Raw genomic sequence first — 288,358 nt, forward strand, 5'->3', positions numbered from 1 at the left:
GTTTCTTGCTCCCATCTCTTCCCATCCTAGAGTGACTGGCATTTGGCTTGAGTTTCCGCTGTCTGCGTCTTCCTGAAATTTGTTAGCGTTTTGGTGGTTGGAATACAGCTTTTCTCCTGCCTTTCGGGACATCACTCATCTCTTCTTATGTCTTGGAAGTCTGATGTCTTTGATGTCATTAAATCATTGTTTAAAGGATGAAGGTAAATCTGATATGTTCCTTTCCCTTGGGTTGGATTTATTCTTTTTGTTATTTGCGCAAATATTCCCAGTGATTCTGACTTGAGATTTTGAATGAATCATTATTTAAAAAAAATCCTCAATCAGTAATTGCATTTTACCATTTTAGGCATTAAACTTGATATTGAAAAGATGTTATCCAAGGTTCTCTTTAATATTTTATCTTATTGGAAAATATTATTCAAATTTAACAACTATTATCTTCTTTAACACTTGGTATTTAATGCTTATAATTACATGGGAAAGTGAATGAATATTAAACTGTATTTCCATCTAGATTCCCCAAACTCTTATTCTTCCCAGGAAGCTATACAAATAACATTTTTATTTGTACTGTGACATGAAAGATGTTTGGAAGTGCTGCCTTACAAACTGGTTAAAGCAGCAAGCTGTCCTTTTAAAAAAAATGTGTCTACAGAAATCCAATTTTATATCTAATTTTCGGATATTTTAAGCCCTCCTAAAACTATTCATGGAGTTCTTCAGTTAAGGCCTCCTGTGCCAGTGCAGAGTAGCTGTAGGCTGTCCTCCCCAGGTATCTCCCAGCCCTGTAATTTCAAGGTGTTCCCCAGGAGTGAGTTAACATGAAGAGTAGAAATGTACCTTGAAGAAGGTGGGTTCTGTTGTCATTGCTTACATCTACACATTTACACACACGGCCCTATTTTCCATTTCTTAAGTATGTGGGAATTTGAGATTTCCATATTTTATAAGGAAAAAGAGTATGCACACTCTCTCTCTCTCTCTCTCTCTCTCTCTCTCTCTCTCTCTCTATAATGGCAGTTGGTTATATTTCAAAAATACTCCTGCTTATGCTGACTAATTTCTGAGTTAAACACAGTAAAGGCAATAGTGCATCATGGGAGCCTGAAAACACAGGTTTTGTCTTCTCATTTAATTACATGTAAATTTATTCATTTTCTTGTGCAGGTCAAATAATGTGGTATGTATTGCCTCACTAGACCTGATGGATCTTGGAAGTAGTTTCTATTTCTAATGGTAGGTCATTTATGTATCATTGCACTTGCTGGCATCATCTGACTGTCTTTTAATCTTGAAGTGTAAAGGATGATTACAGAAGCTTTGAAAGTAAACAGAAGTCAATTTTTAAATTAGATTTGTTTTTATTTATGTCTATGAGTGTATTGAGAATATATGTTACACATGAGGGGTGTTTACCAAGGCCAGCAGAGACAGATCTCCTGGAAGTGTAAGTTACAGAAGCTGTGAGTTGTCTGGCCTCAGTGTCAGTCAGCCTCCTGAACTTAGGTTCTGGACATACTCTCAACTGCTGAGCCAGCTCTCTAGAAACAGACAAATTTCTTAACCTATATTTTAAAGTTAAGATGAAGTCCACATAGCTTAAAATTAGATTGTGTAAAAATATTAGATTGTGTGCCTATGTATTTTAATAGGCAAAACGTAAACTCTAGAAAAATAGTTAACAATGATGAGAATCACAGATGTTTCTAAGCACTGAATTCTAGAATGTATTTTAAGATATTAACTCAGTTTGAAGAGATATATTTTTAAAACTATGTATGTGCTTATGCACCAGTTTGCACACATGCTTGTGGGTACCCACAGAGGCCAGAAGAGGGGCTCAGATCCCCCAGAACTATAGTTATAGGTAGTTGTAAGTCAACTGACCTAGACGATGGCATGAGACTCTGGTCCTCACTTCTGAGCTCTCTCTAGTTCCCATTTTAGAAGTTCGAGACTGGTTAAAAGGGATGAAAAATGAATTCATCAAGTAGAAGAAGAATAAATCTTGGTGTTAGAAGAATAAGAACTGAATGGACATTATTTTTTGTTATAAGAAGAATGTTGTACTGCTGATGTTTTAAATAGCTATAAATGTATAAACAAACATGAATATGTTTATCATCCTCTGACTAAACATGTGTGACTGAAGAATAGATTCATTCTTAGAATTTTAGAAAATATTAAAATCACTATCTGGTGCCACAATGTTAATTTTTTTAGCCTACCTATATTTATTTCATTGAATTATTTGAATATTTGTCATTTGGACTTACTAAGCTAGTGAAAAGTTACAAATTTGATAAATATTGCATATTTGTGTTATGCTAAGTTGGTTTAAATAACTGTCTTAGTTAATGTTCTATTGCTGACAAAACACGGTGATTATGCAATTCTTATAAATAAAGGTATTTAATTGGGGCTGGCTTACAGTTTGAGAGGTTTAGTCCATTTTCATGGCAGGAAGCATGGCAATGCATAGGCAGATCTGGTGCTGGAGAAGAATCTGTACCCTTTTCCATCCTGATCTGAAGGTAGCAAGAAGAGAGATTCTTGGTCTGGTTTGACCTTTTAAAACCTTAAGGCCCACCCCACAAGTGACACATTTCCTCCAACAAGGCCACCCCAACTCCAAAAAAAGTAGTGCCATTCTTTAGGCATTTAAATTATTGGGCCTATGGGAGCGACTCTTATACAAACCACCACAATGACTAACATTATTTAAAGGCCCTTTGAAAAAAATATGGCTAAATTCTGCTATATTCAATATTGCATGCTGGAAACTTAAATTTGTAAGAAATAAGGAAAAATGAATATTTTTAACCTTCTACTTAAACATTTAACAAAAAATATAAGCCAAACTGAAATTCCAATAAGTTTTTCCTGTGAATGACAAAAACGAAAAACCTTATTTATAAAATGTAAGTAACCATGGTTTACATAAAAATGCATGCCTGACAAATGAAGACTCCATGGATTTACATATGATTCAAGATTCCCAATCATTTAAGGACATCATACTTCAGAGTGGGTGATGTTGCCAGTCAGTCCTATGGTTCTTAGTCACACCTTCCTTACAGAGAGAGTATGGGTTCGTTGTGTGATAAATGAGTCCTTAAATTTCATTAAACAAAGAGAAATCATAACCACTCTGTCCTCAGGAAAAATTCAAATCAGTTAAAACAAAATGGGTACCCTCTCTATTTTTCAATCAAGAAAAATAAGCCAAATTACTAATATACCTAATCTAAATTCTGTTGTTAAGTTGACTAGACTCGTGCTAAGCAGATGTAAGGAAACCTTTAGCCCTTACACTTAAAGGTTGTCATGACTTTCAGAATTAAAGATAATGGCTTAAATGTCAGTGCTCATGAACTTCTGTTTGGTTGCTACAATAACAAGATCAGTCCTCCTACAAGAATACTCATGATTTTAATTATGAAAAAGACATGGGAACATTGAAGAGATGGAAGTTTATGTATTGCACAGGAGGGGGACGTGCACACTAAATTGGTCTTTGCTGGGTTACGAAGGGAAAGCACTTGACCTTGCAGATTTAGATTTCTGGTGGGTCCTTTAGAACAGTCGTCCTCGACCTTCTAATATTGACACCTTTTAGTACAGTTCCTCAAGTTGTGTGACCCCCAACCACAAAATAATTTTCTTACTACTTTATAACTGTAATTTGCTACTATTATGAGTTGTAGCATAAATATCTGATATTCAACCGTAGTAGAAAAATTGTTTGACCCACTAAAGGGGTCATGACCCACAGGTTTAGTACCATTGCTTTAGAGCCTCAGACAGGAGTTCCTCTCATGGCTGCAGGGAGTACAGACTAGAGGAAGACCAGAGCAGCTGTCCTACTCTTTCTATTGTAGTCCGGAAAATTATGAACCTAGTTTCCATGTTATAAAGCGGAACATGTGCCATATCTAGTTGGTTTCCTTTGGACAATGCAGAAGTTCAGTTCACATTATTATGAGAGATCCCTTTGACTTACAGTTCTATTGGAAGTGCATGCATGAGCATAGGTTAGCAGCTCACACATGAGCAGTGTGCAGATTTGTAGATGTGGGGATGGAGTCCAACTCCTAAACTTCAAACCCAGTGAAGTGGAAGAATCTTTCTAGATGTGAGGTAGCCACCCTATTTTAAGAAGGGAAGACATTGTGTTGAAGAAATAAATAGCTATGGGAAAAACAAAAGATATCTAGAGTAAAATTAAATCAAACAGAAAGGCAAAAACAAACTACCTTAAATAAGCAATCAGGAAATATTCCTTATCAGTGATAAAGCTTCATCATCACCACCACCACATCATCATCATCATCACCACCACAACCATCATCATCACCATCATCACCACCACCACCACCATCATCATCATCATCATCACCACCACCACAACTGGCGGCGGCAGCAGCAGCAGCAACAACAACAACAGCAGCAGCAGCAGCAAGAGCAGCAGCAACATTTTAATGTGGGCAACATTTATTTTCTTAAAGACTTTTTATCTGGGGAAAATGGAAACTAAGCACCTGGCAGTGAGTGACAGAGTCTCATTATAGACAACACTAAGGAGTTCTTGGACCCACCTGGAGGATGTCAGTGAAACAGCACACACGGTACAATGACCAGTTTCTGCTTAATTTTGCAGTACAAGGAAATGTTCCCTGAATTGTTGGTCAGTCCTGTTAGTGAGTTCTGGTGATCCTGCACCAAGCAGTGGGTGTCACTAACTGCAGTGTTTGAAACAACAACAAATAAATTCCTGCTCAACCAATCACCCAGGAAGACACAATTGATGGCAGATATCAAAATCTGCATCAGTTTGATTGGAGAGTAAAGATTCACGACTATGAAATAAATAACACGGGTGATAAATTTGTAACTCCAAAAAGTTTGCTTATAACATTGTGGGCAAAGTTATTTAATGAATTTTAACAATGAATATTTGCTCCTCTGCTGAAAAGAGCGTATAAATCAGAAATGCTTTTTATTCATAAAACAAAGAACGTCTTATTGTACATTGCTAGTGACCTTAACCTTGAATAAATAGAACTTAATTCTCCCTCACTGCCGTCCATGCAATCAGCCCTTTCTTCTGCCAAGGAGAAAAAAAAAGCTGTTGCCAAATTACTCCGATTGTCCGGAATGCTGGACAAATAACGCAGGAATGCTTTGAACTCATGAAGCACCTCTCATCCACCGAGTGCAAAAACACTTCAAAAAGAACAACTTGCACATCCACACAATTGCCAGACCCTTTTGGATGAGTTAAGGCAGGCTGCTGCATAGCAATTATAAATTCTATCAGGTTGAAAAAAAGACATGAGAACTTGCAGAGCTAAAATCATTTTGGACAAGGAGGAGGCAAACATACCAAGGACAAGTCTCCTGGACCTCATGCCTGTGTACGCAGTGGTGAGAAGACGATGATCTCAGAGAAGGAGGGATTCACTGGGGATGGAAATCAGTGACACAAAGAGGTAGCACAGAAGAGCCTCAGTATTATAGGTGTTTCTTATTAAATTTCATTAAATTGCCTGGGATTGAACTCTGACCCTGGTACAGACTAGATGAACACTTTACCACTTAGCTTTCCTCCTAGCCATTGTTTCTTTCTTTCTTTTTTTCTAATTTTTTAAAAAAATAAGTGTAAAATTTCCTCTATACCCTACCAAGTATCACAACCTCTTTCTATTCAATTTCAAATTTATGATTTCTTTAATTGTTGTTATCTATCTATCTATCTACCTACCAACCTACCTATCATTATCATCGTTTGTCTATTGAGATATCTAGATATTTAAGTTTAATCTCCTCAGTCAGTAATGTTACTTGTGTGTATGCCTTTCAGGCTGACCATTTGATATTGGCTAATGATATTGAGTGCAGCTGGCAAAGCAGTACTCTCCACGTCCCTCCACGTCATGGTGGCATCTTTGATTTCAGCTTGGTAACTCAGAGAACTCGGTTCCAGGATAGCTGCTGTAAAATAGAGCTGACTTAGCCTTTAAAGGGGGTTAGGGAAGCTAGGCTGTTTTAAATACAAGGTCATCTGTTAACAATACAGTGTGTTTTCAACACCAAGTCATTGTACAAGTCTTATGATAATAGTTGACGCTACACTATTTTTTTAAGTGTTCTTTTTAAATTGGGATTTTAGAGATCCCCATCTGTTGCTACACAATATTCATTTAGATAATCTTTCTAGCAAAAATTCAGTTTCATGTAGGAAACAATCCTCTTTATTCAGTGTCCAGACCTCACTTCAGCTGCAGTATCTGATTAGCTTAATCGTCACAGTTCTGTGCCTACCCCCACCGTGTGATGGAGGAATGAAGAGAATCAGCGATTTAGAGCATTGTTCTTAGTCCAGCCACTGGAAAGATCTGTTGGCTCAGGTTTGGAGGTTCTTTTCTGTTGGATACGAATCCTCATTTTTAAGGGTCTGGTATATGTTGTTATAGTGGTTGTTCTGGGAATGTAGCAGAGCAAATTGCATACAGTCTGACCATGGCAGCAAAAATGAGAAAGGGAATGGATTGAGGTGCCCCAGTCCCACTTAGATGGAATGCAGCTGATGACCTAGGGACCTCTTATTAGGCCCTACCTTCTAATGGGTCCATCAGCTCCCAATAGAGCCACCTTGGGGACCAAACTTTCAGTATCTGAGAATTTAGGGATTTTAAGATCTAAATGGCAGGTGACCTGTCTTCCGCAATTAAAAATGAATACAGATTTCTGTTAAATACGAAGAGTAAGTTTGAAGTGTCTGTTGTACTTCACAGTGACTGTAGTTAAAGACATATTGTACAGATGAAAATTTCTGAATTAATTATATTTTCAGTGCTTGCACCACAACAAAAACAGACATAGATGTGAGGCGTCAGGAAGGACGCATTATATTTTCCCTTGTGTGTCAATCAGGCCTTGAGAACTGCCCCCATTTGAAAAGAACTTATGTGTCTATTTGTGTAGGGAGCGGCTAAAGATGGCGCCGACATCCGGTGGTCGTTTGTGGTAAACACCTACAGCACATGTGTTGGCAGACCCCCAGCACCTACAAGGCCAGGGTGATATTCATGCTAAATAGGTATTTCATGCTCCACCAATCCCCAGTGGACAAATTTACAGCCACAGCCTGTCTTGTATTTAAGGCGAGTGCCTTTGTTCCCTGGGGTCCCCGTACTATCAATTAGGTGTTCCTGCAATAAAGGCTGATTGAGAAGGATTCAACGGTGTTGCGTCTTCCTTGCCGGTCGAGGTGGGCACGACATATTTGTACTAGATTTGTATATATGATAAATAAGGACTAGCCAGATGTGTTGATTCCCATCTATAAACACAACTGGAGTGGCTGATGCAGGAAGATCATGTGTTCAAGGCCAGTTTTGCTATACAATGAGACTCAAAAAGCAAAATGAAACATTATATAGAATATAGGTCTTTTTTAATGGAAATTTATTGTATTTAGGTTTATACATCTTATATAAGGATACATGCTATTAATACATATTTTACATATTTAGCTTTGAGAATGTGAAAATTATCTCTTTAATTTGTCCAATAAGATACATACTGAAGGCTTTTTTGATTAATAATGCAGTCAAGGCCTCGGTCCGGCTTCCTGACAACTGTTTAGCTCTCAGGTGCCAGTAATCATATTTAAGAAAACAAGTATGCAAAATAGAATTATAGATATTGGGTTCATGTTAACTTATTGAGAAGATTTCAAATTTAGGTCTCAAGCATTTTAAATAATAAGTAGCATTTAACTTTTTTCTTTTTTGCAGCTGTTTTTAAAACTATCAAGTTTAAAAAGAACTAACACAGGTAAAAAGCTGGGAATTAACTATTACATATGAACTGCTACTCAGTTAAATATTTATTTGTTATAATTATATATTACTGTAATGTTTGTGAAGACCCTGGTACTCTAAGAATTGGGATATGAAAGTTTCTTCATAGCTATACAGCAAAGTCACAACAAACCCAGAGTTCCTAGAAAGAAATTGAGCTTCATAAAAAAGTCCTGAAGGAGAGTTTAGAAAGGAACGGAAGTTGATTCCAACCAAAGAATAGATGTATTTGTTGCAGGATGGTGTCATGTATGTAGCACAGATGGACATGTACTCCTTCACATGACTCATTCTATACTAGCACATGAATTTTGGAGGGTTTTTTTTCCTACTCTACTTAAAACACTGAGACTTAAGCTATCACATTAACCTCACTACACCCTGTACAGTGCATGGTTTCTCATTTCTGCATGGCATGAGTGGTTGGCAGGAGTAAAATTAAATGCAGATTTGGCCTGCAAGGAACACAATCACATGGAAATGAGACTGGAGAGGAGGCCCAAGACATACTGGTACAAGAAGCGTAATTGCACCACGTGCTATACAACCTTTATCAGCTGCCACATTGTTTTACAAATAAAAATATAAACAAGATAAACGTTATAAAAGAAAATTCAGTGATAGCAATGTTCTTTCATTCTAGTTATAAATACCAATTCGACTGTCTCAGTGGACTGTGTCAAGCTAAGTTTCTCTAAGGTGACTGTGAGTTTAAATTTCTTACTAAACGCAAAATAAAGACTTATTCAGGTGATAATTAAAACGTGCTTAGGGGGGTCTTAGACTTTCTGAGCATGAGCTGTTGGTAACATTTTCCTTCTTGTTTTGAAATTTTCCTAACATCTATTCCACCATTTACCTGTAGGTGATAAGAAATAAATACCTTAAAAGGCTGCTTATCCTTTTATATTTTTGTTGGGAGAATACTAATAGCTTCAGAATGACAAGAAAACTCTCAAGTGATTTTTAAATTATCTGTAAAAGTAATAATTGGAAAGCCCCATCCTAATGAAAATTTACTTTTTAGTAATAAGGCAATAATTTTAAAAACACTTTAAAAATGTCAATGCACTGTCATATTTTAACTTTAAACATTTGAGAACAGGCATGATGCATTGGTTTGGATGCTTTAAATTATCAATCAAAAAGCCATTGTGACTGAAGGGTAAAAGTGATTTATGATCATAACTGAGAAGACCAGGAGTGGGTACTACAGGGTTAGCTGACTCAGCAGTTCAGATGCTACATTTTTCTTTTTTAAACTCTTCCTAAACTTGGCTTTCTTGCTAGGTTGCCTCAAGGTCTAGAATAGCTATTTTTTTCCAGGAGTTTGATACCTCTCAAGAAAATACAAATTAATTTTCTTAAACCTTAATCTCATCCCTAACAAAAAAAACTTTTTGTGACTCCCTTAAGTTAACCTTTGGCAAGAAACAATGGATTGAAATGAAATTTGTCCTGAACTAAGCAGTCAGTCCTTTCTTGTCCCTGACTTGGGACTTGGAATGGGCTTCGGCATTTTCTTCTCGTCCAGGGCAAGATTGAGACTCAGAAAGAAGAAAAGGGAGAAAGTACTCACTCTTGTTTGATAATCATCAATTTCTGTCTATTCAGATATAATTTAAAAAACACAACTAAAATTATCTTAATCAGCAGAATTGTAGTGCCTCAATAATCAAGAAGTCAACTGTTAATTTGTACTCATATGAGGCCTAATTACAAATGGGGGCTCAAGTTTTCAACTATCCAGATTTCAGCTGCTTTGATTTCTTTCTAGGTGCTATTCTGTAGGTCAGTTTCATCTTTGTCTTCTGTTTGACATGGTGTTGGCAACATTGATTGTAGTAGTTGCTCTTTTTCTGTCCTTACTCCATGTTCTCTAGAGGAAGAGAAGGTTTTAGGTCTGGTTACTGTAAAAGATGTATTAGAGGCTCTGGTTGATGTGTCCTCATGGTCCATTGGGTCTAATAGGGATTTATGTCTGTTTTCAACCAATAGCTGTAATGAGCTCACAGAAATGCATCACCCAGGGACAAGCATTAGGATTATTTAAACAGATTATATCTAGACCAGTACAGAGGATGAGGTCAGTGGTCAGTTCTTTATTGAAAATTAAGTAAGGGAAGAGATGACAGAAAAGATAGCAGGAATATCTAGCATGCATTTAAATTATAGATAGAAAAGTTGAAATGGATTAAAATGGTCTTCCCATAGGCATTTTGATTACAGATAGGGCTACAGAGAAGGTATAATGTCTCAAGCGGTGGACTTCCACTGTGTTGAAACTTTCCCCTATGTTCTTCAATATTGTCTGGATAGCATACTGTTTACCTATTTATTACAATTTTATTCGTGTGTTTTTTTGGAACCCCTCCCATGTCAGCATTAAACACAGTGCTTTTAGGACTGTGAGGGTTTGGCTTCTCATAGATTGGGATTTCCAGATTCCAACACTGTTTATATGTGCTCTGTGTAGAATAAGATTTGTGGCATTCATTACTACAACTTGTACTTAGAAATTCAACAACTTCAAACATTTTATAGACAAAAAATTATTTAACCCCTTTTCTATTGGATTAAACTCCTTTAAGGCTTCAAATTATAACAAATGAGAGGACATACATCATGTGATTAGATTATGTTATAAACTACTTTATATATTAAACTGAAGTTAATACTTTGTAGTTAATTCTTATATATCGACTTATATAAGCAAGAGTTATAATTAACAATTTCATTGAGATTTATTCTGCATTGGTAGCTATAAGGGCTTTTCTGTTGCTTGACAGTTTGAGTCTCAGGGAAATATATTAAATATGAAGACAATCTCATATGCTTTCTTCCATTAGTCTTAATGATTTGGTTAGAAAAACCACAAGCAAATAGCAAACTCTGATATTGAGAACAGCTGTCATGTCATTTAAAATGAACTTCTACAGTGGGTTTAGGATTGAATCTCAAAGACTGGCATGATGCTTTTCCCAGTAGAAAGAAACTGTAATTTCATTGTTTGGTAAGACTGAAAAGACAACTGCGTTTGGAAGGAGGATGTTTGGGATGGACTAAATATTGTGAAAAGCATGTGTGTCCTTTTGGGGCAAGCTGGATTCTGGTATTGGTACACTGTGAAGACGCTTTGAGGTCACAGGCCAGTCGTTCATGGATCCATTGAAAGGATAGAAAGGCAATACTGGTTGTTAGATACTTTTAATGGCATAAGTATTTTAGCAGAAAGAAAATCTTACACAAATGCCATTGCACAAGAAGACGAAAGTAAAAATGTTCCAATTGAGTCAATGGAGAACTCCAAACCCTGAAAGGTCATATGTGTCTCAGTTACTTTCATCCTCTCTGGCCTGCTGGCAGTGAAAAGTCTCAGAGAATCCCCATGGCCCTGTGGACAGTATTTTAAAATGCTTGAAATGGATTCACTTAATGTTTCAGATTGGATTCACCAATTCTTTGAGAAAGTATATGTACTAACCGAGTAGATGCTTTCTTGGAACTTATATTCTGTTGAGGAAAAAGAAAGCAAAGAAACAAAATGTGGCATAGCTTATATTTAGCCAAGAATAAAGACCTGATTTTTATCACCAAACCCAAAATAGCAAAGTTAAGAGAGAAAAAAATTAAAAAGGAAGAGTAAATGAGTCGTATGTAGAATCCAAAAAGGGCATAGTGATCGCATTGGGTAGGCCTTGAGGTCTTGTCCAGTGAGCTTAGAGAAAGTATCTCTACCAAGATGATGTTTAAGCAGAGGCTTGAAAAAGTTGGAGGGAGATACAAGCTTGACCTGCTGTAGCAACAGATAGAAGTCCACTGAGGCTAGACCATGAGCAAGACAGAGAAGATAGTGAGGCCAAAATTAGGAGAAATTATGGAAGCCCACATCACTCATAGCTCCATGCTGTATTGGACTTTGAATTCTGTTTGGAGTTGGGCTGTTTACAGCTCCAGTGTGAGCTTGGGAAAATAGAACCTAAAAATGAGACAATAGTCAACATTAGTCGGACAATCAGACAATTCCTACCCTGAGTGTTAAGAAGAATCACCTGAGAAAATTGCACAATCACAAGGATAAGCCACACATGATAAAAACATCTTTTTTTTTTCATGTGACTAACAACTACTGACATAAACTCACTTTTACCCATTACACCTGGGAGGAGCAAAACAAAACAAATAAAAATCAAAAAAAAAAAAAAAAAGAAAAAAGAAAAAAGAAGAAAAAAACCTTATTCCAAGAACAGTTCAAAACGGTGTTTTGAAGAAACTAATATCTTGTTTTCTTTTCTTCTTGTTTTCTTCCAGCCACTCAGAATTCTCATAGGAGTCTATTTTTGGACTGTGTTCCAACACTGCATATAATAGCAAATGTCTGTAACTTCAACATCTGGATGATGGAGTGTACTGGCTGGTTTTGTGTGTCAACTTGACACAAGCTGGAGCTATCACAGAGAAAGGAGCCTCCCTTGAGGAAATGCCTCCTTGCGCAGATCCAGCTGTAAGGCATTTTCTCAATTAGTGATCAATGGCAGGAGGGTCTAGCCCATTGTGGGTGGTGCTGTCCCTGGGCTGGTAGTCTTGGGCTCTATAAGAAAGCAAACTGAGCAAGCCAGGGAAAGCAAGCCAGTAAGCAGCATCCCTCCTTGGCCTCTGCATAAGCTCCTGCCTCCAGGCTCCTACCCTGTGTGAGTTCCTGTCCTGACTTCCTTTGGTGATGAACAGCAACGTGGAAGTGTAAGCTGAATAAACCCTTTCCTCCCCAACTTGCTTTTTGGTCTTCATGTTTTGTGCAGGAAGAGAAACCCTGACTAAGACATGGAGGTAGGAGGAACAGGAGTTCAAGGTTATTCTTGATTTCACAGGCAATTCAAGGCCAGCTTAGGGCATGTGAGACCTGTCTTGAAACATTAAAATAAACAAAAGGGAAAAGAATACATTTACCTTACATTAGATCATAATCTTGTGATATTAATTACAATGATTTCTCGGATGCTGATGGAGGAATGGGGAAAGGCACAGGTAGGGAGTGAGTCTGACTTTTGTAAGAGTAATGGCGATATAAATGCAAGCAGTGGGGAATTTTTAGGTATATTTTGTATATAAATTCAATAGGATTTGCTGATATCCTAATACTTGAGACAAAGGGAAGAGACATCAAAACTGAAGACTAATTTGATATTTAAGGCACTAATTCAATGGGATAGGTTTTCTGAGATGGGTTAATTTGGGAGAAAGGAGAGTGAAGTGGTTGAAATAGAGTTTTCTTCAAGATACATAGGATTTTTAGTTACCCAAAAGACACATAAGTAGGAATGTTATGTATGCAATTGGAAATATAGATCATGGCAGATTACTGTCTTCAGATAGAAATTGAAACCATTGAGATGAAGATGATATTTTTTTTATTAACTTGAGTATTTCTTATATACATTTCGAGTGTTATTCCCTTTCCCGGTTTCCGGGCAAAAAACCCCCTCCCCCCTCCCCCCCTCCCCCCTCCCCTTCCTTATTGGTATTCCCCTCCCAACCCTCCCCCCATTGCCACCCTCTCCCCAACAGTCTAGTTCACTGGGGGTTCAGTCTTAGCAGGACCCAGGGCTTCCCCTTCCACTGGTGCTCTTACTAGGATATTCATTGCTACCTATGAGGTCAGAGTCCACGGTCAGTCCATGTATAGTCTTTAGGTAGTGGCTTAGTCCCTGGAAGCTCTGGTTGCTTGGCATTGTTGTACATATGGGGTCTTGAGCCCCTTCAAGCTCTTCCAGTTCTTTCTCTGATTCCTTCAACGGGGGTTCTATTCTCAGTTCAGTGGTTTGCTGCTGGCATTCGCCTCTGTATTTGCTGTATTCTGGCTGTGTCTCTCAGGAGCGATCTACATCCGGCTCCTGTCGGGCTGCACTTCTTTGCTTCATCCATCTTGTCTAATTGTGTGGCTGTATATGTATGGGCCACATGTGGGGCAGGCTCTGAATGGGTGTTACTTCAGTCTCTGTTTTAATCTTTGCCTCTCTCTTCCCTGCCAAGGGTATTCTTGTTCCCCTTTTAAAGAAGGCGTGAAACATTCACATTTTGATCATCCGTCTTGAGTTGCATTTGTTCTAGGCATCTAGGGTAATTCAAGCATTTGGGCTAATAGCCACTTATCAATGAGTGCATACCATGTATGTCTTTCTGTGATTGGGTTAGCTCACTCAGAATGATATTTTCCAGTTCCAACCATTTGCCTACGAATTTCATAAAGTCGTTGTTTTTGATAGCTGAGTAATATTCCATTGTGTAGATGTACCACATTTTCTGTATCCATTCCTCTGTTGAAGGGCATCTGGGTTCTTTCCAGCTTCTGGCTATTTTAAACAAGGCTGCTATGAACATAGTGGAGCACGTGTCTTTTTTATATGTTGGGGCATCTTTTGGGTATATGCCCAAAAGAGGTATAGCTGGATCCTCAGGCAGTTCAATGTCCAATTTTCTGAGGAACCTCCAGACTGATTTCCAGAATGGTTGTACCAGTCTGCAATCCCACCAACAATGGAGGAGTGTTCCTCTTTCTCCGCATCCTCGCCAGGATCTGCTGTCACCTGAGTTTTTGATCTTAGCCATTCTCACTGGTGTGAGGTGAAATCTCAGGGTTGTTTTGATTTGCATTTCCCTTATGACTAAAGATGTTGAACATTTCTTTAGGTGTTTCTCAGGCATTCGGCATTCCTCAGCTGTGAATTCTTTGTTTAGCTCTGAACCCCATTTTTTAATAGGGTTATTTGTCTCCCTGCGGTCTAACTTCTTGAGTTCTTTGTATATTTTGGATATAAGGCCTCTATCTGCTGTAGGATTGGTAAAGATCTTTTCCCAATCTGTTGGTTGCCGTTTTATCCTAACCACAGTGTCCTTTGCCTTACAGAAGCTTTGCAGTTTTATGAGATCCCATTTGTTGATTCTTGATTTTAGAGCATAAGCCATTGGTGTTTTGTTCAGGAAATTTTTTCCAGTGCCCATGTGTTCGAGATGCTTCCCTAGTTTTTCTTCTATTAGTTTGAGTGTGTCTGGTTTGATGTGGAGGTCCTTGATCCACTTGGACTTAAGCTTTGTACAGGGTGATAAGCATGGATCGATCTGCATTCTTCTACATATTGACCTCCAGTTGAACCAGCACCATTTGCTGAAAATGCTATCTTTTTTACATTGGATGGTTTTGGCTCCTTTGTCAAAAATCAAGAGACCATAGGTGTGTGGGTTCATTTCTGGGTCTTCAATTCTATTCCATTGGTCTATCTGTCTGTCTCTGTACCAATACCATACAGTTTTTATCACTATTGCTCTGTAATACTCTTTGAGTTCAGGGATAGTGATTCCCCCTGAAGTCTTTTTATTGTTGAGGATAGTTTTAGCTATCCTGGGTTTTTTGTTATTCCAGATGAATTTGCAAATTGTTCTGTCTAACTCTTTGAAGAATTGGATTGGTATTTTGATGGGGATTGCATTGAATCTGTAGATCGCTTTTGGTAAAATGGCCATTTTTACTATATTGATCCTGCCAATCCATGAGCATGGGAGATCTTTCCATCTTCTAAGGTCTTCTTCAATTTCTTTCTTCAGTGTCTTGAAGTTCTTATTGTACAGATCTTTTACTTGCTTGGTTAAAGTCACACCGAGGTACTTTATATTATTTGGGTCTGTTATGAAGGGTGTCGTTTCCCTAATTTCTTTCTCGGCTTGTTTCTCTTTTGTGTAGAGGAAGGCTACTGATTTATTTGAGTTAATTTTATACCCAGCCACTTTGCTGAAGTTGTTTATCAGCTTTAGTAGTTCTCTGGTGGAACTTTTGGGATCACTTAAATATACTATCCTATCATCTGCAAATAGTGATATTTTGACTTCTTCTTTTCCGATCTGTATCCCCTTGACCTCCTTTTGTTGTCTGATTGCTCTGGCTAGAACTTTAAGAACTATATTGAATAAGTAGGGAGAGAGTGGGAAGCCTTGTCTAGTCCCTGATTTTAGTGGGATTGCTTCAAGTTTCTCTCCATTTAGTTTAATGTTAGCAACTGGTTTGCTGTATATGGCTTTTACTATGTTTAGGTATGGGCCTTGAATTCCTATTCTTTCCAGGACTTTTATCATGAAGGGGTGTTGAATTTTGTCAAATGCTTTCTCAGCATCTAATGAAATGATCATGTGGTTCTGTTCTTTCAGTTTGTTTCTATAATGGATCACGTTGATAGTTTTCCGTATGTTAAACCATCCCTGCATGCCTGGGATGAAGCCTACTTGATCATGGTGGATGATTGTTTTGATGTGCTCTTGGATTCGGTTTGCCAGAATTTTATTGAGTATTTTTGCGTCGATATTCATAAGGGAAATTGGTCTGAAGCTCTCTTTCTTTGTTGGGTCTTTGTGTGGTTTAGGTATAAGAGTAATTGTGGCTTCATAGAAGGAATTCGGTAGGGCTCCATCTGTTTCAATTTTGTGGAATAGTTTGGATAATATTGGTATGAGGTCTTCTATGAAGGTCTGATAGAATTCTGCACTAAACCCGTCTGGACCTGGGCTCTTTTTGGTTGGGAGACCTTTAATGACTGCTCCTATTTCCTTAGGAGTTATGGGGTTGTTTAACTGGTTTATCTGTTCCTGATTTAACTTCGGTACCTGGTATCTGTCTAGGAAATTGTCCATTTCCTGCAGATTTTTAAGTTTTGTTGAATATAGGCTTTTATAGTAAGATCTGATGATTTTTTGAATTTCCTCTGATTCTGTAGTTATGTCTCCCTTTTCATTTCTGATTTTATTAATTTGGACACACTCTCTGTGTCCTCTCGTTAGTCTGGCTAAGGGTTCATCTATCTTGTTGATTTTCTCAAAGAACCAACTTTTGATTCTGTTGATTCTTTCTATGGTCCTTTTTGTTTCTACTTGGTTGATTTCAGCTCTGAGTTTGATTATTTCCTGCCTTCTACTCCTCCTGGGTGTATTTGCTTCTTTTTGTTCTAGAGCTTTTAGGTGTGCTGTCAAGCTGCTGACATATGCTCTTTCCTGTTTCTTTCTGCAGGCACTCAGCGCTATGAGTTTTCCTCTTAGCACAGCTTTCATTGTGTCCCATAAGTTTGGGTATGTTGTACCTTCATTTTCATTAAATTCTAAAAAGTCTTTAATTTCTTTCTTTATTTCTTCCTTGTCCAGGTTATCATTGAGTAGAGCATTGTTCAATTTCCACGTATATGTGGGCATTCTTTCCTTATTGTTATTGAAGACCAGTTTTAGGCCGTGGTGGTCTGATAGCACGCATGGGATAATTTCTATCTTTCTGTACCTGTTGAGGCCCGTTTTTTGACCAATTATATGGTCAATTTTGGAGAAAGTACCATGAGGAGCTGAGAAGAAGGTATATCCTTTTGCTTTAGGATAGAATGTTCTATAAATATCCGTTAAGTCCATTTGGCTCATGACTTCTCTTAGTCTGTCTACGTCTCTGTTTAATTTCTGTTTCCATGATCTGTCCATTGATGAGAGTGGGTTGTTGAAATCTCCCACTATTATTGTGTGAGGTGCAATGTGTGTTTTGAGCTTTAGTAAGGTTTCTTTTACGTATGTAGGTGCCCTTTTATTTGGGGCATAGATATTTAGGATTGATGAGTTCATCTTGGTGGATTTTTCCTTTGATGAATATGAAGTGTCCTTCCTTATCTTTTTTGATGACTTTTAGTTGAAAATTGATTTTAATCTGATATTAGAATGGCAACTCCAGCTTGCTTCTTCCGACCATTTGCTTGGAAAGTTGTTTTCCAGCCTTTCACTCTGAGGTAGTGTCTGTCTTTGTCTCTGAGGTGTGTTTCCTGTAGGCAGCAGAATGCAGGGTCCTCGTTGCGTATCCAGTTTGTTAATCTATGTCTCTTTAATGGGGAGTTGAGGCCATTGATGTTGAGAGATATTAAGGAATAGTGATTATTGCTTCCTGTCGTATACATATTTGGATGTGAGGTTATGTTTGTGTGCTTTTCTTCTCTTTGTTTTGTTGCCAAGACGATTAGTTTCTTGCTTCTTCTAGGGTATAGCTTGCCTCCTTATGTTGGGCTTTACCATTTATTATCCTTTGTAGTGCTGGATTTGTAGAAAGATATTGTGTAAATTTGGTTTTGTCATGGAATATCTTGGTTTCTCCATCTATGTTAATTGAGAGTTTTGCAGGATACAGTAACCTGGGCTGGCATTTGTGTTCTTTTAGGGTCTGTATGACATCTGTCCAGGATCTTCTGGTCTTCATAGTTTCTGGCTAAAAGTCTGGTGTTATTCTGATAGGTCTGCCTTTATATATTACTTGACCTTTTTCCCTTACTGCTTTTAATATTCTTTCTTTATTTTGTGCGTTTGGTGTTTTGACTATTATGTGACGGGAGGTGTTTCTTTTCTGGTTCAATCTATTTGGAGTTCTGTAGACTTCTTGTATGGGTATCTCTTTTTTTAGGTTAGGGAAGTTTTCTTCTATGATTTTGTTGAAGATATTTACTGGTCCTTTGAGCTGGGAGTCTTCACTCTCTTCTATACCTATTATCCTTAGGTTTGATCTTCTCATTGAGTCCTGGATTTCCTGTATGTTTTGGACCAGTAGCTTTTTCCACTTTACATTATCTTTGACAGTTGAGTCAATGATTTCTATGGAATCTTCTGCTCCTGAGATTCTCTCTTCCATCTCCTGTATTCTGTTGGTGAAGCTTGTATCTACAGCTCCTTGTCTCTTCTTTTGGTTTTCTATATCCAGGGTTGTTTCCATGTGTTCTTTCTTGATTGCTTCTATTTACATTTTTAATTCCTTCAACTGTTTGATTGTGTTTTCCTGGAATTCTTTCAGGGATTTTTGTGACTCCTCTCTATGGGCTTCTACTTGTTTATTTATGATTTCCTGGAATTCTTTCAGGGATTTTTGTGACTCCTCTCTATGGGCTTCTACTTGTTTAATTATGTTTTCCTGGAATTTTTTCAGGCATTTTTGTGATTCCTCTCTGTAGGCTTCTACTTGTTCTCTAAGGGAGTTCCTCACGTCTTTCTTGAAGTCCTCCAGCATCATGATCAAATATGATTTTGAAACTAGTTCTTGCTTTTCTGGTGTGTTTGCATATTCCATGTTTGTTTTGGTGGGAGAATTGGGCTCCGATGGTGCCATGTAGTCTTGGTTTCTGTTGCTTGGGTTCCTGCGCTTGCCTCTCGCCATCAGATTATCTCTAGTGTTACTTTGTTCTGCTATTTCTGACAGTGGCTAGACTGCCCTATAAGCCTGTGTGTCAGGAGTGCTGTAGACCTGTTTTCCTGTTTTCTTTCAGCCTGTTTTGGCGACAGAGTGTTCTGCTTTTGGGCGTGTAGTTTTCCCTCTCTACAGGTCTTCAGCTGTTCCTGTGGGCCTGTGTCTTGAGTTCACCAGACAGGTCACTTGCAGCAGAAAAGTTGGTCTTACCTGTGGTCCCGAGGCTCAAGTTTGCTCTCGGGGTGCTGCCCAAGAGCTCTCCGTGGCAGCAGCAACCAGGAAGATCTGTGCCGCCATTTCCGGGAACTTCAGTGCACCAGGGTTCCAGATGGCGTTTGGTGTTTTCCTCTGGCGTCCGAGATGTGTATGCAGAGTGCAGTCTCTTCTGGTTTCCCAGGCGTGTCTGCCTCTCTGAGGGTTTAGCTCTCCCTCCCACGGGATTTGGGTGCAGAGAACTGTTTATCCGGTCTGTTTCCTTCAGGTTCCGGCGGTGTCTCAGAGGCAGCGGTCCTGCCGCTCCTGGGCCCTCCCCCACGGGAACCCAGAGGCCTTATACAGTTTCCTCTTGGGCCAGGGATGTGGGTAGGGGTGGGCAGTGTTGGTGGTCTCTTCCGCTCTGCAGCCTCAGGAGTGCCCACCTGACCAGGCGGTCGGTTCTCTCTCCCACGGTGTCTCGAAGATGATATTTTAAACAGTGGATAAGGATGAAATCATCTCAAGAGAGTGCAGATGGAGGGAGAGGGCTAAGACTGGACACCTGAGAAATAATGGGATTTAGTCTACTTTATGGAAGTCTCTGGGGTCATCCACAGTTGTGTGATGTGATAGAAATACTGTCTTGCTTTTGCTCTCTTGGTGGAACTCTTGCCATCAGTGACTTGGAGTCATTCCAAACTTCTTTTCTCCATTTTTCTCTTTTTTTCTTCCCTCTAAATTGGAAACACTGACAAGCCTCTAATCAACATGACAACAAAAACAGATGCTGTGATGGTAAGATGGAACCCTTGCCTTCCAGGATTTGTGGGCTGAGTTATGGCACAAAATGACTTCCAGTTATCTGCTGTCGAGAGTTTCCAATACTGTTTATGGAGGTTTCAAGGAAATGCACCCCCAATAGGCCTTAGAGAGTGACACTATTATGAAGTGTGGCCTAGTTGGAGTAGGTATGAGCTTGTTGAAGGAAGTGTGTCATTTGGGGGCTGTGAGGTCTCAGATGTTCAAGTCAGGATCAGTATTCACTCTATTCCTACTGCCTGATGATCAGGATATCATTGGCAACTTCTCCAACATGATGTCTGCCTACATGCCACCATGCTTCCTTCTATGATGATAACAGACTAAACATCTGAATTGTAAGCCAGCCCCAGTGAAATGTTTTCTTATTAGAGTTGCCAAAGTCATGGTGTTTGTCACAGCAATAGAAGAATGCCAGCTAAGACAATGTTGAAACCCACAGAAAACTCAACAACATCGGGGATTTAGCTAGTTTCCTGGCCAACAAAAGACTAAGTCCCATACATGAAATAAATTTTGATGGGCATGTGTGAGGGGTCTAATACTCAGGATTGTTCCTCCATTTATATTGTGAATTGAGAGGTGCAGAAGTAGCATTATTCTATTGAGGGAGTAGGCAGCTTGGGGAATTTTAGTCTGATAGATGTGGTAGGATAGTCTGTAACTTGTAGAATGCTAGGTTTTCATCCTTGGGAATTCAACAGTCTCTGAAGAATTTCATTCCCAGATTTTCAGATTATTCTGGTGAAGGTGGTATTCTTGGTAGGTAGACATTGTCTGTGTTGAAACTCACCCAAGTTGAAAGATCATGGTCAGGGTAAAGATTCTCAAGATATGAAATAAATCTGGTAGAAGGGTCAGTATTTTGTCTAGTCTTTCACTACCCTGCCTTAAAACTGGAATGGGCTCACTACAAGCCTCCACCCAGCTTCCCTTGAATCTATGGATAAAAGACACACACACACACACACACACACACACACACACACACACACACACACACAGAGTTGTTCTTTTCAACTTGCCTTTGGACACAGTTGCTGAGTGCTACTTTTTCCCACCTGGAAAAATGTGCCCTCATCATTACTCTTATATCTGCCCTAAACTATAGTTGTTAAACTCCCCTGACCACCTTCCTCTAGGAGCACCCTGTGTGGCCACTCTGTTTCTAGATCTTACATTGCTGGTCAACTTTTCTTCATCAGTATCTTGTCTAACTCTGTCCCTCTTCCCTTGTGTCTGTCTCTCTTCTCTCCTGGGACCCAGAAGTACTGCCTATTTCTTATGCCCAGCAATCGGCCCACAGGTTCCTTACTGACAGATCAAGAACCAATTGGGAAACAGGACTTCAGCATCAGAACTATCCTTACAGGGCAAGGAGTTCAGCCTAGAGGTAGAATGTATCCTTAGTATGTGTGAGAGCTTCATTTCAATCTCCAGTATCAAAATTAAAGTAAAAGAGAAAATGCTGACTCTACTACTGTATTGGTTGTGGATCTATCTTATAGTCTTCTGGACTTCAATTGGAGTTCTTCACTCTGAGGTGTTTCATTTCATTTTCTTTCTTTTTGGTCCGTGTGTGTGTGTGTGTGTGTGTGTGTGTGTGTGTGTGTGTGTGTGTTTGGATATGCATTCATGTTTATATTTGTGTGTGTGCTTGTATATGCAGTACACTGTGTTTGTGTTTTGTGTGTGTATGTGTTTGGATATACATATACATTAATGCTTATATTTGTGCTTGTGTGTGCTTGTATATGCAGTACACATGTGTTTTGTGTCTGTTTATGTGCACTTGTGTGTGTGCATGTGTGTGTGTATGTGTGTGTGTGTAAGATGTTCAGTTATGTCTGTGCATGTAAGAGGTCAAAGGTTGATATCAGGCATCTTTCCCTATTGACACTTACTTTACTTTTGAGACAGTGTCTCTCACAAAACCTGAGGTTCCTCTCACCTAAGCTAGATAGGCAGGAGCTCCCAGGATTGTTTGGGGGGATTTTCCCTATCCCCCAGCACAGGATTACAGACACGCCTTTGCACCTGGCTTCCTTGTGAGTGCTGAGGATCAGAATCCAGGTCCTCATGTTTTGTAATAAGCACTTTACCCACTGAGTCATCTCTGCTGCCCACATCTGAAGATAGTTCAAAAATTATATATTCAGTATGGGTAAAATGGATTTTAAGTCACCAATCACTTTTTTCTATAATAATCTTCTCCTTTTTATTAGTTTTTCTTCTCTGTTTTAAAGAGTTCAGTATTTTTTTTGCTTCTTTCTTCCATTTATTTATTTATTTATTTATTTATTTATTTATTTTGCTTTGTAGAAAAAGTGTACTGCTATATGTTCCCAACTGCCCTTGAATTTTCAGCACTCCCCCGACTCAGTCTTATGAGTGTTCTCACAGTTATGTGCAATCATTCCTGGCTCTGGAGACTCCACCGTATACCTCAATGACATTTAATTGAAGCTGGCTTAGGGTTTCAGAGGTTCAGTCCATTATCATCATGGCTGGAATCATAGCAGCCTGTAGGCAGATATGGTGCTGGAGAAGGAGCTGAGAACTCTACACTTTGACCCAAAGGCAGCCAGAAGGAGACTGTCCTGTACAGGCAGCCAGAAGAGGATCTCTTTTGCACTGAGGTGGAGCCTGAGTATAGGAGGAGATCTTAAAGTCTACATACACAGGTCAACAAGACCACCCCTACTCCAACAAGGCCCCAACTCCTAATCGTGGCTTCCCATGGGCCAAGTGTGTTTGAACCACCACAGTTACCACAATAATTCTCTGTGACACACCACGTCAGACTTCACTGTCTTAGAACAAAAATATATGCTTTATAGACCTGTAGTTAGGCCTTGGAGACTATCCTTTCCAATAGACAACTGACAATCACACATCCATTTTTCTCCCTCTTGGGATCAGCACTTTGATCCCCTGGGTTGCTGTACCTCTTTATCTTCCTGAAACCCACCATTGATGTGCTGTGACAGCACAGCCATTCTCACTGCCCTCTGTGCTGTGTTTAAATTGCAGGCCTGGAGTATAAGCTAAAAATAGATGCTCTTCCCTCACTAGGCAACGCAGAGTGACATGAAATGTACCCCAAAGACCCTTGCTTTTGTTGCTTGCTGTGTAATGCAGCTTTGCTGGGACATTTCTTGTGAAGCCTCTAGAATAAACCTGTAGGCAGGAGAGTGGAAGGGAGATGCAGAATGCTATTTCCTGGTGACATTAGTTGTTCAGAACTTGCTGAAAAACAATGTACTTCTGAAGTTTTGGGGTAAAGTACTTATACATTTATATTCAAGTCATCTTGATCTGTGTTTTCTCCTGTATAAAACTGAAAAAAAACTCTAATAGGAAGTTTAGATCAGAGGCCATTTTGTACTCCAAGTGCCACTGTGCCGTGCAGATTCAGATCCTTCAGAGCAGAAGAAAAGTAATGCTCATTAAGGCCTGGAACTTGAGACGCTTACTATACATTACCTCATGGCATCCTCAGGCAATCTGCCAAGGTGAGAGTTCTGTTGCTCAGATTTAAAGTGATGGAAGTTGAGGTTCAGAGTCATTACCAGGTTTCCAAACTTCACTATCATTTTGCTTCAGTGCTGGATGAGTTGAAAGAGGAATCAATATGTCATGATGCTGTGATGTCTGATGCCTGCATGCCTACCCTTTGTCCAAGTGGGTCCTCATTCCTATCAGGACATTTCCATTGACTTCTCACTTGCACACTCCAAGCTCTAGTCTCTAGGCCCCTATGGTATCGCTGACTCTTGGAGCCATTCTGAGAAGAATGCAGATGTCTTGATTGATACTTAATGTTTCAATCATAAAGGTCTCCACATTCTTGATGAAGGTGATGATGGAAACATATTTGGAAGAACAACTATTATCGATAAGACATTTGCCCAAATGAGCACATTGATTCTATTTTCACCCGCAGAATGGTCTCTCTGCAGCTCCTCCCCTTGGTCACTTTCTGTTGGGGAACTGACAACAACACCACTGTGGATCAATGAGAACAGGAATTAAATTTAGCAATGGTTTGTAGCATCTGGAGACATAGTTCTTTGTAATTATATGGACTCTAATAAAAATGGTAGAGGATTTTCAGCAAGCTCTTTACTCTCTTCAAGGATTTTTTTCTTATCCAGTAGACAGTTTTAATGTTGACTATAATATTATGGATTGATATTAATGAATTGATTCTCTAAGACTAGAGATATATCTCATTGGTTACAAGCACTTGGATGCACTTTCATTGAGTCTGGGTTTGGTTCCTAGTGCTCACATGGTGGCTCACATCCTCTAGTTCCAAAGGACTAGATACACTCTTTTGTCCTCTACAGGTATTAGGTATACATGTGGTATACATACATCAATGCAGGCAAAACACTATACATGTACAATAAACAAAATAAAGAATAACGCATAAGAATTGATTTTCTAAAGGGAGAAGGGTCTGTCTGTCCTTGGAACTGAACTAGCTCATGTGTTTCTTTTATGTTTTTAATACTTTTAATTGGTTATTTTGTTTATTTACATTTCAAATGTTATCCCCCTTCTTGGTTTTCTCTCTCAAACCCCTCCCTATCCCACTCCTCCTCTCCCTTGCCTCCACAAGGGTACTCCCCCACCTACCCACCCACTCCTGCCTCACCATCCTAGCATTCTCCTATGCTGGGGCATCAAGCTTTCACAGGGCTAAGAGCCTCCCCTCCCTTTGATGCCAGACAAGGTCATCCTCTGCTGCATATGCAGCTGGAGCCATGAGTCCCTTCATGTGTACTCTTTGGTTGGTGGTTTAGCTCTGGGAGGGGGGGGTTTGGTTGGTCTTGTGGCGATGCAAACCCCTTCACCTCCTTCAGTCCTTCCCTTAACTCGTATATAGGGGTTCCCCTGCTCAGTCAAAAGGTTGGCTGCAAGCATCCCTATCTGTATTCATTAGGCTCTGGCAGAGCCTCTCAAGAGATATCCATATCAGGTTCTTGTCAGCACACACTTCTTGGTATCCGCAATAATGTCTGGGTTTGGTAGCTGCATATGGGATGGATCCCCAGGTGGGGAAGTCTCTGGATGGCCTTTCCTTCTGTTTCACTCTTTGTCCCTGTATTTCCTTTAGACAGGAGCAATTCTGGGTTGAAATTTTGAAAAGGTGGGTGGCTCCATCCCTCAAGTGGGATCCATGTATAATTCTGGATATGGTCTCTACAGGTTCTCTCTCCCCTTTGTTGGGTATTTCAGCTAGTGTCATCCCTGTTGGGTTCTGGGAGCCTCTTGCTTTCCTGGCATCTGGGACTTTCTGGTGGCTAACCCCAGTTTCCCATCCCCCATTGCTACACACCTCTGTTCAATTTCCTGACCCGCTGTACATCTTGAAAGGAGGGGGAGAGGAAAAAAAGGAAGAGGGGTAGCTCATGTGTTTTAAGGTCAGCAAGTTTTTCATCAAGAACTATAGACTCGACTGTCTATGTAACTTTGACAAACCATAATGGCACTGCACACTTCTGGAACTGTGATGGTAAACTTAAAAATCAGTTTGTAGGTTCTTTATGAAGTGTATCTTATAATTGGCTTTTATTATGCACTACAGTTCATAAAATGGCAGTCCCAACCCTGGTATTTGGCAGCTGCTTCTTCTTCTTTTTCTTCTTCTTCTTCTTCTTCTTCTTCTTCTTCTTCTTCTTCTTCTTCTTCTTCTTCTTCTTCTTCTTCTTTTCTTCTTCTTCACTTTGTTTCTTCAAAATATATAATTTATCTCAACAGTAGCTGTTTTTCTCAACAGCATATGTAGTTTGATCCTCATTCAGTAAATATAGCATCTCAGAAATGTTGGAGTCCCATTTGGGTGTGTCGGTGTCTATGTGTGCTAAGGCTTTCCCTTGGTTCCATTTTTTTTCATGAGGGTTACATAGGCTAGAATGCCAGAGAGCCTCCATATCCTATGCCAACTGTGAATTAATGGAAGTGGCTGCTAGAGTCCTGTGTTGAGGGTTATAAGCCAGGCTGTCTCTAGGTTTGGTTGGAAAGAATGCTGTAATCAATTAGCAATGTCTGCATTGGGGTAGAGCAGAGGAGAGTTATACCCTTTCCAGATGTCTGAAATGGAGCATTAAAAAATGCACACTTACATGTATTTTTCATGCATGGACTCAGTAAGACACAGGCCGTTCTTTTCATCACGTCTTAGGCTGTTCTGTATTTTTCAGGCTACAGTTGTCTCATTGGAAAGATAAAGAAGAAAAAAGTAAAAACTTAACAACAGCAGCAGCAGCAGCAGCAGCAGCAGCAGCAGCAGCAACAACAACAACAACAACAGCAACGAAGGAGTTTAAAGACCAAAGAACTGAGATTAGGGATTAGGTTCCTTGATTCAGAAGAACATGGAACTCAATCCAAACAGAATTTTCAAAGATACTACAAGCAGGGCTTTGGGACCGCACAGGTCTGCACACTGCAGTCCGTACTGGTATTAGTGCCTTGGGCCCTGGACTCAGCTTCATTCAGGAGGAGACATATAAGCATTACTTCTTTGTTTGTTTGTTTGTTTGTTTGTTTGTTTGTGAGACATGCTTTTCTGTGTTTCAGAGCACTGGCTGTCCTGGACTGACTTTGTAGACCAGGCTTTGAACTCACAGAGATCTGCTTGCCTCTTTAATCCCAAGTGCTGGGAAGGTGTGTGCCACCATGCCCATCTAAGCATTGGCCCTTAGGGGCTGCCAACAAGGGTTACTTTTGACTATGCTGTAAAAAGCCATTTTAATGTGGACTTTACCATAAACATAACAATGCTTCTCAGTTCTAATGTCCAACTCTTTAATACAATTCCTCACTTTGTGGTGACTCTCGACCATAAAATTATTTTTGTTGCTACTTCATAACTGTAATTTTGCAACTGTTATGAATCATCATGCAAATTGTTTTGGAGATAGAGGTTTGTCAAAGGGACTAGGACCCACAGTCTGAGAACCACTACATTATATTCATTGGTTAAATACTTAAAAATTCATTTTGTTCAAGATAAAAAACTATTAATTTTTTAACCATATTCATGATTTAATTAGGTATAGGTTTCTGAGTATCTTGTCCCCTTGAGTATTTTCTTTCCATTAGTCCCTTTTCAGCTTCCAGTTAAGGCCCAAACTAAGATCACAGGCCTGGAATAAGTAGGCTATGAAAGATCTGACCCCAAAATGTTCTACTAGTTGGTTACTTAATAAATCAGACACATGGTCCATGTTTGTTATAAAATACTTTCTTCCACCTCTTGACCTCATTCCAACAGTCAGGCAGAGGCAGGTGGATCTCTGAGATCAAGAACAGTCTGTGAGTCAGTTCCAGGCCACCCTGAGCTACACAGAGAAACCCTGTCTTAAAAAAAACAAAACAAAATGACTAATTTCAATAATGTGTCAAAGACATTAGCTTCATGTTATACTCACCTTTGTTTCTTTTCATCTTTTTGTTTTCAATTACTTTTAGTACAGAATTGGCCTGAAGCTTGGGTTTTACATTGTTTCCAATAGTCATATACTATTTGCAGTTTTATATAGCAAGATTTGTTAAAGTAAAATATGAGCAAGAAATATGAAGAATAAATTTCCTGGCTAACCAGGCAAAGACACCATGTCATGGATCTGGCCAAGGGGAGGCTATAACCTTCTTTTTTTTTATTTCATAAGATTTGAAGAAAAAAACCTGAACCAAAGTATAGACTTGGTTTGTGAGTTTATGAGATTCTGTTCACTTAAACTTGAAACTTCCTATGACTTAAGGTTTTCCTTTTCTAGATGGTCAAATTGTTCAGAGACAGAAACTGAAGTTAGTAATGAGTGTGGTAGCAAGGGAAGACTACTCATAGTGAGAAAAGATTCTCAATTCTGTCTCATGAATTGAAATCACTTTAACATAAAAGATGTTTTAGAAAAAGCACTATTGGAGTGACATACTTCCTTGTGGAGTTTCTACCTCATTCTTGAGTCATCTAGTTTGGGAACCAATTGTCCTGTAAGAATCACAGAAGCATTCTTACCTCTTCAAAAAGTTCCACTGATCAAATATGTGAAAGCAATCTCTCACTGTAGAGGGCCCACACATGGCCTTTTAGTGAGTGGAGTCTGCGATGTATGTAATAGCTCATTAGAAAAGTAATACACAAAATTCTCATAAAGAACTCCTGCATGCCCCTGAAGAGCTGCTGTGCCCATCCGCAATCTCACAAACAGGCTTGTTACTGTTACTCCATTCTCAATACTCTCCTTCTGGACTTGCTGTCATATGGAAAAGAGATAATATTCTTTATGGTTTGAATTAGGTGAAGAATTTGTAATGCATTGCATCTGGCCCTCTCAATAAAAAAAGAATTAAAAAATAGTTTGAATACCATTGTAAACTCTACTCCAAATTCTGTTATTCCAGATGTCTGTCTCCTGAGTGAGACTGTTAACTGGGAAATGATTTTAATTCATGAAGAATCACTCCTTCTTTGGTGTTTTTTCATTTCACTAACATCAAGAATGTATATACTGAAAGAACAAAACCACAGAGCTTAATAAATAGACTATTACATGGTCATAAGGAAAATACTAAAGTTAACTCATTTATGTGTCTTAATTTCAAGCATAGGTTCATGGCCATGTTTCTACAAGCATTTTCTATTCTTCGGTAACTGTGGTTCTCAACCTTCATTATGTTGACTCTTTAATACATTTCCTCATGTTGTGGTGACTTCCCAACCACAATTTTTTTCATGCTACTTCATAACTGTAATTTTGCAATTGTTATGAATTATAATGTAAATGTTTTTGGAGAAAAAGGTTTGTCAAAGGATTGTGACCCATAGATGGAGAACTACTGTTATAGAGCCTTCTATAAAATCACACATAATAAAAGAGAAGTAGAATTATGTATAGACTTTACAATAGGGAGCAAGAAATAGATGACATCTACATTTTATTGGGATTAAGATCTAAATAGAATGGGTAATGGAGAAGAGAGGTGACAATAGACCTCAGAGGAGGCTGGAAAGAAGTGCAGGTGAGATTCAGAGTACATCATCAGGAGAAGTAGATTCTAAAACATCGGAATGAGCATTGAGGATGTAAAGAAAGGAGACAGAATGGAGAGGCACATTCTGACAGAAGCAGAGGCAGGTTATAGAAGCTAGAGGTAGAAGACAAGTATGGTGGAGTGGTAGAGTATATGAAAGAGCATGAACATGGAGGTGGGATATAGGGGAGAGAAATGCTGTGGAGAGGAGACATGGCTTTGGAAAAGAGATATAAATCTGGATATATCCAGAAATAGTCAGATAAGAGGATATCAGAGCTCAGAAAACACTGCCTCAAAGTGCTTTGAAGTAAGAGTGAGAACAGCTTAAAAACAAGAAAGACTCTAATTTGTCTTTCTTTTCTTTTGTGTGATTAAGTCATGAATAGACTCTCTAGAAGCTTGCAAAAATTCGATGAGATGACCCTTATTCCAGAAGGCACATTCCCATACACAGAAAGACCAGGAAGATTCCAGACATAGGACTTCCTTGGACTCTACATCCAGTCAAATCCTTTTTTTTTTTCATTTTCACCTGATTTGAGCATTAACAATAGTTTTCTGGGACCAATGAAATGGCTCAGCTGGTAAAGCTGTAGTACAAATCAATTTGCATGTTAAACCCTGGAACCTCTGGTTTGCAGGAGAGAACTGACGCCCAAGAAATTGTCTTCTCTGCTTTACAAGCATGATAGGGCAAACTTAGCACCCACATACATATTAATAATACTATGAAAAGATATACACACAATAGTGTGCCTGGGTCTTTGAGGCTTTATTTCTTTTTTAAAAAAATTTTTATTAGATGTATTTCCTTACTTACATTTCAAATGTTATTCCTTTTCCCGGTTTCCTGCCCATAACCCCCTATTCCCAACCCCCTTCCCCCATACGGGTGTTCTCCCCATACATCTCCCTTCCTGCCCTGCCCCATATTCTCCTGCACTGGGGGTTCAACCTTGGCAGGACTAAGTGCTTCCCCTTCCACGGTGCCCCAACAAGTCTATTCTCTGCTACATATGAGGCTTTACTTCTGAAGGCCTCCATGATACGTGTAATTTTTATTAGATTAACTTGTTATTCTTTCATCTCGATAATCTGTCTCTTATGATAGATGTGCTGACAATGACTTCTCTAATTGTAAGGAAGTCAGCATCTTCTTCACAAGGGGTTCCTGAATCTGCCCAATTATCAGAACCAATTGGGAGGATTAGGGGTGATCCTCTGGTTAATTTTATCACTCAGAAAAAATGTAATACAGTATTCTCATTCTGATAATTATTTCCAATTGTGAAAATGTTATAAAGCAATAATCACATCTACAAAAAGAACTTAGAAAGATGTCACCACGATGGGAAGAAAACGAGTAGGCCAACTTCCATTCTCAAGTGTGAGCTACAAATAATTTTCCCTTCTAGTGACTGAGGTGAATTATTCAAGACATTTTAAAGATGGGGCTGAGTAGTTACCTCTTTTGTGAGTCTTTAAAAGTATAACTATGCTTTGTTTTCAAGTCCTTTGACTAAAATGCCCACTAGATTCTTTTATAGGAAGAAATTAAGCTGTGGGGGTTAGAAAAATGGCTCAGTGGTTAGAATTGCTTGCCAAGCAAGCCTGTGACCTAAGTTTGGTCTGTGGAATCCACAGTAGAAGGAGAGAATCAACTCCTGAAAGTTGTGCTCTGACCTCTATAGGAATGCCAGAGCATGAGCATGATCCTGCAGTAGGTGGTGGTGGTGGTGGTGGTGGTGGTGGTGGTGGTGGTGGTGATGATGATGATGATGATGATGATGATAAAATGATGCTGTGGATATAACAGGATGGGTTTGAACCTCAAGAAAGGTAATTATCCCCTAAAACAATTTTTTTCTATTTGGCTTCATGTGTCACATGTCTGGAATTGCAACACTTGGGAACCAGGCAGGAGGATTGTGAGTGGAAAGTGTGCCTGATTTATACAGTAAGACCCTATTTCAAAAACAAACTGAAATAAAATGAAGAACTCCTTTTCCTTTTGGTAGAAAAGTATTTAGGGGCTGAGAGTTTAGCTCAATAATAAAATGCTCGCTTAGTATTAATGAGGCTTCAGGTTCTGTTTCCAGCTATTGGAAGAATATAATTGGTTTAAATAATGAAATAAGCAATGATTTTCTTTTATATTTTGCGTCTATGACAAGCCAATATGTGGTAGGTGTATATATCTTGATATTTTTTTTAAAACAAGTAGCAGGTAATAATTTTTCTAGTAAATTATATATTATAGTTCCTTGTCATATAATCATTTCTACATAGGAAAGCATAAACAACCATGGACATTTTTCATTAAAAATGGAAAAATGGCTCTGCTCCCAGACCCGGTGAGAGAGAGACCCAACCGCCTGGTCAGGTGGGCACTCCTGAGGCTGCAGAGTGGAAGAGACCACCAACACTGCTCACCCCTGCCCACATCCCTGGCCCAAGAGGAAACTGTATAAGGCCTGTGGGCTCCCGTGGGGGAGGGCCCAGGAGCGGCAGGACCCCTGCGCCTGAGACACCGCCGGAAACTGAAAGAAACAGACCGGATAAACAGTTCTCTGCACCCAAATCCCGTGGGAGGGAGAGCTAAACCTTCAGAGAGGCAGACAAGCCTGGGAAACCAGAAGAGACTGCTCCCTGCACACACATCTCGGACGCCAGAGGAAAAAGCCAAAGACCATCTGGAACCCTGGTGCACTGAAGCTCCCGGAAGGGGCGGCACAGGTCTTCCTGGTTGCTGCCGCTGCAGAGAGCCGGTGGGCAGCACCCCATGAGCGAACTTGAGCCTCAGGACCACAGGTAAGACCAAATTTTCTGCTGCAAGAAAGCTGTCTGGTGAACTCAAGACACAGGCCCACAGGAACAGCTGAAGACCTGTAGAGAGGAAAAACTACACGCCCGAAAGCAGAACACTCTGCCCCCATAACTGACTGAAAGAGAGGAAAACAGGTCTACAGCACTCCTGACACACAGGCTTATAGGACAGTCTAGCCACTGTCAGAAATAGCAGAACAAAGTAACACTAGAGATAATCTGATGGCGAGAGGCAAGCGCAGGAACCCAAGCAACAGAAACCAAGACTACATGCCATCATCGGAGCCCAATTCTCCCACCAAAACAAACATGGAATATCAAAACACACCAGAAAAGCAAGATCTAGTTTCAAAATCATATTTGATCATGATGCTGGAGGACTTCAAGAAAGACATGAACACACTTAGGGAAGCACAGGAAAACATTAATAAACAAGTAAAAGCCTACAGAGAGGAATCGCATAAATCCCTGAAAGAATTCCAGGAAAACACAATCAAACAGTTGAAGGAATTAAAAATGGAAATAGAAGCAATCAAGAAAGAACACATGGAAACAACCCTGGATATAGAAAACCAAAAGAAGAGACAAGGAGCTGTAGATACAAGCTTCACCAACAGAATACAAGAGATGGAAGAGAGAATCTCAGGAGCAGAAGATTCCATAGAAATCATTGACTCAACTGTCAAAGATAATGTAAAGCAGAAAAAGCTACTGGTCCAAAACATACAGGAAATCCAGGACTCAATGAGAAGATCAAACCTAAGGATAATAGGTATAGAAGAGAGTGAAGACTCCCAGCTCAAAGGACCAGTAAATATCTTCAACAAAATCATAGAAGAAAACTTCCCTAACCTAAAAAAAGAGATACCCATAGACATACAAGAAGCCTACAGAACTCCAAATAGATTGGATCAGAAAAGAAACACCTCCCGTCACATAATTGTCAAAACACCAAACGCACAAAATAAAGAAAGAATATTAAAAGCAGTAAGGGAAAAAGGTCAAGTAACATATAAAGGGAGACCTATCAGAATCACACCAGACTTCTCGCCAGAAACTATGAAGGCCAGAAGATCCTGGACTGATGTTATACAGACCCTAAGAGAACACAAATGCCAGCCCAGGTTACTGTATCCAGCAAAACTCTCAATTAACATTGATGGAGAAACCAAGATATTCCATGACAAAACCAAATTTACACAGTATCTTTCTACAAATCCAGCACTACAAAGGATAATAAATGGTAAAGCCCAACATAAGGAGGCAAGCTATACCCTAGAAGAAGCAAGAAACTAATCGTCTTGGCAACAAAACAAAGAGAATGAAAGCACACAAACATAACCTCACATCCAAATATGAATATAAAGGGAAACAATAATCACTATTCCTTAATATCTCTCAATATCAATGGCCTCAACTCCCCAATAAAAAGACATAGATTAACAAACTGGATACGCAACGAGGACCCTGCATTCTGCTGCCTACAGGAAACACACCTCAGAGACAAAGACAGACACTACCTCAGAGTGAAAGGCTGGAAAACAACTTTCCAAGCAAATGGTCAGAAGAAGCAAGCTGGAGTAGCCATTCTAATATCAAATAAAATCAATTTCCAACTAAAAGTCATCAAAAAAGATAAGGAAGGACACTTCATATTCATCAAAGGAAAATCCACCACGATGAACTCTCAATCCTAAATATCTATGCCCCAAATACAAGGGCACCTACATACGTAAAAGAAACCTTACTAAAGCTCAAAACACACATTGCACCTCACACAATAATAGTGGGAGATTTCAACACCCCACTCTCATCAATGGACAGATCATGGAAACAGAAATTAAACAGTGATGTCGACAGACTAAGAGAAGTCATGAGCCAAATGGACTTAACGGATATTTATAGAACATTCTATCCTAAAGCAAAAGGATATACCTTCTTCTCAGCTCCTCATGGTACTTTCTCCAAAATTGACCATATAATTGGTCAAAAAACGGGCCTCAACAGGTACAGAAAGATAGAAATAATCCCATGCGTGCTATCGGACCACCACGGCCTAAAACTGGTCTTCAATAAAAATAAGGGAAGAATGCCCACATATACGTGGAAATTGAACAATGCTCTACTCAATGATAACCTGGTCAAGGAAGAAATAAAGAAAGAAATTAAAAACTTTTTAGAATTTAATGAAAATGAAGATACAACATACTCAAACTTATGGGACACAATGAAAGCTGTGCTAAGAGGAAAACTCATAGCGCTGAGTGCCTGCAGAAAGAAACAGGAAAGAGCATATGTCAGCAGCTTGACAGCACACCTAAAAGCTCTAGAACAAAAAGAAGCAAATACACCCAGGAGGAGTAGAAGGCAGGAAATAATCAAACTCAGAGCTGAAATCAACCAAGTAGAAACAAAAAGGACCACAGAAAGAATCAACAGAACCAAAAGTTGGTTCTTTGAGAATATCAACCAGGTAGATAAACCCTTAGCCAGACTAAGGAGAGGACACAGAGAGTGCGTCCAAATTAACAAAATCAGAAATGAAAAGGGAGACATAACTACAGATTCAGAGGAAATTCAAAAAATCATCAGATCTTACTATAAAAACCTATATTCAACAAAATGTGAAAATCTTCAGGAAATGGACAATTTCCTAGACAGATACCAGGTATCGAAGTTAAATCAGGAACAGATAAACCAGTTAAACAACCCCATAACTCCTAAGGAAATAGAAGCAGTCATTAAAGGTCTCCCAACCAAAAAGAGCCCAGGTCCAGACGGGTTTAGTGCAGAATTCTATCAAACCTACATAGAAGACCTCATACCAATATTATCCAAACTATTCCACAAAATTGAAACAAATGGAGCCCTACCGAATTCCTTCTACGAAGCCACAATTACTCTTATACCTAAACCACACAAAGACACAACAAAGAAAGAGAACTTCAGACCAATTTCCCTTATGAATATCGACGCAAAAATACTCAATAAAATTCTGGCAAACCGAATTCAAGAGCACATCAAAACAATCATCCACCATGATCAAGTAGGCTTCATCCCAGGCATGCAGGGATGGTCTAATATACGGAAAACCATCAACGTGATCCATTACATAAACAAACTGAAAGAACAGAACCACATGATCATTTCATTAGATGCTGAGAAAGCATTTGACAAAATTCAACACCCCTTCATGATAAAAGTCCTGGAAAGAATAGGAATTCAAGGCCCATACCTAAACATAGTAAAAGCCATATACAGCAAACCAGTTGCTAACATTAAACTAAATGGAGAGAAACTTGAAGCAATCCCACTAAAATCAGGGACTAGACAAGGCTGCCCACTCTTTCCCTACTTATTCAATATAGTTCTTGAAGTTCTAGCCAGAGCAATCAGACAAGAAAAGGAGATCAAGGGGATACAGATCGGAAAAGAAGAGGTCAAAATATCACTATTTGCAGATGACATGATAGTATATTTAAGTGATCCCAAAAGTTCCACCAGAGGACTACTAAAGCTGATAAACAACTTCAGCAAAGTGGCTGGGTATAAAATTAACTCAAATAAATCAGTTGCCTTCCTCTATACAAAAGAAAAACAAGCCAAGAAAGAAATTAGGGAAACGACACCCTTCATAATAGACCCAAATAATATAAAGTACCTCGGTGTACTTTAACCAAGCAAGTAAAAGATCTGTACAATAAGAACTTCAAGACACTGAGGAAAGAAATTGAAGAAGACCTCAGAAGATGGAAAGATCTCCCATGCTCATGGATTGGCAGGATTAATATAGTAAAAATGGCCATTTTACCAAAAGCAATCTACAGATTCAATGCAATCCCCATCAAAATACCAATCCAATTCTTCAAAGAGTTAGACAGAACAATTTGCAAATTCATCTGGAATAACAAAAAACCCAGGAGAGCTAAAGCTATCCTCAACAATAAAAGGACTTCAGGGGGAATCACTATCCCTGAACTCAAGCAGTATTACAGAGCAATAGTGATAAAAACTGCATGGTATTGGTACAGAGACAGACAGATAGACCAATGGAATAGAATTGAAGACCCAGAAATGAACCCACACACCTATGGTCACTTGATTTTTGACAAAGGAGCCAAAACCATCCAATGGAAAAAAGATAGCATTTTCAGCAAATGGTGCTGGTTCAACTGGAGGGCAACATGTAGAAGAATGCAGATCGATCCATGCTTATCACCCTGTACAAAGCTTAAGTCCAAGTGGATCAAGGACCTCCACATCAAACCAGACACACTCAAACTAATAGAAGAAAAACTAGGGAAGCATCTGGAACACATGGGCACTGGAAAAAATTTCCTGAACAAAACACCAATGGCTTATGCTCTAAGATCAAGAATCGACAAATGGGATCTCATAAAACTGCAAAGCTTCTGTAAGGCAAAGGACACTGTGGTTAGGACAAAACGGCAACCAACAGATTGGGAAAAGATCTTTACCAATCCTACAACAGGTAGAGGCCTTATATCCAAAATATACAAAGAACTCAAGAAGTTAGACCGCAGGGAAACAAATAACCCTATTAAAAAATGGGGTTCAGAGCTAAACAAAGAATTCACAGCTGAGGAATGCCGAATGGCCGAGAAACATCTAAAGAAATGTTCAACATCTTTAGTCATAAGGGAAATGCAAATCAAAACAACCCTGAGATTTCACCTCACACCAGTGAGAATGGCTAAGATCAAAAACTCAGGTGACAGCAGATGCTGGCGAGGATGTGGAGAAAGAGGAACACTCCTCCATTGTTGGTGGGATTGCAGACTGGTAAAACCATTCTGGAAATCAGTCTGGAGGTTCCTCAGAAAATTGGACATTGAACTGCCTGAGGATCCAGCTATACCTCTCTTGGGCATATACCCAAAAGATGCCTCAACATATAAAAGAGACACGTGCTCCACTATGTTCATCGCAGCCTTATTTATAATAGCCAGAAACTGGAAATAACCCAGATGCCCTTCAACAGAGGAATGGATACAGAAAATGTGGTACATCTACACAATGGAATATTACTCAGCTATCAAAAACAACGAGTTTATGAAATTCGTAGGCAAATGGTTGGAACTGGAAAATATCATCCTGAGTGAGCTAACCCAATCACAGAAAGACATACATGGTATGCACTCATTGATAAGTGGCTATTAGCCCAAATGCTTGAATTACCCTAGATCCCTAGAACAAACGAAACTCAAAACGGACGATCAAAATGTGAATGCTTCACTCCTTCTTTAAATGAGGAAAAAGAATACCCTTGGCAGGGAAGGGAGAGGCAAAGATTAAAACAGAGACTGAAGGAACACCCAATCAGAGCCTGCCCCACATGTGGCCCATACATATACAGCCACCCAATTAGACAAGATGGATGAAGCAAAGAAGTGCAGACCGACAGGAGCCGGATGTAGATCTCTCCTGAGAGACACAGCCAGAATACAGCAAATACAGAGGCGAATGCCAGCAGCAAACCACTGAACTGAGAATAGGTCCCCTATTGAAGGAATCAGAGAAAGAACTGGAAGAGCTTGAAGGGGCTCGAGACCCCAAAAGTACAACAATGCCAAGCAATCAGAGCCTCCAGGGACTAAGCCACTACCTAAAGACTATACATGGACTGACCCTGGACTCTGACCCCATAGGTAGCAATGAATATCCTAGTAAGAGCACCAGTGGAAGGGGAAGCCCTGGGTCCTGCTAAGACTGAACCCCTAGTGAACTAGTCTATGGGGGGAGGGCGGCAATGGGGGGAGGGTTGGGAGGGGAACACCCATAAGGAAGGGGAGGGGGGAGGGGGATGTTTGCCCGGAAACCGGGAAAGGGAATAACACTCGAAATGTATATAAGAAATACTCAAGTTAATAAAAAAAATAAATAAATAAAAAAATGTAAAAAAAAAATAAAAAAAAAAATAAAAATGGAAAAATGTCTTCCGGTAGTACTCAGTGAGTAGAAGCAATATAAGGAAAATACATAACTGACTAACATTTTCTTTTTTCATACAGCAGTTTAGAATGGAGTCAAGAGAAGAAGTGGAGATTTGGGAAATGCGAGTATGACGGCGTCTTCCACCGTAGGCTGCATAAGCAACTCCCAATGTTATCTTCTTTAGCTAATCAGAGCAGCTAGTAAGAGCTTCCTTTCTTCACACTCCACATGACTTGATAACTTCACAGAGTCAGAGACAGAACTTCTGATCTAAAGCTGTGCTCTCAGAAGCTGGAAGAGCTGCACACATGAATGACACGGAGACGCCAAATTTCTCTTTATGTGGCTTAAAACTTAGAAAGAGCAGTGGAGAAGCTCAGCACGTAAAGATCTTGCTGCTTGTGGTGGTCTGAATGAAAGTGGCCTACATAGACTCATAGGGAGTGGTATTGTTAGAGGTGTGGTCTGGTTGCAGGACGTGTGTCACTGAGGGGTGGGCTTTGAGGTTTCAGAAGCTCAAGCCAGGAATAGTGGCTCACTTTCTCTTTCTGCTGCCTGTTGATCCAAATGTAGAACTTTCAACCAACTCTGCAGCATCATGTCTGTCTGCATAACACCATGCTTCCTGCCGTGATGATAATTGACTAAACCGTTCAACTGTAAGCCAGCCCCCATTAAATATTTTTCTTTATAAGAAGAGTTGCTGTGGTCATGGTGTCTCTTTCACAGCAAAAAAAAAAAAAAAACAACAACAAAACCCTAAGACACTGTTCAAGTGTTATGACCTAAGCTTAGTCATCACAACCCATGAACAAAGCTGCATGCAACGGGGGCACATCACTGCTACATCTAGAAAGGAGGTAGATCACAGAGACTTGAAGTGCTAGTGTGTGAGAATACCCAGGCCCCCCTCCCCCCACCTACTCAGAGGAGAAGGGGAGAGGGTACAGGTGAAGGACTGTGGTAGGGCATGACTGGGAGGAGTGCAATGAGCAGGATGTAAAGTGAATAAGTAAAAAAAAAATAAAGAAGAAAGGAAGTAGAGACAAGAGGACCAGCAAGAAGTTCACAGGAGAATATAGAGTGTGTTAAGAAACAACAACAGAGACGTTGCCTTAAACTAAGATGAAGGTGAGAATGGACTTCCCCAGAAGTTGTCCTTAACCCTCCTCATGCATGCTATGGTATGAGTCCATGTGCCTACACATATGTGTGACAAACAACTACAGGGAAAATGCTCTGATGGATTCTAGGACAAGAAAGGAGCAGTTGACCTCGGATCATACAAGCAAGGGAATTTAAAGCAGAGACAAAAGTGCAGGATGTATAGCTAAAGAGAGAGCAAGGCATTAAATGCCTGGGTGTCAAAGTTGGCTTAGAGTGTCCAAATGTATCCTGCCCTGGGAACTTCTACTGTTCTTGCCTGGTCACTAAGAGGCAGGTAGAGCATGAAGGGTCAGAAAAAGTCTAAATATCTTTCTGGAGGAAGGCATGACTTTAGAAAAATATTACACACACACACACACACACACACACACACACACACACACGCACACACACACATGGCATCATCATCTCCATCACCACCGTTATCCTAGGACAGAGGCCTAATAACTGCCCGAGAAAGGCCATGTGCTTGCAAACTCACGGGGAGTATGATGGAGTCTGAGGTGGGACAGAGGCAGAAGAAAACTTGATACATTATTTGAGCTTCATGTACCACATTAGAGGCTACTGTGTAAAACTTCTGTTGGGAGAAGATATTTCTTCCCTTAATGACTGTGAGGTTCATGGCTGACCTTACAGGAGGCCGATTAATGAGAGAAAAGCAAACACATTTATTTATGTAAATTTTAGATGACATGGGAACGCTCAGAAGTAAAGAGTCAAAGAAGCAGGAAAACTGTTATTGTGCTAGACATGGACTATCATGCAGACATGGTTTGATAAAAGGAGGTAATAGTAATGCTAATTTTCTGGGGATGGGTCTTTCAACAAATGGTGTGGTTCCTTCTCTTTCTATGGTTATTCCTTTCCTCTGGCTATAACAACAGCTACTCTAGAGAGAAGGTCTATGACTTGCTTTAGAGCCATAGTTCTCAACCTTCTCAATGTTGTTACCCTTTAATACAGATCCTCATGTTATGATAACCCCCCTCCCCCAAACCATAACATTATTTTGTTACTACTTCATAACTAAGTTTTCTATTGTTATGAATCATGTTAATATCTGAGTTTTCTGATGGTCTTAGGCAACCTCTATGAAACAATCATTCAATCCTCAAAGGGGTCATGTATGACCCACAGGTTGAGAACTACTCTTTTAGAGGACAACATAGGAGAGGTCTTTCTGATCTTCTACATTTTCAAATGCCATATTTAGGCATGGTATGCCACATGCACCCTGCTATTTTTTTGTCATAGTGCTCTGTGCATAGATAATGGCCCTACCTGTTAGCTCCTTACCCTGTGAGATTAACAATCAAGTTGGAGTTCACAAGGAGTAGAATGGGAGTAGATGGGAGTGCACATGACGATAGTCACAGTGCTTTGTGGGAGGTAGAAACAGACTGATCTATGTGAGTTCAAGGGTAACCTGTTCTACATAATGAGTTCCAAGCCAGCTAGGGGCTACATAGTGAGGCCCTGTCCAAATAAAATAATATAAAAATGAGTAGGCTGTCTCTCTGGTCTTTCGAAGTTCCTGTGTGGTGTGCCACTACCCTGTGAATTTTTACTTTCCTGGGAGTGTGTGTATGAAAGCAATGGGTTGCTATGGAGACCTTTGTATTTGGAATGATGTGATCTGGCATTCAGAAGAGAGGACAGAATACTCCATTGAGACACTAAGTGGAGACAGTAAAAGACCTTCTGCAAGGCAGCACCACTGTGCTGCAAATGCTGCACCTCAAGGACTTTTTGAGTAAGTGACAAGCTGGAGCCCAGTAATAGACCTGAGATAGCTAGCAAATCCTAACAACTGGGAGAAGACTATCAAATACCACAGCTCTGGAGAGGGTTGTGATGGGTGATGCTTCACAAGGAAGTCTTTGCTTCACTAAATAATTCTGGTGACCACAGCTTTTACACATCCACCGTGTCTCAGACCAGGGCAGGAAACAAAGGACATTTCAATCTGGATTGGAAAATGTTATTTTAAAGTCAACTGTACCAAACTGTACTGAAAATCGAACAGGTCTCTGAACTAAATTTTCTCTTTAGCTGGAAGGGGCCCTATAAGACAGCTACATTATTCATGGACAAATTATGAGATCTGCCGATTATAATGAACTGTGGCATGAGTAAATTTTGGACAGAGAAATTATACATGGAAAACTCCTAACTATGCATGGGTATTTATTCAGATAACCTTTCCAAAGTCACACACTTAAGACTTTCATTTGGTCTACCAGCTAAAGGATGGAAATGCTTAGAGTTATGATCTGTTTTGATTTTTACTGCATTCATAAGTAGTTGGAAAGAAAAGGCACAAATGGGTTCACAAAAATGTGTGTCCTTTAATAATGGATGGCATCACAGAAAAGAGACATGGAATGTTGTCCCAAGGTCTTTCAGGCTTGGAAACATTAGGAAACTCCATCTCCTCACAAGAGTTGTTGTGAGGAAATCACATTCTTCCACAAACACTTCTGTCCTTCTATGCCTGCGAACATTTCTTAAATATTTTGTGCTTGTGAAAACTTACAGCACTCCATTCTGGTACTCAATATGTTGGAGTTTATGTGGCATTTAATCCGGAATCAGGTGCATCTGACAGTTCAAACACACCTTTTTCCTGTCTCCTCTGGGTCAGAAGTTTGATTATACCACTGTTCTCATTAAGACTGGTAGTTCCCTGACTTGCTTCTTTTCTCCCACATGGAGAAGATTCTCCTTGTTAATATGCTGATCTTTAATTGCCCACAGCTGGAACTTTCCTCTGGCAATTATGAGAATCCTTTCAGCATTTATGCCGTTGATCATCATCAGTGAAACCTGGAATAGTGTACATTTAACTTGTCTGGCATTCTTGAGAAATCGCCACTTTGGAGATGGGCATGATTATGCTTGTGCGCCCCCCCCCCTCTCTCTTTCTCTGTCACACAAACACACACACACACACACACACACACACTCTTCCCCTCCTTTTGACATTCACACATGTTTCTATTGTTAAAAGTAGCCAGGATTAAAATATTTTTAAATCATCCTTTATTGCTTAGGATTAAAATTCCTCATAGAGTCAAGGTTGGAAGCTTTGATCTCAGTCTAAAAATGGTTCACTGCCCCAGTGCTGCTTTTATGAAAAAAAGTTGCTTTACCCATCTTTAATTTATAGACACACAAATGATTGATGTATATCAACACTAGAGTTTCCTATCATTTCCATTAAAAAAAAGAGGGAATAGATGTTTTTCTTTCTGGTTAGACTTATACAATTATTATTACTTTGTCAAATGTTACTTTATTCATTTTGAAATGAATTCTTTAAAATTGTTTTCTGAATTTGCCTTTGGCTTTGTTTAATGTGAGGTTTCTAGCTTCAGCAAGAGCCACTAAACCAAGAATGACAGCCCTCTGCAGATTCCCTTGTTCCCAGAACTCAGAAACATCATGCTTTAGGTTGTGAAACATGGTTCTCACTGATATTGTTAAGGCTTTGAGTAAACTTACATTAGTTTTCTCCTTCAAAAACAGAAGAAACCAAATGCTCTGACCCTTTAATATAGTTCCTCATGTTATGGTGACCTGAATATAAAATTATTTCATTGCTACTTCATAACCGTAGTTTTGATACTGTTGTGAATTGCAATGTTGATATCTGATATGCAGGGTATCTGATATGGAACTCATGTGAAAGGGACCCACAGGTTGAGAAGCACTGCTCTAGAACGTGATACCTTGGCATGAACTTAATGCAAACATGCATATTCCACCTTAACTTTTCCTCTGGCATGCCATTTGGTTTAATGAAAGCAAATTCAATATATACTTACACAATTGTTTTCCATTTACCCAACATCTCTAGGGTTTTATTGCATTTTTCTTTCTGTTTTACTGTGTGATGTATTCCCAAGAATCCTTGCTTTGTGTTAAAAATAATACCTTTTCAAGACCTTGCATGTGGCTGGCTGGCTATCATACCTGATCAGATTTACTATGCAGCTGTATGGAACCAAATGTTCGCAACGCAGACAGTTGCCTTATAAGAATGGCTTGGGACAGCAGGGAATTAAAGGAAGTTAGATAAATTCCTTAGGAAGGCCCGAGAAAGCCTCTTAGTGTGCCTGAGTGAGAGCTGTCACCTCTGTCACCTGCAGAGATACTAATGGTCAATGTTTCTTTCTTTTTTTTTTTTTTTTTAATTAACTTGAGTATTTCTTATATACATTTCGAGTGTTATTCCCTTTCCCGGTTTCTGGGCAAACATCCCCCTCCCCCCTCCCCTTCCTTATGGGTGTTCCCCTCCCCACCGTCCCCCCATTGCCACCCTCCCCCCAACAGTCTAGTTCACTGGGGGTTCAGTCTTAGCAGGACCCAGGGCTTCCCCTTCCACTGGTGCTCTTACTAGGATATTCATTGCTACCTATGAGGTCAGAGTCCAGGGTCAGTCCATGTATAGTCTTTAGGTAGTGGCTTAGTCCCTGGAAGCTCTGGTTGCTTGGCATTGTTGTACATATGGGGTCTCGAGCCCCTTCAAGCTCTTCCACTTCTTTCTCTGATTCCTTCAACAGGGGTCCTATTCTCAGTTCAGTGGTTTGCTGCTGGCATTCGCCTCTGTATTTGCTGTATTCTGGCTGTGTCTCTCAGGAGCGATCTACATCCGGCTCCTGTCAGTCTGCACTTCTTTGCTTCATCCATCTTGTCTAATTGGGTGGCTGTATATGTATGGGCCACATGTGGGGCAGGCTCTGAATGGGTGTTCCTTCAGTCTCTGTTTTAATCTTATGGTCAATGTTTCTTGAGGAGGCCTTGAGCAAGCATTCGCCTAGACCGCTTGGTTTCGGTTTCACCATGTCCTTGCTCAGTCAACATCATTATTTACAATTATAGAAGCCAAGGAACAGGAAATTGCAATTAATGCTTTACTCAGGTCCTCGGAGCTTACAGCTATAAAGTCAGTGTGGATGAATCCAGAATTCTCTCCATTTTTGTGTTTAGCTTCTGTGATGTCGTCTTTGAAACTCCGAGATCATAATGATTTCAGCTGCTCTTGGTACCAGGGCACTTTCGGTCTTCAAAGCCATGCTACCTACCTGCAGTAACTACAGAATAACTATTATAATTGACCTTACGCATAAGGTTAGCATATAGAAGTCTATATACTAATTACTATGGCATATCATTTTAGTCTCATTAAATGTATGCATTCACATTGCTTCTCCCACATAGATAAGAGAATCATTCAGCATGTGGTCTCTTGCTGTCATTCATTCTTGAAACACTGATTAAGCTGACCTATGAATCCTAAGCTTAGCTGTTTCCCTATCTACTCTATGCTATCTAATTCTCCAAAACAACTGTGGTTAAGGAATTTGCAGAGAGAACACAAAATACCCAGTGAAGTGAGTGTTCGGAAGAAGTAGAGGAGGAGGGAGGACATCCCAGGACTGCTGTAGGCAGAGAGGTGGTCTAGGTAGGGTGACTACAAGAGGACAGCAGGCAGAGGACAGACCTTTCCTTGACCACACTTGACTCAGCATCCTGACCTGTCCCCTAGATTCTTCTGAACATTTCATTGTAAAACAGTTTCAGCACCAATGCCCTCCATAGCTGATCATCCCTCAGTACCCCGTGGAGTTCCATATCTTCCACTGCCTTCTAGGTAATGTTGGGCCAACTTGCCTTTCTTAAGTAAGCATTTTGTCCAGCCATTTTGGACAGAATTCTTATTACCTTGATGTCTCTCCTTAGTGTTTATCCATCATTTGACCTCTCTTCCTTGCTCTTCCTTTACATACTTACATTTGGCTACATTGTATTCTGAGTTGAGTACAACTCCTCTCATCTTTCCTAGACTTTCCCTAGACTTTTACCCCCAGCAGAAGTTCTTAATGAAGACAACATTGCCATGATTGAATAAATGTCATTGACTAACTTTTCACCTTAACACTGGTACAGGCATATAGATATGTGGTTATCTAGTTGAGTGATAAAACCATTCCTACTTTGGATGCAAGTGATTAGTCTTTGAATCTAGTCTGTCTCTAGTCCAGAATCTTTCATACTGTGCTTTGTTAACATTCACTTCAGGAATACATGAATAATGCAGATATACACTAAAAATAACATCAATAAGAATGTAAATTCAATCAGACAAACTAAAAATAAGTTCATGCTAATCCAGAAGGAGGAGCCTCTGGTGTACTGAATGGCACTTCTTCAGTGGGCTTAGCAGGAGGCTGAGTCTGTTGTCCAGGAAGCACCACAGAATCCAACAGTGGTGATAAATGCCTGTGATCCACTATGTGGGTCATAGAGGCAGAAAAAGCAGACACTTAAGGCTTCAGTTGTACAGTAAGTTGGAGACAACCCTGGTCAACATGAGACCCTGTGCTAAAAATTCCAGTACATATAAAAGTAAAGTATTTAAAAATATGATTCCTATTAAAAGAGACTTAAAAATCAATTGTGGAATTGGGCACATAGGGGAATCACTAAACGTGCACATATATTATTTTAAGATTAATTTATTTTTGCCAGGCAGAGGTAGCACATGCCTTTAATCCTAGCACTCAAGAGGCAGAGGTGGGCGGATCTCTGAGTTTGAGGCCAGCCTGGTCTATAGAGAGAGTTCTAGAATGGCCAAGTTACACAGAGAAACCCTGTCTTGAAAAACAAAACAAAAGATTCATTTATTTTCATTTTCATGTATGAATGTTTTGCATATCTGTATGTATGTTCACCTCATGTGTGCCTGGTACCTGTAGAGACCAGAAGAGACTGTCGTATCACTTAGAACTAGAGTTACAGATAGTTGTGAACAACTATGTAGGTGCTCAGAATCGAACCCATGTCCTCTGCCAAATAAACAAGTACACTTAACTTTTGATCCATCTCTACTTGTATTTAATGTATCTTTAAAAGTACTTAGTAATGCTGAGTTTGCCAATAGCTTCTTTTATAAATCCATATGTTTGGAAATTTTAGAATGATTGAGAATGTGATTAGTATTCTCTATCTCCTGAGCCGGTTGACAGCTGGAGGAAAGTTAGCCAGTTAACTTTAGAGATGGACTTCAGGTCTGGGTATTGCATGTGAGTACTTTTGTCTTTGTCTAGCTATGATTGCAAAAAGCTTAGAAAGGGCAGGATACTTTATGTCCTGTGGACACACTAAAGAGGAGACTGGCCTTATTTTATGGCTTCAGAGTTGTTTGCACACAGTAGGAAAGTTGTACAGAGAATATTTTAAACACTGTAGCATTCTTACCAGGCATATCAAGGGCTAGCCACCAGGAGAAGGCAGTGTGACAGATGCCACCCACATTGCCTTGCTGATTGGATTCGTGGGCTTATATGATGCCTGTCATGTTTCTTCACTGAGTGGCTTTGTGGACTCATGCTGCTGTTTGATGTGGCTTCCAGCACACCTTTCATTAAACCCATGCCTTGGGCTGACCCACAGTCCACTATCCCTGCTCCAGTGCCCTTCTCTATGTGGGCAAGTGGCCAGGACCACAGAAGGTTGTTTTGATGAGCCTGGTGTCTTTGGGGAAGAAGAATTGTCATGCCCCTGTCTCCGCAGGTGCTGGCAGTCAGGGCAGTCCTCTGCCTGTGAGAGCCATTAGTGTGACCAGATGTGCCCCTGCAGAGCCTGGACCTTTCAGAATTACAGAGAAATAGTAGCCAGCAACAAGGGCTAATTATGTCCCCCAAATGTAAGTGCTTTCAAATGGAAACAACTTAGAAAATGACTGAACTATGGGAGCCTCTGCTGCAGTCTTCTGCCCATTTCTCATCATTGGCTTTGCTTCGTCTGCTCAAGAGCTACACAGCCAGAGAGAATTTTATGGTTGCATTTACTCAACCTTTGCTGTACAAAGTTACATGAGGGGCATGCGGTTCGTGCAGAACCAACACTGAAGTAATGGTTGGTTAGTGGAAAAATGAGCCCTGACTGGTAAAGAATTCCTCCTATGTAAATGAATCCCTGTGTTTGGAACATGAAGGAGTTTCTTATTTTGCAATGCTAGAGGCATTTTACAAGGTTTGACTAATCCACCAAACACACCTTCAGGGTTTATAGGCAGCCAGTGTTTTCCTATTAAACTTGGCAACACATTAGTGTTACGCGTGTTAGGAGAATAGCTTTTGCAAAGATGCCACAAGCATACTGGTTAGGTAACAGTGCTGTTCCGTGGCCACCTTCCTCAACATCTACAACCACTGCTTACATACAAACTGATTTCTGTTGGAGCAGTTTATTTTCTCAGTAAACTAGCCCTCATTCAATTACAAGTCTAGGATAGTTTTTCTTTCTGTAGATGTCCTGTGGGAAAGCAAATAAAATTTAAAGATACTTTTAAAAAAAAACTGGTAGATGAAACCAGTTTATTAACATCTACCTTCTCAGCTTCCCATTTTAAATCTACTGGCTACTTTTGCAAAGTGCAGCTTAACCTAGTTTAGGAATACTGGTTTAAATACTTACAAAGCAACCCTTTGGAGACTTGATGAGAAAATGCTAGGTGGGGATGACAGGTAGACTAGATGACTCCAGAAGAGATGCTTGATTTTATCCCTGTGTTTTGTCTTCCTGTTTAAAGTTCTCCTTTTGCTGACTGTTAAGAAAATGGCACCTGGCCCTTATGGGGTTAATTCTCCCATTTTAAGATTCTTACATGGAAAAGCCTAGCTCTTTTCTTGTTTTCCTCTTTTAAGAATAAAGTAGAAGTTTTCTAAAATAGATTTAGTTTAATCAGGAACATGAGCCAACATGAGCCATCTACTCTGTGTTCTATGTGCTAGAGATTTAATAATGAACAAAGCATACTCCTCATGGATTTTCCACTTTCTTTGGGAACTATATTGCACAGAACCTGTCAGTTTTATATTCTTTCTGTACTGTGTTCTGCAGAACACTTAGCACACATATCACCATGAGATGGTGAATTAGTGGAAACATGCAAATAACAATGCTAAAGATTATTGGCATGTCTTACCAAATTCTCAGCACTTTATCTAATCCCTCCATTTTTACTCTCTTCTGAAGTCAGGACTTTCTGATGCTCCTCTAATCTGCAGTGTCTTGTGTTCTTTCTGCCTCTGAGACTTAATGACGGGGGAAGCATTTCTGTGGATGCCACTTCTTCTTTGAGGCTTCCAGACTTGAATGAAGCACCGAGTAATCACAAGAAAAGGGCATGACAAATCTCTTACATCTGTAGAGCTTGCCTTCTCCTTCTGTAAACCAAGGTGTTCTCCCACCTACAGAACTCCCCTCTCTGAAGAGGTCCTTCCATCAGATGGAGGGAGGAGAGTAGCACATTTAATCTTTATCTGGGCAAACAGTTATCTGTTCAGAGGTTGGGCTCTTTTCTTGACCACTTTCATGTACCGTTTAGAAGGAGAAGGTACATGGAGTATATAGTTAGCACACTAATGGTCCTGTTTCCCAATTTTCTTTTTGGTTCCAAGAAATCTTGGAAAAATGAGTTGAGATCTTTATTTGTTCATGTTTTCACTAGGCCTTCAAGTAACTTCTAGCATGCAAAGTAATTCCTAAGTGCTTCAGTTTGCATCATTCTTCTGTCCCCCATTCCTCAAATTCATAGCCTCTTGTTCTTAGATTATTAATCGTATACATGCACACACGCACACATGAGTGAACACTTAAAAACACAGCATGCTGAGTTGATTTAGTGTTGCTCACAAGTGTTTAGGGTTGATTTCTTGAGTGTGTCCCTAAAGAAGACATATTCACTACCAATGAGCTGTAACTAGTTGCCTGTATCTCTTCATCTCTGGGTAGAGCCTTGTAAGCTTCCCCCACTTGTTTTGGCATGTCAATTGATGTTGTGTTTTAGGTCTTATTTAGGTAGCCATATTGTTGAGCTTGCTAACTGAAAGAGTCATAGGCAGACTACTTACATTAACGCCCCTATTCTGCTCTAAAACTTTCTAGTCTTCAGAAGTCTTTCTACCTGGTCTGTATCACTATCCTTCTTATTAGAATTTTAACTATTTTAATATTTAATAAATAACCTTTATACATATACATTTGTTATACATATATTTGGCTCCACTCCAAAATCTCTGGAGTAAGAAATCTGTGCTGATTCTGATGTGGAAGAATGTCCTAAAGGGCTGCAGAAATGGCTTAGCTGTTAAGAGTACTGACTGCTCTTGTAGAGGTCCAGAGTTCAAATCCCAGCAACCACATGATGGCTCATAACCATCTGTAACAGGATCTGATGCCCTCTTCTGGTGTGTCTGAAGACAGCTATAGTGTATTCATAAATAAAACAGCTAAATAAATCATTTAGGAAAAGGAATGTTCTAGAATTGCTCATATAGGTCTCTGGTTATTTGTATGGCTTATAGATGATTTTGGGTGAGAGTAATACTCCTTTGGTTCAGGAAGTATAATAAATAAGGTAAAAAAACCATACTCATTGTGTATCTGTAAGACACTATTTTGTGATACTTTTCTCGATTTTGACAATGACTTCTCCCAATAGCTGCATGCCACATTGATAAAATAAATCTGACTTTGCTTCCAATCTGCCCTTCCTCTCCTTTCTTCTCCTTTGATTGATTTCTTCCTCTGGAAGAAAAAATCCTTTTCTTCTTTTACTTTCAAAATTCTTTTATGGAACTGAGGGGCAAAAGAGGGTAAAAGCTTTGTTTAAATGTATCACTTTGTTAAACTTTTCTACACCAGAAAAACAAAACAAAACAGTGCACTGTTTATTTTAGTATCTGAAACCATGATTTAAAGCCTGTTCACGTGGCTAATTATTCAAGCAGGAAAAACACACTTTTAAAAGGCAGGAGGAAAAGTGTGTTCTTCAGTCTACCTTCTGTTTCTGCTGGGTTGCATTTCCAACAGATGGCAGGAGCAGGAACGTCTGGGCAGTAAGCCAGCTAGGAGCACTGACAGGCCCTGTTCTTACTTAGCAACGGCTCCTGGTCATTGCCATGAGTCAGGAGTGAGGATGAGAGAGGCAGTAAGAGCGAGCTTTCTCATTAAACCTGAGCTGTCTACCAGAATTAACCTGACATAAAGGGATCACAGGCATGATAACTCTTGGAAAGATTGTTGACTTCCTTGTACTATAGAAGTGGTCTGTGTTGCAAAGAACTAATGGGTGTGTGTGTGTTGTGTGTGTTGTGTGTGTGTGTGTGTGTGTGCGCGCGCGCGTGTGTGTTTTAAATTATCAAAGGTTATCTCTTCAGTATAGAGGACCACAGCCAGCATTAATTAATCATGCCATTCACTGCTGGCAACCGCTTGGCTCACATGCTGTTTTTTATTTCTGCTTAGCTGTTTGCTGATGTAAAAAAAAAAAAAAACCTCTACAATCAACAAGGACATATATGTGACAGAGGAAACATGAAGTCTTACAATTAGTATCCCATAAAAGTATGAATGGCAATATCTGAGAATGCAGTTAGTTTTATAGAGCATGTAAAATTTATTCATGAATAGATCTGCAAGGAAACCTGGGTAAATACTGACAAAGTCACAAGACGCTGAATAACTTTGCAATGCTGATGACATTTCTTGTGCAATGTAATGAAAGGATGTTAGCATTTCCTCAAGTGAGATGGAGGCTGCAGGGTAAAAAGAGGGAACTGCAATTTCCTTAAAAAGTAAAACATTTGAAATAAAAGGAGAAGGTAATAGGAGAGGTGGCAATTTCAAAGAACACTAGAAAGTATTGTGCTCAGCTTCGAATGCCCACAAGAATTTCTGTAACACACCATTGAATTTGAAAGTGAAATTGGACAACAAAAGCATTAGGAACATCAAGATCATTTTCAGTCAGAAGTAAGGCCCAGTCAAAAGCAAATGCTTTCACAGATCATTTCTTCCTGGCTCTCTCACTACCTGCTAGCACTTGCACCCTACCCAGCTCCAATATGGACATTCTCCACTTCAGTAGTGACCTAGGGTTGGTAAGCTATTCAACTAGCCTCTAAGCAACCAAGAAGACTTCAGCTTTCATATTTGTATGCTGATAGCCAGTTTTGGAGGTTTCCATAAGGGTTGAATGTTCCATGGCTGTACTCAGGGAGCCTCCAGCTTACCATACTCCTTGATTAATCAAGCCCAGCTCTCTGGTTATGGTCTGGTGGTGCACCCTGCTCATCCTAGACTCACATTCTGACTTCCCATTAGCTAGACTTTCTGTATTATGCTTTCTTATCCCTTGTAAGGCCCCACAGAAAGTAGGTGATATGCCTCTGTGGAGGTCCTTTTAACAGAACAGAAAATCGTGTGATGGTAGATTAAGCTCCTTCCTCATTTCCCTTCTTCTCTGAAGGCTCCTCAGGACAAAGAAAATGTGCACACTCTTTGTAGAAATTGTTTGTGGTTGCTTTGTCAAATCAGGAAGTCAGGTCTTTGTTATGCAGAGAAGGCATGAAATGAGTTGTATTGAGTGTAAAATCAGGACAGAGGAATGTCTCTGCTTTCTTAGGGACAAATGCGACAGCTGGAACTTTCTCATGCACCATGTCCTCCTTTCCACTATTAGAGGCCTATAGCAGCTGCCATGTTTACCTGATTCTATGGAAGAAACATGCAAATATTCTTAGGAGAGATAATAGGTTACCCATTATACAACACATCTACACCAGGGGAAAGGGGAGAATATCTGTCCATACTTGTTCTCATTATGGGTCCTTTTACCAATATCTTGATCAAAGCGTCTGAAGACCAGGTTTTATTCAGAGGAAGAGACATTCTTAGACAAAGGATGATGAAAGCATTTAATGGCCATGCTGTTTAGCTAAGTGAATACCTGTATTGCCTAGTAATGTCCCTTGACAGCTAAGGCAAGTGTTCCCCATGGCAAAGCAACTGGTTGAGTGTGTAGGGCCCTCATGTATGTAAAGGTTCATCTATCCTGGCTGGAGAGCTATTCACTGAATGTGCTAGGTGACTGAATCTTCTGCATACTTTGTTTTCTTCTAAAGTCTGGAAAATTCCCAGGGTATAGAAGTGGCAGAATATCTCTCTAAACAAGTTGCAGTTAACAGGTTCATTGTAGGATCTCATGAGCTATCTCTGAAATCAGAGAGAATTCTCTGCCTGCTTGTCACCTTTGATGAGTGAAGGATATGCTTATTACTCAACTTTTTTCCCCATCCATTCTGATATCTATTTATTTATTGGATAGTTTATGTATTTACATTTCAAATGTTAATATTATCCCCTTTCCTGGTAACCCCCCTTCTCCCATTTCCCCATTCCCCTGCTTCTATGAGGAAGCTCCCCCTCCAAACCACTCTCCCTCTTCAACACCCTGATGTTCCCTTACACTGGGGAAATGAGCCTCCACAGGACCAAGGGCTTCTCCTGCTATTGATGTCCAACAAGGCTATCCTCTGCTATATATGTGGCTGGAGTCATGGCTCCCTCCATGTGTACTCATTGGTTGGTGGTTTAGTCCCTGGGAGCTCTGGGGGATCTGGGTGGTTGATATTATTGTTCTTCCTACGGGGTTGCAAACCCCTTCAGCTCCTTCAGTCCCTCCTCTAAATCCTACATTGGGGTCCCTGTGCTCAGTCTGACGGTTAGCTGCAAGCGTCTGTATCTGTATCAGTAAGGCTCTGGCAGAGCCTCTCAGGAGACATCCATGTCAGTCTCTTGTTAACAAGCACTTCTTGGCATCAACAATAGTGACTGGATTTGGTGGCTGCATAAGGGATGGATCCCCAGGTAGGGCAGTTTCTGGATGACCTTTGCTTCAGTTTCTGTTCCATGCTTTGTCCCTGCATTTCCTCCTGTGAGTATTTTGTTCTCTCTTCTAAGAAGGACTGAAGCATCCATATTTTGGTCTTTCTTCTTGGGCTTCATGTGATCTATGAATTGTTTCTTGAGTATTCTGAGCTTTTGGGTTAATATCCACTTGTCAGTGAGTGCATACCATGTGTGTTTTGTTGTGATTGGGTTACTTCACTCAGGATGATATTTTCTAGTTCCATCCATTTGCCTAAGAATTTCATGAAGTCATTGTTTTTGAAAGCTGAGTGGTACTCAAGTGTGTAAACGTACCACATTTTCTGTATCCATTCTTCTATTGAAGGACATCTGGGTTCTTTCCAGCTTTTGGATATTATAAATAAGGCTTCTATAAACATAGTGGAGCATGTGTCCTTGTTATATGTTGGAGCATCTTTTGGGTATATGCCCAGTAGCTAGGTCCTCAGGTAATATTATGTCCAATTTTCTGAGGAACCACCAGGCTGATTTCCAGAGTGGTTGTACCCCATTCTGATTTTTTCCCAATGATTTTAGTGTGTGTGTGTGTGTGTGTGTGTGTGTGTGTGTGTGTGTGTGTGTGTATCTATATCTATCTATATCTGTCCATTTATTTTTTTTCCTGAGTGTTTTTCATGCTGGAGTTATTTTTCTTCCTCATCAGTGGTCTCATATATGAGAGAGCCTACATGTCATCCCATCTTCTGGTAGTGGCTGCAACTTCCTGCTTTTGTTGAGCAAATGCAGAGTTCTTGGTTGAGGTGTTCCATGTGATCCCTTGTTAACCATGTGGAACTGATGTCACTTGTAAGAGTGAAGGAGATTGCATCCCTTTCCCTTTTCAGCTATATGCCTAGACAACTGGAAACACTATTGTTTGTTGTTGTTGTCTTTCAACTTCATTCACATCATTTTTATTAGGTAATTCAGTTAGTGATAACAATATGTTATATAGAATGGCAACTCCAAGGATGACCAAAATGCAGATGCTCCCACTCCTTCTTAAAAGGGGGAAATATTCATAGGAGGGGATATGGAAGCAAAGTTTAGAGCAATGACTCAAGGAATGGTCATTCAGAGCTTGATACACATGTGGCCCATATATATACAGCCAACAAAACTAGGTAAGATTGATGAAGCTAAAAAATGCATGTGGAAAGGGACCCGATATAGATCTTTCCTGAGAGACACATCCAGAGCATGTCCAATACAGAGGTCAATGCTAGCAGCAAACCACTGAACTGAGAATAGGACCCCCTTGGGGGGAATTAGAGGAAGGATTGAATGAGTTGCAACCCCATAAAAACAACAATGCCAACCAACCAGAGCTTCCAGGGACTAAACCACTACTGAAAGACTGTACATGGACTGGCCAAGGGCTCCAGCTGCATATGTAGCAGAGAATAGCCTTGTTGGGACACCAGTGGAAGGGAAAACCCTTGGTCTTGCCAAGATTGGACCCCCAGTGCAGGAGAATATGGGGAAGGGCAATAAGGGGGATATATAGGGGGAATATCCATATGTGGGAGGGGGGATGGGGGAGAGAATGGGGACTTATGTACAGGAAACTGGGAAGGCGAATAACCTTTGAAATGTAAGTAAAGAAATATATAATAAAAAATTTAAAAAAGAATATGTTATATAAGACATCTCCTGAGATTATGCCAGAATCCTTATTACGAGATGTATTCCAGTCCAGTGAAACCATCAGAACAAAATATCCCAGATTAGAAAATAAAATGACTTTTGAAGACCAAGAGTGCAAGAAAATAAAAGGCATTGAACTCAACAAAATAGCAGTGGAAGCAATAGACTTTGGAATGTTGGAAAGCCTCTCCACCCCTACTATTTTTTTCTTTAATGCAGGTCTAAATTTATCTTTTTTAAAAAATATTTACCTCATTTTTTAAAATATTCTTTAATCCTATTTTACAATCCAGTCTTTATCCACCTCCTGGTCCACTCTCTGACTGTTCCTTATTCCATTCCTCCCCCCACCCCCACACATATCAGACCTCCCCACTCCCTGGAGCCTCCATTCTCTCAAGGGTTAGGTGCATTTTCTCTCACAGAGGCCAGACCAGGCAGTCCTCTGCTGTATATGTGTTGGGGGCCTCATATCAGCTAGTGTATGCTACCTGGTTGGTCACTCAGAGACTGCTGGTCTTCCTATGGAGTTGCCCTCCTCAGCTTCTTCCTAATTCTACCACAGTTGTCTCCAGCTTCTGTCCATTGATTTGGTGTATCTGCATCTGATTCTTTCAGCTGCTTGTTGGGATCTTGGAGGGAAGTCATGCTAGGCTCCTGTCTGTAAGTCCACCATAGCATCAATAATAGAGGAGGGCAGCCATGCTAGGCTCCTGTCTGTAAGTCCACCACAGCATCAATAACAGTGTCAGGACTTGAGGCCTCACCTAGAGCTGGATGCTGATGTGGGCCTGCCACTGTACCTGCTTTCCCTCAGGCTCTTCTCCATTTTTGTCACTGTAGTTCTCTCAGACAGGAATAATTCTGGGTCAAAGTTTTTGACTGTGGGATGGCAAGCACATCTCTCCATTTGATGCCCTGTCTTTCTATTGGAGGTGGACTCTACAATTCCCCTCTCCCCACTGTAGAACATTTCATCTAAGGTCCCTTCCTTTGAGTCCTGAGAGTCTCTTACCTCCCAGGTCTCTGGTACATTCTAGAGGGTCCCCCAACCTCTTACCTCCCAAGGTTGCCTGTTTCCATTCTTTCTGCTGGCCCTTGAGGCTTCAGTTCTTTTCCCCCAATATCTGATCATGTTTTCCTTTTCTCCTCCCTGTCTGCTCTACCACACAGGTCCTTTACTCCCTTTGCCTCCTTCCCACTGTGATTGCTTTCTTCTCTCTCCCAAGTGGGATTGAGGCATCCTTACTTGGACCCTTTGGCTTGTTAGCCTTCTTAAGCTCTGTGGATTGTATCCTAGGTATTCTGTACTCATAGGGGGGAAATCAGCTGCTTCTTCTGAAAGTACATTTGAAAAAATTAGAACCATAGAACTTTAAATATGAATGTAATTCAGTATCTTTTTGTCTGTTCCTCTTAAGAGAGTGTCTTTGCTTTGGGTTACCTCAAAAACAGAATCCAAAGCATAAGTTTTTGTATTATTGCTATAATAGGGACTTTAGTGATGCAGAACTCCATAGTAAGGGGCATAGAGACAGGGGACCTTTTGTCAAGCCAATTGCTACTATTGGATTCTATCTGCTAGACTCTCAATATGTAAACTCATTTTGAGTGAGGAATAAGCAAGAATATGTTTATTTTATAGTTTAATAATTTTCCTTTTCTGTCTTCTCTATTTTGCTTAGCTATATTTATACATTCTTGTTTATTTACTACAGTTTCAGCAATGTCTCAGTTATTCAAAGCTTTCCTTACAACAGGAGACCCTTGTTTGCAGTTACATTACCTTTTACCTGGACAAGTATAGCATACTGATGACTGAGTCCACCTGACACATCATGATCATTTTGGTCTTATATTCATCCTCCTCATAGAACTGTCTGAAATTCTTCATCTAGGCCCCGACATGAGTTAGTTGACATTCTTGTGTCTGCGTGGGCCACCAATGATGCACTAAGATATAAGTAAAAAATTAAGTTCGAAGTGGATTAAAGAAAATAGGGACTACTGTATGTCAAGCATGAATCCATTTTTGCTTAGTCTCATGGTTTCTTCTATATAGTTGTTCTGAGTGTATATGTTCTTTGTCTTGTTGGATATACCTTAAAGTTGATAAAGAGTGAAGTTGTAAGAGTGAAGGAAATGTTTAAAGTGCATGGATCCAACACTAGAACATCATCTATTTATTCTAATAGTTAAGTAAAAAGTGTTTGCTAAAAGCCAACAGAGAACCCTTTGAGACCAACAGTCATGTGCTTCTCCTATACCAACTCCCAATAAACAAGATAAATAAGGCTGCCATGATTGACATAGAATAAAGAGGGTCGAACTAAATATTGCTGGCTCATACAATAGCAGAGAGGAAAGGATAGGGAAAAACATTGATTGGTTTTGGGCACTCGGGATCTGCTGAATCTAATCAGCTTGTAGAACAGTAATCTGAGATCTAAGAAAATGATGCTCACTTCTCAGTTGTGTGTCTTTGCTTCATCTTGGAAACCTATTCACCCTGTACAATACTCTTCTCTCACTGTAGTCTGTCATAGTCACACCTGCCCTCCAAACCCATTCTTCAGTGTACCTGTGGTTTTCTTCATTTAGATTTTGAGAGAGAAGGTTTTACAATGAAGCCCAGATGAGTCTGATGCTCATTATTCTCCAGTGCCAGCTTCCAAAGTATTCCTCATGAATCTGAGTCCAACCACTAAATGGAAAATGATCTCTTCACTACATTAACAATAAAATTATATTATTAATCAACTATTTCATGTAACCATCTTGTAGTCCAACTCTGAAATATTTTTAGGTTACCCCATCCTGATACTAGAAAAAAATCAACAGTCTTTATATTTAATGATCAATATTTTATAAGAAGATAAATTATTTAAAAATTAGTCATATAAAACTAAAGTTTTCTCCTTGGGCAGTTTCTTGGAAGTAGGACATTTCTGGTTTTTTTCTAGCTTTATGGTTCTAGAATTTACCAGACTGTATATCAACATTGTAGAGTGAACAGATTACATACAAGTTTAAAAAAGAGATGGAATAGTGTCACACTTTCTCAGAGTAGCAGGAAAAAAACAACAACAAAACAAAAAAAGACCCACTTTACAAAAAGCAAACAAGAAAGAAGAAAAAAGTAATTACCAGACATTCCTGGAAATGACTTAATAGGTAAATCAATGGTGTGCAAACATGAAGAATTGAGTTAGTTCACATCTCCAGAACACATGTTTAAAGCAGTACACATCTACAATCTCCTGCCAACTATAAACTTCTCATGTTACCAAAAAGAGCAAAGAAGATATTACTGACATAACTTTAGAACCTACACTTTTCTGTAGAGGGGAGAATCCTACAGGACTCTACAATGTCACCTCTAGCTAGTGCCACACTTTAACAGAAGACTCTACTTTCATTTATTACTGCGGCATCCACCGCAAATTTGCATTCCTCAAGATAGACGTTATGCTAGAATTGAAACAAAACAAAGTAAAATTAGAAGGTGATCTTGTATCATGCCCCAGAGGCTCTAACTGCTGCTTCCTTGTGGTAAAGTTTCTGTGTCTGCCTGACATTCAGGAAGGTTCAGTAACTTGGGTGTTGACATTTTGTTTTTTAAAAAGATAGGTAATTTTTATTGCATAAATTCCACTAGGTATATAATATTAATATATATTGGGAAAGTTATATGATTTCCTGCCTCATTAGCTTGTGCATTAATTAAGGATAATACTAATAACTATGCTTTCGAATTGAGAGAATTAAAATGGAGGTTAAAACTGTTGGTGATGATTGAATTGCCCTGGATTAAAGCCTCTAGCTACACGGATCCACTGAGAACTTAAAACTGTGACTAATCTAAGCAAATGTGCTTATGCTTTTACACATATTAATTATATTTAAATGGCTACTGTATACCATATTGCACTGGTGCAATAAATAATAGCTCCTAAATAACTCAGAGATTTATAGTTTTCTCTCAGAATAATAGGCTCCCCAAAAGGTTTCCTAGAGATTGCAAGAAGACGTGTTTTTTAAAGGGATGATCAAATTATAACTATATGTATGTATTTGTGTGTTTAACTTGTCTTAGTGTTTCTATTGCTGTGATAAAACACTATGATCACACACAACATAGGGAGGAAAGAGTATTTTCAGCTTACAATTTCACACCACAGTCCATCATTGAAGGATGTCAGGGAAGAACTCAACGCAGGAACCTGGAGTAGGAACTGAAGCTGACACTAAGGAAGAGGGATAAATACTTACTGAATAGCTTGCCATGACTTGCTCAGCCTCATTTTCATAACCACCCAGGACCACCTGCCTAGTGGAGTACCACTGAGGGGGCTAGGCTCTCTCACATCAATTTTAATCCGAGCACTTGGGAGGTAGAGGCATGTGAATCTCCATGAGTTCAAGGCCAGGCTAGTCTACACAAGTGAGTTCCAGGAAAGCCAGGGATATGTAGAGAGTCTCATTGTTAAACAAACGAAGAAATAAGCATAAACATACTTTTGTTCTTGTTTTCTCAGTCTCATTATGTAGCTCTTGCTGTCCTCTGCCTCTGCCTCTGCCTCTGCCTCTGCCTCTGCCTCTGCCTCTGCCTCTGCCTCTGCCTCTGCCTCTGCCTCTGCCTCTGCCTCTGCCTCTGCCTCTGCCTCTGCCTCTGCCTCTGCCTCTGCCTCTGAAGTGCTGGGATTAAAGGCTGCACCACTATGCCCAGCAATGTTATTCTTTTAAAAAATTTTTTAAAAAAAATATAATAGATAAATAACACCAAGTTTGTCTTCTGATTCCTCTGATAACAATTTGAAATCCTTCAATTGTTTTTCTACCAAAATTGAACCAAATTACCTATCAGGACCTCTGAAACCTGTGTACCACAAAAGTACCCTTAGGCTCATGACCATTCTTTTTTTTTTATTGGATATTTCTTCATTTACATTTCAAATGTTTTTTTATGTTTTGTGAATTTTTTTTTATTAACTTGAGTATTTCTTATATACATTTCGAGTGTTATTCCCTTTCCCGGTTTCCGGGCAAACATCCCCCTCCCCCTCCCCTTTCTTATCGGTGTTCCCCTCCCCATCCTCCCCCCATTGCCGCCCTCCTCCCTATTTCCTGTCCATAAGCCCCCATCCTCTTTTCCTCCCCTTCTTCTAGAAGGGTATTCCCCTCCCCATCCATCTCCACCCCCCAACTTCCACCCCTACATTCCCTTACACTAGGGGTCCAACCTTGGCAGAACCAAGGGCTTCTCCTTCCTTTGGTGCCTGACCATTCAAATCACCATAGCATCCAGCAACAGTGAACTCCTGGCTCTTCTGTAGTTATAGAGGTTTCCACCCACAGCATTTCTAATTCCTAGTATCACCTTCCCCACACATCTTATTCAGACAACTTACTCCCCTAACTTTCTGATGTCATCTTAGTCAGGGTATCTATGCTGTGACAAAATACCATGACCAAAGCAGTTTGGGGAAGAAAAAGTTTATTTCATCCTATAACTCTCAGGTCACATTTATCATCAGGGAAAACCAAGGTAGGAACCCAAGGCAGATACTGGGAAGCAGTCTGGCTTGTTTCCCATAGCTTGCTTAGCCTTCTTCCTATAGCTTGGTCAGCCTTCTTCCTATAGCTTGCTTAGCCTTCTTCCTATACTATCCAGGACCAAATGCTTAGGGGTGGCACAACCCTCAGTGAGCTGGGTCTACCCACATCAATCATTAGTCAAGAAAATGACCTTTGACTTGCCTAGAGGCAATCTTATAAAGGCATTTTCTCAACTGAGACTCCTTTTCTCAGACACCTCTATTATGTATTAAATTGTCAAAATACAATCAAGACTGATGTAAGGGGACTAGCCATTGTCCTGACTTTTGGTGGCTTATGTAATGTTTGTTTTGTTTCTGTCATACATTTTGCTATATTTAGTTGGCTCCCAAATCCTTCCCCATAGTGGAACTTTTTTTATCTGCTTTATTTATTTGTTCATATTCTCATGACAAATTTTATGTTAACACAATGAAGAACATATGGGGGTCAATATGGACACATAGTTGTCGGAATATTAAGAGAGAATGTAGAAAGGATTTCTGTGAAAAACAGCCAACAAATGCTTCTTGAGAAATTAGCATATCCTCCTTTCTTTTCTGGGCCCTTAGGGGTCAATTAGTTTGCAAAAGTGATGGTAAGTTGTCATACAATTTACATTCTAGCAAAATAAATAATAGACTATTTAAAGACAATTAATCAACTGTTATAAAAACATGGAAAAAAAAAAAACTAGGGCAGGGTAAAGGGTATAGATGTATGTGCTGTGTAAAATATGTTGGCCAGAGAAGGCTGAATGTAGAAAAAACTGAATGGTGTGAAGGAGTGGGCTGGGAAGGGGGGGGTATTCTAGGGAGTTGAATCTTGTAATGGGGCAGTGATAGGGCCTAGACTGGAAGAATCTTTGATATATTCCAGGGACCATGGAAAAGTCACCATGTCTAGACATGAGTGACCCAAGGTTGTGGTGTGTGAAGAGGTCAGAGAAGTAGTGGGAGGTGAGTTTTGCTGGGTGTGTGGAAGGGCCATTGAGGTCACTGACTCAGCAGTAGATAGGGAGGTAGGGCAGCTGGCGGTAGTTGGTTTTCTCTACCCAAGCATGTACCTGGTGTTAGGCAATGACTTGGCTTCCACCAAGTGCTTTGAATTTTCCAGGCAATATCTAGGATTCAAGGGAAATTCTACATTCAAAATATTTGTTTTTAGTTTTTAATCAAGTTTTATATCTGCTAGTGCATTCTCCCTAAGCCAATTACATTTTCTCATGAGTCAATTGTTAACAACTAAATTAAAATGCCCCAAACTATTTAGGACATATTTAATTGTTCAAAGTAAATTAGTTGGAAAAATTGTTTTGGGGGGTGGTTGAAAATAGAGTGAGATTATACCAAGAAGTGGGGAGGGGAGGGGATTTAAAATTGTAAAAGGAGTGAGCTATATTTTATAAACTTGAGTACCTGGGATTATTTCCTAAATGTCTCTGGGAAACCATTTCTGGTATAAATCTACATATTTAAACTAGGTTTAAAGCTATCTCAGTAAGGAAAGTCTGCATATGGTACAGGCCTACCAACTTTTGTTTGATTCCCAGGACCTTTGTAAAGGTGGGTATAGAAAATTGGCTCCCAAGTGTTGTCCTAAGACCTCTAAACCCATGCAAACACTCACACACAGACAATAAATATAAACTAAATGTTCATAGACTCACATTTAGATAATGGGTTTACAGATTGCTTTTTTGACGTATTTTCTTTTAAATTAACTTTTATTTGATATTTTATTACTTTTATTTTTTTGCAGTCCAGTCATTGCCCACTTCCAGATCCGCTCTCCCACAGTTCCTCATCCTATTTCCCCCCAACCCCCATCTCCAAGAGGATGCCCGGGAGGGCTCCCCACTCCCTAGGGCCTCAAGTCTCTGGAAGGTTAGGCACATCTTTTTTTTTTAATTGGATATTTTATTTATTTACATTTTAAATGTTATTTCCTTTCTCTGAACCCCCTAACTCATCCCCATCCCCATCCCCCTGTTTCTATGAGGATGCCCCCCCACCAAGCCATCCATTCCTACCTCATTGCCCTGGCATTCCCCTACAGCTGGGATATCAAGCCTTCAAAGGACCAAGGGCCTCTCATCTCATTGATGCCTGACCATGCCATCCTCTGCTACTTATGCAGCTGGAGCCCTGGATCTGTTCATGTGTACTCTTTGGTTGGTGGTTTAGTCCCTTGGAGCTCTGGGGGATCTGGTTGACTGCTATTGTTGTTGTTCTTATGGGGATGCAAACCCCTTCAGCTCCTTCAGTCCTTTCAATAATTCCTCCATTGGGGATCAGGTTCTGAGTCCAATGGTTGGCTGAGAGTGTCTGCTTCTGTAATTGTCAGGCTCTGGCAAAGCCTCTCAGGAAACAGCTATATCAGACTCCTGTAAGTAGGTACTTCTTGGTATCAGCAATAGTGTCTGGGTTTAGTGTCTGTATTTGGGATGTATCCCCAGATGGGGCATTCTCTGGATGACCTTTCCTTCAGTCTCTGCTCCACACTTTGCTCCATATTTCTTTAGACAAGGACAATTCTGGGTTAAAAATTTGGAGATGAGTGGGTGGCCCTAACCCCCAACATCTTAGGAGACAGCTATACCAGGCTCCTGTCAGCATGCACTTCTTGGCATAAGCAATATTGTCTGGGTTTGGTGGCTGTATGTATATGGGCTGGATTGCCAGGTGGCTTTGAATGGCCATTCCTTCACTCTCTGCTCCAAACTTTGTCTCTGTATCTCCTCCTATGACTATTTTTGTTCCCCTTCCTAAGAAGGACTGAAGCATCCACACTTTGGTTGTCCTTCTTCTTGAACTTCATGTGGCCTGTGAATTCTATCTTGGGTAATCTGAGGTTTTGTGCTAATATCCACTTGTCAGTGTGTGCATGGTATGTGTGTTTTTTTTGGGGGGGGAGAGTTTGGGTTACCTCACTCAGGATGATATTTTCTAGTTCTATACATTTGCCTATGAATTTCATGAAGTCATTGTTTTTAATAGCTGAGTAGTACTCCATTGTGTAAATGTACCACATTTTCTGTATCCATTCTTCCATTGAGGGACATCTGGATCTTTCCAGCTTCTGGCTATTATAAATACAGCTGCTATGAACATAGTGGAGCACGTGTCTTTGTTATATGTTGGAGCATCTTTTGGGTATATGTCCAAGAGAGGTATAGCTGGGTCCTCAGGTAGTGCAATGTCCAATTTTCTGAGGAACCTCTAGACTGATTTCCAGAGTGGTTGTACCAGTCTGCAATCCCACCAACAATGGAGGAGTGTTCCTCTTTCTCCACATCCTAGCCAGCATCTGCTGTCACTTGAGTTTTGATCTTAGCCATCCTGACTGGTGTGAGGTGAAATCTCAGGGTTGTTTTGATTTGCATTTCCCTGATGACTAAGGATGTTGAACATTTCTTTAGGTGCTTCTCAGTCATTCAGTATTCCTCAGTTGAGAATTCGTTGTTTAGCTCTGTACCCTTTTACTTCTTTCTCCAATTCTGTTACTAAATTTGACTTCGTGTAACTTCAACATTTGAGTCTATTATTTTTCTGTTATCAATATATAACTGCTTAATTTCCAGACAGAAAAAAGCCTCTGAGGATGAAGAAGACCACCCTGCTTTCTTTATGAGCATTACATCTATGTTCAGTAAGTCTCACAGAGCTCTTATTTTATGTTATAAAGCAGCTTGTCTGAAGAAGCCGTGTAACAGCAAGACCAGCTCAGTAGCTGTTTGTAACTGGGTTGACAATGGATCATTTTTAGAATACCTAAGCCAAAGACAAGATAGGATGGCTTCTTTTCTCCTAACTGGATGTTTGCACATAGAACAACTTTGTGACTTGAATGGTTGTAGTATTCCATACGTGTCCATTTTCTTGTGTAAACACCTGTTGCTGTATTTTAGGATTTTGAGGCTGAGGGAACAAGCCAATCAATGCGAGGTAGATTCTAATTACACGGCTCAGCTTAGACTCCACTGGCTTTTCAGTAGTGTGACAGTGTTACACATTTGCTGGACACAGATCTTCAGATTGGGACTCCGGTGTGATCTGGGAGCCACAAAGCTACTACTGTGTTGTCACAACTTCACACTTTGGCTCGTAGGTGTTTGTCTTCGATCTGTTTTTGAGTTGGTGTCAATATCTGTCCACGTGAGGCACAAATTCAATTTTGTGCATGTGGATAAGCATTTTCCCCAACATATTAGGAAGACTGTGCATTCTTTATTGTGTATCCTAAGCTCCTTTGTCTGAAATCAATTAACCATTGATGGGGTCTACTTCCAGATTTTATTCTAGCTTTATTAGTTAATATGTTTTTTGCTGGTTTTGGTAATAATCAATAATTATTTATTTTGAAATTCAGAATGCATTTTTTTTGTATTTAGTACAAGACTGTTCAGAGAACAGATCTGCCTGTAGTCCAACCACTCAGCAGGCTAAAGCAGGAGGATTGGGAGGTCAAGGGCCACCTCTACTTTCAAAGAAAGTTCCAGGCCAACTTGCATTTGTATAATCTATCTCTTAACTGCATAGTCTACTTGGATCTTTTATGAGTCAAGTTGATTTGAGAAATAACTATTGACAGGTGTCAGGATGTTCCTGAGAATGAAATAGTCCTTGTCTCTTGCTTCATTCTATACTCCCCCTCTGTCTTTAATTTTTTTCAGTTCCATTCTCATATGTCCTTGATGCTATTTTCTTAGAGTAGAAAATTTTGGAAACCTTTCTGTGTCTGGATGCTGTATCTTGGCTTAGATTTTGGGAAATTCAGGCATTCTTTCTGTGTATATACATTTCCAACATTTTTATTTCTCTGTTTCTAAAACTCTTGCTATTAAAAGGTTAATTTGCTGGTTGACCACCTATAATAACACTGAGGAGAAAGGGCCGATTTTACTTTACAGTTCTGGGTTATAATTAATTATGACAGTGTTAGGTTATGCTCCATTGTAGTAATTCTACGTTATAGTTCATTGTATCAGTCCTAGGTTATACTCTATTATGGCAGTTCTAGGTTGTAGTCCATCATGGCAATTCTAGATTACACTCCATTCTGGGAAATCTAGGTTATAGTCCATTATTGTGGTTCTAGATTATAGCCCATTATGTCAGTTCTAGGTTACACTCCTATGATAGTTTTTTTTTGGGGGGGGTTGACACCTTAACTATATCTAGAATTGGCTAAAACCCAAATGCTGGACCTACTTGTGAGGATTTTTTTAATTAATTAATTTGAAGTCGAAAGACCCATTTCTAGTCTTGATCATTTGAAATGGGAAGACACACCTTTAGTCCACACCTTTTGATGTGGGAAGACCTACCATTACTCTAGGTCACACCTTCTGCTTAGCAACCTAAATAAAGGACAGGGAAGAAGGAAGCTTTCTCTCTCTACTTTTGCTTGCTCTCACCCTCACTAGCAAGTGTATTCCTTCATGGACATTAGAGACTACTTTTTCAGGATTCTGGCATAACTGTAGACCAGCTGAGATATTCAAACTCTTGGACTGTGTTCCTCAACTTTACATTGGTAGCCAGCATTGTTGGATTAGCTGGACTTTAAGCCTTTCTAATAAATTCCCATATATATTTATATTACTATATATTGTTTCGCTAAGAAATCTTGACTAATACAATTCTGTTCTGGCAGTTTTAAGTTACATTGTATCATCAGGGATATCCTGTCAGCAAGAGCTTGAGGGAGCAGCTTACATCACATCAATAATGGGAAGCAGAGAGGGATGGTACCCTTTAAGTTCATTCACTCTTTCTTCCATTTGGTTAAGTATCCTGCTGAAGCTTTTCAGGTTTTTGTGTTAACTTTTTAGGTCTTTGTGTTTTCTCTAGTTTTAAATTACTTTTTCCCCTTGACCTGTTTCATTTATCATGAATTGTTTTCAGGTTACATGTAATTTTCTATGAGTATTTCATCACTTATTTCACACGTCTCTGTGGATTCTCTGTTCATCTCCAGAGCCTCACTGTTTTCATCTTAGTGAGATTACAGTTCCTTGACTTTTCCAGGTGACTTTGCCCTGGTCCCTGAGTATTTGAAGACATGGCTGCCCCTGTGTTTTTGCTTTGGCCTCCAGCAGTATGCTTGAATGGGGTGTAGGTGCATACACACATGGACACTTACTACATACATATACTTCATACTCACATGCATATACATAATCACACACTCACAAGGAAAACTTTAAAATTTCTATTGTATGTATATTCTATAATTTGTATGTTTAGCTACCTATTAATTCATATTTGAGCTTATTAATGTTCTGGTTGTCTTTGTTTCATATGATATTGACATACATTTTATTCCTCATTATTACTTCGTCTAAACTGTTTCAGATTTGTCTTGCTATTTTTGTCTTCATCTAAGAATTATCACAGAAGGCTATTGTTTAAATTGTAGTTATTTGGGGGATTTCTGGATATCTTATTCGTTATTTAAATTTTATTTTTGTTGCAGCCAGAGAACATATTATGGTCACAAAATATGTTGCATGCTGTTTTGCAAGTTGTTATATACTTTTTCTTTAAAATATTTTTAATTAATATTTTGGAGTAGGATGGAGAGTATTGGGCTTCATTATGACATCTTCATGTATGTGTCATTATATTTTGTTCTCATGAATCCTCCTTTTGTGCTACCATCCCATGATTTTATTCCCTCTCTAGTTTCACCTTATGTTTTCTAATGTCCCTATGCTATTTTCTTCCTCTTTAAGATCTCTTCATCTTCTCTAATAGTTCTTTTTCTAGTCTTGTATAAATACATGTGCGTTCACATACAAATATACATATATACAAATGTATATATGACTTTAAGTCTGAGTTCCATCCATAAAAACAAATGTGGTATTTGTGTTTATGAGTCTGGCTAAGTACTATGTATTCTTTCCTGATGCACAAGTTACATTAATTTTCACCCTATAAATATGCACTTGAGGACATTTATTCTACAGTTGTTTCATATTATGCTCCTTAAATATCAATTAGAGGCTGTTGATTGTGCTGGAAGACTATTCACTTCTCTTATTTGTTTTGTGTCTTACTGTCACAGAGTCCCAATATATGGCTGACACTAGCCTTGAACTTTGAATGATTCTTGTGTCTAAGTGCTGGGATTGCAGGTATGTGTCACAATGTCCAGTTTCTTTCAAGTCTTTATTGATTTGTGTGTGTTTTGTGTCCATGTATGTGTTTGTGTATGCTGACTGACTCTATCAGTTTCTAATTTGAATAGCTCTATAATTGCTTATTTCCTTTTAAAATCTGTCAGTTTAGTTAATTTACTATTATCAACTCCCAGCATATTTTAACTTCTGCCATCTTCTTGCTGAATCCTTTATGTTGTCATTATGATGTGCTCTCTCCATTCCCATTGATACAGTTTTTCTTGAACTCTTCACTTTTTAGCATTATGTTAATCATCCTAGAGCTCTTATGCTTCCTGTTTTTTTTCTTTATTTTATTTTATTTTATTTTATTTTTGTTAACTTAAGTATTTCTTAATTTACATTTCGAGTGTTATTCCCTTTCCTGGTTTCTTGGCCAACATCCCCCTAACCCCTTCCCCTCCCCTTCTTTATGGGTGTTCCCCTCCCCATGCTTCCTGTTTTTGATGTGTATCTTTTATTGTCCATTTAAGTTTCAAAAATGTGACTCTTCATTTAAAGAGTGTGTCTTGAGAGACTAATGTGTAACAGTTTCTTCCAAAATTGAAACATGCATTTTGCAGGGATGCCTCTTAAATAAGACTCAAAATAACTACAGGAAGTCCCTGAAGCTGACCAGATTCACTAGGCTCCTCCCTGCTAGTGTAAGCAATAAAAGCAGAGCTAAGACTGAATATACCAGCTGCCTGGAAGAGGTTTAGATCAACTGAGGCACCTGGAAAGGATGTTGCTCTGCCTGTTGAGCTGCTTGAAGATTGTTCATTGTGCCCAAGGTTTCTTAGCCTTTGTAACCTATGCTGGGGTGGGCCTTTGCGAAACAGCTGTCTTTGAGTCATTTCTGTTCATGTAGGTAACCCCTCATTCATATTATTATTCAATAAAACTCATTGTTTCATTAAGTTGGATGTTGGTGTTATCCATACTTTGGTCTGTTGTGGGCTTTGTATCTGGGATGAGTAGACATGTGTGTCTCCTAGGGAAAAATTTTGTCACACAACAAATGTGTCTAACATTCTGATTTTCTTCGTTTATTTTTTGCTAACATACTCATGCCGCTAATATTTGCTATGGTTATTACTATGATTATTTTTTATCTACCATCTCATGATTCTATATGTCCCACTGAGTATATTTTCAAGAATATTTTCATGGTAATTTTGTTGCTAGACACTCATATATCCCAATCTGGACTGGAACTTGTTGTGTGTACCCAGTGTCCTTAATTACTTTCTATAAATCTCTCTCTCTCTCTCTCTCTCTCTCTCTCTATATATATATATATATATATATATATATGTATATATATACATATATATATGTATATATATGTATATATATATACACACTCTCTCTCTCTCTCTCTCTCTCTCTCTCTCTCTCTCTCTCTCTCTCTCTCTCTCTCTCATGAAAACCTGCAGAAAGGATTGAATTTTGTGAACCTGGAGTTAGAGGCTGTTATGAGCCACCTGACATGCACATGGGAACTGAACGTTCATCCTCTGGAAGGGCAGCAAGTTCTCTTAATCACTCACCAACCTTTCTACCCAGTCTTGCTCCTTTGTTCCTCTTGTCCCAAATTCCCAAGTGCTGAGATTACTGACATGTGCTATCACACCTGGTTACCATGGTGCAGGCAAACTGTCTATCAACCGAGAGTTACATCCCTGTAGAGCCACATCCCTAACTTACTGTCACATTTTGTTTTCTATCTTCATTTGGATTTCTTATTTATTTTTTTTGTATTCAATTTAAAACAATCTCCTGGCTTTGTCTCTATCATTTTGTTTTCAGAGTTGTTCTAGTGACTATTATGGGTGTATCTATAATTAGGTTTTCAATTTATTTTGTGTTAATTTATATCATTTCATAAAAAATATAAACTATTGGTGTAGAAGTATTTTCCAAATATCATCCTGAGTGAGGTAACCCAATCACAGAAAGACACACATGGTATGCACTCATTGATAAGTGGCTATTAGCCCAAATGCTTGAATTACCCTAGATGCCTAGAACACATGAAACTCAAGACGGATGATCAAAATGTGAATGCTTCACTCCTTCTTTAAAAGGGGAACAAGAATATCCTTGGCAGGGAAGAGAGGCAAAGATTAAAACAGAGACTGAAGGAACACCCATTCAGAGCCTGCCCCACATGTGGCCCCTACATATACAGCCACCCAATTAGACAAGATGGATGAAGCAAAGAAGTGCACTCCGACGGGAGCCGGATGTAGATCTCTCCTGAGAGACACAGCCAGAATACAGCAAATACAGAGGCGAATGCCAGCAGCAAACCACTGAACTGAGAATAGGACCCCCGTTGAAGGAATCAGAGAAAGAACTGGAAGAGCTTGAAGGGGCTCGAGACCCCATATGTACAACAATGCCAAGCAACCAGAGCTTCCAGGGACTAAGCCACTGCCTAAAGACTATACAGGGACTGACCCTGGAATCTGACCTCATAGGTAGCAATGAATATCCTAGTAAGATCACCAGTGGAAGGGGAAGCCCTTGGTCCTGTTAAGACTGAACCCCCAGTGAAGGTGATTGTTGGGGGGTAGGGTGGCAGTGGGGGGAGGATGGGGAGGGGAACACCCATAAAGAAGGGGAAGGATTAGGGGGATGTTTGCCCGGAAACCGGGAAAGGGAATAACATTCGAAATGTAAATAAGAAATACTCAAGTTAATAATAATAATAATAATAATAATAATAATAATAATAAAGTATTTTCCATCCTTTATTTTGTCATATGTATGGATATATAATACAATCCCCAACTAAACCCTTCTTTTTATAAATTGTATTGGTTATGGTGTTTTATCTCATCAATAAAAAAGTACAGAGAATATTCAGATACAGAGGATTTGGCTTAAGGAGTAATGCAGATTAATCCTTCTGGTGCTCAGCTCAAAGCAGAGGTTTTGGGCATGGCTGATGATTGTAAGTTGATAACATTGGTGGAGTACAATTTTTGTCTTCTTCCTCCCTTAATTTTATCAGTGAAATGAAAAAAGATTGACACTTATAAATAAGGAAAAGGAAGAGGATTTGAAGATTTGGAGAGTAATCTATTAAACAGACATTTGAGAGTTGGGAGAGTTAGTAGTTGTTGGAGTGTTTTAATTTCTGTGAATATTTTAAATCTAGCAAGGAGTCATGGATCTTTTGTCTGTCTGAGTGCTTCATAAATGTTTTTAATATAAAGACCCATTTCTTCCGTCAGTTTCAGATAGGGCAACACTGGGAGTAAACACAGGAAACCTCACAGAAATGGAGGAAAAAAAAAAAAACCTCTTGGAAAGCAATGTTCTAGTGGTGTTTGCAACTGGATAGGGTAGGTTCTTACATGGAAGCCTAGGCTTATTTAATAATGAGAAATCATAAAGTTTTTTGAGCTGAATAGTTATAAGTTTACTAGGATATTTAAAGAAGCTTATCTCGAAAGAGCTTTTTAGATAGTGTTGTAAGGAGCAGGAATCAGACACACTAGTGAAAAAAGTTCTCTTATTACCTGCTCCCTGGTGAACACTAAGACTTTGTCTTGTTGGCTCTCAGGCTTCGTGCTTTCATCAGTGCTTCTGGGGTTTTTGATCTGGGGAAACATTCATACTCACATCTCCAGTCCTGCTTAGCTCCCCGTAATTTCAGCGTCCTTGTAGCTCTGTACTGGCATGGTTCCTTCACTACACATTTACTGATTATAACTCTGTGCTCCTTTCTGAACTTTCTACCAATCCATAAAGAAAACCGTGGAGCACAACATATGTAAGGTTCTTTGGTGATGGTCTAAGATGTTTAGAGCAAGGAGAAGGTGAGAAACTAGGAGAATAGATCACTGGAATGGAGGTTCAGAACCAGGGCAGGGCAGGGCAGGGTTTGCTCCTAGGTAGTTATTGTTGTATTGAGATGGATATTACTGAAAATGCAAGCATTCTCAATTATGCATTGGCAGCTTTCAATTTTGTCCTGACTAAAAATTGAATACAGTGAAATTGCTTATGAAGTTATAATAGTGCATAGAGCTATGAAAAATAACACTACTAACTAAATACGTGGATCTGTGTTTGTCTTGTCTTTAGCTGGGTCTGTGTGCTAAATCATGTGACTACAACCTACGCTCCACCTTGGTCAGGCCAGAAACCAGCAGACTGCGGTCACTGCTTTTCCATTCTTCTTTCATTTTTTTCTAAGATCCAACTTTCCACAGTGGAGTCACAGGTACATGGTCACAGCAGGTTACCGTGCACACTATTTAGAGGGCAAACTATCTCTATTAATGGATATTAGGATGTCAGGTTGTCTGTATCTTAGCTACCAGGCCTTAGCTCAAAGGGGATTTATTCCATAAGGATTTCATCAGGGAGATAATTTATTGAGGAAAATGTTGTTTGGAATTTGGGGCAGAAATGTAAGAAAATTCTTTCAAAAGACTCAGAGGCCTTCAGTGTTCTTCATCTACACACAAAGCTATTTCTTGGTGCAGATGGTGTCGTGATAAGTCAGGGCTCCCTTTGGTGTGAAAATAATTACCTTTCTTCATATGCATTCCTGCCAAGCTGAAATGTTTTCCTGATTGACTGAATGTTTGTTTTATACTCTATCACATTTTGTCTTTTTATCACAAAGCCATTAATTTTACATTGATGGTTCTGCATGGATCTGTAGTATAGCACTGTTAGCAAAGAGCCTCAGATCCTAGACCCCTTAGTTATGAAAAAATCAAGACCATTGGCTCTTTAACCGCATCCAAACTATTCACATATCGCTAAATAATTCATTTCATTTTATGTGCATGTTGCCATGTATATTTACATAGATAATTTATTTTGCAATCTTTCATTTCTTGGGGAAAAAAGTAACTGTGTATTTGATGATAAATGCCATCCAGAGAAACGTCTGGAAGGTGGATGTTAACTCAATTTTAATTTCCATTTATTTATCATTTCCTCCTTTCTTTAATCCAAAAGCATCTACAAAGTTGGGTGCATGCCAATTTTCCCAGACAATTTTGTGATGGTCCAAGCTGAAATGTCTGTTTTCCAGAGGAAAAACTACCACAGCAATCTCATGCATTTTCATTCAATTTATTCTTTTAATGTCAGGAAGAAAACCGACTGAGCAAGCATGGCGGTGATATTTCACCAGCTAAACTTGTTATTTTGGAAGCAGTATTTTGATTTAAAGAGAATGCGAGTGTTCTGACCTCTAAATCCCCAGCCCTGCACACTGTCTAACTGATCGCATCTTCTTGGGGAGGTTTCCAGAGTCCCGCTTAAATCCCTGACTGGTGGGAGGATGTTGTGCCCTGATCAGAAAATGAATTATTGGGGCCTCCTGATATACAGACAATTTTTATTAATCATATTGTTGTGTTTGCTATTACCTGGACAAAAATGTTATTTTCATTCAGAAATGATTATTAAGATAGGTTAAAAGTAAGTGTTTTAAATATATGGTAGAGAAAATATCCTATAGAGGACAGTTATATCCCTGGAGTGCCAGAAAGAGATGTGGAAGAAAAATAATAGGAGGGAAAGAGAGAAGGCTGGGGAGGAGAGAGAGAGAGAGAGAGAGAGAGAGACAGAGAGAGACAGAGAGAGACACAGAGACACAGAGACAGACAGAGAGACACAGAGACAGAGAGACACAGAGACACACAGAGAGACAGACAGACAGACACACACACACACACACACACAGAGAGAGAGAGAGAGAGAGAGAGAGAGAGAGAGAGAGAGAGAGAGAGAGAGAGAGAGAAAGAACGCAGTTAGGGACTATCAGTGAAAAGCAGTGAATGAAAAATCTGTCCTCTCCACCTTCGACTCTGCCTCCTGTCTTGATTCTTATTGGTATCTTGATACATTACCCTTACAACTGGTCTGGACTACTTAGGGCTATAAAAAAAATTCACAAAGGGAGAGAGAGAAGAAAGTAAGAAAGCTGATGTTTATTGACTTTTATGTGTCAGACAAACCACTGAGTGAGTTATCACATTTAATTTTATCAATAGCTCCATTATCCAGTGAAAAACTCAACAATAACTCTCAGGCGACCCTAGATGTATCACGATAAGAAAGTCTGTGGTGAACTTACTTTTGTAAAAGCAGTAGCATGAACATGATTATTACAAATCTGATCATCATAGACTCCTACGAAGAATTCTCTAGCTTCTCTCATGTCCAATGATTTAGGATTGAGGAAAAGTTTGAACATTTCTTTTTTGAGTTGAAAATTTTCCCCATTGTCCTCTACATAATCAATTAAGCAATCTTTTAAAAAATTTTACCTGAATAAGATAAGCTTATAATTTCAAAAATATAATCCAAGCAATATCGTTTGTGGAAATAGCAATCTAGACTGTCTTCAAGTGTTTCTTCCTTGGATAATATCCTTTAGCCTGAACTCCAACCTTCTGGCTCTTTTGGATGGGAAAACATACTTCTCTCCCACGTGTTCATATCTCTGATAGCAGCTAATGTTTTATGCAGATAAGTAGAAGTTAGGATATAGACTGTGCCCTTATTTCAGAGCCCTCATGCAATGACTAACATGCCCTATAGTGTTTTAAATCTACTTCTATGAGACATCTGTTTTAAACATGACTTTGAATGTGGGTAGTAATGTTCATTACTTAAATCTCAAATAAATGGTTGGCTGTTTAGTGGACAGTGTGTTTGACCAACTTCTCCTCTGCTTCTGATGATCTATCTTTGTTTGTTTAAATAATTTCCTAGCCTTTGTGTTAATGGAAAGTGACAGACCTTGAATTGTACTTCAGACTCACTATTCGAGTGAGTAAACAACTTAGGCAATTGTCTGTAAATTCTGGATATCAGCCTCTTGACTGAAGTGTAACTGGTTAAGATTTTCTCTATTGTTCTGTGGGCTGTGTCTGATAGCTCTGTTGATGACTTCCTTGTTGTGCAGGAACTTTATTTTCCTGAAGTCCCATCTGATGATACTTGAAGCTGTTGACATTCTGTTCAGGAAGTTCCTTCCTGCCCCAGTGTCTTCAGGAACATTTCCCATGTTTCCCTCTAAAAGATTTTTTGTCTTTGCTGTTCCAAGTTTTAAATTAAGGTCTTTGACCAATTTTGAGCTTATTTTTGTGCTTATTCAAAGAATTAATGAATCTAATTCTGTTCTTCTGCAGGTGGATGTCCAGTTTTGCTAGCACCTTTTACTGAACAGCTTATATTTTTTCAATGTATGTTTCTCTTTTATCAAAAAATTAAGTGGGCATAGCCTGTAGATTAATTTTCAGGAATAAATTGTATTCTCCTGGCCTTTTTCTGTTTCTATGACAGTACCTGGAACTCCTTATCACTATTGCTCTGCAGTATCACTGGGGGTTGTGTCTTGTAAACTCTAGCCATGTTCCTACTCCTATGCTTTGGTTATTCTTTATATTTTGTGGTCCCATATGAATTCTTTTTCTAAATATGTGAAACAGGAACTAAAACTGGAAATCAGCAAATGGGCAAATGAAATTAATAGACAATTTTAAAAAAGAAAGAAAGAAGAAAAATCCACCAATGGTTAATAACTATGTTAAAAGTTTCCAACACCTAGATATCAGATTAAAAGTAAAATTATTTTAAGATATCATGCAGCCCCAGTAAGAGTGGCTCTTAAGGAGACATGCCTGGGAAGCCAGAAGAGACTACACTCTGCCCACATTTCTGACTCTAGAGGAAAACGCCTAGTGCATTCTGAGCCCCCTGTACACAGGGACCCAAGAAAAGGCTGGGCAGGCCCTTCTGGTTGCTGTCCTCACAGAGAGGTGAAACTCAGCCCCCAAGGAACAACTTCAGGCCTGAGACCAGAGGTAACCAACTTTTCTGCTCCAAGTGACCTGCCTGTTGGACTTAGGACACACAAAGGTAAAAATACCTCTGAGACTGGACATTTCTGGTTTCTAGCTGGAGCCCGAACCTCTCTGATCCCTTGCTCCCAAACCCCATGGAAGAAAGAGCTCATCGCCATGACAGGTGGGCAGTCCTGAGACTGCAGGGCAGGAGAGACCGCCAGTACGACCCAGCCTTGCCAACATTCCTGGCCCAAGAGGAAACTGTATAGGAGCTCAGGGAACAGGAAGATAGGGGCAATCGAGTAGCAGTTCCCCGGGGTTCCAGACACCGCCCTGATCTGAAGGGACCCGGTCAAACAGCACCCTGCACACAAATCCTGTGGGAGGGAGAGCTAAACCTTCAGAGGGACAGAGATGCCTGGGAAGCCAGAGGAGACTACACTCTGCCCACATTTCTGACTCTAGTGGAAAACGCCTAGAGCCATCTGGGCCACCTGTGCACAGGAAACCAAGAAAAGGCAGGGCAGGCCTTTCTGGTTGCTGCCCTCATGGAGAGCTGAAATGCAGCCCCCGAGGAGCAACTTCGGTCCTCAGACCAGAGGTAAGACCAACTTTTCTGCTCGAAGTGACCTGACTGGAGGACTCAGGATACATACCCACAGGAACAGCTGAAGACCAGTAGACAGGAAAGACTACATGCCTGAAAGCAGATTACTCTGTTCCCATAACTGGCTGAAAGAAAACAGGAAAACAGGTCTACAGCACTCCTGACACATAGGCCTATAGGATGGTCTAGCCACAGTCAGAAATAGCAGAACAAGGTAACACCAGAGACAACTTGATGGAAAGAGGCAAGCGCAGGAACCCAAGCAACAGAAACCAAGACTACATGGCATCATCAGAGCCCAAATATCCCACCAAAGCAAACAGTGAATATACAAACACACCAGAAAAGCAAGATCTAGATTTAAAATCACATTTGATTATGGTGATGGAGGAAAGATATAAAGAACTCCTTTAGAGAAATGCAGGAAAACATAAATAAACAAGTAGAGGCCTATAGAGAGGAATCACAAAAATCCCTAAAAGAATTACAAGAAAATATAATCAAACAGGTGAAGGAATAGAAATGGAAATAGAAGCAATAAAGAAAGCACAAAGGGAGACAACCCTGGATATAGAAAACCAAAGGAAGAGACAAGGATCTGTAGATACAAGCATCACCAACAGAACACAAGAGATAGAAGAGAGAATCTCAGAGGCAGAAGATGCCATAGAAATTATCGCCACAACTGTTAAAGATAATGAAAAACGGAAAAAGATACTGGCCCAAAACATACAGGAAATCCAGGAATCAATGAGAAGATCAAACCTAAGGATAATAAGTATAGAAGAGAGTGAAGACTCCCAACTCAAAGGACCAGTAAATATCTTCACCAAAATCATAGAAGAAAACTTCCCTAACATAAAGAAAGAGATGACCATAAACATACAAGAAGCCTATAGAACTCCAAATAGATTCGACCAGAAAAGAAACTCTCCCGGTCACATAATAATCAAAACACCAAATGCACAAAACAAAGAAAGAATATTAAAAGGAGTAAGGGAAAAAGGTAAAGTAATATAAAAAGGCAGACCTATCAGAATCCCACCAGACTTCTCACTGCAGACTATGAAAGCCAGAAGATCCTGGATAGATGTCATACAGACCCTAAGATAACACAAATTCCAGCACAGGTTACTGTATCTAGCAAAACTCTCAATTAACATGGATGGAGGTACTAAGATATTCCATGACAAAACCAAATTTACACATTATCTTTCTACAAATCCAGCCCTATAAAGGATAATAAATGGTAAAGCCCAACACAAGGAGGCAAGCTACACCCTAAAAGAAGCAAGAAACTAATTGTTTTGCAACAAAACAAAGACAAGACAATCACACAAACAATCTCACATCTGAACACGAATATAACAGGAAACAACACTCACTATTCCTTAATATCTCTCAACATCAATGGACTCAATTCCCCAATAAAAAGACACAGATTAACAAACTGGATACGCAATGAGGACCCAAAATTTTGCTGTCTACAGGAAGCACACCTCAGAGAAAAACAGACATTACATCAGAGGAAAAGGCGGGAAAACAAATTTCCAAGAAAATGGTCTGAAGAAGCAAGCTGGAGTAGCAATTCTACTATGAAAAAAATCAATTTTCAACCAAAAGTCATCAAGAAAGATAAGGAAGGACACTTCATATTCATCAAAGGAAAAATCCACCAAGATGAACTCTCAATCTTAAATAGCTATGCTTCAAATACAAGGGCACCTACATACATAAAAGAAACCTAACTAAAGCTCAAAGCACACATTGCACCTCACACAATAATAGTAGGAGATTTCAACTCTCATTAATGGACAGATCATAGAAACAGAAATTAAACAGAGACATAGACAGACTAATAGAAGTCATGAACCAAACGGATTTAACATATTTATAGAACATTCTATCCTAAAACAAAAGGATATACGTTCTTCTTACCAAGTCATGGTACTTTCTCCAAAATTAACCATGTAATCGGTCATAAAACAGGCCTCAACAGATACAGAAAGATAGAAATAATTCCATGCATACTATCAGACCACCACAGGCTAAAGGTGGTCTTCAATAACAATAAGGGAAGAATGCCCACATATACATGAAGTTGAATGATGCTCTACTCAATGATAACCTGGTCAAGAAGAAATAAAGACAGAAATTAAAGACTACTTCGAATTTAATGAAAATGAAGATACAACATACTTATGGGACACAATGAAAGCTGTGCTAAGAGGAATATTCATAGCTCTGAGTGCCTGCAGAAAGAAACAGGAGAGAGCATATATTGGTATCTTGACAGCACCCCTAAAAGCCCTAGAACAAAAAGAAGCAAACCCTCCCAGGAAGAGTAGAAGGCAGGAAATAATCAAACTCAGAGCTGAAATCAACAAAGTAGAAAGAAAAAGGACTATACAAAGAATCAACAGAACCAAAAGCTGGTTTTTGAGAAAATTGACAAGCTAGATAAACCCTTAGCCAGATTAACCAGAGGACACAGAGAGTCTGTCCAAATTAACAAAATCAAAAAAGAAAAGGGAGACATAACAACAGAGCCAGAGGAAGTTCAAAAAAATCATCAGATCTTACTACAAAAGCCCATATGCAACAAAACTTAAAAATCTGCAGGAAATGGACAATTTCCTAGATAGATACCAGGTACCAAATTTAAATCAGGAACAAATAAACCATTTAAACAACCCCATAACTCCTAAAGAAATAGAAGCAGTCATTAAAAGTCTCCCAACCAAAAGGAGCCCAGGTCAAGATGGGTTCAATGCAGAATTCTATCAGACCTTCATAGAAGACCAAACTATTCCACAAAATTGAAACCAATGGAGTGCTACAAATTCTTTCTATGAAGTCACAATTACTCTTATACCTAAACCACACAAAGACCCGACAATGAAAGAGAAGTTCAGACCAATTTCCTTAAAGAATATCGACGCAAAATACTCAATAAAATTCTTGCAAACAGAATCCAAGAGCACATCAAAACAATCATTAATCATGATCAAGTAGGCTTCATCCCAGGGATGCAGGGATGCAATATGGAGAACCATCAACATAATCCACTATATAAAGAAACTGAAAGAACAAAGCCACATGATCATTTCATTAGATGCTGAGAAAGCATTTGACAAAATTCAACAACCCTTCATGATAAACTCTTGGAAATAACAAGAATTCAAGGCCCATACCTAAACATAGTAAAAGCCATATACAGCATACGAGTTGCTAACATTAAACTAAATGGAGAGACACTTGAAGCAATCTCACTAATATCATGGACTAGACAAGGCTGCCACTCTCTCCCAACTTATTCAATATAGTTCTTGAAGTCCTAGACAGAGTAATCAGACAACAAAAGGAGATCAAAGGGATATAGATTGGAAAGGAAGAAGTCAAAATATCACTATTTGCAGATGATATGATAGTATATTTAAGTGATCCCAAAAGTTCCACCAGAGAACTATTAAACCTGATAAACACCTTCAGCAAAGTGGCTGGGTATAAAATTAACTCAAATAAATCAGTAGCCTTCCTCTACCCAAAAGAGAAACAAGCTGAGAAAGAAATTAGGGAAATGATATCTTTCATAACAGTCCCAAATAATATAAAATACCTCAGTGTGACTTTAAGCAAGCAAGTGAAAGATCTGTATGATAAGAACTTCAAGCTTCTGAAGAAAGAAATTGAAGAAAATCTCAGAAGATGGAAAGATCTCCAATGCTCATGGATAGCAGGATTAATATACTAAAAATGGCAATTTTACCAAAAGCAATCTACAGACTCAATGCAATCCCCATCAAAATACCAATCCAGTTCTTCAGAGAGTTAGTCAGAACAATTTGCAAATTCATCTGGAATAACAAAATACCCAGAATAGCTAAAATTATCCTCAACAATAAAAGGACTTCTGGGGGAATCACTCTCCCTGAACTCATGCAGTATACAGAGTAATATTGGTTAAAAACTGTATGGTATTGGTACAGAGTCAGGCAGATAGACCAGTGGAATAGAATTGAAGACCCAGAAATGAACCCACACACCTATGGTCACTTGATTTTTGACAAAGGAGCTATAACCATCCCATGGAAAAAAGATAGCATTTTCAGCAAATGGTGCTCATTCACCTGGAGGTCAGCCTGTAGAAAAATGTAGATCAAACCATGCTTATCACCCTGTACAAAGCTTTAGTCCAAGTGGATTAAGGACCTCCACATCAAACCATATACACACAAACTAATAGAAGAAAAGGTGGGGAAGAATCTTAAACACATGTGCAGTGGAGAAAGTGTCCTGAACAAAACACCAATGGCTTATGCTCTAAGATCAAGAATCGACAAATGGGATCTCATAAAACTACAAATTTTCTGTAAGGGATAGGACAGTGTGCTTAGGACAAAATGGCAAACAACAGATTTGGAAAAGAACTTTACCAATCCTACAACTGATAGAGGGCTCATATCCAAAATATACAAAGAACTTACGAAGTTTGACAGCAGGGAGACAAATAAACCCAGAGCAATCAGACAACAAAAGGAGGTCAAGGGGATACAGATGAGAAAAGAAGTCAAAATATCACTATTTGCAGATGATATGATAGTATATTTAAGTGATCCCAAAAGCTCCACCAGAGAACTACTAAATCTGATAAACAACTTCAGCAAAGTGGCTGGGTCACTGGTCACTGATTTATTTAACTCAAATAAATCAGTAGTCTTCCTCTACACAAAAAAGAAACAAGCCAAGAAAGAAATTAGGGAAATGACACCCTTCATAATAGACCCAAATAATATAAAGTACCTCGGTGTGACTTCAACCAAGCAAGTAAAAGATCTGTACAATAAGAACTTCAAGACACTGAGGAAAGAAATTGAAGAAGACCTCAGCAGATAGAAAGATTTCCCATGCTCATGGAATGGCAGGATTAATATAGTAAAAATGGCCATTTTACCAAAAGCAATCTACAGATTCAATGCAATCCCCATCAAAATACCAATCCAATTCTTCAAAGAGTTAGACAGAACAATTTGCAAATTCATCTGGAATAACAAAAAACCCAGGATAGCTAAAACTATCCTCAACAATAAAAGGACTTCAGGGGGAATCACTATCCCTGAACTCAAGCAGTATTACAGAGCAATAGTGATAAAAACTGTATGGTATTGGTACAGAGACAGACAGATAGACCAATGGAACAGAATTGAAGACCCAGAAATGAACCTACACACCTATGGTCACTTGATTTTTGACAAAGGAGCTAAAACCATCCAATGGAAAAAAGATAGCATTTTCAGCAAATGGTGCTGGTTCAACTGGAGGTCAACATGTAGAAGAATGCAGATCGCTCCGTGCTTATCACCCTGTACAAAGCTTAAGTCCAAGTGGATCAAGGACCTCCACATCAAACCAGATACACTCAAACTAATAGAAGAAAAACTAGGGCAGCATCTCGAACACATGTGCAGTGGAGGAGAAAGTTTCCTGAACAAAACACCAATGGCTTATGCTCTAAGATCAAGAATCGACAAATGGGATCTCATAAAACTGCAAAGCTTCTGTAAGGCAAAGGACACTGTGGTTAGGACAAAACGGCAACCAACAGATTGGGAAAAGATCTTTACCAATCCTACAACAGATAGAGGCCTTATATCCAAAATATACAAAGAACTCAAGAAGTTAGACTACAGGGAGACAAATAACCCTATTAAAATGGGGTTCAGTGCTAAACAAAGAATTCAGAGCCAAGGAATGCCAAATGGCTGAGAAACACCTAAAGGAAAGTTCAACATCTTTAGTCATAAGGGAAATGCAAATCAAAACAACCCTGAGATTATACCTCACACCAGTGAGAATGGCTAAGATCAAAAACTCAGGTGACAGCAAATGCTGGCGAGGATGCGGAGAAAGAGGAACACTCCTCCATTGTTGGTGGGATTGCAGACTGGTACAACCATTCTGGAAATCAGTCTGGAGGTTCCTCAGAAAAGTGGACATTGAACTGCCCGAAGATCCAGGTATACCTCTCTTGGGCATATACCCAAAAGATGCCCCAACATATAAAAAAGACACATGCTCCACTATGTTCATAGCAGCCTTATTTATAATAGCCAGAAACTGGAAAGAACCCAGATGCCCTTCAACAGAGGAATGGATACAGAAAATGTGGTACATCTACACAATGGAATATTACTCAGCTATCAAAAACAATGCCTTTATGAAATTTTAGGCAAATGGTTGGAACTGGAAATTATCATCCTGAGTGAGGTACCCAATCACAGAAAAACACTCATGGTATGCACTCATTGATAAGTGGCTATTAGCCCAAATGCTTGAATTACCCTAGATCCCTAGAACACATGAAACTCAAGACGGATGATCAAAATGTGAATGCATCACTCCTTCTTTGAAAGGGGAACAAGAACACCCTTGGCAGGGAATAGAGAGGCAAAGAGTAAAAGAGAGACAGAAGGAACACCCATTCAGAGCCTGCCCCACATGTGGCCCGTACATATACAGCCACCCAATTAGACAAGATGGATGAAGCAAAGAAGTGCAGGCCGACAGGAGCAGGATGTAGATCTCTCCTGAGAGACACAGCCAGAATACAGCAAATACAGAGGCAAATGCCAGCAGCAAACCACTGAATTGAGAACAGGACCCCCGTTGAAGGAATCAGAGAAAGAACTGGAAAGCTTGAAGGGGCTCGAGACCCCATATGAACAACAATGTCAAGCAACCAGAGCTTCCAGGGACTAAGCCACTACCTAAAGTCTATACATGGACTGACCCTTGACTCTGACCTCATAGGGAGCATTGCATATCCTAGTAAGATCACCAGTGTAAGGGGAAGCCCTGGGTCCTGCTATGACTGAACCCCCAGTGAAGGTGACTGTTGGGGGAAGGGTGGCAATGGGGGGAGGATGGGGAGGGGAACACCCATGAAGAAGTGGAAGGAGAGGGGTTAGGGGGATGTTTGCCCGGAAACCGGGAAAGGGAATAACACTCGAAATGTAAATAAGAAATACTCACGTTAATAAAAAAAATGGGGTTCAGAGCTAAACAAAGTATTCACAGCTGAGGAATTCCGAATGACTGAGAAGCACCTAAGGAAATGTTTAACATCTTTAGTCATAAGGGAAATGAAAATCAAAACACCCCTGAGATTCCACCTCACACCAGTCAGGATGACCAAGATCAAAAACTTTGGCGACAGCAGATGCTGCTGAGGATGTTGAGAAAGAGGAATACTCCTCCATTGTTGTGGGATTGCAGACTGGTAAAACATTCTGGAAATCAGTCTGGAGGTTTTTCAGAAAATTGGACATTGCACTAGCTGAGGACCCAGCTATACCTCTCTTGGGCATATACCCAAAAGATGCCCCAACATATAACAAAGACACATGCACCACTATGTTCATAGCATCCTTATTTATAATAGCCAGAAGCTGGAAAGAACCCAGATGCCCTTCAACAAAGGAATGGATATAGAAAATGTGGTACATCTACACAATGGAATACTACTCAGCTATCAAAAACAATATCTTTATGAAATTCGTAGGCAAATGGATGGATCTGGAAAATATCATCCTGAGTGAGCTAACCCAATCACAGAAAAACACACATGGTAAGCACTTATTGATAAGTGGATATTAGCCCAAATGCTAGAATTACCCTAAATGCACAGAAAACGTGAAAGTCAAGAAAGCTGACCAAAATGTGAATGCTTCACTCCTTCTTTAAAAGGGGAACAAGAATACAGTTGGCAGGCAATAGGGAGGCAATGTTTAGAACAGATGGTGAAGGAACGCCCATTCAGAGCCTGCCCCACTTGTGTCCCATACATATATAACCTCCTAACTAGATAAGATGGATGAAGCAAAGAAGTGCAGGCTGACAGGAACTGGATGTAGATCTTTCCTGAAGAGACACAGCCAGAATATGATAAATACATCGTCAAATGCCAGCAGCAAACCACTGAACTGAGAACAGGACCCCCATTGAAGGAATCAGAAAAAGGGCTGAAAGAGCTTGAAGGAGTTTGAACCCCATATGAACAACAATGCCAACCAACCAGAGCTTCCAGTGACTAAGCCCCTACCCAAAGACTACATGGACTGACCCTTGTCTCCAACTACATAGGTAGCAATGAATAGCCTAGTAAGGGCACCAGTGGAAGGGGAAGCCCATGGTCCTGCAAAGACTGAACACCCAGTGAATGTGATTATTGGGGGGAGGGAGGTAATGGGAAGAGGATGGGAGGGGAACATTCATATAGAAGGGGAGAGGGAGGAATTTTTTGGATTTTGGTCTGGATAAAAATTGACATGTAAATAAGAAATACCCAATTTAATAAAGATGGAGAAAAACATAAATTTTCTTAAGATTAAAAGAAAAAAAAAGAATGGCTCTTATGAATAATTACATCAAAAAATGTTGGAGAGGATGTGAAAGAAGAGAAACCCTTAGTCATTATTTATTTATTTTTTTATAAAACTCTCATTTTTTTTTATTAACTTGAGTATTTCTTATATACATTTCGAGTGTTATTCCCTTTCCCGGTTTCCGGGCAAACATCCCCCTCCCCCCTCCCCTTCCTTATGGGTTTTCCCCTCCCAACCCTCCCCCCATTGCCGCCCTCCCCCCAACAGTCTAGTTCACTGGGGGTTCAGTCTTAGCAGGACCCAGGGCTTCCCTTTCCACTGGTGCTCTTACTAGGATATTCATTGCTACCTATGGGGTCAGAGTGCAGGGTCAGTCCATGTATAGTCTTTAGATAGTGGCTTAGTCCCTGGAAGCTCTTGTTGCTTGACATTGTGGTACATATGGGGTCTCAAGTCCCTTCAAGCTCTTCCAGTTCTTTCTCTGATTCCTTCAACGGGGGACCTATTCTCAGTTCACTGGTTTGCTGCTGGCATTCGCCTCTGTATTTGCTGTATTCTGGCTGTGTCTCTCAGGAGAGATCTACATCCGGCTCCTGTTGGTCTGCACTTCTTTGCTTCATCCATCTTGTCTAATTGGGTGGCTCTATATGTATGGGCCACACGTGGGGCAGGCTCTGAATGGGTGTTCCTTCAGTCTCTGTTTTAATCTTTGCCTCTCCCTTCCCTGCCAAGGGTATTCTTTTTCCTCATTTAAAGAAGGAGTGAAGCATTCACATTTTGATCATCCGTCTTGAGTTTCGTTTGTTCTAGGGATCTAGGGTAATTCAAGCATTTGGGCTAATAGCCACTTATCAATGAGTGCATACCATGTATGTCTTTCTGTGATTGGGTTAGCTCACTCAGGATGATATTTTCCAGTTCCAACCATTTGCCTACGAATTTCATAAACTCGTTGTTTTTGATAGCTGAGTAATATTCCATTGTGTAGATGTACCACATTTTCTGTATCCATTCCTCTGTTGAAGGGCATCTGGGTTCTTTCCAGTTTCTGGCTATTATAAATAAGGCTGCGATGAACATAGTGGAGCACGTGTATCTTTTATATGTTGAGGCATCTTTTGGGTATATGCCCAAGAGAGGTATAGCTGGATCCTCGGGCAGTTCAATGTCCAATTTTCTGAGGAACCTCCAGACTGATTTCCAGAATGGTTTTACCAGTCTGCAATCCCACCAATAATGGAGGAGTGTTCCTCTTTCTCCACATCCTCGCCAGCATTTGCTGTCACCTGAGTTTTTGACCTTAGCCATTCTCACTGGTGTGAGGTGAAATCTCAGGGTTGTTTTGATTTGCATTTCCCTTATGACTAAAGATGTTGAACATTTCTTTAGGTGTTTCTCAGCCATTCGGCATTCCTCAGCTGTGAATTCTTTGTTTAGCTCTGAACCCCATTTTTTAATAGGGTTATTTGTTTCCATGCGGTCTAACTTCTTGAGTTCTTTGTATATTTTGGCTATAAGGCCTCTATCTGTTGTAGGATTGGTAAAGATCTTTTCCCAATCTGTTGGTTGCCGTTTTGTCCTAACCACAGTGTCCTTTACCTTACAGAAGCTTTGCAGTTTTATGAGATTCCATTTGTTGATTCTTGATCTTAGAGCGTAAGCCATTGGCGTTTTATTCAGGAAATTTTTTCCAGTGCCCAGGTGTTCCAGATGCTTCCCTAGTTTTTCTTCTATTAGTTTGAGTGTGTCTGGTTTGATGTGGAGGTCCTTGATCCACTTGGACTTAAGCTTTGTACAGGGTGATAAGCATGGAGCGATCTGCATTCTTCTACATGTTACCCTCCAGTTGAACCAGCACCATTTGCTGAAAAAGCTATCTTTTTTTCCATTGGATGGTTTTGGCTCCTTTGTCAAAAATCAAGTGACCATATGTGTGTGGGTTCATTTCTGGGTCTTCAATTCTATTCCATTGGTCTATCTGTCTGTCTCTGTACCAATACCATACAGTTTTTATCACTATTGCTCTGTAATACTGCTTGAGTTCAGGGATAGTGATTCCCCCTGAAGTCCTTTTATTGTTGAGGATAGTTTTAGCTATCCTGGGTTTTTTGTTATTCCAGATGAATTTGCAAATTGTTCTGTCTAACTCTTTGAAGAATTGGATTGGTATTTTGATGGGGATTGCATTGAATCTGTAGATTGCTTTTGGTAAAATGGCCATTTTTACTATATTAATCCTGCCAATCCATGAGCATGGGAGATCTTTCCATCTTCTGAGGTCTTCTTCAATTTCTTTCCTCAGTGTCTTGAAGTTCTTATTGTACAGATCTTTTACTTGCTTGGTTAAAGTCACACCAAGGTACTTTATATTATTTGGGTCTATTATGAAGGGTGTCGTTTCCCTAATTTCTTTCTCGGCTTCTTTCTCTTTTGTATAGAGGAAGGCAACTGATTTATTTGAGTTAATTTTATACCCAGCCACTTTGCTGAAGTTGTTTATCAGCTTTAGTAGTTCTCTGGTGGAACTTTTGGGATCACTTAAATATACTATCCTATCATCTGCCAATAGTGATATTTTGATCTCTTCTTTTCCGATCTGTATTCCCCTGATCTCCTTTTGTTGTCTGATTGCTCTGGCTAGAACTTCAAGAACTATATTGAATAAGTTGGGAGAGAGTGGGCAGCCTTGTCTAGTCCCTGATTTTAGTGGGATTGCTTCAAGTTTCTCTCCATTTAGTTTAATGTTAGCAACTGGTTTGCTGTATATGTTTACTATGTTTACATTGTTTACTATGTTTAGGTATGGGCCTTGAATTCCTATTCTTTCCAGGACTTTTATCATGAAGGGGTGTTGAATTTTGTCAAATGCTTTCTCAGCATCTAATGAAATGATCATGTGGTTCTGTTCTTTCAGTTTGTTTATATAATGGATCACGTTGATGGTTTTCCGTATATTAAACCATCCCTGCATGCCTGGGATGAAGCCTACTTGATCATGGTGGATGAGTGTTTTGATGTGCTCTTGAATTTGGTTTGCCAGAATTTTATTGAGTATTTTTGCGTCGATATTCATAAGGGAAATTGGTCTGAAGTTCTCTTTCTTTGTTGTGTCTTTGTGTGGTTTAGGTATAAGAGTAATTGTGGCTTCGTAGAAGGTATTCGGTAGGGCTCCATATGTTTCAATTTTGTGGAATAGTTTGGGTAATATTCGTATGAGGTCTTCTATGAAGTTCTGATAGAATTCTGCACTAAACCCGTCTGGACCTGGGCTCTTTTTGGTTGGGAGACCTTTAATGACTGCTTCTATTTTCTTAGGAGTTATGGGGTTGTTTAACTGGTTTATCTGTTCCTGATTTAACTTCGATACCTGGTATCTGTCTAGGAAATTGTCCATTTCCTGAAGATTTTCACGTTTTGTTGAATATAGGTTTTTATACTAAGATCTGATGATTTTTTGAATTTCCTCTGAATCTGTAGTTATGTCTCCCTTTTCATTTCTGATTTTGTTAATTTGGACGCACTCTCTGTGTCCTCTCGTTAGTCTGGCTAAGGGTTTATCTATCTTGTTGATTTTCTCAAAGAACCAACTTTTGGTTCTGTTGATTCTTTCTATGGTCCTTTTTGGTTCTACTTGGTTGATTTCAGCTCTGAGTTTGATTATTTCCTGCCTTCTACTCCTCCTGCGTGTATTTGCTTCTTTTTGTTCTAGAGCTTTTAGGTGTGCTGTCAAGCTGCTGACATATGCTCTTTCCCGTTTCTTTCTGCAGGCACTCAGCGCCATGAGTTTTACTCTTAGCACAGCTTTCATTGTGTCCCATAAGTTTGGGTATGTTGTACCTTCATTTTCATTAAATTCTAAAAAGTTTTTAATTTCTTTCTTTATTTCTTCCTTGTCCAGGTTATCATTGAGTAGAGCATTGTTCAATTTCCACGTATATGTGGGCATTCTTCCCTTATTGTTATTGAAGACCAGTTTTAGGCCGTGGTGGTCCGATAGCACGCATGGGATTATTTCTATCTTTCTGTACCTGTTGAGGCCCGTTTTTTGACCAATTATATGGTCAATTTTGGAGAAAGTACCATGAGGAGCTGAGAAGAAGGTATATCCTTTTGCTTTAGGATAGAATGTTCTATAAATATCCGTTAAGTCCATTTGGCTCATGACTTCTCTTAGTCTGTCGACATCACTGTTTAATTTCTGTTTCCATGATCTGTCCATTGATGAGAGTGGGGTGTTGAAATCTCCCACTATTATTGTGTGAGGTCCAATGTGTGTTTTGAGCTTTAGTAAGGTTTCTTTTACATATGTAGGTGCCCTTGTATTTGGGGCATAGATATTTAGGATTGAGAGTTCATCCTGGTGGATTTTTCCTTTGATGAATATGAAGTGTCCTTCCTTATCTTTTTTGATGACTTTTAGTTGAAAATTGATTTTATTTGATATTAGAATGGCTACTCTAGCTTGCTTCTTCCGACCATTTGCTTGGAAAGTTGTTTTCCAGCCTTTCACTCTGAGGTAGTGTCTGTCTTTGTCTCTGAGGTGTGTTTCCTGTAGGCAGCAGAATGCAGGGCCCTCGTTGCGTATCCAGTTTGTTAATCTATGTCTTTTTATTGGGGAGTTGAGGCCATTGATGTTGAGAGATATTAAGGAATAGTGATTATTGCTTCCCATTATATTCATATTTGGATGTGAGGTTATGTTTGTGTGCTTTCATTCTCTTTGTTTAGTTGCCAAGACGATTAGTTTCTTGCTTCTTCTAGGGTATAGCTTGCCTCCTTATGTTGGGCTTTACCATTTATTATCCTTTGTACTGCTGGATTTGTAGAAAGATATTGTGTAAATTTGGTTTTGTCATGGAATATTTTGGTTTCTCCATCTATGTTAATTGAGAGTTTTGCAGGATACAGTAACCTGGGCTGGCATTTGTGTTCTCTTAGGGTCTGTATGACATCAGTCCAGGATCTTCTGGCCTTCATAGTTTCTGGTGAGAAGTCTGGTGTGATTCTCATAGGTCTGCCTTTATATGTTACTTGACCTTTTTCCCTTACTGCTTTTAATATTCTTTCTTTATTCTGTGCGTTTGGTGTTTTGACAATTATGTGAGGGGAGGTGTTTCTTTTCTGGTCCAATCTATTTGGAGTTCTGTAGGCTTCTTGTATGTCTATGGGTATCTCTTTTTTTAGGTTAGGGAAGTTTTCTTCTATGATTTTGTTGAAGATATTTACTGGTCCTTTGAGCTGGGAGTCTTCACTCTCTTCTATACCTATTACCCTTAGGTTTGATCTTCTCATTGAGTCCTGGATTTCCTGTATGTTTTAGACCAGTAGCTTTTTCCACTTTACATTATCTTTGATAGTTGAGTCAATGATTTCTATGGAATCTTCTGCTCCTGAGATTCTCTCTTCCATCTCTTGTATTCTGTTGGTGAAGCTTGTATCTACAGCTCCTTGTCTCTTCTTTTGGTTTTCTATATCCAGTGTTGTTTCCATGTGTTCTTTCTTGATTGCTTCTATTTATATTTTTAATTCCTTCAACTGTTTGTTTGTGTTTTCCTGGAATTCTTTCAGGGATTTTTGTGATTCTTTCAGGGATTTTTGCGATTCCTCTCTGTAGGCTTCTACTTGTTTATTAATGTTTTCCTGTGTTTCCCTAAGGGAGTTCTTCACGTCTTTCTTGAAGTCCTCCAGCATCATGATCAAATATGATTTTGAAACTAGATCTTGCTTTTCTGGTGTGTTTGGATATTCCATGTTTGTTTTGGTGGGAGAATTGGGCTCCGATGATGCCAAGTAGTCTTGGTTTCTGTTGCTTGGGTTCCTGCGCTTGCCTCTCGCCATCAGATTATCTCTAGTGTTACTTTGTTCTGCTATTTCTGACAGTGGCTAGACTGTCCTATAAGCCTGTGTGTCAGGAGTGCTGTAGACCTGTTTTCCTCTCTTTCAGTCAGTTATGGGGACAGAGTGTTCTGCTTTCGGGCATGTAGTTTTTCCTCTCTACAGGTCTTCAGCTGTTCCTGTGGGCCTGTGTCTTGAGTTCACCAGGCAGCTTTCTTGCAGCAGAAAAGTTGGTCTTACCTGTGGTCCCGAGGCTCAAGTTCGCTCGTGGGGTGCTGCCCACGGGCTCTTTGCAGCGGCAGCAACCAGGAAGATATGCGCCGCCCCTTCCGGGAGCTTCAGTGCACCAGGGTTCCAGATGGCCTTTGGTGTTTTCCTCTGGTGTCTGAGATGTGTGTGCAGAGAGCAGTCTCTTCTGGTTTCCCAGGCTTGTCTGCCTCTCTGAAGGTTTAGCTCTCCCTCCCACGGGATTTGGGTACAGAGAACTATTTATCCGGTCTGTTTCCTTCAGGTTCCGGCGGTGTCTCCGGCAGGGGTCCTGCAGCTCCTGGGCCCTCCCCCATGGGAGCCCAGAGGCCTTATACAGTTTCCTCTTGGGCCAGGGATGTGGGCAGGTGTGGGCAGTGTTGGTGGTCTCTTCCACTCTGCAGCCTCAGGTGTGCCCACCTGACCAGGCGGTTGGGTCTCTCTCTCACAGGGTCTGGGGGCAGAGAGGTGCTGCGGGCCGGGATCCGCGGGTGTGGGACTTCCGGTAAACACAGGACGTGCCCGGTCCTAGAGGAATTCTGCCTACATGTGTCCCGAGCTCACCAGGCAGCTTTCTTGCAGCAGAAAAGTTGGTCTTACCTGTGGTCCCGAGGCTCAATTTCGCTCGTGGGGTGCTGCCCACGGGCTCTCTGCAGCGGCAGCAACCAGGAGCCCCTTAGTCATTATTGGTGTGAATACAAATTATTATAGCCACTGTGGAAATAATCTTGAAAGATCCTCAAAAAATCAAAACTATGTCTATATTATTTAGCATTCCTGTACTTGGGATATACTTCATACCTCACTATAGATATATTTGCTCCCCCCACCATATTTATTGCTGCTCTGCCCACTATAGCTTCAAAATGGACCCAACTTAGGTGTCCATCAACAGATGAACAAATCTTAGAAATCTCATACATATATAAATTAGAATAGTATTCTGTTCTGGAGAACAATCAGATAAGATTTGGAGTAAAAATGGGTAGAATTAGAATGTGTAATACTAAATGATATAACCTAGTCTCAAACAAGACAAAACAAACAAAAAAACAAAACAGCAACAACAACTGAATAAAATTCCCATGTTCTCTTTCATATGCAAACTCTAATATATATGACATATGACACACACCTTTATATGTGGACTATATATATATGTGTGTGTCTGTCCTATTAGTGCAATAAGATACTATGACCAAGACAACTCTTATAAGAGAAAGCATTTAATTCAGTTTCTAAGGTGGAGTCTATTTTCATCATGGCATGAGCATACATGTTACTGGAGCAATACTTGGAGCTATACCTTGATCCACAGGCAAATAGAGAGAGAGAATTGCCCTCAACCTTGTCTGGGTTTTTGAAATCTCAAGGGCCATTCCCAGTGACACACTTTCTTCAGCAACCCCACACTTAATCTAGCAAGGTGGCAACTCCTAATCCTTCTCAAATAGTGCTACTCCATGATGACTAAGCATTCAAATATATGAGCCTTTAGGAAGCCATTCTTATTAAAACCACCACAATATGTGTGTGTGTGTGTGTGTGTGTGTGTGTGTGTGTATGTGTTTATGTGTGTGTGTGTTTATGTGTGTGTGTGTAAATATATGTGAAGCTGTTGTATTACATGAAGAAATGAGGACAAGGACAAGGAAGGACATGATGTAGGTGGTAGACAGGTGAGTCCTAAAAGAGTTTTTCTAGTTTTAATTCTATCCTGGTATTGTCTTCCTTTCTTCCTTCCTTCCTTCCTTCCTTCCTTCCTTCCTTCCTTCCTCCCTCCCTCCCTCCCTCCCTCCCTCCTTCCCTTCCTTCCTTCCTTCCTTCCTTCCTTCCTTCCTCTGTCTTTGTCTTTTCTTTCTTCCTTTCTTTATGGAGTGTGATTATACATACAAATGATAATTGATAGTAAATGTATAAAATCAAAGACAAAGTTCTATGATTCTAAAGTCATAGAAGTTCATCAAGATATAAAGACTTTGGGTCTTGGAAGTACTTGTTTGAGTAGCTACATTTATCACAATAAAGTGATTAAAACAATGATTAATTATTTGGCTAAAGTTATTTTCATGTGATTCACAAATAGAAAAATATTCCTAACCAAAAATATTCCTTCAAACCTTACCCTGTTTCTAAAACTATATACTACGTCTGTACTTACAGGACTGGAAATTTTGAACAGCTGGGTTTGTTTGTCCAGAATGTTCCATGTTGTGACTTTGAATCAAACACAATCTTCAAAAACTTATTAAGACCTTCGCCTGATCTCAATGCTGGGGGCAGTATGAAGCTGAAAGGATTTCCAGCTCTAATGACTTTGCCAGGTTTGAAAAACCAATTTAATAGTGCCTGAGACCCCTTTATGAATGTGAAGTTCCCCACTGCTTTGGAGGGGCAGCCTATTGCCCTAGAATCCTTGAACAATCACTGAAGAAGACATTGCACCAGGAGGGTGGAAACAGTGCATATTAACTGCCCACGGTCTGCAATGAATAGCTGGTCCTTTTTTCTCCTCCATCCCTTATGATTAGAAATAAATTTGTTAGGTATGTCCAGGAAACTAATTACATCATCACGAGGAATATCCAGTGGGGAAATCTTTTCTTTTCAGATCAAAAGAATGACTAGCAGCTACTGTGCTCAATCTAGTCATCTGTAGGAGAGAGTGCCAGGGAAGGGATAGCAGCTTGGCTCCCTGGGAGCATCTGCTCACAGAAAAAGATGGGAAATTAACTATGTAGTGGGGAGGCAGCTGCAAAGCACAGAGTAAACAGGAATCAGGGGAAAGCTCACCCAGTCAGAGGAGACACAGTGAGAAGGGAACTGATGGAAAATGGAGACTCAGTGTAGGGAAAAGATCTTGATTTTTTTTAAAAACACATCAGGAAGTAAGAGTCCTGGTTTGTTACCAGTTCTGTTGCTTTTTCCTCCCACAGTGTCTTCCTTTTTACACACTAATAGGCACAGGAACAGTTGCTTGGTTGTTATGAAGACTAAATATGCTAATTATAAGACATTGTATATATCATAGTTCTTATAGACTAATACCAAGTATATTATTTGGGTTTGGTATATATATATATATTACAGCTTGAAGGAACTGATCCAGAGTCTTGGACATATTAGAGAAAAACACTATTACTGAGTTATAATGCTTGAAATTTTCATTATTACTGGCTCACCTAGCATCTACCCATTTTAAAACTTAGAATTGCCATATGGGATGCAATTGATGGGCATTCTATTTTTTAGAAGAGAGTTTTCAATGGCAGTGATACCAAGTATGATTCTTTTAACCCAATATTGAATGCTACAAACTATCAGTACTCAATCAGTTGATCCCAGTGTCAAGAAAGGAGACATTAATAATCAGAGTAGATGGAGACACAGAGCACATTTAAATTTTTAAAATAAAAAATAACATATCCTTAGATTAAAATGACATATTTTATATGCCTATACCACAAATATGAAATATGCCTCAAGTCACATAAGTTCCAGTGATTGTGTGAATCTAGAGTTATTCCTGGATTTCAACATACAATCTATAGAGGAATAAATACAGGTCAAAGAAAGTACAGTCTTGTTTGAATGGTGTGATAGATTACAGTTTGCAAGCCTACCCTTACCCCAGATGGAGTGATTATCAGAATATGAGTCACTAGTGAGATCTTTCTGCTGTTCTCTTAGCGAGCCAGGGCTACTTTGTCAGTTTTCACCAGTAGATGATGCACAGAAATAATGTCAGTCAACTGAGAGGCAGAGAGGTTAAGAAGCAGACCCCCCTCCCCAGTTCCTGCTCCCACACTGACTGGCTAGCTCTCAGACAATCTCAGAATCTACATGTTGACAGTGGCCCAGCCTCTTGGTTCTCTGCGGACAGTATGAAGCTGATGTTTCACTCTTTCCACCCTCCTCTTTCTTTTCTGATCATTGATAAGAAGGAAGACATAGAGTTCTTTTGTGGTAAGCCAGCTTTATCTTAACAGTGAGAGGCATAGACTTTGTCAGCATTACTCATTTCTGCAGAAAGGTGTAAGTCTTTTTTTCTTTGGATTCACATTTAAAGCATTATTACCACTGGCCTATGTATGCCACCATACTTTTAAGCACTGTTGGGAACAAAACACTGAAAAAAAATCAAGAAGTGGAACAGACACTGAGTAGGTAAATCAGAGGTGACAAGGTCAAGTTTTGGGATTATTATGCTAATAATTGAAACTGCGTTTTCCCCACTACATAGACCAGTTTTGGGGAAGGTTTGACAAATATGATATCTATTTCCACTTATTTAAAATGGTTGTTTTGCTATTGATTGACTGTTTCCCTTAAGTAGTGGCCAACATGGCAGAGCATGGGATTGACCTAACTGCTAACTAAGCACACAGGCTCTGGATCCTCACTGTTAGGGGATTTGTCTTTTTTTTCTTTTACTTATTCACTTTACACCCTGCTCACTGCTCTACTCCCTGTCACCCCCTCACACCCACCTCCACATTCCTCCCTACATTCTGTCTTCTACTCTGAGTGGGTGGGGGTCTCCTGGGGTATCCCTCTACCCTGTACTTCAAGTCTCTGCCAGTCTAGGAATGTCCTCTCCCGCTGAGTCCAGTCAAGACAGCACATCTAGAAGAACATATTCCATGGACAGGCAACAACTTTTGTGATAGAAGGGTTGTTTGTTAATGATAGCATTCCTAGCTTTGTGATCATAGGGGATGTAATACCACCATCCAGGTCTTGGTTTCTTTGTCTGTAAAGTGAGACAGTAGAGGTTCGTGATCTCTAGTACTGTTTGGAGGATTACATGAGATCAATTTTATAAGCACATCAATATATAAACATATTCAACACGTTTCCAAGGAGGTACAGTATAAAAGGGAGTGCACTGTTTGATTAAAAGATTTGAGGGAAGCCATCCAATTTTATAATACTTTGCAAATTATATATAATTATAAAAGTATAAGTATAAATTTATATACTTTGCCAACTCATCTTTGTCTTGTAATGCTTTTGTTGTCAGAATTTTATAGAAATTAGGAATTTTCCACAGGCAAACAGGAGAAGAGTAGAATAGGCATTGTTGCGGTTAGCTTACTAGAAGGGGCAACAACAGACTGGTTGACTTTCTGCTACATGTACTCTTTCAGTTCCCACAGTAGCCAATATATGCCATGGGAAAAGCCTTTTGTACGACACAACACTTGATTTCAAAGTCATCTATTTGTCTTCCCATTCAGTGTTTGTCAAGGGTTGAGAGGAAATCACAGTTAGTTCAGAATTAGTGTGGTCATTTGAGCATCCTAGGACAGATTAGCCATCTAACAATGCAGCATGATGAACAAGGAGAGAACATTTTATAATCACATGTGCTACCTGAATGAAAGATATATAATATCGAAGAATAGAGAAGGAAGTGAACATTAATTTTATTATTGTGGAAATGAATTTTTGGAATAATTGATTAAAATCTCCATTTTGCTTCAGTTACATTTGAAGGTTAAGATGAAGAAACGATCTTTTTTTCTGATGCTAATAATACTTATAAACATGAAAAAAATCTGGATTTTCTTCAGACCAAGATTTATTACCTGGGTAAGATACTGAGTTAGGCTTTACTTGTTCTAGTAGTACTTGTGCTTACATACTACCTTACCAATGTCTGCATTAATTTCATGTTAGCAAACAGATATTGGTGAAGCCCGAATTATTCTTTGAATATACATGTAGATAGAAAATATACCTATTTATATGAAGCCACATTTAGTAATTTATGTGAGATGAATCTCTCTGGGTCCCCAGATGAGCTGATGGAATCCCTTCAGAGCTTTATGTGCCTGGGTTGTGTGTCTGTTCTTGAGCTCTACTCTAATTGGAGCCTATCATTGTTGTCAGAAAGAGAACTAGGTTTTCTAGTGCATGGAAAACCCCAAGATACAGCTAGACAGATGCATGACCAGAAAGGGTTAGCAAAGGGGTAGGAAAGATTCATCTTCCAGTTTATGTGTCTTCTTGCTGACTACAACATATGACTAATGGTGCTGGGACCATAGATATGTTTGGAGAATGACTCTCTAGCAATATATTTTTATGTCTTATTTTAATAACATTTTTATTATATAAGTAATACACATTCATTGCAGGGAACATAAAAACATAAATGAACAAAAAACATAACAAAAGCTCTCTATATCCTGTCACCCATGGCATACAGGCTTTTTCAATGTGTATATATTATTCATGTTTTGTAACTTTTGTTATTATGAGTGTCAAGGAAAGATTGAGAACAAGAAATTGTTTTCCATTGCTATTTTGCCCCAAGGATGTCTGATGTTCCAGGATACATTCAATATATACTTTGTCAAACATGACATTGGATAAACTTAGGGATGCTATTTATGCAACATTCTCTCTTTACGAAGTTCCCTTAAGTATTGTGGTTGACTGGACACAAAGATGGGCTTTGGAAGCAGAAGACAGGAGTTCAAACTGTATTTTCTTCATTTTTTCGGTTCTGCAAACTTGATACATTATGCAGCCAAAATCATTTGAGATAGCCAATGTCTTATCTTTTTAAACCTCCAATTTCATGTGCTTCAGTATAGTTCCTAAATTTCTGAACATAGCTTTCTTATGCATAGTTCATAAGATGATGCTACTGGATAGAGTTGTTGAAGAATTAAAATATAAGTTTGTAAAAAGCTTGGCACATAGGAGGTGTTCCAAAAGTTTACCTCCTTATTCCTAAAGTTTTCACTGAAGACAAAGAAAGTTTTTAGAAGATAAATGAGTTCAGCTCCTCAAAGGTATAGGTAAGAAAATAAAATTAATATATCCAATAATTTTTAATGTTGATTCTTTTGTGAGAGGCTAGAGAACTATTAGCCTTCATTTTATTAAGCTGGGATGAAGGAGAGAAGGAGAAATTAGGTATAATTCCCTAGGTCATTATGCAATTCTGTGAAAGTTTGCCAATGTTTCAGGAGTTCCCTGTGTTACCAGTAGCCCAGCCTTGCTGTCTGTCACTGGCTAGTGGGTGGGTAGAGAGAAGGCAGAATTTTTAGAAGGCAACACCTGCGGGCTTAAGGCAGAGGCAAAGAGACACATCCTCGAAACCATTACTTGTCATTTTCTATAACATACTTGAGAATACTACAATTCAAACTGAAGCAATGTTTGGGATTTAGAAAGTCTAGAATTGTAAGATTTCCAATGCTAGGTCCCTCCTCTTAGGAATGCTAACTCCCTACCCACAAGCCAAGTTTTGACTTCTTGATTCTTCTCCTTTTTAGGCAGGTGCTGGCTGTGTGCTTGGCTAGCTCTTCTTCCCACTTTTGATGCTTGCAGCACCAGGGATGAGGCTGGGCTGTGATGGCTGTTGACAAATTACCTTTCTTTTGTGTCTTGTACTTCTTATTAAGATCTAGTGCACTGACATGAAATGACTATCATATTATCTCTGAGCAAAGAAGTCCCAGAGAAGGAGAACAGAACAGCTGACTCATATAAATGTTTAGGACTAGATGCTTCATGGCTCTCTGATTATTATTAAGGACATTATTGCCTGTGGTTATGATAATGACACTGGAATTTCTGCATATTAATGAGCTTATAAGCTGATATGATGTTTCAATATACAGTTACTGGGATTAATTTTTCATTCTACAGTTTTTGCTCATTACTTAGAGACATAAGAATCCATTCAAACTTAAAGAATGTTTTAGTTTAGTTCATTAATGAAATTGTATATTGTCATTTTTTTCTAGTTAACAACAAAAATACACATGCTTATGTCACCAAACCAGAGCAATAAATGTTTGACAAACCTGTCATGTGTACACATTTTTACACTTTCCCTAGAGATTTAATATATTTCAACAGTTATCACAATTGTGTTAGAATTTATTCGTTGCAAAACTGTCAAAGTCAATGTGCTAATATCAAAGTTTATATTAACAACTCAAAATAGTTCAAGCCTTTAAATTGTTGACATGGAAACACATCTTTCTTCACCTTATCAGAACCCTGCACATGTGCTTATGTGGACTGGGTCCTGGATTAATCAGAAATGTGCCTTTTGATTATGCTTTGAAGTCAGCAAGAGTTATGAGGAAAATCATTATAAACCACTGTTCTGTATAACTGCAGAAAACAATCAGTGCTACCATGTTTTCTCTCTCTCTCTCTTTCTTTCTTACTTCCTTTCTTTCTTATTCCTTCCTTCATTTTTCCTTCCTTCCTCCCTCCCTCCCTCCCTCCCTCCCTCCCTCCCTTCCTTCCTTCCTTCCTTCCTTCCTTCCTTCCTTCTTTTTTGTTCTGTTTTATCAAGCTGGTACCATTTTTATAACATCCAAGACTTTACAGTTTGTAAGGCAAAATAACAGATGTGTGAAGAAGAGGCAGAAAGCCTTTTGGTGTGTCAAAGCTGTGTTCAAAAGTTAAGGGTATTGTTATGCATTAAGTAAATAGTACTAGAATAAAAAGGTATAGAAATTGATACTCCATTCAGGATAAACTCTAAAGCATGTGAGCAATTAAAACAAGACAAGACAAGACTTGACAATGGAAGGACTATGGTTAAGCATGTGACTTCTGGAACTCATTTGTTCACTGTGGTCTTTAAACCACAGTGCAGCCCCCAGAATACAGCAAATACATAGGCGAATGCCAGCAGCAATCCACTGAACTGAGATCGGGACCCCCGTTGAAGGAATCAGAGAAAGGTCTGGAAGAGCTCGAAGGGGCTCGAGACCTCATATGAGCAACAATGCCAACCAACCAGAGCTTCCAGGGACTAAGCCACTACCCATGGACTGACCCTGGACTCCAACCACATAGGTATCAATGAATAGCCTAGTAAGAGCACCAGTGGAAGGGGAAGCCCCTGGTCCTGCCAAGACTGAACCCCCAGTGAACGTGATTGTTGGGGGGAGGGTAGTAATGGGGGGAGGATGGGGATGGGAAGCCCATATAGAAGGGGAGGGGGAGGGGCTAGGGGGATGTTGGCCCAGAAACCGGGAAGGGGAATAATAATTGAAATGTAAATAAGAAATACTCAAGTTAATAAAGATAAAAAAAAAACCCACAGTGCAGCCATTGGGGCAGGGGTATGGATTCTCTCCTGTGACTGGGATTGATGGTGGAGACGAGACTGAGAATCTTGAAGCTGTCTGTCTGACACAGGGTTCTTTCTTTGTATAACTTCTTAAGAGTCTTTTTGATATGTGGCCTTTGTCACTGTCTGTCAGCTGTTTCTCTAATACCAGTGAGAGAAGGTAGACTATCTTCCTTAGGAAGGGAGCTGGTGAGAGGAAGAGTGATCTGTATGTGTATCACAGCTGATATTTTGAGGTTGTTTTCTTCAGTGTTCTGCCCAGGTGACTATGACATTAAAACATAACGGAGGAGACTTCCTGTATACTGCTCTCCAGAGTGAAGTAATTAGTAGATATTTCAGAGAATTTGACAACTAGACTTGTGGAAATTCTACTCTGAAATTTTTTTTCTATCTCAGACCAGAATGTAATTTTCCTTTCTTTCAATCCCTAAGATCATCAGGGAGTGAGCCTTGTGGTGCTGACAAGACTTGAAAAAAAGGAAAGAGGGTGTGTGATTCTATACAGGAGAGTGGATGTGGTCTAGGACCAGCCCAAGACTTTATGGGTGTCATAAGACCTGTCAGTAACATGGAAAATTACTTATTCTTTTTTCATTTTCTAATAAGCAACCATATATCCTATCTGTATTTTGTTGGCATGCAATTTCATACCCACTCATCCATCCATTCCTCCAACCAACCATTACACATTTATTACACATTTGCCATGTAACCCAAACTATGCTTATGTGGAAGACAGAAAAATTGCTGCTTTCTTGGATTATAGATGCCACGAGCAGTGCTATGGGACCATGTGAGTAGCGAGTCTCTGTCTTCTCTAAGTATATTGACAAGTTCTATAGAACAGAGTTAATGTGACCTTGGTGCCTGATACAGGGCTTAGCACATTAGAACAGTATGTTCACTGGGACACGTCTGGAGCAGACAAACTATAGATACTTTTCACTTAGAGCAATTAAGTCTATTTATATTCTTGCCAGTGGTAATAAGACAAGCAATGCTATAGTAGTTGGCACAGATAATGTCCCTCTTGTCACGTTCCATCTACCCCTGTGCCCATGCACAGAGCTGGTGGCCAATCCAGAATTCATTCCCCACAAACAGTCAAATGAAGCCATGTACTGCCATCAGCATTTTGGCAACTGGAACAAATCTAAGTTTTTATTGTCAACTCTGGTAACAACCCACAGACATTAATTAGCTAAATGAAGAATATGTTCACTACATTTACCTTGACTTGAGTAAACATAGGGAATGCAATCATTCCCCGTCAGACAACCTTATAGCCCATCAGACAACCTTATAATCAGACCTGTGTGCTTAGCTTCATGCTACTTTTATTTTCTTTGTGTTATATTTAATTTTTTGTCATACAGATTGCTATTTGCTGGTGGAAAGATGGCAGCCTGATTCAGTTTTATGGGGTAGAAAGGAAGAAATCAAAGTATGCGAATGATTAAATTGGAAGTCATTTCCGTTGGATGGTAAGTCTGAATCCTGGTGATGAGCACTAGAAAATAGCTTTAGGGACTACAGTGACAACATTTGAACTTCAGTGATGTGATGCCAGAAGAGCCACCCTACTGGCAGAGCATTCTTATCCACAGATCCTACTTCCTCAAGATGGATTCATCTCCTTTCCCTCTGACATGCTTTCAAGTCTCTTCCTAAACCATTCTCTCCACTCTGGTATTGAGGCTGGCTCCTCTGCCAAGGAGCATTCAGGGAAATGAAAACACCTAGAAGACAACTCTTCTAGAGTTGTGAATGTTCCTGAGGCTCCCTGCACATACCAGGCACTAGAAGAATCAGTTCACCTATGCAGGATGAATTAGGTCCAAGCATAGTTGGGGGGCTTCCTCTTTGATGATCAGACTCCTGATTTCACTTTCTGGAGGATTTCAGTGACTCTGAGAAGTTACCTGGGCCAGTCACAGTCAGTCAGACCTTGAAACAGAACTTCACCTCAATTGGGATCAATTAAGGGCAACTTGCAGGTTAAATAGGTCCTCAGTCTGGTTAAAGACCAAGTAGGACCAATAAAGAATAGAATTGAGGAAGAGACACTGTGCTTTTGGGGACGAAATATACTTGATCAGCTATAGTAGACTGTTATCTATTGGTAACTGGATTTAGGATGAGAGATATTTTGGTTTAGAACAATTTCACATTTTAATATGACTTTGTTATTAAGTAGCAAAAATATTTTGAAAATATTGTTGGGGTCCAAATAAATGATAAAAGCGAAATTCCAAGACAGATTAATAATTTAAATGTGTGCACTGCAGGCTATCTTGTATCTCTCCCGCTGAAAGTATGTCAGTCAGAAATACAGGCCTCAAAGTTTATCTGAGGGGCAGAAACTTCTCTTTCCTTTATCAGAAGGCAATCCAGGTCCTGGTGCTCAAAATTCACATCCTATTCTTTAGGCCTTGGGTTTCTGACAAGAAATCCTTTAGGTTGAGCTGAAGCTGAACTGGATTCTGGGAACATAGTTTACAGAAAGGCTGTTTGATCTCTGAGAAATCAGGAACCAAAGTATTCTGTAATGAAAGCAGCAGCCGTCAGAAACTGCTTAATAGATGCCGTGTGGTCACAGAGTTCATCTCTGCTGAGATGCGGATGAACCCCTCACCCTCCCGTGACCTCAGTGTTTCACAAACCCTTGAGATGCATTGCTTCATTAGTGTCTACTCCTGGGGAAAAAAAAGATTGCTGGCCCATAAATATAAAATAAAACTCACCAGAATGAATTATCAAGTACGTTTCCATGTCTGGGAAATAAAACCTTCAGGTTGCAGTCTTCAGCCCAAGGAGTTTTACATCAAACCTTTCCACATTGTTCAGCAGGACCACATATGAAATCTCCTTTTCCTACAAGAGCACACAAAGAATCCATGAAATGACATAATCCAATTACAGAGTAACCCCTTTCTTAGCCAAATGACTATTTTTGACAACCGTTACTGTATATGTCTAGTGGCAGTAGGAAATTAAAAATTAAATTATTGATAAAGCAAATTCAGCCAACGACCGGACCTACTTTTCCTAATATTGCAGAGAATATATGCTATTTAAAGCATATTAATCTAGCTGTTGATGTTAATGTTATTGATCAAAGGGCCATTTCATACTTAACAAGTCAATACATCATTGTGACAAAAAATAATTAGATGATGTGTTCTGCCAGTAAAGAAATTTACAAGTTTCTTCACGACTCAAAGATAGTAAAGGCATTATCATCTTCTACTAGTGTATAGGGGTTTATTGAAATGTAAACTCTACGGTGTAAGTGGTGGAGCTTGACAGTTCTGCTTCCTCCCTTTGTCCCTTTGTCCCTTCGTCCCTTCGTCCCTTCGTCCCTTCCTCCCTTCTCTCTTCCTCCCTTCCTCCCTTCCTCCCTTCCTCCCTTCCTCCCTCCCTCCCTCCCTCCCTCCTTTCATTCCTTCCTTCTTTCCTTCTTTCTGTCTTCCTTTTCTTAATCCTCCTTTCCCTTCTCAACCTCCTTTTCTTGGGGGGGCATGATCTCATGTAGCCCAGGCTGGCCACAGACGTTCTATGCAGCTAAAGAGAATATATTTCTTATCTCTTGCCTTCAAGTCCCAAGTTCTGAAATTACAGACATCTGACGCTTACTCATCTTACTTTACTGCTGAGATTTGAATCCAGGCCCTTACTTCATATGAGGCAAGCATTCTACCCACTGTGACCCAATCCTGATCTGAGATTTTTGCATTTCAAACAAGATTTTCCTGAGTGCTGCTGCTGCACTCAGGAAACTACTGATTTTTTAGGAGCAACAGTTTTACTGTGGGCTCAATGTGGGTGGAGTGACTGGTAGTGTAAGAGCCTGGTGTGCAGAAACTTCCAATCTGTTTGAAGTGAGTGGTTGAAAATGAAGTCCTTTGGGGAGTTTTTGTTTCATTTTTATTGCATTTTCCCCCACAGTAATATGTGAATGCAGTCGAAATGTGCTCACGTCCCTGACAGTAGCTCATTATATACTAAATCAGCAGTCGCTCATCTCACCATTTCTGTGAATGGCTTATGAGGCAGCATACATTTTCTAATTTCATAGACTCAAAAACCTTTTCATTTTGTTGTCTAAACAATCCATTCGAAACACTCCAGTCAATTTTGTCTTGTCTTGCCATTTTCTCCCTTAGTAAGTAAGTTCCTTGTGACACATATATGGTTACCTGAAGACACCTATGCTGTGCTCACAGCCCCTGTCTAGCTGCCCCCTTTGTGGACCTGATAAATGTACCTAATCTCCACCTGTGATTTTGATCCCTGTCCCATGTTTCATGTTATCATTTCCTGGTGTATTTTTATACCAATGTTCCATTTCTCTTGAAATTGAGGTTGAGAAGAAGAGAAGAGTAATTGAGAGACTCCTGATTGAGATTGTTTGCCAGAGAACGGAAGCTTACCAGGAAATAGAATGGTAATTGAGGAAACAGACAGAGCCTTGTCCCCATCCCCAGAGTACTACTCAAATGGATTGCCTGTGCTCCTGGAGAGTTGGAACAGACTGACTTCTTGTATTAGAAAATGTCTAATTTATGGATCCATTTCCCACTGAGATTCTTGCTAGGTGCTGAAATTCCTCTTACCCCATTTCAACATTTACAGGTAGTGTACTTATACGTGTACTAAATAAAATCTGGTACAATATTTCCTATGTGTTTGTAAATGCATATGGGGAGAGAGAGAGGCCTATCAGAAGGAATTGGCTCATACCTTTATGGAGGCGAGCAATTCTGAACTACAGTTCACTATGGTGAGATATAACCAGGGCAGTCTGTAACTCTTGGGCAGGAGCTGAAGCTATAGTTTGCAGGTGGAATTTTTTTATTCTTCATGTACTCCAAAGGGTTTCAGACTTAAAGAGACAGTGCATGTGGTCTTGGGTCTGCCAGTGGCAGAAACATGAAACATTTAGCTGAAATGGAAAGTAGAAGAGGTTTGCCCATTTGGTACAAGGAAATATTCTTCAAGTAACAAAGCACAGGAACATGAAAATTGCAAGGAAATGGAGAAGAAAATCCATGAGAATGACAACCACAGTATTTCAGTTCACATATACACAATCAAATGTACAGTCTTTATGCGGCATAAGAAACTAAAATATGATGTGCATTCAGTCTTGCCCTGCATTTTTGAGGTTTCAGGTAGTATGGAAGGCAGACAGTGGATGCCCTATAGAGGGCAGGATGGGAAGCTTAGGCAGCAGTGAAGATGCAGTCATAATAAAAGATGGATAGTCAAAAACCACAGGAGAAAATGGAGGGACACATATGCCCCTCCTTTCCATAAGACAGTTATTTTTTTCTTATCTCATCTTTTCTTATCTTTTTCGGTACTTTGAAGTTAATCCACAAAAACATATATAAAAGTCTTTCAATGTGTAGAATCAAAGAAGCGAACTGACAGAGGTCATCCAAGGTGGGGATCTACTATACTCGACAAAAACTGACAGCTCTTTGCTTTTCAAAATCAAGCATCTTGTTTATTTTTTATTGGATATTTTCTTTATTTACATTTCAAATGCTATCCCCTTTCCTGGTTTTCCCTCTGGTAATGTCCCATTCCTCCCCCCCCCACCCCTGCCTCCATGAGGGTGCTTCTCCACCTATCCATCCACTCCCTCTCTCCCCACCCTGGCATTCCCCTACACTGTGGCATGGAACCTTCACAGGACCAAGGGCCTCTCCTCCCATTGAAAGCATCTTGAGGCCAAAGAGATAGGTTATATGGTAAAGCTCAGATTCTTAGAACCCAAGTAAAAAGAAAGAAAGAAAAACCCTAAACCATAGCACAATGGCATGTGCTGCTGTATAACCCCAGCGCTGAGGATCAGAGTGTCCCTAGAGCTTACTGACTAGCTACTACCCAGGGTCATGGAGCTCCAGGTTCATTTGAGAGACCTGGTCTCACAAAATAAGGTGAACAGCCAAATATGAAAATTGAGACATCTGCAAGGACATTCTTAGATACACCTTGATCTCAGCAAAACTTTCCAAACCTTTAAAAAGTTTCTGAGTCTGATAATGGGCCATGATACCATTCAGTCCTAAGAGTATCTTCTACCAACACACTACCCTCCAGTAATGGTTAAGATTCATTGCTATCAGTAGTTGTAAATCCTGACCACTGTTTGGGTACAGTTAGTTTGATTTGATGTATCAATGATTTAAACCTTACTTTGTGCTGTCTCAAGGTTTTATTATTTCTTATCTTCCCAATTGAGCAGAAAAAAATCATACTACCACAAAGGTTGTAAATCCAATGTCATTGAACAGTGGATTTTTTTTATTGATAAAATCTCAGTCCAAGGTCTGTGGCATGGATTTTTTCTTAGACTCCTTCTGTTGTCATTTACTCTATCAATGAGACTTTAAAATTGTACTTCCTTATAGAATGCAGTTCTCAACCTTTGAGAATTGAATAACCCTTTCACCAGTGTCGCTGAAGACCATTGGAAACCACAGGTATCTGCATTGCGATTCTTAACAGTAAGAAATCACAGTTATGAAGTAGCAATAAAAATAATTTTATGGTTAGGGGTCACCACAACATAAGGAACTGTATTAAATGGCCAAAGCATAAGGAAGGTTGAGAACCACTGTTATAGAACAAGGTGTGCCTTATTTGGGCCAGCACGTGGTGACAGGATTCCATGTGTTTGATGATGTTTTCATAGGATCTTCAGGATATATGTCTTTCAGAAGCGAATGGCCAGTGTGATCAGCACCTTATCATGGATGCTTGACTACATCTCTTTCTTCTGGAGACCCTCTGAATGTTAAAATATTGCACGCTTTCTCCTTTAGTAAACCAGCTGTTTCCTATATCTGCCTTCCTTCACTTACATATAGAGAGTAAGAGTCATTAAAATACTGAGTTTTTTATGGGGAAAAGAGTGATTTGAGTAAAAAAATACATAATTTTTGTTGTGTTTTTACCAATTTTATGTTTATCTTATAAAATATCTGTATTTTATATCACATCATAGACTACTTTCTATCTACTCTGCTTCTACCAGCTATGGCATCTGTCTCTTTCTTGTCACCTAGCTACAGTGGTTGCACTGGGTCATCGTCCTTACTTCTCCAAACAGATTCAAAATTTCCACCTTTTCTGGTAATAAAAAACATGTTCACCTTTCATACCCATGGTTTTCTCTAACTGGACAGGGAAGTTCTTCTTTTTCAAAGCATTTAATTATTATTATTACTATTATTATTATTATTATTATTATTATTATTAAACAGTACTTAAAGCTGCCTAACCTAGGAATGCTAGGGGAACACTCAATAGCCAGAAGTTGCTGTAGTGACTGACACCTGAAAAAGACAGTGATTGTAAGTTCTGACTGAGTATTTTCCATTTTTATATTTAGTGTTCTTGTTCCTTTGAATGGTTTTAGAGGGGCAGGTAACAAATAATTTAACTTCTCTAACACATACTTCTTTTGTTTTTACTTTCTTCCCAAAATTTTTGTTGCAATAATGCCTTTTTTCTTTACTTTGTTATTTTGTCACAATGGCCTTCTCATTTGTATTTTACAAACAGATCATTGCCCAAAACAATATTATTAGCAATTTCAATAGAAATTGAAGTGTGACTTCAGAAAAAGAAAAAAGAAAACAAAAAATATTAAATACAAGCTAAAAATTGTTAACAATTACATTTAGTGTGTGTGTGTGTGTGTGTGTGCGCGCGCGCTGCAACACAGAAATGGGAACAAACTGTGGGAGTTAGTTGCGTCCTTCAATCATATCAGTTGCAGGGATGGTATTCAGGTCATCTGGTTTGGTAGCAAAATGTCTTTACCTGCTGAACTATCTTCCTATGCTTAGGTAATAGTTGATAAAGGAACAAAGAGAGAAATGAAGAGAATTTCTAACTTTTCCTAATGGATCCTCCAAAAGAACATAAAGGCAGAAAAATTTCAAAATGGGTAGATGACAAATCCTAAAAGAGTAATACACAGTCCAAGATAGAATTGAAATTGGATCTCATGATTCACAGTCCTTGCTGAATACCATCCATATTATCTTCACTGGATTGGCGCTGAGACCTGTAGATATGATTGGGCTTTGCTGTCATGACTCAGATCATATTTTATGGCAAAGACAATAGGTTTGCAGATATAATGAAGGTATCAAGGTTTTTAGTTAATAAAATTAAATATGCTGGGGCTGTGAGTGTAGCTGGGTCATAGAACACAGGCCAAGCATATAAAAAACTTTCAGTTGGATTTCCAGAGTCATAAATAAAAGGGAGAAGAGGAAGAAAGAGCTTCTTCTATTTGTATGGGACTTAATCAGACAGGTACCCTTTGAAGAGAAATTAGATTTTTCTTGAAGAGAGTGAGGCTCCTTTTAATTGTCTACAAGCAAAAGGCTATATTGTGAATGAATGCACTGCATTTGGTGGGAAACTGAAAGCATGTTTTAGGACAAAAGTAGGTACCAGGTAACACAGCAGGAAGATATGGACAACTTGACTAGACAGTTACATGGAGAGGAATTCTGTCAACAAGATGAGGAAGATTGAGAATGGATTTTCTCAAACCTTGGATGAATCTTCAGGTCTTGTCTTGCTTAGATTGTACCCTCCTGAAACCCAAAGTAGAAAAATCAGTTACACCATGCCTAGATTCTAGAACCCTAAAAGAAAATGCCAAATAATTTATTAAAAATGTTTTAGGCCACTCAACTGACAGCAATTTGTAATATAACAAAAGGTATAAGGTATCCAAATTGGTAAAAGTTTGGTTATCAGAGTGAATATACAAGTCAGTGTAAGTGATAACTTGTTTTGTTTTGTTTTTTAATGTAAGTACATTGTATTCAGACACACCAGAAGAGGGCATCAGATCCCATTACAGATGGTTGTGAGCCACCATGTGGTTGCTGGGAATTGAACTCAGTACTCTTAACTGCTGAGCCATCTCTTTGGCCCCCAAGTGATAACTTGTTAAATCTTGTATCTATATATCTCTGTGAATATAGGAACCAATATACACCATAACCAAGATTATAGATCCAATCCATTCTTCAGTGACCCTTGGCAGGACATTTTGTTCTGTCTCTCAATTTGTTGTTACTCAACAGATCAGATGATGGTAAATGCATCTATTAATCTAAGAAGCTTGGAAACATCTTAGGAAAATTCCCATAGGAAAACTGAAGGACCAACATGCTTGGTTTTGAAATAAAGTTATTATACTTTTTGTAGTAAACAAATTGTTCTTTATTTAAACCACAGTGTCTGACATATTTGACTCAAGTAGAGCCCGAGGAAATGATTGGATTTGCCTATTATCTACACAACCAGAGCTACCTACCATGAGTTATGCATTACCAGATGCCTCAAGAAATTAGATTAGGCAAAGGCAACAGTAATCTACTGTGTGGTGAGAAATGGGCATATTTGATGTTAAGCCTTGGTAGAGTCAGAGAGTTACATAAATAGGTAAACTGTACCCAGATGTCCTTTACTTACATTAGTCTAACCCATACCATGGGCTTACAAGTTTTCCAGAGTAGAAAAATTATTTCACACTCATATTAGTAGTTCATTCACAGATCGATCCATAAGATATTATGAAGGAAAATTCTACTAGGCAAAGATGTGGATGGAATTCTTGCATATCTGCTTCATATAGAGAGTGCAGTGGTTGGAGATAGAAACCTAAGCTGTGACAGTTCTGTGTTACATTTTCCTAGGGAGAGATGAACAAATACACACTCACTTTAGATAGAGAAACATCAACAGGCCAAAGTATTAATTTCACTGAAGTACAAGTTGGTGAACCAAACTGGGATTATTGGTGCTACAGGAATTTGAATGAAGGATTACATAGAGCAGCAAGTATGACTTAAGTCCTTAGCAGTACAAGTAGTGCTGGAAAGGGCACCTAAACCACAGAGACAACTCTTAAAAGCCATAGCCCCGCAGCTCTCTGTGTTGAGTTGCAGGCAACTCAACAGATTGGAGAGTCTCCTCACCCAGCAACTATTTACTTCTTCTTTAACCCTGGTTAGGGGTCTCATAGTTCTCGTTCATTTTAGGAGCTTCTTGAGACTTGTGAATTGTTTACTTTCTGAATGTGTCTCAGCCTCCTTTTGAAGAAAATGTTCTAACTTGAAACTTCTGGAGCATTAAGGAAGCTCTGTTTAAGATGGGAAGAATACTTTCCCGTACTCTGTTTTGAAGACAATGTTCTAACTTGGAACTTCCTGAGAGTTAAGGGGCTTCTATCCAAGATGGAATGTTTCAACCCAAATGAAGTTGTTATACAACAAAAAAGAAATCTGTCCACTTGGTCAAAATTATGCAATAAGTTAGGAAAAAACAAGAAGATGCACCAATTAGACATAATCAAATACATAAATCATTTTGTCTCACCTTGCAGTATGCTTTCAAAGACTAAATGTACAGGATGGTTCATTCTATGAACATTACCATCTTCTCTCTTCAGCCACTTCTGTAACACAATGATGCCTGGACAGACTGCCACAATGGTGACAAGAAGGTATTTATGAACCTCCAAAACAGACCTCAATAATAAAGGTTCTGTTGCTGCTGCCACTGCTGAACTTCCTGATGTCCAATGGTAGTGAGATATGTTGAATCTCTGATTTAGATATTAAGGTAATATCATTCAGATGAAGAAAGAGTAGCTTTCTTTTGTTGGTTTGGAGCACTCCCAAGAATGTCTTTTATTCCAACTTCTGCTCAGCATTACCCTAGAGATTCCCTCTCTCCACGAGGCAGGCTAGGTTAGATATTGGCTGGAAATGAGGGAACTCTCAGAGAGCATGGTGTCTCCAAGTTGGTGAGGAAGGAATAGCTTTTCTGTTTATCTCTTCTAATTTAAAGCACAATAACATCTGGCTTTGCCAGTTTATAATTCAGAATTTAGGATTAGATAAAGGGTAGGAAACGTCGTTTGTCCTTGAGACATATTTTACTAAAAAATTTAATTTCAAGGTCAATGGAGTCAGTAGTGCAAAGAGGACCGAGAAGAGTGTTAGGCCACTGAAGACGGTGTGTTTGCATACTAACAGTGGAATGACTATTACACCCTGCTCTGTTGGAATTCAGGCATTAGATCATAAAATCTTTCGTAGTGAAAGTTTTCACCGTAGGGTTATAAGACAAGGGTGGGAGTCCAAGAAGTGTGGTATAATTCTTGTTTGAATTTGGAAGGTCTAACAATTCTTTCTTTTGATTATGCCAAATTCATGAATTTTTGCTGTAATGGCCAGGGAACCTGAGAACACTGCCTGATTTGCTGACCAGTGCTTGAAGTTTAAGCTCCTTTCCCACTTTGTTTCCCAGAGTCTAATTCAAGGTGATCCTCTCTCAGTCACAACTGGTTTAAGTGTTGGCTTCTCCTCACGCCATTAAATGGAATTTGTGGGACATTGCAATGTCTTTCCTGACTCAGAGCTCCTGGATGCACAAAGCCAATTTACTTCTTGCTGTTTTGTCTTGGGCATCTCACCCTGTGCTTTAATGACAGCTCAGCAGTTTTAGTAGCCCCCGTTTAATGGGTGAAAACAGACCCAGTCTGTCTAAACATAGCTTATTCACTGGCTCTCATCAAAACAATTCAGTTTTGCGACATGATGAGGCAGTGGAGCATGGAAAGCAACCACACAAGACTCCATTCAGGTCTGAAGCTGGACCCTGGGGCAGAAACAAGTCAGCCCAGGCAATGGGTCATATTAAATCCCCCCCCTTTTTTTGAAGAGAACCTGTCTGTTTCTGAAACAGGGTTTTTGTTTCCGTGGGACAATAGAGGTTCTTTGGCAAGAGCAACCCAGCACAGTTAAAAAGCCATTAGAGAAACTTCCTCTTTGAAGGAGTGAGATTTTAACTTTGACTGTAGGGTGTCATTGTACTCAAACACCTTCATTCCACAGTTCAGAAAAAAAAGCAGATCTGAAGGAAGATGGTACATTGTTTAAATCTCTTGGTGAGGGAGCATCCACCATGCATCTCTCCACTTTGGCCAACTCACAGGGTAAGCAGCTGCGTCTTACTCTCAGTTTGTGACTTCTGTATCACTGCCATTGGGTAGTTTTTATTTCTAGACCTTTATCGAGTCTGGCCCTTCAGAGATAGAGCAGTGAAAGGAATACCAAATGGCACATAAAATAAAAAATAACCACTTTCTCTAGGCTCCCCGAGGGATATAATTTAAAATGTATCTGTATTAACTATCCTTTGGTGAAAAACCTCATTCCTTGTAGCTTTCAGTGTTTTGAGAAAGGTGGATTCTAAATGATATTTAACAAGTGCACACTTAATGCTGCTACCCTAAGTTAGTTCATTTAGCTCTTTTAATTGCATATGTACAAAGTATAAAATGCTATTTATTAGTTGTCACTTATCTATAGTCACCCTACATGCAGTTCTAGTTCTGGCATTTTTATTTCAGAATAAACCACATAGGTGATAAAAATAAGACTATGGAGTTAGTGGAACTGTATTTTGAATCACTTTTCCTCTATTGGAAGATTGTGTTTGAGGTGACAAGGTGTTTTAGGCTCAGACAATAGCTATATGCATTCAAAACTGTGTGCTATGTAACCTTCATAGACACCAGGAAGATTCTAGAACAATGATTGAGTTTCAGAAAATCAAGTTACAGAGACATTTATTAATTTTTATAGGCATGCTTCTCAGATAACTGCAAGTAATTTATTTTTGTCTCTAAAAATAGGACTGGTTATTAGGGTCAGGGAAAAATTAACAACCCATGTAACAGCATTAGAAAGTGAAACCTGGAGGAATGGTTCAATCCTGACCATCAGAAAATGGTGGAGAGCAAATTGGGAGATTAAACGTAGGCTGATTGTGGGGCCCATCTGTCTGTGTTGCTGCTAAAGGGGTGTGCTCAGCATGGCAACTGTTTGTACTGATGTCATAGGCTCATGCACTTGCATGTCTGAAGGTTTCCATGCTGAATCAGGTGATCAGAGGCCTATAGGGACACTTCCCAAAAAGAAGGACTCATTTGAAACTTACGTGGCATCAGAGTGTCCAGAGAGGTAATGTTAGGTCATAGACAAGGATGCGAGAAAGAGTGACAGAATGGAGCAGCTGAACTCCTACTAAAATCTAAGTCTAGAGTTGTAGTGTGCGGAGCAATGCTCTCTTGACAAGAGGCAGTCTATTTAACGAGGTCTGCACAAGAAGTAATGAGAGTCCGCACAGTGTTTGGATGTCAAGTAATGGGAATCTGTACAAAGTTTAGTCAGCAGCTTGAGCAGAGGTATTTGATTGACACTATGCAAATGCATCCTATTCTCTCATTCTGGATGTCTGAGTATAGTCTAACCCAGCTGAGTCTGGAAGAGGTTTAAGTTGGGTGTGTGAAGTCAACATTTCAGACACAAGCACGGAGCCCCCAGCATTTAATTGAAGAAATAAAATTTTAAGTTCAAGTGACTCTTTCCTATTAAGATGATTTTGCATCCAATTCAGATTTCTATTCTTGTACTCGCTGACCCTGTCTTTGAGGAGCGCGATGGAGGCACATTGTCCTTTTGTTGTGGAGTGAAGCAGAGCTAGAGCTGTCATCTGTCTGAAGGGTGACAGTTCCTGTTTCTCCACACCTGCAGAGCCCCAGACAACATATCACATTCAACTTCAGTGCTTGGGAAGGCGTATTGTTTATAGTATTTGTACTTTGTTCTGCTAATGGCTTTCACTTCAAGCTTGGTCTCAAAGCCAACACAGGTGCCCCAGTATTGTCTACTAAGGGAGTGGACCCGAAACCCATTGTGTGCTTTGTCACTTTTAATCAGGTAGCCTTTCCCATGATTGACTGACTGACTTGAAGCCTTCAATGGGTTTTCCAAGACATTTAGGAAATATGGTGTTTTCTTTTCTCTGTTGTTAACATTAATGACACTAAATATTTAATCACGGACGAGGACTGCAGAAGCTGCCTCCGAGTGATGAATAATGAGCCCCTGTACATTTGTGACTCTCTGTTGTTGGCTGATTAGGTTGACTCTGTGTAGTTTGCAGGGAGAGGTTGAGCAAGAGTGGCTTTGTGTTGCTGGTGGAAGAGAATGTAATACCAGGGACTTTGATGAAGGTGAATGTGTGTGGCTGCCTGTCTTGATGAATTGTTTCAACCATAGCTTGAATAATTATGTGCCTTTCAGCTTTTCTATTTTGTTTACCTTCAAAGACATCCAAACACATTCGTTTTGCTTCTTGTACATTTGAGGCATATTCTTTTCCTCATAGGTACAATTTTATATTTGGGCAAATGGCTAAGCTAAATAACAGAGAAAACAAATCACTAATTTTTGACTGTGCCTCAGCAATAGTATGGGCAGTAGAACCAGATATTCTGATTGAAGTGCTCATATAAATCTTAGGTGAACTCCTGATGCCTCTGCTTTTATGGAATGTGGACATAGACATACAACAGGAAGCCTGTATAACAACACAACAAGAAGACACTGCCTGTAGGAGAAAGGAGACTGAATAGAATTTTTAGCCAAGTCCACTGACACCTGATTTTAGATCTTTACTAGTTATAGAACCTAATTTTAACTTAATTATTGCTTTCATGATCTTGCTCTTGAGAGAGAGGTATAAGGGAGAGAGGAAGAGAGAAAAGAGAAGCAAGGTGACGTTGAATGTACTAGGGGATTTGGGACTTTAGATATTCAATTATGTGAAAGGAACAATGATTCCACTGTTTGTTTATCTGTCTCTCTGTCTGTCTGTCTGTCTGTCTACCTACTTATCACCCACTGGGGTAGTGGTCAAATGACCCTTTAATAGGGGTTGCTTAAGACTCTTGGAAAAAACTCAGATATTTATAATACAATTCATAATTGTAGCAAAATTACAATAATGAGGTAGCAATGAAAACGATTCAATGGTTGGAGGTCAGTAAAACATGAGGAACTGTAATAAAGAGTTGCAGCATTAAGAAGGCTGAGAACCCCTGGCTTAGAGGATGTCCCAGGTATTCTACTCCTGGGAGTACAACACAGAAGGTCAAGACACCAGCTTCTGTGTTGTTCATTGCTGCTACTCCACCACCTCTTCTGGGAGCTCCGTAGGTCGGCTAGACTCAAGCATAGTTCTGTGCCCACAAAGATCACTCTATGATTGCAGTTGAAATAATTGATACATCAGTTCCATAGATGGTTACTCTCTCAGTATTTGTTTCTTAAATATTCTATTAATGCTTGGTTGTTCCGAGTAACACAATTTCTTAAGTGATCATTTTATGGTTGTGACCTATTAATGCAAAAAGTATCTACACTTTAAAACAACGGAAATAACAGTCAAACTAGATAGAGAGCTAGAATGAAATAAACTAGCTAGATAAGATTTTGCATAATCATTAACAACATTGGCTTTGAAATCAACCTGACATAGACACAACTTTTAGATCTGATGTTCAAGACACCCCTGAGAGGTTTCTAAAGAAAAAGAAGACTATACATTTCTCTCACTGGGCAAGGCAAAGCTATTTGGAGGAATTTTGGCTTACTGATGTTCACTAGAGTAATTGTTGTTTAGACAATAACAGCAATATACAAAACACATTGGCGGCTTATTTCTGGTTAACTTCATCATCCGTGGTAGATATGATCAGGAACATCTCTTCCTGATATGGTGTCAGAAGATGTCTCTTTGCCTTCCACAGCCAGTCGCAGGTAAAGACATGTACCATTTCTCTTTCTTAAAAACATGGAATATAAGGTATTATGGTCATTCGCTCTGTCCACTCAAAAGAGTTTGCTAATGAAACTTTTGTGTTCTAAGATGAGATGTGGAGATAAGGTTTCTGATACAATACACATATCTGTAGCATGCCATCTTGTTTCTCCTTTGTTTGTTGAGTACAAATTTAGATATATCATTGAAATTTCCTTTCTGAAATACTCTTCCTTCTTTTCCACAGACCCCAAGAGGGTCAGAATCTCACTAAGTCATTCAGAGAAGAGAAGAACTGTGTTAGTGCACAGGAAGAAGCAGGTGTTTCCACACACCCACTTACAGATGTACGAGTTCAGAAATCATCCACTGCCTCAGAGTTAATAAACGTTAAAGTAGCAGATTTGTCCTGCACATTCATCATCTGTATCATCTTCCACCTCTGTGGAATTTCCCCTTCTCTCCACGTGCCAGGTGCAAGCTTGTGATGTCAGAAGAAAATTGAACTCTTTTGCAGACACTTGACCCTAATCAAGTATTTGTCATCTTGGGAGATACGTGTAGCATATCTTGCAGAAAAATCCCCGCTCCTGGGTGCCTTTTGGTTCCTTTTAATCCACTTTTTTTTCACATAGCACCATCCTTGTTAAGGTAACTGCACCCTCTGACTTCTTTTCTTGCTACAAAATGCAATTGGCTGTCAGTCAAATCTAAAATAAAGCTTTCTGACAACAAACTTTTGCATTTTCTAAATACCAGCATCAGGGAATTGGGTTGTTATTGTGTGATATAAACTGGTGAAGGAATGTCCCTTCCCAGTGATGAAGCTTACTGTTTAACAGGAATATCATGGTCACCAATGCCACCACCACATTTCATTGACTGCATATTTCAAAGACTTCATCTTGTCTTTCTACTTTTGTCAGTGTCTTCCAGTTACATTTGTTGATTTCCTTCTGGTTTCTGCTCCTCCTGGCTAAAGCCCTTTCCTTGCAGCTCATTCCTTCCTAATGTGTGTTAGACACCCTCCCAGGAGAAGGCACTTTGCTAGGTCAAAATCTCACCAAACCTGATGGGTAAGCGCTCCCATTGCTTAGGCTTGAGAAAATAATGAGTCTCAGGAGAGCAAGAAATAACATTCAAGTTTCCTTTTCATGCCTGCTGTATTCAAAGATAGCTAGTGGATCTAAGGGCTAGGAAGATTAGGAAGAAGTCAAAACAAAACAAAACAAACTTATATTCCAGGATTTACTGTTAGGGCAGCATATAGTCCCTATAACTACAGGATAAAAGGGAAGTGGTAGGTAACTTGTATTGTCAGTGACATTTAAATCACCACACCCTGCTATCTGGCTGTCCAGTCCTATAGAAAGGTTCATTACTATATCCTTAACTCTTCTTATGTGGTAAGTTGCTGCCATGCAGTTCACATGAGATATTTCTCCATCCCAAGGTCCAGGAGTCTGTTTCGGTATATGGTTAAAAATCACACGACTGGTTCCTGTGAGTACCCACTCTACGTAGATCTGCAGATATGTCCCCTTGGAGGGTTGTTACTACACCTGACACATACATCACGTTCCACAGGCAGTGCTGGCATTGCCCCACACCATGCTAGCCCCAAGAATTCTATAGCCTAGCACAGCTTCCTGTCATGGACTCTGCTCACTCTCCCAACAACTCAGTGAAGTCATGACTCAACAAACTAAAACCCAACAGCCAGATTTATATGTTAATTACTCAATGTACAGTATATCCACATGATTAATTTGCAACCAAGTGATAAGGATGTAAACTGCCCAACTAGATAAAATATAGTTTGTTCATCTAGACACACAAAATCCTGTACACATCCATCCCTTAAGAACAATCATAACAACCTGTAAATGTGCAGAGAGAAATCTTAAATCCACATCCATATTCTCTTGGCTATTCTCTCCCTCGCTCCAATCTTCTCTCCTCTCTAAAACTTTTCTCCTGCCCATCCTTCCACCTCATCCAATGACAGACCTCGTTCTATACTGTACCTGCCTTCATCAACCTACATCAACCTACAGGAGTCCTTCTTAGATGCTTTTGTAAATTATAGAAAATAATGTAAAATTAAAATTTTACTTGTATCAGGCATGTAGTAAAACTTACAACTCTTCAGAGTACAGTGAAGTTCAGTTTTATTTATACGACAAGATGAATGCTTTAAAAGATACCATTGTTTCATTTAGCATTGGATTTTCTTCTTGGGCTCAATTAACTGCTCTGTTATCAATTTCATATTTTTCCTACTTGATAAGCTTGATATCTTAAGGGTGAGAGTACTGCTTATTTATTTTCGCTCTTGCCTCTTTTTATGTAAAGATTATGTCTTACGGTGTTTTGTCCTTGTAGAATATGAGCTTGTCCTTCCTGACTTGTGGATTGTTTATTTTTGGTTTTGTTTGGTGTGGTTTTTGAGACTCACTTGGTTTCTCAATAGCTTAGGCCCCATTTTTGGGTATATTTTTAGTTCAAAGATTCATAAGCCATATACATGTAGTGTGTTTTATTTTAAACTGACACCCATCATAATGGGTTCGTGGAGCTAGCAGGTATTTAAGTATTTAAGGTTACTTTACACATTCCCTTCAGGGTGTACCTTACCTGAAAGACCTAATTTAATGCAGGGACAGTATGATTTGCAACCCCTACTTTTCCCATGACATGTTCATCTCTCCCTGTTTTTCAAACATCAATATTTAGCTGAGACCAGAGATCCTACCCAGGGAAGCTGCAGCCCAACCAACCTTGCTCTGTTTTTGCTTTGTTTTGTCCTGTATGGATTTACTTTCCCCAACTTTCAGAGATTGTTTGTGCTTTTAAGTAATTTAAAGTGGCTTTTAAAGATATTATCCATCTGCCATAAACTCACTTAAAAGATCATTCTGGGTTTTAATACCCTGATGGAGTTGAGCAACCTTGCCTACTGAAGCCTTTTCATTATCTTAAAAGAGACGGAAGCCCATTTGGCTATCACTACAATGTTCCCACCTTCTGGGATCCCAGGCAGGCATTAATCTACTTTCTGTCCCTGTGGATTTACCTATTCTTAACGTTCACATCAATGAGATCAGACAACATGAAGTCTTCAAAATTTCTCCCTTGACTTAGCTAAGCATTTGGGGGCCCAGCTGTACATTGTATAATACATGCCAGTACTTCAACTTTCTTCTTGTTTTCCCTCTTAGTAAATGGAATAGACATTATAGAGAATAGCATTGTATTAGAGTGCATCATCTTCTCTCTGTGGACAAGCTGCAAAGCAGAGTGTACTGGCACACTGTCACCTGATCCAGAGTTTACTCAGACCATCTCTTGTGTGTCCTTTGAGTTTTCACAATATATAATAAAAAGACATGTTCATGGTGTTGTAGAAGAGAATTATGTCCCCCAATCCTTCGTATTCTTGTATTCTCTCCATTCTCTGCCACTTCCTCACTGTCTGCAATATCAAATCATCTTACTTTTTCCACCAAAGAAACCAGCTAGGCCTCATTTTAATCTAATTTTTAATTTTTTAAAATCTTATTTATTTAATTATTAATTTTGGCTTTTACTAAAGATAAATTAACTTCTTGGGTTTAGGAAGATGGCTGGCTGGTAGAGGTCCAGTAAACCATACATGAGCTTCATCTCTGGAACATAAGTGGCAAGTCATGTACCTGCGATCCCAAGGGTCCTTCAACATGATCGTGGTGGACATAGGATTATTCTAAAATCTCATTGGCAAAGTGGCCTGGAGGTCACAGCACTAACCAATGCTTGACTTGTGAAAGTTGTTCATTATGCTAGGGTACAAGCAAGAGCCTACGTATGTGTATACAGGAAAAAAATAGAAATAAATTGTTTAATTTTAAAAAAGTTTAAAGGAAATCCAAACCTTTACTTATTTGATTTGCTCAGATGTGTGCGCACTCGTGCGGGTGCACACACACACACACACACACGCACACACACACACACACACACACGCGCACACACACACACACACACACACACACACACACACAACAGTACAAGTGGAGTTAGAGAACACTTTATAGAAGTTAGTTATGTCTTTACACCATGTGGAACACAGGATCAACTTCATTGGTTAGGCTTGGTTACAGGTGCTTTACTGGATAAATCATTTTTATTTGCCAGAAAAAAAAAACTACAATGATTAACTCTTGCGGTGCTTTACTTGTCAGACTGATTAAGATATTTTCTTTTGCTCCTATAGGTCAGTCAGAGCACTGTGTGTTTCTGGGGCCCTGTGCATATTATGTACATAATTTTGTATTTAGATTTTCATTTGATCATAGAGATCCTCCCATCTCACTTCTGCACAGTTAGTAATGATGACTATTCTTTCATTTATTGCTTCAGCCATTTTCTTTTTCTTTTTTTGTTTGTTTGTTTTACCCTGTTTTGGATTGATCTCTCTGGTTGAAAAATTTCCATTTCTCTACTTAGAGAATAAATTTCTAAATTTCTGGATTTCTGGCTCTATAGATGTCCTCTATGTGTGTTAGATAAGAGCTCTATCACTAAGTTATAGCCCCAGAATCCATTGCTTCAAAACCTTTAACTGGGCCTCCCTAGGTTACTCAGCCTACTCTTGACTTCCTTCTGTACAGGCAGGCTTTGAATTTGTGGTTTCTTGCCTCAGCTTTCCAAGTAGCTTAGATACAGGTTGGTTTATGTTTGGCTTATTTGTTTATTTGTATGTGTTTGTTTGTGGGTGTGAACATGCCTATAGCATGTGTTTGCAAGTCAGAGGACAGCTTGTTGGGAGTCTTTTCTCTCTTTGTATTAGATGGATTCTGAGGCTGAACTCAGGTTGTCAGGCTCAGCACCAAGTACCTTCACCTGCTGAGTCACCTCGCTGGCTCCTTGCTGTTCTTCAGAGGAAACAGCTTCCAGATATTGGGCTGATGTTCTATAGAGATCTATCTTGTAGGTCTTGTTGGTTTACAGGGCTGAACAATTCTTCTAGTTCCTGTTTCTTTCCTATCATTAAGGTAAATGGGTATTAATTACCTAATATTATTTAGAACCGTGTATTTTCTCTCAATTCTGTGTCTTTTTCATCAATCATGCTATTTGTAAATATAATTATTATATATATTCATGTATATTAATCATGTATATTCATGTTATTATAAATGTTCTTATTTCTCTAGATTTTATTTGGAAAACCTATTTTGTTAAATTTCTAGTTTGATACTTGTATGATAAACACCTTTTAATTATTTTCAATCTACTAATATTTAAAGCATGTCTCCTCACTTCTCAAAAGAAGTACAAATTGCAGTTAATACCTGAAGTGATCAATATTCATAGCCACCAGGACAAATCAAATTAAATTGCAGTGAGATTCAATCTTACCCTCAGCTGCAATGACTATTAGCAAGAATGCAAATGACAACAGACATTGCTGAGGATGTGGGGAAAGAGGACCCCACATTTGTTTCTGATGTCAATATAAACTACTACAGCCTGTGAATGTCCCTCAGGAACTAAAACTAGAGATACCACACTATGTTTATTCCCAAAAGAATTTAAGTCAGCATACTACACTATGACACAGATACTTGTGCATCTATAAGCATTACTACATCATTCACAGTAACTGTGAGATTGTGATCTGTTCTTTCCGACGATGAATGGATAAAGATGGGGTACATGTAAAGGAGTTTTATTCTGCTACAAGAAAAAATTAAATTATTTCAGCTTTAAAAGTGTGGATTGGGAACCATCATATTGAGTGAAATAAACCTCATTCCCCCCAAAAAATCCAAATATTTCGTATGTATTTTCTATTTAAAATTCTAGCCTGACAATCTGTTTCTTGTTTGATATTTTTTTAACCCTTTTACATTTAATATTATTTGTACTGTTCCTGGTATAGGCATCTACCATTTAATTTTTTTCCATTTTTATGCATCCAATGGAATCTTTTCATAATCAGAAAGTAGATTTGAATGTATGTTTGTAAATGTGAGTGTGTGTATATACATGAAGAATTGGGCCAGTGAGGAGACAGCAAATGCTCTACAAGGATAACAGGAAGTAACATGTGGTGGAAGAAAAGCAAAATATTGTACATTTTCTTTCCTACACAGAATCTATATTTAAACATTCATATATATACTATATATATTCATATATATTTTTTCAAGCATGAAAACAGAAGGGGTGCTATTTGTGGGAAAAATCATTGGTGGTAGAGGAAAATGGAAAAATGGGGGAGATAGTGGCCAGTGTAAATAGGAACAAGGTACAATGATATATATATACACAAAAATATTGTAATGAAAACCATTATTATGTGTTTTTTTTACAGCAAAAATAGACAAAACATGTCTCTTGTAGTAAAGAATATATACCTAGATTCTATTTTCTACTTAAAAATCTAGCCTGACAATCTGTTTCTTTGATTTTTTTCATCTTTATTAACTTGGGTATTTTTATTTACATTTAGATTGTTATTCCATTTCCCGGTTTCCAGACCAACATCCTCCTAAACCCTCCACCTCTCCTTCTCTATGGGTGTTCCCTTCCCTATCCTCCCCCCATTACCGCCCTGCCCCCAACAATCACAATCACTGGGGGTTCAGTCTTGGCAGGACCAAGGGCTTCCCCTTACACTGGTGTTCTTACTAGGCTACTCATTGCTACCTATGAGGTTGGAGCCCAGGGTCAGTCCATGTATAGTCCTTGGGTAGTGGCTTAGTCCCTGGAAGCTATGGTTGGTTGGCATTGTTGTTCACATCGGGTCTCAAGACCCTTCAAACTCTTTCAGCCCTTTCAAAAATTCCTTCAACGGGGGTACTGTTCTCAGTTCAGTGGTTTAAAAATGGCATTCGCCTATGTATTTGTTGTATTCTGACTGTGTCTCTCAGGAGAGATCTACATCCAGTGACTGTGTCGACCTGCACTTCGTTGCTTCATCCATCTTATCAAGTTTGGTGGCTGTACATGTATGGACCACATGTGGGGCAGGCTCTGAATGGGTGTTCCTTTTGCCTCTGTTCTAAACTTTGCCACCCTATTCCCTCCCAAGGGTATACTTTTTCCCCTTTTAAAGAAGGAGTGAAGCATTCACATTTTGGTCATCCTTCTTGATTTTCATGTGTTCTTTGCATCTAGGGTAATTCGAGCATTTGGGGTAATATCCACTTATCAATGAGTGCATACCATGTGTGTTTTTCTGTGATTGGGTTACCTCACTCAGGATGATATTTTCCAGTTCCATCCATTTGCCTATGAATGTCATAAAGTCATTGTTTTTGATAGCTGAGTAGTATTCCACTGTGTAGATGTACCACATTTTCTGTATCCATACCTTTGTTGAAGGGCATCTGAGTTCTTTCCAGCTTCTGGCTATTATAAATAAGGATGTTATGAACATAGTGGAGCATGTATCTTTGTTATATGTTGGGGCATCTTTTGGGTATATGAACAAGAGAGGTATAGCTGGGTCCTCAGGTAGTTCGATGTCCAGTTTTCTGAAAAACATCCAGACTGATTTCCAGAATGGTTGTACCAGTCTGCAATCCAATCAACAATGGAGGAGTGTTCCTCTTTCTCCACATCCTCACCAGCACTTGCTGTCATCTGAGTTTTTGATCTTAGCCATTCCCACTGGTGTGAGGTGAAATTTCAGGGTTCTTTTGGTTGGCATTTCCCTTATGACTAAAGATGTTGAACATTTCTTTAGGTGTTTCTCAGCCATTCGGCATTCCTCAGTTGTGAATTCTTTGTTTAGCTCTGAACCCCATTTTTAATAGGGTTATTTGTCTCCCTGCAGTCTAACTACTTGAGTTCTTTGTATATTTTGGCTGTAAGCCCTCTATCAGTTGTAGGATTGGTAAAGATCTTTTCCCAATCTGTTGGTTGTTGTTTTGTCCTAACAACAGTGTCCTTTGCCTTACAGAAGCTTTGCAGTTTTATGAGATCCCATTTGTCGATTCTTGATCTAAGCATAAGCCATTGGTGTTTTGTTCAGGAAATTTTCTCCAGTGCCCATGTGTTCCAGATGCTTCCCCACTTTTTCTTCTATTAGTTTGAGTGTATCTGGTTTGATGTGGAGGTCCTTGATCCACTTGGACTTAAGCTTTGTACAGGGTGATAAGCATGGATCGATCTGCATTCTTCTACATGCTGACCTCCAGTTGAGCCAGCACCATTTGCTGAAAATGCTATCTTTTTTCCATTGGATGGTTTTAGCTCCTTTGTCAAAAATCAAGTGACCATAGGTGTGTGGGTTCATTTCTGGGTCTTCAATTCTATTCCACTTGTCTATCTGTCTATCTCTGTACCAATACCATGCAATTTTTATCACTATTGCTCTGTAATACTGCTTGAGTTCAGGGATAGTGATTCCCCAACAAGTTCTTTTAATGTTGAGGATAGTTTTGGCTATCCTGGGTTTTTTGTTATTCCAGATGAATTTGCAAATTTTTCTGTCTAACTCTTTGAAGAATTGGGTTGGTATTTTGATGGGAATTGCATTGAATCTATAGATTGCTTTTGGTAAAATGGCATTTTTACCGTATTAATCCTGCCAATCCATGAACATGGGAGATCTTTCCATCTTCTGAAATCTTCTTCAATTTCTTTCTTCAGAGGCTTGAAGTTCTTATCATACAGATCTTTCACTTGCTTGGTTAAAGTCACATCGAGTTATTTTATATTATTTAGGACTATTATGTATGGTGTCGTTTCCCAAATTTCTTTCTTGGCTTGTTTCTCTTTTGTGTAGAAGAAGGCTACTGATTTATTTGAGTTAATTTTATACCCAGCCACTTTGCTGAATGTGTTTATTAGGTTTAGTATTTCTCTGGTGAAACTTTTGGGATGGCTTAAATATACTGTCATATCATCTGCCAATAGTGATATGTTGATTTCTTCTTTTCCAATCTGTATACCTTTGATCTCTTTTTGTTGTCTGATTGCTCTGGCTTTAACTTCAAGAACTATATTGAATAAGTAGAGAGAGAGAATGGGCAGCCTTGTCTAGTCCCTGATTTTAGTGGGATTGCATCAAGTTTCTCTCCATTTAGTTTAATGTTAACTACTGGTTTGCTCTATATGGCTTTTACTATGTTTAGATATGGGCCTTGAATTCCTATTCTTTCCAGGACTTTTATCATGAAGGGGTGTTGAATTTTGTCAAATGCTTTCTCAGCATCTAATGAAATGATCATGTGGTTTTTATCTTTCAGTTTGTTTATATAGTGGATAACGTTCATGGTTTTCTGTATATTAAACCATCCCTGGGATGAAGCCTACTTGATCATGGTGGATGATGGTTTTGTGTGCTCTTGGATTCGGTTTGGAAGAATTTTATTGAGTATTTTTGCGTCGATATTCATAAGGGAAATTGATCTCAAGTTCTCTTTCTTTGTTGGGTCTTTGTGTGGTTTAGGTATAAGAGTAATTGTGGCTTCACAGAAGGAATTCAGTAGTGCTCCATCTGTTTCAATTATGTGGAATAGTTTGGATAGTATTGGTATGAGGTCTTCTAAGAAGGTCTGATAGAATTCTGCACTGAACCCATCTGGACCTGGGCTCTTTTTGTTTGGGAGACCTTTAATGACTGCTTCTATTTCTTTAGGAGTTATGGGGTTGTTTAAATGGTTTATCTGTTCCTCATTTAACTTTGGTACCCAGTATCTGTCTAGGAAATTGTTCATTTCCTCCAGATTTTCAAGTTTTGTTGAATATAGGCTTTTGTAGTAGGATCTGAGGATTTTTTGAATTTCCTCTGATTCTGTAGTTATATCTCCCGTTTCATTTCTGATTTTCTTAATTTGTATACTCTCTGTGTCCTCTGGTTAGTCTGGCTAAGGGTTTATCTATCTTGTTGATTGTTTTCAAAGAACCAACTTTTTGTTCTGTTGATTCTTTCTATGGACCTTTTTATTTCTACTTGGTTGATTTCAGCTCTGAGTTTGATTATTTCCTGCCTTCTAGTCTTCCTGGGTGTATTTGTTTCTTTCTGTTTTAGAGCTTTTAGGTGTGCTGTCAAGCTACTGATATATGCTCGCTCCTGTTTCTTTGTGCAGGCACTCAGAGCTATGAGTTTTCCTCTTAGCACAGCTTTCATTGTGTCCCATAATTTGGGTATGTTGTACCGTCATTTTCATTAAATTCTAAGAAGTCTTTAATTTCTTCTTTATTTCTTCCTTTACCAGGTTATAATTGAGTAGGGCATTGTTCAATTTCCACGTATATGTGGGCATCCTTCCCTTATTGTTATTGAAGACCAGCTTTAGCCTGTGGTGGTCTGATAGGATGCATGGGATTATTTCTATCTTTCTTTATCTATTGAGTCCTGTTTTATGACCAATTATATGGTCAATTTTAGATAAAGTACCATGAGGTGGTAAGAAGAATTTATGTCCTTTTGCTTTAGGATAGAATGTTCTATAAATATCTGTTAAGTCCATTTGGTTCATGACTTCTCTTACTCTGTCTATGTCTCTGTTTAATTTCTGTTTCCATGATCTGTCCATTGATGAGAGTGGGGTGTTGAAATCTCCTACTATTATTGTGTGAGGTACAATGTGTCCTTTGAGCTTTAGGAATGTTTCTTTTATGTATGTAGGTGTCCTTGTATTTGGTGCATAGATATTTAGGATTGAGAGTTCTCATCTTGGTGGATTTTACCTTTGATGAATATGAAGTGTCCTTCCTTATCTTTTTAGATGTCTTTTAGTTGAAAATATATTTTATTTGATATTAGAATGGCTACTCCAGCTTGCTTCTTCAGACCATTTGCTTGGAAAGTTGTTTTCCAGTGTTTCACTCTGAGGTAGTGTCTATCTTTGTCTCTGAGGTGCGTTTCCTGTAGGCAGCAGAATGCAGTGTCCTCATTGCGTTTTCAGTTTGTTAATCTATGTCTTTTTATTGGGGAGTTGAGGCCATTGATGTTGAGAGATATCAAGGAATAGTGATTGTTGCTTCCTGTTATATTCGTGTTTGGATGTCAGATTATGTTTGTGTGTTTTTCTTCTCTTTGTTTTATTGCCAAGTAGATTATTTTCTTGGTTTTTCTAGGGTGTAGCTTGCCTCCTTATGTTGGGCTTTACCATTTATTATCCTTTGTAGGGCTGGATTTATAGAAAGATATTGTATAAATTTGGTTTTGTCATGAAATATATTGGTTTCTCCATCTATGTTAATTGAGAGTTTTGCTGTATACAGTAATGTGGGCTGTCATTTGTGTTCTCTTAGGGTCTGTATGACATCTGTCCGGGATCTTCGGACTTTCATGGTCTGTGGTGAGAAATCTGGTGTGATTCTGATAGGTCTGCCTTTATATGTTACTTGACCTTTTCCCCTTACTGCTTTTAATAATCTTTCTTTGTCTCATGCATTTGGCGTTTTGACTACTGTGTGATGGGAGGAGTTTCTTTTCTGTTCCAATGTATTTAGAGTTCTGTAGGCTTCTTGTATGTTTATGGGCATCTCTTTTTTTAGGTTAGGGAAATTTTCTTCTGTGATTTTGTTGAAGATATTTACTGGTCCTTTGAGCTGGGACTCTTCACTCTCTTCTATACCTATTATCCTTAGGTTTGATCTTCTCACTGAGTCCTGGATTTCCTGTACGTTTTGGACCAGTAGCTTTTTCCATTTTCCATTATCTTTGATAGTTGTGTTGATGATTTCTATGTAATCTTCTGCTTCTGAGATTCTCTCTTCTATCTCTTTTATTCTGTTGATGATGCTTGTATCTATGGCTCCTTGTTTCTTCCTTCGGTTTTCTATATCCAGGGTTGTCTCCCTTTGTGCTTTCTTTATTGCTTCTATTTCCATTTTTAATTCCTTCACCTGTTTGATTGTGTTTTCCTGGAATTCTTTCAGGGATTTTTGTGATTCCTCTCTATAGGCTTCTACTTGTTTATTTATGTTTTTCTGCATTTCTCTAAGGGAGTTCTTTATATCTTTCTTGTAGTCCTCCATCACCATGATCAAATGTGATTTTAAATCTAGAACTTGCTTTTCTGGTGTGTTTGGATATTCAGTGTTTGCTTTGGTGGGAGAATTGGACTCCGATGATGCCATGTGTCTTGGTTTCTGTTGCTTGGGTTCCTGTGCTTGCCTCTCGCCATCTGATTGCCTCTGGTGTTACCTTGTTGTTCTATTTCTGACCGTGGCTAGACTGTCCTATAGGCCTATGTGTCAGGAGTGCTGTAGACCTGTTTTCCTGTTTTCTTGCAGCCAATTATCGGAACAGAGTGTTCTGCTTTCAGGTGTGTAGTCTTTCCTTTCTATTGGTCTTCAGTTATTCCTGTGGGCCTGTGTCCTGAGTTCACCAGGCAGGTCACTTGGAGCAGAAAAGTTGGTCTTACCTGTGGTCCTGTGGCTGAAATTGCTCCAGGGGGGCTGCTTTTGAGCTCTCCATGAGGTTGGCAACCAGGAGGGCCTTCACTGCCTTTTCCCAGGTTCCCTGTACACTGTTGTTAGGAGTTTTTCCTCTGTAGTCAGAAATATGGGCAGAGGGTAGTCGCTTCTGGCTTCCTAGGCATGTCTGCCCCTCTGAAAGTTTAGCTCTCCCTCCCAAGGGATTTGGGTGCAGGGAGCTGTTGACCAGGTCCCTTCATGTCAGGGCTGTGTCTGGACCTCAGGGGACCTGCCGCTTGAGTGCCCCTATCTTCTGGTTCCCAGAGGCCCTATACAGTTTCCTCTTGGGCCAGGCATGTGGGCAGGGGTGGGCAGTATTGGTGGCCTCTCCCACTCTGCAGTCTCAGGAGGGCCCACTTCTCTGGGCGGGGAGCTCTCTCTCCCATTGGGTTTGGGAGCAGGGAACTGTGGGCCGGTATCAGCAAGATTGTGGCTCCAGCTTAAAACTGGAAGTGTCCAGTCCCAGAGGAATTTTGCCTCTGTGTGTCCTTAGTCTGCCAGGCATGTCGCTTGAAGCAGATAAGTTGGTCTTAACTGTGGTCCCACGGCTGAAGTTGCTCCTGTGGGGCTGCTTTTGAGTTCTCCATGAGGGCGGCAACCAAGAGGGCCTTCACTGCCTTTTCCCGGGTTGCCCATGCACGTGGGTCCCAGATGTTGTTAAGTGTTTTTCCTCTGTAGTCAGAAATGTGGGCAGAGGGTAGTCTCTTCTGGCTTCCCAGACATGTCTGCCCCTCTGAAGGTTTAGCTCTCCCTCCCAAGGGATTTGGGTGCAGGGAGCTTTTGACCAGGTCCCTTCAGTTCCGGGCAGTGTCTGGACCACAGGGGACCTGCCATTTGAGTGCCCCTTGTTCGATATTTTTTAACCCTTTCACATTTAATATTATTTGTACTGTTCCTGGTATAGACATCTACCATTTAATTTTTTTCCATTTTTATGCATCCCATGGAATCTTTTCTTATTTATTCAACCTCTATTAGTGTTTTAGTTCAATTTTTGCATGATTTAATCTGTTTTGTGGTTCTTTACAGAGGAGGATATCTGACAGTGGATATCTATAATGTAAAGCTATTTATTTGCTCTTAATTCTGGAGGCTGACAAGTCCAAAACGGGCATTGAAATCCTGCTTTGTCCTCACATGACATGAAACAGAAGGACAAGACTGCCGCAGAATGACCATGCTATGCAGAGCCCTTAAGAACAAACAGCCTGAGAGTATTGCGCTCATGAACTTCATACCTGCAAATGCTGTACCTACCTTTGTACCACCTGAATTCTTTCAGACCTTTTAAAAGTATGTCATGAGTTAAATAAATATTTTGTAGTGAATTATTAATAATGCCTCTAATGAGGATTTTTCTTTTTGGGAGTTATTTTTCAGGTTTGAAGATACAAGTGTATCCAATGAGACATAGTTATAATGCTTATTTTACATTTTGTGTCTCTTAGCAGAGCTGAGAGAAGAAAGAGAAAAGTACATATGCACGTATCCACTGTCATTCTCTTAACATGGAAGCATTTCTTGCTTCATTCATAAGAGACCCCTTCAGTATTTGTTGCAAGCCAGTGCTTTTAGCAACACGTCTTCTCATCTTATGTGTTTGAAATGTTTTTATTTTGTCCTTATTTTTGAAAGATAGATGTATTGGGTATAAAAGATTCTTGATTGACACCTTTTGTCCCTTAGCTGTGATATCCTACTTCTGTGTGCTGTTTCTGATGACAGGGTGCTTATTTATTGTCCTAGTATCCCTTGAATGAGATGGGTCTTCTTGTGTCAAAACTTTCATTTTTTTCATTTATCTTGACTTTCACCATTTGTGTTTTGATGTTTCTGGTAGAGTACTTTTTGTATTACATTGACCTGAGTTTGGTCAGTGACTTAGCTATACACAATTGTATTGATTTTATCAAATTGGAAAAATGTCTTATTTTCCTAAGGATTTTACCTTTCTCTTTCTCCCACTTCTCTGGTGTTCCTATTACATACTGGTTCAATGACAACTTCCTTTCTCTGAGGCTCCCTTAATTTTTTTTTTCGGAGCTGGGGACCGAACCCAGGGCCTTGCGCTTGCTAGGCAAGCACTCTACCACTGAGCTAAATCCCCAACCCCTCCCTTAATTTTCTAATACCCATTTTTCCTCTTTGCTTTTAAAGCCACACAACCCATAAGAATACATTCTCCTCTGATGGTTGCTCTGCAGTTTAAGATCCCTTTTAGATAATTTTAAATTTGTGTTTGCAGTTTTAAATCCAAGAATTTCCATCAGGTTTTTGCTCTATGACATAGGTAATAGTGACTCCTTTGAAGTTTTCTTCTACTCATCACTTTCAGATTATCACTTTTCCCAATGAAAGGGTTTTCCTCTGTGTGTTGCTTTAGATTTTGGCATTTCTGATACTGTTTTGTTGACAACTCTTTTGGGGTTATTTTTTTAGGACCATCTCTGCTGTTTGCGTATTATTTATGTGCTCAATGGCTTGGCTAGACTATTTTAAGGAAATCTGTTTTTTCCTCACAGTGTAGGTCATCATAGTCCATTCCTCATAGAGTACAATCTTGGGCAGGTGTACAGCACACCTGGCTTCATCAGGATCCTTTTTACTTTCTTTCTTTCTTCCTTTTTTTAAATGGAATATTTTCTATTTACATTTAAAATGTTATCTCCTTTCCTGGTTTCCTGTCCATAAACCCTCTATCCCATCCCTCCCTCCCCCTGCTTCTATGTTTCTCCACCCACTCATCCCTTCCTGCCTCCCACCCTGACATTCCTCTACACTGGGGCATCGATGGCAGGACCAAGGACCTCTCCTCTCATTGATGTCTAACAAGGCCATCCTCTGCTACATATGCAGCTGGAGCCATGGGTCTGTCCATGTGTACTCTTTGGATGGTGGTTTAGTCCCTGGGAACTCTGGTTGGTTGATATTGTTGTTCTTATGGGGTTGCAAATTCCTTCAGCTCCTTCAATCTTTTCTCTAACTCCTCCATTGAGTATCCCTGTTCTCAGTTCAATGGTTGACTGTGAGCATCCGCTCTGTGTTTGTCACGCTCTGGTGCAGAGCCTCTCAGTAGACAGCTATATCAGACTCTTGTCAGCATGCACATCTTGGCACCCTTTTTATTTCTTCACTGATCTTTCTATAAAGCTATCTTCATTTTGCATCATACTAATCTGATTAACTTCATGAATTAGCAACTGGCTATTTTGGATTATCTACACCTGGGATGACTTTTTTCATTTTTCTTTTTTAACATGCCTATCATCATAAGGGAATCTGTAATAAATTAAGGTCCAGGACCACAATTTTACATGTTACTTAACAGGTGTCAACCTTTTAAATTATGTATTACCCATTTTTTCCAAATTAGTTAATATAATCACATTTTAAAATACAAAGAATATGGACATCAGTATCCATGCAATAAAGCAATAAGTAAACCCTGAAAAATAACAAGAGTTTCTGTAAGGCGACTTCATCATTAATATAATTTCTAAGTTTCAATATTTATTTTTGATATTTTTTCCTTTTTTGTACTTTTTCTTTTATTGGATTTTTTATTTACATTTCAAATGCTATCCCATTTCCCAGTTTTCCCTCCAGAAACCTGCTATCCTATCCCCCTCCCCCTGCTTCTATGAGGGTGCTCCCTCGACTACCCACCCACTCCTGCCTACCTCCTGGCCCTGATATTCTCCTACACCGGGGCATCAAACCTTGACAGGACCGTAGGCCTCTCCTCCCCTTGATCCCCAACAAGAATATCCTCTGCCATGCAGCAAGAGACATAGGTCCATCCCTGTGTATTCTTGGGAAGGTGGTTTAGTCCCTGGGAGCTCTGGCATATCTGGCTGGTTGATATTGTTATTCTTCTTATGGGGTTACAAACCCCTTCATCTACTTCAGTCCTTTCTCAGTTTAATGGTTGGCTGCTAGCATCTGCCTCTATACATGTCAGGCTCTGGCAGAGCCTCTCAGGAGACAGCTATATCAGACTCTTGTCAGCATGCACATCTTGGCATCCACAATATTTTCTGCGTTTGGTGACTATATATGAGATGGATCCACTGGGTGGGGAAGTCTCTGAGTCTTTCCTTCAGTTTCTGTTCCACACTTTTCTCCTTATTTCCTCCTGTATTTTTGTTTCCCCTTCTGAGAAGGTCAGAAGCATCTACACTTTGGTCTTTCTTCTTTTTGAGCTTCATGTGGCTTGTGAATTTTATCTTGGATATTCCAAGCTTTTTGGCTAATCTCCAGTTATCAGTGATTGCATACCAAGTGCGTTCTTTTGTGACTGGGTTACCTCATTCAGGATGATATTTCCTAGTTCCGTGCATTTGCCTAAGAATTTCATGAAGTCGTTGTTTTTAATAGCTGAGTAGTATTCCATTGTGAAAGTGTACCACATTTTCTGTATCCATTCCTCTGTTGAAGGTTGTTTCCAGCTTCTGGTTATTATAAATAAGGCTGTTATGAACATAGTGGAGCATGTTTCCTTGTTATATGCTGGAACATCTTTTGGGTATATGCCCAGCAGTGGTATAGTTAGGTCTTCAGGTAGCACTATGTTCAATTTTCTGAGGAATGGCCACTGATTTCCAGTACCAACTTACAATCCCACCAACAATGGAGGAGTGTTCCTCTTTCTCCACATCCTTGCCAGCATCTGATGTCACCTGAGTATTTTTATCTTAGCCATTCTGAATGGTGTGAGGTGGAATCTCAGGGTAATTTTGATTTGCACTTCCCTAATGACAAAGGATGTTGAACATTTCTTTAGGTGCTTCTCATTCATTCCATATTCCTCAGTTGACAATTCATTGTTTAGCTCTGTACCCCATTTTTTATTAGGGTTATTTGATTCTCTGGAGCCTAACTTCTTGAGTTCTCTGTATATTTTAGATATGAGCCCTCTATCAGATGTAGGATTGGTAAAGATTTTTTGGTTACCATTTTGTCCTAGTTACAGTGTCTTTTGCCTTACAGAATCTTTGCAATTTTTTATTTATGTATATTTATTTTTTTAAATTGGGTATTTCTTATTTACATTTCAAATGTTATTCCCTTTCCTGGTTTCCTGTCCATCATCCCCCTAACCCCTTCCCCTCCCCTTCTATAAGTGTGTTCCCCTCCCCATCTACCCCCCCTTACCCACACCCCCAAAATTCCCTACACTGGGGATCCCACCGTGGCAAGACCAAGGGCTTCTCCTTCCATTGGTGCCTAGGAAGGCCATCCTTTGCTACTATGCAGTTAGAGCCATGATTAGAGCCATTTCTAATGTCTTTGAGAGAGGACCTTGCAATGAATATCACTACATTTTTTTCCAAATAAGGTAATTTATTTTGCCCAAGCTTCCTGTCTGTAGATTACCTTTTACCCCAATGCCACACTTCTGACACTCTTTTCTGAATGCATGGAGGACTCCTATTAACTTACTTTTCTGGTCACTGAACCTCCATGCTGGGGTGGTCTGGGTTGAAGATAATCAAAGATTCAGTGGGTTTAGTCAGCTGTGCCTGTTGGGCTTAAGAAGAATCAAGGAAACTAGAATTAGAGTTTGCAGCTGGAAGTTGGCTCAGGTGAGAAATACCTGTGTATTTTCCCTTGATGGGCAATCTCCTTAAGTGGGAGCCCAAAGTAGAGAGCATACCCCATCTTCTCGGAGTAAAGGCTTTATATGAAATATGAAATATGAAACTGAAATATGGAGAGAGACTCAAGGAGCCATGATAAACACCTTGACCCAAATGCCTCAGCCTCTTTCTGTTTGGGATGTAGATATTCTTGGATCACTTCTTACTTTATTTGTTTTTAAATTGCTCCCATAAAAACCCTAACAAGATATCTCAGACTGGGCTGCTGATGGTCCCACAATTTTGACATCCATGTTCTGCTGGAGGCCTCAGTGTAAAGTTGAGTCTCACCTTTTCAGCTTCTAGTGGTTTCCATTCTTCTTCATACTCCCCAAAGGTCAGTGTTCTTAGTCAGGGAACCATCCTTCTCAGTTCAAACCTCTGTTCGGCTCTGTTTTAAAGTCTCACTTGGTTCTAAACTTGTGGTCCATCAAATAACCCAGGTTAATTGGAAAGTCAATTCTGGGCCTTTAAATAAATCATGTCTGCAAATATACCTTTTCCTCATAATGCAGTACTTAGTTCCCAGTCATTAGGAATTGGCATCATTTTTGTCCACCATCCAGGTTACCATAAGCCACTTATCACAGTTCCCAGATAGATGAAGTGTCCTTTCAAAGTGTTGTTCCCTATCTGCACTAACACTTATTCTGGAGGACACAGGTTCGCCAATCTCACGTTGCACTCCATATCTGAAAGTCTTTCAAAGGTAGAATTCTACATTGTTGGAACAGAACAGCCTTTCAGTTTGTGCCCTCAGCTAAATTTAGAAACCAGGAGGCTCTGTAATTTCATAAAGTCTCAGAGGCGTGTAAATTCAAATTTATACAGAAGAGTTCCTGGTTAATGGCAATTAGCTCCCCGTGGCTATTCATTCATTCATCCACAGATGTGTTCTTGCCATTTCTGGTTTGGAAACTGGATATTTTATCATAATGGCTCATATAAATATCTTACTGAAGAAACTTTTAAAAATGCAACGACTTGTATCTCCTTGCAGGTACCATACTAGGCACCAATACACATGGTTAGGGAAGCTGTGATTTCTGGCAGCTTGAAGAGTTTGGCTTGGAACAGATCTAAGTTCTCACATTTCCTACACCTTCTCTGAGTTTCTCCCTGGGAATGTAGTCCACCATGTATCAGACAGGTGATCTTCCTGCTCTAACATGAAGCACTCATTCTGTCAGCCCCCGATGACTGCCTTCCACCCTTAGCCACAGTGAATGGCATGTGACTTAAATGCAGGTGTTTGTCACTGCTAACAGTGATGGCAGTAGTGGTGTGGAATATTTGTGTATCTACCACTGGGATTTAATTTCATGAATCTGGGTACTTCAGAAGCTATATCTGCTACCTATTAGGAAATTTGGGTGAAAATTAAATCAACAAAGATGATGGACCTGAGGAATACATTGCTTGTAGACAGTATCATTAGCTATAGTATAGCAATGTTTGATAACAGCAAAAGTATGACTTTTTTATTTATAGCCATTTGTGTTTCTTTTTTTAAAGAAATTAATTTAATTTTTATTTTACTTACTTTATATCCTGCTCACTGCCCCCTTTCCATTCACCTCCCCCACAATCAATCCCTTTCCCCTCCCCCTCTCCTCTGAGCTTGTGGGGACCCCTTGGGTATCCCCCCACCCTCTCCCTTCAAGTCTTTGTGAGGCTAGGCACTTCCTCTTCTACTAATGACAGTCAGGGCTGCCCAGTTAGTAGAACATATCCCATCTATAAGCAACAGCTCTTGGGATCTCCCATTCTAGTTGTTCGGGACCCTCTTCTCTCTACTCTAATCTGTTCTCTATACATCTTTTCCTAGCCATGAACTGAGTACGTTTGAATCCTTTGACTTCTTAAAATACACCAGTGACATTTTTTTTCATGAACGCTTTGGAGGGTTCTTGCCAGGAGTTTGAGACCCTCGAAGCATAATGGTCACTTCACAGCTGTCGAGAGACCAGTGCCTTAAAAAAAAAACAAAAACAAAAACAAAAAAACAAACAAAAAAAAAGCCCCACACAAGTGTTGGATTTTTCCAGGCAGAACTTCTTTTGATTCATGCTCATGTAGAAAAAGCATGCATTTCGTAAAGCGAGGCTCTTAGTTGGTTCCCAGGGACACCCAATTATGAAGCCCCCTGTCAGCAGTACTGCACCCCCACAATAGTGCAAGCCAAGAATAACTTAAGCCTTCTCATGAGCCTTCATTACACCAAGAACTCTAAACACACATACCTGAGGGAACAGAGAAATGACAGCCAGAGCTCCCATAGACCAGTAAGCACATTGTTGAACAAGTTCCAGAATTTTCTCCTAAAGGGATTGTTGGGAAAATGAGATGGCGTGCAGGCTTTGAGTCTACAGTGGAATTAGTTTAAGGCATGGTGCATTAGTATATTGAACTTCTCTATGCTACTGCTGCCTTGGGAGTTTGAAGACATGGTGTGTGCTGTGCAGATCTTCAGGGACTCACCCAGACATGAGTCTCTGTAAGAGGACTACAAATTGAGCCCCAGGAAAGCAGGGCTGGGCCCAGCTGCAGTAACTTAGGCTCTCCTCCAAGGACAGGTTCGGGGGCGTCTGGGCACTTAAAGGAGCTGGTTGTGGGCAACATCCCATTTTTATGAGCAGCAGAATTTTACTATACTAGGAAATAGAAGAAAGAAGATGAATCAACTGGAACTCCTTCCCCCTACACAGTGAGACAGTCCTTTTCTAGTGTGCTGTGGGATCTTGAAAGGATGCCCTTGTTTGTTGTTCTCGGCGTTCTTTGGCTCCCTTTTCTTCTTTTCTTTCCTTAATTTCTAGAAAAATCTTCCTAGACTCTGAATTATTATCTGTATTTGAGGAAGAGAATTAACCTCTTTATTGTAAACTTCAGGGCATGTGATTCCCACACAACCTCATAGTTTCATACCCACTTCATACCAGTCTCCAAATCCTTGCTTATATTTACTGGTTGAGATGTCTACACATAAGTTCAAACATGAGCAAAAGTAAAAAAAAAAGTTTAAATTGTCTTACAAAGGTTTTATAATAGCATTATATAGCTCTCCCATGATCCAGTAGGATAAGGTGGCGAGGTGCCAGTGAGCCTTAGATTATTTTTGTAAAGATTTATTTATTTTATAGATGTAAGTACACTGTAGCTGTCTTCAGACACACCAGAAGAGGGCATCGGATCCCTTTACAGATGGTTGTGAGCCGCCATGTGGTTGCTGGGAATTGAACTCAGGACCTGTGAAAGAATAGTCAGTGCTTTTTTTTTTTTATTATTAACTTGAGTATTTCTTATATACATTTCAAGTGTTATTCCCTTTCCCGGTATCCGGGCAAACATCCCCTCCCCTCTTATTAAACTTCCAAAACATGAAGTGCACGCAAACTATAGCAGTGATGTTCTGAGGCTCTAAGAACTGGATTTTAGAGAAACATCATCAAACCTTGAGTTACGTCCTTAGAGCAATGAACATCTTTGCTCTATGCAGGACTCAGACTCAGGTATTTCCATATAGCAACAACAAATGTGACTTTATACATAAGGTCATTGAGGTCATAAATTGCTCGATGAAAATGAGGAACTATTTCCTCTTTCATAATAATAAAGAGCCTTATGTATGGTTGACCTGAGATCACACAAACGCCATTTTTCCATTTTTCCTCTTGGATGTCACTCTATGTTATATCCCAAAGATGGTTCTTGCCAGAATCCCCTCCTCTCCCGTTTACTTATTTTAAAAATGTTTAATGTTAATATGAGCTCATTTCTGATTTTCTTTTGTTATAATCTACTGCTCTAATTACATTACCATTATTTGCTAAACTTGTCCTTGATTTGGCCCCTGGGAGATTGTGGATTTACCTCTCCTACTTATAACCTTGCCATGTGCCAAGCAGTGGCATTCTCCTGGTGATTCTGCTCCTGTTCGGTATTTCTGCCTGAATTACACTGTTATTGCTGCCTTTGAGCTTGAGTAGTCTCATTTTTATCTCTTAGCTTTTCTTTTGGTTTGTTCGTTCTCCAGTCTCATCCCCCATATTGGTTCCTATATCATTGCAATTTCCCTTTAACTTTTAAGATGAAGAGTTAAATCTCAGGCATACCGATGTAAATTATTCTAGCTTGGTTAACTCTTTGCTTTATGTGTTTGCTACTCACTCAGCATCCAATATTTTATGTTTTCTTGGGAGGAGGGAATCTCACCATGAACATGGACTGTTCTTTCTAAGTATAAGAACACGCTACTTTCTTCTGGCATAGATTTCTAAGGACCTGGGTTTCTTTGTATTAAACATTAAGTACTACTGACAACGCCTTGCTTGGCTTTAAATCCCTACTAACTTGAATTAAATACACCAAGCAGCTTTCCCCCTACATTCCTAAAGCCTTAATTATAGGAGCACAGACACAATGAGGAGGCCCTTCCTCTGACAGGGTGGAGTAAGGAAGCAAGGCGGAAAAGTGTTTGCTGGAGGATTAAGGCAGCCATAGCCAAACCAAGGCTCATTTTTTTTTCCTGAGAAAATGGATTTGCAAAGCACTTTTGCCAACTTAATTTGAGATTGAATTCATGAACACTTACACACCATCAATAACATGGTTAAGGATAGGGGACTGTTTCCTAGCCTGTTGCATACTTGTCACGAATCTACTTAAGAAAGGAACAGTGTGCGTCCTCTGAAAAGTTGAGTTAAATCTCAGATGAGTTTTCTTAAATGGCATTATTAGAAGATAGAATGTGTACACTGTGAAATATAGAACATTTCTTATTTTAAGTCTTGTTTCTCTGCAAATAATGAGTGCACACAGTGACTGTAGAACTAAAGAGGATTATTCTCACACATGGTCAAAGTGCATTCGTATGGACATGTAGTTTCATAAGCCCTTGATTATAGTTAACATATGGTGATTTATTAATCCAGGCATCATGGTGAACAGGAGATTCTACTCAGCATTCTGTATAACCACTTTTATTTTTCTATACAATTATCATAAGACAATCACAGTTTATTATGAGACAAATATTATTTTAAATTATCTGAAAATTCTTTAATGACTATTTTGATGTGTAGAGGAAAGACTACTATGGAATGGAAAAGCATCTATATGTTGTATTCTTGATGACTTAGGCTGTGTACATTTGGGAGACATATAGAGATGAGCTAACTAACGCTGAATTTTGTCATCCAAAGACAATGTAGGAGATAGCAGAGTCTGTCAGCTGCAGAGTATGGGGAAGAAGAAAGGTAGGAAGAGATCTGTAGAAGATAAAAATCAATCTGCAGCCAACCAACAAATTGGAAGAGAGGAGAATGTCTGAAGGGTACATTCAGCTTGCTTGCTGGGGGATAAGAGGCATTGTTCTCATTTGATAAGCAACAGCTGCAGCAGATTTCAGGCTACAAATGCTCTGGGTGGCCAGAGCTTTGCTCATTTCTGTTGCACAACTGCAGCAATTCAGATCGGAGGACAGTTGTTCAAGAGGTGGAAGAAGATATTCTTCCAGTTTTTTTTTCTGTCTTGGAAATATTTTATGTGTGAGTATATGAAGTGAGCTTTCAATGAGCTGGCCTTTGCCGGCTCCTCTGGGATACAGAGTTACAAACACTAACTAATATGTCGACTGTCACTAAACATTATAGAATTGCTATCTGCATGTTCATGTAGAAAAACTGAAACCTGAAGATTTACAGCAACTAACTATATTTGAATCCTTATTATCTGATTCCAAAGTTCCCCTGTCATCTTAATTTCTGTAGTCATAAGTGATCAGTTAATGTTATTAGAATTTTGTCAGATACATACTGAGGATCTCTTCAACATAACCTTCTCTAAGAACAGAGTGGCACTAGGCACCAGTTCACATGGTTCTGAGTTCTGTGCACACACGAATACACTCATACCTCAGCAAGGTCCCATAGAAGAGGTGGCTCAAAGGAATAAAGGACCAAGGCTCCAGTACTACAGGAGGCAGAATGGTGATCAGAATGTGGTTACCTGCCTCTAAGATCCCATGCTTGTCACTGTGTCCTTCATACTTTGTCCCTCAAGCACAAAAATTCGTAGGACCAAGAAGCACATATCAATAAGTGAAGGGCTGCAATAATAGCATTATATGCCTCCATTAGTAGGCAACCCAAGCTACTCTCAAAAGCAAGTTTAAGAGGGCCCAGTTAGAGGAGACACATCTGTAAATTCCCTAGATCTCACATAGATTCACTGAAGGATGTAATTCCATTGGCTCCAGCTATGAGAATTATTCTCCACCTAACTCAATTTCCAAAAGATGCCGTGTCAGAAGAATCAGAGAACGGCATCCCTCAAAGGACAATTTTCTATCTTCCATAACATTTTCTTAAATTTGAGAAATGGGAAAAATCATGCGCTGAATATGTTGCCTTCATTATGGAGATAGATTAAATCTCATCTGTCTTTTACGTTGAATTCTAAACTGTCCATGGATGCATTCTCCAGCCACGATTCTTTCCTGAATGCTCTGCCAAGCCCTGGAGTTCACTGCTGGCTAGTTTTCAGTGACAACTTTCTCAATTAAAACCAGTGAAGAGACCTTAGTTTCCTCTTTCTCCTCCTCCTCTTTCTCCTCTCCCCCCTCCTCCTCTTCCTGAGTTCAAGCATGGTCAGTCTGTGCAAGAACTTGCTTATAGAGAATAATAGACAATTATCTCTTTAGAAAAAGATGGGTGGCTTTTGAAAGAATTGATTAATACCAAATGGTGTTGCTTAAAACAATTGTGGGAAGGGTGTTGGCAATGGTGAAGGCGTAAGCTGTAGATGCTTTCTGTGTCTTATTTTCCTTGGCGCCTGTCATAAGCAATAAAACTTGTCTTTTGTGCGACTTCTTGGCATTGTCATAGGTGAGAAACTAGAAAGTCTGTGTCCTCTTCCTGTCTCTGTCCTTGATTTATCACTAAGCACAACACCCATTATACCATGTCTCTTTTCTTTCCATTTCCTAAGGCAGTAAACATGCCCTTACTTGGATCGTCTGTCATGTATTTTCTATTGTGACCTCAACTTCTTTGCCTACGCGGGACTCTAAATTGTAACATAGAACTTCACATTAGTGAGAGTCTGGCACTGACCAGCCAGGGTGGTCTCTAAATGCTAAGTGATTTCAGAGGCTAAGCTGAACTACAATGAAGATCTGCAGTCAGTTCCAAGTGATGGAAGTTTGTCTCTCTGAAATTGGGTGAGCTTGCCATCATTGTCACTCAGTGCACAAATGCTAACACAAGACACTGCTTGCTCCATCTGGTCAACTGAAGCCTAAGCATCTCTTTCTTCTGGGGAAGAGAGGGGAAAATCCTAAAAGAACAAGCAGTTTGGAATAGCTCATCCATTCATGGAACTTATAAATACATATGTGAAGCTGCCTACGCAGATTCTGGTTGAACGAGAGTGTTTGCTGTGGAATGCAGTCACTCGAAAAATGTGTGGCTGCATCTGCTCCTTCCCATTTTAGAATGCTGTCCTTAGAATAGTTCACCCCAACCCAGTTCGCTGCAATGATGGGAGAATTCTGAGTATGGGTGGGAAGGGAAGTGGCATATATGGTAGCATATAGACAGATTGTACAATCAACACTCAGAATGGGGTCTCCCTATAGTTTTCCATCATTATTTTTGCAAATGGCTATCACATATTTCATGGCATCATATTCAGAGCATAGGAAGAGCTTAGTGTCTGGAGTAATGTCCAAGGGTAGCACTTCAGTTACATAATAATCTTGTCCTAAAAGCTTCACTGCTCATATCATAGCAGAGTAGTGAGATTCTTGTGAATCTGGCCACAGATGTTGACTTAGACATTGCTATTAAAGATGATGTAGCAATGAAATTTAACAGAAGTTTAAATAACACATACACACACACACACACACACACACACACACGCGCGCGCGCGCGCGCGCGCGCGCGCGCGCTTTAAGGCATGTAAGTTCTAGCCACATACATGAGTGTATGTGTATAATGTCGCATACTGAATCACACTGTCAATTTTACATTTCATTTCAATGTAAAAAACACATTAAAAACAAGATGGATTTTAAAATGGCCATAGTTATTCAAGGATTTTTGTTTCAAGGCTAATCATTCTTTGTATGAATTTCTTGGATTAAACATTTTTATTTCACTTTTACTTACTCTATGGGTGGGATACATTCTTGTGGACACTCAATGACTGATTGTAGGAGCTGGTTCTCATCTTCTACCACCTCCCAGGAATAGAACTCAGATCACCATATTTCATGGCAAGTGTCTTCCTTGTCTGTGGAGGCATCTCCTCAGCCCATCAAATGGCATGCTCTAAAGGAACAGCATTTCAAGTTAGAGTGTCTGTCAGCTAGAAGGGCGAAGTGTAGTTCAGGCAACAGCTATGAAGGGCTGCTATGCCATTACCATGGATGTTAGTTTCTGAAGACCTGGGCCACTGGTTTAGACCAAGACTTTGAGTTGCTGATAGAACATGTTTCAAATATTTTAGTTGTCTCCCTTGGTTTTATTTTGTCTATGAAGAAAAAGACAACTCGTACTGCTTCCTAGTTTGTTCACTGAGGTATACTTGGGTGGCTTTCTGGGTTCCTGGTTGACTCCCATATTTCTTTTGACCTTTCTTAGAGCTCAAGGATTCCAATCCATGTGTTTTCACATGGTGAAATCAATAAGTATTACTAGTGAAATGAGGTGTACAGTCACTATGGTATCCATTTAAACTCCCATTAGTTACAATTTTACTCGTTAAGCATCATTAGCTAAGCATTCTCAGCTCTGAGTATCTCACACCTCAAAGTCATACAAATGCTGGCTCATGAATCCTAATAAATGACCATGAATGGTTTTGAGCATATGACATCATGTTTCTCAGTCAGTATGAAAGCAGCTGATTGAAGTTAGGCATATGTTTCTACTGGCAACTAAGAGAAGAAAATGTGCCAAATGTGGCTATTGGAAAGTCTTTTTCTCAATAATAAAAGGTTTGTTTTTTTTAACCTAGATGGTGGTTGGAATATTAAGTATTGGTAATTGTCCTTAGCTGCTGTTGTTGAAAGATGGTACATATGTTGGTAAGTCATATTCAGGGGCTGGCCTATATGCACAGAGAGGGGTGTTCAATATGGAGGATACTGAGAGGGAAAGAGTAAAGTTTCTATCTGTAAACTAGACATGGCATTAATGGTTCAAGGTAGAACAATAATTCTGAAATGAGAAAGCCAGCAGGAGTTGAAGTTAAATATAGGGAATCAAGGTATAAACAGGAGGCCCATGCTTCACGTGGACTCAGGCAAAGCACCTTTAAGGACTGTGGTCAAGGTAAGAAGTACTTGCAAGTCTATTCGCCTCAGATGCTATGAAGGAATCCTATATGTATATGTTATGTGCTATACACAGGTCAGTTTCCTTCACAGTACTAGTACTGTAAACCACTATCACGTACTGTAACTTCACTTCTAAACTTAAGTAATCTACATTTTGGTTTCTTACCTAATTCCTTAGAAACCAATTTATTAAACTAATTTTTTCATTCTCTAATAATTTCTAATTTTGCAATATGTTCTCTTACACATGGCCTTTCCTACTATATATTTAGACAACTACTTGCTCTTTTCTTTTGGTTCCCAAAACAGGCTCAATACCTTTCTTTCAATAAAGTCTGAGTTATCTTCAGCTGCCAACTTGTCACAGCCTGGAGTCATCTGATGGAGTAATTGAGGCATTTCTAGATGTGACTGGCATGCCTTTAAGAGATTGTTTGGATGATGATTGATATGGAGTGCCAAGCCCAGGGTGGGGCAGTACCATCGTAAGCAGGTGAGTCTGGCTGTAGAAGAAAGCCAGCCGAACAGTAAGATAGTGAGGAGTAAATAGCTCTGTCCCTTAGTTCCTGCTCTGACTTCCCTCCATGATGGAGTATAAATTGGAAGTATAATCCATGCAAATCCTTCCCACTCCCCTATCCCCTGCTCAGCTGGCTTTAGTCATAATTTTGCCACAGTAACCAGAACAAGGTGTGAAGGCATACCACAAACTAGAGATTTCGTAATAAAGGGTGGACTTGAAGGAACTATTTACATAATGCAATATAAAAACATCTTACTGTTACTAGCTGAATGTTTTAGATAAAAGGGACAGGTTTAGCTTTTATTATGCAAATCAATTTCTCTCCATCCTTTATTTCCTATTATATTCAGCAACTACCTTACTTATTATGTGGCCAGGTAATATATTTAATTCTTTTAATGTGATATTGTAAGTCAATAATTTCTGTCTTTTCATAATTTCTTTTGTTCCCTTTCCTACGGAGTAATCTTTCTGGATTATGACACATTTAAAAAAATGTTTTACTAAAAACATAAAAGAAAAGAAATAACTGCATCTATAGCAGACATCAATCTATGTAAGGCAATTAACTAAAAAACAAATATAACCAATTGTTCAGCTATCTTAGAAATCCCTCCATAAACCACAATATTGCCTCACATAAATTTAATAGGAACCAATCAATGTGTTCTCATTATTATTTAATGTCCATGTAGTGCAAAAGTATATACAAGGCTCTATACAAAATGTAATTGTGTCTTGAAACCAATAGAATAGGGATCATTTAGCATGCAATTTCTGGGAGGAATATTACCCATGGATACATCATAAGCACAGTGATCTTGTCGTGCCATAAAGATACATTTATATTAGATGGAATTAGGAAGTTGACACAGGGACTTATAGTTTTAAACTTTTTAAAGCTGTTTCTAGAAGTTGTTGACCAAAATTTTTGTTGGTATTCCATGGTTTAAACTAATTTCCATCGCTGGGCAAATTTCAAGTTGTGTTGAATTATAAAATTACTTAAACCATTCGGTTTTTCAGAAAACCCTTCCCAGGGATGATCAAATGATCAAGTGTTTGAAGTAAATATGACATGTGAAAGCTTCTTCTTAAGTTCATAAGCCTGCTATCAAAAACACCTCTACCCTATTTTAAAGGTAGTAGTGAATGTGGACAGTAAACTGTCAAGTGTTCAAAATGGACATAACTGTTTCTATCTTCTTCCTTTGGAGAAGTCATGAGAATGTTGTGGGGAGTCACACTGTGTTGTCATTCTAGGTGACAGAGGCATGAAGCTCACAAGAAAATTATTCCAGATGCTAAGAATTCCTCAACTAAAGTAGCTCCTTATGTTTTTAAGAATCAAGCAGTATTGAGAGTTGATTTTCTTTCTTACTTTTTCCTCATTAAATGTTCAAGTGAAGCCAGGAAAAATTTATCTTTTTCAATTAAAGCAGAGAAAGGCATGTTACTGAGTCCTTCAGAACAACTCTCCTTACCCCTGGCTGATTGGAGGCATTGTAAGAGGGGTTTCCAATGGACTTTCTAGAAATTCAAGTGTCAGGTTTAACTTCCAATTGGAGGGGAAAAATCATGCACCGTGACACAGTGAATTAGAGAACAGAAAGAAACCTGCTGCTGTGAGGACTTTTCTGTTGAGAAGTCCATGGTATCCTAAGGTCAGAGACAACAAGGTCTCCAGATGCCCTGATCCTGTTCTCACCCCACACCCTTTCTCCACATCAAGTCAATGAGGGACTTATTTTAAATACCACAGCACTCTTCATCACCAATATCAAAGGCTTTCAGTGATCCCATCCTATATTTTTCAACATAGTTGGAATCTGTATATATCACTGTACTGGTTTATAGTTTGAGCCCTCCCTCATTCAAAAAGTTTGAAGTTTCTATTTTCATGAAAATAAAATGTAATCTCACAATGCAAGCCAATCAACCAGTTAGTCAAACACAGCAGACAGAGAAGGGAAACAGACTATTTTGTACCTCATTAAGGGGAATCCATGGTGACCCCAAATTGGCACTTTCCTAGCTGAGTGTTAAGGTACTTCTGACAGCCTTTAATGTCTGTTTTATACTTCTGATGAGTTCCTTAATCATCTATGTGGAATGCTACTTGTACATTTCCACTTATTCAAAATGCAACTTTATCGTTTAAACAACTCGTGTTTTTTTAAATTAGAAGAAAGGCAATAATAGTTCTTTACCTTAACACTGCATCTGTGGTTTTAACTTTCCTGGTCACTTCTTTAGGACTACTTGGTTTTGTTATTTCATCCACAGGAAAGTGGCCAAAGAAAGACTTGGGTCTTTGATTTTTCTTGAACACCCATGGCAACACTAGCAAACTGAATTCAAGTATGTTAATCCATGAATGCAGCCCCATTCTCTGTAATGCAATGCTATGCTCTCCCAGGAAAGGCACACCCTCTCCATTTGCTCTTGAATTGACTCTTCTCACCGATTCTCATTCTTCCTTGGCTCCTTTCTGTCATCAGTGGTTTTTTTTGTCTCTTCAGGCTCTCTAACCCAAAGAAGTTGCCCCACTTCTCCCATTCCAAAGTACAGACTAAGGTGTGGGCTCTTCAGGAGGAAGGTGGGGAATAGGGCAGAATTGTTTATTGTGTGTTGGTTAGCTTGAGAACATGTGTGTTGTTTATTCATACTCCTAAGATGAACCTGTGTTGTGTGCTTTTCATTTGTTTTGCACTGAAGATGCCCCAACCCCAGGGACTCCCCAGTCATTAAATGGCAAAGAGAAAGGCTCCAACTGATATTTGGTAGGAAGAAGATGAAGGTGCTTCGGCAATAATTCCCCGAGCTGTCCTCAAAACTTGAGCTTTCCACTGTTTTCTGTAGCTTACCCTACTAAGTTGGACATTGCCTCTCAAACATATTCCTTCCGTTCCCCATTGGTTTTTCTCTATCCATTTCTAGTTTCCATTCTGCCCCTCCATGATCTATGTTCTCAATATGCCATCAATTTAATTACCTTGCATGATAGACCCCCTGCCCCATCACACATGACTTCTTTCCAAGGATCTATAGTAAGAAAGCCTGCATACTTTTGGCCTTCTCTAACTTCTCTAACTTCAATGAGGCTTCTTTGTCACAATGTTATCATTCACCTAAGGGCAACACCCTTATCCACTAGGAAAGTTCAAACATCTCCCCACCTTACTGTAGGATGCATCAACAGGGTTGGTTTTCTATCTAGATATGTGCTTTCCTCACGTCCTCACTCCCACTTACCCTACTTTATTTGGTATTTATTTGGCCTTGTCTTGAAGAGCCTTGCCTTCAGTCTTACTCATTTGAGACTTGTTTCCTTAACAGTGTGATCTCTAAAACACATCCCTGTTTTCTTAAATCTGTAAGCTTCCTAATCTGTTTCAGTCCTTCGAGCACAGGACCTCTCACATGTTGGAAGTTCTAGACCTTCTGGTCTACATATGGTTCCATGTAACTCAAACACTACTTCCAGATTCTCGGTCTTGTGCCTAATCTTTTATTTTTGGGTAATGCTCTTTTCTCACTGTCTTTACCTCAGTATAAGGCCCCAGCACTCCAGTACCGTATGAAAAAGTCATTTCAAACAGTTCCTACTCCATATATACCAACGTGGCTTAAGCTCATCCCTCTGCTGTGCAGCACTTCGTGGAAACTCCCATGGGCATCACTGGATTATCAGTGGAAAATCTACTGATTTTTTTCCTAATGATATTTACAATAGAAACAATGATCTTCTATTCTACATTCCCATTTTCTATTGTATATCCTCTAGCATAATTAATTGTTGAAGTTATGTATATTCTTGCTGAAAAGGGCACATTTGACTTTTCTAAGGGTAGTTATTGCCAAGTGAAAGTTGAGTCTCCAAGAAAATAGGTTGGGCATAAATCACTGTGGCTATTCTTTCCCAAGCCTTTTTTGACTTATTTTTTTCTTAGAAGCATACTCCCCCTTCCTGGTAACAGAAACACTGTACTGATTGGGCAGTTGTTAGCTCACTTATGGCACTGTAAAGATATATGGGATAAATTAGCCTGTTTTTAAAGACTGCAAATCTTTCTCTGGGAAAAAAACCCAAAAAATCCCTACTCAATGACTGAGAAATTCTAACCCCCAGCTGCATTAGTCTGGCCAGAATGAACTGTCAGTGACTGAATGAAGTGTCTGTCCAACTGGCCACAGTCTGAAATGCCAGCATGGAACTAAAAGAATGGGTTTGTTATATAGGACACATTTCTGTTCTATAAATGCAAGAGGGTACAAGTGCAGGGGTTAAAAATAAACCATCCAAAGTTCACAGTTAGCAGAGATGTCCTGGTGAAAAGTGTTGTGAAAGACAGCTGGAGAGACAGAATAAAAGAAAAGAACTCATACTTTCATGATAGTTAAGTAATGAAGAGTTCTGAACACAGAAAGGCCTTAGGGATTCTCTGGAGCATATTAAGTTTGTTTAAATATACAGCAAGGCTGTATGCTCTTAAAAGTTTGGGGGTTGTCATTAGCAACAGTGCAAATGGATGCCATTAAAAGTTTGTTTTCTTATTTGAATTGACTAAGTGGAATGTTATTTATAAGTCAGAGAAAGAAGATATCATGATTTATTTTCTTTTAATGCATTTGTTCCAGTGGGCTGGGAAATGAGTCTCCGAACACCAAATGTCAAGCTTAAGATGTGTAAAGTAATAGGCACATCATTAGTTTGTACCTTCTTTTTTTTGAAATTAGAGCCCCGCGATGAGGATTATATACAATTTTCTGTACGTTGTTTTCCCAAGGCTATGATATCTGAGTAGGAACAGGGACTTTCGTGTACATGTTCTTTCTAAGATAGTCGGAAAATGAATCTGCATACAGAAATGGAGGAGGGCATTACTTTTACGAAATTAGTCTGAAAAGCTGGAAAATTGCTTTAAAACATGCTAATCAAATTCCTCATAGAATTGCCAAACTGGCAACCCAGTTTCCCCATACATGCCTATATTTTCTTTGTGATCATAATAACAGAGTCTTCCTAAATCACAGATGTCCTCAGCCTTTCTGGGGATCCCAGATTGCATGCCCAAGCCGCATCCTCACCCTTCATAATTTCACAAGGTTAATGTTTTTGTGATCTGATTTCCCAAAGCATGGTCTGTGCTGATCTTTTTTTAGTTCTTTGCCACTGAGTAACTATACTTCCTTGCACAGAAGGAAAGCCTGTTTGAAGGGCAAGGGAGGCAAGTGGATGTGTGAGAAAAGCACAGTCCGGAGAGGGCTTTTCAATAGCGGTAGCGGAAGTGGCCAGAATCTTTAGGTCACCCTTGGTCCTTGCATGGAATCAGTTTGTTAAACAGTGTCCTGAACTGCTTTCTGCACTGGCTCTGCTCTTTGCAACTTCACCCGAATTCGTTTCTTCCACTCTCTCCACACGCACATTTTCCTTTTCTCTTACAAGCAATAATTTTTGATAATTGGCTCAAGACTGAGGGAAAATGTTAACGGCATCGATTCTGTCTCCTCAGAGTCCTACATTCTGCTGTACAAATGAATACATTAGCACACGCAGTCATTTTTATCTTATTTCATATGTTTTATGGTTAGAAGCAGATGATTTATCCTATGCTTGTCTTACTCAGATTGTCTGTTCACATCCAAGAAGTTTATATCTGTTAACACTAAGTACTGAAGACTGGATACCAGTTTTATCAACCCATATCGTTCTGTAACGGGAGACCACTATGACCTTGCCTGCAGAGTAATTATGACATTCTGGAAGTTAGATATTGACATACCTTTCGTTCGGAATCCTTTCCTCCTCAAATCCATTCTCATATCTAAAATCCTATGAATGAAAAATCATAGCTCTCCTCAGAGTGAGTAAGAGAGCCACTTACAAGTGCCCATGGCCTGGGAACACAGATTTAGGTTACACCAAATTTCATAGCCTACCATGGAAACAGTTTCATAATGTTTTTTATAGTAATGTAACAGAAAGTCTTAAGTCAAAACACATTAGTGGAGACATCAGAGAGGTGGATTATAGCGAAGTAGAGAGCTCTCCGCTATAGACCTCAGATGCTACCCAAATAGATGTAGGATTGGTGGAAGCCAGAGGCTGCTAAGTTCATACACTCCCAGAGTTTTTTTTAAAACTAAATTAATTTATTAAATTTTTTGTGTGCATGCATATGCATGACATGCATGTCTGTACCAAGGGTGACCAGAAGAGGCAGTTGGATTCCCTGCAGCTAGAGTAGTGGTTCTCAACCCTGTTGGTTGCAACCTTTTTGGCAGTTGAATGACTCTTCACAAGGATCACATATCATACACCATGCAAATCATATATTTACATTATGGCTCATAACAGTAGCAAAATTATAATTATGAACTAGCAATGAAAATAATTTTATTGTTGGGGGTCACCATAGCATAAGGGAGTATGTTAAAGGGTCACAACTTAGAATTACAGATGGTTCTAAGCTGCTCTGTGGATGCCAGGAATTGAACCTGGGTCCTTTCCAAGAATAGCAAATACTCCTATCCACCGAACCATCTCTCCAGACTTCCCCAAAGGCTTTCAATCTGCTAGGCACAGGATATTAGGTCTGACACAGAGGTGAGCAAGGAATGGCTATTTCTGAAACTAAGGATGGCCCAAGATTAAATGTAATTACTCTCTAGATCTACAACACTCCAACTTCTCCACAGCGGCCTTTGTAGACACAGCTTCTCTGCAGAAATTCTCATTCACAGAACTCATAAAGGTTTGCACACACTTTCCTTGAACATACACTATCTCAGCACCCTTCTTCTGGCTGCCTTAGCTCCAAAGTCCCATGAGTTCCTCCTAGCCACATCTCAGAACTGCCCATATTTTATTTTTTTTTTATTTCCAGGAAAACTGAACTGAAAACAATTGTATTTAGACTTTCTAAAATATAAGGGTTTTTTAACTCGTGTATTCTAAAAAGCATATGATTTTTGAGTCAAAGACACTGATATGATAACATGTCAGGCAACTTTCTATGGTGAGAAAAATTAAGAAAGAAGCAGGGAGGGAAACTCAGCAGATAGAAGTCTCCTGAAACTCGGCAATTTATCATTTTCATTTTTCTGTACACCTGGAGCTTGGGAAATGATGTAGTGTCTTCATAATCTGCAGAACTACCTGCTTTTCTCTAAGCGAGACTGTTTCTTTTAGTTCAGCACCAAGGCTCCAGGTGTATATCTGCAATATTATGCTACTAAGTCTTTAGAGGGGAGGGAAGAAGTGTAATAGTAATATCCTGAGAATAGAGAAGATGGGGGACCTGTAGGGATCCATAGACTCCTGTCTCTATAGGGACAAAGGAATATGGCAGGGCTGAGGCCGGTGTGCATGTGGCAAGCTAGTTATTACCTACTGAGGAACAGAGAAGGGGTTGAGAGATGGATGGTGGTTGTATGGCTCCTGTCACGATTTGGTTGGTTTCACCTGAGTTTCCCTGCTGCTTATTGCTGCTTATGTTTAAAAAGCTCCTAATTACAACATCTGCCTCCAGTGGCAACGCCTCCGAGTTCCATGTCTCTTCCCTATTCCTCTGGGTAACTGTCAGTCACCACTTCCTCTCCTTTCAGGGTTTCCCTTATCTTCCCACTGATTTTGGTTTCTAATTGTTTACTGTTCAAAGAATGATCAGGGCTTCAGATCTGCAAATCGAGGAGTTTTTTTTTGTATTTAATTTCCTCTTCCAGTAAAATAGAATGCTAAAGTTTATAGGAAAATCTGTCTTGTTGACTGATTTAAAATTTCAAGTGATTGTGTGTGTGTGTGTGTGTGTGTGTGTGTGTGTGTGTGTGTGTGTGTATGTGTCCTTCAATTATGTTGCTATGCTTAGTTGACTTGGTCTCGCAGATGTCATAGTTGTCTTTCTTTGCACATGATGAAATCTGGGCTTCCAGCACATTTCTCCTGCTCTGTATTGCACAGCTTGTCATTGGCCGCAGCAGGCCAGGGACTGACAGTTCCCTCCTACCTGTAGTGTGCTCTTCTGTGAGCTTTGGCTGGATACAGCCATAGAGTGTTCTGTTAGTATCCATCTTGATAAGCCTTTTTGGACAAAATGTTGGAAATAATTAAATAAAATACAAAGACAATAGACTCTGGGGACCTATAACTGGTATATGTTCTGTCAGGAAATCCTCCTGCACATGTGGATAGATACCTCATGATTTTACTTATAAATGGAACCTAGCAAAATGTAACTCACAGGAACAGGGAGGGGAATGTGAGGCAAATGTGAGGTAGAGGTAGAAATAAGCTGGGGAGATGGTAGTCAAAGATCAAAAAACTTCAATTAGAGCCAGCAAATGGCTCAGTAGGTAAAGTATGCTGTATAAGCCCAGTTTGAATCCCAGACCCAGGTAAATGAGGAAGGAGAGAACAAACTCCATAGCTGTTCTCAAACATCTGCACACACCATGGCACATATGTATGTGTGCCTTTCTCCCTTAACAATTCTAAAACTGATTAGAAGGAGTAAGTCCAAGACATGTATTGTAAAACAAAGTAATTACAGATAAAAACAATGTGTTATATGCCTGAAAGTAACTGAGACCTTTAAACTATTCTCATAAAAATTAGCATATGAACAATAGATAATAATATTGTTTAACAGTTTGTCATTATACATATTGCACAACATTATGTTGTGTGCACCAAATAATGTCAGTCCCTAGTCATACATCCATACATTTGACGTTTTAGATTCAACCAACCTTACATTTTTACACACACACACACACACACACACACACACACACACACACACACTTTCTGTATATCTATACTTCCTTGTTATCACCTAAACAATGTAGTATAACAGCTATTTCCATAGCATTTGCATTCTAATATGTATCATAAGCAATCATCACATGATTATAAATATAGCAAAGGATGTATGTATGTGTCTAGGTTCTATGCACATGCTGTGCCATTTTATGTAAAGGACTTGAGTATTCATGGCTTGTGATATCCTTGGAGGTCCCAGATCTACTTCCAGTGAATGCCAAGGGGTGACTATGTATACAGTGTCTGTTTGCCAGTTTAAAAATGATAGTAAAGTTTGACATCAGTCGAGCTAGACTCCCATTAGTAGCTGATGCCATCGATCTTGCACATCTGTATCAGTACATTCTGCTGCTTCTACTTTGTAAGATTTTAAATAAGAAAATGACATATTTTCAAATAAAAAATATTAGAGGAAGGCATGCTTGTTCTCTCTGAGTGAAAAATCTTGTCTTATACAGAAGGAACTACCTAGGTATTATAAGCCTAAGAGCCTTTTTATGACTATAGTAGTAAGCATGAAATTACTGGACTGGAATTTTGTCCACCCGTGGATCATGTGCCTTCTGTTTTACAATTAAATATTCACTACAGGTGAATGCAAAATTCCAGTCAAGCTTTTCGGGAACAGCTATCTTCAGTTCTCCCACTGTTGGTTGTGTTCTATGACATCATGATTCTTTTTCACAGCATTTTACAAATAATACATCATAAGTCATTATTTGCTTACATGTCTGCTGTTCCCGCAATGAAAACTTTATGAAAAAGACCTGTGTCTTATTCAACACCGTATCCTAAAAATCTTAGAGCTGGATGATGATCATCATAATTTGTTCTCACTCTTGATGAACATCTTGTATCTCTGGTCAACCAGTCTCTCGGTACTTAGATGAGGGATGGACTCATGGTAGGTTCTCCTTTTATCTGTTAGGTAAATTGATGAAGTCAAGATAGACATTTCTAACTGTGATGCAGGGAGACTTCCTGGTACTTTGAGACAAGATTTCAAAAGGAGACACTTTGTTTCCTGTTAATTGTTACACTCTTTGAGATATTATTAGGACCCCTCTCCCCCATGCCATTCAGTCCCCAGCAGAGGTCGGATTGCCTTTTACACTCTGAGCATCTCCTAACTTCATGTCCCTTGAAATGACAGATGAAGGTGTCCTGTTTTTCTCTCTCCTCCATCAGACAAAACACATGTGCTTCCTTTCTATAACATGAAGTTTGGAACCACACTCAACTTGCCTCAATATCCTTGCTTCATCTTAACTCCTCTTTTAAAATAGAGTTCTGACAGATGGGGGAAGGAGTCTTTCCTCTCTTATTAATGACAGGGAGAGAAGTTTCGGGTGTGTATCTTGGAGCCAATCAGATGCAAGACCTAAGTCTTACTCTTGCTTTTCTCTTAATTATGCAAACATTCTAAGCTCCAGCTTTCTCATCTGAGATGAGAATAACACAAGGGGAGGGTAATACAGCCCACAGGTCACATTTCAGCCTGCGAATAATTCCACTGTCCCAGTTTCTGACTCAGTAGAATAGTTGATACAGGTGTGAATCCAGGTAAACATAATTGGTAAGGCTCAGCTAGAAAGCACGGGCTTTGTAAGACTTCATTTATTTATTCTTGAACAAATTCCATCAGTTACCTTTGGAGTTAACTACTCTCAAACCAAATTTCCCCAACTTTTCTTTCATCTATTAATTATGCAAATAATCTTAGAAGCTTGAATTATATATACAAATATTATGTTTTATTTAGATTACATAAGTGATTTTAGGAGACACACACACACACACACACACACACACACACACACACACACACGGACACGAATCCATGACAAGGAAGGTAACTTTATAGTTAAGAGCTTAAAATCTCACTGTCATGTATCAAGCCCTGGGTGTATTCTCTCACACAAAAACAAAACAAAACAAAAGCAAAGCAAAGCGAAACAACAAAACGAAACAGGAAAATCAATCAACTCTACCACAATCTTACTATTCCAATCCTTTGAACTTTGAAATTTATCTCGTCTTATTTAACCTGTTATGTATCTTATCTGATCATCACTTTTGATGCACTCACTTTTCAGTGTCCTTTATATGTAATTTAATATAACTTGATTGAGGCAGGACCAATAGCTGAATCATATGCTATGTCAATAGAGCCTTTGCTTACATTGGTTCCTTGATCAGGAGAGATGCTGCAGGGTCTGTATCTCTGCTTTGAAATGTGTCACACTGTGGGTGTGGCATCTCCTGGCCGTGGCAGTGTAGGGTGTTACCTGAAAGAATCCCATTCCATACTGTTGGTGCACATTGTACATTGTTCCAGTGCTTACCATATTCTTTTCTAACTATTCCAGGATAACTCTGGAGCTGTTTTTCAAGCCAATCTGTGGTCCTGATTTCTGTCCATGTTTCTAGAGAAATGTTAATGCAAAACACAGTTTATTTTTCAAAGGTAGCCAGGAATTTCCCAAGTCTGGTGTTTATCCTAAGCAGTGGCCTTAAGGAAAGTTCTAGCCACAGTCTTACTGAAAGCCAGGGTGTTTACCTGTGATTGGGTTGCTGATCTTGAGATCCAATTTCCTTCTAAACATGTCTGTTCTCTACTTTCCAGGGAACTGCATATTGCCACTGATAGCTTGTCTGGACAAAAGTAATTAGGCTTGTGTTAGCATTTAATCATCTGCCCCAAGCAAAGGGTCAAACAAACTGCTCTTTTCTTTTTCTGTCCAGCCTTTTAGAACATAGCTGGAAATCCTGCTAGTCATCCTTAACTTTAGAGCTGTGAGTCTCCCTTTATTTGTCTTTCACTTGTGGACAACAGTCTTAAGAAACTTGTTACTCTGTGTCTATGTTGCCATCCTGGGATAGAGTCATTTCTCCTCTTAGCCCCACAGTCTATCACACTGAACCAAACCCAGCAAAACACACAAAACATCTTAGTGTATCCTCTTTCAACAGTTTTGTCTTTTTCCAGATTGGAATTCTGTTGACACATTTTAGCCTCTTGATATTTTACCCTTACATTATAATGCCTTTCAAGGTCTTTAGAAAGAGGATTGCCTTATTCAGTTTTAAATTTTAATCACATCTATAACATCTTCACACAAATCACTTTTAGCCTAGCACTGCCCCATCACTGCTTCGATTCTAAGATCATATAGATGACTTTTCATTTTTCAAAAATTTCAAATTTACCTAGAATACTTTAAAGTCCATAGTTCAAGTAGCCCTAGTGGTTTCCCCTTGCCCCTGAAAGTGAAATTGTTAGAAAAGAAATTAAAAAATATAAAAATTTTTAAATTTGTATATACCGTATCTAATATAATGCTATGCCAGCATTATAAGATTTATGACAATGTTTAAATGGTGTGGTAAAATCTAATGGATGAGCACTATATAAAATGCTATAAGTGAAAGTGGAGTAAGTCCATGATGTGTATAAGGCACATTTATATCCGGATCATATGTGACTGCTACAAGGTAGTGTTACAGATGATTTTTTATTACTATAGAGGCAATAAAATAAATATCTTTTTGTTAAAATGATGGAATTAAAGCCATGTATATTAAAGCGTGAAGCTCTCTGTATCACAGTGCCCTCTTCTCCCAGGCTGATTGATGGTAGCATAAATAAGACTGATGAACACTTTCAGGAAAGAAAATTTTAAGCAAAACTTTTATTTTTGACAAGGGCAATACTTGTTTTATTCAAGTTTTCTGGCCTCTCCTTGGTCAAAAAAGGTCATATATTTCCTGAACAAATTGCCCTTGGTGATATTTCTTGTGCCAGGTATTTATTTCTTCTTCACTGCCATCTCTTTTCTCTTTTCCATTCTCTCTATCTCTCTCCCTTCCTTCCCCCTCCCTCTCTTCCTGTCTGTTTCTGACTCTTAGAGATCTGCTGACAGAAACATTCTGCTTATTCCATAAGCTGGTGATTCCTTTCACAAAGTGAAATTCTAAAGCCACATACTAATTTTATCCCCCAAGGACACGTGACACAGACCTGGATAATGTGGATGGGATGCTGTTGTGGGCTTGTTAAATTTCCTGAGGTTATTGTTATTGGTATTGTGAGTTACCTCTGCCCCTTGGTCACTATGGTGACCTGTCCACCTCACTGTCTTCTCCTCTTTTTCTTTACCTCTTCCTCAATCTTTTCCTGGCTCGTGTTTCCATTACATACATCATCCTAGTTTATAATTCAATTTAAATATATTCATTCTTCCTGATTTTCAATGTAAATATGATCATGCTGGCCAGACCCCTCCGAGACATGCTTTGTGTCACAGAAGATGCATTTTGTCAGACAGGAAATTATTCCACCATTAAGTAAATGATCTTCAAAACTACCCTCATATTAACTAATTGTCTTAGATACAAATTCACATGTTTTCCAAAAGAAAATAAAAGACAGGTACAGGTCAGAACATCTAGCCATTAATTGCTGGGCCTAGAAATCTGTATTTTAACAAAATTCTAAGTGATTTCTACCCTCGTGGAACTCTAGACCGTGGAGTAAGATTTGGTACAGAAAAAGAAACACTCCTTCAGTCAACTTCCTTTTCCTTCCTCCTCCTTGTACCCTCTGATATGGTGTGATCTATATTCACAATTCCCTGTGGACTTCTTTGGGAATTGGAAAAAATCAAGATAAGTGTTACCAAGGAGATGGAGCAGAGACTGAGGGAATGGCCAACCAATAACCAGTCCAACTTTAGACCCATCCCATGGGCAAGCACCAATCCCTAACACTATTAATGATGCTCTGTTCTGCTTGGAGACAGGAGCACGTTGTCCTCTGAGAGGCTTCACCCAGCAGCTGACTCAGACAGATACAGACACCCACAGCCAAACAATGGATGGAGCTTGGGGACTCTTATGGAAGAATAGGAGGAAGGATTGGCAGGCCTTGAAGTGGATAGGAGCTCCATACAGAGACCAACAGAGTCAAGTAACCTGGACCCTTGGGATCTCAGAGTCTGAACCACCAATGAAAGAAATACATGGTCTGTACCCAGGCCTTTCTGCACTCGCATAGCAGAAGTGTCCATTGGTCTTTATGTGGGTCTCAAGCAACTGGAGTGGAGACTATTCTAGAAGCCGTTGCCTATCAGTGGCGCATGTTCTTCTAGCTGGGCTGCCTTGTCTAGCTTCAGTGGGAGAGAGTGTACCCAGCCTCACAGAGACTTGGTGTGCCAGGGTTGGGGGATGCCCATTTTAAAAATTCTTGATATTTCTACAATTACCACCCCCCACAAATAACCCAAACAAACACAAGTAAGCAAAAACAAATTTCTCTTATATATCAAAATGGTTTTCTTTGCTCCCTCTTTCTTACATTTCCTTTTCTCAGTTCTTTCCTTGAAGATTATTTTCACAGGCTGTTGTTTAAGACATGTCATTTCTGGTTGAAATGGAAGTAACCCCTTTTAAAGGTTCTAATGTGTACTGTCAAATGGTTTATCAAAGGAAATATAAAGTATTTGTCTTAGGGTTTCATTGCTGTGAAGAGACACCAGGACTAAGGTAACTCTTAGAAAGGCAAACATTTAATTTGGGCGAGCTTACAGTTCCAGAGGTTCAGTTCATAATCATTCTGGTGGGAAGCATGGCATTGTGCATGCAGACTTGGTGCTGGAGGAACCAAGAAGTTTTACATCTGGATTCAAAGACGGCCAAGAGGAGAGTCGGTTCTTCATTATGTGGAACCTAAGCATTGGACCTCAAAGCCCACTCCCACAGTGACACACTTCCTCCAAGAAGGCCACACCTCCTAATAGTGCCACTTCCTGTGGGGCAAGTGTATTCAAACCACTGTGTAATCATCATATGATAGTTTCAAAATAGGTACAAAACACCTCATTTACCTGACACCTACAGAGAAAAATAATGATTGAAGAAACAGGATAAAACAGTCACAATTTTTCTAAACCAAAAAATGTTTTAATTCCCCCCCAAATGAAAGATCTATTATTTTTTAAATTTTTGCTTTTTAAGGCTACCTTATGGGGTTGGGGATTTAGCTCAGTGGTAGAGCGCTTGCCTAGGAAGCTCAAGGCCCTGGGTTCGGTCCCCAGCTCCGAAAAAAAAAAAAAAAAGAACCAAAAAAAAAAAAGGCTACCTTATTTCTAAATTTTGTGGTATCCCAGAAATATTTATCTTGTTTCTTTTCAGTGTAAATATTTCTTTTATCCACCTCAGGCGTCATCTGTAGGCACCTCCAATGCTTTCTGGGGTTGTCCATTTGCATTTTCCTATAAAGTATATAGTTAGCAGCAGGCTCGCTCTTCTGTATGCTGTATGTAGAACAGTGATTTATGACAATTTAGTCTACTTCTGATGCTTTTGCTAAGTATGCGTCTGGATGAACATTTTTGGGAACCCTCCAAGTGACAGCCTGAAGCAGGTAGGTGGGGCCATAAAACATCACCCTTGCCAGTTTTCATCCCCCTATAAATAGCAACTGAGGCAGAGAGACCTCAAGAGACTTTCAGTTCTTGAAAGAGACTAGCAATGTCCAGGCAAGGTTGGTTCTGATGCCTACTGGTGACAGCAAATTCATCTCCTCTGCTTGCCATAAATGAGATGAGTCAGTAGCCGCCCTTCAAAAGAGTACTGTAACCCAACAGAACAGGTATACAAGCATGTAAGGTTAAAGACAACAGGAGTTTGTGCAAAACTTAAGATAATCTTGCTGTGAGACAGATGTAAATATGAATTTCACTGCCAAGCATTGGGCAAATTGTTCAACCTCTTTAATCAATTGAACCATCTATAAAATTAGTTTATGTATTTGTTATAAATGCACATACAACAAATGTCACCTTTCCTATTATGTCAATCTATTAGTTACTAAAAGGTTAATTTGAGATTTATTTGCATCTAAATAGACATTGACATTATTTTATATAATACTTATGTATAATTGCCTTAGTAATTCTGGCTTTATACTTAGTCTCAGAGTTTATTTTCTACTACATTTTAAGGTCTTTAAATTTAGTTTCTAAACATAAATCTTTGTCCCTAAAATTATCTTTCAGTCTCTATGTCTTTGTCATATCAGATGTAGCAAATAAAGTTTTATGAGGCAGTAACCTGGAGGAGCCTTGTCAATCTTTGTTGTCCTGGGGGACTAAGGGAAAAGACGAGACTTTATTTGCTATTGGAGAGATTATGCTATTATTCTCTAGGGTTAAAAATACAACTCAGGATAAGAGATTCAACATATTTAAGAATTCAACATTTCACCTAGTGCTTAGGACTTAGGTAGTACATAGACGGGTGGCGAGCCATCTTCTATCTCTATGTGAATGTGACATTTATAGAGAAAAAAATAGAATGAAGATCATTTCCATTTAAAATCCAAGGGATTATAAAGTTCATATATGAAAATCTTCCTGTTATCTGTCATTTAATACATTAATTGTAGGTGATGAATTTTGAACAGAATCAAGCCAGTCAGATCCTATGGACTCTCTACAAAGCTTTAGAGAGTAGCTGTTTGATACTGAAGAATTTAGGGAACAGTTTAATTAATACTTAGATTATTTAAGATATACAAATATATATTTATTGTAATATATTTAGACATATTAATAATATATGTAATATACTAATTAAACATTACATATTTATTTCAATATATGGCATGAGATACTACATGAAAAGCACCTTTTATTTTTCAGGTCCTTCATCTCTTATGGCAACATATTGAACAACTAAAGGAAAATATTTTTATAGAGTATTCAGCTGGTTTCTATGGCAAAGGTCATATAGTAATAAACTGAGAATTTGACTTCCATTGGGCTAAAAGCTAAAGAAATGAATTGCTATCTCCATCACCATAAATCTACAGAGGTGCTAGCCATGGAATCGAAAACAAATGACCACTTTCCATGTCCCATGTCAAGCATGGATTGTTCACAGGTGGCTGCAGCAGACATTTGGTTCTTGCTCCTATTAATACACAAAAGGGCCCCGGTTTGCTCTCCAGTCTACTTGTCCCCGTGGGTTTACTATTTGACTCCTTTATAGATTTCTTGAATGCGATCAAATGACAGTTTGATGAATAACTTAAACAAACCTTTCAGTCTAAGTCTTGTAAGTCAATTGCAGGGTTCCCACAGCATGAGATTTCTTTTTTGTTAATATATCACTCAAAATGGAAAAATAAAATTGCACATGATTTATATTTTATGGCTGTTCCTGATTGCAGTCGTTCTTAAGAATGCCTAGATTTAGAATCACCCAAATCCTAGGCTGGGAAGTCGGAATCTCCTTCCGTCTAGGGTGAGAGGTTTTTATTACTGAATGGGACTAAGAATTTGGACTTTAGCAAGAAGCGAAGAAAGCTTTTTTACTTGGATGACCCGAGCCATGTCTTTCATCAGTTATACCGAAGTCTAGAAAGAAGACAGTTGAAAGTTAGTCACATTTCCAAGTCACAGTACAAGCTGGCTTCCTGCCCTCCAAGCTCCTTGTCTTAGTTTTGATGAAGGCATCCATCCTACAGACCCAGGTGCCTAACAACTTACACTGTGCTCTCCCCATCCCAACGTAAGAAAATCAGCAATCTTAGAGCAAATGCCTATCCATAGTATAGAGAATTTAAGGAAATGAATGCTTTTTCTTTTCAAATATACCTATGCATAAAAATTACTTGAGTTTCCATTTTGTCTCCTCTTCAGAAACAAAAGCATGGTCAGTAAAAATTTTGAAATTCCTAATCAGAACTATGTGAGAGGTGGGTCTGGCTACTCTCTTTCCTTCAAATCTAGAGAATAAATTATACGATATTTAAAATTGAGCCAAGCTTGAAGTTCAAAATTTTGAAGATTGTATTTATGTAAAGTAAGGAAATTTTTTTAAGAATCTGACTTTTTTACTTGAACCCCATCACAAGCCACCTTTCCTCCTGTTTATCCCCTATTCCTTCTATTCCCCCTCTTCCTTCTTATGTCCCTTCCTTTAACACTTGGGTTCTCTTTGTATCTGTTGTCTCATCTTCTTTTATCTCTTCTTCCAGTTTATATATCCATATGGTGTCAACCAGTTAACCAGCTAGAGATCAGCATTCAGACTGAAGATAATTCTGTATTCACAAAGACACTGCTATAAAATCTCCAGGATGTCTGGTCTGGGTGAGTCTTCCAATTAACTAACAGTGTTAATGAATGCAGATCTCTCCACTCTACTTTTAGTTCCTCTAAGTTCAAGTCAGGGTCATTCCTTCTGACTTCTCTTCTTAGCTGCCAGTCATCCACAGCCTTTACACCCTCCTAGACCTGATCTGGTCTCTCTGGGAGGACTAGGTAATGGGTCATCCTGTGCTATTCTGATTCTAAAATTCATATCCCCATTCTTTCCAGTGTATAAACAGAACCCCTGCCATCCCTCAGCTTACTTTCCCCTTCAGGTTAGATGCTGTGTGTCATCTTTTGTCATGTTATGCTGACCTTGCTCGGTATGAGATTTTTATGCCAACTCAAAGTGTTTCTTCCTTTCTTATACTGCTAAGTGTTGAAATTTTTTAAAGATGCAAATAAATACTGGATTGACAGCTGAGCTGATTTAATTTCTTCATCATGGGCTGCAAAATGCTTCCTTGTTATACAGAATCCATGCCAAATGGCCTGTCCTATAAAAGAAAAAAATATTCGTGAGGGAAGCAGATGATTCTAAAAGTCAGGCAGCAATCAACACACAGACCCTTTGGAAGTCATCCGTCAGGAAATACAACCAGATAAAGCTGAGTCAGCACCACTTTCAAAGGTGGACAGAAATGACTATCACTAATCAGGCCTCATTGCTAAAATGATGGCTAGCAGATGAAGAATTGCTTGGGATTATACTACACTTAGAAGCAAAAGTAAGAACATATTAAATAATTTAATTTTGAAGCTAACTATATACTTTTAAAAACTGTTCTAACATTCTTTTTTGAATCGTGAATAGAAATACACTGTGTAAACCACTGTAATAGTTATTGATTTTTATTATCAACCATTCCAAAAAGTTTCTTCTCTCACATATGCCACTCAGAACCAGGCACTGAGAATCTTAAGAATTGCCTCTCGGTACTTTAGCTAACTAACATCTAAACGGCTGAATGCGTCTAGGCTGTTTACATGGATCATAAAGTGCTTTATGGATGGATGGGCTGATATGCTACAGAGGAGGCCATGTTTGCAGTTGAATATTTTGCCTATTCATCGTTTTTTATAAGTCTTCTGATGCTAACTCTTTGAGTTAAAAGACATGAGTTACAGAGGGCTATAAAGTTACGCAGCTGTTTGCAGAAGTGTTTTATGTGCGATGGGTGTTTATTTCTTTAATCGTGTAGGAAAAGTTGTCATTGTAAGAGGTCAGCCAGCTTGTCTTTGTCTCTCTTATGACAGGCAATGAACTGATGAAGACTTTCGGGTGCTTACATATTAATTTATTGTTTGGTGAGCAATACTAGGGTTTGGTTCATGAAAAAGATATCCTTGTACATACTTAACATATCCTGTTGTAACAGTTTTAACACCATGTTTTCATGGGTGAACCGTATCGTATGTTTCTTCTAAATTCCAGGATACAAAATTTAGCGCAATTCCTTTTGTCTATTGTACATGTATAGGAAAATGAAGCAGCATTTATTGTCAAACTTTGTACAACTAGATCCCATTTTTTCTATTTAAATGGGTTACTCTCTTATTTATCTTTTTAAAAAACATTTTCAAATAAGGGATTACCTTCTGTTTTGTCTTCTTAACATTTTTAGTTTCTCAAATCTTTCTGGTGTCTTCCTTTAAAATCACACATGCAGTCTGACTTTCAGTTTCCTGAAAATACCTCAAGCCTGAAAGTCAACAGATGTTGTGGTGCTAAGCAGTAGTAAACTTGTGTCTTTTAAAATTTTAAAAATTACAGAGACTTACTTCAAACATAAAGTAGCCAGGATCTGTAGCTAACATTTATATTTTAGATCTTTAAACAAAATGTTATGCAGAAAGTCACATAATTAAATTATAATTCCTTAGGACAAGGAAAAATAAATAAACACTGAATTAATAATTCCATAAAACTGCAAGGAACAAAGACAGTGTAAAGGTCAAGGGCAATGGGATATAGGTCATGGGAAACAGAACCCCAGGGAAACATATTTTACTGTTTGAGAAAGACCGCTCGCAGACATGCTTAATGTTAACTCTTAGTTAAGCTTCACACATGACCCGGACCCAGGAGCACAGTATGTGATGATGTTCATGCCTCTGCTTGTTTTCAGGACTTTCTCTATTCATCAGTTCTCAGACGTCAAGTGTTTTAGGAACAGTCAGAAGCCTACTCTGCCCAATCTTCTCAATCTTTCCCAAGGAATGGCTACCTTTATTTTCTCCTTTTGTGATAAGGAAGCTGGGTGAAAAGGAGACAAGACGAGAAGCAGCATCTGAAGTGACTCCATATCCAGGGATGGGTAAGTGTATGTGTTCATTCTGTCTACTCTGAGAATATTTCAGTCCTGTCTCCTGTCTGGCACTCTTTGAGCACCATAGGTCTCAAGTCATGCTGCTTCCTTAAAACAGATTTTTAGGCTATATTTGTTCTAATGAAAATGATTTGCAAGGTGTCCTGTCTGTCAGGAGAATTGTGTAGGAAATCTGTAATAAGACAGTTGCCCAAATGATTGTTACTCCATTGTCCATCTGACCTCAGAGGGGTGTTAGTCAAATAAGCATCTTTCCAGAAACACTACGTGACAGGAAACACATTTAAGAGGAATGTGGTGTTGAAATCAAAGGACTTTTTAGGGTTTTTTTTCTGTTTTCTGACTTAAAATTGCTTTTAAGTGGCTTCTTGACAGCTGCTAGAGCCTCAGTAGCATCGCTGGGTGTTTGTAATGTTTATGAGTAGATTCTATGTCATCTTGTCATAAAATGTGTGCTCAGCTCAAGAGTACAATTCTGTCTTGTGATATTGATAATTTTGCAAGCTCGTCTTTCCTATTTTAGAACTTTTGAAAAGCTTCTGAGAAAGCTTTTGTTTTTATTCTCCTACCTATCTCTGTACCATCCAATCAAATAGTCAGTAATGTTTATGTGAATAGCTAAAATTACCAACTGGAGTGAACATTTAAAGCCAGAATATCTTACATTGTGACAATACTTGAAAGTCACATAACACGTTGAGATATGAAGAAGAGTTATAAACTCTTTAAGAAATGAAAATTAGTCTCTCAGAATTTTCTTGGATTAGTTGTTGATTTCATCCTTTAAAACGTTTTCATTCTTTTAGTCACTTTAAAATGAGATAAATAAATACAATATTATCATTCTTATCCAGTGTTCACAAAAATATATGTTGAGAGAAGGGAACAGTTTCCCAGATTTATGGCTTTTGTATTGCTTTGGTTTTGGCTTTGGGCCTTTGCTGATACACGGGCTCAGGCTGGCCTTGAGCTCACTGTAGAGCTGAAGTTGAGCATCCACTACCATTCATCTTCTGCTTCCATTGCTTGAGAGCTGGGATGAGAGGTGTGTTCTGTTGGGTCCAGCTGCAGTTTTCACAAATAATTATTAAGTTATTCAAGATTACTTGGGGAAACATTGAAAATATACTGTAAGGAAAAAATAAAACATCATCCTTACCTTTTATCTCCTACCCTCTTGGTTAATGTCAAACATTGTTGATTTGGTATTGTTGCTTATTCATTTCTTTTTTAAGTATATGTGATATTGTTTGATGCAATTGTATATATGAATGTGCATATACATTATATATTTATAGCTATATACATGCACACTTTAGAATAAAGTCAACTGTTCTACGAATATCCTTTCTCTCCTTTTAAAAAATAATGTACACTTTTTTCTCTATCTTTATTAAATTGGGTATTTCTTATTTACATTTCAATTGTTATTACCTTTCCCAGTTTCCAGGCAAACATCCCCCTAACCCCTCTCCCTCCCCTTCTATATGGGTGTTCCCCTCCCATCCTTCTAAATGTGACTCTATAGTATAGTTGTCCATGTGTAGTGACCATTGACCATAAAGTTATTTCCATTGCTACTTCATAACTATACTTTTGCTACTGTTATGAATGGTAATGTAAATATCTGATATTCAGGATATTTGATATGTGAATCCTGTGAAAGGGTTGCTCAGCCTCCTAAGGAATCGTGACCCTTAGGTTGAGAACCGCTGGTTTATGTTGTACCACTCAGTTTAAACTTTAACCTCATCTCTTAAAACAAACTAAGGCTACAACATAATGAATCTTGGACTTTATTTCTCCTACTCTAGCCTTGGCTTATGGAAGGGGCTTAGGACAGAGCACAAGAGTCCCTTTTGTTCTCTTGGTTTACAGTATTGTCACCATGCTCACTCAGACTATGGTACTGATGTCCCTGCCCTGGTGTGACAAGGAATAGTTGCTTTGCCTACATAGTTTTCACAGTGCCTTCATCAGATCTTCCCCACAACACATAGCACTAAGTGCTCCTGTCCTTCCTCCAATTCCCACCATGAGTTAACTTGTGATAGTTTCCTGCTTTAAGGATCTCCTGGCCTGATGGACAGAGATTCTTAGGGTTCAAAGGAGAATTTTGAGTTAATCAGATGTAAGTTATTATGTTATTTTCTCACATGGAGGGATGAGATGAAAGCCCTACCAAAGCTGTGTAAATACATGCCTTGGGCTGAGCACAGAGCTTTCTGTTTTACTGTCATTAACTATCCCTATGCCCAAGCATGGAAACTTCTTGTCTCCTTACATTCTAATCTTCCAAGCTGATTGATTCAATCCAGGTTCTCTCAGCTTCTCATTGAATTGCTCTACTTGGCCTCCTGTTAATTTTAGCAATATGTTTTAAACTCTACTTGGCCTCATACTAACTTTAGCAATGTGTTCTAATTTTCTGGCTTCTTCTCCTTCTCTGATTAGTCTTGTCTTTACCTGTGTCTAGCTTGTTCTCTCTGCTCCTGTCTTTGTAAAACTGCCACATGCCTTTCTCTCCCTGTACCACTCTAAAGTAACCTCTCTTTCCTGTTGTTCTCATGAGAGTTGGGTAGATTTGACTTATTCTGTCAAATCTTTGTCTGATTAGCCACTTTGCTGCCACTCGATTACATGTCACTTTCAAAGATGGCTGCTTCCTTCTACAACCTAACTTTACCTTCATTGTTAGGGATTAAAAGTGTGTATTAAGGGCGTGTCTGTATGCCAGGCAGATCATACTGTAATCCAAACTGTGTCTGCATTTCAGCCAGATCACATAACTTAGAAGGTCTTCGGATGTGATCTCTGCCAGAGCAGCCGTGTTGCTGCATTAAAATTTCTTTACAATTAGAACAACTTCTGTGACATTCCTTAATGTTTTTGACCCCCTAAATAACACTACTCCCTGTTCCACTGGTGAATAGCAATGTTACCCAGATGGGTCATGCATGATATGGCCTGAGTTGTGGAACAAGTGAAAGAGAACTCTCTCATGGTCCATTTGCAAATAAAAAGAACTTAGAGCAGACACAATGAGAGGTCTAAAGCTTGGAATGTATCAGATCTGACCTTTAGACATAGTTCCTTTACTTTCTAATTTATGCAGCTTTTTATTTATATCATAAAACCTCCTGGCCTGCCTGTAAACATATATTAAACAGTATTTGGTATTCCAATGAAGGCCTCTCCATTCTCAATAATACCAGCACACTAACAATAGTAATAAATAATAACTAATAAGTAATAATAATAACAATAGGACCTACATCTCCCTAGCACATATGAAATAGAAAGGTACTTGATACACTGATAATGATACAAGTTGGAACCACAGGATGCAGAGTGGGAACATCACCATGTAGTTTTAATAAGCAGTCTTATCACTGGATTCTGGTCACAGATATTTCTAGATGTGTTACTAGAGTCCAGAGCTGGATGGGTTCCTCATTTTCAAGATGGGCAAGGGATTAGACAGGTTTACAAATAGAAGAGGATTTTCTTTTCATTTAATCTGCAAAGGTGCCACTTCCAGATCAAAGGACAGGATGACACACATGAAAAAGTTACATCAGATGAGAGTAGAGTTAGAGAAAAGCATCTCAATAACTTCACAGGTGTTCCATTGCTTAAAACACTTGCAGTTTCCTTGCTCACCCACCATGGTGCAGAATTCACAATCTTACACTCAGCGATTTGGCACTCATGAGATCCAGTTGAGGAAGGAACATGAAAAACACAGTGAGGACAGAATCCTTAATATTCCCAGAAACTCTTTTTGAGGCTCAAGGTAAGTGGTGACAGCAAAATCCTTTCTTCCTTGAAAAATTCAAGCCGAAAGATATTTTGAAGTTTTTAAAATGACTGCATGAGCAGTGAACATCAGCATTGTTTCCCCATAATAGGAAAACATACCGAGCAGGTTAGATGCAATTTTGTGTTGAGAACTAGGGAATTTGAGATGAGTGAATGGGGAGTATTTAGCAGGGAAAGTAGCAAAGAGAAAGGGACCTACACGCTTCAGCATCAATTCTGACCCTGCTGAGGCTTTCCAGGAAGAGGAGGGTGGCAGTCCTAGATGACAGCTGTTCCTGCACGTGAATGACCACATGAAGAGTGTTATTATGTCACTCTTATGTTCGTCTTATGTGGGTGACATCGTTTTCTTCACGAACAGAGGGAGGAAAGTGAATAGTCTTTGATGGATTTAGAGAAAGGAGAAAGAGAATTTGACCTGATTTGACATCAGTTGGTAAAATGTTGGTTCAAAGACCATTAATTACACCCATTTTGTGAGCACTACTTAGAGGGTTTTAAGTATTGGTTTCCTAATTACATTAGGCCTTACAGACTTTGATGACAGTATTTAGTTGTGAGTTCTTTTCACCCCACTAGTAACCTAATAAAACAACAAAGATAATGAGAATTTCCCCCTCCCTCCCCCCTCTCTCCCTCTCTGTAGTGCAATTACTACTATATTTTCCTAGGTCCTTGTAGTATTAAAAAATGAAGATGTGAATAGAGAATTGCTATAATTTAAAAGGAATTAGGTGGAATTTACACAACCCAAATCCTTATGTCTAAATTTAGAGCTCAGTAGTAAATATTTATTATGTACTAAATGTTACATGAAAGTGGGCCAATTAACACAAGACTTTGTAACACAAGACCTTTGGAAACGAAGGTCGGAAGGTATCCTTTCAGATTCATGCAGCTACACTCTGATGCTCCATTTCATTTAACTGTCTGCATGGGGTCTGCTGATTTAGGGATTCATGTAATTTTTTTTAATTGGAATCACATCCATCTTCATTTCCTCTAATGGCTTTCTGTTCCCAACTACTAATTTGATACTAGTTTAGAGTGATTTGCTATTTCTTTCTTTTCCTCATTTGTATAAAGTTCTGTTTTTGCTCCGATTAAAGGGAAATTTTTATGGCTTTAAATGACATGGGTTGCTTCCACTTTCTTTTTCTGTTGAAACTGTGGATATATTTATCATAAAACTCATATCAATCATTGATCACTTCCCATGTGCTGTAGGAGAGACAGTGCTGAGCCCTTATCTTACCTCCATTCATCATCCCACTGACCTTGACTGTGCTATTATGATTGTTCTCATTTTATAGATACAGGAAAGAGCTATGTTAACTTGCAGAACTAGGATTCATTCTGCCACCATCCCTGCCTCCGGGCTAATCTCTAATGTTGAGAAGCTTTCGGTTTCAGTTCTTTGTGCTTCCTGGGTACACATGATCTTTGAAAGGGACACAAAGCTAAGGATTGAACCCAGTGTCTCCAATGTGTTAAGTAAGCACCCCAGGACTGAACCGTATAGAGACCACACCCCAGTCCACGTTTTGGGTTTTTGCTTCAAATACTAATTATATGATTCTGAGCAGTGTTTTGTTGAATGTGAAGTCCCCTGAAACTCCAGCATCACATCTGTATCCTTTTGGTTGATATTTCCATGGCAATGGAGGAAGCATCTCAAACATCACTGGTCAAGACAGAACTGCTGCTTCCTAAGGCTCCATAGTGAATTTCTGTCAGTCTTTCTCCTCCCTGTCAATATCTTAGTATTCCTCCTAGTTCCTCAAAGCAAACTCATTGGACTTTTATAATTACCCCCTTCTCTCTCAGATCCATGGCCAATCAGACAGTCAGTACTACCAGCTTTCCTTGTACAATATAGTTCAAATATCTCTTCTTTTACTCATATCCACATTACCATTTAATATAGGATTTCTTCGTGTTTTCCCAGTTTAAGACAGGAGGCTTCATATACATTTCAGTTCTATTTCTGTCCCTCAAATATGTCAATACAACAATAATAGAGATGTTCTAAAATGATAATTACATTATAAATTTACCCCCACTGTGGCTTTCTGTGATACTTAGGATAGGTCGGAATCTCTCATTCATCATGTTCCTTTCTGTGTTACTCTTATCATCCAGATCTTAGGCTCAGCAGCAATCCTTAGTGACATTGTCACTCATAATTCAATGACAAGCAAATCCCCACATGACCTGTAAAAGCTGGGTCCCTTGATAATTGCTTACATATTTTTGATTTTTTTCTGCAATATGGATTCCACGGAACAAGCATTGACAAGGCAGGACATTTTTGTTGTCTCTTTTCATTCAGCACATGTGCTTCTTGAGAACAGACAAGATAGCAACAGAAAAAGATAACAAAATTATTTTTAAAGACTTATCCCATATGTGATAATGCCAACCTGTAATTCCTGCACTTGGGAAGCAGAGGCCAGGTGATGGTGAATTTTAGGTCAGCCTGGATTACAGAAAAACTTTGTCTTGTAGAACAAGTAACAAAGAACCCAAACAAACTTTTTATATGGCACGGAACTTGAGGAACAAAGAGCTAAAATCTTAGATAAGGTCATTTCCTTTTGTGTTCAGGTGTGCTGAAGAATAGGCAAATGTGACTAGATATCCTGTCCCATGATAGGAAGAGGCAGAGAAAGGCTCCCCAGTATGGTCTTTTGTTCAGATTCTCCTTGGACTTTCCCACTCCATCCTCTGAGTTTGGAGCCAGTCCTCTCTGAAATTCAGATCTTTAAGGCAGGATCCTGTGCCTTTCTGTGAAGAAGAGTGATTCTAAATTTTGGGACTTACCTTGAAGAAAAAAAATGTTGTGGTTCTCAGGGGAGAAAGAGGACAGACAGTCACGGCAGAAGAGACTTTGTTTCAGGAGTGTTTCTAATGTCTGCCAGCTGATGAGCCTTTGTATGCCAAGTTTTCATGCTTTGGGAAATAATGACCTGATTTCCAGGACCAGCTTGCTTATTTCTGTACTCCAGTACCATACACATGTTAATAAATATAACAAAAATTTATATTTCAAAACATAATCTCTTAACCAGCATTGCCAATTTGAAACATATTTGTTTTCATGCTTTGTTAACAATACGTTTCTAGGCTCAGTTGGGAAGGTGGTTATCTGGGACACATAAAGCCAATGCTGATCTTAGGTATATTAACCACGCATAGTGGTGCATACTTGTAATTCTAGCACTCTGGAGGTATAGGATATAAAGAGGTAAATTTCTGGAAGAGAAATTGCTGGAACAAATGCAAACCACATTTTAGATTTTATTGATATTGTGGAATTTACTTCTAAAAATATAATATTTACCAACAATAGATGAAACTTTCTGTCCTTCTATTTCCTTGACCTGAGTGGATATTTTAAAGTTTTCCCTACTTTTGCTAATCCCCAAAGTGAAACATGGTTTTTTCGTATTCTCTAAATCTGCAATCATTCATTACTGTGGGCTAGAACACAGTTTCAGAATTTAATGCAACCATCTTCCTTTTTTCTATGAATTGCCCTTTACCTCTTTTTATTAACTAATTCTTTTTTTCTCTACTTCTTTTCCCATGGTCTTATAGGCTCATGTGTTTGAATACTAAAATCCTATTTGAACCAGTTTGAGAAGGATTAGGAAGTGTGACCTTATTGGAGGAGTGTGCTACTGTCAGTGGGCACTGAGTTTTCAGAAGACTTCTACCATCCTTAGTTCATTCTCTGCTTTTTATTTGAGGTTGGAGATAAGAGCTCTCACCTGTTCCTGCTGCCATGACTTTTGCTCTAGCATTTTGGACTGTAACCCTCTAGAACTGTAAGCCCAATTAAATATTTTATTTTAAGAATTTCTCTGGTCATGAGATTTTATCATTGTGAAAGAAAAATAGTTAATGTACATGCCATCAAAGATTAAGGTACATTGGTGTGTGTGTGTGTGTGTGTGTGTGTGTGTGTGTGTGTGTATCATTTTCAGGTTATGAGAACTCTAATTCTGTTCTCACTGCATAGAAAATTCCACTTTCTTAAGTTAACAGGGAAATTGATTTAATTTTTTTCTGTGCTTCTGTAATAAGGACCTAATTCTATGATTTTAGTTTAGTTTTTCTATTTTATTCCTGTTATTTACCTTTTAAAATCATTGTATTTATTCTTTGTAAGTTTCACATCATACACTCCAATCATACTTATCTCTCCATTTCTTTGTATCTACCCTCTGATCTTGTAACCCCCCCAAGAAAAAACCCAAAACCAAACGCAAAAAAAACCTAAAGCATATAAAATATACCATCATGAAAGCTATAGTGTATCACAGTGCATCCCATAGTATATCCTTTTCTCTATACATTGTTACTTGCAAATGCTTATTGTAATGAATCATTGGTCTAGTTCAAAGCCCCTGGTTTCTTTTACACAATCAATACTGGTTTTGCATTGGGGCTCCTCTTGGGTATCCTGTTGTTGGCCTGTGTCATGGAAATCCTGCAGCTTTGAATATGAAGGATTGGTTCCTTCACATACTCCAGAAATTTACAGATGAGTTAGATTTTCTGGTGGATCAACTGAAGCCCTGGTTTTAGTCCTAGGTGGTAGCTGACTTGGTCAGCCCACCAACTCTTCTGGGCAAATTCTCCAGACCTGCTTTAACAAGCTCACCCAATGCTGCAGCCAGCAGAGGGCAGGGTCAGCTCTCTTGCTCTCATGCCATCAGGACTGGCTTACCTACACCCATACAGTACCAAAGCCAGCTCTTCTGTGCTGCCCAGGTAAGGTTCAGAGCGTGCTCTCCTTAGTGCTGCTGTGGGAAGGGCAGGGTCAGCTCTCCAGCTCTTATGACCTCAGGGACAGCTCTCCCAACTACCACAGATGGATGGGGCCAGGGGCAATGGGCCAGATGAAGAAGACACACTTTTGTGCCTATGCTACTTCACGTCAAATGAGTGGTAGAACCAGTTATCTTGTGCTCTAATTCTCATGGCTGGCCCACCTGCAACCACACCACCAGGACCAGTTCCACTGTGCTGCCCAGGTGAGATGCAAGACCTTCTCTCCTGAGTCCTGCAGCCAGTGAGAGGCAGGGAAAACTCTGCACAACCCTTGGACAGCAACATGATTCCAGAAGGTAATCCAGACTAGGTTTTTTGTTTTGTTTTGTTTTTTTCCAACATATGGCCTCTGGTGATAAGCCAGGAGCATCATTGACACAGACTCCTGATGATGCATGGTCATGGACCATGGTCATGGACCCAAACATGGCTTGCAGTGGCAGCATAGGCTGAGACTTCACCATGATCTCAGGTGGTGGGGCAGGCTCCTCACTATAGGCTATTCATCTTCATCTTTGTTTCTCCAGTTCCATCTCTCTTCCTAACACTCAAATTCACATGCTTACTCTCCCATGTGTGTACCACATACTTGCTCATTGTAGTGTTTAGCACTATGGGTGCTCCCCATGTCTGTTGGGTCTTTGGACATCCTCTTTTGTGCATGACACATGGCAAGGCAGTGAGCAGGACTCTGGATGTCTTCCTAGTCCTATGCTGCATTGCATAATGACAGACAGAACATTGAGTGTCTTCTCCCCACCTGTGCCAAGTAACATAGTGGCAGACAGGTCTCTGGGAGTCCTCTTGTTCAAGTTTTAAAGTAGCAAGTTCTTGGGATAGAGGTAAAGTTGGATAGTGCTTGTTAAGCATGCATGACACTCTGGGTCAAAAACCCAGTACTATATCAACCAGACGTGGTAGCCCACTTCTTTATTCTTACAAGCTTGGAAATAAAGGTAGGAGTATTGAAAGTTCAGGATCATCTTGACAACATACTTATTTGAGACTAGCCTGAGACATATGAGACCTTGTGTCAAGAATAAGTATTATATATTTTCATGAATTCACAAATAAGTAATTAAGAGAGAATCTTGAAAAATGACATTTTTCTAAAAGTTAAATAAGGTAGATCTGAGATTAGCTCAGGTAGTAATTGGGAAAGACAAATAAAATCTACCTTGAAGATGAGACTGGCTAGAATCAGGCATAAGAATACTAAGACAATTTGACTAGCACTGTTCCAAAGAAGTGAAAGTAACACAGTGAGCTTCAAAACTGGATAATCAAAAACTCAGGTGACAGCAAATGCTGGCGAGGATGTGGAGAAAGAGAAACACTCCTCCATTGTTGGTGGGATTGCAGACTGGTACAACAATTCTGGAAATCAGTCTTGAGGTTCCTCAGGAAATTGGACATTGAAGTACCTGAGGACCCAGCTATACCTCTCTTGGGCATATACCCAAAAGATGCCCCAACATATAAAAAAGACACGTGCTCCACTATGTTCATAGCAGCCTTATTTATAATAGCCAGAAGCTGGAAAGAACCCAGATGCCCTTCAACAGAGGAATGGATAGAGAAAATGTGGTACATCTACACAATGGAATATTACTCAGCTATCAAAAACAATGACTTTATGAAATTCATAGGCAAATGGATGGAACTGGAAAATATCATCCTGAGTGAGCTAACCCAATCACAGAAAAACACACATGGTGTGCACTCATTGATAAGTGGATATTAGCCCAAATGCTTGAATTACCCTAGATGCATAGAACACATGAAAATCAAGAAGGATGACCAAAATGCAAATGCTTCACTCCTTCTTTAAAAGGGGAGCAAGAATACCCTTGGGAGGGAATAGGGAGGCAAAGTTTAGAACAGAGGCAGAAGGAACACCCACTCAGAGCCTGCCCCACGTGTGACCCATACATATACAGCCACCAAACTAGATAAGATGGATGAAGCAAAGAAGTGTAGGCCGACAGCAACTGGATGTAGATCTTTCCTGAGAGACACAGCCAGAATACAGCAAATACATAGGTGAAAGCCATCATTAAGCCACTGAACTGAGAACGGGACCCCTGTTGAAGGAATCTTAGAAATGACTGAAAGAACTTGAAGGGGCTTGAGACCTCATATGAGCAACTATGCCCACCAAACCAGAGCTTCCAGGGACTAAGCCACTACCCAAAGACTATACATGGACTGGCCCTGGGCTCCAACCACACAGGTAGCAATGAATAGCCTAGTAAGAGCACCAGTGGAAGGGGACGCCCTTGGTCCTGCCAAGACTGAATCCCCAGTGACCATGATTGTTTGGGGGAGGGCGGTAATGGGGGGAGGATGGAGAGGGGAACACCCATAGAGAAGGGGAGGGGCAGGGGCTAGGGGGATGTTGGCCCAGAAACCGGGAAAGGGAATAACAATCGAAATGTAAATAAGAAATACCCAAGTTAATAAAGATGAAAAAAATCAACTGAAATAAATAAATAATAAATCAGGAAAAAAAACTGGATAATAAGTGTTAAAAGTATGGAACAAGTCACAAAGTGTACTTATTAATTTATTTTCTCAAATTCTAGTTATCTTCAAATGTATACAAAACATCAAGCTTTTAAAGGTATGACCTTGATTTAAGAAAAATAAAAAAGACAAGACATTGATACTGAGCTATCAATGTCTTAAGTTAAAGTGCCACTATCAGAGTGCATAGTAAGAAAATGCACCTACAATTGTGGAGCTGTTCTGTGTTGTATAAGACTGGTGCTTCAGACATATGTGGGTGCTTTTCTAATGAATGACTTGTAAACTTGAATCAGAAATATGCAAGTCTTCTTTTCCCAAGCTCTGTGACTTTGTAAATTGCTTAACCTTTCTGACTGTAGAGTGTTGGAGGCCCTGCATTCAGTGATGTTTACATGGGAGCTTGAAGTCGCTATAGCAGATGCTAGCTGCCTGATGGGAAATGCAGATGCAACACACCAGGCTGCTTTTGTCCTCGCTAGCATTATTTTCAGAGGATATGGTAGGATACAACTTTTTAGTAATACACACTGGTTTCAAGGAGTTATTGGGGAAGTAAAACTAATTTAATAACTATTAAGTAACTCTGTTAATAACCTGATTCAACTAAATGCATTGCCTTTAGCCTGATGACTGTCTCTGAATACTCCTTTAAAGGTGAAAACTTAAATGCTATTGAGTTCTATAGAAGGCAGACCTGACATATACAATTGTCCATCATTGTCCTTTGGATAATTTCAGAACTATTTTATTTACTTTCATAGAATAGATATCTTATAGATGATGTTTGAATGTTGAATTTAAAATAGTGAGTGATTAAAATATGGCCTAGTTTCTGTAATTTGTGCATGTACGTATGCACGCCTAAGAACTCAGAAAAGTGACATAGTGTTTTCCAAATATAAATTTAATTCAGTTTAGATTTCACTTTAGTAGTCTATGACCTACAGAATGCCATTTATTTATGATGTAAACATTTTGAGTCCTATTTCTAAGTATTTACTTACTTGATTGTAAATATACCAGTCTAAACTGAATGCCATCTCCAGGGAGAGGAGAATACCATCCAGTGTAGCGAGAATATATTGTGTATTGGATGGATGCATCACCTGTCAGTTAGAAAGTTTATAGCCTATGACTCAGAAATTAAGGTGCAGTGTTTAGGAGAGAGAAAGGATTCTGGGGTAGAGCCAGGTGGGAGATATGCCAGGAAGATGTGATGAGACAGATGCATGGTACCTGAGTACTGGTAACCAGCTACTTTGCAGAATGTAGGCTAGAATAAGGTGGATATTTTTCTTATATCTAGTCAGAGATTTTGAGTCTGGGTCTTATTTCTAGGAGCATGGGGCTGGGAAGAACCAGGGCCTAACTTCAACAGACCAGTCTGATAGACGTTGAATTCAGAGTCAGGAGGCCTAGATTCTAGTCTCTCAGTGATCTTTGTAAGAGGATGGGCATGGAAAGTCATTCTAAGTAGAGATTTGTCTATTTCATTGCCTTCTAATGGGATTTAATGGAATCAATAGGTTAGAAGTGGTTTTCATGAGTTATAATGATAGTGTGGATTGAATGAGAAATTCCCACCCACACCATATATTTGAGTATTTGAAATCTTCATCCCCAAGGGATGGTGCTGTTTGGGTTGCAGGGGAGGGTGGCTTTAGAAGTTTAAGCCCTTCTGGAGGAAGTATGTCATGTGGCGGTGGGCTCTGAAGATTGACATCATTGCCCTGCTTCTCTCCATCTCTGCTTCCTGTGTGTGTGTGTGTGTGGGAGAAACATGATCTTCTCCCTAGAACTATAAGCTAAAATAAACATTTTTTTCCAACGTCACTTTTGGTCATATATTTTATCACAATGTCTTAGTTAGGGTTTTACTGCTGTGAACAGACACCATGACCAAGGCAACTCTTATAAGGACAACATTTAATTGGGGCTGGCTTAGAGGTTCAGAGGTTCAGTCCATTATCATCAAGGCGGGAGCATGGCAGCGTCCAGGCAGGCATGATGCAGGAGCTGAGAGTTCTATATCATCATAGAACTGAAGGCTGCTAGTGGATGACTGACTCCTAGGCAGCTGGGATAAGGTTCTTAAGCCCATACCCAGAGTGGCACACCTACTCCAATAAGACCACAGTGCCACTCCTTAGGCCAAACATATTCAAACCATCATACCACCACCACCACCACCACCACCACCACCACCACCACCACCACCACCACAACAACAACAACAACAACAACAACAACAACAAAATAATAAAAGATTTTTCTTCCAAGAAGTTATAGTGTGCTGACATGATCTCTCCAGATTTTGTCCACTAGAGTAAAAACCCTTAATAAGTAGTAAAATCAAGGTTTTTTTCCCCCCTCTTTTGCTAAATCTTTGACTGTGCTTGGTTTTGTGTTGTATCTTGAACTTTAGACAGACTCATACTTTGGTGTAGACAGGCAACATCAGTTACCACTGATGAAAGGAAAGAGGCCCAGGAAAGGCCAACCAAGAAGTGGCTATACTTCAGGAGTCAGCAGGAAAGCAGATGTTAATGATATTGACAGATCTCTAATTAGTCAGGTGACAGAGTTGGCTGTATAATCTTCACCCACTTACTTTGATGAAATGCCACAGTGTTCTTATTAAACACAAGTAACATTTGCTTTGATCTTGGCAGTGGGTAAAGAGTCAGATTTTGAATTAAAATGAGGACTTTGTGAAGATCACACTCACCTTAGGATCCCGATGCTTAGAAATAAAATTTGATTTCATTAAGTTTGGCCTATTTAAAGTTAATTTGACTTAATACTGAAAATCATTACTAGATTTTAATTTGATATTTACAATCAATGGTAAATAATTAAGAAGAACAATGGTCCATTTACTTAACAGCGGTGTTAAAGTCCTTGAACACATCCTACTGGGAATCAGGAAGCAGGGAAATCCAAAAGGATGGCTTGTTTCCGTGAGATTGAAAGCCACAGGGTTTTTGCTGTTGTGTATGTGTTCTGATATTGGAGAGAATATGAAAATTCAACCTTTTACCTAATTTGCTTGTCATAAAGAGACATATTAGGCATTACATTAGTGCCCTTCGTTTTTATAGCTTCCCAGAAAAGGATGCTGCTTAAGTGAGTGAAATGTTATAAGAATATTTCACATTTCCCATACTCGCTGATCCTTCAGTTAAATTCTCATTTAATTTAATTTGAATTTAAATTCAAAAAAGGGAATCCATCTTCTGAATTATTATAGAGCTGTAGTATATTATATTATCTAATATATTATAAACCATAATATAAAAATGTGATACCATTTGTAACCAAATTTTACATCAGCAGTGTAAAACTACTTTGTACATCATAATGACTCTTTTTTTTCTTTTTTTTTATTTATTTATTTTTTTTTATTAACTTGAGTATTTCTTATATACATTTCAAGTGTTATTCCCTTTCCCGGTTTCCGGGCAAAATCCCCCTCCCCCCTCCTCTTCCTTATGGGTGTTCCCCTCCCAACCCTCCCCCCATTGCCGCCCTCCCCCCATAGTCTAGTTCACTGGGGGTTCAGTCTTAGCAGGACCCAGGGCTTCCCCTTCCACTGGTGCTCTTACTAGGATATTCATTGCTACCTATGGGGTCAGAGTCCAGTGTCTCTTTTATGAATGGAAAAATACACGAAAAATATATTAGGACATTCTAAAATTATTACACAAACATTTGTAGCAAACTTATTAACACTTCTTAAAATTTTTTAGGAAGGATCTCACTAAGTAGCTCTTGGCTGATCTGCAATTCACTGCATATATCAGATTGGCCTTGAACTCATAGAAAGCCACTGCCTGTTAGGACACAGGTCTGCACTTTTTATGCCCAGCCCAACACATTTTAAAAAAATACCCATTTCTAAAAATATAATAATCTATACATTTTCATTATACACACTTTCAAATACTATACTTTATATATCAGGTACTATAGAACATTCTAGGAATCTAAGGAAAAGTAGTTAAAATTATTCTACATTCTTATTTACATAAGGTAATAAATACTATAACCAGTTGCAACTTCTAAGTAGGGCTGTGAAGGGAAGGAAATAAGCAGAGAAATGGATTATTGGCAGGCAGAGAACTACTTTTCTACTTCATTTTACAGACAAAGGTGTAGAAACAGAAAGTAGTTAACCACATGTTGATGGTCCCTGGCCAGCTGTGATTAACCCAGGATATCAGAACTAAAGCATATGTTACATTACAATATGACGACACTAAAACAATACTCACTGAACACTTTCTTAGTGAATAGTAGGAACAAAATATTTATTCAGGGAATTTATTTTTGTCAAGTTTCATGTTATTATTTAGAAAAACCCATTATTCCTGTGTGCTCATATCAAGAACACAGAAAGAAGAACTCAGAAACAACCCTGTTGTGAGAGTTTGATAGTTACCAGAGTATCCTTCACAAACAGTCACAAAAGCACTAAATATTAAGCAAATAGTGCTGAACAGTTAATTATTCACACAGGGAGAAATAAAAACAGACCCCAAACTGAAATCATATGAAATGACCAGTACCCAACGTTTAAAGGGCATTGTCGCTTGTCTGCAGCTGTGATCAACTGTCTCGACATGAGCAACTCAGGGAAGGATAGTTATGGTAACTTAATTCATAGTTACAGTCCATCATGGTGGGGAAGTCTAGGTGGCAGGGGCATCAAGCAGCTCTGAAGTCAGGGAGAAGTGGACAGGGAGTGTGCTTAGCTCTCTTTCTTCTTCAAAAATAAAGGTTTAATTTTCATGAGAATTTTTCCAAGAGTAGTATATTTATATGTATTTAACATATATAAATATATGAATATTTAAAATATTTGTTATGTTAATATAATTTGTATTGTTTTATATATTTAATATATACATAAATATTTAAGTGAGTACTATATTTATATCACATCTATCCCTCTATGTCCTGTTTTGAATTTTTCTTTTAACTCCCTACTCACTCTCAAATTCCTGACTTTTTCAATTATATGTAGATGTATGTGTGTATGTGTATATGCGTCTCTGCCTCTGTCTCTGTCTTTGTCTCATTGTGTGTGTGTGTGTGTGTGTGTGTGTGTGTGTGTGTGTGTGTGTGTGTGTGTGTGTGTAGATGCATGGCTATATCTACAACCCACTGAGTCCATTTAGATTTACTCATATGTACATGTGTTTAGAGCTGACCACTTGGGACTGGAGAACCTACCTGGGGACTCATCCATAAAGAAGACTGATTTGCCTTCTCTCAGCACTGATTGCCTATAATTTTTCATCGAGGAGGGGAGCCTTGTGAGATTTTCCCCTATCCAACTTGGCATGCCAATTGGGGTTCTGTTTAGACAGACATATATTTCTGAGATTTCATGGGTACAGCTTCCCTGCTATAAACAGAAGACACACTCCCTCAGGAGATGTTCATGTTCTCTGGCTGTTAGCAATCTTTCAAGCCCACTTTCTATAAACCTAGCTGAGTTATAATTGTAGTGGTCGTGTTATAAATGTATTAATTACGGCCTCTGCTTCGGACCCTGCAGCCACCGCGATGTTGGTGCCAAGAAGAACAGGACTGTCATCTATGAACTCCTTTTTAAGGAAGGGGTGATGGTTGCCAAAAAAAGGTGTCCACATGCCCAGACAGCCCTAGCTGGCAGACAAGAACGTGCCCAACCTTCACGTCATGGAGGCCATGCAGTCTCTCAAGTCTTGAGGCTACGTGAAGGAGCAGTTTGCTTGGAGACATTTCTACTGGTACCTCACAAATGAGGGCATCCAGTTTCTCCAGGATTACCTACACCTACCTCCGGAGATCGTGCCTGCCACCCTGCACCGCAGTCGTCCCGAGACCGGCAGGCCTTGGCCCAAATGTCCAGATGGTGAGAGACCTGCAAGATTCACAAGAGGGGAAGCAGACAGAGACACCGACAGAAGGAGTTCTGTGCCCCCTGGAGCTGACAAGAAAGCTGAGGCTGGGGCTGGCTCAGCAACGGAATTCCAGTTTAGAGGGGCTTCGGTCATGGATATGGTCAGCCACCTCAGTGAAGTTGGAGATTATGTTGTGTTGAATAAACTTTAAAGAAAAACTTGAAAAAAAATAAATGCATTAATTAGATCTGAACACCCCATGGTCACCTGTTCTCAGTTTGGCCTGTTATACCTTTCCACAAAGGCCTTTATCTGCTGCAAAAAGTTAATTTGAGGGGTGAGAGCCCAAGTTATGTGAAGGTACAACGAAAAGTATTAATAATATCATTCGAAATTAGACTGACTTAGGAAAGAGGCAGAGGTAGGTTCTCCTCTATGACCTCACCAGTCACAGGTAGTTGGTTATGTTTAGAGTACCAGTCATAAATCTCACCTTGCTGAGGAGGCTTTACGGTCAATGAAAGAGCTACTTGCTACCAGTAAGGTGAAGGTGCCACTATTGTACAGTTGCCGATTGATGTCTTGCCAGGGTGGTCATTGGTGTGGTTCATTGGCTTTGTGTTAGGTACCTATGTCAACTTAACACAAATGAGTCATTTAGGAAGAGGGATTCTCAGTTTAGAAAATGTCTCCATAAGATTGGCCCAAGTTTGTGAGTCATTTTCTTAAGAAGTGTTTGATGTGGGAAGGCCTAGATCCCTGAGGGGTATCATCCCTGGTCCGGTGCTCCAGAGATTTATAAGAAAAGAGGCCGAGCCAAATATAAGATTCTAAGATCCTGACTCTGGGTCCGGTGCTCCAGAGATTTATAAGAAAAGAGGCCGAGCCAAATATAAGGCACAAGCCACTAAGAAATATACTTTCCTGGCCTCTGATTCAGTTCCAGATTCTAAGATCCTGACTACCCTGACTTCCCTCAGTGATAGAGTACGAACTGACAGCTACTAACTAAAATAAACCTTTCCCCCAAGTTGCTTTGGTCATGGTGTTTTGTTATAGGAGTAGAAACCCTAGGGCAGTATTCATAGCTGAATAGACCTATTGATTATCTTTCTCCTTAAGCAGCATCCACAGTATCTTTAGATCCTGTGAAACTAGTCCTTTAGGAGGTGGCTTCTTGGTCAGTTCTACTTCGATTCTTTTAAGTTCTGTTAAAAGTGTGTGATGTCTTCAGTGATAGCATCTGCATCTTCTGGGAGCCAATTAAGGACAATAGCAACAACATAAGTTGTTTGGGGTCTTTTTGAGGCTTACCATGCTTGGCACTGGGGATTTTGTTACATAATCTATGGTTCTTGGATGGGACATTAATATTCCTCAACTCTCGAGGCATAACTCCATTTAAACCATCTGTATGTATGTGAGTGTGTGTGTGTGTGTGTGTGTGTGTGTGTGTGTGTGAATATATATTCAAGTATGTTATATATGTATTTTAAGTAAAAATAATACATTTCTCCATGGCTTTTTCAAAGGACCTCAGTGTTAGTTATCCTTTCTTTTGGATCTTCCCTCTATATTACCACCCCTTTCCCTCCCCAGTTATAACCCTCTACATATTTTTGCAATTTCCTTTACTGGTTCCTGTGGTAACTCTAAGTAACCACATCTCTAGCTCTCATCTAAATATCCACAGCCAGAGAAATAAGAAAAACCAAGTTGCATTTGCCTTTCTGGGTCTGAGTGACTCCACTCAGCATAATACTTTCCAATTTCATCACTTATCTGTGTGGGATGGCTTTTCCTGTGTGTCAATTTAACTACATCTAGAATTAACTAAAACTCAAATTGCTAGGCATATTGGTGAGGGATCTTTTTTCTTAATTTGGCAAGACCCATTTCTAATCTGGGTCTTTGAGGAGAGAAGATCCACCTTTAATCTGGCCACAACATTTGTTGGAAGACTATATAGAGAACCTGGAAGAAGGAAGCTTGGTCTCTCTGTTTGCCTGTTTTTCCTTTCTCTAGCAGGTACATTCCTTTTCTAAGATTAGAACTTGCTGTTTTTGAGATTCAGAGTATACTAAAGACCAGATGAAACATCCAGCCTCCTGGACTGGATAGCTTCTGGATTCTTGAAACTTTCAACAGAAGACAGTCATTGTTGGACTAGCTGGACCACAGCCTGTAAGCCATTCTAATATATCCCCCCCCCCTCTCTCTGTATGCATGTATGTATGTATTTGTTCCTCACTAACGCATTGTAAGTTTTATGATTTCATTTTTCTTAACAATTGAATACATTATGTATCATTGTGTATCTGCATCACGTTTTCATTACCCATTCATCAGTTGAGAAACATTCAGGTTTTCCCCACTTCCTAGCTATTATGAAAAGAACAGCAGTGACCATGGCCGAGCAAGTATCTATTGAGTCCGTGGGGTGCATGTGGCAGAGGGGTACAGCTAGTCATGTCCCTTGCTTACTGTTAACATTCTGAATGTTCTTCAGAGTGGCTGCACTAGTGTGCAATTCTAGCAACAGTGACTGAGGATTCTCCTGTCCCAACATATTCACCAGTATTTTGTTTTTACCAGTTATATTCTTGATCTTTCTTAGGAAAGATATTATCTTTGACAAAGAGGGATGAGAAAAGTAAGTGTCTACATATAGAATGTCTTTAGACTGATGTCTATTACCCTGCAGAAAAATCAGCTTCAAATGTAATGACGACACTAATGTAGAACCATATCCTGAAAGTTCTAGAAGAAAGCATAGGCAGTACCCTATTAAGATATAGGTGCAAGAAACGACCTTCTGAGTTAGAGTTAATCTAGTTGTTCACTCAGAAGCTCAGCTCAATAATTGACAAATCAGACCTTACGAAGTGAAAAGACTCTATACAGCAAAAGTAATGTCCAATCAGGTAAAGCAGAAGCCCACAGAATTGGAAAGAGCCTGCTAGCTATAGAGAATTCATTTTTAGACTACTAAAAAAACTCATAAAACAAAGAATCAAGAAAACCAATAAACTAATTAAAATGGGCCATGAATCCATGCAAAAGGAAAGAAAAAAAAACCCAAAACAGAGTACCTTGAGATTTCATCTCATTTCCTTTTTTACTTAATGTAGGATCCAAGCTCTGGTTATCGAACGTGAATGTATCTTTCTTCCTCAATCAACTTTTTAAAGATATTTCCTAGACACCCAGTCGCTCATCTCCCAGGTTCTCATCAACTTCACAGTTTTTCACAAGAATAAATGCCAATTCAAGTGTCAATATTTTATGGAAAAATGTTGGTAACTTTACCTTTAATGGAGTAACACAGGTCTCTTAAGTTATGAGGCCATTCCCCAAATGGTGAATGAATATATATATATATATATATACATACATATACATATATGCATATACATATACATTATATATACACACACATATATATATATACATATATATATACATATATATATATACACACACACACACACACACACACAAACACACACACACACACATACATTGTAGCTGTTTTTAGACATACCAGACGAGGATTGTGAGCCATCATGTGGTTGCAAGGAATTGAACTCAGGACCTTTGGAAGAGTAGTCAGTACTCTTATCCACTGAGCATCTTTCTAGCCCCTGGATCAAGAGATTTTATGTTTATTTATTTATTTGTTTATTTTGTTACACATATGACTATGTGTATTTGTGTATGTATGTGTGTGTGTGTGTGTGTGTGTGTGTGTGTGTTTGTGCACTCTTGTGTGCCATGGGAGGTACACTTTGCAGAAATCAGTTCTCTCTATCCATCACGAGTCCCAATGAGCAAACACATTTTGTAAGGCTTAGTGACCAGTACTTTTATCCACCAAGTCATATCTTGGGCCGTGGATCAATGATTTCAAAAAAACAAGTTATAGACTGGTATTTAATATTTATAATACTTACAAGTGAATTAAGACATTAAGAATCTAAAATTGGTAAACAATTTCACAAATACAGGAAATGTGAAGAGTACACCCTGAGGAAATGGTGACAGGTTGGTGTAACTAAACCTGCTTAACTTCACAACTCAGAGAAATGAAAACTGAAGTCACAGAGAAATAGATTCTTTTTTTTTCTCTTTTTATTTATCTTTATTAACTTGAGTATAACTTATTTACATTTCGATTATTGTTCCCCTTCCCTGTTTCCGGGCCAACATCCCCCTAACCCACCCCTCCCCTTCTATATGGGCTTCCCCTACCCATCCTCCCCCCATTACCGCCCTCCCCCCAACAATCACGTTCACTGGGGGTTCAGTCTTAGCAGGACCAAGGGTTTCCCCTTCCACTGGTGCTCTTACTAGGCTATTCATTGCTACCTATGTGGTTGGAGACCAGGGTCAGTCCATGTATAGTCTTTGGGTACTGGCTCAGTCCCCTGAAGCTCTGGTTGGTTGGCATTGTTGTTCACATGAGGTCTCGAGCCCCTTCAAGCTCTTCCAGACCTTTCTCTGATTCCTTCAACGGGGTCCCAATCTCAGTTCAGTGGTTTGCTGCTGGCATTCGCCTCTGTATTTGCTGTATTCTGGGTGTGTCTCTCAGGAGAGATCTATATCCAGGCCCTGTCAGCCTGCACTTCTTTGCTTAATCCATCTTATCTAATTGGGTGGCTGTATATGTATGGGCCACATGTGAGGCAGGATCTGAATGGAGAAATAGATTCTTAACCATCACATTGAAAACAAATATGGCAGCATAAAGATATTAGGATTGGACAAGCCACAGAGAAACTAACTTATTGAGATACATAGTTCTACCCATCAGAATAAGCTCGGAAGTATTTTAGAAAGCCATTTGGTGTTATCTTGTAAGACTGACCAAGCATCGAAAACAACAGCAGTTAGACATACAGCCTGATTTTGCAGGGACTTGGAAGCAACAGTCAGACCTTCAGGTTCATTTATGCCAGGGAAGGTCTTCTATCTTCAACATCAGATGAATTCTGGCTCTGAGTGGCATGGGCAGAGGGTAATTTATTATAATTCCTTTGGCACATATGTATCTATATGGATCTTATATAACATTGTATTTCATAATGGGACATTAGAAACAAATCCCATCAATGAAATATCAGGATGGGAGAGATGCTGCAGAAGTGAGGAGACCTCAGATCAAATCCTGTTAATACATGAACTCTCAGAACCCCTACAAGCTAGATAGGTGGTGGAGACAGGAAGATCCCTAGAAGCTTTTAGGCTGGGCCCCTTGCCTGGTATATGCAGGGGCAAACATTGGAAAGATCTTCTAAGGATCCACAAATACCACTCTTGGGAATATACCCCAAGGATGCCCCAACATACCACAGGGGGACATGTGCCACTATGTGCCCCTTAACGGTCTTATTTGTGATAGCCAGAAGCTGTAAACAACCCAGATGTCCCACAACAGAAGACTGGATACAGAACATGTAGTTCATTTACACAATGGAATACTACTCAGCTATTAAGAATGAGGACATTCTGAGTTTTGTAGGCAAATGGATGGAACTAGAAAATTTCATCCTGAGTGAGGTAACTCAGACCCAAAAGGACATGCATGGTATGTTCTTACTAATAAGTGGATATTAGACAAAAAATTAAAACATACAGAAACCCAAGATACTGTCCAAGGAATTCAAAAAGGTCAACAAGCTGAAGGGCCCAAGTGAAGATACCTCAGTCCTGCTTGGGAGGGAGAAGAAATCAACCACTACGGTGGAGGGAAAAGGGTGAGGGTGGAGGGAGAGGGGAACATGATCTTGTATTGGGTGAGGGAAAAGGACCGAAGGGTCAGCAGAGAGAATGGAAAGAGGTGACCTCAGGAGGAAGGAGGTTGAAAAGGCCCTCTAGAATGTACCAGAGAACTGGGAAGTGAGAGACCCTTAGGACTGACTCAAAGGGGGGAGGTAGATGAAAGGCCATACAGTGGGGAGAGGGAACTTATTGAATTCACCTCCAGCAGAAAAACAAGTGAGGGGTGGGGTTGGTTGGTATCCCACAGCCAAAGCTCTGACCCATAATTCTTCCTGTCTGAAAGAAATGCAGGGATGGAAATGGCGAAGAGCCTGAGGAAAAAAAGGTCCAGTGACAGGCCCAAAGTGGGTTCCAGCTCAAGGGGAGGCCCTGACACTATTACTGGAGCTACAGGGCATTCACAAACAGGTACCTACCATGACTGCTCTCTAAAAGACCCTACAGGCAGCAGAATGGGTCAGATGCAGATGTGTGCACCCAACCTATGAACAGAAGCTGCACCCTGTGGTTATATTAGAGAAAGCTGGAGGAAGCTGAGGAGGAAAGCAACCCTTTAGGGGGACCAGCAGTCTTAATTAACCTGGATTGATGAGATCTCTTAGACACTGGATCACCAACCAGGCAGCATATACCAGCTGAGATGAGGCCTCTAACACATATACAGCAGAGGACTCCCAGGTCTGGGTTCAGTCAGAGAAGTGCACCTAACCCTCAAGAGACTGGAGGCCTCTGGATGTTTAGAGGTCTGGTAGGGCGGGTGGGGTGGGGACATCCTTGCGGAGATAAGATGTGGGGGATGTGCGGTGGGGGGAGGTATGGGATGTGGAATGATCAGAGGGTGGAATAGGAGGGGAATAAAATCTGGAGTGTAAAAACAAACAAACAGACAAACAAACAAACAAAGAAAAAAGAAAAAAAATTAGCTCCAAAAAGTTAGAAGTTGGAAGCTAACATCCTGTTGTCCTCTGACACCCACACGTGCACACACAAAAGTACACAAACACACATATCACACACATATCACACACATATACATCATACATACTCACAATAGGAAAGAAAAAATGACTAAATTAGAGTTATTTGTAAATGGCTAGTCACAGATGCCAATATGAAAATGAGTCTACCTTTATTCAAATCTATATTCAGATGAAAAAATCTTTCTTTTTATAAATTTTAGTTATTCTTTGTTTATACAAGCACTCATCTAGACCATAATAGGTATGTGTTGTTAAAAGCCAGTAAACTGTTCACATTATTTTCCTAGATAGGCATAGTTTTACTTGGAATTTTTCGGATGCGAATATGATCAAGAGATTTAGGAAAAATGTTGAAAGTTACAATTGTAGCACTACACACAGACATGGGCAACAGATGGAGAAACACCCCTTTACTCCTTCTTTTTTACTATGCCACATGTATTACTCAGTTGGGTAAAATTCATGTCTTTTGAAGTAACTACTAAAGCATTTATACAAGGCACCATGAATAAAAAAACCTTAAACCGAAAGGCTACGCTTTCTCAAACGTTACACATTACACTAAAAGCCATACAGCCATCAATTAAGTGTCCTCAAACTAAAAAAAATATTTTGGAGAAAAACCCTTGTATTGCATTTACAGTAAAAGAGTTAGAGATGTGCTTTTGTGATTCGTGCTTATTAAGTAAGGTACAAGCTGAAGACAGTGCATTTTTGGATAGAATTCTAAAGACCATGACTTTTCCCCAAATATCTTCGAAGTACTGCAATTACATGAGAATGTTACTGAAATGTGATTGTGGCAGTTTTAGATTTCACATAATATTGGACTTGTAGCTTTGATATTCAAGTTTTTTTTCCATTTCTAGTGATGAAGGGGCAGCCAAATGTTTGTTCAGAAATGATTCCAACTAGGCTGTAGGTCATGGCTCTGCCTCCAAGGCTAACACCCCCTTTATCTGAAAAGGGAAGTCTGGCAAAACAATCATGTTCTCCAAGCTGCTAAGGGTTCCAAGCCCTATGCTACTCACTGTCTACTTGGAGAGACCATGTTTATTTCTCAGAGCAAAAAGAATATAAGATGCACACATGGTAAGACATAACAGAGACATAACTAGCTAATTGTTAGCATAAACCAAGGGTAGATTGACCATAGTTCCCAGTCACATGTGATATCACATTGAAAAGGAAGGGCGTGGCACCACTGCTTATCAAAATGCTATGATGACATAAATCAGGGTAAGAGGATCCATAGAAGAATGAAGTCAAGCAGGGCTCCAAGGCTCAAGGATGAGAGATAAAAATGCACGATAGAACTTTAAACAAGACAAAATCTGACAGGACTTTTCAGATTTTGTTTTGCATATAAAAACTTGACTGCTCTGCTCCCAGACCCTGTGAGAGAGAGACCCAACCGCCTGGTCAGGTGGGCACTCCTGAGGCTGCAGAGTGGAAGAGACCACCAACACTGCTCACCCCTGCCCACATCCCTGGCCCAAGAGGAAACTGTATAAGGCCTCTGGGCTCCCGTGGGGGAGGGCCCAGGAGCGGCAGGACCCCTGCCTGAGACACCGCCGGAACCTGAGGGAAACAGACCGGATAAACAGTTCTCTGCACCCAAATCCCGTGGGAGGGAGAGCTAAACCTTCAGAGAGGCAGACAAGCCTGGGAAACCAGAAGAGACTGCTCTCTGTACATACATCTCGGACGCCAGAGGAAAACACCAAAGGCCATCTGGAACCCTGGTGCACTGAAGCTCCCGGAAGGGGTGGCACAGGTATTCCTGGTTGCTGCCACCGCAGAGAGCCCGTGGGCAGCACCCCACGAGCGAACTTGAGCCTCGGGACCACAGGTAAGACCAACTTTTCTGCTGCAAGAAAGCTGCCTGGTGAACTCAAGACACAGGCCCACAGGAACAGCTGAAGACCTGTAGAGAGGAAAAACTACACGCCCGAAAGCAGAACACTCTGTCCCCATAACTGACTGAAAGAGAGGAAAACAGGTCTACAGCACTCCTCACACACAGGCTTATAGGACAGTCTAGCCACTGTCAGAAATAGCAGAACAAAGTAACACTAGAGATAATCTGATGGCGAGAGGCAAGCGCAGGAACCCAAGCAACAGAAACCAAGACTACTTGGCATCATCGGAGCCCAATTCTCCCACCAAAACAAACATGGAATATCCAAACACACCAGAAAAGCAAGATCTAGTTTCAAAATCATATTTGATCATGATGCTGGAGGACTTCAAGAAAGACGTGAAGAACTCCCTTAGGGAAACACAGGAAAACATTAATAAACAAGTAGAAGCCTACAGAGAGGAATCCCAAAAATCCCTGAAAGAATTCCAGGAAAACACAATCAAACAGTTGAAGGAATTAAAAATGGAAATAGAAGCAATCAAGAAAGAACACATGGAAACAACCCTGGATATAGAAAACCAAAAGAAGAGACAAGGAGCTGTAGATACAAGCTTCACCAACAGAATACAAGAGATGGAAGAGAGAATCTCAGGAGCAGAAGATTCCATAGAAATCATTGACACAACTGTCAAAGATAATGTAAAGCGGAAAAAGCTACTGGTCCAAAACATACAGGAAATCCAGGACTCAATGAGAAGATCAAACCTAAGGATAATAGGTATAGAAGGGAGTGAAGACTCCCAGCTCAAAGGACCACTAAATATCTTCAACAAAATCATAGAAGAAAACTTCCCTAATCTAAAAAAAGAAATACCCATAGGCATACAAGAAGCCTACAGAACTCCAAATAGATTGGACCAGAAAAGAAACACCTCCCGTCACATAATAGTCAAAATACCAAACGCACAAAATAAAGAAAGAATATTAAAAGCAGTAAGGGAAAAAGATCAAGTAACATATAAAGGCAGACCTATCAGAGTCACACCAGACTTCTCGCCAGAAACTATGAAGGCCAGAAGATCCTGGACTGATGTCATACAGACCCTAAGAGAACACAAATGCCAGCCCAGGTTACTGTATCCTGCAAAACTCTCAATTAACATAGATGGAGAAACCAAGATATTCCATGACAAAACCAAATTTACACAATATCTTTCTACAAATCCAGCACTACAAAGGATAATAAATGGTAAAGCCCAACATAAGGAGGCAAGCTATAACCTAGAAGAAGCAAGAAACTAATCGTCTTGGCAACAAAACAAAGAGAATGAAAGCACACAAACATAACCTCACATCCAAATATGAATATAACGGGAAGCAATAATCACTATTCCTTAATATCTCTCAACATCAATGGCCTCAATTCCCCAATAAAAAGACATAGATTAACAAACTGGATACGCAACGAGGACCCTGCATTCTGCTGCCTACAGGAAACACACCTCAGAGACAAAGACAGACATTACCTCAGAGTGAAAGGCTGGAAAACAACTTTCCAAGCAAATGGTCAGAAGAAGCAAGCTTGAGTAGCCATTCTAATATCAAATAAAATCAATTTTCAATTAAAAGTCATCAAAAAAGATAAGGAAGGACACTTCATATTCATCAAAGGAAAAATCCACCAAGATGAACTCTCAATCCTAAATATCTATGCCCCAAATACAAGGGCACCTACATATGTAAAAGAAACCTTACTAAAGCTCAAAACACACATTGCACCTCACACAATAATAGTGGGAGATTTCAACACCCCACTCTCATCAATGGACAGATCATGGAAACAGAAATTAAACAGAGATGTAGACAGACTAAGAGAAGTCATGAGCCAAATGGACTTAACGGATATTTATGGAACATTCTATCCTAAAGCAAAAGGATATACCTTCTTCTCAGCTCCTCATGGTACTTTCTCCAAAATTGACCATATAATTGGTCAAAAAACGGGCCTCAACAGGTACAGAAAGATAGAAATAATCCCATGCGTGCTATCAGACCACCACGGCCTAAAACTGGTCTTCAATAACAATAAGGGAAGAATGCCCACATATACGTGGAAATTGAACAATGCTCTACTCAATGATAACCTGGTCAAGGAAGAAATAAAGAAAGAAATTAAAAACTTTTTAGAATTTAATGAAAATGAAGGTACAACATACCCAAACTTATGGGACACAATGAAAGCTGTGCTAAGAGGAAAACTCATAGCGCTGAGTGCCTGCAGAAAGAAACAGGAAAGAGCATATGTCAGCAGCTTGACAGCACACCTAAAAGCTCTAGAACAAAAAGAAGCAAATACACCCAGGAGGAGTAGAAGGCAGGAAATAATCAAACTCAGAGCTGAAATCAACCAAGTAGAACCAAAAAGGACCATAGAAAGAATCAACAGAACCAAAAGTTGGTTCTTTGAGAAAATCAACAAGATAGATAAACCCTTAGCCAGACTAACGAGAGGACACAGAGAGTGCGTCCAAATTAACAAAATCAGAAATGAAAAGGGAGACATAACAACAGATTCATAGAAAATTCAAAAAATCATCAGATCTTACTATAAAAACCTATATTCAACAAAACTTGAAAATCTTCAGGAAATGGACAATTTCCTAGACAGATACCAGGTACCGAAGTTAAATCAGGAACAGATAAACCAGTTAAACAACCCCATAACTCCTAAGGAAATAGAAGCAGTCATTAAAGGTCTCCCAACCAAAAAGAGCCCAGGTCCAGACGGGTTTAGTGCAGAATTCTACCAAACCTTCAGAGAAGACCTCATACCAATATTATCCAAACTATTCCACAAAATTGAAACAGATGGAGCTCTACCGAATACCTTCTACGAAGCCACAATTACTCTTATACCTAAACCACACAAAGACACAACAAAGAAAGAGAACTTCAGACCAATTTCCCTTATGAATATCGACGCAAAAATACTCAACAAAATTCTGGAAAACCGAATCCAAGAGCACATCAAAACAATCATCCACCATGACCAAGTAGGCTTCATCCCAGCCATGCAGGGATGGTTTAATATACGGAAAACCATCAACGTAATCCATTATATAAACAAACTGAAAGAACAAAACCACATGATCATTTCATTAGACGCTGAGAAAGCATTTGACAAAATTCAACACCCCTTCATGATAAAAGTCCTGGAAAGAATAGGAATTCAAGGCCCATACCTGAACATAGTAAAAGCCATATACAGCAAACCAGTTGCTAACATTAAACTAAATGGAGAGAAACTCGAAGCAATCCCACTAAAATCAGGGACTAGACAAGGCTGCCCACTCTCTCCCTACTTATTCAATATAGTTCTTGAAGTTCTAGCCAGAGCAATCAGACAACAAAAGGAGGTCAAGGGGAAACAGATCGGAAAAGAAGAAGTCATAATATCACTGTTTGCAGATGATATGATAGTATATTTAAGTGATCCCAAAAGTTCCACCAGAGAACTACTAAAGCTGATAAACAACTTCAGCAAAGTGGCTGGGTATAAAATTAACTCAAATAAATCAGTAGCCTTCCTCTACACAAAAGAAAAACAAGCCGAGAAAGAAATTAGGGAAACGACACCCTTCATAATAGACCCAAATAATATAAAGTACCTCGGTGTGACTTTAACCAAGCAAGTAAAAGATCTGTACAATAAGAACTTCAGGACACTGAAGAAGGATATTGAAGAAGACCTCAGAAGATTGAAAGACCTCCCATGCTCATGGATTGGCAGGATTAATATAGTAAAAATGGCCATTTTACCAAAAGTAATCTAGAGATTCAATGCAATCCCCATCAAAATACCAATCCAATTCTTCAAAGAGTTAGACAGAACAATTTGCAAATTCATCTGGAATAACAAAAAACCCAGGATAGCTAAAGCTATCCTCAACAATAAAAGGACTTCAGGGGGAATCACTATCCCTGAACTCAAGCAGTATTACAGAGCAATAGTGATAAAAACTGCATGGTATTGGTACAGAGACAGACAGATAGACCAATGGAATAGAATTGAAGACCCAGAAATGAACTCACACACCTATGGTCACTTGATTTTTGACAAAGGAGCCAAAACCATCAAATGGAAAAAAGATAGCATTTTCAGCAAATGGTGCTGGTTCAACTGGAGGTCAACATGTAGAAGAATGCAGATCGTTCCATGCTTATCACCCGGTACAAAGCTTAAGTCCAAGTGGATCAAGGACCTCCACATCAAACCAGACACACTCAAACTAATAGAAGAAAAACTAGGGAAGCATCTGGAACACATGGGCACTGGAAAAAATTTCCTAAACAAAACACCAATGGCTTATGCTCTAAGATCAAGAATTGACAAATGGGATTTCATAAAACTGCAAAGCTTCTGTAAGGCAAAGGACACTGTGGTTAGGACAAAACGGCAACCAACAGATTGGGAAAAGATCTTTACCAATCCTACAACAGATAGAGGCCTTATATCCAAAATATACAAAGAACTGAAGAAGTTAGACCGCAGGGAAACAAATAACCCTATTAAAAAATGGGGTTCAGAGCTAAACAAAGAATTCCCAGCTGAGGAATGCCGAATGGCTGAGAAACACCTAAAGAAATGTTCAACATCTTTAGTCATAAGGGAAATGCAAATCAAAACAACCATGAGATTTCACCTCACACCAGTGAGATTGGCTAAGATCAAAAACTCAGGGGACAACAGATGCTGGCGAGGATGTGGAGGAAGAGGAACACTCCTCCATTGTTGGTGGGATTGCAAACTGGTACAACCATTCTGGAAATCAGTCTGGAGGTTCCTCAGAAAATTGGACATTGAAGTGCCTGAGGATCCAGCTATACCTCTCTTGGGCATATACCCAAAAGATGCCCCAAACATATAAAAAAGACATGTGCTCCACTATGTTCATTGCAGCCTTATTTATAATAGCCAGAAGCTGGAAAGAACCCAGATGCCCTTCAACAGAGGAATGGATACAGAAAATATGGTACATCTACACAATGGAATATTACTCAGCTATCAAACACAACGACTTTATGAAATTCGTAGGCAAATGGTTGGAACTGGAAAACATCATCCTGAGTGAGCTAACCCAATCACAGAAAGACATACATGGTATGCACTCATTGATAAGTGGCTATTAGCCCAAATGCTTGAATTACCCTAGATGCCTAGAACAAATGAAACTCAAGATGGATGATCAAAATGTGAATGCTTCACTCCTTCTTTAAAAGGGGAACAAGAATACCCTTGGCAGGGAAGAGAGAGGCAAAGATTAAAACAGAGACTGAAGGAACACCCATTCAGAGTCTGCCCCACATGTCGCCCATACATATATAGCCACCCAATTAGACAAGATGGATGAAGCAAAGAAGTGCAGACCGACAGGAGCCGGATGTAGATCGCTCCTGAGAGACACAGCCAGAATACAGCAAATACAGAGGCGAATGCCAGCAGCAAACCACTGAACTGAGAATAGGACCCCTGTTGAAGGAATCAGAGAAAGAACTGGAAGAGCTTGAAGGGGCTCGAGACCCCATATGTACAACAATGCCAAGCAACCAGAGCTTCCAGGGACTAAGCCCCTACCCAAAGACTATACATGGACTGACCCTGGACTCTGACCTCATAGGTAGCAATGCATATCCTAGTAAGAGGACCAGTGGAAGGGGAAGCCCTGGGTCCTGCTAAGACTGAACCCCCAGTGAACTAGACTGGTGGGGGGAGGGTGGCAATGGGGGGAGGGTTGGGAGGGGAACATCCATAAGGAAGGGGAGGGGGGAGGGGGATGTTTGCCCGGATACCGGGAAAGGGAATAACACTCGAAATGTATATAAGAAATACTCAAGTTAATAAAAAAAAAAAACTTGACTGAAAGCATAGACATCAGTAGATGTCCTTTAGTGTCATGCAGTGAATCTGAAATCCTTGGCATGGAATGAGGTCCCTGTACCCCTTTAAAAAATTGACTGCAAGCAGTTCTAATACAAAGAAAACTGTCAAATTTAAATAGGGGTTGGATAGGCAGAGACACGGTTAAGTAGGTAAAGGACTTTGCAGCCAAAACTGGTGCTGTGATTTGATCTCCAGAGTGTATGTGGTAGATAGACAGAACTTGTGCCATAAGTTATCTCCTGTGTCACATACCATGGTCCACATATTCTCACCTTCACATTCAAATACATAAATGTAAAATAATTGGCACAGTTGGATCATCAGAGCTCTCAGTTCTTTTATATTAGTAGAGTCTTGATCTAAGAAGTAATCAATACCTTTACCAAATATGTCATAGCGCACAAATAATAAAGTCCTGCTCAGAGGATGCTGGGAGGTATGTAAGTTTATACAGTGGAGTGTACTACAGGTAAAGGAGATAACATCAATTAATTGTCATGCTTTCTTTCGTTGATTAAATCCTGTATTGTTTCCAAGGTTTCCGTTGAACTTAATATGATTGAAAACATGATGTTGAATGTCCTTCTATATTGGGTTTTTTTATTATTATTATGACAGACAAGTCATTTAACCACTTAAGCCTATGTTTTCCCCTCACTTCTGTTAATGGGATAGACCCATTTCCTCCCCTCTTTCTTTTCAGTGGGAGAAATTCCTTTGAAAAACCACAACCGATAGAAGTTTACACTTAAAAACTTAAATCTTTGCAGAAGCAAAAGAAATATATGTAACTGAATTTGGTATTACTTTAAGTTCTCTAGAAATAACCTCTTTCTTGCATTCCAGTCTATTTAGTTGCTCCTGAGTTTTCGTATATTATGTTTTCTATATTTGAATATATAGTCACTTTTTGGAAAATTCTGTGTTGTTCTCTTATCTCTTAACTTCTGAATGTCTTAATAGAAGATGATTCAACAGTGTGGGGTGCTGCTCAGGGGATATCTTCTCTGAGCAACACAGACCATTGGGAATTTACTACTAGGCAGTCTCCTGCATCTCACGGTCTGGACTGGTGACTGCATTGGTTGAGATATAGATTGTCTGACACTGTTGTATTGTACTTGTCCTGATGTAGGCAAGTGTTCCATAAAGCTGTCTCCAGCCTCCTTAGCCTTTGATACCCTGGTGTCCTTTCTGTTAGAGACAGCCAACTCGTGGAGTGTTTTAGATTCAAACCATCCAGAAACTACATTGAAGTTGGGATTTGTGTGTACATTATCTTAGGAAGCACTATGCAAAGAAATTGATAAAGAGTTAGGATATGGGTAATGGTCAAGTGGAGCAAGGGTCCAACATCAGGAAAGTCCATCTCAGTCCATCTTTGCCGGATTTCAGAATTCTGCATCTATACCCCTGAATTTTTGGTTTATGCCATAGAAGTATTCTTTTATTTCTCCATTACTTATTCATTGTGTGTGAGGCAGGGGTTAGGGGAGGATGGTTAGTCATAAAATCCTTTGCATTTGTAGAATCTGTAGATGACTAGTGACCTTCTATAGGAGCCCAAGACTCAGTATCAGTAGAATGTCAGAAGCTAGGGTATAGATGCCAAGGGCTAATGAGACATCACAAGATTTATGCTCTGGCCGTCAGATTTCATGATGCTTCATTTTGTGTTAAATTTTTGTGAACTTCAAAGTTTTTTTCAAAATCTTAATTGTACGTACTTTCCCCAGAAAAATTTCCAAGAAGGTCAATGTGACAAATTTTAATCCCTGCTGCCAACATATCCTAAGTCCCAAACTTATTCTTACAAATTCCCCTCTCTAATCTTGATTTTAAAGTCACCCTTACCTTGTACTTCTCTGTCTGCTGTTCAGTTAATAATCTGATGGAGAGATGTGGACCACTGTTTAAGGATTGCTCTAAGAGTTCATATTTAGGAAAATTGTTAGGATATATATGGTTAATTTCTACGAATGACATTCGCACAGATATCCAGGATATGCTATTGTCAAGAGACACAATCATTTTATGATTTTAACCCTGAGAAAGGAAATATTTTTTTCTTCTTCAGGATAAAAGGTATCGATTGTAACCTACAAACTAGTGTCTTATTTTCTGAAGAGATGACAGAGTCCTTTATTCTGTTTTCTCTGATGTTTACAGTTAAAGTAACCACCAGAGCTTTCACCCCTAGCACTGTTCCTAAGAAGCCTAGTGCCACACCTTGCTCTGTGTTACTGGTTCCAGGTTTTAGAATACAGCCCTTATAGGATTTTCAATGCTATGGGATCATACCACAGCCCTACCCCCAACCCCCTCACCACCACACACATGCTATTTATTGCCCTCAGGACTAGTGTCCTGTAGACTTTCTCAAGCAGTCAACTAATATTTTGGGTGTACAATGCTTGGTGTTAAATGTCAACCTGACATAACTTAAAATTAGCCAATATGAGGGACTCAGTTGAGGGAGTGTCTTAACTGGCTTACGTGCTAGAGAAGATACATTCTAGGTGAAGGCAGGAACTTCTGTTGGCAGCACAGACAAAAATCACACACACATGCACAAAGATTACTCTCTTTTTACTCTTGTGGCCTTTCCTCTCAAAACCAAGTTAATTTAGCCTCTTGCTGTGGTTGATTCCTTCTTTGGTGTTAAAAAGCCTGGAATTTCCAGGTTTCCAAGATGGACAGAAGGCCAGAGACTCTCCAGGAAACCCTCATCTCTTCCACACCAGATTAGAAATATCGAGGCATCCACCCTTTTAGATTGAGCAACTACTGTGTTATCAGCCTCTCTATTGTAAACAAGTCATTGTGGGGCTACTCCTGATGTGGAGGGACACAGCCTCAAAGACTGCATGATTGCTAGGGTCTTAGCCCCTGAGATTTATAGGAAACAGCTTTGTTACTATTTCAGTGACTTCGTAAAAGCTGATTTAACAAATCCATATATATGAAATGTGAATTTATATATTCACTTGTATTCTTCTAGCAAACCCTGACTAATACAGGGAGATTTCATATTTCTGCTGCACACATGTATCCACTTTCTAAGCCTTATTCTCTCTTCTCCTATTCCGTGCCAAGTCAAGCCCCGTATTTCCACATCACTTCACTTGGATCATTGTTTTTTACAACTGAAAGGCCAAGAACCATTAAAGAAACGTCAAATCCAGTTCAGAGAGCCTTTTCTCGGAAGTTAAGCCCTCAGTCAGAACATTTTATCCTCATATCAGCATATTTTCCCTCAAGATTCATGGCAGTGAACACTCTCTGAGTTTGTAGTATTATGAAATGATCAGGTTCTAAAGGCGGTTTGTTATAGTGGGTTAGCTCCTTCTCATATGGGCCATCTTTATAAGGAAAGGTTGACTATATTCTTGATGGGCCAAAAGGGTTTTTATTGCATCCACCACATATTCATATCTCCAACCACTAGTTCCCACTACTACCCTACTAGGGGGCAAACACAATAGTAAAAGACAAGGAGATTGTAATTTCCTTTTTTGGCCTTTTCCTTAGTCACAGTTTGTGCTTGCCTTGGATGCATATTAGATGCCTTCTTAAGTCCACCTTTTTCTCTAAGTTGATAATGAGATAATTATAAAGACTCATTTTCTATATCAGTGTTACTTAGCAACACTCACATGATTTCAAAATCTCCACAGGTCCTCTTTCTCTGATGTCTCCCAAATACTAAACATTTTATTTACCAAAGTCAGTACATTCCCTTCTAGCTCTTTAACTTCTTGTTAACCACAAATGTTCAGCTCATTGTAACATGACCAGAACCTGTCATGGCTTGCCTGTTCACATACCACTAGGATGTGATATTTACTCCTTTCTGTCCTGCATGCAGTTTCAGATATAAGACCCATTCACAGCCTCTCACACGAAGAACTGCTTCATATATCAACTGTCTTAGTTTTCCCGGAAGTGGACCTCAAGCCAAAGGTTGTACCATAAGTGATTTATTAAGATAGCACTCCTAGGAGAGAGCAATAAGGGAGCAGAATAGTTCTACTGAAGGAGGAGATGAAATAGCCTATAGTTTTCTGGTGATGCTACAGGCTTAGATGATCCTATAGGTCATGGAAATTTCCTCTGGGAATTTGTCACCAGAAACTCTTCTGCTGACTAGAATTGTTGTGTCTTAATGTCTCTAAAGGAACTGTACAGGTCCAGGCACCCTTGCCTCATCATAGATGCAATTCACTGAAGAAGAAAGGGCCACAGACAGCTGCAAAGTACACAGCACATGGAGACTGGGCACAGTGGAATGAGACTGAGAGTATGGGGTGCGGCCTCAAGTGCACCCAGAATGGGGCAGCAGTCAGTGTAACAGAGTAGTAGTGTTCCTGAGCAAGGTGCCTTTGGATTTTGCCAAACCAAACTGGCTGTGCCAGGATTTCTTTACCCTTATGTTCAACCCTGAGTTTACAAAGAAACAAGAATTAGACATCACCATTTCCCAACAAAAGCTTTGCCCTTGTTGTATTTCTCTCTTCTTTACCACATAACCAAATAGGCTCATTTCTTTTTAGAAACCAGTCCCACTATTATCCCATACCATAGAAAGGACCTGTGACCAAAATTTCCCATGGCATAATGCTGTACTTTCAAGATGTCCACCCTTGTATTTAAAACTAATTTCCCTTTCAGGAAACCCCATCTCTAGAAAAAACAAATCCTAAATGCTTATCTCATCCAGATACCTCACATTAACCTAAAATATTTTCTTTTCAAATTCAAGCCAAGTGATGACTTTTCTGAACTTACTGAATATCAGTGCAATATGAAGCAATAATGATATTGGTGAAAAAGTTAGTTTTGCTTGGGACACAGGTGAAATGAACAAAACACTGCTTTTCAAATTAATAAAGTCATCCATGTCGGGCACATTATCATAGTATTGCAGAACATTCTCAATGTGTCTGAGATACGTAGCATTCTTATAAATTTTTCCACACTGTGCATAGTTTCTCTCTCTTGTCCAATCAGGCAGAAAGATTGCCTCTCATTTGCCCACCATCTTCTGTGTGCCTCCAGAATCTCTCCCTAACTCTCCATCCCTACCCAGGTTTCACTTAATTTTCATAGAGCTAAGAGAACATATAGACATGTCAGGTGAGACCACCCTCATTTAAAAACATTGTATTGACAGCACTTTATTAAGATTTTGTGGCTCAATATCTGAGCTTTGTATACATGTATGGTTTGTCCATGTAGTGCAACACACACACACACACACACACACACACACACACACACACACACACACACACCCAGCCAGCACTGAGAGAGAGAGAGAGAGAGAGAGAGAGAGAGAGAGAGAGAGAGAGAGAGAGAGAGAGAGAGAGAGATGTGTTAGCTTGGGCCAACTTAATTTATTTTAGATACTCTTTAAAAAGTTTATTATGGGGCTGGAAAGATGGTTCAGTGGTTAAGAGCACTGACAGCTCTTCCAGAGGTCCTTAGTTCAATTCCCTGCAACCACGGGGTGACTCACAACCATCTGTAATGAGATCTGATGCCCTCTTCCTGGTGTGTCTGTAGATAGCTACAGTGTACTCATAGACAATAAATAAATAAATCTTAAAAGATTATTATGTTAAAGTTATCAGAAGTAGAATCCTTTACAAGAGAAACAGTTCTGTTCCCAAGATAATAATGTTATCAAGATTTCTTCATGTTTTACATATTGAAAGGAAAATCCTAGCACTTACCAGGGACATTTTAATGAAAAGATATGTGAGTTCTTTCTTATGGCTCAAAGGTTTCTATGTACTATGAAAAATAAGCTTGGGCAGAGAATTAGGGAATATGAAAGTTACCAGAAATAAGAAGCCATGTTCACATTCACAGGCCACATGTGAAGTTCATTGACTACATGAGGTCTATAGCTTTCAATTAACCAAAGCACACTGGTGCTTCATTGCACGGCTTTGTGACTGGGAAGCTGCTTTTTCTCAGAGATCTCATTGGAAAGATACTTTCAAATCACTAGTAAGATGAACCTTGCCAAAGTTTTATCAGGTTCCATCTAGTTTTCTTCCCCATTCATGTGGGAGAAACTATTCTTTTTACACTTATTTGGTTCTCCTGACTCCTGTGCACATTTAGGTAATACATAGAAAAGAAAATGTTTAGATAGTTCTATGTCTGTAGGAGTCATGGCAGTGGGTGCTGACTGGTAAAGCTGAGGTCTCTTTAAAGATGTCTCTCTCTCTCTCTCTCTGTGTGTGTGTGTGTGTGTGTGTGTGTGTGTGTGTGTGTGTGAGAGAGAGAGAGAGAGAGAGAGAGAGAGAGAGAGAGAGAGAGAAAGAGAAAGAGAGAGATTTCTGGATCGTAGGTAACAATGCTTCATGGTAGTCTCACTTCATTGGTAGCAGGAATGCCTTTAAGAGGAGTGCCTTGGAGTTCTGGCAAGTTCTCACCAATTTTTGATATTTCTGTTGGATGGTTGGTCATGGTTGTCAGGAAACCTTTTTGTGCAGGGAATCGGATCAGTCCCTTCTCTCCTTCCTTCTTTTGTGCTTCTCATCTTTGCTTCTACCTGTGAGCCTGACCAGCTGAAGAAGAGATTTTTTTCCCCACTTGGCCCTTCAACTATTTAAAGATGTCAATGATGTCTTTGCTACAAAGAATTAAAAAATCCAATACACCAATGAAGGATGCTCCCACGGACCCCTCATCATTTGCTTCTGACATGCCAGCTCATCTTAATCTGTTCTGCAGGTTTGGAGATTAGGCCCTAGAGAGAAGGTGACACGAAGCACAATTTCCCTTTATGTTTTTTCTGGCCAATTATATATGGGATTGAAAGCACAGGGTCAGAAGAATATTGATGTTTCTAGGGAGGCTTTCATGGCTCAGCCCAAAGGCTTGAAAAACAAAGCATGTTTTAATGAGAGATCCGAGCATTTACTATAAGAGATGTTTAAGTCTGGCAGTCTACATTTCTAACAACATGGACATTAAAGCATTTATTTTGGTTGTATTTCAGAATGAAGGGCTGGTTTACCCTTATTTGTTTTTGAAAGTGTACAGGCTTAGGAAATGCTTTTGTCTTCACAGAAGGATCCATGCAGAGATGAAGTACCTACCTGACAGGAAGCAGATTAGTAGAAGTCCATCCCTTTGCAACTTTTGTTTGCTGTAAGGGATCAGCAAAAGCAGATGCATTCCAGGTCCCACCTTCACGCTGAGACCTGAAGGCATTACATGTGAAGGAGACAGCACAACAACACAAGCTTAATGGTGCATCTCTGAGTAAAGTTGAGTAGTGAGTCACAGACCTCAGTCTGCGGAGAGTGGGCTGAGCTGGAGAGGCTGCTGTGAGCAAGTAGGAAATGCTGTAGCATCAGGGATGGTTAGATACACCCTCTGTGAATGACATATATCATTCACTTCACCTAAACTGCAATCCCTCCTGTCTCTTGTCAGATGCATACAGACTAAGGGACAACTCACAAGGTCTTTAAGTGACATCCTTAAGACTTCCTTCAACATCCCACACATAGCATCCCCATCCACAACTACATTTTTCTTCCTCCTTTAATCTATGTTCTCTTTCTTATGTTGCTTCTGTAATTTTCCACTGTGGAGTGCTTAACTCTGTCTTTTTTCTCCCTTCAAGTTTCTTGTTGAGAAACAAGTTTCTATTAGAAGGGGAAGACGATTTAGTTCTTCTAAAGTGATCGGATCAATTTGCTTCATTAGCACAATCACAGGACATGTGTGTAGAGGAAATGACCACCTCTATGGCTGATGATGCACAATCTTGGAAAGCTTTCAGAATTGTGTTTTAGGAGTGAAGCCAGGAGTCCATTATTTTAGCTTTAGTCAGGTATTTTTGGCAAAAAAAAAGTTTCCTGAAGTTCACATTGTCTGAAGGAATAAGTCAGGAAGATATCTCTACATCGTCAGCCTGGGTGTGCTTTGCTGGGTGCTGAGGAATAGCCTCTCTTTCATACAGGCCAGTGGCTGTAGCCACAATTATCAGTGGAATACATCCTTTCATCTCTGCACTATTGTTCCAAGATTTTTACTTAATATATTTAAAAGGATTGGTTTCTTTTTGGTTCCATGATGTAAATGGTTAACACTGTGGACTTTAAAAGACTTATTTGTACTCTATGTGTATAAGTGTTTGCCTGCCTGTGTGTATGTGCATTGTATGTGGGCCTGCTGTCCACAGAGGTCTGAAGATGACATTAGATCCTTTCAGACAATTATGAGCCACCATGTGGATGCTGGAAAATAAACTGAATTCTTTTCAACAGCAGCAAGTTGTTGAACTTGCCCTTTGCTCCTGGGCCCACCTCGCCAGCACCAGGTTCAAGCTTTTTAGATCTGTCACTCTCGGGTATACTCTTAGTTCTCTGCTTGAACTGCAGGTCCCACTTTGACCATTTCCCAGACCAGAACCAAACCCACTGCTTGGGTTTCTTCAACCTAGAGGAATTTTATTTGGGCAAGTAGAAAAATAAATAAATACAATTTAAACTCCATCATTTTACAATTTTATAATAAGAAAAGTATTTGTTATAGTGGTAATTAGAAATGGAGAGAGGCTCTGGGTGGTAAAAGCAAGTAGACATCCGCTGTGCAATGTTGCTTAATCTTAGAAATGGAAGAAACAGAGGGAGTTTGAAAAGGAGATTGTAGTCTCTGGACATAATCTCTCTTGTTGTAAGTGCATCCCCAGAGCACTAGCTTGTCACAGACACATGGGAAGGAAAAACTCAGCTTGTAAGGACTTTCCAGACTTCACATTTGTAACCTGGACAGCCCTTCTCTCTGGCTCAGGAGGAAGAGGAGATGGACTCAAGCCTGCCAAGATAGTAAAAGCCTTTTCGGGACTGTGATCTGTTAGATAAACAGTTTTCCTTCTGTTCCCCATCCCATAAATTACATGCTGACTCTGACTTATTTTTGTGTGTATCTCAGAATATAAAATCTTTTATTAACCTCAAAGTAATGAGACCTATTCATCTAATTGATCACCTTTCCACAGGGCAAACACCAGAACATTCAGGTAAGGAAAGGCTGGCAGAACTGAGAGAGGAGGCCCTGGGTTGATTTTATCAGCTAAACACCATTTCATTTACATTTACAAGCAACATCTGCATTGTGATTAAAACCCTAAAATATTAGTAGAAGAACTGATAATTGTTATTTTAAACTCTGGTGTCTAAGAGTACCTTGAATATTTTTGCCCTAAGATAGATAGATGATAGGTAGTTAGGGAGATAGTTAGATGGATAATGAGAGACAGACAGATGATAGATGATTGTTAGATAACAGAAGACAGACAGATGATAGATAGATAGATAGATAGATAGATAGATAGATAGATAGATAGATAGATAGTAGGCAGACAATAGAGGATAAAGAAATAGGCAAACAGATGATAGATTTTTACTACATATCTCAAAAAATAGGAGGGTGAAACATTTCAGATTTATGCTTTAACCAAGGCATTGCTGTATGAAGCACAGAATGGGTCGGCTGGCTTCCTTCACATTAGAATATGAGTGTTCCCATCCATACATGTCAGATCTTTGGAACTTTCACTTATTCTTGGCCTTAAGAAGATGCTGTTTCATACAGCTTCATAAATCACACGGGAAAATACAGTCAAGCAAAAGGCTTGCATTATGGACTCATTCAATTAGACATTCTGGAGGGCATGATTGCTTTAGGCCTGAAAGTGGAACAGCATCTCAGTAGAAATTAAAAACATAAAGGAATGTGTTCAGGTAATTGCTTATTAAATTTTCAAACCCCAATGACAATAACAAGTTTAAATTGATTGCTCAATATGTTTAAACTACATGATGTGGAATATATAACCAGGCTGCACCGGCGAGGCCTAGAGTAAACCTTATTGAATAGTTAAGTACAGCAATATCTTCCTGCCTCTGGGACTTGGAAAGAATTCAATAAGGCTGGCTGGGATAGTGCAAATTAAATTGTTACTAGCGAGAACAACTCTTTCTAGTTTGTAGTGACCCTAGTTCACAGGGTATCGAATCAGCTTTTGGCTTCAGTAATAGGAAGCAAAAAGTACTGTTCCTGCTTCTGGAGTACAGCGGTATGAGTTGGGAATTTCCCTCAGGAATCTGCCTGGTTTCCCACTTGGTCAACTCACAACTCATGCGTGCCTTGGAAACCAACCCCAGCTTCATTGTGTAATGAAGTTTTCTGGTCTTTGAAAGCCTAATCAGGCACAGGTATTGCCTTCAGGAGAGCTGCAAGATATTATCAGAATTTCTTCCATAAATATTCCACTTAGTTGAAATTTAAGAAATTCTTATGTTGTCTAAAATGCAAGATGTTTTATTTAACTAGAACTTTTAAACATAAAACTCTCCATTTTAAATCATGGATTCGATCAGTGTGCTCTGGAGTCTGTAAGTGATGGAGAGAGTTTAATCACTGAATTTTTAATTTTCACTTTTCTAAGAATGTTAGAAATTAATCGGTCAGAAAATCTCTTACATTGCTTCTCACTGTGCCTGTTCATGTCTTACGCTGTTTAATAGTGTATGGACTTGTGATCTGAAGACTTTTCATCAAATATGTAAACAATGTACTTCAGTACCTATTCACTTGAATCTAGAACATAAAGATGGGAAGTTAAAAATGCATTCGTATCAGCTCTTAAAAAATGCATTCACATCAGCTCTTAAAAATGCATTCATATCAGCTCTTAAAAATGCATTCATATCAGCTCTTAAAAACAAGAGCTGGTAAATATGAAATCTGTGTTCCCAAAGCATTGCTTCCCTTGGTTAACATGGGACTTAGTACTATAGAGTTTTCTCTCTCATTTTTATACCCAGGAGAAGTGGAGATTGAGCTGTGATATATAGGGAAGGCTGCCCTGTATACAGTCTCTGTGATGGGGAAGTTTATTGCACACTCCCAGAGACTCTTAAAACCTGAGCAGTGAAAACACACCACAGGGGAAAAGGAATGAGGGCTGGCCTGGAGAACAGTGATTAGGAGGAAGGGACAATAGAAAAGAAACAACCGGTTCAAATAGGAGACCTGCCCTACATACTAAGCTTTTGAAGGATTTTAAATCAAAACTGTATTTGTTATAGTCTTCTTTTATAACTTCGAATCCTGGCTATAATAAGATACAAGTGAAATTTATACACGTGAAGTTCATAATTTTCTTTACTGTTTGTCATGCAGACTTTTAGGAGTGTTAAACAATAATCAGTGATTTAATTAGGCCTTTATTTGCCCACATGCCCCCTCTCTGGAAGTCGCACATCATAACCTTTATGTATTGGTTAGACGATCTTATTGTGCAGCAGCAATAAACAACTTCCAAAAATAAGCCATGAAGTCACAAAGGTTTGTTTCCTTCTGGGGCATAGGTCAGCTGGTACTCTGCACTGGGAGCCATGCTATTCACACAGCATCTATCTGGACCTTGTTAGTGGACTGCACTCTGAGTCTGTAAGGTGTAGACTTTCCCCAAACCTACCTTTAATAATGCTTTTCCCCACCTTTCACGTCTACTGTCCAAAGAGATGGGAGATGGTAAATAGGACAAGGCTATGTGGACCTTTTTAGAAATAGTTCTTTGGGATGACTCCAATCTCCATTGTCTAGATACCAGCAGTCTAGATCAGTAGTGTCAGGAAACCAAACATAAATCAGCAGTGGTGGCAAGATCCAGAAGAAACAGCCAGGACTCCACCAAATTGGCACAAATAAACAAGAGCCAGCTGGGACACCAGGAGAAGTTTTCTGCCATGCCCCTCTCCATGAGGTGACGATCAGTGAAGAGTCAAAAATGTGAGACCAACAAAGTGGTGCAAGGATAGCTATGCAAGTGCTACATTGCTTTCCATTGAGTCCTCATTTATGTTCTCTCCAAACATCACATGTCCTGCCACAGGTCTTGCCTCAATGACACAAGCAGAAACTTTCACTTAATGCCTCTTAAAACGAAGCAAGCAAGCAAGCAAATGAACAAAAGCACCTCTTTTCATGCTTCACTGGCCATAGCTCATATATGATCATGTCAAAATAACAGAGATATATTGAGTTGCATGTAGTATTCTTATAGGTCAGAAATATTTGACGGTGAGTAGAATTAACTATCACAGCTGATATGTTACTAAAGGCACTGGGGAAGAATTTCAGCTTTTGAACGGCTTATGACTTTGACTGATGAAAGAAACATATATGAAAACAATAATATGGCAAAGTCAGTAAAATTGAAACATCTCAAAGAAATCCCCAGGAAGAATTGATACAATGAGGTGACTAATGATTTGAACCCACTATGACCGTCCTACTTAATAGTTAGTTGCATGGCAATGTCCATGAGAAACTTACTCACATGGGTGACTCAGGTTTTTCAGGTTTTTCATTCCAAAGAGTGGAGTGACCAATTAATGCTTTCCAAGTAGTTATTCAGTCACATGTATGCAAAATCATATGTGAAACATTCTTAAACAGTAATGTTTTATTAATGAGAGCAAACTATTGATTCATAGAGTTATCACAAAGGATCTTGGGTGACAACAATTTCCAGACTAAGGTGAGTTGACCGTATTTAGCAAATGAGAATTGAGAAGAAAATGAAGAGAGTCTAAGAGCTGCACTGTGATTATAGAGGGGCGGTTGATAAAGAAGAAAACCTGGTGGTGTTATCAGGGGGTTATGGAAAATTTTTCTTTTAGGGCAAGCCAGATCCCATGGAAAATTTTACACATGACGTTTCAAATTGGCGTATAGGAAATCAACTTAACAGAAGTGTGTGTGTGTGAAGCATTGGGAAAGTGACAGTATAGAGAGGGAGCTGTCTGTATAACAAGAGGAAATGGTAGGAGAAAGAACAGCAGATCTAGAAGATGCTTTACCTAATAGGAAAGCATAGAGTTTATTTAACTGTGGTTAACTGGTTGTAAAGAAATTACGAGAAATGCTGACGAGAAAAATACTAGAGCTATCTAGTATTTTATGCTTCAATACTTAAACACAACATGGCATGCTAAAGTTGCCCGGTTACTGTAACTTAATTTCCAATCCTCAGTTGATATTTCACAGCCCCACATAGTGCCCAGATGCAGCTCTCCTTGTACCTTGATGCTATTCTAAAAGTCAGAAGGAGCTTATTAAATCATGTTGACTTGTCTATTCCTTGGAGGAAATACTGAGTAAGTGGCCATTCAATAAATATAACAAAAGCTATGAATGAATTAAAAACTAGTGTATCCAGTGAAGCCTATCAGTTAGGAGTGAAGAGCCAATGTGAATGGAATTTACAGCAGCGTTTACTCCATGCTTATAAACATAACAATAACCGGTCTCACTGGTAGGTAGATGACCTATGGCTGCTGCCAACAACTGTATTTAAAGCTGCTTTCAATTAGAAAGTTGAAGTTTCAATGTGAAGTTTAAACATGGATTTATAGAACATTTTAATGGCAGACCTGTGTAGTCGCAGGATGGCCTTCAACTAAATTATGGATTAACTTAGGGAATGAAATGTTCTAGAGTCTGCTTTGGCCAGCAGGGGACTGAAGACAAAGTCTAGGCACTATGCTTCTAGAAAACTCGTGATGGTTGAATTGTTGAGCATCTAAGTGAACATGAAAGAAGAGGTACACATTTTTGAAGCCTCATACCTATAACAAAAAGAAGACTCTGGTTTGAGGGTTGTGTTGAACACACTATTTAAGAGCCCCAAACAGATTTTCTTGGTGAGAGAAACAAGTTGACATCTCTCTGTTTGATTTCTCTTTGATAAAGGAAGCTCTCTTCAGATATTTTCTTGCTTTGTAGCTGACAAACTGAAGGCCGGTTTGCTAACTCTTCTGTTAAGATTAGCATAAGTAGTCACAGAAAACAGTCTGATATTCCTACGAAGGGTGAAAGTATATACATAATCAATGATCCGCATGGATTGAAGAATATCTAAGTGTGTCTGAAATCATAAGCCCTTCAGCTGGAGAACAGTGGATAATTCTTTAGCATTTACTCGATTTCTGAATGTTTCTGCTTCCTAAGCTTCTGTCATTATTTTCCTTTTTCTTATAAATGCAGTTTTTTTTTTATTCTCCATTGAACATTAGAGGTTGGTTGCTTTCTTCTCTCTGATGTATGATCTGGAAAAACAATGATGGTTAGTGTTCTGTCACCTCCCAGACTCCTAGAGTAGTATAGTTTTCTGTTCTTTAAAAATGAAGAGTTCCTTGTCAATGACCTAACCCTGCTTGGATTTCTCTCTCCTGTTCATTCTGTCTTCAAAATCAGGGCTGTCTTCTCTGATAGGTTCCTCATGTTCTCATAGGCACATATTTAAATTTCCAACATACTTCAGGCTCTGGCTTCTATATCCAATTTAAATGAGTGAGCTGCTGTAATTTTTGTGATCTTAAGCTCATTCATTTAGTATAGTCTGTCTTTTTCAGAGTACCTGGGGTAACATGCCTTGACTTCATGGGAACATTCTCGGTCGATCAACACTATCAGTTTAATTGTTTATTGCTAATATAGTCATTTCTCTTTCTCATTCTCTCTCCCTCCCCACTCCCCTCCCTCTTTCTGTTCTTCTCCCACTTTCTCCTCCCTCGCCTTCTCCCTGTTCCTTCCCCCACCCCTGGAGTCTCTCAGAAGAGCATCATACAATCAGGTGACCTTGTAACTCTCATTCTTTTGTGTCAACTCTTCAAGTGCTGGGGTTCTAGGATATGCTGCAATGTCCAGTTTATAGGGAACTGAGGACTTCACGCACCCTAGGCAAGTCCAATACCAATCGAACTGCATCCAAATTCCCTTTATCTTTTAAATGGTGGCACGATATAAGCAAGCATACACATGGGAATACATCGACAGAATACGTGAATATGTGCAGAAAATGAGTAATGTTCTTGAATCATTTAAATACGCAGAGTAGTGACGTGCTGTCATTTTCCAGGTGTGAATGGAAACTTATAGGTTATTAGCCATACTTTGGCTAACACCATTTTTTGGTTTAGCTTTCAGCCAAGCATTGAGCCTAGGCATATTTTTTCTAGTTCTTCAATAGGAAGAAGGACACTTATGGTCCCTACTGTCTGTCTTGCTTCAAGATTTTGTATGGCCAGAATACTTTCTCTCTCTTTTCTTTCTTTCTTTGCTTCTTTCTCTCTTTGCTTCTTTCTTTCTTTCTTTCTTTCTTTCTTTCTTTCTTTCTTTTTCTGAAATTAAACTATAATTACATCATTTCCCCTTTCTTTTCCTCCCTTCAATCCCCCCATATATCCTTTCTTGTTTCTTTTCAAATTCATGAACTTGTTCATTGTTACCTGCACACCCACATATACAAGTATATATACATATACACACAAACATGCATACAAAATATGTATATATACATATATATGTAATAATATACACATGTGCATGATTAATTGGATTTCTAATATTTAAACCATAACTAAGAAGCCAATGTGGTATAAACCTGTAATTCCATCCACTTGAGAGGATGAGTCAGGTGGATCAAAAGTCAAAGGCAGTCCAGGCGATTTAGTGAGATCTTTTCTCATCCTAAAATGTAAGAAGCAGGGCACATAGTTCAATGATACAGAACTAGATAGTCATGTTCAAGGCCCTAGGTCCAGTCCCCATAAATCGAAAAACAAAGAAAATAAAAACCAACAATATAAAGTAAAGGACAAAATGTATGACTCCAAGAATATTTCAATGGATGGGTAGAGTCAATGGAGGAGTGCAGAGAACGGCCGGAGCTAAGTTTTCCAGGAGAGTGAATAAATGACTCCATAGCAGTCCCAGACTCCAACTTCATTTTCCAGTTCACAGCAGAGAGCAGATTAACCATTGAATCATTCAGTGTTTTCATTATATTATTTGAATGTTAACTACATGTTGCATACCAGATTCATCTGGATATAATGTCTATGTTGTATATGTATATGTAGTACATGTCTATGATATATATGATTATGTATATATGTATACTCAACTAGAGATACACATATAGGTATCAATGAAGTCTCTGTGAGAAAGTAATAGTGCCCATGTCAATGTTCTCCTCATTACTGAGACCCTTCCCTTCATCAACCGAGAAAAGAAAAAGTTAGAAATATATTAAACAAAGTGGGGTATTGCTGTAGTCCTAATGAACTGTCATTTTAGGATAAAATCCAGGGGAGAGTTTGTTTCTTCTACCTATATGTGTGGCATATTCTGTCAATATTTTTGTTTCTTTTGGTTATACTTCTCCTTCTCCTTCTCCTCTTTCTCTTCCTCCTTCTTCTCCCAGAACCATTCTTACAAGTGAAATGTGAAATTTTGGTCCCAATGTGTACAGCAATTGCACAAATATTCTCTGACATCCATCATTCCTAAGAGAAATAACTTTGACAAATACTTGAGCATGAAAACCAATTACAGTGGAAAATGCTTAGTGCAATGGTTGCTTTTGTCTGGATTCCTCCTGGGTCTACATTATGGGTGCAGAAGCAGGGGAGCTTCACAGAACATTCACAGTTAACTTATGTCTTCTTTGCTTATTGCGAAAAATGTTTTCTCAACAGAGAACAAACCTTAAGATGTGGGCCAAAATAAATACCATAAGTATTCCTTAAGCAAAACTAAATTGTATACTGTGGCCTTGTACTTTGGTCTTGATTGGCTTTATTCTTTTCTGACACAACAACAGAAGTCTCCTGTCTGCAAACAGGCTGAGAAGGATGACCAGACCTGCTACACACAGCAGGATCTGGTGAAGGTGCAAGGAGGAGACTTAAGGCAGGGTAGAGAGTAACCCCACTTGCCTGAAGCCTCATGGATGTCAGGTTAGGATAGCATTTCCCAACCTCTTACCAAGATAATTCTGGTCCACAGAGTTCCATCACTGTTCATTACTGTCCGTCATATGCTATCATACCAGAAAGCAACCCTGTCCTAAGCAGAGAGGCCTTTTCCCCACAGTCGTCTATGAGATATTATATGGCCCATTTGTTTCTGTCACTCAGAAATGAAAGCATAATTTTCATATCTGCACAGGGAAAAGGGATAGTTAGACTTCCCAATGAATAAAAGGAAGTTTGTTCTCCAGAAGTCCCAGTGACCTATAGTTTCAAGATGGCAGTATATGGTTAAATTAGCTTTAGTTCCAGTTAAAAGCAGAATGAGAAAACTTCCCACCAGGAGTCCCAAAAGCTCTCAATTGCCATCCAAGGGTTTCTCATTGCAGGCAGCAGCAGGAGGGTCACCCCATGCCAGGCCTTCCATGAGGAGATGGCTGTCAGAAACAAAGGAGGAAAAAATAGAAACTCTGTTGCCTTTTTGAACAGTATACAGATATTGCTCTTTAGTCTATGTTTGGCTTCCATGATCTAAAGAATCTGTTTTTAAAACTATTATGCATTCTAAAATGTATTTCCATTAGTTTTATTTGAAAAGCTCCACACTCTAGGTTTCATATAAATTTCTGGCTACAGTAGGCAGAGGGCTGAAAATACCTGTTCTGTATCCTGACTGGCCCCATCTGTCCAAGCTTGGCAGGTCGGATGCCATGCTTCTGCTTTGTTATGACCCCACAGGAGGGGGCGATTTGAGAATGGCAGACAGGAGCTGACCACATAGACCACATCCAGCCCTTGCAGTTCTAAGTCACTATTTGTTTACTTCTTCTCACTGTTCATGGTTGTTCTTTTCTCTGTCTGGCAAGAAGAAACTATTTCTTCCGTCTGTCTGTTTGGGACCATTAGAATGTGAAATCCGACTCCCCCAAGGAGGGACCAGACACAGCAGACGGTGTGAACTGTAAGCCCCACCGCAGGCTTAGACAGAATGAGATCAAGTATCGTTGACATATGGTGGGAGGATTTTCTGGTCCTGATATTAGAAGTGTTAGCAAGGGGGTGTGTGGGGGCTGGAAAGAGGAGAAGGATGCAGGAAGGAGGTTTTTTGGTTACAGATAATTTGCTATTTGTGTATCTGAGCTTCAAATTTTCTTTTATGAAATACATTAAAAAGAATATGGCATTTGATTAAGATCCAACGGACAAGGGAAAAAACACGGTCAGAAATTATGATGGCAATTCTGTTGTGTGTTTTAGAACTTAGAAAGTGACAAATGAAGAAAAGAAAACCAGACTGATTAGCTAGAAGAATGAGCAGGGTGGATGGCATGGTCTGCCACTGTGCACCAGGGACTGGGAGGAGACTGACTGAGTAGACATTAGCAACTCTAAGGAGTGGATTTGAAGATGCTGAAAGCCACACGATGTTCACATGATCACTTAGGACTCAATGAGGCACAAAGAGACAGACAGCAAATACCAGTACAGCCACATCAGGACAGAGCCTACAGTGGCTCATTCTACTGAGTGAGTGTGCCTGCACAATTGTCAAGGAATCTCTAAGACGTTACAGAGCACATCCAGCTCCCCCTGTCTCTCCCCAGCTCTGTGCACATGAGAAAATGCACATACACACACACAGACACACATAGACACACACACACACACACACACACACACACACACACACGCACATACCTTTTTTGTTGTGGTTTGGTTTTTTGATTATATTCTAGAAAGAAATACACAAAAAGTAAAGATTTAAGATTTAGGTTCCCCTACTGAAGGAATCAGAGAAAGAACTGGAAGAGCTTGAAGGGGCTCGATACCCCAAAAGTACAACAATGCCAAGCAACCAGAGCTTCCAGGGACTAAGCCACTACCTAAAGACTATACATGGACTGACCCTGGACTCTGACCCCATAGGTAGCAATGAATATCCTAGTAAGAGCACCAGTGGAAGGGGAAGCCCTGGGTCCTGCTAAGACTGAACCCCCAGTGAACTAGACTATGCGGGGAGGGTGGCAATGGGGGGGAGGTTTGGGAGGGGAACACCCATAAGGAAGGGGAGGGGGGAGGGGGATGTTTGCCCGGAAACCGGGAAAGGGAATAACACTCGAAATGTATATAAGAAATACTCAAGTTAATAAAAAAAAAGATTTAGGTTCCCCGTACCCCACACCTAAGTTTTCCACAAAATTCTTAACACATGTAGAGATAATGAGGTAAAACTATAAATCTGCAAACCCATTTTACAAAATAATTGCACATGAATAGATATCAACAGTTTTCTAAATCCAAGTATCTCACTGAAACTTATAAGAAGTAGTTATTAGAATACACGTGGTGAGTCACAATCACTCATGTGTCCAAGCAAGGCAGCGAATGACTACTAATAGTGTGTTATAGATAACTTTTCTCAAGCTAGTCCCATGGTTTCTGTTGATGACAGTAGTAAATCTTTCCTACTGTTTCCAGTTCTATAGAATTTTTAGCCTTTAATTAAACTAGCTTTATTCTCTCCCAATTTTTATGTTTATGATAAACATACATATTTCCTCCTTTCAGGGTGGGTATTAGGACCCAATAGTTTTAAACTTAAATTGAGGCTTTAAAATCAATTTCTTTGTCTATTTTTATAAACTCTACTGACTTTATGCCTTCTTTCATCAAAATCACTATATTAGTAAGGAAACAGGATCATCTTTCAGTATAACACAACCTCAAGATGACAATTAGATCATTTTCTAGGTTTGACCCTTTCAAGGGTCACGGTTGGTATGGTGCTCACGAGTGCTATTTAAGAGATTTAATAGCCAATTCAGCAAAAGTTCCAACCAGTCAGAACTAAAAACCACCCACTAATGTTGAAGCTGTTGGGTCGCTGATGTAGCAGGTACTAACCGTGAGCTGCGACAATGACTGTGGTATACCAGCCTCTTGAAGAGGCCCTGGCTAGTCAGCCAGGTCACTCAGATATGTGGCTATTTCTCAATCAGTCTCCTTGCATTATTTCAAAATTGAGGTGACCTTGTATACATGTCATCCTTAAGTATATCTCTTAAGATCTTTTCTTTCCTTGGCTGAATTTTGGAACAATAGCAACACAGCATCATTTGGAACTTCTTAGATAGACATAATCTGGGCCCTGCCCCCAACCCACAAAACCAGGGTTCATTTTTACAGAATCTCCTGGTGAGATCTGTGTAATTTTAGTTTAAGAAAGTAGGGTAGCACCTACATCTGTCTCGTCAAGGGGTAGATAGGAGTTTCATTAGAAGTGTTTAGGTCAGACCACAGATTAAAAAGCCCTTTAGAAATATACGAGACTAGGGTTTGTCTTAGAAGAAACTACTTTGATCAGTTTGCAGGAGGACTCAGGTAGTTACAGCATCCTTTAGAACATCACTTGGTGACCATTTTATCCCTATAAGGTAAAGAGTAATTTCCATCTCCACCTGTTGTAATCAGAGCAAGTGTATATATTTTTCTCATTACAAATGGGTAGAAACTCATGGAAGATACCTATTAGGAAAGCTGACCACCTAACAGACAGGACACTTATGAAGAGACATTTACATGTTGTGGTTTATGCCAATTTTTACAACCACAAAAGCGAAAGAAATACATTGAAATCTGCTACTGTTTTAGTCTGATAGTTTCAGTAATGATGAAGGGTTTCTTTTACAATGAATATCTGACCTATGTCACACTTTCATCATAGGTCATTCATTCATTCTTCACTCATTAATTTAATATTTCATTCAGTACATGCATGTCTGCTACCATTAGCATGACTGGCAGGAGGGATCTAATTCAATGCCTCCAGTAAAGTCTGTTCTCTGCTGCCTTCCACTCTCAGGAAGAAAATGTGACCAATCCCTTATCTGTTCAAGCTGAAAGTGCAGGCAATACAAATTATAGCACAATATGTATGTATATATTCTTTAATAACAGAGAAACAATTATGTATTAGAGTGAAATTCCTACATAGCATAGATTTTGTCCTGTTTACCCAAGCATGCTCTGTCAGCTTCCTGAGATGAGATACAGAGACAATCTGCCCAGCATGCTGTCGGCCACACTCTATTCTTCTCAGGAACCTTCCACTGTCTGTAGGCGAAGAAAAAAAGGAATGTGTTTTTGCCAACACTAAGGAATCAACCAGCAAAACAAGTCACCTTAGATGTGAATTTCTGAGGCTCTGCAAACAGTGTATGGTCCCCAAAGAGGGAGCTGTCTTGCACTTGCAGATGGTGTCTAACGCTCTGAACTCCATGCAGGCATGCATTCTGCACACTTTTATTGGCAGTTTGCAGTGTGGGCTGAATTTTGAGAAATTCAGTAAAGTCAATTGAGAACTGCTTTTTACTCTCATGGTTTTAGAGCAGAGTACTTCTATTAAAACTTCAATGCACTATATTGTAATTAAACCTTTGTTTGTCTTTATTTCATCAACAAGGTTACAAATCTGAGAGTAAAGATACCTTTACCAAGGATGCCTATCCAAGTTAGTTCTCCAAGTTGGAGTTCCAAAGACCATATCTTTTATACAAATACAGTTGTTATTAGTGACTATGAACTAGTCGAAGATACCTAAAGCCACTACTTGATCTCAGCATATTAATTCACACTGACAACATTTTCTCATATGTAGTGTGGATCTGAAGATACAAAAATCCATCAGTAATCCAGATAAAAGAAAATCCAGCAATTCTATTGTCGAAGATGGGTAAGGGGTGTGAAAGGCGACAGAGTCATGTGACAAATTCTGGTAATCAGACTCTGCAGACCAGATCAGGGTGCAGATCTGAATTTACTGTGCAGTGTATAAACTTATATACGGTGTTTGAGCTAAGTCCAAGCTCCTAAATGCTCGGCCAGTTGTATCTCACCACACTGTTAAACTGGCCCAATGAAAGCCCTGACTGATGAGGTAATCAGAAGGAGGTGGAGGTGGGGGTGTGTGAACATCATCATCTGTTAGGACTTTTGTGAAGATAAGGGAAACAACCACCTCCCTGACTGTGGTTGCTTTTTGCTGTCTCATCAGTATTCCAGACAGGAGCCATCTTAGATTTAATGCCATGAACAGCAGCATGTCAGGACTCTGAGGAGTCATAGGAGCCTGTGGCACCTCGCTCTCCATCCCACTTTTTCTTTCACAAGGTTGACCTCTACATCCCTCATAGTGTATTTTCTTGAGGAACAACTAATTTTCTTTCTTATTTATAAAATGACACCCAAATACCAAAAATTCCTATAAAATGACTATGTGATGAACTCACCCAGCCTTCCTCTTTTGTCGTCTCCCGGCATTACATTCTGTTATGATTACACTGGTTGCAATAACAGTTGTGGAACGTTACTTTAACTGCTATTTACTGAGGCCACTGAAGCTATCTGTACATATACAATGAATCCTTAGAATATCTGTAAGGGTTTCCTATATAAATAAGCTCCTGTTTTGCATATGCTTGGAGAATATTGGCACATTCCCAGATACTCTTAAAGAACAGGACTAGGATTCAACTTCTTTGTTGTGGCTGGGTAAGGAACAGTGGGCTCAGCTTTACTCAAAATAATATGGACTTTTAGCCTGCCAGTTTTCCTATCACTTAATTTTCTAGATGGAATATAAAAACTGTAGCCTATTCTTTTCTTCCTATGAGCATAGTTCAAGACATACATACAGAAATGTACAGAATGAAAGGCTATGTGTTTGTGGAAGTAGACTTATCTCAGAAGTCTAGATTTTGTTTTAAATATTCAGATGCTGTAAACGCCAGTTATGTGAAACAGGCTGAACATAGGACCAGAGGGGTTGGGGGTGCATTTTTAGTGCCAGTACTACTCTGTCCATTACTCACTTGTCACTTAGAAACAAATTAGTTCCTTTGTGGGCCTCAGTAGGAATATAGTAAAATGCATCTGAACATGCATTATAAATGTTAATGGCCTATACATCCTAGGACTTTTGCTAAGTTTTTCATGACAGGTAATGTGAATATATATATATATATATATATATATCACACACATTTATATATATATATATATATATATATGTGTAATGATTCTCTGCAAGCACACTAAGCATCCATTGCAAACTTGCAAAGTTGGTGTAGAAATAAGAGCATCTCCTTCACTTTACCCTCAGTCAGCAGCCCACTCAAACTCGTGCTGATTTTAATCTCTCAGTTCCCCCAGTGTTCTTCGTCTGTACACTCAGTGGCTGCTTCAACCTGTGACCTTTTTTACATAGACTCCAGCATCTTAGGTAACACCCTCCTAACCACTTCTTTCACATTATCTAGGTTCACATTGTAGCCAGAGTGGGATTTTTTCCGAAGGTAAGTGCTGAGATTATCCTTCCTTAATCACCACATAAGATGTCTGAAGGACATGCTGTCACCTTTGAGCTCTGCAGGGCATTTTCCTTATCCGAGATGCTCTACTCTCCCTTGACTCCTTCATGGTCCCTTATGCCTCATCCTTGAAAAGGCTGCACTTCTCATCATAAACCTGTAGCTGTGTGTTCTTCTGGCCTGGAAGATTCTTCTTGCCCTCCTTTGTTGGTTAACTCTCCCATCATGAATCCCTACTTCAAAGTTCTCTCTTGGTCTCAGAGTTGCATCTTAACTTTTTATTCTTTGCTGCACAGCTCCACATCTCTGTATGGGAGTTTTGGCATCTAGTTGAGGCTTTTCGCTTACCTTTGCATTTTCTCACAAAGGTGACTAACTGCTTAAATAAATGCTACTTGGCTAACTGAATGTAGAAATGAATGTAATGGATGTATGCTCCTATTTCACAACAGTCTTTTGATACGTTAACAAAGAAAAGACATAAGTGTAAATAAATACCGAAACTTTAATAATGAAACAGCTATAGGTGACATTTATTTCATATTTACTAAGTTTATAGCATTGTGACAAATATGCCCTTCAGAGCTATCTTAATCTCAGACATAGATATTTTTATGTAACACATTTATTACTGACTAGTATCTTGGCCTTTTTTCTGTTGTTATAACAAAGTGTTAGAAGTTAAATTTTATATATAAAAAGGTGGTCTACTTAGCTTACAGCTTCAGAAGCTGGAAAGCCAATGTCCACATACACATGAAGGTTGTGATGCCAACACACAGAAACTCTGTGTGCCAAACAAGCCATGACTCAAGTGTGCTGTTCTTCAAGCTGCTGGCAACTTCAAGGGCCTCCAGGATGTCAAACTGGGACAAGCTGATTAACAGCTGCCAGAGATTACAGCTGAGAGACAAATGTCTATGCTCAACCTCAACATTGTGGAAGCTTAAAGAATAATGATGTGACACTTGGTGACTTTTCTATAATCCTCCTGAAGGTCTGGCTGTCTTCATGAAAAACCTCTTCTATGGAAGTTCACAGCTGGAAATACCTCTATTTAAGGGCCATCTTCATTAAACAATGGGCCTTTAAAGTTATGTACTGTGCAAACATGAAGAGGGCCTCTTAGGCAAGGTTTTAGGTACCAGATTATCCGAAGGGATTTGTGCAGGGGCAGTTTAATCTTAATGAAGAATAAAAAGATCTTCCTATGCCAGAATATACAAAAGGCTCAACGTCTTCCCACACCTGTAGTTTAGCAGGTGCAGTGAAGCGAATGAGCATAAGTGTACCCTGGGCATGAACTCAGTGGACAAAGAAGTTAATAAATATGTTTCCCAACTCAGATTGAGAAAGCTGTTTTTTTTTCTTTTGAGCAGAGACTGTTCTGACTTTCTTATGTGGGGGAAGTCATCTCCTACTTCTAATAAAGCTTAAAGCCCTAGCCCCAATAAACTATCAACACCACTAGATTTTACGAAAGCAGCAATACAAAGGCTGTTTTCTGACATCTGAATCACACAGGACTTGGAATGTTTCCTAAGTTTAATTTTGCAGTTTGACAGTTGCTAATGTTTCTGGTTACACCCAGCATGGACTCTCTAGGGAACCTGGCTTTTCTTCAGCCTGTGTTTATCTGAATGAACTTTCCTACTTAGTACTCACATCTTTGTCTTTTCTTCCTTTGGTCAGCTCATTAACCTGGGATGGTGCAGAGCCCAGTGATGGAGAAAAAACAAGGAGTAGAAGAAGATGTTTAGACCAGTGATCAAGCAATAAGCAACATTTGTTCTTCCTTGGCTTTAACTACCTTTCAATACCATGCTGTGAGGCAGGTATCAAAGTTATTTGATGTAGAGTTGGGGAAGCTGGGGAACGGGGTGGAAGGCGTCTCCTCCTGACCTGTTATTTCCATCTTGGTCTTAGAATCGTTTCTGAGCCAGGTCAACCTAGGCTTAGAACAAGGACCAGTGCTGCACCTTCTATAAGCCTTGTTCCGGTGCCTGTTTCAAAAGAAGTATCCATGTATGGTAAGTAATAGAGACCTGTACCAGGAGATTGAAGACGATGAATCATATGAGTCATAACTAAAGCTCACAGTTGTTTTTAAACCAGTTCTCAGCTTTATTAATTACCATTACTTCTATACTCACAGTGCATTACTTCCTTTTTTACACTATAGTCATTCCCCTCATGACCCTACGTGGCGATGACTCACTGCTATAATACAGTGCTAGGCTACAGGTGGGAAGAACTGGCTCTAAGGCCAGCTCGCATGCCCTAGATAGTTTCACCGAGCCTCATATTAATCACACTTACATCTCAACAACTTAAGAATCTTGAACGTTTAATACTGACTTGTCCTTTGTCAATTGATACTCATTCTGTTCATAGATGATGTTGTCGAAGATGTATATGTGCATGTGTATATGTATACTGTGTGTGTGCCCCCTAGAACTTGAGTTACAGATGGTTATAGGTTGATACCTGGGTGCTGGGAATCAAATGTGTTGTCCTCTGAAAAGAACAAGTGTTCTAGTCACTGAGCCATCTTTCCTTCTATCCTCAAACTCTAATTTTTTTAAGACTTAATTCCTATTTCAGATTGATTTTTAAGTCTGATTGTTCAGCTGTTCCACAGACACAGACTTTTCTTTTTCCAACAACTTATCTTATCCATTCTCCTAGAACCTTTTTACTTACAGCACATTATTTCCCTGTTCATACAGTGGTTATTCACCTTCATGGCTATATATGGTAATGATACAGTGCTATGGTACATTGCTAGGCTACAGGTGGCAAAAACTGGCTCTAAGGCCAGGTCACATACCCTGGATGATTTCATGAAGCCTTATGCCTACAGCCTGCTCACTTATAAAGTAGCAGCATTGGTCATTCAAACCTCTGGAACCTCCCAGCACTAACATTTTATAGGCTTCAGGAAAGAAAACATTTAGTGAGCATTTTCACCTTACAAAGTGGAGTACAAGTCCTTCACATGCTTAATCTTTTAATCCATATAACAAACCTGTGGGGTTGGTATTGTTGCTCCCATTTTTAATTAATGAGCAAGTATGCTCAAAGGGATTATGCTGGCTGCCCTGTAGCATAGAACTAAATAGTTCTGGGCTTTGATCTAAATAAAAGACAGTTGAAGCATTATGCTTTCTAGAAAACCTCACTTGATCTTTTAGTCTGGCCTGAATTCCCAACCCAATGTTATAATAGCATTTAGTTCATTACATTGGAGTTAACCATATACAGTCTGATAGTCTTTCCTAACAATACACTTTCCTCTGGTAAAATGACCATATCTTTCTTCATATTTATAACATCAAAATTCATGAGTGATTCACGGGAGACATATCGAAGTTTTTAACCTGAACTAAGCTCATTATATCTTACTCTAAATTATTTTTATTGAGATGAATATTCCACTTCCACAGAACCTGGCTATTCTAGTCATCAAGTACTTTCAGCGTCTCCTATATTGATATGATTCTTTAGGAAAATACGTGATGCCCGGTTGATTGTTCTTCCTTTTCTGAAGCCAACATCTTCTCTGGGTACTTTTTCTATTGGGCTCCTTCACTCCACTCCTCTCATTTTCTCTACAAGTTATCTGAAACATGCTTGGATATTATATTAAGTTATTTCAGTAAGAAGCAATCTTGCTCTGAGAAAGCAGACAAATTTGGCTCCCAGAATCCCCTTCCCCAGTAAGCATTTCATGCCTGTGGCTATCTTTGCTGCAGCCATGGTGTTAGTGTAAAATTGTTAACTTGGAAGAAGAGAGTCACCTGGGAGATAGGCCTCAGGGCCTGGGTTAGGGAATTAGCTTTATTGTATTAATTGATGTGGGAGGACTTATATTAACTGTGCTTAGGAACATTCCCGGACAGAGGAAACTGGATTGTATACAGTGAGGAAAACAAGCTGAGCTTTAGGATTCATGTACCCTCGGTTCATTTTATGACAGTTGATTAATGTGACCAGATGCTTGCTGTCTTGGCTTCTCCACTGTGATGTTTCATGAACTGTCAACTATAGCACCAACCCTTTCTCCCTTAAGTTGCCTCTGTCAAGTATTTTATCACCACACAGGTAGCCAAGATGGCTCCATCTGATGTTACACCTCCTTCCTGGCATTCTCCATGTGCTTGCTTTTCTTACAGAAAAGAAGCAAACTGTGATGTCTGGCTCTTTGATGCAGGTCCAGTGGACAATTGTAAAGGTTGTGTGTGGGAGTGGAGCTTCAGCTGCATTTCTATGTTTTTTTTCCCTCTACTTAAAGACGGAAGCTTCGCAGAAAGAGAGACTGGCCTTCAAGACAGATAAGATGTCCTAGCTTTGGCTGCATACACAAGCTGAAAGACCACACTGCTGTTTTGCTGACTTCCAAACAATAAAAGCACTGTTCTACAGATTACCTTTCTACAGAGTATTTTAAGTAGCAGTTACTGGAAAAAAAGAAATACTGGTAGACTTTTATAATTTGAAGAAAATAAGCCCGAGGCCATCTTAAATGCTGTCGTGCACAGGGCCTTTACTTGTCAGATCGCTGCCTGATGAGAAGTCTTTCTCAGTTTTTCTAGGTTCGTTATGAAGAAGTTAATCACATTTGTGAACAAATGCCCAGCCTTTAACCAGAAGTGTCACCTCACGGAACTCTTTTGTGGTTGTTTGTTTATAATTAGTCTGAATTTTAATCCTCACATGGAAGGGATATTTTCACACAACAGAATGTGCTGGTGCAGAGGACAATCTTACCCTCCCTCACTCCTCAGTACAGACAACTACACTCATGGGGAATCTAGAACCGTTTTTCTCTCTGAAAAAAGGGAGCATGGAGAACCTGACCTTGCTTCCTGTGCCTCTTTAGTATAGAAATGACTTGAACGATGAGCAACGTGGTTTTGCCAGAAACTAAGTTCTTGGTTAATGAATTTTCATGGAGTTTCACAGCATAGAAGGATGTAGTGTTTTATAAAGGACTAAGAGTTGAATTAAACGATCTACAGCCTCCTTTTAGCCATAGGCTTTGATAAGTCCAAACTCCTAGGCACAAGTCCTTCAACCCCAGCTAAATAAAGCATGGACAAGTGTACAATTACTATTCTAATATTGGCCAAACTCTATTTGCTTGATAGCAGTAGGGCCTTTGTTCACTGATATCAGCAATAGCGAGGTGGATAAGGAAGAAGAACTAGATACTGAAGAGATACATCGCCAGTGATCAGATATGGTCATTTGCATTTGATAATGATTTTTATTTATTTTAATATTTTAGAATATATGTAATAATTAGTCCTTTTAAAGAGATTTGGTACTGAAGGAAGAAACAACTAATATTTTATTTTTATGTTTCTAGTTTCTAATTATTATCTGTAGTAATAATAGCTCCACCAAATAATAGAGAACACTTTATTTAAAGAATGTCATTCCAAATCCAACAATTTGTCATGGATTACTCATTTGCTCTTTTAACAAGATATTTTATTGGCTTTTGTATGACTCACTTTTGTTTTAATTAGTTTTTTTTTTGGTTTGTTTAGAAATATCGGGGGTTCAACACTGCTTAGAGCCAATAATGTGACATTTTATCCAATTTAAAACAAACATAGTGAAAGATAAATCTTTAAATATTAGAGTTATATTAGGGATATAGGTCAGTCTTTCTATTTTTATTGCTTTTTTTTTTATTACTTTTTCTTAACTTGAGTATTTCTTATTTACATTTCGAGTGTTATTCCCTTTCCTGTTTTACAGGACAACATCACCCAACCCCTCCTCCCCCCTTCTTTATGGGTGTTCCCCTCCCTGTCCTCCCCCCCCATTGCTACCCTCCCCCTAACAATCACGTTCACTGGGGGTTCAGTCTTAGCCGGACCAAGGGCTTCCCCTTACACTGGTGATCTTACTAGGATATTCAATGCTACCTATGACCCTCAGAGTCCAGGGTCAGTCCATGTCTTTAGGTAGTGGCTTAGTCCCTGGAAGCTCTGGTTGCTTGGCATTGTTGTTCATATGGGGTCTCGAGCCTCTTCAAGCTTTCCAGTTCTTTCTCTGATTCCTTCAGCAGGGGTCCTGTTCTCAGTTCAGTGGTTTGCTGCTGACATTTGCTTCTGTATTTGCTGTATTCTGACTGTGTCTCTCAGGAGAGATCTACATCCGGCTCCTGTCTGCCTGCACTTCTTTGCTTCATCCATCTTGTCTAATTGGGTGGCTGTATATGTATGGGCCACATGTGGGGCAGACTCTGAATGGGTGTTCCTTCAGTCTCTGTTTTAATCTTTGCCTCTCTATTCCATGCCAAGGGTATTCTTGTTCCCCTTTTAAAGAAGGAGTGAAGCATTCACATTTTGATCATCCGTCTTGAGTTTCATTTGTTCTAGGCATCTAGGGTAATTCAAGCATTTTGGCTAATAGCCACTTATCAATGTAGCTCAGTCTTTCAAATTGATCAAAAAATGCAAACTGGTGTGGTAAGGTCTATGAACAATACTATGCGTTTATGTACCTGAAAGCAAGGTATCATTCTGGGTTCCCTTCCAATAGTAACTTCTATCATGGGCCCAACACACTCTGGAAAATAAGGTACCATCCACATTGATAATTCCTTTCTTATGTTTGGACTCCTCTGTACCATTTATATCCCTGGACATCCCAAATTCCACTGTTCCAGTTGTTATCTCACCAATGTCCAGCAACATGGTCACAGCTCATGTATGAATCAGAGAAAGAATTTATTTTTAACTAGTCAGTCCCTATATTGAAAGTTTTATTTTATGTCAGAGATTCTAGCAATGGCCTTTTGTATAATTAGTTGCCTCATCACTCAGCACTAATGGGGCAGATTTGAGACCACAGAGAGGTTGTTTATAAGAAATATTTTCTCCCTAGGTCCTTTATCAAAAAGCTATCTTTCCGGTTGGGGTTATTGTGAGGGTAATCTCTTCTCAGTTCTTTCATAGGAAAGAAAATATTAAATGTAATGAGAGAGAACCACCTTGAGTTTTAACAACATTGGCTTCTTTGAAAACGTTCCTTGTGTTATTGGAAAGGAGACAGAGAGGAGGGTGAGGTGAGGATAGAAGAATGCAAATAAAGATGTTCTCCTAATTCTTTTTTAAAAATGTACAATAAATTAATACAGTAGCATAGTGACTGGAAATTGTGTGTAACTGAGCTGAGTGAAGTCTTTGCTAGTCCCACTGAACAAGGCAGCCCTCAATTTCCCATGAGTCCCCTTGCCTGCTTTCTTTCAAATCAGATTCATCTTATTCCTAGAGGCCGCTGTTTATAATGAAGTGGAAACAACCTTCTGAAGCTGATTACTTAAATCAAGCTCAAGTTCTTTAGGTCTTTTCCGTGATTCCCCTTTGATAGTAAATATAATCAGAACTTCAAAGGGTAGCCTAGGGAAGAGAGAAAATTATCTGGGAATGTGTGCGGTGTAAACCAGGGAAGTCACCAGACATCAGTCAATTAAGGTTGAGATACAAAACAAAGGAATCAAAATCTCTTCCTCCTGTGTCTGGTTCTCAAATAAACATACACCTCTCTCTTTAAAAATCTAGACTTTGAAATGTCCTAGCTATGAAATGAGAGTTTTATTTCACAGCACTTCTGCTGCCTGCTTTGCTATTGCTAATCTTTACAGTGATGGCCTTTTCTTAACTCCCATGTGCCTCATGTCAATGGTCCCTTAAAATCCCCCTGGTCTTTCTTTTACTAGTGAGGAAGATTCCACCTTTCTTCTCAGGGAATGTCTGCTTCCCTCAAGATTACTGTCCCTGCAGATGGCTGTCCCTTGGCCTTAAGGGACTGTGTCACATTTTTGCTCTCCTTACTTTAGCTTAAAATCTCTTCATGTGCCCTGGCTCATGGGTAAGTAAATATGTACTATCTGATATTTTTTTTCTTTTCTTTTTTTTTCCTGAGCTGGGGACCGAACCCAGGGCCTTGCGCTTGCTAGGCAAGTGCTCTACCACTGAGGTAAATCCCCAACCCATATCTGATATTCTTGCACTACTCAGAACTCAACTTTCTCTATGGTCTAGCTCTTTTCATGCTGAATGGTGTAGCTCAGGACTTCGCCTGAAAGACACACTAGCGATGCCTTACCTTCTCCTTTGTGATATTGTTCTGAACATCTATAGAACTTGGAATCCCCATCTCTTGACATTTCTTTATATATGTAGCTGTGTTTGTGCCTGGCTATGGTACGAAGTGGCCCTCAGCATTACTTTTGTTTCTCTTTACTTGGGACTTACATTTGGCACTTCAGGACCCCCCAAACAGTCGATTGCTTATGTGCTTCTGCATAGACCTAGTATAGTTCATATGGAGTTTTTCTTCTACAGGCTTTGTGAATAGTAGTCACTATCATGCATTTTGCATGCCCTTTTGATCGATGTGTTTACAAGTGTGCTCATCTTCTGTCTCTAGTCTGCAACTATGGCTTTACTTTTTATAATTTGATGAGGAAATCATGTCAGAATGTCAACCAGCACACTGTTTCCTGCATTGAGAAAAGAAAAAAGAAGGAGAAAAAGAAGGAGGAGGAGCAAGAGGGGGGGGGAGGAGAAAAATGCAGTGTCAGTGGTAGCATGCAGCTTTAATCCCAGAACTTAAGATGTAGAGTCTGGCTGGTCTTTGAGTTTGAAGCCAACTTGGTCTACAGGACAAATTCCAGGACAGTTAAGGCTACACAGAGAAACCCTATCTTGAACCCCTCTGCCTCCAGCCACCAAAGCCAATCAACCTGAGTGAGAATGAAACACAACTAGCATATTTCTGCCTAATGTTGGAATAGTGTCAGAGAGCACTAACACCCATCTCAGGGCCTGTAGTTTATGCAGCAGCACAGTGTATACTTCGTTGTCATTTTTATGGGAGATGCTTTTTCCTAGCTAAAGATCCACTTGCATTTTAGGGGCATGAAAGCCCGGTTTTCTTTTCTTCACTAGTCTCAGTAATGCAATATTCCCAGGTCTACGACTCTATAGTAATAACTGAGATTCATAATATCGGTGATGTCCCAGAAATTGCACACAAGCTCTCCCAATAAGAAGTATCTTCTGACATGTGAAATAGGTGCCAGAAGTAAATGTTATTAGGACCAAATTCCATGATGGCATGAAAACAGAAAAATCAAAGTGGATTTTATTTAGTTGTATTTGGTTGTTTTCTATCTGGTGCCTTAAGTCATCTCTAAATAGAATTACTAAATGTAACATCTGCACTGAACATGTGCAGGTTTTTCTTCTCATTATGCAAACAATACAATATAGCAACTATTAACACAGCATCTCCACTAGGTATCATGATGAATCAAGGAATGATCTGAAGTAGATCTGGTGAGGTGGTTCAGCCAGCTTAATCACAAGTCTGAAGCACTGAGTTGGGTCCATAGAACCCTCACAGTTAAGGTGAGGGAATGTGCTTCACAGAGTTGTCTTTTGACCTCCATGTGAGGTCATAAGAATACATCCCCTTATCACCTTATACACATGTTGTATAATAAAATAAACTTCATGAGAGGATGTACAAATTCTAAATCAGTTTATGTAACTGAGTGGCTTGAAGATTGGGGATTTGGGAATCTATGGAGTTCCTGAAATTGTTGACCTTCAGATAGCAAGGGACAACTCCCAGCACAATGGTTTGTATTAATGAATTCATATATTCTTTTCCTTCTCTTTCACATATATTATCACTTACATAGTTGTGATATCTTAAAACTCAATATGAGTTTGTGATCTCAGTTTTAGTTTGCAAACTATAGAGACAGGTGGAATTTATCACTATTGCAAACATGTCGGAATAAAAACAATAACAACAACAAAAACAAGTTAGGAGTGACTTAGTCTTAAGATAAATCTATTCAACATCTAAAGTGATTAAGGAAAAAGAGTAGACTTTGTGTTCTGTGGCTACGTTCATGGAAACTAAAATATGTAGATTTATCTACAGCAGTTTGAAATCTGTCTGCTCCTTGCTTTTAATATCTTGCCATCTTAAGCTTTGTAACAAGTAACAATATGACAGAAATTTGTATATGTCTGAGCATGCATTCAGACATATCAAATTCAATTCATTATTCTGTGCTAAATAAATAAAATTATGGGAGAATTATTCTCCAGTTTACTTTACTGTAAAACATGAAAGCCTAGTAATGTATTAAGCATAAAAATGCATTATTATGGACTGCTATTAAATTTATCATCTAAGTGAGCCCAGCTCTCTCCTGTGACAAGTCAGACCAGCAATTCTGCTTTTGGATGTGCACTGTTGTTTGAAGGAGATGAAATGGATTTTTTTTTATGTGATGTTTTCGTCTGAGTGCTCATTTCTTTCTGTCCTGACATCGTGTAAGTCATAGTAAGAGTACTATCACAGTAAGATGCCGGAGACTAATTTGGGTTGCTAGCAGAAGTCATTTTGTATAATTCTCAAATTATCTAATATTTGAACTGAAAATACCATGTCAAGTCTCTGGATACAAATGACCTACTTTCTCTACCGTTGCCTTTGTGTTTCTAACCCTGCTAGCATGGATGACTGACTCTAAAGGAAAACCACAGATCTTCTAGGCTAGATGTGAGTGAAGAATTCTCCTGTTCTCTACCCTCATTCTTACAACAGTAGATCACACACCTGTCAGCTCGAGGGTGCCCAGCGCAGACCCTGAAACATTCATGCCAGGATAGAAGCATATAGAGGCTACTATTTCTTCCTTTAAAGTCAGGTACCACCCTGAGTGTGGCTGATCACAGAAGCCAAGGAACCCTGGTCCTGGCTGGTACTTGGACGTGACATCATTCTCATTCTTTAGCACTGTTATTCATCTGTATGCTGATGTCTGCTGATACCATTTCCTCTCTCAATCCGTCTGAAGTCACTGCCCAGTTATTGGTTTTTTTTCCTTAGCTACTGTATCTGATTATTTTCTTCCAAACATTACTAGGGTGTTTTATTTTATTTGCTTATTATGTGTCTCTTTCTGGATAAGGTGAACTTGATGAGGTCTTTGTGTTAAGGTGCAGAGACTATCTTGATGCCTGGCACACATTAGATGTTAGCTGATAACCTTGAGAGACTGAGGAGCCATGAGTACTTTCTTTGTCCACGAGTGAGATTGTTCTTCTGGTAGCTGGGTGTTTTAGGAAGAGTTTCAGATGAGTTAGCATGCCTGAAGAAAATAGTGAATGTTTTGAAAATTCTTTTTTATTATGTGTATTATATGATTCAATAGTAGGATCTTCATCTTTTGTGGTTTCAACATATAATACTGACTGAGAAATTAGCTTCAGCTGTGTCTCTGAACTCCTCAAAGCCACACGCTTAATTCTTTAGTGTTCATGATATGATTACTTCTTTTGGAGTACATTCTTTTCACCTCTCTCTAAAATATGACACATGTAAGGCCAATGTCTTACATGTTCTAGCATTGTTAAAGTGTCTGGACGAATCACAAGCCAGAGCTGTTAAGTGCATTACATGAGAATGGACCTTTAAGGGAGGGGAATGCTTGTTGATTGTGGTCTTAGTGATTGAAAATATTCAAAGATCATACAGGAAGGAACAATCAACTCAAAAATTTAAAAAGTATAATTTTGTGATTTCAGATAAAAAATTTTAACTGATTTTGTTACTTCTTATTTTCAGGAAACACTATTGACATCAAATGTTTAGGGGTAAGCAAATCACTGTATGTTATCAGGTATTTTCACAGGTTCTTTAGAACCCTTAACTAAGTGACCTCAAATGAGATTTGGCCTCTGTTATGTCTGACTTACTTCACAGTAGTACTTTGTAAAATAAGGAATAAGAGAAGCTTTGAGCTTTGAAAACTACCAAATAGTTCAAGGTGGAATCCAGGTTGCATCAAAGTAGACTTTTAAGCTCCTTTCAAGCTGGAACACTGAGTGCTAGCATTGCTAACTTATCAGAAGGTACAGAAACATAGCGGTCAAATGTTTGTGATACTTTCCACACTGAGCTGAAGGGTTAATTCAATTACAAGATGCTCTGTGTGCTCGTGCAAAAGTGAGAAATTGACTCTAAAATGTGTGCATAATTCTAAGGACAGAGAATTTGCAAAGTTGCAAAGCATTTTTGAAAAGGAGTAATTGAGAAAAAAAGTTGAAAAGTAATGTTTCTTTAATTCAATATCATAAAGTCATGGTTATCAAGGAGTTGTGCCAACATATTAATAAAGGATGACCCAGATAAATGAATTAGAATATAGAATTCAGAAAGGGACCTACATTCAGCAAGTATGTTTTTAATGAATGCAACAGACAAAAATCAAGTGTTCAAGAAAAGCCTTTTTCACAAAGGATGCTGGTCCCACTAGCCAAAAATAAGGAGTTGTAGCCCTTCATGATCACTACATAGAATAATTTGGTATGAATCATAGGCCTAAAACAAAAGGTGATAATCATATATTAGATAACATATAATTACATAAAATTATATTTAAAAGGTGAAAGTTATAAAAAATAGAGAAATATCATTTAAAATTTTGTGGGGACAATGTTTCTTTAAGCAAATAATAACAAATCTAAGAGAAAAAATGGTGTTTTGAAATCCATTAGAATATAAATGTTTTACCCATCAAAATAATGAAGTGGCAACCTACATACTTAAAGAATGTATTTGTAGAACATACTGCTCTGAAAATGATTGATGTTATGATTAAAACACGTAAACAAAACAAAAGGACAACTGACTTAAAAAAATAAACAAGATGAAATATTTGAATACATACATTACCAAGAAGTGTGGCCAGATATTTAAAATGATATAAAAAGATCAATCTTTGTTAATCTTCAGGGATATTTCAAACCATAATGAAACAATTAAAATTAAAAAGGCGGATTATTTGGACAATATAGGACAAAGAAAAGTGGAATCTCATGTGTTATTGGTGAGTGAAAATTTACAACAAAGCTCTGTCAAATGGCCGGATAGCATTTTCTTTCCTAAACTATCTCTTCTTGAGTATTTTCCCCAGAGAATGAAAGCTCATCTCCACGAAACAATTGCTCTTAGGATATTTGAGCAACTTTATTCAACACAACCTGATGTTGTTAACAGCCCAGTGGCTTATCACAGGGGTCTGGATAGGCAAGCCTGGCTTATTTATCTGAGAAGACATGGATCAGCAAATGAGAAGAGCGCATTATTGATAGAGAGGGGGAAAATGTCTGAGTTTCACACTTATTGTGATAAGAGAACGCCTAACATAAAATAGGGATGCTACATCATTTCATTTGTGTAGAGCTTTGTTAAAAACCATGCCAATATCAGTGAAGAAAGAGTTGGAGTCGTGACTGCCTCTGCTACTGACACAGAGGGCAAACGTGAGGTTGTCCAGGACTTGGACTCTAGGAGAAATTGTGAGGAAATATTTTCAGGTGACAGTAACATTCTCTTTTGAAAGAAACCATGTTTTACTTATGAGTATGCATTTCTTAAAACTAAAGAAATAATCAGCATATAATTATCAGCATGCAGTGGAAAACCTTATGTGAAACAAATGATCTTTATAAAACATATGAGTTTATATTTTCTGAAGAATAGCTTGCTATAGCACTGCATACTTCTAGCTGGGCTCCATGGAGCAGTAGGTGAGCCCCAGTGCATCTGTGTGTCCTTTGATAGTCTCACATTTTATAAAGGAGAATCCAGAATGTTTAGTTACTTAAGGGAACTCTGATTTCTCTGGCCTCTCAAACAAACGTTAAGAAACTGAGTGTATAATTCTCTTCTAGATAAATAGAATGCTTTGTGACTTAATTATAAACATGAAAGATATTTTATATTGAAATTTATTAAAATGATTTTCCCTACATGTTTTAGGATTTTTAAAAGGTGTAATTCTAATGATTTACAAACCAATACTTGATGAGTACACATTACAATATACTCCCTGATATAAATTACAATGGCTGTGCTATGAGTACATATACCTGGGAATGTGCTTCATGACTTTTGTGTTAAAAATTATTAAAGCTTCACTTAGTATTTGGTAAAGATTAATAGAAAGGAGTTCCAAGTGCTAATAGCTGTTAAAGAACATGATTCTTCCAATTGAAGAATACTAGATTTCCGACAATTCTTCATTAAGCTTACTTACATGCTGGTTTCTATCTCTAAATGACAGTTTGCTGCCTACTTACACTAGGATCAGCTCCACTTAAAATTCAAAGATAGGGCAAAATGTATGTGGCATGTTTTAGTTAAAACAAAACATACAACTAGAGGTGGGAATACTTAGTAACTAATGAAATAATTATTCTTCCTGCATTTTATGAAATAGGTACTCTTAATATTTCAAAGAAATTAAGTAAGCAAGGAAAAATGTATCTATGTCCATTACTGAAAATGGTTACAAGTTTGAAGTATCTTATTCTAGAAAAATATGTATAATCAGGTATGGTTAATGTCCAAACATGCATTGCCTTTTTGTCTGCCTGGCTTTGGGTACCCACTTCAGACAGTATCTAGATAAATTTTGATGCTGATGTTCTATGGTGAGGAGACATAGCCAGATGTATATTGCCTTCGATAAAGGGCCAAATCAGGCAGACTTCATATTCCATTTCCTATTGCATTAAAACTACGGCCATGACTTTCAGTGGAGTACCATATTTGATCTTAATAATAACATGTTCTTTAAGGTCAGTTTTAGCTATGGCTACAAAATGTTGTGAAACCAAACATGGTCTGATTGAGTTCAATTTTCATTTGACTTTCAAAAAGGAATACTTTTTAAATCATGCCAAAACGCATCATTTGTTATTCTTTCTGTCCCCAAAGTTGAGCTCTTAGGAAACTCCAGTTGCCTTTGCAGAGCTGATGCATGGGCCAGTTTTGGTTGACGGTCACCTACAGTGGAATAGTTGAGTAAAATTCAGGCACAGAATTCTGTTGAGAGGGAAAGGCGAGTCCTTAGGCAGTGTGAATTCACAATGGGCCCCGAGTTTTCAAAAGTGTTAATACTCCTGGTGCCTTGCCTTTTAAGATGCTTTTAAAAATTGAATTATTCAACTTTAAACATTAGAATTGTTTGCTTATAATAGCAAATAATGCTATTATCTTTTCTAACCTTCCATGTGAGATCACATGACTTATTTCTTTATGACTCACTGCTCCCTTTCCCAGAATTGAAGGACATCTATGGTCCTTGTCATAGTTTCAGTGCACAGAAATGTGTTAAAAAGCAGTATGGAAAATATGGCCCAAGTAGACATAGGAAACCATTTGTACACAGTATATGCAGAGATAAATGATATCAGCCCGCAGGTACCCCTCCTGCTTCTCATGTCAATGGGAGTTCTGATCCAGACTCAGCAGCACATAGACTGAGGGCTGTGAAATTTGTCAACATCATTCCTCATGGGAAAACTGCACTGTTTGTCTATTAAATAAGTATGGGTCTATCATAGGAACAGCTTGGGCTGGCAACCGGAACTCCTTGGAAATAAGTAGTCATCAGAAGGGGATAGTTTATTTTTGACTGCAGTTATTTTGTATTTTTAGTAGGGTCACAGTACATTTTCAAAGTTCTCCGAATAAGACAGCTGAGATTCTTATGGAGTTTTTGTTGTTTTTAAATACCTCTTTTTATTTTAGATTAATGGACAGTTTTATAGTCTACACAGGGCAGTTCGAAGGGATCTCTGGTATGTGTGTGTTTGGCAGCTGTGTTATGGAGAAAAAAGTGAGCATTGCTTGATTAAACTGGACTGCTGTCATGAAACTTATGAATCAGCTGTAATCCAGTTATCACTACAAAATTAGTCATGTTCATTGGCTGTTTCCTCTAACCTATCTTACTGGAGATATTTTAATGCAATTGACTTTTATGTTTTTCTAGCTATAGAAAAATGCTACCCAGATTCCACCTAGAAAAAAAGTCTAACTGTGCCCTACCCCTTCATTCTTGCTTATTCTCATCCTTCTAAATGTGTCATGGAATGGAATGGGGAGATGGCCTAGCTACTGCTTGTGGTCCACACCTATCTGGGGAATCACTTTGTTCTTACTGACATGGTATTATTGTTAGTGTTTATATCTTAAACCACTAGAGATTTACGGTCAAGACAAAAACTAGTTTAGATGATTTAAATGGCAGAAAAACTTGCAGTTACTGTCCTAATAAGGCAAAAGAGATTGAAAGTGACTTTGGTAAAAACGAGCCTTAGACTTCATCGAGGTTGTTGATTCGTTAGAGGAGCGAGAAAGACAGAGGGGAGTAAAGGACAGCACTTGGGTTTCTCTACTGGATGCCCTTCTAGGTCTCAGGACTGGGGAGCCAGGTGGCTTGAAGGGTAGTTAAGAAACAGAGTTCTTGTGTGTCCGACGTTTTAGGATCATGTAAAACATACATACTTTCTTCAAGAGTGGAGTTTGATTTTCAAAAGAGATTTGTTTGAAAGACATTACTAAAAATACAAAACAGGTTAGGTCATTGAATTTCATTTCTCTCTCTCTCTCTCTCTCTCTCTATATATATATATATATATATATATATATATATATATATACATACATACATATATATATGCTCACATAAAAACATATACACTATACATATAAATATATTTCATATCTACACATATATGTATATGTGAAAAATATGAATGTATAGTTTATTCTTTCCTTTGTTTATCAACAGACATATATACTGAGGGATGTGGAGAGTAAAGGATAGGGAGGGTGAGGTGTGAACAGGAACTAGGTTCCTCCCAGATTATGAGAGGAGAGCCATAGTCCAGTTGTTGAGACATCAGCTCTCTAATCTCTGTTCTGCCAAATATTTACTGCACAGCTTTGAATAATTTGAGATTTCAGGGTTTGTTTTATCTTTAAATCCATGCTGTGCTGTTACTCTCTAAATTCTTCTGGCTGTATTTTCTGATTACAGAAGGGAGGAAAGTGCAGGCTAAATGGGAAAGGCTAATCAAATAGGATACAGGCCAAGAACCCCTGAGCTCAACCCCCATCACGTGGTTCTCATCCCTTCAATGGAAGAACCAAAATATAAGAGTGAAATCATAATTTTGAATCACAAATGGGTTAAGCATGGCAGGCGCCTGGAGTTGGAGTGATTGGGATGATGGTACTGGAGACAGAAGTTGAGAGCAGGGCAGGCAGTAATTGCCTGATTTATTATTTTGCTTACATAAAGTAACTCGAGAGTCCTTGCAGTGATTCAGTCCCTTGAGGTGACATAGGTAACCTTGTAGATGGAAAGAAAATACCTTATAATATTCATCCTTTATTTTCTATTCTTTACAATACAACCCTGTTCCAAGTCACCTTTTCTTCATGTGATTTGCAAGAGCATAATTCTGCTTTAGTGAAGATTAGAAAAAAAAGATATTCTTACTTTTGGGCTGTGAGGAGAAAGAATAGCTAGCACAAAATAGCTTAAATGAGCTAGAAGTGTCCTGAGATTTTTGAATCCATTGTGGAACGTGGTTAGCACACCAGCTGTGGCCTGTCTTCCTTCTCTAATAGGGCATACTACTCGCAGGGCACTCCCACTCCTACACTGCCCCACCCACCCCCACTCCCTGGGCAGAATTTAGTTTCAGACAGCTAGCTCAAACAGAAGTTGACCTATGTAGTGTTTATAGTAGTCATCACATGCTTGCTAAAATGTCTGGATTCTATTAATAAAAGTAAAAAGAAGATAAAGATAGTAAAGACAACTGGCAGTTTCTGTCATGAATCAAATCCCAGTCCTCCAAAATATTCAGGGAGGGCTAAGTGCTTTAAAACTTTACTGCAGCCACTGTGTACGTATATCTTACCAATTAAGCATAATTCTAATTCTTAGTTTGGGTTTTTTAAAATATCATTTTTTCTAAGGATATAATTTTTAAGTCAAAATGAGCAATTAATTTAAAGAAAACAACTAAAGGAAGACCTAGTCTTTATAAGCAGAAACGCCTTTTGCCATTTGTTAAAATATTTAAAAATAATTGGTTCCCAGCATTCATTGATGTATGCCTAAGAGTTTTACATGGCTAATTCTGTGTTTAACTTTTTTTTTTTTTTTTTTTTTTTTTTTTTTTTTTCGGAGCTGGGGACCGAACCCAGGGCCTTGCGCTTCCTAGGTAAGCGCTCTACCACTGAGCTAAATCCCCAGCCCCCTGTGTTTAACTTTTAATGTTCATGTTTTGTAAATCCTAATTCTTCCCACTGAGAGGGTTGCCTTGCAGTCTGGTTATCAGCATCAAGCTCTCTTTTCCTAAACAAAATTTTAGGAACAAAATATTAATCGCTTCTAAGTTAAGGTGTTTATTAATTTCCTAGACAATAGCCACACTTCCTGCAGTGACAGAAAGAGACAATGGCTCTCCCACACACTAGCTGTGCCCACTCTTGCTTAATTGTCTGGTGACTCATGCCCATAAATACATATGAAAGGGTTATGAAAAAAATGACTATTATAGTTGTCCGGCTGTTGTTAATGTAACACCAAATGCCTTAACTGTAAGCATTAAAGATGTTTTATCTGCCCATGTTGCTGAATTGCCTTTGATATACATTTTTTGATATTAAAATTCGTTTTCTATGAAATCACATTGCTTTCAGGGGTTTTGCCTAAGAGGTTTTGACATGGATTGTTCTGTGTCTAATTGTGTTCCTCTGAGTTTTGGTGAGAGGCTTCTGCAGCACAGCATTTCATGCATTCCCTGCACTTTTATGGCCTATGATGCAGTGCTGACTATGAAGCTGTATAGAAGAAACTTATCTTGGTTTTCTATGTTACTCCCTTGATACTGGAATATTGGATACTTGAAATTGGAATCCTGGATACTTGAAACCTTAACTTGCAAGTCAAGGAAGTTAAAGAAAGAACTAATAAAACGAAGAAGATACATATGACAAGGTCCCAGCAAGAGTCTCTAGATTTCAGGCACGGTGAGCACCATTTTTCTAGCAATTGTCTTGTTATTGGCTCTTGTGTCCTGCTAGTTTATTGGGAAAGTTGATAACACATCAAGATGGCCAAACTCCCTTCTCCTTGAACTAACACAGAGACCTCATTCTGAAAGATGATCTTCCTTTGATTGCCATCTTCTACCTAGGATTTTCCCAGCAGGCTGTGGCTCTAATCCTAAATATGTGTGCTGCCTTGTTCAGCCTTGGCTTGTATTATAGCTATTGTAATGGTATAAGTTTCTTTATGCCATAAAAATTCTAAATCCACGTCAGAAAGATAGAATGTGTAGCCTAAGAAAAGTGAATTTGTTCCCCAATCTATTGAAAGATACGCGCAGGGGTAATTCATAGCACTCCTAAAGTGTTGATAGAAAAAGTGATAGCAACCGTTGCTATATTCTCTTGGAACCTGATTTCAAATGGACTCACCTGATTCCAGCTAATTGCATGGGAACAAAGAGAGAGCAAGGCAGCGAGGAGAAAAAATTCTTATCAGTTGTGGTAACCACTTTAAGCAAGGAAATGCAATTTCCTGATTGACAGGAAAGAGCCGGTGTAAATCTAGGTGGTGTATTATTATATATCTCTGCCAAAGAAATGTGGTTTAGCAATCTAGCTGCTGATAACCTGATCATGGCTCCAGCAGTGTCACTGACTCAGAAGGCTCTCTTTGTTCGCAAGTCAAGAAGCTTTGAGAAAGTTAAACTTGCTTCAACTAGTATATGTTTTCTGGTTGAAAATATTTGAGATAGTAGCCATTTTTTTTCCTGGATGCTATCTTAACAGAAGGGAATGTGCTGGGTGGGAGAAAAATGATAAACCCTATTCACCACTGAGTTAAGGGAAAACACTGATCTAGGTTCCGAAAGAAGGATTTCAGAATAGATGCATTTATCACCGAGGAGGCTGCAATGTGTGATGGGAGATCTCAGTTTTGTCACTGCAGGTGTTGGTGCCTGGTTGCTTTTCTCTCCTGTGTTACAGTTGAAAATACACCTCTCTAAATGTCCTTTTCTGTTTGTTTCAGTTGCTTTGACCAGTCTCTGAAGTGTATTGTGAAGATTAAATGGAACACTTCCAGTGAGATCCTTCACGGTAGGCCTTAGAAAATGCTGCCTAGTTACCAAGCACACTTCCCAAATCATGGCATGTGTGTGGTTGTGGCAGTTGGACTTTTATATCTGGCATAATCAGTTATACAACAAACATAATTGGCCATTTGAAATGCAAAGATGCTTGCTTCTAGGGAGAATGTAGAGATTTTTATTTTGAAAGAATTGAGGGAGTGCAATTGCCAGCCCTGATGTATCCAGATTATTTTCTGAAGAAGTCATATGAATGTCATTGCTGTACACAAAACATGCTGGACATCAAAATATCTCCACCCATTCAGTTGGGGATAAGGATGCTGAAAAACCACTGGGCCTTCTTAGACTATCTGTAATATATATATATATATATATATATATATATATATATATATATATATATATTCATTTCAATAGTGTTTGGCTTTGTTCTAAAATATTATTATATACATTTATATATACACACATACATGTGCGCGCGCACACACACACACATATATATATGCATTTGCACTTGATTATTTATTATCATGATGTATATATTGATATTTCTGTGTTTCTAAAAATGACTTTAAACATTTCCTAAATTCAACTCCACTACCTTCTCTCACTGTATTTTAGCATGCTAGTAGATAAGCACTGTTCTTTACAGTCGCTTCCCTAGAATTCTAACCAAGTGCACAGTTGATGCCATCATCATTTCTTGTTCATCTTGTTATTTATATTTCATTTTTTGTTGTTTGTTGTCTATTTTTTCATCTCATCTATGTAACTTGAGAGAGAGTGAGCATAATGATTGATATATGTGTGTATGTTTTATTTTCATCAATGATATTGCACTACAAATCTTATTCTCTGACCAATTTTTTGACTTAATGTAATGTTTTGAACATATATTCTTATTCATAAGTAAAGCTCCTTCACTGTTTAACTGACATATGGGATGCCATATTGTATACATCAATCTCTTCTCAATTTGCTTCTCACTACTCTAGTGAATACCTGAGAAAATCAGCTGCTGATAAAAGGGAAGGTTTGTTTTGTCTCAAGGTTTGTGAGATTTCAGTTCATAGCTGGTGTCGATGCTTATGGTCCTGTGACAAGATAGCACATTATAAGACAGGAAGGGTTGATGGAGGGAGTTTGTTCCCCTTGATATGGGAGCCAGAAAGAGAGCAAGAGAAGATGATATAGTCTAAAGATCCCTCAAAAGTGCATTTTCCCTATCGACTTGAAGACTTCCCACTAGCTCACACTATTTATTTCTACCACATTCCATTTGGGATGAGGTGAGGATTCAGTCCTTGTTACCTGGGCTATTGGGTGTTCACTGTGGCAAGCATAGCAGCCTACATTCGTTAAAACCCAGAAGCAAAAGCGTTACAGTGCTAAGAACATTCTCTCCCCTTTTCTTCAGGAGGAGAATGGGAGAATATGCAGTAGAGAGAGACACAGTTGTACCAGGTTTCACTAAACTGATTCTCAGTGCAGTTTCACCAGTTTGGCCTTTGACAGAATACAGAAATTGTTGGTCTGCATTTCTGCCTCACCTCTGAGACTCCTGGCCACCAACAGCAGAACAGCAAATTTAGAATAGAGTCCCAGTCTGTGTTCTTTTGGATGAGAAACAATCTGTTCAGGTGCTATGGTTCTCCTACTCATGTGTACCCCAACACTGCTGGAGACTGTTGTTGTGGTTTGGTCAAATGCTTGTATTATGTTAATTGCAGGAGAATCTGCATGTAAGAGGGTGAGGGTCCTAACTGCCTGTTGGTAAATAAAGTTGTCAGCAGCCAATAGTTGGGCAGGGAGACAGAGGTGGGACTTTTAGGATTCCTGGGCAAGGAACAGAGAGAGGAGGAAGAAGATAGCCACCAGGCCAGGAAAGGAGTTGCTGCCATATCTGAGATATGCAGGACTGCCAACATGTAAGAACTGGGGACTGTGGCCCAGAGAGCTGTAGGTCTAGGTCAGGGCAGCAAGATGGTATATAGGTTTTAGTCATTAGTTATGATTATTGGAAAGTACATCAGTCATGTGGAGATTAGGAAGTAGCCCAATCATTCAGCTGTTTGAGGCATATTAAAATATAAGTCTCTCTCTCTCTCTCTCTCTCTCTCTCTCTCTCTCTCTCTCTCTCTCTCTCTGTGTGTGTGTGTGTGTGTGTGTGTGTGTGTGTGTGTGTGTGTGTGTGTGTCTTTCATTCGAGAATCCAGAACACTGTGGCAGGTAGCGAGAAATTCCAGTGGTGCCAGCCGATTTATGTAGAGCTGATTAGGTCCAACAACTGGCTGTGAGGAATTGGGAACAGGGTCCTTCAGTGTGCACTGAGCCCGAAACAGGGTGGAATCTAGCTTAGCTCCTAGTGGGTGTCAATTGTATGAACAGACTGGAAGAGGGGCCTTCTACTGGGATATCTAGATGTGGCTCTTTACGACAAAGACCTCCTCCAATGATTATCCTTGATGAAGGAGATGGTCCTTGTTTGTCCAACATGTTTTATTCATGATGATTGAGCATGCATACATTTTACTCAGGGTGATCCATAGATTAATACCTTTTGCAGGAAGGGATGCCCAGGAGAGGAAACTCATTGGCTAAACACTCGGGGCCTATCTAGATACCTCATTAGCATGGAGAGCTCTAGGTTTTTATGCTATATGACTGGTTGTCCAGGTCTTCTTAGTGGGGTGTGCTGGTCACATGTTCCAGGACAGGTTGTCTGGCTGGGAGTTGATTATAACCTATCATTTTCAACTATGAGATTTTAACAGGGTTTTCAAATCTGTTTTGACATTACCAGTTCAGTCTAGTGGCACTGTTCCACTATCCCCAGAAGAAATCTTCATTAAAACCCCTTTTACATTAAAACCTCCTTTACTTTCTGTTTTGGGTAACTGATGGGACAAAGGAAGGTGTGGCCAGTTGACTTTACAATTCTGTTAGAAAAGCACAGACATAGCCATTACTAAATTACTGTAAGCTTTTGTGGTTCCTGGCAACCCAAGTTGATATAAAAATGATATAAAATATTCTCAGAATACAAAACCAATAACATTGAATCTGAGATACAATGTACCAGAAAAGTACTTTTTAAAATTTTATCTTTGAAAATTGCAAACTTTGATATTTATCATTATATAATAACAGTACACTTGAAAGAGAATTTTAGAGACAATTGATCCAAATAAAGGATGATTTCTCCAACTTTGTAAGCAGTTCCAAAAATGGTGTTGTTGTTTTAAGCAAAACCAAACCATTCTGTGAATTCACCAGGTACTTTGAGGGGAAAATGCATGTCCTTTTACTCAATTATTACCAACATAATTAATGCTGTTTTGCTTTTGTGTGTGACTATAATTGCATTGTTACCTGAGTAAAATTAGAGTTCTGTATTCATTTGCATTGGAGATTTGGAATCTGAGATTTCAGGAGGGAATTACAAATGACATCAAAGTAGGGCATGTGGCTTGAGTAAGAATATGGCAGTTTCTAGCTCCTCTTCTGCTTTCAATGTCTTTTCATCTCCATGACACGTTACAGATATCTGGCCTTCATTCTACATCCTTGCCAACTTCTTCTGAACATGTAGAATCCATCTCTCTCCACACCACGAGGCTAAAGCTGCCTTCTTCAAACAAGGTCAGTTCATTTCTAAGCATAAAAGTGTTTCTAAAGCATTCTATTTTTAAAATCTATTACATTTTTATTTTAAGATTAATAGTGTCTTCTATTCTAAAATAGGTATCACATAAGTTTTTTGGTTCTTTCTTATTGAGGGTCTTTTTCTTCATGTTGTCTGCCCATTTACTTTGCTCGTCCTACTTCAGTATTTCTGTGGTGTCTCCCTCCTTTTATTTTCAAACATTTAAGGTACTCAGGGAAGAGGTTTTGGTTATCAGCTTTGTAAAATCTATAGGCTTAAGGGGAACGCTGGACCCCACAGCTTTGGTAGTTGTTATGGTTTGGATGTGGTTTTGACTTTGTCCACATAAGTTCATATTTTGGAAACTTGATTCATGGTGAGGCAGTGTTGAAAGTAGCATGGAACCTTTGTGAGACTGGTCTAGTGGGATGTCATTAGGTCAATAGGAATATGTCCTTTAAAACATTCAAGGTCCTTACTATACATGATACATTCTTTTGTACAAACAAAGCTCTTGGCTCTGATGTTTTCCAGCTTCATAATCTTTCCTCAGTGTCTTAGTCACTTGTATATTTTGACTTTCATACTAGAGGTATATAAACAGCTTTTACTTTATAAAGTTATCCAACTTTAGAAATTTTGTTCCACTGCCAATTTCTGAAATAAACTCCATGCCTCATTTTCTGTTTTTAGTAGTAATGTAACAGAAAGTAGAGTTCTATAATCCAAAATGGCAGCTGCTTTCTTACAAAAATAACCCAACCTATCTCATTCTTTTCTATGAGATGTCTTAAGTAATGAAATAAAACACAGCAATTCAATTGTTTTCCACAATATATCTCATTAATGATCTGAAGAATCAAAGTTTCAGCTGAGACAGAAATGGCACCATGTTGATGCAAAGGCTGACCCTTGTTACTTCTGGGTTCTGTACTTGCGTATACCTTTACTAAAAATTATGTGTAGCCCCATAGTCACTTTTCCTGTTGCAGTCACTCATGGACACATGCAGAATGAGGACTAGTTTGAGTTTCCTCACACATTTCTGCAGATCATTCAAGGCAACGATCTCTTATTTTGAACATTTATGTTATAACTAAATGTTCTTTGTGATCTATTTACTGGCACAGTCTTTGTGTTTTCCTTAGGGATTTCAGTGTATGAAATGGCCTTTATATACAATGTTGAGTGTTATGTAGTGGTCCTAAGCTCACCAAGACTGTGAGCTACCTTGTGGAGGAAATTACTTATGTTAGATAAGGTCTGTGCAATGGCTATAAGTGGAGAAAACCACAAAAAGCAGGGTGGGCCCACAGAGATGGCTCCATATATATGAGTGTCTGCTCCTATTCTTAATAACCTGAGTTCAGTCCCTGGGACCCACATGGTAGATATAGAAAATTCCTAAAAGTTGTCTTCTAACCTCCACACATGTACCATTGTGTCTCTTGTCCCTCACCCCAAGCAAAGTAAAGAAACAAGCAATAATTAAATGCTGAACATTAAAAGAAACAAAAAACCTAACAGGATTATATGCTGATCTGTTGAAAGATATGCTGTAAGCACGGACAAGAAGGCTACTAATCTTGTATTTCTCAGAAACAAGGTTTCAGTATTTTCTGATTCAGCATCTTAGGTAACTTTGTAGAATGTGGTTACTACAGATAGCAAGAATTGATTATATTCTCTAATATATGCCAAATACTTCATAAATATGGGAAGAGGTAATTGTTTGCCCCACTTCTTCCATTAGTAGAAGGTATCATTTGAAGCAAGGGAGTAGGAAATTGAAGGCATACCTCTTTTTAAGTATGTGTGTGTGTGTGTGTGTGAAAGAGAGAGAGAGAGAGAGAGAGAGAGAGAGAGAGAGAGAGAGAGAGAGAGAGAGAGAGAGGATGCTCTTGCCACAGTGTGCAAGTTGAGTGAGATAATAGCTTTCTAGATGTGGTTCTCAACTTCCACCTCTGTGTTGATCAGGGGGTGTCTCTTGTCCACTGTGTGCTCTGTGTTCCATGCCAGTTGGCTCATGAACTTCCTGGAAGTTTTCTTATTCTTGCTTCTCTTCTCACTGAAGGCATGCTAGAGTCAGGTATATATTTCAAACTTCATCCAGCTTTTCATTAGAGTTCCCCGTTTCTGAACTCAGATAATCAGTCTTGAATAACAAACACTTTTACTCACTGAGACATCTTCCAACCCTACCTTGGTTTTTGAGACAGGGTTTCTCATTAGTTCCCAGAACTCACCAATTAGCCTAGTCTGGCTGGCCAATGAGCCCTAGGGAACCTTCTATCTTTGTTTCTGTAGCGGTGGTTAGGTTATACCTGTCTGCCTCCACACCCATCTTTTTAAGTTCGGGTTCTGAGGGGTTGCATTTAAGTCAGGATGCTTGCACAGCAGGTTCTTTGCCTCCTGAGCTGTTTCTCTAGCCCAGTCACCACTGTCTTAACAGTCAAATGTAGTGGTGACAACTGAGAAAACAGGTAATGCACTAAATAATCTGTAACTTATGATAGACCAAGAACTTAACTGGAATTAGCAAGGAAAAAGAAGGGGACAATGGGAGCCTGGAGAAAGAGTAGAGAGGAGGAGAAGAGGAGGGTTTAGTGGAATACGTAGTGAGCCAGTACAGAGGGGGTACAGGAATATAGTTCTATTAATATTTAGAGCCTTGACTGGTCAGACTTAATCAAACACATTCTTGCCTCCACGATGTTTTGGTTTCCAAGAAGCCCCCAGCAATGGAGCAAAGATAACATAGCTTATGTCAAGTTAAGCCCATTAAATCTATCCTACTTTGAAGTTCTCTCATACAGTTTCTATTATAACTCCCTAATAAAGTATTTTAGTTCAGACTCTGTTTCCATCCTTCATATATGCTGAAACTTTCCAGCAACATGCCAGGAAAACAGAAACCTTGGACAATGAGATGCAGAGAGATGGTGGTGGTGGTGGAACTTGACATGGGTGTAGAGGGGCTAAGGTATAGGTGTCTGAATTATCTCTTGACTTTATAGGAAAAGAAAGGACCCATTGAATAAGGACAAGAAGGTACATTTAGGAGAACATGAAGAAGTTAAGTCAACGTGTAAAGTCCTGGGACAATAGCTAGTTGGAATTTTTCTCTTATGTTTTCTTTTCTGAACAACAGCAGTGATATTGGACCAGGAGCTTTAGACCATTGAGAGCTTTCTGTGGGCCTGGAGGAAAATGAGTTAATTTTATATGTGGCCGTATTTGCTTGCTAAGAACAGAAGAGTCTTGGCTCGCCTCTTGCCCACTCCTCCCCCACTCTTTTTCAATCCAACCTTTATCCTATTATATCATTTTGACAATGGAAGCATTGGAGTGTGAAACAGGCCTGTGTAAGGGTGGTCTCCTTTCATAGCACTGTACCCTTGAACCTAAATGGTTTCTATTAAGTTGAACTTGTGGTGTCGGCACCATCTGAAATAAAGGGCCATTGTGATTGTTCAGGTGTGTGAGACTCTTACTTACAGAGAGATTGGCATAACAACTTTTTCATTAATAATTACCTTTCATACAATGGAATGAATGTGGAAAATAATACTTTATGTTCTCTGAATTCTAACATAATGTTGAGAATTAAGATAGGTAGAATGGCCTTGAAAATGTTCATTCTGAGACATTACTAAAGGGGTGAGAGGACTTTACTAGATGAGAGCCTGTTAAACATTTATGCATTCTGTAAGGGGTCTTTGTCCTGCAAAGGCAGGCATTCTGAAGGCTCAGTGAACCACTTTCTACTAAAGAGAATGGGGTCTTAGAGTTAGTTAAGGGTTTCAAAGCCCAGGGCTTTCAAAGCTTCAGGGGTGAAGTGAGGAGCTGGGAGAAATTGAACAGCTCTAACCTTTCAACTTTTAGTTTTTGTGGATATGAATGACATCTAGACTCTCCCCATATGTTTTGTTTCTTTTCTCACCTACTGTTTTCTGAGGCTTGATAAGAAAATGGTCACTTAATATCAGAGTGTTCAACTGATTGTTGATCTTCAAGATTTATTCATATGCAACTTGCAGACTTCTGTGCTTGTCAGCTTGGTGGGAAGTGTTTATGAATGTCTCAAAACTAGTTAACAGTTGGTTAAGGTTTCAAATGGCAATAGCAGGTGTAAGACCAATCCCTCTGCAAGGAAGACAGTGATGTGTCATGTGAGAGGAATGGACCAGAGCACCAACCATGGTTGGTTTATAAATGAAATTAGTAAGGACACAGTGTCTGGAATTGGAGTTCATCAGGAACTCTTTCTTGACCCAATACCTAATACAAAGATAGCAGCTACCATTCTATTTTCAAGTGCCAACTAATTCCTAGAAAGAATGACAGCTGTAAGTATTATTTGAACACACATATCTGGTTTATTTTTTCACTACAGGATGAAAGTTTGTCATATATGATATCAGATATCAGGTGTTAATGACATCCCGCTGTATTAAAAAACACTGTCATTTTCTTTTTGAGAGTTATGAGCTACAATTATTTCTCATAAGGAGCAGTTCCTCAGCGTCTAATTCACTGAGTGTTCTCTTAATTTGCAATTTTGTTTTCTTGATCAGAAGTTATTTTCCAAATGAATCTACTTGAAATGTCACTTTTTTCCCAACCTAGCTACCCAGCTCTTGATAAAAAGTTATTGATGGGTTCTTAAACAGAAAAATAAGAACGAGTAATATGGCTCCAATATCCATGATTGGGTAAAAATCCACTCAGTTCCCAAGAGACCAAGTGTGAAGAAGTTGTAGGAGCTCTGAAAGGCATGACCTCAACCACTAACTTCACTGTCATCGTACAGAGGAACGGAAGGTGTTCTTTTTTGACTGCTGAGGTTTTGTTTGTTTGGCTTTTTTTTTTTTTTTGCTTTTTTTGTTTGTTTGTTTGAAATTCTGTGTAGATTTAAGCTAGATTTGCTATTGTTTCTTTTTCTTTTTGTAAGAGTAGAATACAGGTACACACACACACACACACACACACACACACACGATTCCAAATAAATGAGTTTCCTGTAACTTTTGTTCTTATTTAACAGGGTTTTTATTCCAACTCCAATATTTGTTTTTAGTCTAATTGGCATATTTAGATACTCATGCCAAGAACATTTTAGTAAGTATTCTTTTGCATGATAAAATTCATTGCAGTTTTACTCTGTTTTGGAGAACTTCTCATTTGCTCAGAAAACTGCCTAGAAATGGGTGATCAATGTTCCTGTCTTAATGAGTATTCTAGGAAGTAAATATAAAATTAAAACTCAATTGTTTGAAACCTTTCCCCTTTCGGAAGTAGTTTTCAGTTTGCCCCTATATAGCTATGCTTCACCCTGAACACTTGAGTTTACAGAATTTTGTTTTCCCTGAGGCATGAAAGTGAGAGTAAGATGACACAGTTGGAAAATTCCTGTCTACCACCACATGATCTAAAAAATAAGCAGCTCTTTAAAAGAACAAATCAACAATTAGAGTAAGATAGATACTAAAACGTTTCTTCTTGAGTAGGAACCACAGGGCCTCAGCATGTCTCCATCTCTTGTCTTCCTGCTGTCACTTCCCAAGACTGTCTTGGTAAAGCAAGAGTGTGATGCAGGTAAGGCTTGGTGAAAAATGTCAATTTTTGTTGGCTGCATTTCACAGGAATAAATCCATGAGACCATTCACAGAAAAATATCTGATAGCATCCTATGTGAAAATGAGGCTCACTGTCATGTATACACACACGTTGAATAAAACCTGCACCCACTAGCTTACCTTTCTACTTTGCCTTCCTCTAAGTAAACACAATGGGGACACAGCAGTCTCATTTTTCTCCCCACTCTTCACATGTTGTAAACTTATATTCTCATGGACATGGAGCTGCCTCCCTGGAAAGCCTGCAATCTGCACATTTCATCCTGGGGTGCTAAGAAGGCGATGCTTTAGTGTAATGTTGCCAGCTGTAGAGGAATCAAGTCAATAGCATCCTTTGTTCACGTAACACCCTTGGAAAGATTGGAAAGATTGTTTTTGCTTTTGAAAGAAAACCCACTTATAAAATTAGGCAATAACAACAACAAAACTCAAGCATAGTATGCAGTTAGCACCTTCACTGTTTTTGTGGAAAATAATCGGTTGTATTCAGCTTTAACAAAACAAGAGTTCAAGATTCAAAGCAGAGTAGATAACGACCTGTTAATGCTACTAAGGTCTTTGTACAAGTACTATGCATGGGACAGACATTCTGGGATCTTCTTGTTCATAGTACTCACCAAGAATATATAATCTTTTAAAATCTGCAGTGCTTTTTAAAATATTTTGATGAATGATCATTTTAACTTGCCACACGCTTAAGTCTTACACAAAAGCCTCAAAGCAGAGACCATTTCAAGTCAAAAAAGCATATAGTCTCACTGTCTCTTGTGTTTCTTACATTGTCTGTGAAAGTTATTTTTAAGTACTTAAATATGAATGTGAACATCACCCAAACACCAGCCAACTCAAACATAATCAAACACAGGGAAGGAGGCCGCAGTGATCTCCACCCCAGTTCCAATTGACTGCTCTCTGTTGCTTTTCTATTTTTGGTAGTTACTGCTGAATTTTAAATAGCTGCATTCACACTGAACTTTATTTTCCTATCATTTAAAATTTAGCCTGGTATGATTAACTTGTTGCCTCACAAGGTCCAGAATGCCTGTTTTAGGTGGGCATTTCATCCACTGTGCTCAATGTGATTTCATCACTTACTTATTCAGTCACTGATTTGTCTCTAGCATGGTAGCTATGGATGTGATCACACTATGTCATACTGTTTTTAGTATACTATTTTATTAATGCTTTGAGAATTTCATCAATGTATTTTGATCATATTCATCGTCCAACTCCTCCCACTAACTCCTCCCACTTCCAATCCTACCTCTTCACTCCTCAATAGGACTCATGTCCATTTATTTGATATTATATTTAACAATAGCCCTCTGGCAGATCTTCCTGGTTGCTGCCCCCACGGAGAGCTCATAAGCAACACCCCGTGAGCAAACTTGAGCCTCGGGACCACAGGTAAGACAAACCTTCCTGCTCCAAGCGACCTGCCTGGTGAACTCAAGACACAGACTCTGATAGTGCCATATTGCCTTGGGTTTTGTTGATTGTATTGTCCTTTAGTCATCTGATTTTAATCCCGATGGCAGCAAGGATTGTTGAGTGAACCATGGGCCAAATAATGGAGATCAGGATACCCAACTCTGCTGGCTGTGCCTCAGGCAGACCCCACTTTTCAGGGTGCCATCTAGTAGGACCCAAGTGTCATGGTGGGAATATCTGACTGGATGGGATTGGTGGAGCAGAGTTCCGTGATAGCTAGTGTTGGCATCCTCCAGAAGGTTTCCATGGAGAAGCAGTATGCTCTTGTGGTCCCTCAAGGTTGCTCCAGACCAAAGAGCAAACCCAGACAATAGAGCTCAGGGGACTGCATACAGTTCACCGCTGCAGGTTGTCCCAGATGGACCAACTGGGATGAAGGGCGGTTCTGACTAGGATGAGATTGGTCGGACAGAGTTCCAAGCTGATTAGTTTTAGGTCACCTCAAGGATTCTGTGGGGAAGCAGGACACTTTTGGTGTACAGCAAGTGTCCTTCAGATGAAAGAGGTAGACAATAGGGCTCAGGTGTCCAAATGCAACTCACTATTGTCGGGAGTTTTAAAATATTATTTATTTTTTTCACATGTGTGCATGCTTGTATGTTCCGTGTGCATTCAGGAGGCTACAGAGGCCAGAAGAGGGCATTAAATTATTGGAGCTGGTGGGGCAGATCTTTTTGTGCTCCCATGTGGGTGCTGGAAACTTCCGGGTCCTCTGCAAGAGTAATGATTGCTCTTAACTCTTTAGGCATCTCTACCCTATCAAAGGGTTTCTAAATATTTCTATAAAACCCGATCGGTATGTTTGCTGAGTGTGTTACTGGCTACAGTTCCTTTTAATTGTTAACCTGACAATGTAGAAATACCTGGAAAGAGAGTCTCATTGAGGAATTATTTTAGATCAGGCATTCTTGTAAGCATGTGGATATTACCTACATTTGGTCTGGACTGTATACATGTAAAGTAAAGGCCCTAAGCATGCAAACACTCATTCTCTTTGCTCTTGGCTATGTCCAATGTTGACTTCCTCTTATAGGTGGACCGTAGCCTATAATTGTAAGCCTAATAAACACAAACTCTCTCTCTATCTGCTCTTGTCGGCATATTTTATCACAGCAACAGAAATGAAGCTAGGATAATACTATAATACCCTTGTCTGATGAGGCAATTCTATCTCATCTCTGTTGTTGATGATAATACTTGCAGGAAGTTTGAGATCCCGTTCTAATTTTGCCTTATTAATTCTTTTTATTTTCTATTTAGTTTTATGATAGTGATCCTTCATATGTGTTTATGCACATATATGAGGTTATTTACCATCTTATTTTGAAATAGGAATATGCTGAACTTATCCTAATTGACTAGTGAATGATAGCATAGTTTGTACACATGCATAGTTAAGACAAGTGTCATGGAGCAATGTTTCTGTCAATTATGGGGTACATGCCTGGGTCCCATACAACCCTGAGGGGTACTAATTCGTATTTGTGTGAGTGCCTTTTAGATGTCCTTGAAATAGCAAACCCACCAAGCAGCATATATTTCTGAAATTATTTGTCACTAAGTGGTGCATCATTTCTTTTTTGTAAGAAAGGTGATTAGCAAATTAGGTGGTTTATTTGTGTGGATGTGGGTAAAGAGCCCTTGGGAGAATGCTTAACCACTTAAGAAAAGGGTTCATCTGTGATGAGGTGAGTCATGGCAGATGGTGGCAGGATTGCCTGTCAGGCTTTGTTTTATTGAAAACCATTTTATGTTATTTTGATGTTTGAGCCATGTTAAAACAAAGTAGTAAAAAGCATTGCATTTAAAATAGCAACCACATTGGTTATACAGGAACTGGAATTTGATTTAGTTCTGAACAGTTTGGAGCTGGCTCCATAGTCTGGTTCCTACGCACACATCTTAATGATGGGTTCTCTGGAAATACCATCCATTTTAAGAGCTCGTTCTCCATCAGGAAATCATCAGTGACCACTCTCCACTCACTCTCCACTAAACTCAGTTGTTTCCTCCTGTAGTTTTCTTAACCTCATGGGCTTATGAATCCAATGCAGATTATGTATGTTCTGTGAGGAAATACTAAACGTGAATCATCGTCCCCGTGACTCTGCAGACTCCTTATGCATTTCCAGCCAGTGTCCATTTTCAACTTGGCTCTAGTCTTGTTAACAACCAATAGAATGGATTAGGTGTAGCTCTCAAAAACAAAGTTAGCTCTGTGATGACCCACAGCTGTTTTTAAAATATCTTTCATTTAGAAGAAGGTGGTATATCAGTATTAGGAACACTGAACTTTAGTATTCCAAAATAAACAATAAGGATCATCAAGGATTTACCTGCTAGCTTTATATCTGGAATTACATTTTCTTTCTATGGGAAATAAGGAATCTCACTGGGAGTGAAGATAGATTAAATAAGAATGGGATTTCATCTATGCCATCAAGAATCTTACAATGAATTTAAAGGCAGATATCTTATTTACTTCAAACAATTTAGTAAATATGCTTACTTATCTAAAAATAATATCATTATTCAGAAAAGTATAATATCATCATACTTTTATGAATGGTATAAATAGACATACACGGTCACATTTAATGATTTGGCTTTATATCACTTTCCTTTGTATATTAACTATTACTGAGATAATTCTAAGGTGTTGGGTTGAGTGGTACCCATGCTCAGGGAGGGATATAATACCTTGGGCATCATATGGTCAAAGATGGAGACGCCAAAATGTATGTTTCTAGCCTATTTTCATATTTTTAAAAGACATGGCTATAAATTATTCAATTGTCATTACAATAAATATCCAAACAAATTTATAGGATCTTACCTTATGCTACTTAGTAAAATAAATGGTTATGAGATAAGAAGACAAGGCATGATTTTTAAACATCTTAGTGCCTAATGGTGAGCTAAGAATAGAATGAAATGATTTCTCCAAGTGACTGAAAATCTGTGTGAGTGCTTGGCTCTTGTTTGCTTGGCACACTGATAATTGATTTTACCCAGTGAACTCTTCATGCCTCTAGTGAGTGTAAGATCAATGGAACAATGCCAAACCTTCATTACAAAGACTGTCTTTTTTCTCAATGGCAACAAAAAAGAAGGAGGCATGGTAGTGTTTTTCTTTTGACGTTGAACTGAATTAAAAGAGACTATTCGGAAGGGAATGGACATGAGGTGAAGCTTGGCTAAGGAGTAGCCTTTATGCCTATGATACCTAAGGCATGTTGAATTTTGTAGTTGCAGGTTTCCAGACCTGCTCATGGCCTGCAAGAGGCTCAAGCAAGACCAGTCTTTGTGCCTTAGCAAAACTTCACTGCTGTCAGGAACAACAAAACAATAGCTGAGCTGTCCAAAGAAGAACAAAGGATGCACAGTTTTGAAAAAAAGACTGTGGTCTCATATTGATTCAGTGTCCTTCATAATTCCACTGTGGCTTTGATCGAGGCCAGTGACTTGAACACAGAATGGTGCTATTACTCAGACTCTTTGGGTTTCTCCTTAAAGTTGAAGACCTGGAAACCATACCACTACATTAAAAGACCAAGAAGAATCACATCCATTTTCTGAATGAAGTCCTTTGGTTGGAAGCATCATTTCTTTGTGGTGTGTTAGATGTTATGATATGATTCTAGCTGTGGCTTATTGAAGAGGTAAATATCTATTACATATATATATGTGTATATATATATGGTTAAATTCAGTAAACAAGTAAGTTATTTAAGTGGGATTGGGGAATGTGGTGTTTGTGTGTGTGTGTGTGTGTGTGTGTGTGTGTGTGTGTGTAGTGTTGTGAATGCAGGCATGTACATGCTACATGTATAGAGGTCAGGGAACAGTTTTCAGGAATTGGTTCTCATCTTCCACTTAGCCATGTGGCAGGGTCTTTCTTGATTTTTCTTTCTGCCATTTCATCAAGCACTCCAAGTGGGGTGACTGGAGCTTGTGTTGAGCCCCTTGCTTCTGCCTGCTTCCCTATCTTACCTTATAAATACCTGGATTACTTGTACTAGTTGCATCATAGAGCAACCCGTCATTCTAATCCAGGGTGAATTCCTATGCTGTACTTATGGTGGTACATATGACCCACTCTCTCACCCTCCTCTCAATACATACTTAATCTTCACCTCATTCTTTTAAACAGTCTACAACTGTGAAACACATATACTTGTGCAAAATTTAACTTGACACATCTATAGTTTAATCTTAAAAGTAAAGCCAGGAGACAATAGTTACAATTCTTTAACCATGTGGGTATTAATTACAGAAGCAATTCTGTGAATGTATTGGCATACATTCCTTTGTTATCGATCTACTCTTACTAGTGGAGAATATGATTAATGTAAGTTTTCAGGAGCATCTTTGCCATACAGTATGCTATTTTAGTTAATCTATGACATTGTAACTTTTATTTGCTGATGCATAACATATTTTTATTGTTAATATTAAATTACAATGTAATGGGTTCTTGTCATTTTTCATTTGTTCATGAGACCATTTTCTTTCATTTTAAAATTAATTCCATGTCTTCCTCTTTGGATTGTTTCTTGTTTCTCTGCCCATACTTTTTCAGAAAGATTTTTTTAATTTTTTATATTGGTTATTTTATTTCTTTACATTTCAAATGTTATCCCCATTCCCAGTTTCCCCTCTGCAAACTCCCTATCCCATTCTACCTCCCCACTACTTCTATGAGAGAGCTCATTCACCCACTCACCCACTCCCACCTCACCACCCTAGCATTTCCCCATGTTGGGGCATCAAGTCGCCACAGAACCAAGGACCTCCCTTCCCATTGATACCAGATAAGGCAATCTTCTGCTACATAAGTTGCTGGAGCCATAGATTTCTCCATGTGTACTCTTTAATTGGTGGTTTAGTCCCTGTGAGCTCTGAGGGCTCTGGTTGTTTGATAATGTTGTTCTTCCTATGGGATTACAAACCCCTTCAGCACCTTCAGTCCTTCCCCTAACTCCTCCATTGTGGTCCTCTTGTTCAGTTCAATGGTTGGCTGTGAGCATCCACATCGGTATTGGTCAGGCTCTGGTAGAGCCTCTCAGGAGGCAGCTATATCAGGCTCCTATCAGCAAGCACTTCATGGCATCAGCAACAGTGACTGGGTTTAGTGTCTCCGTATGGGATGGATCACAGGTGTGGCAATCTCTGAATGGTTTTTCCTTCAGTCGCTTCTCCACTCTTTGTCCCAGAATTTTTAAGGTTTTCGAATATTATGTATATATGTATCTATGTATATATACACATACATACATGAATACATACATACATATATACATACATACATACAAACATACATCTAGTAGTTTTTTACCACATAGTAGAATAGATATGAGAGTGAAAGCGGAATTCTAGATGTACATAAGTTTTACAAAAACTCACTTTTTTGTCTTTTCTTCCATCTGACTTTATTACTGGCCTTCCAATTCCAGAACCCCTAAAGATCACTGTCCTTACAGCTAAGGTGACATTCAACTTTTATCACTTTCTCATTTGGTAAATCCAGCCCTGTGGTAACCGTCTCGGATATGGATGTGATGATGTCCTTGTGTGTTGTTGTGGTGATCTCACTTGTCAAGTCCACACTGGATCCTAGAGGCACGAGGAACATGTCAAGTGCTAAAATGAGGAGAGTCTCTCTAAAGTCTCAGAAATGACTTGCTTGCATGGGTGTTGCATTGTCTCCGCATCCAGGATTCCTTGAAAATGGGTGCCACATAAAATAGTTCAGTTTCTGCAAGATGAGAGGGATGAGCTCTCCTTGATTTACAATAAGAAAAATGTGTCTGTCTTCTGGGAAAGGAGCCCTGAGAAATGAATTTTGGAGGAATGGAGTTTTAACAATAAGTTCATTATATAATCAGAAGAAGGGGTTTTTTGAGAGCATTTTGTCTGTCTATTCTGTTATTTCAGCAAAGGCTGTCCTGACACATTTTTCCAAGCTGTCTTTTGGATATACCTATGATTCTAAGTGAAGGGAAGCAAATGGTTTCTTTTGGTAGGTCATTTCATTTAACTTGAACATTCCTCTTTTTATATCCTTTAGAATTCGGTGTAAGGCAATGAATAATAAAAATCTCGGCAAATGAAACTCTCCCAAATTATATGCGTGGAAAAATTCACAGTTAACCAGAGAAAATGAGTATTTAATATTTTGTTGCAGCGAGTCATTTAAATGAGAAAGTCAAATTCAGTTTTGGTTCCTGTGAAAAGAAAATGCTAAGGAGAAAAGCAGGGTGAAAAATGGTAATTTCGGTGGGAAAAATATAAAAAGGGAAGTCCAAACACTAAACCAGACTGTGAAGAAGTAAATGTGATAGTTAGAATCACCACACTGTTACATGTGCACTGTTACATGTGCTGACAAATATCTGTAATTTCTAGTATATCCATGTAGACAGGTGGCAAACATAACTTATATGATATAGAGACAGACAATGAAGGCCCTTACCTCTCAGACCATCTGTGATCATCCGTACCTTACTCTTAGCCCAGACTTTTCTCAGATATTTATTTTGATTCTACCACAAACTTGTGAGTGGGTCAGGGCAGAATACAATTATGACTTTTTAAAGGAGGTTAATTAACTAGCTCAAGGTTAAATAGCTTGTCAGTGAAGACTCATATTAGAAACCTTATGATTCTGAAATTAATTCAGGGTTTTATTGTAATTTTATTGTTGCTGTCCTAACCCTCATCCAATGAGGAGGAAACTGAGAAAACAGTTAAATGAAATAATGACCAGAGAGTTATTATTTCGCTTTATTGCACTATCAACACAATAAATGGGCAGATCATAGGACTGGCTTCTACTGTTGGAGGAAGTGTATAAGGAGAGGCTAGGACTTGCATAGATTGTATCGGTCAGCTTAGAGAATGCCATTATCCTATATGAATTTTGTTGTCACAAGCTCTACAGATTCTCAGAGTGTCTGCTTACTTCTAGTCAGTGGCTTTCTTTGTTGGAGCATTTGATGTTCTTAACATGTATTTTCATATTGTTGTACATTTTAATCACTAACATAGAAATGTGAGAGAGATGTTAAATGGTCACTCTGCTGCATATCTGAGGATAAAGCATTATAATTTTCATCTAGGAAGAATTTTTTAAACCACATAAAAATCATATGAGATAAATTTGAAAAAATAGCATTTTCATACTACAGTATAATCAAGAGACATTTAAACAAATGACAATTGATTTAGAAAACCATTTTTTTGTGGTGGGTATAATGAGAACATGAAAAACATCATAGATGTTTAACAACAATATTGTCGCAAACTGGTTACCTGATTTAGGTGAATGAGTGAAGCTTGTGTAAAACAGCCACTGACAAACACCCCATTCTCCACTCTTACTGTGGAAAGCATCTCCGAAAGGCTTTTGTCACAGTGTTCCTCTTCCTTAAGTATCACTTTGGTTTTTCTTACTCATAACAAATAAGAAGGAAGAGGAGGATGAGGAGGAGGAGGGGAGGGAGGAGGAGAGGGAGGAGGAGGAGGAGGAAGGGAGGAGGAAGTTGAATGAAAGACCGCTTCGGCCATCCTTTTAATCCTGACCATTGCATGCCCTGGGTTTAACTGTGTGATAGAGCACGAAGTGGCATTCACTCACTACCTGGCCACTTGGTGCTCATTTCACACTTCCACCAGAAAGACTCTGAAGAACACACATCCACGAACGAGCACATGGCTGCTCTCAGCAGTGGGTTGACTCTTCCTTATTATTTAGAACTTGTTCTTTGAATTTCTTCATTTTTCAATTTAAGCTTGAATGCCATCTCTCAAACATGACAGTTTGCTTGGGCATAAATCCTAATGCTTTCCTTTGTTACTAACTGCACTGAAGCACCTAAGGTACCAGGCAAGTGAAAGTTTCACTTCACATTTCCATCCAAAACTTAAAGTCACTTCTAGAACAAGGTTCTAAAGTAGCTTTTACTTAGCTTTCTAAGGACATTTATATAAATGAACATAAAAATTACCATGAGCCAAACGAATTCCTCTTGAGAGAGGCAAAATTACCTGGGGATTACTTTGTAGATTCTACACTCGGGCTGTTCAGCTTACCCTGTAACAAATTGTGACACTTTCCACAAGTTGCTTAATCACGTTAAACTTCAATTACCTCAGCTATAAAATGGGGATTATAGTAGGAACTCCCTCAATGAGCTGTTGTGAGAACTGAATGGGTTGTAAGGCAGTTAGTAGTGGTCTAGGCACATGTTATGCATTTAGTTAATGTTAATTATTATTTGTTTGAAGGTTTAAAGAATCTTAGCATAGCATGGCATGGTATGGCCCTGACTGTATTCATGCTCTCATTCACCGGTTGCAAAGTCACACATTCCAAGTCTAAAACTGACATTGAACAAGGGCCACTTTCATACACCAGAGGGATGAATAACCCTAATGGATGACGTCTCACAATTAAAGCAGCACATCCCATGCAAATCTCTTCCATCAAAAAAAATGCTGGAGCCTAATCATTTTGATTATTTTTTAATAGCAATGTGCAGTTCTGCATTTATTGCCTGATGGAACTCCTGAAATGCATTGTTTAACTCCAAAGGAGCCCTGGGTGCTGAATAGGAACTATAAACCTGATCTCAACAGATTGAAAACAAGATGTGACAAGCAGTTTGACACTGGCCCTCCACTAATTTCCGCTCCTTGCAAAGAGGCACATCTAAATGGAAATAGCTCTGGAGAATGGATCATCACTATGGTTGGGGCCATGTCAGTCCACACATAAAACTGCAGTAAAGGGGAAAATAAGCAGCCATTGATTTCCTGGCAGCCCACCATCACCAAAGGCTGGGGAAAGTGGCCAATATGGGACACCAGCTGCTCTCTGCTGGAATTTCTTTGTGGAGGGCATAAGGAGTGAGAGAAAGCTACCAAAAGCTGAGTATATAAAAGGACACACACACACACACACACACACACACACACACACACACAGACACACACACACACACACACGCACCCCAGGATAGAAGATGTGGTGTTGAGTGCTGAGATACTCCATTCTCCAAACTAAGCATGCTGCTTTAGCAGAAAATGGAGGAGGTGGGAGGGAAGCTTCAACAAATCTGACCTTTATTTATGCAACACGTTGGGAACGTTTCCAACGGGAATTTCTCATGCTCTTTCCCTCTCTCTGAATTCTGTTGGTGGTGAGACCCTGTTTTCTTTAAACTGCTCTGATCTAATAAGTATTTGCTTCAAAACTGGAACAAATACGCAGTGTGATTGTGAGCCCTCATTTACATAATTGCATTATGACAGCAATTTGGGGAGGATAATAAATGGAGATTATTGTGATGTTTGTTGGCTGTGATGCACAAAATACTCCCAGATTTCTTTCTGAGTACCCCTCTGACAGTTTTGCTGAGTAAATAAGACTTAAAATTCCTTTCAAGTTTGGGTAGTGGGCAGTCATTCTTTGTTTCTGACTGGGCCATTGTGAGCAATGTGTCTGACAGTGGAATCAAATATTCACAAGATCATCCAAGACAGCATGGAACACTCTTTCAGGTTTGGCAGAGTTGCTTCTCCGTGAATGTTAGCTACAAATACTGCTGTAGAAAGAGGTTGAGCAGGATTAAAACACTATTTTTTTTTCCGTTTTCCCAAAACAGCATTGGTTATTGGCCTAAAAATTTGTTGGAAAATATTAAATTTTAACGTGTCATAATTGAAAAAATAAATGCATGTCACTAAAGAAATTAGATGATCTTTAAGTAGATACCTTATAAAAGCATATCCCAGCCCTATTAGCTTTACTTCTTCCTCTCCATTTCTATATTTGTAAGTGTATACAGATAACTTACTTAAAATATTTGACCAGTGAAAGTAAGAACATTGTAGTTTAAACATGTATTTGTGTAACTTAAACGTAGAGTTGTCTAGCATAAGAAAGTGGCCTAAGTAAATGTTCTATAAATCCTTTTATTTTGCTGCTGTTAATTTTTTTTAATGTATGTGAGTGTACATACAGATTCACAGACAGCAGAAGGAGAGAGTCAGTGGGCCTGGTTTGGATTTTTGAAAACCTCCAGGTCTAGCCCCAGTAAGACACTTTCTCCAACAAAGCCACGCCTAATCCAACAAGTAGATATCTCCTAATTCTTTAAAATAGTGCCACTCCCCTAATTCTTTAAAATCTCTTAATTCTTTAAAATAATGTCAGCCATAATGTGACTAAACATTCAAATATATCATCCTATGGGGGCCTATTCTTACTCAAACAACCACATTCCTCTCTTTGGGCCGATTAGGCCTATAGACATATTATAATGCAAAATGCATTCAGTCCAGTTTCAAAAGTCCCCATCTTCTGTCATAGTTTCAACACTGTTCAAAAGCCCAAAGTCTAAAGTCTTGTCTGATACTCAAGGCAATCTCTTAACTGTAACCAATGGTAAAAATCAAGGTTAGAAAAAAAAAACAGAACAGATCACATACTTTTAAAATAAAATGACACAAATATACACTACTGTCAAAGAGGAAGGAAAGGAAGTACAGTGAGGAAATACTGGACCAAAGCAAGACTAAAAATTTGCAGAGCAAACTCCAAATTCTGTATTTCTGTGTCTGACGTCAGAAGACTATTCAGATTTCCAATTCCTTTTGGCTTTGTTGACTGTAACATACTTCATTCACTTGGGCTGGTTCCACACATGATCTGTGGCTTCCCTTGTCAGGTTTCCTACAGTTCTGGTCTCTCTAACATCTTCGGGTCTTCAATACAGTCCAATAAGTCCTTACCTTAACAGCGTCATGAAATAGTAGCTGGCCTCAGCTGCCTTCCTTAGTCTTGGGTGGAGACAATCCTTTTCTTGTATCCTTGACTCTAAAGTCAGAACTACATGACCAAAACTACCAAGTTCTGCTTACTGGGGCCAGAACTCGTCCCTTGGTTCAATTACATCTCCATTAGCTTTCTGTTCTTGACAGTGTCCTTCACTGGTTAAACTTTTCCTTAATTCTTTTGCATGAATTGAAAGCTTAGCTGGGTGGGGTCTTGTCCTGAGGTCACTATTTGCTTTATTCCATTTAGCATTGAGCTTTTCTTTAAACATTTTATCTCCTTGAGCACCAGACTTGACTCCATTACACGTTTAATGCTCATTTTCTCCTCAAAATTTGTACATTTTATATTTTTTCCTTGCTCAGCCTACTCCTTTTCATTATAGTTCTCCATAAGAGTAAACACTAATAACCATACAACTGAGTCAATGCTACGGTGTCGTGAAATCTGCTCTGCCAACACCATTATTCCAAAACTCTTGAATTTTAACTCAAGGGACTTTTTGGAGAAGGGCAGAAAGCAGCCACATTATTTTCTGAAATATTTAGAGAACAATTTGGGGCCACCTACTAATATTCTTCTCTGAAACCTTCTGACCTGGACCATATAATTGATCATAACACCTCTCTCTTCCACATTACTACTCATACGGTCCATTAAGCTCCATTTAATGCCTTCAACACCTTTTCCTATTTCAAAGTCCCAAAGTCCACCTTCCTCAAGAAGCAGCATGGTCAGCCTGTCACAGCAATAGTCCATTCCCTGGTACCAACTTCTGCCTTGGTCTGTGTTCCATTGCTGTGAAGAGACAACATGGCCATAGCAACTTTTATAAAGGAAAGCATTTAGTTTTTGACTTCTTAAACTTTCAGAGTTTTGTTTTTGTTTATTTTTTCCCATTGTTATCATGGTGGGGTACATGAAAGAATACAGGGAAATAAAGTGCGAGAGAAGTAGGAAAGAGTTCTATATCCAGATTTGCAGGCAGTGGGAAGGGAGAATATTTGAGTAATAGCTAGACTTTTGAAAACCTCAGTGTCCATTCCCAGTGAAACATTTTCTCCAATAATGCCACACCTACTCCAGCAAAGCACAAACTCTCATTCCTTTCAAATAATGCCACTTCCTAGTGACCAACCATTCAAATATATGAGCCTAGAGGGCCATGCTTATTTAAAACATCACATTGGTTTTTGACATCTTACATGTTAGCGATGGACTATTTTCTTCACAAATAAGCCTTACCTCTGACAGTTAATTTCATTCTATATTTAGAAAGTAGTCAGGGCACTTCTCTTTTAAAAATTCATAATTTCAAAGTTCCTCAAGATCATGCTTGTTTTCTTATGTAATTTATGCATTAGAGTGATTTATGCCAATGAGTGAGAAGTCTCTCTGGAAATACCTCTAGCACGATCATATAATTCCTTCTTTCTGTCAGATAACTATATTGGTCTCTCATCAATTCTCTAACCCTGTCTTTGAAGTCTTTGTTTTATAATATGGCTACAAGTGGTCCAGGGGTGGGGTTTGTCTTCCATTACGAGTTTTGGCAGACCTGAGCTAGGTAAGCTGTACTTCATGATGTAGGGAAACCATACATTCTGGGAAAAAATGCAGTCTGCTATTGGCTCCCATATTCAGAATATGGAATAGTACTTCAAGGGTAGTACTGAATCATAGAAACCACAGGTTTTAGCTGGTAAGCAGAGATTATATTTGAGCAAGTTATACTCTAGCCTAAACAAAATCAAAGCTATCATTTTGTAGTTCTTGAATCATTATACTGTGAATTCTTGTCATTATAATTCTAGTTCTTTACATTATTCTGCTTAAGATCCTCTATGTTTAAGATTAATGTACAGCTTTAGCCTATAGAATATATAATCCACTTAGGAATTCCAATTTTAAGATATTCAAAGACCCTTAGGTTGCACAGAGCAGAAATGTGTGGTTTGTGCTTAACATGTACAAGAAGGAATTAAACAAATCTCATCAATATCCATGGAAAATAAAGTCAGCATCATCCATCCTCATCAGAAATGAACCAATAATGTAATTACCGCACACTTAATGATAAATTCCAAAACTATAGGTGTTGTTTGCCAATTTTCTCAAGAACAACTCCAAATCCACACTTAGCCTACGTTTTTTTTTTACAGTTCCTATATATATGGTTATTTCACTCTACTGGAAAGTTTTCTTTCAGTATTACCTTTATGTATGTAGGACTCCAGGGCAAGGACTATGTCACACGATTTTGGTTTCAAGTATCATTTCTCTATCTTCATTGCTCATAGAAGTTTGCTCACATAGAAATATAAGATGACAGTTACTTTGTAAGTTCAGGTGCTTATAATATCATTCCATTGTCTTCTGACTTCACTGTTTCTGTAAAGAAATACGACACTTTATTATTAAAAGAATCCTTAATGCTTTTCTAATACTGATACTTTAAAGATTGACTCACTCATGCTGCTAGAAGTTATTCTAGGGTCTAGTTGGCTCTGTGGAGTCATAGAATTTCCTGAATGTGAGAGTAAATCTGACTAGAGTCAGAGAGCTTGGGATATTATCAGCAGATATTCTTGTAAAAAGATAATTTTTGCTACATTCATTCACAGTTTTTCTAGGAGTTAAACTTTACAAATTTTAAATGCCGTAATATCTTTGTCATTCCTCTTGATTTCTCAAGACATTTCAGACTTTCAGCTCTTCAGTCTTTATTCTGAACAGTATATTATGATAATCTTCCAATATCATGATACCCCTTTTAACCACATCTAGTTTACTTGTTAAACTAAATTCATTATGTTTTCAAAAGTTATTTCCAAAGGTTTAAACTTCATTGCTTTTTATTTAAATTTTTTTAGAAATTCTATATAAGAACTATATCTATATCATTCTTATCTTTTAACCCCTTAATCTCTCCCATGTTCCCCTTACCTGTAACTAATTTTTTAAAACCTTATTTTTAGTGGTAGTTCTTAAATGCATTAACCTTCCCTTGAACCCACTACCTACCAGAGTTAGTTGGAAAGCATATGGGGAAAGTGGACCTTTTAGAAAAGTTCTTTGAAGCAATGCTTATATGTGTTACCTAGAAATCAGCAATTCAATTCTCAGGTTAGCAGCAGCAGCTCAATCTACTCTCAAATACTTCACGGATACCACAGCAGTCCAGTTTGGTAGAGATGGGTTAGCAGCAACAGTGGGTGGTTTCAAGACCTAGCAGAGACTGCCAGGCCTCAGCCTCAGCAGGAGTCAGCAGGAGGGACCAGGAGGATTGCCAGGAGAAGTCTCCCAGTGAAGCAAAGATCAGCACAAGCATTGTCCAGCTAGCTCTCTAAGCAAGGCTTGCTCAATCCTCGTCACTTCCATCAAGTCCTATATATACCGTCCAAACATCATGTGTCCTCCATGGATCTAGCCTCAATATGTGTGTCTATCTGTCTCAATTGACATCACTCTGCCAGTTCATGGGAGTAGCAAGAAGCTGCAGACATCACCAGAAGATGTTGGTGAATTTCTCTCTATGAAGCCCCAACAACTATGCAAAGTGAGGTGGGCCAATACATGCATGGTGTTAGCAAAGAATTCTTCATCTCTTGTCTTTTCACATCCTTGCTTTTGCAGAGCTTCCTTTCGCCTGTGTCTGCTTTTGTGAAACTTTCTTCCACTAGTCTGCCTTAGTCTTTTACCTGTGTCCACTTCAGGAAAACACTCCTTCATGTGTTTGCCCCAGCAAAGCACCATCCAACTGACTTTCCAAAGTACCCTTAAGTTTCCACTTAGACTACCAAAATTTATAACTTTTTCTTTTAAAATTATTATTGCTATACATGTATATACCTCCTCATACACATACCCACATATGCCCTGACACATACATACAATCTACTGAGTTCATTACTGATGCTCATATGTACATGTACAAACATCATTTTTTTCTCCATCAGAAGAATAAATTATTTTAACACCTAGCAGCTAATTCTTCAATTTAGAGTTATATGTGGGTTTGTTTTTAACTGCTATTTTTTCCTGGGCTTTTCATTTTCATGTGTGTTTTTGACGTCTCTTGCTACCCACTTTTATTTTTAAATTATATAGAGAAGTAACTTGAGCAATAAGCAATGTCATCTACTATAAAAGTGATTCTATTGTTTTGTTTCTGTGAGTTACATACAAATCTCATGTTCAGGGATTATCCTAATCAAATGAATATTTGTTAAAGACTAGAGTCAGTTAACTTGAGCAAGTGACTGTGTTACTTACACCTACCTGTCTAATGTAGGTTTAATTTCATGTCTGTGAGAAAGAATTTTCTTCTTATTCCTTTTAATTAGTAATTTTTTGCCCTTAGTGGTACTTGACACAACTGTCTTACTTCTTGGCCCTTTATAGCTGTAGTTATAAAAATTGCCATCTAGCATTTTGTTGTATCTCGGAACCAGGGTGAGAGATAACCTTGAAATAACAGTATATGCCATTGGCTGAAATTCTACCTTGTAGCTGGCCAATAATTGTTTGAATTCTTGGCAGCTTTCTCAAACCTTAATGAAGTTATAATTGGTGTCCCCTGCTTCTTTTGAGGTAGAGTCTCATCATATAAAGTAGAATGGCCTTGAACTTGCAGTTCTCAAGCTTCTGCCTCCTACATAGTAGAATTACAGGCATGGTGCCACGATGCCTGGTATACCCAACTTTTACAGTTGCCCACATTGGAAAAGTCATATAATTTTTTAGGGAGTTGAGGAAGAAAGATATAATTCCAAAGGAAATGGTCCATGGACAAAGTTGTGTGAGGAAATTTCTGAGACCTTGTCAGAAAACTCCAAGTAAACAACATGAGAGTCTTGTAATCTCTGTTCCTCCATAACGTGGGTTGTCCTTGGCATGTGCTTGCATGCCCCTCCCAGGTGTAGCAGTTAGGAGTGAGTTTACTTCAGATTATTTATTACAACTGGCTCTTATATTTCTATGGAAAAACATGTTTTTGCCACGTGTGGCTTGTTCTTTTCATTTGTATGCTTTTACTTAAGTGACTCTTCTTAATCCTTGTAATATACATTGTCTGATGTTCTAAATCAGTGGTTCTTAATCTGTGTGTTGAGACCCTCTTAGGGTCTTATATCAGATATCTTATATATCATATATTTATATTACATTGTATGGCAGAGCAAAAGTGCAGTTGTGAAGTAGCAAAAAACACTTTTATGCTTGGACATCATAACAATATGATGAACTGTATTAAAGGGTCACAGTATTAGGAAGGTAGAGAACCACTGCTCTAAATAAAATTGGCTATTGTATGAGCCTTTAGTAATTTTTAGCCCTGCTCTCCCAGGACAGCAATGGGAACAGTAAACATCTCCATTTCATAAAAACAAAGTATTGTCACTAATTCTGATTTTAGTAATACTGTTGCTTATATGCTACTAAATCATTTCTCATTTTTTAAAAATTTTACTCATCACCATTACACTTCAATTTGAATAACTATATTAGAAAAGATTTTACTAACAGCCGTACAAAATACTACTATTGGCAATATTTATCAAAACAGAAAAACTACAAACAATTCAGTTATTATAGTCAGATAAACAAATGATCTATTTCCATAATATAATATTGTAAACAAACCAAAATGACAACACTAACATTACACACATCAAAAAGTCGACTTAAAATATGAGTAGACAATTGATTCAGTGGGCAAAGGGACTTGTCACGAAAACTGACGACCATAGTTTATTCTTGAGACCCACATGTTTGAAGCAAAGAACTGTCTCCTGCTAGACAAGTACACTGTGGTGTGCGTGGGTACATGTGTGTGTGTGTGTGTGTGTGTGTATGTGTGTGTGTGTAAGTGTGTGCAACTTGCACACTCACACACATGCATGCATGGACACACACATGCACACACATGCATATATGCATGCATCTACACATGTACACATGCGTATACACATACATAAACACACATGTACATGCACATACTGCAAAAATAAATGAATATTTAAGAAATAAGTTATAAGAGACAGGTATGACAGGAGACCCCAAAAGTTGTCAAGAGGCAGAGACCTCTTACTCTCTGCTACCATGTCATTAGCATGGGATCATTCAGAAAGTGCAAGGGAAATATGATGTGCTATCATGGAACAAGACAAATACAACCTATTGCTCTCTTGGAACTAAGGCAAATATACCTACCCAACTATGTTAACTAGGATTTAGTTTGTAGAGTAAAATCTCTCAAAACTAGCATTAAATAAGTCTGTCCTTTCACCTCACAAGTATCTACAGTATGTCCTGTCATATTAGGAACTCAATTATAAACCTCACTCTAAAATAAATGTAAAAAGTATCCTTTATTGTAAAAATGACCTCTTCATCATACTTGAAATTATATTTTTATGAATTCAGTGCAGTGTACTTGCTACCCAAAGCTCAGCTAATTTGCTAGTTGGGACTGAATCCATGAGCACCTCCATGTCCTCCACATTAGTGCTCAGTCACCGTCATTTGTCTTCCATTAGTTCTCGTCTTAGTCTTCCCTGAATTTCCTTTAGGCATCTGAGACTGTAGTTTTATTATTAGTTATTTTCCAACAGTTCTGTAGAATGGATACCATAATGAAATAGCTGAAATACTATTTAATTATTGTCATTCACATTGAAATTAAACTTTATTTAAAATTTCAGGAGGCTTGACCTCTTAAATGTGAGATTTTAAGTTCAATTCATAAATGAATGAAATTAAATAAACAGGAACAGCAAAATGGCCCAACAGTTACAGGGGCTCGCCTCAGTCATAAGAATGCAGTTTGTACAGACACCGCCGGACCCTGAAGGAAACAGACCGGATAAACAGTTCTCTGCACCCAAATCCCGTGGGAGGGAGAGCTAAACCTTCAGAGAGGCAGACAGGCCTGGGAAACCAGAAGAGACTGCTCCCTGCACACACATCTCGGACGCCAGAGGAAAAAGCCAAAGACCATCTGGAACCCTGGTGCACTGAAGCTCCCGGAAGGGGCAGCACAGGTCTTCCTGGTTGCTGCCGCTGCAGAGAGCCCGTGGGGAGCACCCCACGAGCGAACTTGAGCCTCGGGACCACAGGTAAGACCAAATATTCTGCTGCAAGAAAGCTGCCTGGTGAGCTTGGGACACACGGAAGCAGAATTTCTCTAGAACCGGGCACGTTCTGTGTTTACCAGAAGTCCCACACCCGCGGATCCCGGCCCGCAGCAGCTCTCTGCTCCCAGACCCGGTGAGAGAGAGACCCAACCGCCTGGTCAGGTGGGCACTCCTGAGGCTGCAGAGCGGAAGAGACCACCAACACTGCTCACCTCTGCCCACATCCCTGGCCCAAGAGGAAACTGTATAAGGCCTCTGGGCTCCCGTGGGGGAGGGCCCAGGAGCGGCAGGACCCCTGCCGGAGACACCGCCGGACCCTGAAGGAAACAGACCGGATAAACAGTTCTCTGCACCCAAATCCCGTGGGAGGGAGAGCTAAACCTTCAGAGAGGCAGACAGGCCTGGGAAACCAGAAGAGACTGCTCCCTGCACACACATCTCGGAAGCCAGAGGAAAAAGCCAAAGACCATCTGGAACCCTGGTGCACTGAAGCTCCCGGAAGGGGCGGCACAGGTCTTCCTGGTTGCTGCCGCTGCAGAGAGCCCCTGGACAGCACCCCACGAGCAAACCTGAGCCTCGGGACCACAGGTAAGACCAAATTTTCTGCTGCAAGAAAGCTGCCTGGTGAACTCAAGACACAGGCCCACAGGAACAGCTGAAGACCTGTAGAGAGGAAAAACTACACGCCCGAAAGCAGAACACTCTGTCCCCATAACTGACTGAAAGAGAGGAAAACAGGTATACAGCACTCCTGACACACAGGCTTATAGGACAGTCTAGCCACTGTCAGAAATAGCAGAACAAAGTAACACTAGAGATAATCTGATGGCGAGAGGCAAGCCAGGAACCCAAGCAACAGAAACCAAGACTACATGCCATCATCGGAGCCCAATTCTCCCACCAAAACAAACATGGAATATCCAAACACACCAGAAAAGCAAGATCTAGTTTCAAAATCATATTTGATCATGATGCTGGAGGACTTCAGGAAAGACCTGAACACACTTAGGGAAGCACAGGAAAACATTAATAAACAAGTAAAAGCCTACAGAGAGGAATCGCAAAAATCCCTGAAAGAATTCCAGGAAAACACAATCAAACAGTTGAAGGAATTAAAAATGGAAATAGAAGCAATCAAGAAAGAACACATGGAAACAACCCTGGATATAGAAAACCAAAAGAAGAGACAAGGAGCTGTAGATACAAGCTTCACCAACAGAATACAAGAGATGGAAGAGAGAATCTCAGGAGCAGAAGATTCCATAGAAATCATTGACTCAACTGTCAAAGATAATGTAAAGCGGAAAAAGCTACTGGTCCAAAACATACAGGAAATCCAGGACTCAATGAGAAGATCAAACCTAAGGATAATAGGTATAGAAGAGAGTGAAGACTCCCAGCTCAAAGGACCAGTAAATATCTTCAACAAAATCATAGAAGAAAACTTCCCTAACCTAAAAAAAGAGATACCCATAGACATACAGGAAGCCTACAGAACTCCAAATAGATTGGACCAGAAAAGAAACACCTCCCGTCACATAATTGTCAAAACACCAAACGCACAAAATAAAGAAAGAATATTAAAAGCAGTAAGGGAAAAAGGTCAAGTAACATATAAAGGGAGACCTATCAGAATCACACCAGACTTCTCGCCAGAAACTATGAAGGCCAGAAGATCCTGGACTGATGTTATACAGACCCTAAGAGAACACAAATGCCAGCCCAGATTACTGTATCCAGCAAAACTCTCAATTAACATTGATGGAGAAACCAAGATATTCCATGACAAAACCAAATTTACACAATATCTTTCTACAAATCCAGCACTACAAAGGATAATAAATGGTAAAGCCCAACATAAGGAGGCAAGCTATACCCTAGAAGAAGCAAGAAACTAATCGTCTTGGCAACAAAACAAAGAGAATGAAAGCACACAAACATAACCTCACATCAAATATGAATATAACGGGAAGCAATAATCACTATTCCTTAATATCTCTCAATATCAATGGCCTCAACTCCCCAATAAAAAGACATAGATTAACAAACTGGATACGCAACGAGGACCCTGCATTCTGCTGCCTACAGGAAACACACCTCAGAGACAAAGACAGACACTACCTCAGAGTGAAAGGCTGGAAAACAACTTTCCAAGCAAATGGTCAGAAGAAGCAAGCTGGAGTAGCCATTCTAATATCAATAAAATCAATTTCCAACTAAAAGTCATCAAAAAAGATAAGGAAGGACACTTCATATTCATCAAAGGAAAAATCAACCAAGATGAACTCTCAATCCTAAATATCTATGCCCCAAATACAAGGGCACCTACATATGTAAAAGAAACCTTACTAAAGCTCAAAACACACATTGCACCTCACACAATAATAGTGGGAGATTTCAACACCCCACTCTCATCAATGGACAGATCATGGAAACAGAAATTAAACAGTGATGTAGACAGACTAAGAGAAGTCATGAGCCAAATGGACTTAACGGATATTTATAGAACATTCTATCCTAAAGCAAAAGGATATACCTTCTTCTCAGCTCCTCATGGTACTTTCTCCAAAATTGACCATATAATTGGTCAAAAAACGGGCCTCAACAGGTACAGAAAGATAGAAATAATCCCATGCGTGCTATCGGACCACCACGGCCTAAAACTGGTCTTCAATAACAATAAGGGAAGAATGCCCACATATACGTGGAAATTGAACAATGCTCTACTCAATGATAACCTGGTCAAGGAAGAAATAAAGAAAGAAATTAAAAACTTTTTAGAATTTAATGAAAATGAAGATACAACATACTCAAACTTATGGGACACAATGAAAGCTGTGCTAAGAGGAAAACTCATAGCGCTGAGTGCCTGCAGAAAGAAACAGGAAAGAGCATATGTCAGCAGCTTGACAGCACACCTAAAAGCTCTAGAACAAAAAGAAGCAAATACACCCAGGAGGAGTAGAAGGCAGGAAATAATCAAACTCAGAGCTGAAATCAACCAAGTAGAAACAAAAAGGACCATAGAAAGAATCAACAGAACCAAAAGTTGGTTCTTTGAGAAAATCAACAAGATAGATAAACCCTTAGCCAGACTAACGAGAGGACACAGAGAGTGTGTCCAAATTAACAAAATCAGAAATGAAAAGGGAGACATAACTACAGATTCGGAGGAAATTCAAAAAATCATCAGATCTTACTATAAAAACCTATATTCAACAAAATTTGAAAATCTTCAGGAAATGGACAATTTCCTAGACAGATACCAGGTATCGAAGTTAAATCAGGAACAGATAAACCAGTTAAACAACCCCATAACTCCTAAGGAAATAGAAGCAGTCATTAAAGGTCTCCCAACCAAAAAGAGCCCAGGTCCAGACGGGTTTAGTGCAGAATTCTATCAAACCTTCATAGAAGACCTCATACCAATATTATCCAAACTATTCCACAAAATTGAAACAGATGGAGCCCTACCGAATTCCTTCTACGAAGCCACAATTACTCTTATACCTAAACCACACAAAGACACAACAAAGAAAGAGAACTTCAGACCAATTTCCCTTATGAATATCGACGCAAAAATACTCAATAAAATTCTGGCAAACCGAATTCAAGAGCACATCAAAACAATCATCCACCATGATCAAGTAGGCTTCATCCCAGGCATGCAGGGATGGTTTAATATACGGAAAACCATCAACGTGATCCATTATATAAACAAACTGAAAGAACAGAACCACATGATCATTTCATTAGATGCTGAGAAAGCATTTGACAAAATTCAACACCCCTTCATGATAAAAGTCCTGGAAAGAATAGGAATTCAAGGCCCATACCTAAACATAGTAAAAGCCATATACAGCAAACCAGTTGCTAACATTAAACTAAACGGAGAGAAACTTGAAGCAATCCCACTAAAACCAGGGACTAGACAAGGCTGCCCACTCTCTCCCTACTTATTCAATATAGTTCTTGAAGTTCTAGCCAGAGCAATCAGACAACAAAAGGAGATCAAAGGGATACAGATCGGAAAAGAAGAGGTCAAAATATCACTATTTGCAGATGACATGATAGTATATTTAAGTGATCCCAAAAGTTCCACCAGAGAACTACTAAAGCTGATAAACAACTTCAGCAAAGTGGCTGGGTATAAAATTAACTCAAATAAATCAGTTGCCTTCCTCTATACAAAAGAGAAACAAGCCGAGAAAGAAATTAGGGAAAGGACACCCTTCATAATAGACCCAAATAATATAAAGTACCTCGGTGTGACTTTAACCAAGCAAGTAAAAGATCTGTACAATAAGAACTTCAAGACACTGAGGAAAGAAATTGAAGAAGACCTCAGAAGATGGAAAGATCTCCCATGCTCATGGATTGGCAGGATTAATATGGTAAAAATGGCCATTTTACCAAAAGCAATCTACAGATTCAATGCAATCCCCATCAAAATACCAATCCAATTCTTCAAAGAGTTAGACAGAACAATTTGCAAATTCATCTGGAATAACAAAAAACCCAGGATAGCTAAAGCTATCCTCAACAATAAAAGGACTTCAGGGGGAATCACTATCCCTGAACTCAAGCAGTATTACAGAGCAATAGTGATAAAAACTGCATGGTATTGATACAGAGACAGACAGATAGACCAATGGAATAGAATTGAAGACCCAGAAATGAACCCACACACCTATGGTCACTTGATTTTTGACAAAGGAGCCAAAACCATCCAATGGAAAAAAGATAGTATTTTCAGCAAATGGTGCTGGTTCAACTGGAGGGCAACATGTAGAAGAATGCAGATCGATCCATCCTTATCACCCTGTACAAAGCTTAAGTCCAAGTGGATCAAGGACCTCCACATCAAACCAGACACACTCAAACTAATAGAAGAAAAACTAGGGAAGCATCTGGAACACATGGGCACTGGAAAAAATTTCCTGAACAAAACACCAATGGCTTATGCTCTAAGATCAAGAATCGACAAATGGGATCTCATAAAACTGCAAAGCTTCTGTAAGGCAAAGGACACTGTGGTTAGGACAAAACGGCAACCAACAGATTGGGAAAAGATCTTTACCAATCCTACAACAGATAGAGGCCTTATTTCCAAAATATACAAAGAACTCAAGAAGTTAGACCGCAGGGAAACAAATAACCCTATTAAAAAATGGGGTTCAGAGCTAAACAAAGAATTCACAGCTGAGGAATGCCGAATGGCTGAGAAACACCTAAAGAAATGTTCAACATCTTTAGTCATAAGGGAAATGCAAATCAAAACAACCCTGAGATTTCACCTCACACCAGTGCGATTGGCTAAGATCAAAAACTCAGGTGACAGCAGATGCTGGCGAGGATGTGGAGAAAGAGGAACACTCCTCCATTGTTGGTGGGATTGCAGACTGGTAAAACCATTCTGGAAATCAGTCTGGAGGTTCCTCAGAAAATTGGACATTGAACTGCCTGATGATCCAGCTATACCTCTCTTGGGCATATACCCAAAAGATGCCTCAACATCTAAAAGAGACACGTGCTCCACTATGTTCATCGCAGCCTTATTTATAATAGCCAGAAGCTGGAAAGAACCCAGATGCCCTTCAACAGAGGAATGGATACAGAAAATGTGGTACATCTACACAATGGAATATTACTCAGCTATCAAAAACAACGAGTTTATGAAATTCGTAGGCAAATGGTTGGAACTGGAAAATATCATCCTGAGTGAGCTAACCCAATCACAGAAAGACATACATGGTATGCACTCATTGATAAGTGGCTATTAGCCCAAATGCTTGAATTACCCTAGATCCCTAGAACAAACGAAACTCAAGACGGATGATCAAAATGTGAATGCTTCACTCCTTCTTTAAATGAGGAAAAAGAATACCCTTGGCAGGGAAGGGAGAGGCAAAGATTAAAACAGAGACTGAAGGAACACCCATTCAGAGCCTGCCCCACATGTGGCCCATACATATACAGCCACCCAATTAGACAAGATGGATGAAGCAAAGAAGTGCAGACCGACAGGAGCCGGATGTAGATCGCTCCTGAGAGACACAGCCAGAATACAGCAAATATAGAGGCGAATGCCAGCAGCAAACCACTGAACTGAGAATAGGTCCCCTATTGAAGGAATCAGAGAAAGAACTGGAAGAGCTTGAAGGGGCCCGAGACCCCAAAAGTACAACAATGCCAAGCAACCAGAGCTTCCAGGGACTAAGCCACTACCTAAAGACTATACATGGACTGACCCTGGACTCTGACCCCATAGGTAGCAATGAATATCCTAGTAAGAGCACCAGTGGAAGGGGAAGCCCTGGGTCCTGCTAAGACTGAACCCACAGTGAACTAGTCTATGGGGGGAGGGCGGCAATGGGGGGAGGGTTGGGAGGGGAACACCCATAAGGAAGGGGAGGGGGGAGGGGGATGTTTGCCCGGAAACCGGGAAAGGGAATAACAGTCGAAATGTATATAAGAAATACTCAAGTTAATAAAAAAAAAAAAAAAAGAATGCAGTTTGTCCCCTTAGATACACTTAATATATGCATTTTGGTTTCAACTTATATTTATAAAATTAGAACATCCTGCTCATGTTAATTGCACTGTGTGTTTCTGTGTGTGTTGTTACCACTGTGGGTGAATGTACCCAAGCTAACATCCAAAGGGGCTAAAGCAGATTAAGTACAAGGTAAACATCCTGATGTCATTGGCACAAAAGTTAATTTGAAAGCAAGAAACGGACTTGTGTGATTGGCTCAGAGAACCTAAACAAAAGGAAACTATGCACTATGTCAGCAATGTCATCCTTACTCATGCTACAGTCTTCACGGTGCAAATAAACTGGGGCTCTGAGTCATTCCTTAAAAGACACATGGAAATCGTTGTCCAGTGTAACAAAAGCCCCAAAGTCTCACATAGTGATTGGATCCCCTATTTTGGCAGACAGCATTGTGGAATATGATTTCTTGGGTGGAATTATGGTGGTCATGTACTTATCCATGTGGTTCTCTTTGACAGTAATATCAGGAGTCATGAGAATTAGCAGAAACTAAGGTTTCTGTGCTTTTTGATTTGCTCAAGAGCAATGATCTTTTGAATTATTACTTCATTAATTTATTTATGTGTATACTTATATTGGCATGCACTTATCATTGGCATGTTGAAAAGAAGAAATATAAAGTGTACATTAATAGAAATCATTTAGTTATACTTAAAATTTAATTCCAAGAAATATAAAATTGAACTTAATCATTAGAAGCCTCTAGAATTTTCTAGACTGGTCGCCTTAAAACCCAAGAAGGTCTACTTTGTTCTCTTTGGGTCATTTGGAGTCAAACAATGATGATAACTAGGGTTGGAGCTTAACCTCAACCTCTAGATGTGGGCTTCAGTCCATTTCCGAAGAGTGAAATTATATCCATTTAGGATCGTAAAACAATAGCAAAATCCCAGTGTAAAACTGGGAGAGAATGACAACTTGAAGAGTTAGAAAAGAAAAATTTTTTAAAGATTATTGTGTTCATTTGTGGCTTATTCTTTTTACAATTGCTCATGAGGAAAGCCAAAAATGGCAATTATGCTAGGAGTCTTGGTGTAGTAAAATTCTAGACCAGTCCCCACCATCCATGGTGAGTATAATCATTAATTATCCCCATACATTGCATTCTTTCCAGAGTGCCCTTTTCAGAGACTTCAAAACTATGCATTGTTTTTTCTTCAAATTTCTCACAGTTAGGACATATTTAGCTTATTTTCTTATTTTCCAGTTGAGGTAAGTGAAATAGAAACCTTATCCCTTCAAACCCAGAGTGGGTACAGCAGGAGTGCCAGCATGCTCTAGTTAAATACTAAGGACACAGTGGCCTTGTGGCATTTTCAGTGAAGAAAAATTGGTCAAATTTCATCAGGTCAGAATAAACTCTTCTCTCCTAAGGCAGATGTTTTGGGGATTGGGATTGTTTTTAAAGTCCTTTTGCCCCTGACATCTACTACTCCTTGGTTTAGGATCTCCCCAAGGATACCAAACCTGAGCATGTTTCATTCATTTAAATAAATGGAGTAATGTTTGCATAGAACATGTGTCCTTTCTACATACTTTACTTGGTGGGCCATTTGCTTTTTCTTCTTTTCTTTTCTATTCTGTTTGATTTTTTGTGAAGGAAGGGCTCTGTGTTCCCAAGGCTCATCTCCTACTCATATGTTCGAGCAACAACCAGTTCCTCCTAAGTGATGGGACTTTGGACCTTACAATATCTAATATAATCTAGATACCATGAAATAATTATCGTACTGTATTGCTAAAGAATAATGAGGAAAAAGTAGTTTGTGTGTGTTCAATTGTCATCTCCTAATTCAGCAACCTGGTAGATGTAGAGATTTTAAACATGTCTTGCCCTCCAGATTCCCAGAGATGGAACAACGGCTTTGTTAAGAGCAAATTTACGTAGCGTAGCTTCTTCCATATTACTATTGTGATACCAGTTTATCCATGAAAATCACTAAACATTTGGTTGATTAGACCCCGAGAATAATTAGAATGAGACTTAAGTTTGCAGCAGCACTAATGCATCTGTCAGTGTTTCTTTATGCTTGAAAAAAATATTTTCATCCATAATCAAGAAATAAATCAATAATTATAATTCCCATTCATTTTTAAATACTGAAGTAATCAACAAATTGTATAATAAGTGTCACCTTTCCAGATAGTCATTGTAAAATATTTAACATGTGGATTAAAATTTTATACCTCATAGAAAAATCGTACAGTTCATAGTTTGTGGTCTAGTTCACTGTTTTAAAATTTAAAGACAAGAACCAGGATGGTTTCAGAGGATTGCACACTCGATTCAGTTCCAAGACACGGTTTTCCTCTTTGGTGCTAATAATTTTATTTAGAATCAGCTGCTGGAATTTGAGACGATGGAGTTGTCTAAGGTTTTGAAAAACTCACTGTAGCCAAAAAGTCTGCAGGTGAGCGACCTTTGATTTGTTGCAAAGTCATCCTCCAGAACACATGTCTACTGGAGTCCAAAATAGATACTGCATCAATACTGAGAAGAGGAATTGTCCCAATTATGTAAAAATTAGACCAATGAATTATTATCAGAAAGACTCCTTATCATTATAGTGTATGCATAGCTAGGTCGGGGTGATAATTGTAAGGCGAAAAGGCTTTGGTTGGTTTGCTCATGTTTGTAAATTGTTTAGATGTGACATGAGCTCTCTGAGTGTTAGCATTCAGATCTATGAATTCGGAAAGAGGTGACCACTGAGTCTCACACTCTGTGGCAGTAGTCATGTAGCCAGGGATAATTTGTTCAGTATGAGAAGCACCATAGTCATAGAGTCATAGTCCCAAAAGAAGTACAAAATAGGTGTCTGCAAACATCCCAAATTTTTCACCACAGAACTGGAATTTTACCTGGAAAATTACTATGTAGTCAATATGCTGGTGTTCTTTTACTCTTTGTCTCAGCCTACTTTGCAAATGAAAAGAATATAGATACATATTCTATATAGTTATATGCACACAAAATGTCCAATAAATAACCAAGCAAAGAGCTGAGACAGCCAGAACACCAAGAAAAAGGTTTATTTTAGAAAAGAAACAACGAAAATCCGCCACAAAAACAAAACAAACAAACAAAGCAGGTCAATAGCTCATTCTAATCTTCATAAGCCCTAGAAATGGAAAGCTCTGTGATTGTGAGGAGTGAGCACAAGGCATCAGAACCGACGTCTAGAATGCACTTGTATGTTGCGTGCACCAACTCTGTATCTTTTAATTGTGTTTCTCAAATGTGTGCGTGCCGGAACATTTGCCCCATAAGAAAACATAATCTGTTTCCTATTTTTCTTCTTGAGATATATTTAAATAGCAGGTTCATATCTTGTAACCTCTAATCAGAAGGGAATTAAGCTGCTTTGTCTATCCACATTCTTTTCTGGGCATTTTACACATAAGGTTGAAAGCTGTACATGTAAAATATTTTTTTATTGGAAAAGATGTCCCGTTTTGATTGCTGTACATGGGCAGTCATAGTCCCAAGAGAAGTGTGCTGACCTGGATGTATAATTTGTCTCCTATGCCCTAAATAGACTCGAAACATTCATAATTCAAACCTGATTAGATAGAATCCTCCAACTGTTTTCCATAACACTTCCTCAGAGAAAACTTCTGAATATGTCTTTTTCCACAACAATTCAATTCTAGGTCCTTATTATACACAACACGAATCCATTAATAATTCCTCTTAATTTCCAAAGTTAACTCACACCCTTTCCTCATGATACCCTATTGAAACAAGACAAACAATTGATTTTTCCAATGTCTTTTCTAATTCTGTCAACATAAGAATAATTTGGGTCCAAACACAACCTATGCGTTTTCAGAATTTGATTTTTATTTGTCTTTTAAAAAGATGTTAAACTTACATTTCTCTTTGTAAATGAAGACACACAATTTAAGTTACAATGGGGGGAGACAGCACAAACATATGGTATTTATGCTCTAGTTGCTCTGCCACCCAATTAAAAGCATACTCTACATTCTTCTAAACAAAAGGTTTGTAGGGTAGTTTTGCAAAATATGTTTTTACTCTATTAAACTTCATCTATTAAACTTAAAGACAAATAAGAAGTAAAAGGAAATTAACAGTAACGACAAAATTAACCTGCAATCTTGGCTAGAATATGCTAATTGCATGGTCATGTTCTTTTATACACTATGTTAATAGAGCAAAATCAAGACATCCACTTTTGGCAGATAATCCCAGTTAGTTAGATTTTAATTAAAGGCTTCAATATCCTATGCAAGTGGAAAGCTAAATCTTCTGGTCTGTCAGTGAGTGGTGTCCTTCAGCATTTGCCTTTCTTTTTGCCCCTCTCTGTGTGTCTCATTGGTTAAGTCATGAGCACAGCAGGTACCATTAAAGTGACAGTTCTCATATGCTTGTGGAGTAGCATGTCTTATATAACGGACTTTTCTGAGTATCTGATGAGAGTGAGGTGTGCAGATATGAATCACTGCACAGGAATTTGAGGAGTTCATATATTATGCTCCAGTGCAGTAGGGAGCCCAGCATCAGTTATGGTGTCTTGGTGAGCATCCAGCATCTCATGTCATAGTTCTGCTTAGATAAGTGAAAGGACTCATTTATGCAAATAGGGTCATATTTTTCTCTACTTGAGATAATGTTTCTTTAGCACAGATTTTCCTGAAACTCATCATGTTTCTTCAAACTATCGAATCTTCTCCTGCCTCAGATTCATGGACACAGTGGTTACAAGTTAAGACACCATGTCCAGTTAATGTATTCTTTTTTCCATTTTATTAAATTGGGTATTTCTTATTTACATTTCAAATGCTATTCCCTTTCCCGGTTTCCAGGCCAACATACCCAAACCGCTTCCCCTTCCCTTAAATATGGGTGTTCCCCTCCCCATCCTCCCCCCATTACTGCCCTCCCCCAACAATCCTGTTCACTGGGGGTCCAGCCTTGGTGGGACCAAGGGCTTCCCCTTCCACTGGTGCCTCTGTATTCGTTTAACTATGGAAGAATGCCCAAGGAAGAAGTTACTAGGAATAACTTATTGTTATTTAGAACATTTTCCATTTAAAATATAAATTATTTTGGAATGGCTTTAAAACACATTTTATTCAAAGCATGGGGTGGGGGGGGGATCACCTGCACTTAATTTGGTTTTGTTCCTTGACAGTTTTATATATTTATATAATAAATCTTAGTTGTTTTAAAACAATCTCCCCTCCCTTTCCCACTAAAACTTTTTTTTCCTAATAGGCCCTTTCTAATCTTCAAGTTGTGTGTGTGTGTGTGTGTGTGTGTGTGTGTGTGTGTGTGTGTGTGTGTGTGTGTGTAAGAACCCCACAGTCACTCTTAACATTTTGATGAGTTAAATGTCTTTGCATTAATTACAATAGAGACATCTGTGAACAAGATAGAGAGCAGCACTAATCTATGGATATAAACACAAACATTTAAAAGGCATTTTCACAACATAGCTGCTTAGTAAAAAAAAGAGGAGGAGGAGGAGGAGAAAGAGAAGCGGAGGAGAAGCATTCCCTTTGTATCCACTGACTTCATAGTTATGGTGATCTTGACCAGGTTTACAGTACCAGGTATATTTCTTCTTTGGAGCAGTTTTGAAATCCAGTCAGAAACTGGCAGGTTACCTCCATAACTGTCATGCTATTATTGCACGAGACTACATGCTGTGCCTGGCAGTTGACATATTTTCCTGATTCTGCACAACCTACATGACTTTGTAAATTTTGAATATTATCAGGACTTTGTCTCCCCCAAGAACATAAAGTCAACAGGGATCACAAAACAAAATCACAACCAAGCATGAAGTTAGCGTTGTGAAATACAAATACTCTTTACCTTCTCACTAAAATCCCAGAGATTTCCCAGAATGCCTGGTATGTAACGACGAGTTAGTTATGAGAGAAGGAAAACCTCATGCTGTAAATGAAGAAGTGTTCAACTTGTACCTAGGTAAACACACCATTGGTTTTCATTTCACTTACTTTGAATCCAAAGTTTTCAAATGTGTCATAAGAAGTGGAAACCACTCTTGTGTACAGAAAAATACATAATTATTCTGTATTTCTGACACTATTTCAGTGTATATGCCAGCTCTTTTTGGAACAGTTCTTTTTACTTAAAACCTGTACCCAGCTACAGTGAAATTGATATGCATGAGTCTTTGGTCTTTTCCTGGTACCCTTTTTCCCCTGTAGCTATAGCTATCAGAATCAGTATACTACATATATTTCTAAAATATTTTTATGACAGTGTACGAGAAACTGTTCTGCCCTTCTCTCATTTAGAAGAATAAACAGAAACACAGAACAATTAAGATGGTAAATTGAGTCAAGGCAGCATTGGGGGCTTAAAGCCAGAGTTCCTAAGCCAGATCTTAAACCCTTCACTACCTCTATTATGTATAACACAAAATGAATTAATTATGTGAATTTATCTAAATATCCTTCCTCCAAAGCTCTTTTCCCACCTTGTTTGCCTAAGGTCTTACTATAAATGATGATAAAGATTGTCTCTGAAAGCTACAAGATCTGATTTCCCTATAATCACTAATTGCCACAGACAGCTAACTTTGTACAAATCTGAAACCAGTTTTGTTAGACTCTTCTGTTGCTTTCCCTTACAAGGTTCTTCTCATCTCAATACCTGAAGATGAACGAGGATTTACCAAAGAGCTAACTAAATGTTAGTTGGTAAGGAGAACATTTTAGAAGGTAAGTGAGTTCAGAGCTGAGTTCAATTCAACAATTCCTCAGTTCACTCGCTTTTATTCATGAGTACAAAGATTTTTTATAATACAATGTAAAATCAATTTATTCATCTTTTTTCTACAATACAATGAGTATAGTAGAATACAAAATAATAAAAAAAATAAAACAACTCATTATCACACCATCTACATACTTTCCAAGACCCTTTCCCAGCTTTTTCAATAGAGGCATATGTATGTATGTATGTATGTATGTATGTATGTATGTATGTATGTATGTATGTATTTATATTAATCATTCCATCTCAAATGATGTCTCCCTTCTCGGTTATCTCTCCAAAAATCCCCATCCCATTTCTGCCCTCTCCCACTTTCTCTTTGCCTCTGTGACAGTGCTCCCTCACCCAACAACCTGCTCCCACCCCACGCCTCCAGCATCCCCCTACACTGGGGCATCAAATCTCCATAGGACCTAGGGCCTCCTGTCTCATTGATGAAAAGGCCATCCTCTGCTACATATGTGTCTGGAGCCATGGATCCCTCCCTGTTTTGACATTGTGGGTTTTGTTGACCCTTAGAACAATTCCAATTATATTTTATTAAAAAACACCTTCCGTTTCTGTTGTTATATTTCCCTTTTCATTTCTTGTTTTGTTACTTTGGATACTGTCTCTGTGCCCACTGTTTAGTCTGGCTAAGGGTTTATCTATCTTGTTGATTTTCTCAAAGAATCAGCTCCTGGTTTTGTTGATTCTTTGTATAGTTCTTTTTGTTTCTACTTGGTTGATTTCAGCCCTGAGTTTGAAATGACTCCGAGATTCCATCTCATAGAAGGCAGAATGGCTAAGATCAAAAATTCAGGTGACAGCAGATGGTGGCGGGATGTGAAAAAGAGGAATACTCCTCCATTGTTGGTGAGATTGTAAGCTGGTACAACAACTCTGGAAATCAGTCTGGTGGTTCCTCAGACAATTGGGCATAGTAAAATACCTAAGAATCCAACTATACCACTCTTGGGCATATACCCAAAAGATAGATGCTCCAATATATAACAAAGACACATGCTCCACTATGTTCATAGCCTTATTTATAATAGCCAGAAGCTCAAAAAAAGCCAGATGCCCTTCAGCAGAGGAATGAACACAGAAAATGTGGTACATCTACACAATGGAGTACTACTCAGCTATTAAAAACAATGGCTTCATGAAATTCTTAGGCAAATGGATGGAATTAGAAAATATAATCCTGAGTGAGGTAACCCAATCACAAAAGCACACATATAGTATACATTCACTGATAAGTGGATATTAGTCCAAAAGCTTTGAACAACCAAGATACAATCCTCAGACCACATGAAGCTCAAGAAGAAGAACAACCAGAGTGTGGATGCTTTAGTCCTTCTTAGAACGGGGAGCAAAAAGTACTCACAGAAGGAAATATGGAGACAAAGGGTGGAGCAGAGACTGAAAGAAGGGCCATTCAGAGACAGCCTCTCCTGGGGATCCAACTCATATACAGCCACCAAATCCAGACATTATTGCAGATATCAAGAAGTGTGTGCTGACAAGAGCCTGTTATAGCTGTCTCCTTTGAGGCTCTGCCAGAGCCTGACAAATAGAGAGGCAGATACTTGCAACCAACCATTAAACTGGGAATGGGTTCCCCAAGAGAGAAGTTAGAGAAAGGACTGAAGGAGCTGAAGGAGTTTGCCACCCCATAAGAGAAACAACAATATCAACCGACCAGAGTCCCCAGAGCTCCCAGGGACTAAACCACCATCCCAAGAGTACACAGGAATGGGCCTATGGCTCTAGCTGAATATGTAGCAGAGGATGGCTTTGTCAAGCATCAATGGGAGGAGAGACCCTTGGTTCTGTCAAGGTTTGATACCCCAGTATAGGGGAATGTCAAGGTGGGGAGGTGGGAGGGAGTGGGTGGGTGTGTGGAGGAAAGCACCCTTATACAAGTAGGGGTTGGGGAAACAGGATAGCGGGTTTCTGGAGGGGAAACCGGGAAGGGGGATAACATTTAAAATGTTAATAAAAATATCCAATAAAAGGGAAAAAAGAACAAAAAGAGAAGTAGAAAAAAACCAAATTTGACTTAAACACAGACATGGTTCACTACTCAAAGAAAAAAATCCAACTCATTTGGAAGTCCATTTTTAATAGAATTAGGCAAATTTCTCAGGCCATGGGCCTAAAATACCATATACTTGATTGCAGAAAACTACAGAACTCTACACATTTGAATTTCAAGGACCTTTCCCACTGGAAGGATCTCCAGAATAATCTTTCCTTGCTTCTTCCTTGGCTCTTGACAGTTGCCAACACTTCATTGAGTACTGCTTGCTGACAGATAAATAGAGTAGCAATCTCTGCCTCTACTAGGGCATCTAACAATGATATACTATAACCCATAATCTGTAATAAACCCTTTGTTCCCCCAGTAACTTTTGGTCATGGTGTTCTTCACAGCAACAAAAAGCAAAGTAGACCATGAGAATGGGAGATAGAAAATTAAGGTGAAATAAAGTTATTGGAGCGGCCTCTGGTGTAAGGTAGCAGCATATCTTTACCAGAAGATTTAAGAGGGGTTCAATAAAGCTATGAGATGAAATAAAAAAGAGGGCCACCTACATGGCAGAGAGACAACCTGCCGAGCCCTCCATCTCTAACGTCCAGTGTTCAGAGGTCTGTGGAATACACTGCAGTTGTTTAGCCATCTAGTGTGGGAGACCTTGTTAGAGCAGAGCCAGATAAGGTGAGATTGCTAAAAAAGAAGGGCCAGAAGCCAGTCATGGTGGTGCACCTCTGTAACCTTAGCCTTCAGGAGGCTGAAGAAGAAGGTTGTGAGCTAGCCTGGGAAACATAGAAGGACCATCTTAAAAAGACTTTTTAAAGGTCTCTAGACAGGTCCTGATATTCAGACATCTCTCAGTGACATCCATCCCCAGTCTCTACCTTCTCTTTCTACACTGGTTTCTGTACTTATAGTCCTTGAAATTCCCACCATTATTAGAATAATTCACCTCCTCTTAGTTTCATTTAAATAGTTTTTAATTCCCACAGCTCTCAAGTGCTTTAGTATGCTGACAAAATACGGACTTAATATCTTAATTTGTCACAGGCCTTAATTTTGGCATGATGTTTTAATATCTGTTAGGATTATCGCCCTTTAAGGGTCTTCTTAAAATTGCTTTAGACTGTTTTTTTCATTTGTTCAGGTGTGAATGTGATGACAGTTATCCTGTTATTTAACTACAAACACATTTTACACACACATCGTTTTTGAATGAATTGGTAATTTTATATTGTTCCTACCCAAGAACACATGTCTTTGTGTTTGTCCAACTGTCATTTTTGGTATATTTTCCAGATTTCCTTATATGACTTACACATTGTTCTGTTTATTCTGTCAATTGTTTTCTTAGCACCTTCCCAAATATGACTTCTGCTTCTAGCATGTGTGTGCATCATTCTTACCTATGAATCTAAAACATTTAACAATGCCTGTTATTTCTAATATTTTATGTGTTTGGATGGTTAGAGAGACATTTTCATCATCTCATGCTTCTTGTCCTCCAATGAGTGTCTATTGTTTTAGGATTTTCCATTGTTAATTTGTACTGGGGAGTGGCAAGAGACTTCTTAGGGGAGTAACACTCTTTGGTACTGGTTCTTTTCATCAGAACAGAAATGCATATGATGTGTTAGCTGGAAGACTGGCCAAGGACTATTAGCAAGACACAAATTAAAAGCATCCCAGTACCTCTTTTGGGGATAGGTCTGCTGCTACCACTGTACATAGACCACAGAGCTTGCACCACCAGAACCATTAGGACTTAACCCAGCACTGAATAGCTAGCTTGCTGTCCTTGCCTGCACACCATTAGTTTGAGTGTTCATTCTCCTTGCTTGTGTTGCAAGACCAAGTCAAGTTTAAGTGTCTGCCTTCTCCTTTAAGTGTTCTTCTAACTTTGTCATAGTTAGAACTTATGGCGGGGCTGGGGGTGGAGGTGGAGGGGGTGAGGAGCTCTATATCAGCTGGTGCTTGGAAAAAACCGGCAGTTGCCTATCCCCTTTGTACTTCCAGAACAGGAATATATCAGGATACATCTGTGCTGTAAAAGAGGTTACCTCCCATGTCTCCCTGCACTTTCATCCTTTTAATTCTTCTGCTTCTTAGTTTGTTAACGGTATTAGCTTATTCACTGCAACATTTAAACACACTCACATAAACTTGTTTGATCATGTTCATTCTATTCCCCTCTTAGCACCCCAAATCTCCCTTGTATTCCTAAACAGCATTCTTTGCATATTTTTCTCCTCAAATGGTACATTTGAAAGAGAAAATATGTCATACTTATCTTTTGATGTTTGACCTATTTTTATTAACATTGTGATCTCCAGTTCTATCTCTTTTCCCAAGACACCATCATCAAGTTCTTTTTATGGCTAGCACACCATTGTGTTCATATATTGCATGTTTTATTCATCCATCTATTGACAGGCATCTAGGCTGAGTTCATAACTTACTGTGACTAGCCTTGCAATAAAAAAATAAAAAAAGAGAATGCAGCTGTCACTCTGTATACTGACTTGGGTTCTTCTGAGCACAGCCCTAGGAGTTGAAGCTGAACCACAGTATATAGCTCTAATTTTAGTCTTCTTGAGGGGTCTCTATAGCAATTTCCATGTTACTCTACAGATTTGTATTATCATCATTAGTTCTTCCTTGTCAGGCTATACCCTCTCCAGCATTTGTTTTTCTTGTTTATTTTTTTTATTGTTGTTGTTTTCAGGTTTTTTTTGTTTGTTTGTTTTTGTTTTTCTGATGATAGCCATGACTTGGGTGTGATGGAATCTCAATATGGTTTTGTTTGCATTTCCATGGTGGCCGAAGATATGCTAAGTATTTCTTTCTTCCCCAAGACTGTTATGGGCTTTTGCTTTTGCTTTTTTTTTTTTTTTTTTTTTTGAGAACCATCCGCTAAATTAATATACCCATGTAGTTATCGAATTACTTCTTTTGGTATTAACTTTTTTGAGATTTTTTTTTCTATTTCTGGATGTCACTCCTCTGTTGGATAAAAAATTGGCAGAGGTTTTCTTGGAATCTTCTCAGAAGTGTCTTACCCTTGTGGTGTTTTCCCACAATTTATCCAGTAGTTTTAAACTTTCACATCTTGCATTAAGTAAGATGTTTACTCCATCTTGAATTGACTTTTGTGTGAAGTGACAGAGAAGGGATGTAGGTTTAGTCTCCAAAAACGGATATCTAGTTTTCTGTGCAACATTTGTTAAAAGGCTTTATTTTCTCAATGCATTATTTGATTACCTTTATTAAAATTTCTATTACTGACTTTAGTACAGTAACTTTGGGCTCTTATCATGAAAAAATAATGCTACATTCAAGTGAAATCTATATTTATAGTAGGAGACTTGAGAATTTTGTGCAGCATTTCTCTAAATCACAAATACATTTAAAATTTCACAATCGGCACTTGCTTTGAATGTCTGTTTTCATTTGATTTATTACTAGTCTATATATTACATTAACAGAATTCCTATTAGTGGTGAAAAAATACTTCTGCAATGGACTTCTTACGATTGCATTCATCTCTTTGCATGATTCTCTTTTCTTTTTTCCTTCTTGACAATGTATATTAGACATTATTATTCACTGATGAAACTGGTCAGCAGACATCCATGGGACATGTGCTCTATGCAGATTTTGCTGCTTTCTTGGCATGTGCTAGTGTCAGAATTATATTTTATAGTAGATCGTTAAGAGCTTTTGCTGACATACCACTTATTTAGAAGTGGGGATTTACTGATGCTTTACTGGTTAGTTATAATTTACTGTTAGGGAAAGTAATTTAAACGTTAGGATATTTATCAAAAACTTTTAAATAGCTTCATCATGATTCTTTTACTCTGAGTGATTTCCATGGATTTTATTTTTAATAAAAAATTAGATTTTTTAATGCTGGGTTGATTAGTGGGTGAACTTCTGACTTCCTCTTTCTTACAGAATTCAGTGATTTTTTCTGTAGGTAATTTTAAGGTCAACTTCTTGATTTAGATTGTTACTCAATTAATTATAACTTGTGTGGTTTAGTTACTTGTTTCCTTCTGGGATATAGCTTTAACAATACTATGAATGTAGGCTTAATTGATTTCTAGAAAATTTGTAGTTCACTTTGAATTTTTCAGTTTGAAGTTATTTTAAATATATTTTCACAAAATGCTTCATTTTACTTTCTGTCATTTTTTATAATGATGAATAAATATGAATCTTTTGACTTCTTGAGATATATGAAACACATCTAGTCAGAATTTTGGTCAAGTGAGATAAATAAAATATTTTATGAATATTAGAGTTAGAATGGAAATGTAACTTCTTTTTGGGAGACATAATGTTTTATCAGAATGCTAACAAGTGCATCTTAATAAAATATTAGTTTAAAATATTATAAATATACATATTATATAATATACATATTGATATACATTTAACATGCATAATGTACATTTAATCAGTATGTTTATAAAGTTACAACTTTATTGGTTTGTTCATGAATTTCTTTTCACCCTTCATTCTATTAATTGATAGTCTTAATAATTTTTCTGTGTTTTCCCATATTTCATTATTGATATTGCTTTATTGTTTGCTATATAAAGAATTAGTAGAGATATAATCTCACTTTATGTTCTCCTTTTTGTTTATACCTTTGGTAATATATATTATTATTTCTTTAAAATCAATATCACCATTTCCTTATATGTCTTGGTTCACTCCTTTATTTCAAATCTTTCTTACCATTTTGTTTGATTAACTATATTTTATATAGTGCAAAATATACATTTTAAAAGAAATTTGAATATTTTCTATTGTTGGAATATTTTATACTACTTTGTCTTCCCTTTTACATGACTGCCCTTTAGCATATTAATGTTAGTATATATGAACATTTACAAATACTTATTCATCAAAATTTTATTTCCGTGTAAATTAGTCCTCACATATATTCTTTTATTTATTGTTTTCAACCTAATTTTCTTATTTGTCTCTTCCTCTCTTCTTTTACCCACTGTCTTTCCACCTGTATTAGTTTTGAAGAGAACAGTCAATCATGGTGGGGAAAATATGGCAGCAGTAGGAAGCAGCTGCTCATTCGCATCCTATAGAGAAGACAAGTCGGGAGAGAAAAGAGTAAATAAGTGATTGCATTCAGATCATATCCTAGTTTACCCATAAGTTCATAGTATAGTGCCTCTCACGTTCTGCCTTTCCTGCTTAGTTAATCCTCTGTCACGTGCCCTCACAGCCTTGTGCAGTTGCCTAGGTAATTTTAAATATAACCACATTGACAATACTAACTCTCACAGCACCTGTATTTACTAACTCAGTATAGTAGTCTTTTAGGAATATATTTTCTACATTGTATGAACTGGGTATTGGAACAGGTCCTTACTTGAAAGACTTCTACCATTGACAGAGACCCTAGCTCACGTGCCTCTTTTGTTAAGAGTGCATTTGTTAAATTTGAATATCATAGTGCATAGAGTCAGCGCCTTTTATCTTCATGGTGGAACTGACATTGTTGCCACAGAGATGTTTGGGCTATTTTGTTAGATTAGCATCCCCCTGCTTCTCCCAATCTATTGCCCACTGCCAATGGAACAAAAGTCAGAATATTTTTTAATTTAATTATGTATATTTAGTTTTTAGATTATTAATTTGATTACTTTCCTCCTCCCACATAGCCCTCCCCCTTCTCCTCAGATTAATGGCTTTTAAAACCACTATCTATTTGATGCATATATATATTTGTCTAAATATTCTGTATATATTTCATGTATTTCATATATATTTCATATATTTTATGTGTGTGTGTGTGTGTGTGTGTGTGTGTGTGTTTTCAAGACTAACCATTGGGCAGTAGATAACTAATTGTGCTCTTCCCTGACATCTCCCCCTCTCAGATTTGCTAAATTCCCTATCGTTCTTTGTGTAGAGTAGATGCCTCATGGGCTTTTCTTTATTCAGTTTGGAATGTTCTTTTGATACCATCTTTGTTCAGCTCATACTGGGTACTCACAT

The 288,358-nt window shown here is 39.1% G+C and overlaps 1 long non-coding RNA gene and 1 pseudogene across 2 annotated transcripts; both read left to right on the plus strand.

Moving 5' to 3' along the window:
- Positions 1–40,754: 40,754 nt before the first annotated feature.
- LOC108348789 (uncharacterized) lies at positions 40,755–104,002 on the plus strand. 2 transcript variants are annotated; one of them, XR_015642950.1, is made up of 5 exons: positions 40,775–40,879; positions 67,210–67,279; positions 92,371–92,531; positions 100,702–100,809; positions 103,690–104,002. It is a non-coding gene; the product is annotated as an uncharacterized LOC108348789 (long non-coding RNA). The 2 variants fall into 2 exon arrangements; XR_015642951.1 differs by lacking the exon at positions 67,210–67,279 and having other exon boundaries at positions 40,755–40,879.
- Positions 104,003–112,252: 8,250 nt separating this feature from the next.
- On the plus strand, positions 112,253–180,584 carry LOC147999781 (small ribosomal subunit protein eS10 pseudogene; annotated as a pseudogene).
- The last annotated feature ends 107,774 nt before the right edge of the window (positions 180,585–288,358 follow it).

Source organism: Rattus norvegicus, chromosome 18, assembly GCF_021556685.1.
Source record: "Rattus norvegicus strain SHRSP/BbbUtx chromosome 18, alternate assembly SHRSP_T2T, whole genome shotgun sequence".
NCBI classification, from domain to species: Eukaryota; Metazoa; Chordata; class Mammalia; order Rodentia; family Muridae; genus Rattus; species Rattus norvegicus.